General features: G+C 41.2%; 3 protein-coding genes, 1 non-coding gene and 1 pseudogene across 7 annotated transcripts in view; 4 read left to right on the top strand and 1 right to left on the bottom strand.

The window, feature by feature from the left end:
- The first annotated feature begins 53,714 nt into the window (after positions 1-53,714).
- Positions 53,715-192,796, top strand: GNG2 (G protein subunit gamma 2). Of its 3 annotated transcripts, XM_032622351.1 has the most exons (5): positions 53,756-53,918; positions 74,191-74,231; positions 120,599-120,671; positions 166,199-166,314; positions 189,561-192,796. In XM_032622351.1, the coding sequence occupies exons 3-5, from the start codon at positions 120,656-120,658 to the stop codon at positions 189,687-189,689; spliced, it is 261 nt and encodes an 86-aa protein (XP_032478242.1). In that variant the 5' UTR covers positions 53,756-53,918; positions 74,191-74,231; positions 120,599-120,655; the 3' UTR covers positions 189,690-192,796. The 3 variants fall into 3 exon arrangements, with proteins under 3 accessions (XP_032478243.1, XP_032478244.1, XP_032478242.1); XM_032622352.1 differs by lacking the exon at positions 120,599-120,671 and having other exon boundaries at positions 53,715-53,918; XM_032622353.1 differs by lacking the exons at positions 74,191-74,231; positions 120,599-120,671 and having other exon boundaries at positions 53,742-53,918.
- Positions 192,797-218,237: 25,441 nt separating this feature from the next.
- Positions 218,238-234,757, top strand: RTRAF (RNA transcription, translation and transport factor). Its single transcript, XM_032622350.1, is given in 9 exon segments — positions 218,238-218,419; positions 220,025-220,149; positions 223,405-223,504; positions 228,037-228,123; positions 229,024-229,112; positions 231,303-231,371; positions 234,208-234,234; positions 234,237-234,258; positions 234,372-234,757. Coding segments are annotated over 9 exon segments (951 nt in total). The 5' UTR covers positions 218,238-218,358; the 3' UTR covers positions 234,743-234,757.
- On the top strand, positions 221,338-221,444 carry LOC116750058. Its single transcript, XR_004348801.1, has one exon. It is a non-coding gene; the product is annotated as a U6 spliceosomal RNA (small nuclear RNA).
- A 68-nt stretch (positions 234,758-234,825) lies between the features above and the next one.
- The window catches only part of NID2 (nidogen 2), a 78,739-nt gene continuing 25,206 nt past the window's right edge, over positions 234,826-288,358 (bottom strand). The window contains exons 5-21 of one of the 2 annotated variants that reach the window (XR_004348414.1): positions 285,275-285,424; positions 284,598-284,843; positions 282,951-283,151; positions 281,164-281,394; positions 256,011-256,154; positions 255,180-255,308; positions 254,093-254,236; positions 247,317-247,436; positions 246,255-246,485; positions 242,351-242,572; positions 241,565-241,734; positions 239,216-239,345; positions 238,638-238,809; positions 237,663-237,820; positions 236,390-236,513; positions 235,804-235,917; positions 234,826-235,519 (exon numbers count right to left, since the gene is read on the bottom strand). Coding sequence is in view for 1 of the 2 variants with exons in the window: in XM_032622349.1 (XP_032478240.1) it covers positions 235,869-235,917; positions 236,390-236,513; positions 237,663-237,820; positions 238,638-238,809; positions 239,216-239,345; positions 241,565-241,734; positions 242,351-242,572; positions 246,255-246,485; positions 247,317-247,436; positions 254,093-254,236; positions 255,180-255,308; positions 256,011-256,154; positions 281,164-281,394; positions 282,951-283,151; positions 284,598-284,843; positions 285,275-285,424 (2,621 nt within the window). In the remaining variant the exon portion in view is untranslated. Of the gene's footprint in view, positions 235,520-235,802; positions 235,918-236,389; positions 236,514-237,662; positions 237,821-238,637; positions 238,810-239,215; positions 239,346-241,564; positions 241,735-242,350; positions 242,573-246,254; positions 246,486-247,316; positions 247,437-254,092; positions 254,237-255,179; positions 255,309-256,010; positions 256,155-281,163; positions 281,395-282,950; positions 283,152-284,597; positions 284,844-285,274; positions 285,425-288,358 lie in introns of those variants that run through there. The other variant, XM_032622349.1, reaches the window with a different exon arrangement.
- Positions 263,031-263,743, top strand: LOC116748860 (annotated as a pseudogene).

Genomic DNA, 288,358 nt, shown 5'->3' on the forward strand with positions numbered 1-288,358 from the left:
GACAACAGGTACATGAAAACTATTCAACATAGCTAATCAACAGGGATATGCAAATTAAAATTATGAGATGTCACCATACACATGTTAGGATAGCTATTATCAACAAGGCAAAAGATAAGTATTGAGGATGTTGAGAAAAGGGAACCTTTGTGCACTGTTGGTAGGAATGTACATTTGTACAGCCATTATGGAAAACAGTATGGAGGTTCCTCAAAAAGTTAAAAATAGAACTGCCATAGATTCGGCAATTTTACTTCTGGATATATATCCAAAGGAAATGAAGTCAGTATTTTGAAGAGATATCTGCACTTCCATTTCATTGCAGCATTATTCAGTATGCCGAGATATGGGAACAACCTATGTAACTATCAACGGAAGAATGGATAAAGAAAATGTGTGTGTGTGTATGTATGTATGTATATATATATATATATATATATATATATATATATATGCTCTAATATTATTCAGCCTTTAAAAAGAAGGAGCACTTGGGGCTTTCCTGGTGGCGCAGTGGTTGAGAGTCCGCCTGCCGATGCAGGGGACACGGGTTCGTGACCTGGTCCGGGAGGATGCCGCGGAGCGGCTGGGCCCGTGAGCCATGGCCGCTGAGCCTGCGTATCTGGAGCCTGTGCTCCGCAACGGGAGAGGCCACAACAGTGAGAGGCCCGCGTACGGCTAAAAAAAAAAAAAAAAAAGAAGGAACACTTGTCATTTGTGACAACATGGATGAACCTGATGGACATTATGCTAAGTGAAATAGGCCAGACACAGAAAGACAAATACTGTATGATGTCACTTATATGTAGAATCTAAAGAAGTCAAACTCTTAGAAGCAGAGTAGAATGGTGGTTTCCAGGGACTGAGGGATGGAGAATATGGGAAAATGTTGGTCAAAGGATAGAAAGTTTCAGATATGCAGGATGAAAGAGTTATAGAAAGCTAATGTACTGCATCACAACTATAGTTAACAATAGTGTATTGTATACTGGAAATTTGCTGAGAGTAGATTTTAATCATTCTTACCAAAAAAAAAAAAAAGTAACTATGAAATGATGGATATGTCAATTAGCTTGATTGCAGTAAACATTTCAAAATGTATACATATGTCAAAACGTCATGTTGTAGACCTTAAATACAATTTTTCATTTGTTAATTATGTTTCTATAAAGCTGGAAAGAAATACGAGTAACATGAATATGTTATCATTCATGTGTGTGCATGCCATCTCCACTTCTACATTATAAGCTATTGAGGACAGCCTGTGATTTCCAGGGCTCATTAGAAATCCAATATTGTCAGGGTGCCTAACCAGAGTTATGGACTCAATAAACATCTAATTCTCTTTTCCTGTATCCCACCCCTCCCAGTGCCTAGCACAGTGCTATATCCATACTTGACGCTTCAAAAATATAGCTTGAAGACAATAAGGACGCAAAATAAATTTATTTCAGAATTTTAGGCCTAAGCGCTATATATGATTTTCATCTCTCAGACTACACTTTGCATATTTTGTGCTGTAAAACAAATAATAATGGCAGGAAGGCTTATTACAGAACTTTCAGATGAATTACGGCAGACTAATAGCAATCTTGTCCTGAAATAACATCTGAACTAATGCATTAGTATGATTACCCTCAGACTCTGAGTGGATTTAAATCATTTTTTCCCCTCCTCTCTCTCTTAGAGCAATGATTAACCCATTTGCAAAAGAATGGGAATGGAAAAATAAGACTCACAGGCACAGAATATGACTGATGGTCAGAGAGAGGGGCTAGCAATGCCCATAGAGGTCTGCCCTGGGCTCCCAGTTCCTTCCCCTAGCTCTGCCCCACTCCCCTCGCCACATGGTCTGTGTGCTTTGGGTTCTGTGTTCTGTCATGTGTAGTGGGAGCTGCTGGATTTCCTGCCCAGACTCTGCTGCTATAAATCATGGCTACTCAGGGCTGAGTGTGCTGTGTGCCAAGATCGGAATTGCCAGTATCCTGAATCCTGCAGACAAGCTTCTGCTGTAGGCTTCTCCTTTGGATCTGAAAAATGCCCTTGTGAAAAACAAGGTATTTAAGTACTGGGGGTGTCCAAAGTTTGCTAGGATGAAGTTGAAGCACTATTAAACCAGGAAAGCTGAACTTTAGATGATTTTGAGGTTACTTTTTAGGGCGTTAGATGTGTGGTTCAGCTTTACAGACATAGGGATTCTATCTTGGGGGAACACTTTCAGAAGCTGAAAAAGAAGCACATAGACGCCCTCCCCTGCCTAAAATACTCCTCACGTAATCAACGAAGTCAAGGCATTTTGGTGCAAGGATGGTGCCTCAGGGATGGTATATATTCCTTCCTCTAGCACCCTCTGCCCTGGAGCCTAAACCCCAGGCCCAGCCTGACCCCTTTGTGTTTTGCACCAACTAAGAAAAACTAAATCAACCAACTACTAGCAATAGATAACATTTATGAAGCACTTACCAAAGCCAGGCACTGTTCTAGCACTTTGTATTCACTCATTTAATTCTCACAACAACCCTAAATGTAGGATTTATATCCACACCCAACCCTACCTCCCAAATTTATGGTTGAACAAATTGAGGCACAGAGAGGTGTGGTAACTCGCTCAAGTTCACAGAGTAGGTAGGTCGTAGAGTTGGGATTCAAACATAGGCAAGTCCAGCCCTGGGGCCCACTCCTGAAACCCTGTAATGTGGCTGTGCTGAGAAGGAATATTGGGTAGAGGTGGGGAGGAGGTATGTAGAAGGAATGGGGCTGCACAGTGCATTAGAGATAGCTGCAGATTCTTTGCCACTCTTCCCTTCAGGAGATGGAGTCCCTCTGGGCTGCCCCATGACTTGCTTTGACCAATAGAATGTAGCAGAAGTGACATTGTGTAGGATACAGGCCTAAGTTTGGAAAGGTCCAGTAGTTTCTGCCTTTCTCCAGTTGGAAGCCAGATATAAGGAAGTCCAGATTATCCTGTTGTAGAGGCCACATGGAGGAGCCTGGAGGTGCCCTAGCTGACAGCACACAGCCCCTAGTCATGTGAGAGAGGCCTTAAGGAACTTCCAGTCCAACTTCGCTGCCAGCCAGATGGAATCATGTGAGTGAACACAAGTGAGACCAACAGAAGAACCACACGGTCAACTCACAGAATGGTGAGAAATAAGAAATCGTTGTTTTAAGGCACTAAGTTTTAGGTTTGTTGCACAGCAATAGTTAGCTGATGCAGGTGGTCGTTGAATTACCTGACTTAAAGTTCCTTCTTCCCATGAAAGTTTGTGAATTGGTAAAGTGAGATAGGCAAATGTGGCTGGAGCAGAGTGCCTATGTAGGAGGAGTATGGTTAGGACTGGATGAGGAATTTGAACTTTGGCTGGTAGGTTCTGAAGATGGAAGTGAAAGGAGGTGACATGAGAAGGTCGTTTTTTAGGGAGACTAACATAGTGGCAGCATATAGAACAGACACGTGAACATATAGAACACATGTGAAAAAGAAACAGCCAGGGGGATGGGATAGGTGAGCCAAAAATACAGAGTTAAAAATTACTGAGCGGGCTTCCCTGGTGGCGCAGTGGTTGGGAGTCCGCCTGCCGATGCAGGGGACACGGGTTCGTGCCCCGGTCCGGGAGGATCCCACATGCCGCGGAGTGGCTGGGCCTGTGAGCCATGGCCGCTGAGCCTGCGCATCTGGAGCCTGTGCTTCATAACGGGAGAGGCCACAACAGTGAGAGGCCCGCGTACCACAAAAAAAAAAAAAAAGAAAATTACTGAGCAACAAGTCACCAAATGCAGAATCAATCATTCAGTTTTTGAAGCACAGATGTTTTCTGCTTTAACTACAGACTCTATCGACTTCATTGTTTCCAACTCTAAATGTTCTTGCTTTTAGAAATCCATGGGAAAATATATGGTATGCGATTGAGGGCCTGGGTTTTGTTTAACAAAAACTTGGTTTGAAGCCTATTCTCTGCCACCTTCTAGCTATGTGACTATGTCTTAGTTTTCTCATATTTAAAATGAGCATAGTGATACTTGCCGCACTTGGGTATTACAAAGATAAAAGATGATGTCTGATTTTGGTAGATAGCTAAAATGCCTACATAATGCAAAGACTCTGATGACTGTGTCTCTTTCACAGGACAGTCTGTGTTGGGAGTGTCAGGTGGGTGGGTGGCTCTTCCTATCTCCATGTAGGAACTCTTGGTAAGAGCCATCTTCAACACATGCCTTCCAAGGTTATTCTGGGCATGACCTTTCCAACCAGGAGGGAGGGGGATGTGTATGGAGGAGCACATCTAGGAAGTTGTATGGTGCCGGCCCACAAGTGACATATGCTTCTACTCATATTCCATTAGCAAGAACACAGGCATGTGCCTACCCAGGCTACAAAGAGGGCTGGCAAGTCCCATCTACAATTCTATTCAATGGAAGAGAGAGGGGAGACAGAGCTGGGTATTAGTTAACCTGACCGAGCTACTCAACCAGCCTGACAATATCTACCACCAGACTGCACCCAGGATAATTAAGTCAGCATCTTTTGGGGTGCAGCCTGGGCATCAGGATTTTTGTATCTCCTCAAGTGACTGTAATGTGCGACAACGTCTGAGAACCACTGGCTTAAGCCACCACTGCTCGGGCTTGCTATTACTTGCAGCCAAAAGCATTTCTAAATTACAAGTTCTCTGGGGCTATGCTTCTCAACTTTGTGTGCACGCTAGACTCGCCGGGGGAGCTTTAAAAAATTTCAGTGTCCAGACTGTACTCCAGACCAATCACATCAGAATTTCTGGGAGTGGGACTCAGGCACCAGATCAGTGAAATCACCTGAAATCCAGGTGATTTCAACATGCAGGAAAGTTTGAGAACCACCACACTCAGAAGAGGAAAATTATTGGAGATATATCTTTGCACACTTCTATGTCTCATGGTTTAAGACCACACTTCTCAAGCTTCCACGAGCATAGGAGTCACTTGGAGTTCTTATTAAAATGTAGACTCTGGGACTTCTCTGGTGGTGCAATGGTTAAGAATCTACCTGACAATGCAGGAGACACGGGTTCGACCCCTGGTCTGGGAATATCCCACATGCCGCGGAGCAACCAAGCCTGTGTGCCACAACTACTGAGCCTGCGCTCTAGAGCCCGCGAGCCACAACTACTGAGCCCATGTGCCACAACTGCTGAAGCCCACGCACCTAGAGCCCGTGCTCTGCAACAAGAGAAGCCACCAGCCCCCGCTCACCGCAACTAGAGAAAGCCTGTGTGCAGCAACGAAGACCCAACACAGCCCAAAATAAAAAGATAAATAAATTTATTTAAAAAAACACGCAGACTCTAATTCAGCAGGTTGGAGGTGGGGCCTGAGATTCTGTGTTTCTAACAACTCCCAGGCAAGGCTGACCTACTGGTTCATGAACCACACTTCAAGTAGCAAGGGGTAAAGCAACCATACTGAGTTCTGCAACACTACGTTACAATTTAGTAGTTCCATGGGTAAAGATTTTTGGTAATCTATACTGATATACTTCCTTGTTCTTTCCTTCAAGGGAACCATCTCCCTATAAAAACACAACGAACACTTCCATATCTTAAACTTGCTAGAGGGCTGTTTCAAATTATGCCATGAGACATCCCCCAAAGAGGAATATTTAGTTGCCATCCTCTTTTTTTGAAAAAATGATTTGACCTTTTGTCCAAGGAAGTTAGAAAACTGTGGGAAAAGAAAGTTCGTGTCATCATTTTTTATTTTAAAATAAAGTTTCTCACTTTAATAAATTTATGTCTTTAAAGTAATAAGAAAGCACAGACAATAACTTTTGGAAGAAAATGTAGGAATGCTTTCTTTAAAAGGACACAAAATAAGTACAAACCGCAAAGGAAATGGGTAAGTTTGAACTGGAATTAAAACTTCTGTGCATCAAAGCCCATTAAAACTGTAAAAACACAAGCCATGTCCATTTCCTCTTCTCCCATTCTTTCTTTTTTTTTTTTTTTTTTTTTGCAGTACGCGGGCCTCTCACTGTTGCGGCCTCTCCCGTTGCGGAGCACAGGTTCCAGACACACAGGCTCAGCAGCCATGGCTCACGGGCCCAGCCGCTCCACGGCATGTGGGATCTTCCCGGACCGGGGCACGAACCCTTGTCCCCTGCATCGTCAGGCGGACTCTCAATCACTGCACCACCAGGGAAGCCCTCCCATTCTTTCTTGAACTTTATTCAGGCTTCCCCTACTCCTATTCTTCCAAACCAACGCTTACCAATGTCTGATAACCTGCCCTTTGAGGAACCCACTGTTCAATGCTTGCGCCTCAGCTAACTTGATTTTACTATTCTCAAGAAATTTTGTTCACTTGATCTACAGAATACTTATCTCGTTCTTTTTAAAAGAGATAAATTAGGAGTTTGGGATTAACATATACACACTACTATATATAAAACAGATAAACAACTAGGACCTACTGTATAGCACAGGGAACCATATTCAATATCTTGTAATACCCTCTAATGGAAAAGAATCTGAAAAAGAATATATATCTACTAATATATATATAACGTATATATATAAGCACTTAAAGGCTTATAAATAAAACACTAAGGCCCACTGTCCCATTCTTCACCTCTCCTGATTCCTGTTTCTCAGTGGCAACCACTTTTAACTCTTTAGCTCTTTCTTCCAATACTTAAGTGAATAATATTCTTAAATTGCTATTGTTTGATTTATCAATTTTAAATTGATATTAAATTAATATTATCTCCTGACTTCTCAGCAGAAGAGAGAAGATGAAAACTTGGCTAATGCCCCCGTCTCCCCTGCACCAAATGCTCACGCACAAGCACATACACACACGCATTTTCACTTCCCTAATTAAATCTGATCGAGTGTATCTGATAACTGTCAATTCCATTTTCCCCTATGGAAAACAGCTTTCTCCCAGAGATTTCCATCTTCTCCCTTCACTGTTATCTTAGGAACTTCCTCTGCTTCTCTCCTGTGATGAATCCCCTTTTCCTGGGTTTCCTATTGTCCTCTTTCATGGTTAACTCCCTTGCAGATTGTCCAATAGCTTCCTGAGAAAGGGTGGAAGACAGGCAAATCTCTGAGGATTTATCTATCCTCAAATTTGATGCATAAATTAGCTAGAGGGAGAATTCCAGTTTGAAAATCATTTTCCTGAGACATGTTCAGGTACTGGTCCCTTGTCTTTTCCTTCAGAATACTTCTCTTCCTTCTCTTCCTGCTTCACTGGCTTTTCCTTTTTTTTTTTTTTTTTTGCCAGTTTCTCTTCTTCCTAATGACCTCTAGTGTTGGCATATCTCAGGGCTGAGTTTCTAGACATCTTTTCCTCTTTAGCTTCACCCACTGCTTAGCTGATCTCAATCAGTTCCAGGGTGTTCAATACTATCACTATGTTGATGACTTGCATTTACCTCATTCCAGTATTCATGAAAGTCTCAACCCATTCAATCATCAGTTCAAGGCCAAAATCTCATCTCAATTTTTTCAGCTCAGAAGTCCTATATCTCATCATTTAAATCATCTAAAGGGGGGCTTCCCTGGTGGTGCAGTGGTTGAGAGTCCGCCTGCTGATGCAGGGGACACGGGTTCGTGCCCTGGTCCGGGAAGATCTCACATGCCTCGGAGCGGCTGGGCCCGTGAGCCATGGCCGCTGAGCCTGCGCGTCCGGAGCCTGTGCTCTGCAGCGGGAGAGGCCACAGCAGTGAGAGGCCCGCGTACCGCAAAAAAAAAACAAAAAACAAAAAACAAAAAAAATCATCTAAAGGGACGGGAGAGACTCTGGGACGATCATTCCTGGCACAAAATTCCTCTCCGTGTAGACTGGTGAAACAAGAATAGTTAACTGCTTCCAAAATCCAGTGGTGGGACAGGCATAGGGTAGTGGTTATAGACGTTTACTACAAAAGGGAGAAAACAGACGGTAGAAAGGGATCACATGTCCTAAGCAATAATAAAATCCAGGAAAGCACATTCCATTAGCTTTCAAGGCCTGGGAATAATCATCTGTGGCTCAACTTGGGCCTGTGGCTCTGGCCCTGAGGCCAAGATTATTCCACCAGCCTACCTAAACTAGCACTACTAGTCCCTTTCTGTCTTACCCTGCCTTCTCTTCCTTGGTAATACTTGTAACCACCTGACATACATATTTATTTGTTTATTGTCTGTCTTCCTCCTCCCTGAACTACCACTCTTTTTTTTTTTTAACATATTTATTGGAGTATAATTGCTTTACAATGGTGTGTTACTTTCTGCTGTATAACAAAGTGAATCAGCTCTATGAATGCATATATCCCCATATCTCTTCCCTCTTGCGTCTCCCTCCCACCCTCCCTACCCCACCCCTCTAGGTGGTCACAAAGCACTGAGCTGATCTACCTGTGCTATGCGGCTGCTTCCCACTAGCTATCTATTTTACATTTGGTAGCGTATATATGTCCATGTCACTCTCTCACTTTGTCCCAGCTTACCCTTCCCCCTCCCCGTGTCCTCAAGTCCATTCTCTATGTCTGTGTCTTTATTCCTGTCCTGCCCCTACATTCTTCAGAGCCATTTTTTCTTTTTAGATTCCATATATATGTGTTAGCTTATGGTATTTGTTTTTCTCTTTCTGACTTAGTTCACTCTGTATGACAGACTCTAGGTCCATCCACCTCATTACAAATGACTCAATTTTGTTTCTTTTTATGGTTGAGTAATATTCCATTGTATATGTGCCACATATTCTTTATCCATTCATCTGTTGATGGGCACTTAGGATGCTTCCCTGTCCTGGCTATTATAAATAGTGCTGCAGTGAACATTATGGTACATGACTCCTTTTGAATTATGGTTTTCTCTGGGTATATGTCCAGTAGTGGGATTGCTGGGTCATATGGTAGTTCTATTTTTAGTTTTTTAAGGCACCTCCGTACTGTTCTCCATAGTGGCTGTACCAGTTCACATTCCCACCAACAGTGCAAGAGGGTTCCCTTTTCTCCACACCCTCTCCAGCATTTACTGTTTGTAGATTTTTTGATGATGGCCATTCTGACCGATGTGAGGTGATACCTCGTAGTTTTGATTTGGATTTCTCTAATGATTAGTGATGTTGAGCATCCCTAATGATTAGTGATGTTGGCAATCTGTATATCTTCTTTGGAGAAATGTCTATCAGAATGAGAGAAAATATTTGCAAACGAAGCAACTGACAAAGGATTAATCTCCAAAATATACAAGCAGCTCATGCAGCTCAATATCAAAAACACAAACAACCCAATCCAAAAATGGGCAAAAGACCTAAATGGACATTTCTCCAAAGAAGATGAACTATAACTCTTAAAACATAAGCTCATTGAAGGCTGTGTTTTGTTTACTACTCTATCTTCAGCACCTGTGATAGTATCTGGTATATAGTAGGTACTCAATAAAGGCTCATTTAATGAATAAATACATGAAAGAATGAATGATGGAAAAGAAATAGGAGATGAAAATTAGCTTTCTCTAGAGAACTCTTTGGCAATATCCAGTAACTTTGAAGATGTACATAACTTTCATCCAGCAATGCAACTCTTAGGAATATATGTTAGAGAAACTCTTACACAAATGCCTAAGAACATATGCACAAGAATTATTATTGCTACCTTATTTTATAATAGTGAGAAATTGGAAACAACTGAATATCCACGACTATACTTATTGAGTGCTATTTATGTACTAGGTACCATCCCAAATATTGGTAATATAGTGGTTGATATATCAAAAGTGGTTGCTGAAAAGTTAAATTTAGGAATTAAGATTATTGACACCTCAAGAGGCTTACATTCTAATGGGAAGAGAGAGACAGTAAGCAAATAAGTATATAATATGGCAGGTGAGGTTAATGCTGAGAAGAAAAATAAAGGGTCAGATTGTGACTTGGGGCATTTATGTGATGCTTTTTAAATCTAACTGGTTAGCAATTGTACAGATAGGAGATTTTATTGGGGAACTTAATTTAAGTCCAAAGAAATTCTCAGTTTCATTCAACATTTTCACTGATTGATTTATATAGTATACTAAAATGTAACATCTGTGAAATCCCTGGGACTACTATCAGTGTGTTTCTTCTAATCATCCTATCTGAGCATTGAACCCTTACTAAGTGAGCGGCTCTCCTTAACTTAGAGTCACATTGAGGAATACAGTTAATGATTCTGGTAGAACTGACCCAAAAGGGACTTTACCAAAGATAAGCAGAGTCTATAGCATAATATTTAAGGGGTAAATTTCAAACAAATACAAAAGTCAAAGTAATATTACATTGAGTACCTGCATATCCTTCTAGTTTCAGTAATTGTAATATTTTGCCATATTTTCTCTCTCATTTTCTCTCTCAGCCTCCCCCTGCCTGCCCCACATACAAACACATATATATTTGCTATGGCACTTGAAGGTAAGTGCAGACGTCATGGTACTTAATGTTAAATACTTCAGCAGCGTCTCCTAAGACTAAGGACATTTTTCTACCTAACCAAAACACCATGAGCATGTCTAAGAAATTATTACTAATTCTCTTATATTTTCTAATATCCTGTTCATATTCAAATTCCCCAGTTGTCCCCAGAATGTCTTTTATATCCATTTAAAAAATTGTGATCAGGGCTTCCCTGGTGGCGCAGTGGTTGCGAGTCCGCCTGCCGATGCAGGGGACAAGGGTTCGTGCCCCGGTCCGGGAAGATCCCCCATGCTGCAGAGCGGCTGGGCCCATGAGCCATGGCCGCTGAGCCTGCGTGTCCGGAGCCTGTGCTCCACAATGGGAGAGGCCACACAGTGAGAGGCCCGCATACACCAAAAAAAAAAAAAATCGTGATCAAATCTAAGTTCATGCATTACTATATTTGGTCACTTTTAAGAGTAATCCACCTTAAGTGCGTGTTGCTAAGTAAAATAATCAATCTGAAAAGGCTACATACTGTATGATTCCAACTCTATGACATTCTGGAAAAGGCAAAACAATGGAGACAGTAAAAAGACCAGTGGTTGCCATGGGGTTAGGGAGTGGATGGAAGGATGAATAGGTGGAGCACAGAGGATTTTGTGGGGGGCAGTGAAACTATTCGGTATGATTCTGTAATGGTGGATACATGATATTATACACTTTTCAAAACCCATAGAATGTACAACACAAATATGAAAATAGTAAACCTTAATGTAAACTATAGCCTTTAGTTAATAATAATGTATTAGTATGGGTTCATCAATTGTAACAAATATAAAATTAATGCAAGATGTTAATAATAGGAGAAATTACAGGGATTGGAAGAGGGTATATGGGAATTCTGTGCTTTCTGTTCAAATTTTCTGCAAACCTAAAACTTCTCTATAAAACAAAGTATACTAAATTTAAAAAAGAATACTTCTGCTCTTTTTATTGCTTTGACTTTTTGAAGAATCTGAGAAAATTACTTACCTTATAGAGCGTATTGCATTCTGAATTTGTCTTATTGTTTGCTCACGATGTTATTAACTTCCCTTTCTCCTCAATTCCCTGTGATCTAGACAAAGCTAGATCTCAAGGCTTGATTGGATTCAGGTTAAATATTTTTGACAAGAATACTTCAGAGATGTTGTGAACTTCGTGTTGCATCATATCAGGAGAACATGCTGTCAGACTGCCACGCTCTTACTGATGTTAAGTTTGATTACTTGGCTAAGGTAAGATCTGCCAAATGTCTCGTTAAAGGAACATTTATCTTCTTTGCAATAGATACTCTGTCTGTACAATGATATTATCTAGTCTCTCAGTAACCTTTCACCTGATAGTTTTATCATCCATTGATTGTTCTTGCTTTAATCAAGTATTACATTAGGAGTTGCAAAATGGTTTTCTAACTATCATTATATCAACATTTCTTATCCAGCATGTTTTCTTTCCTTTTTTCCTCTATCATAGTCATTTAGTGTGTTGCCATTAGTTACACCCATCATTATTTTTGATACTCTCATTGTTCTAAATTTAGCCAGTGGGAGCCCTCTGAGCCCCTTCCTAGAACCTTCTGACACAATCCCATTAGTCTTTGAGCTGTTTCCTTACTTTCTGAAACAACAATGTGTCAAGACTCACCTTGTACTTTTCCTGCCTTAGACATGGGCTCAGCCATTTCCCCCAAAGAACCTTAGTTCTTTTTACTGGAAAGCGATTTTTTGTTGTTTTCTGGTTATAAAAGCACTACATGCTCATTGTAGAAAAATTAGAAAATAAAAGAAAGTATAAAAAAAGAAAATGAAAACCACATATTACTCTACCATTTAGAACTAACCACTCTTAACATTTATTGTACTTATTTCCATGGTTTTTAAAACATGTATCTAAAGTGGATATTTTAAATTTAAATTATGGCTTGATACTGTATATTTTGTACTGTACTTTTTTTTAATCAATATATCCTTGTCATTAGATAGTCTTCAAAATCATGATTTTAATCTTTTTGTACCAGAAACTATGTCTTAAAATGTTTGAATCTTTCCCAGGGCATCAGACCTACCTATTGTGATAAAACTAAAACCATTCCACGGCTGTTAAGCTGCATCATAAAGCTTCACTGAGGAATTAGGGCATTAGTTGAGTATGAAAAAAGTAATAATGCCATGAAATGAAGACATCCCTCGAAAACAGAAATTTCCAAAAAGCAATATATTCATGTGAGTTTTTCTGTACTAGTTACTGTGAGTGGATAAATTTCCTTGAATCTAGGTACTTTTCATGTCTTTAAGACAACCACCTGATAAATGAAACACCAAGGGATCTATTTTAAGTGCCCCCGAATTGGAATCAATTTTTTAAAAATATGATTGACCAACAAATAAAAAGAGATGACTCTTTTTCTACTTATTCCTTGTTCTATGATGGTGGGAATGTTATTTAATTGCTTTGTGACTTAGTTTTCTTGTCTATAGATTAATAGTAGTTCCTCCTACACAGCACTATTGTGACAATTAAGTAATAATTAAAGTGTTTAGCACAGGATCTGGCATATAGTAAGGGCTCAATAAATGCCAACTCTTAGAATTATCACTGCAAGCTAGAATGGTGAATCGGATTTGAGCTAACATTAATGGAAGAGCAGGATTTAGGCCGATGGTGGTGGGATTAAGGGACATTCTGGGAGCAAGACAAAATGCTAGCACAAAATTCGGAACACACAAGTTCTACTGAGCGAAGCTGCTGAGCTGTTGAGTATTTCTGTGTGAAGATTAAACATGCTTGCTCTCATTATAGCACTGTAGTGCAGGGGAAGCAGTTACCTTCCGTCCTTCTTCTTTGTCATACACATATCTATCATTTATATTGACTTGGGTCAAAGCATTAGAGGTATTTTTAATAGGGAAAGGGTTGAAAACTTCTCATTGGAAAGTGGACAAAATGTTAGCCAAACCCATGCTCGTGTGGATTTCAATAGTGCCTAAAGAGATTTTTACAGCTTTGAAGTCTTCTCAGCGTCTACCTGATTCCAAGTTTCCTCTACTCTTATTTCCTCTTTCAGATCTGATAAGGGTCTTAGAGTTACCCTAACAGGTGACCCCTGGTCACCCTAACAGGGTTATAAAGAAGTCAAGTGCGTGCATAGACCACTTCTAGCTGCGTGACCAGAGGAAAATTACTTAATCCTCTGGGTCCTAAATTTCCTCATCTTTAGAACAGGAATTACAACAATAATATTTACTATATGAGGTCATTGTAAGAATGAAATGCAATGCCATACATGTAGCACCTAATACCATGCCAGCAATTCAAGTATGTAGAATAAACAACAAATAGCTGTATTTATATTTATGATCATATATCGAAGATTAAACACCCTCCCAGTTTCAGCTTTCAGACCCTCCCTCGCATTGCATTTTTTTAAATCAAATTTGTAAGTTAGAATCTCTGTCAGATACATTGCCTTCAGTGTGAGGTAATTATATATTAGGAGTCTCCTATGTCTACTCCCACTCTAGTTATCCATGCAATTTATTCATTAATTTCACAAACATGTATTGAGCACTTTATTATGCTTCACTGTGCTGGATCCTGGGCATCCGTAGAAGGTGAACATATCTGAAAAAAGGAGAAAGTATTCAAGTCCCCCGTGATGATGTTCAGGGTTGAAAGTGGGAATACATGTCCGGAAATGCTGCTTATTAAGCAAGTGTCAAATTAGAATAAGTGGAAGATTTAAGCCCTTTAAGAAAACACATCTTGCAGAGAGCCTCAAAGGCAAGGTGGGCATTTGATAGCTTTATCTGGGACCACACTCTCCAGACTATCTCACCACGAGTAGGAGGGACATGGCTATGTCCCTGAAATGTTTCCAGTTCCTTTTGGAAGGATTTGTCAGGGCAAAGGTGAGAGACTCATGCAGTCATCTCTGAGAGCATGACAGAATTAGAGGCTAGAGCCACCATTGTGTGTTTAAATTCTGGGTCCCGAAGCAATAGCTCTAGCTCACAGCTTCTAAAAATGTCCTTGGCTTAAAGTTTTGGCTCAGGGGTTGAGGCGTTATACTGCAGAATGTTTCTGGAATAATTCAGTGACCTCAGACAGGCTACTCCAAGTCTCCCTAAACCACCTGCATTGTTCGACTATATTTAGCAATGAACATTTAAACAAAGAGAAGACAGTTTATTGGATTAACAGGTCGGGGAGAGGAGGATATAGAAATGGTACCACTTGCCTGGCCTCCCTCACTCATCCAATAAACACACAGTTTTGAGTGCCTTTTGTGTGCCAGGCACTGTGCAAAGTATATTAACCTGGCAGGTCTCAAGGCATTCCTCTCCTTGGGATGAAATGACTCTGAGACCCAGAATTAATTATTAGTATTAATTGATAAGTATTAATTGTACCAACCACAGATCATTCGCAGGGGTCCCCATGTTTATGGTCCCAGAGGTGACTGGGAGAGGATTGGGGATCAGGGAAATGCCAACTGCAGCAGTCCCAGCTCCTATGAGGAACGAATCACTGTTCTGTCTTCCTCAAGTCTCAACAGAAGTGAGCATGTTATTTCTCATTGGCTCATTGTTCCCTAAAGCCCCACCAGTAAGAAGATAATCTATTATTATTGGCTCAATTTCTCTACCTTCGTTAGGGACACAAGTTTAATAAATCTGAGCATACTTCTGGCTGGGTCAGGTTGACCAGGATAAAATTAACAGTTGCTTCAGGATACATTTTGATCTAAACCACTGTCTGTATCTAAACCTTTAAGATGGAAGAAATATCATCATATTCAACATTGGAAAAATGCTAAATACACAGGCTGATGCTTCATCTACCTCTTCTTATAAAAAGCTTGCGTTAGATAATCACAAACAAAACTTTTTAAAATACCCTGATTATCTGTAAAGACGCTTTCAGGAGTAAGTAACAAAACCCCCAATTCAAACTGCATTAAAGAATAAAGGATTACACTGTGTCAGCACAGGAAGTGCAAGGGTCAGGCAGCCTTCAAGGCCCGTTGATTCAGCAGAACAACAATGTCTATGAGAATCCAGGTTATTTTTGTCTCTTCACTCACCATCTTCTGTGTTGGCATCATCCTCAGAGGAGAGGCAAGGTGATTACAGCAGTTCAGGTACAAAACCTGGACATAGCAACAGCAATATTCACCAGGAGAGAGAGACAGATCTTCTTGCTGCTGTATCATGGGAGCCTTTCCCCAGAAGCCCCAACAGATTTCAGCCCCCATGACTCATTGGCTCCTTAACTCAACACTGGCAAGGGAAATGGGATTACACTTGGCCAATGAATGCCACCCTTGGGACTGGAGATGGAATCGGCATCACCTGGGGCACCTAGCTGTGTGGAGGAAGGATGGATATCTGAACAAAGTTGGGGGTCTCTGAGTGAGAAAGTGGGGGAATGGATGCTGGGTAAATTACATTTAGTTTCAGAAAACCTAACTTACAAAGGACTTAGGCCAAAAAATTGTTTTTCTCTCATAACTTAAAGGACTGCACTAGCTTGCTGCTGGCATTGATTCAGCAGCTTAGTGATGTCATGGATAGAAACTGGGTGATGCTCTTGACCTTTTCCTCCCCCGTGTTTGTAACCTTTTGACCCCAAGATGGCCACTCAAGTTCCATACATCAAGTCTGGATGCAATACAGGGAGAAAGGGGGGAAAGGGTATGGGCTGTAAGAAGTACTGTGTCCTGGAATTTATGAAAAAGTAGATTTAATCGCCCTGTCTTACAAGAGTCTACAATTTACACACGGAGACAAAACACACCTTAGGAACCACAACACAATGTCAGTACCAAGAGAAGGATGCAAACAACTCTTCAGGAGCAACTGAATGGGCATCAGGGCTGCCTGCCCCACCCCCGACATCTGGTTGCCCCCGCCCACCATGTCGCAGTCCTGCTGTGTTGCTGGCCTTGCTTCAGCTCCAGGCAAGCTTCCAGAAATCATGGCCTGCACACCTGAAGTGAGCAGATCTCTGTCTACTTGTCCTTTAAGTGGACACTGCTTTTTCTGTTGGGAAGACAGGTAAATGTGTGGGAGGCTCTTGGATGACAGTATTTTCCTGGCAGGCGTCCAGGGCGGCTGGGAAGAGAGAGAGAGCATTTAATGGGTCTGGCAGCAGAGCAGTCGAGGTGTGGCTGCGCGTAGCAGGGGACGAGGACCTCTTTGGCGATGACATTATCTGAGTTTGGGTGGGCTCTCAGCTCAAGTTTCAGATGGCCAGACACCTCTGGCTGGCAGCCAGCCAGTTGACAGATTACATTCTGTAACCATGAGGTAAGTTGGGAAGAAGGTTAAGAAAAGCAGTTATTCTTTGGTCAGTCACTTAGGTGTTGCCTGTGTCTCCATAACATCTTAAATTCGGGAAGCACAGGGAATCTATGTCTTGCTTGCCTTTATGCCATTACCCTAACCTCTGGCACATGTGGGCTTCCTCTTGCCTTTAGGAACACACTCCAGGATCTTACAATGCCCTAATGTCACCACTACCCCCTCACCCTCCCCAAATTTCATCTTCTTCCCCATCTCCAGCTTCTCTTCCTGCCTTGCTTCCCCTTCATACACAGATTGGATAGTTGTTCTGACTCCTGAAGTGGCCCTTCAGATCTTATTCTCCAGCCCTTTCCACAGCACTCAGCACCATGAACTGCAGCTCTCTCTCCCTTGGCTTCTGGAACTCACTCTCTCCTGGGCTTGGTTCCTTGAGCGATTCTTCTCAGGCGACTCTTTAAATGTCTGTTTCCCTCCGAGCCCTGTCCAGGGCTCTCTGCTTTATTCCTTACTCTCCATGTCCTGCCTGGGTCCTTCATCCAAATTTACAACTACAACCTCTGCTTCTGTCTCCAGCCCAGCTCTCTCTCCCAAACTCCACATATTATATAACTCCACCAGCCCAGCCCACAGGTACACTGAACTCAACAGGGCCAAGACAGGAGACAAGCTCCAAATGGGATTCCTCTCTTTCTAAAGAACACCAGCATCTATAAGCCAGAAACCTGCAAGTCATCCTAGAATCCTCTGGGTATACATCTTATGTGACAGTCACCATTATTAAGATGTTGCCATCTGAATATGTGACATACTTAACCCTTTCTTCAAACCTTCCATCACAGTGTGTCGTTGTTTGGTACCCCTCATGTGAAAGACGCCCTGCTGCCTCTCCCCCTCCAAGCCAGCCTGAATGAGTTGCCCTGCCTCTGGGACCCAATAGCACCAATAGCCCTCAGCCCCTTCTTCTACTATAGAACTTATGACTAAATATTTTAATCATGTGTTTCCTTCCTCCTCTCCTATACTAGGCTGTGATTTCCTCCAGGACGACTGTGTCATAACAGTTTTGAAATCTCCAACAAACAGCATACCTAGGGCCTGGCACACGGTAGTTACAAAATCAGTGTTTGGTGCGTGAATTATTCAACAAAAGGCTGACAAAACTATAGTATAGTTTTATACTATAGAAGTTCATTGATACATTTTGGTCCACATAGAAAAGAAGAGAAAAAAGCCACTGACAGTCCCATCACCCAACTGAACTATAGTCACACTTGGGTATATTTTCTTATCTTTACTTCTGTGGGTAAGATTTATTTTTACCTAAGTATAATCATACTGTACTTGTAATTTTGAATCCTGCTTTTCTACTACAAATATATATTTTCATATTGTTAAATATTTTTTCCAGCTTTATTGAGATATAATTGACATATGACATTGTGTGAGTTTAAGGTATACAACACGATGACTTAATATACATATGTATTGTGAAACGATTACCACGATAATAGTTAACACCTCTGTCACCTTATAATTATCTTTTTGTGTGTGTGGTGAGAATATTTAAGATGCTCTTAGCAACTTCCAAGTGTACAATACAGTATTATTAACTAAAGTCTTTGTACATTAGATCTCCAGAACTTACTCATCTTCTAACTGTAAGTTTGTACCCTTTGACCAACATCTCACCACTTCCCCTACTCCCCCAGCCCCTGGCAATCACCATTCTACTTTGTTTTTATGAGTTTGGCTCTTTCAGATTCTACATATAGATGAGATCATAATGGTATTTGTCTTTCTCTGTCTGACTTATTTCACTAAGTATAATGCCCTCAAGATCCATTTATGTTGTTGCAAATGGCAGGAGTTTTCTTTTTTTATGACTGAATAATATTCCATTATATATATATATATCATATTGTTTACTCTTTAATTTTATTAATAATTTTACTTATATATAGATTTTGCTGTCTATGTAGTCAATCCACTATTTTCTTTTATGATTTCTTCAACTGATTACAATCTTAGAAAGGGCTTTCCTATCCGTAATTCAGACAAATATTTAGCCATCTTTCCTTCTAGGATTTTTATGTTTTGATGGAGTGTTATGTCTAATGCTTTTATCCACTTGAATTTATTTTGACATGTCATGTAAAATAAAGGTCTAACTTGCTCTTTTTCTCTTCAGAGTTAAGCAGTTGGGTAAGCATAATTTTTAATAAGATTATATTTTGCATTGTATTGCATTTCAGGACAAGATTGCTAAAAGGAAGTCTGGATAATGTTTCTGATGAAATAAACCTCATCATGTAATTTGGAACATGAGTTAAGTGTATGACATTCCAGGAGGCAGGGGCATGGTAGGGCCAAGTATGAGTTAAGTCTTGGAAACAAGGAAGACTCCCATTTCTGGGGGTATCTTTTAGACTGGTGCATGTGCAAATAGAAAAAGCAGGAATATGCTTATGGACCCCCTAACCCCAGGAGCATTCACAATGCACAAAGGATTCGTTTAGTAATGCCTAGGTATGATGTTACCACTTCCATTTCTATAGAGGTCTATGAATACAATAAGATGGGAGGAAGAGAGAGCAGATGGAGAAGATATCATTTTTAATTTGCATTACTTCATACAAACCTCAGTCCTGACCGTGTGTTAAACAATGACTCATATCTCCACAAGTTGCCAAATATTTTAAAGACCATAGGAACACTATATAAGCTGAATGCAAATTGGTCTGCAGAAACCTAGGCTGCCGGCATTAATGTGTACAATTCATATATTTATTCAAAAGTCAGGGTGACTTTCCAATAAGAAATGAATCACTCATGAAGCCATTCCTTCCACCACAGTGTGGCTCAAGAGGCTCACCATGATGGTGGTCTGCCTTCAGTTTATAGATCTGGGTTTTGGTTAGAAACTCAAGTTCAGCACCTAGCACCAAGGGCCTCTGGTTGATTTAGTAGGGCAAGGTAAGCTAATGTGCCCATGCACAGTACTGGGAAATTTGCCTTGTGGCCCTTTTTGTCATCATAACAGAAAGACTTTATAATATCAACGTTGTCGTTTTGCAGAACTGAGTGCATCAACAAAAAAGAGAAAATTTTGCAGCTGCATGCACACACACACACACGCACACACACACACACACACACACACACACACACACATACATATTTGGCTCGGCTTTACTGATGAGATCTTGGCTTGGAAATGAAACAATTTTGTCATTCACACAATTTAAAAACAGACCCCAAACCATCATTAAATAAGTAGTTGTCACAGAAGCACAGCAACTCCTTAAGTCACCCAGCCACAGCCTATATACCAGCTATCCAGATTTTTCTCTAAAAAAGTGGTCAAATGTTCAAGTTGGAACAAGGAAGGAGTGCAACCTCCTTGTCTTACATTTTGAGGTTTGCAACTTGGTTTTACAATATTCTCTTTATCATTTACTAATTGTTAACTAATAACTATTTCTTAGCTCTCTTTCCCAGCCAGCTTCCAGATTCTCGGAGTGCAGAGGCTGCACTTCGTTGTGTGGCTCGCCAGTGTCTTGTGCATGAAGGATGCTCAGGGAACGTGGAAGATGGTCCTGGTGCTTCACCTACACCTTTCGGCACAATCCCAGACAAGAAAATACCTCTGGTACATCTAGCTCATGTTGTTTGATGGCCTTTAAGGATGAACAAGACAAGCTTTAACCATAGTTAATATATGATGATGGCAAAAATAACTGTGTCTGGCAAAAAATGAGTTAACTACCTTATTATTCAAGAATGATGATCCAAGGTGTGGATTGTCTGGGCCTCTGGCTCTCCTCTCCTTTGTAAGGGGAAGTGAGGACAGAGGAATGAAGACTTTTCAGTCTGGGTGTAGATGCCAGTTGCTCATATCAGTCTGGTCAAATGCAGCTCTTAGACGCCTTTTCTCTGTGTGTGGTAAATGACAATCAAGGGTTGGGGGAAGGGTTGATTGTTTCTTATACCATCTTTGAAAGTCTTTACTCCATGTTTTATTTCTAGGAATTAAAAATAAAAATTTGGTTCACTGGTAATTTAAAGAACTATATATTGTTAACATTTTTGAAAGTTAGCTTTATCAAGGTATAATTAAAAGAATCTAGTTTTTGAGCATTTCTATCACCTCAAAAAGTTTCCTCATGCCCATTTACAGGCATCACAGCTCCCAACTCTAGCCCTAGGCAACCACAGAGCTGTTTCTGTTTCTATAAATTTGCCTTTTCTAAACACTTCATATAAATGGAATCAGACATACGATATACAGTCTTCTGTGTCTGGCCTCTATCACTTAGAATAATGTTTTTGAGTTTCATCCATGTTGTAGCATGAATCAGTAGTTCTTTCATTTTAATTGTTGAATATTATTCCATTTTATGGATTTACCATATTTTGTTCATGAATATTTACCATAGTCACCAGCTGATGGATATTTTAAGTTTCCAGTTTGGGTGGTTATGAATAATGCTCCTATGAACATTCATATCTGTGTCTTTATGTGGACACATGTTTTCATTTCTCTTGTAAAGATTCCCAGGAGTAGATTGCTAGATTGTATGGCAAGTTTATGTTTAACTTTTTAAGGAACTGCCAAAGTGGTTTCCAAAGTGGCTGTATCATTTTACATTCCCACCAGCAATGCATAAAAGTTTCAATTTCTCCACATCCATACTAACACATGGTATTGTCTGTCTTTTTGATTCTAGTCATTCTAGTGGGTTTGTAATTGTATCTCTTTCTGGCTTAAATTTGCATTACCCCTGTGATCAATGATGTTGAACATCTTTTCATGTTCTGATTTCCATTCATTCATCTTCTTTGATAAAATGTCTATTTAAATCTTTTCCCCATTAAAGAAATTGGATTATGTTCTTATCATTGAATTATAAGAATTCTTTACATATTCTGGTTATAAGTCCTTTACAGATCTATGATTTGTAAATATTTTTTCCTAGTCCATGGCCTATCTTTTCATTTTCTAAATGGTGTCTTTTGAAACACAAAAGTATTTAATTTTGATAAGGTCTAATTTAGCAATTTTTTTCTTTAAGTATCATACTTTTGATGTCAACCATTTTTATATTATGTTAAAATTTTTGTATGAATATATTTAACATTATATGCAAAATATGTAGTTTTATGTAAATATAATGTTTAACGTTATTTCAAATATATGTTAAGAGGGAAATTAGTACCAAAGATTTCTCTGTTATCCCTCCTGACCTGCTTTGTATTTAGAGTAGAAGCAACAATAGTACTCTGTTATAAATTAGTGTAAGGGTTTTTCAGAGCCACAATGAGAGATATTCACTGCGTATCACCCAGACCTGGATCCCCAATCTGTCACCTGGGCCACAGTACCAATGCAAGAACACTTCCTAAACCCAGCTTGACTTAACTGTGATAGTAGAGCAAACAAAACATACAGACACTCTTCTGTTGCCTTGTTGATTTCCTGGACTGTGCTTCCTTTGTGTGTTTTTGTCATTTTCCTTCATTTTCTGCCCCCTGCCTCTGCTGGAATTGTCACCTTGTGAATTGGTTTCCCCAAGGGTTGCTGGGTTTGTTTCTTCCCTGTGCTAACAGGAACTATGTGCCTGCCTTTCGTTGAACATTAAATACATGCTGGAAGCAAAAGTATCATTACTATAATGCTTTATGCTTCTGAGGCAGCTTTCTCATTAGTGTCTAGCATACTGAGCAAAGAAGTTAAGTTACAGAAATAAAGAGAAGTGTGGTGTTGACTGCGCAAGCAGAGTCCCCTTTTCACACGGCAAGGGAGGAGGAAAAAAAGAAAAATAAAGAATTCTGAATATGAAATTCAAAACCCTTTACAGGAAGCATCTGGAAGTATTTACTCCTCTTCCTGAGTCAGCCATTACTGGGCAGCAAGAGCTGATGCATGGGAGCTGGGATTGTGTATGAGAGAGCAGCAAAGAAAAGAGGGAGAGTCGGAGCCTGGAGAGAGTAAGAGTTGAAGCAGAGGGTCCAGAGCCAGCAGAGAAGGGGATGGTTGAAGGTGTATGGAAAGAGCACCTTGTTAATCGTGCTAAATGCCAGCAAAATGTGGCGATTTGTGTGGGAGGGTGGAGGCATTGACCTTGAACTGGAGTAGGAATGCATCATCCTCTGAGATGAAGGGATAAAAAGAAAATGGCTACAGATAAACGTGTCATTTGGGTGGAGTATACAATGGAAAGAGACTGCTGGATGAAAGCAATTTTACTTGATGAAGTAGGAGATGAAGTCATCTGAAGTGTTCAGGTAGGAGCATTAGCACCTGAAATTTTGGGATTATCAGGTGAGGGAGATGGAGAGTAGAGAGAACCAAGGTTAAGTTAAAAGATCAATGAATGAGGACGGTTAGGATAAGCCAGAGAATGAGAGGGCTATGTGGTTTTCTGCAGCCACACATGATGGCTGGTATTTAGGAGGAGTGGGAAAATGGCCTGACACACGTTTGAGGTTCCTTGGGGCAGAAGGCTGACACAAGGATACAGAGGGAATATCCAGGTGGGAAGTATAGTTTGGATGATTAACCATATCTTCCAGGATGGATAGGAGTGGTAGGGAGGCTAGAAGATGTTGATACCAGTGATTGCCAAACTTATCTGTACCTAGAATCACCTGAGGATCTCTTAGAAACTCCAAAGCCCAAGCCACATTCCAGGTGAATTGCACCACAATCCTGGGGCGTGGCATGCAAGCACAGACGTTCATACTTTTTGAAGCTCCTCGAGGTAATTCTAACATGAAGATAATTTGGGAACCACTGGGCATATATGTTAGGACAGTGGTTCTCAAAGCATGGTCCCCAAACCAGCAACATCAACGTCACCCTGGTACTTGTTAGAGATGCAGATTCCTGAGCCCTACCCCATACCCACCGAATCAGAAAATCTGGGGTTGGAGTTCAGCAGGCAGTGGCTTAACAAGTCTACCAGGTGATTTTAATGCTTGTTAAAACTTAACAAACACCGAATTAGCAGAAAAGGAAGGAATCTTGGTCTTGGTTGTCTCTTGAAGAGCAGGCATAGTGAGGGAGCTTGAAGGTCTGGTATCCTTTGATGTTAAACATTTCCAGACCATAACTAGCTCAGCTTTGAGACTTGAAAAGTTCAAGGGACTAAACATTACTCTGTTGGATGGTCATCCACAGATAGGTTTAAACATCTCAGAATTATGTCAGGATTTGGCATGGTGATTAAACTTAGGATCTACAGCACACGTCTAGATCTTCAGTGTTTACAGAGGACAGGAAACGGTAACCTCAAGTGACAGAAGCTTTGATGGGGTTTACGCAGGATGGAAAAGCAGCACCAGGGAGATGCGTGAATCCTGACCCCAACCCCTGCCTCCTGTCTCAGGGTGTGTGGGAGAAACGGCAGCCTCCACTGGAGACGGAAGTAAGGAAACGCGCACCTTTGGGAGAAGGTAGGCTTCAGTTGATGATGGTGGAAGAACACTGTAGAGAAGAAAATATTGAAACACTTATTGTCTGAAATGGTGGCTTCAGAGGGCATGATGGAAATGGGTGAAGGGTTTGGAGAGAGGGACTGAGAGTGGGAGGGGCAGAAGGGAGCATAAAGCTGCCAAAGGTAAATACAAGCTTGATGTTTGGGCATAAAACGCTGGGGAGGATGGCAGGTACCACTTGCCTTTGGGGCAGTGGCCATGGATCATTGATATGAAAGTACTTGGGAGAAACGACTGGCTTTCTCAACGTGAATTATTTGGTGCCTCTGTGGTTGATGGCCCCAGGCAGTCCTTTCGCCATCTCTCAGGGAGCTCAGTCACCTTGTGAAAGCCGCAGTCTTTCACAAGGCTGCTTTGTGGCAGGCGGAGCAGTCATAGGCCTCGGGAAGCCGCCTCAAGGTGGATGGGGGTAGAGGGGCCTGTTATGGGATGAGCTCTTTCACCTGGGCAACTTTCCCCCTCCCCAGAGCTCTGGAAGTTCACTCCAGCAGGATGTGCCTGCCTGAAAATGGTTCCAGGGCCCAACTGTTATCATAAAGGAAAGCAGGACCAGGAGAACCCTGAAAACTTTTAGATAGTACTTATCCTGGCTCTGACTGATAAGTGAGGCAGGAGGAGAAAAGGAGGAAGGAATCAATCAAGGAGATGTTAGCAAAAGCAGAAGAAAACAGGTCATCTTTGCTGGGCTAAGTAGTTTGGCTTATGGTTTCTGTCTGACTCACAGCCACACTGGGGATTCTGGAATGAATTATATCCAGGTATGAATCAGGCATTGTAACGGCCACAAGATGTAGCTTAGTTTACAGATCAATACAATTGCTTGGGCTGGTCCAAGGCTAAATTGTGAAGCTGGCGTAATTTGTTTCTGATTGTACTCCGTTTTGGGGCCTGTTTTCCATCTCTGGAAATCCTTCTCCTCAGATTTTTCTCTCTCTTTAGTCCTGTGCTCACCCTTCAGAAACATCCCCAGGGGCTCAGGGCGAGGGACAGCGTGGAGCTTCAGCCCCCTCCTTCTACCTAATGTTTTGATGGGCAGTCATTACAGACCCTCCCTCCCCAGAGACTCATAGCCCACTGTTGCGCTCCCCAAATACCCCTGTCCGGTTCTTGGGAATATCACAGTCCCCAGGCAATTCCTTGGACACAGGACTAATACTCAAAATATATAATGACTCACAGGGCAAAGGCACTGATTGATGAGTCGGCATAGACACCAGCTGTAAATACCTCAGGAAAGCAGCAAGGTACATGCTGGCCCCGGAGCTGCATCCTGCCTGCCCAGCCTCTCAGCCCTGCAGTGGCCTTGGCCTCTCCTGCCTCAGCTGTCCATCCTGTGTGTATATCCTGGGCTGGTCATTACCATCAACAATGACCCCTTCTCCTCTCCGACTCAATCATTCTCTGCTAACCTTTCCGCTTATCTCCCCTAATCCAAAAACAATTTAATTCCAACAGCTCTTTGGCACACCTACATGCTGTTGATCCAACTATTTTTTCTCTATCCCTCCAACCCTCTAGTCCTCCCTCTTATCTAGCTCAGATTCCATAGCTCATCATTATTATTACTCCCTCACACTCTCATCCCCCTTGCCTCTCTCGTACTCCAGGGTACTCATGGGGCATCCTAGTTAAATCCAGCTTGTCACATACTGCACACTCATGTTTGCATTGCCTCTGTTTCCTACCATCTTAAAAACAAAACCCTACCTTGATCCCACACCACCTTCTAGCCGCTGACCCATTCCTCTCCTCCCCTTTAGAGTAAAATCCCTTGAAAGAGCTGTCTATCTTCACTGTCTCCAATCTCTCCTCCCATTCTCTGTTAAACTCACACCTATCAGGACTTCCCCTCCACCATTCCAACAACTCTGCTCTCATCAGGACCACCAGAGACATCCACTGTAAAATCCAGCGGTCAGTTCTCAGCATTCATCTTACTGGATGAATAGGTAGCATTTCATAGCTGATCACTCCCTTCTTCTTGAAGCATTTTCTTCTTTTGACTTCCAGGATTTCACACTTTCCTGGTTTCCCTCCTCTGTCATGAGCCATTCCTTCTCAGATTCCTTTCTGGTTCTTTTTCATCTTACTGACTTCTAAATAGTGAGATACTTCAGGGCTCAGTGGTTGGACCTCTTCTCTTCTCCATCTACGCTTACTCCCTGACTGAGCTCATCTCTTCTCATGGCTTTAAATACCACCTTTGCCTCGATGATTCCCAATTTTATATTTCTAGCAAAGACCTCTCACCTGTATTCCACTCTCATATGCCAACTGCCTATTGGAAATCTCCACCTGATAGATAATAGGCATCTCATATTTAACGTGTTCATAATGGAACTCCTGTTTTTACCTTCCAGTGGTTCCTCCTACAGTTCTTGCAGCTCAGTAAATAGCAACTCTATCCTTCCAGTTACTCAAGACAGAAATCATAGAGCCATCTCTATGTCTTCCTTTCACTCTCAGACCCTACGTCTAATCCATCAGCAAACTTCAATATATATCTAGAAGCTAACCACTTCTCATCACTCCAGTTACTTCTACTATGGTACAAGCTGACAATGTTTCTTACCTGAATTACTGCAATAGTTTCTTAATTGGTTTCCCTGCTTTCATTTTTGCCCCTCGTCCAGTCGTTTCAATATAGCAGTGATTTTTTTCAAACATTAGATGGCAAAGCTCCTTTCTAAAAAAGTTCCCCAAAGTATCCATTTCATTAAAAGCAAAAACTAAAAATTTTAATGCTGGCAAGGCTCCACAACACCATCTGTTTCTCCGCCCCTTTTCTCCTCTGACCCATGTCTTACTACTCTCCCTTATGTTCATGCCACACGGTGGCCTCCTTGCTAGTCCTCAAATGTGCCAGGCATGTTCCAGCCTCAAGGCCTTTGCACTTGCTATTTCCTCTGCCTGGAATGCACTTCCTCTGCTTTGCTAGTTCCCCAACTCCAAAAACTGTTTCACTCCAACAGTTTTAATGTCACATTCCCAGGAACCACTGTACTTAATATCTCAACTTACCCCCTCATCCTCTTTTCTGGCACTTCCCATCCCTCTTTGCTTTTAATTTTTTTTCCCCCCAGCACCTAATCACCATCCAACATACTGTATTTATTTGTTTATTTATTGCATGTGTTCCCCAATATAATATAATCTCCATGAGGACAGGATAGGAATTGTTACCTGTTTAGATTGCTATGTTGTCCTTTGAACAGTCTCTAACACATATTATGTGCCTAATAAATATTCTCTGAGTGAATGAATGAATATGGATGAGATGGACAGCAAGGGCAGCCTTGATCCATAAAACATAGATTATCAGTATCAGAAACCACAGTCCGCAGGGAGAAGTATTGCAGTAAAAAGGGTCACAAAGAGTAATATGCTGCATGGACAAATAATCCTAAGAGAAAGAAAGGAGAAACTAATTTCCTTCTAGCAGTCAGATATTACCTGGTGCTTTTTCCTTCTCATCTCATGGTCTGTAGGGAGGTGGACTTCAAACATTACCCTAAACTCAGATTTAACAAAATCTGAAGAAGCCTTAATATAATCAAATTTCCTCATGGCCAAAGCCAACATAGTGCTACATACATAAGAAATCACAACCTAACATCCAAAAAGTAATTAATCTTTTTCTTCCAGTTTTGTTGAGATATAATTGACATACAACACTGTGTAAGGTGTACAGCACAATGGTTTGACATATGTGTACATTGCAAAATGATCACCACAATAAGATCAGTTAACATCCATCACCTTATATAGTTCCAAAAATTTTTTTTTCTTTGTGATGAGAACTTTTAGGATCTACTTTCTTAGTAACTTTCTAATATGCCGTACAGTGGTGTTAACTAGTCAGCATGTTGTACATTACATCCCCAGTATTTATTTATCTTATTACTGGAAGTTTGTCCCTTTTAACCACCTTCATACAATTCACCCTTCCCCAACCCCGCTTCTGGTAACCACAAATCTGTTCTCCATGTCTATGAGTTTACTTTTTCTTAAGATTCCACATATAAGTGAGATTATACAGTATTTGTCTTTCTCTGACATTTTACTTAGCATAATGTCCTCAAGATCTATTCATGTTGTACAAATGGCAAGATTTCCTTTGTGTGTGTGTGTGTGTGTGTGTGTACACGTGTGTGTATATACTGCATTTTCCTTATCCGTAGATGGACACTTTGGTTGTTTCCATGTCTTGGTTATTATAAATAATACTGCTATGAACTCAGGGGTGCAGATATCTCTTTGAAATAGTGATTTAATTTCCTTCAGAGATATACCCAGAAGTGGGATTGCTGGATCATATAATAGTTCTATTTTTAATTTTTTGAGAAACCTCCTTACTGTTTTCCATAATGGCTGCAACAATTTACATTTCCACCAACAGTGTACAAAAGTTCCCTTTCTTCACACCCTCAACATTTACTTTTGTCTTGCTGTTAATAGCCATCCTAACAGGTGTGCGGTAATAGCTCATTGTGGTTTTGATTTGCATTTCCCCGATGACAGTGATGTTCAGCACTGTTTCATGTACCTGTTGGCCATTTGGATATCTTCTTTGGAAAAGGTCTATTCAGATTCTTTGTTTTTAAAATTGGATTGTTTGGTTTTTTGCTATGGAGTTGTATGAGTTTTTAAAAATATATTTTGGATATTAACCCCTTATCAGATATATGATTGCAAATATTTTCTCCCTTTCCATAGGTTGCCTTTTCATTTTGTTGATCATTTCTTTGGCTGTGCAGAAGCTTTTTAATTTGATGTAGTCCCACTTGTTTATTTTTTATTTGTTGCTTGTGATTAGGGGGCAAATTTAAAAAATCATTCACCACTGTGAAGGAGTTTACCCCCTATGTTTTCTCCTAGGAGTTTTATGGTTTCAGGTCTTATATTTAAGTTTTTAATATATTTTGAGTTAATTTTTGTGAATGGTGTAAGACAGGGGTCTAGTTTCATCCTTTTAAATGTTAGCATCCAATTTTTCAAGCACCATTTATTGAAGAGACTGCCTTTTCTTCACTGAGTATTCTTGGTTCCCTTATCAAATATTAGGTGACCATTTAAGCATGGGTTTATTTCTGGGCACTTGATTTTGTTCCATTGGTCTACATATCTGGCTTTATGCTGGTACCATACTGTTTTGGTTACTAGAGCTTTGTAATATAGTTTGAAATCAAGACGTGTGATGCCTCTAGTTTTGTTCCTCTTTCTGAGCCTTGCTTTGGCTATTTGGGGTCTTCTGTGGTTCTATATGAATTGTAGAACTGTTTCTCCAAAAAGTAATTTAAATCTTTTACTGAAGTCTCACAAAGAGATACCAAAGTGGAATACGTTATACAACAGGTGGCATAATTCCTAAAGATTCTCTTCACTGTCAAAAGTATTATTTTCAAATTTAAATAAAAACACAATTCTCATAAAAATAGTGATTGTGGGTCAAAATTTTTATTTTAACTCATTAAAATGATGATGAAGCCAGTTCAAGGATGATAAGAGAATGTAATGTATATATAGTTAGTGAAAGCAAAAACGAATGTAAGAATAAGGCTGTTAGATACAAAACCTATTTATTTACCATAGGGCAATAAACCATTATCTTTGAGGTTCTCTTTTCTACTTTCAGAAATAATTTGCATTTCTATAGGTCAAAAATTATTCTCTATAGGTGCCTTAGTCAGCTCAGGCTGCCATAACAATATACCATAGACTAGGTAGCTTAAACAACAGAAGTTTATTCTCTCATAGTTCTGGAGTCCAAGCTCACCATGTCAGCATGGTTAGTTTCTGGTGTGAGATCTCTCTTCCTGGCCTGAGGAGGCCCACTTTCTCCTTACATCCTCACATGGCAGAGAGAGAGAAAGTGAACTCTCTGGTGTCTCTTCTTATAAAGACACTAATCCCATAATGAGGGCCCCACCCTCATGACCTCATCTAAATATAATAACCACCCAAATGTTCCATCTCCAAATACGATCATATTGGAGGTTAGAGTTTCAACATATGAATTGGTGTGGGGTGGGCGGGTGGTGGAGACAATCATTCCATAGCAGTAGGCAAAAATATTTGCATTAGCAGGTGTCTGCAAAGTTTAAAGGCTACCCTTACAAAATTGTAAAATGTTCTAATAAATAATTGGAATTAGTAAGTCAAACAACCTTCCAGCCTTCTGAATTCAGATGACCCTTAGGAAAGCTTATTAGACAGGATCCTGGCATGACAGGGAAGGCATTTGCCTTTCAAGGTTTGGAAAATTTTTCTTAACATCACTCATTTACTTCTCTGTAGACCCACTCCAAGTTCAGATTTATGAGTTCTGAAGCTTACACAGTTTGAGGGGGGAGGGATACTCTGTATGTAGAAGAATATAAAATGGGCATGTAAATACAGTACTTGGGTCCCAGGGACTTAGGATGAGCCTTTGCTAATGAAAACTTCATAGAAAATACATGTCTGGCGCTCTTCATAGCAATGTCCACAATTTCTCTCTAAATCTCTCTTTTCCTCTACACATTCCCTGAACATCATCATCTTTCACTGCTGCTTCTTTCCCCACTCAAAACTCTTCTCCAGCTCTTCTTGGCCCATGAATCTCTTCTAATGTCTTTCTAATATAAATCATTTTAACCTCTACAGGTGTCTTCTAATTCTTGATACCTACAATCTCTATAGCAAGAGGCAGGAAGAGTCCTTCTTAGCATCAAGAGTAGGGTAAGATTGTGAACATAAATACAGTAAGGTTTACTCCCTCAAAACCTACTTTTCAGGGAAAGGCCATTGCTTCTTTCCACTAAGGTGGAGATGACTGAGGAAGCCTAATGTGTACCTCCCTCAGGAATTTTTAGCAATAGTTGGGAAGCCTTAAATCAAAAAAATGAAAACCATTATTTGTAGAATTTCAGGCAGAGGGGACAAGGTCTGTGATATTTGAGGGGCATAAAGAATGGCAATACTGATTTTTAGAAAAGCTCCCAGGAACACACGTTCTACAGGATATCACTCACCTGTCACCATAACCAGTTCATCACAGCATCCTTCCAGTGTCCCTTCTGCTGGGATGATGAATGGAATTGCCATCACATCAGTACTGCCACTACTTCCCCGCCATTGTTTCCCTTTTTAATAATGATATTGGTGGCCTTGTGGGTAGTATGGGATACACTGTTTCAGTGGCTTACAGTAGCTGGCTTGAGTCCCACTCAACATGAATGTCAGAATGCCTTTAAGACGCCCTCATCATGCAATACCAACTGAGTTAGAAACATGGCCTTGCTCTCTGGACAATTATTGGAAGAGACAAAAAAAATTGTCAGATTCAAAGATCTGTAGAATGCTGACTTCATTCAGAAAGTGTATTAAATAAATAACACACTGAGGCTTTTGGAGAAGGTAGAAGAAAGGTGTTTTAAGGACTGACAGGAGAAAGGAAAGCAGGAATTACCTCAGAGGATTCTTGTCTTTCTATTAGCTGGAAGGATGGAAATATGTATTTTTCTATATATAGAAAATCCTCCAGAGCCTGCCCGGCATCAGCATATAGATTTTGCACAACAGTGCAGGACTGCCAGCAATGCAATGGTCTCCATCCCAGGGCTTGCCTGGCTTCTCCCTGCCCTGGGCTCCCTGCTGAGGTCACAGCCATGTGGAAGCCAGGCCTTCCCTGGCGACTGACAACAGAGCTTGTCAACCAGCTGGGAGACAAAAGTCAATTGCTTGGGAAAGGTGGCAGATGAAAGGCTGGCTTGGTGCTAATGTGACTCCCTCCAGAGGGTGGCAAGTCAGAAGAAAGCTTTCCCTGCCTTGTGTAGAAGGCTTTGTGCTCGTGTGCTGTGTAGATGCCAGTGCCGCTGGGTGGTGCGTAAGGAAAAACACATGCTGCTCAACGCGGATGTTGCTAAAGCCACTTTAATTTTCTGGGAGCATCCTTTTCATGGGAAAGAAGAAAAGCATAAGGGATGTCACCTAAGTGGGTTCTGGGAACACAACTAGGGCTGTAATGAATGCAGTTATTGGGTACATGGCCTGCAGTGTTCATTAATAGAATGCAAATGTTCTGGAAATAGATTTTCTTTTTCATTCCCTTTAGGGCATTCCATTTATTTCTGCAGTGTCCAAAGGGAACCATTTTCCTGTATGCTCTGAGTATACAACCCTTTTATACAACTCTTTATTATATGCCTGGTTTAAAGATACCCTAAATGCCCACCCTGCTACTGTATATAAGCAGGGAAGGATACATTCCATGCTGAAAAGAGCTGGGAACTCTGATGGTCGGCAGGGTCTTCACCAAAGTAGTGGAATGCAAATTAACAGAAGGTCAACTCTGTAGAATTAGGCTTTCGCTTCTGGAATTATTAGCAAGACTCAGCTTTTTTTTTTTTTTTTAATGCCGTCTCTGAGGAAGGAGCAAAAGAGACAAGAGTAAAGCTTCTAGGCTAACCTGATGTTTATTAATGGCCCTGGGGCTCAGTTGAGGGGAAGAGTTGAGGCCGAGATTCAGTAATTACTTATGGGAAGCAGGAAGGAACACTGAACTAATATATCAGAGAAGAGTTGTAAAACCCCAGAAAATATGAAGTAAAGACTAGGCATTCAGGTTTTTTATTCTCTCCAAACCTAACTTCTGACCTCATTTCTTTTATCTTGAGAAGGAGGAAAATTACTTTTATATTCAGACCTCCGTATCTCCTGTCTCTCTTTATGTGTAATATTTCAGAGGTCCAAGGCCATATAGGTAAATGAGAGGGGTTTTTATGCTGTACTCTTCCCTGCCCACAGCTCTGGAGCATCACCCACCACTAGTTTGAGATAGGATGATTCAGGCATATCAACCCAGTCATCTTCCCCAGGCTCCATGCCTCTCTGCAAACACTTAAGCAGAGGTACCTAAACAAAAACATTTTGGAGAATGGGCTGGGGTGGGGGGACTATTTTCAGGCAAACAAATAGGATCATCCACCCCTGCTCCCTACCTGCAACTTCCCAATAGGGGCAAGACCCAAATTTATGACGTTCCCAAAGTGTCTTCCTTTCAGAATTGGAAATAAATGTAAACGCTTACCAAAGTAGAAAATCTTAGCTAGAATACTGTATTTTTCTTTTTCCTACCACTTTGTAACTATTAGTCTTGCTGCTGATGGGTGCTTAAAGGAAGAATTAATGTCCAGCCTTGAAATTTTCAGGATGAGATGCTGGACCGGGAAAATCATGTTAAAATAAATTTGATGGGTAAGTCGCCCAGGAACTTGGAAGGTGGAGCTGAGTCTGAGAGCATGCCACGTTGTTTTCAGCTTAACCTGACTCCAGACTTCCTTTATCTTTTAATCACTAAGAAACTTCAAGTTCCTGCACTGTGTGTTGGCATCTTTCCACCAGTCATGTCCCCTATGACGCCTATAAATGTGCCACACAAAATCTGCCTTCAACAATAAGTCTACTAAGTCTACCTTCAACACTAAATCTACCCTCGTCAGTAGCTCCTTGAGCCTGTTCAGTGGCCCCTCCTTACCGGACACAGTCTCGGTTCCCCACTCTGGATGCAGCCCCTGGAGCTGCCCATTTCCCAATCTCTTGAGGGACTTTTCCCCTCTGCGGATGCCCCTCTTCTGTCCTCCCCCTTCCACTTGTGTCCCAACCTCTTGAAACACTGCATCTTTAGTTTTTCTCCTCAGCCTTGTTCCTGGGTTGTCACGTATTCCGTGAGTTTTCCTGGATAGAGCTGAACAGAGCTTTGGATCCAGTGAGTAGATGCAGAGAGAAGAAAGCCGTGTTAGCCCTTCTGCCCCAGGTCAAGCACCCAGGAGAGCAGTGTGATTTTTCACACCACTATAAATGACTGCCTTTTAGCACAACTCCTATGCTTATAGCTAGAAGTGAGACCTCCCTTTCTTCTATAAAAGTTACCTTATATAAACAAGTCCCTGAGGATTTTCCCATTTGCAGTATTTGGAGCCCCGAGACCAGGTTCAGTCACACACGTGTATAACTCCTAGAACATATCACCTCCCACGGCAGCAAATGTAGATGAATTGGAGCCCTCATGTATCATTTTTTTTTTCCCCCTAGAGGTCACAGACAGACTGGGAGGAGGGATCACAAATGTATAATATGAAACCAGTTTAAGAAGTAAGAAGATGGGTGGTTCTCTAGAGCAGCGATCCCCACCCTTTTGGGCACCAGGGACTGGTTTTGTGGAAGACAATTTTTCCACAGACCGCGGATGGTTTGGGGATGATTCAAGCACATTACCTTTTTTTTTTTTTTTTTTTTTAAATTTATTTATTTATTTTTGGGTGTGTTGGGTCTTCGTTTCTGTGAGAGGGCTTTCTGTAGTTGCGGTGAGCCGGGACCACTCTTCATCGCGGTGCGCGGGCCTCTGACTGTTGTGGCCTCTCCCGTTGTGGAGCACAGGCTCCGGACGCGCAGGCTCAGCAGCCATGGCTCACGGGCCCAGCCGCTCCGCGGCATGTGGGATCTTCCCAGACCAGGGCTCGAACCCGTGTCCCCTGCGTTGGCAGGCGGACTCTCAACCACTGCGCCACCAGGGAAGCCCCAAGCACATTACCTTTATTGTGCAGTTTATTTCTATTATTATTACATTGTAATATATAATGAAATAATTATACAACTCACCGTAATGCAGAATCAGTGGGAGCCCTGAGCTTGTTTTCACTTGCCACTCACTGATAGGGCTTTGATATGAGTCTGCAAGCAGTTGATTTATTATGGTCTCTGTGCAGTCAAACCTCTCTGCTAATGATAATTTGTATTTGCAGCCGCTCCCCAGTGCTAGCATCTCCGCCTCAGCTCTACCTCAGATCATCAGGCATTGGATTCTCATAACGAGCGCACAACCTGGATCCCTCGCATGTGCAGTCCACAGTAGGGTTCCTACGCTCCTCTGAGAATCTAATGCCGCTGCTGATCTGACAGGACACGGAGCTCAGGAGGTAATGCGAGCGATGGGAGCGGCTGTAAATACGGATGAAGCTTCGCTCACGCACCCGCCGCTCACCTCCTGCTGTGTGGCCCGGTTCCTAACAGGCCATAGACCGGTACTGGTCCGTGGCCCAGGGGTTGCGGACCCCTGCTCTAGAGGGTCACCACTGGTGGGCAAATCAAACAAAATCTACAAAATCGGAGACTTGCCACGGGAGACAGTATGAGATGGGGGAAGCTCAAGAGAAAAGGAGGGAAGGACCAGGACAGCACCACAGAAGCCAACATTTTAATTAAGTAGTGGTTCTTAAAGGCCAGCGTATGAATCAGCTGTGGCAGGCCCCTGTCCAGATGGACTAAACTGGAATCAGTGGCAGTGGGCCCAGGAATCTATACTTTAAACTATTTCCCCAGGGAATTCTGACATTTGCCCAGGTCTGGGAACCCCATGTTAAGAGGCTCCACCAGGAAAGAGCCCCTCAAAGTTCTCTACTAAATCATATAATTCTCACAAGGTTCCTATAAGGAAGGCACTAGTATTATCCCTATTTTACAGATGAGAACACTGAGGCACAGCTCATAAGCAGTGGAGCCTGGATCTGAACCTGGGTAATCTGGCTTCAGAGACCATGATAATATTGCAACAGAACTATTCAAGCAAAACATTAAGGCCCATGGAAGAAAAAGAATAGGAAGAAGTGAGAGGCCAATGAGAAAATCATTCTATAGGAATTAGGAAACGATTGTGAGAAACAGACACACCTTCCAGCATGCAGAGCTAGGGACAAATTTGGTGAAATGCTTTTCTTCAGGGCAGTACAAGGACAACAGTGGTCTCAGTGACAGCCCCCAGATCATTCAAATTCTGTCACAAAAAAAAGAGTAGATTATTTCTAGTAGACTCTACATGAAACAGTGACAAATATATTTAAGAACGATACTGAACATGAATTAACTCTTCACACATAGCTCCCAGAAGCTCCCATCAAGGGAAACATGCTGATTTCTGAACATTCTGCCTAAGGAAATTTTTATTCCACTGTATGTTATGTTCCCATTGCCTAAAAGCCCTCCTTTTTTGCCTAATCTATGACGTCATGCTTATTTGCCCTCTTCTGACCTAAACAGTAATAAAATGGAGGTCCTTGTAAAAAAAAAAAAAAAACAAAAATCTCTCCTCTTCAGAGCCACGACACTAAAAGCTTATTCAGATATGAGACAGTTGTATTGATAATATCTAGTCTAGACATAGGGGCTCACGAAAGAGGGTACAATTACAGTTTTTAGTCTGGAGTTGAAGTCTTCAGGTTTTCTAAAAATCTGATTTTAATAGGCGTTATTTTTGTAGAGATGGTAAGAGAGCAAACATCTTGTTCAGTCTTCACCAGAGCAGTCAATTGTGTTTCTTCTCTCTACATCCTCTAGCGCTGTCAAAGTCAGTAACTGACCCTGTGATTGGTGGGCAGGTTTTTTTCTGGCAGCAACCCCTGGGGCACTGTGCACCTAAACGAAATGCTGAGAAGCCGGCCCGTCACCATCCCAGCACAGGAGTGGCATTTCCTGAGTTCCCACCAGAAGAGTCATGGACCTGCGCAGGGTCCAAACTTAATTTAACAAGATGGCAGTTTGGCCTGTGTTGCCAGAGGGATGGCCCACGTGTGACCCTTTTTCACAGAGCACAGGTATTTGCCAGAATTGAAGACAGAAAAAAAAATTCCTCTTCCTCTGGAGATCTCTGCTGCTAATCTTGGTGCCACTGAGGTAGCAAACTGAGATGTTACAGTAAAAGGCCCACCCATGTTGTTATAAAGCAGAAGAGGCCAACAACCCAAGTAACTTATGATTAGCTGAACTATATCAGGTGCTGCAATCAACACAATTCTTACACAAATCGTAGGGAAGGTCTTCAGGGCAAAGACAGAGGAGATGTTGCTTTTATATTAATGCAAACAAGTAATTGTTGAACGGATAGACGAAGGCACATCCATCTACTCTGGTTTTTTACCCCTAAGAGTACTTGAGAGTTCTCCCCACCTCCTCTTTCTTGCCCTTCTCTCCCTCTTATCTCCTCCCAGATGTTACTAGACAGTTGACCATTTACTGCTATGGAAACCACTCAAACGTGTTGTGTGTCTACTCTAGCCTTCCACGCTACCCCTTTTCAAAGCCTGCCCTGCACTGTCATGGTTTTACCAAAATTCTAACCTGATCATATCAGTCCTCTGACCACACTCTTCTATGCTTCCTCCTTCTCCCAGAGTGGTTGAAATGTCATTGGTGTACTTCCCAAACCGACCCCAGCCCACTGCTGCAATCCACAGTAGGCTTCACCAGCACACCTCGGCCATCTGCTCCCAGATACCAAACCCTCATGGCTCGGTCCCACCCTCACGCCTCTGAACAGGCAGGTACCTCAGCCTGAAAAGTCCCCTTTCTCTTACTCAGCCCTCAGCACCGTCTCCATTGCTACATCTCTTCTAAAGACTCTCCTGGAAACCCAGGCAAAATAAATCCGACTCCTCCCTACGCTTCCTCTTCTCGGGTTCCCCCATCAGTGTTCCAACAGTGTTTACAAGGCTGTCCCAGCTACTCAACCAGTCTGAAGACACTGAAGTTGGTGAGGTACAAACATGGATCTGTTTTATCTTTCAGATGGCTTCTACCTACTTTGTTGCAGCCGGCTCTCCTTTCCTCTGGGCAGCAAGCTCCCTTAAAGATACTTCATTCTATCCTGTAATCCTTCAGTCACTTCTCCATCTCCCCTGGGCAGGCTGGACCAGGGCAGGGAGCGCATCTGCTCTCTGACACAGTCCCCCTTTTACATAAGGTATCAGAGTGAGGGGAAGCAGGAGAAGGTTCCCTTTGTCACTTAGCTTCAGGGGTGAGGTTGCGGGCAGCTCCGTTGTTTCTCATAGCTGGTGGGTGGGAATCATTGTATAGTCAGTGTGGTCAGATGGAAGCCCAAAAATCCCACTAAAGAGGACTGAGTCCCCAAAAGGTACCCTAAGCATTGGCAGTTCCTTCCCAGGTGAATCAACAGCAACTTCCAGCTGACCCCCCCGTCCCCCCATCACCCCTCCACTCCCCACCCCTAGAGGTATCACTCACGTCCCTCTGAGGTCCATTCCTCTTTGTCTTTTTTTTTTTTACATCTTTATTGGAGTATAATTGCTTTACAATGGTGTGTTAGTTTCTGCTTTATAACAAAGTGAATCAGTTATACATATACATATGTTCCCATATCTCTTCCCTCTTGTGTCTCCCTCCCTCCCACCCTCCCTATCCCACCCCTACAGGTGGTCACAAAGCACCGAGCTGATCTCCCTGTGCTATGCGGCTGCTTCCCACTAGCTATCTACCTTATGTTTGGTAGTGTATATATGTCCATGCCTCTCTCTCGCTTTGTCACAGCTCACCCTTCCCCCTCCCCATATCCTCAAGTCCATTCTCTAGTAGGTCTGTGTCTTTATTCCTGTCTTACCCCTAGGTTCTTCATGACATTTTCTCCCCCTTAAATTCCATATATATGTGTTAGCATACGGTATTTGTCTTTCTCTTTGTCTTTTGGCACAAATTTGCTGAAACAATTGGGAGCTCTTGTGGGGTTTATTGTTAGAGAATTTCACCTGGTAGACCTATGGAAGCTACGATAAAATCTTGAGAAGGAAAATATGTGGTCTTGTGCTCAAGTTTAAAGTAAATATTCTGAAGGTCACCTGATTTATTGTAGATCCTTTTTCAATTCTTTTTTTGGTCATTTTCTTTCTCTTTGCTCTCTTAGGAATCTGGCTACAGGCTACATTAGATAATCATATGGAGCCAATCACTTTTTTAAATCTTGTAATTTTAAATCTTAAAAATCCATATATCCTTAAATTACAATTAGAGAAATTAGGCCCAGCATTTCTCAAAGTATGCTCTGAAGAACTCAGAGATGTTCTGTGAAGACATGGCTCGGTGGTCCAATACATTTGGGAAACATCATATTCTCTAGAGCCCCCTCCTATTCTATTCTATATTCTATATTCTATGTATTTTCTCCAGAGTCACCATCAATATTGGCACATCAAAAGCTCTGAGAAGTTCTGCAGTAAATGAACCTGTTTAACATTATTGAACCTGAGATTTTGCAAAATTATTTGTGCTCTGAATTTCCTGCCCCAACTTTTTAACCTGTGTGACACCTATTGACCCAGTTAGGAACATACTGGCTTTTGTCATGAGGCAGAGTCGAATGCCAGGAAGAGTATTAAGAAATGGCAGTTACCGGGCCTGGATCCGTCTGCTTTGTATCCCGGAACCCCCTCGGTGTTCCTTCTCTGGCATCTGTAAAACATGGCATGCTTCAGCTCATTGCAGCTCTAACCTTCGGAAAGATAGGCATTCAGAAATGATTTCGTGCCTTTTTATGGCTAAAAATAGAAAAAAAAAATGATTTCAATGGTTCAGCTGCTGAAAACTAATAGTAAAGCACCAGTAGCTCTCTGTGTGTGTTCAGCAAACCCATGAAAATTCTGCCTGATTAGGTTTTTAAAACCTTTATATGAAGCATTTGTCAAAAGCAGAGAAAAATTGTTTTTAAAAATAACAATAGATTAATTTTTAAACCATTTGAATCTAAGATATGATAAAAGTCAAGGAAGTAAGTTATCAACAACTTTAGTTTTGTAAACAATTTTAGTTTTTATATAAAATATATTTCATGTGTTTTGTAATATGCTAGTGCTCTTTTTAGATATTACTAAACACAGATAACACCCAGGCTATGAAAACCACAGGAATCTGGATTAATCAGTTTTTGGAATGTGGTTTTATCAGGGTGTTACAAATTAAAAAAGAGAGAAAAAATAACTGTATTTTGTATTTCTCCAAAGTTATTAGATAGAAATAAAAATTAATCCAACAGATATTATAAATTAGAGCATTTAGAATCTTAATTTTAAAATTATGAAGCTATACAAATAAGAATAGTTCTAAAAAATGTCCATGAAACCTGTTTTTTCTGTTTTGTTTTCAATCTAACTTAATTCTTCCACCCCAGTTAAATATTTCAGATTTCCTCGCAGTGGGATTCAGGCTTATTACTGAAGGGTTCTAGCACCTGAGAATGGCATCTGTCTTCCTGTCACTGTGCCAACTCCTTGGGCGACAAATGAGGGATTTCCCCTTTTTTTTTCCAGTCTTCCCTCCAATGAGGGAGAGACAGGCTCCTACCTCAGGAAGAGCACCATTTCTCATTACAATTGATTCCTTTCCTCTACTTTGTGTGAGAGAAAGGCTTGAGATGAAATCCTTTGTCTTTTTAGATATGATTTTTGTTTTCTCACTATTCTTACTGACGTCTTTGTGTGGTGCAGTGGCTGGGATCCCATTGCATTTACATGGCAACCAGGAAATCAGTCATTCACAGTTGCCATGGTAACCAGAGGGGGGCAGGGAGGAGAAGTGCATTTGATCACAGTCCGCTGTGTCCCTTCCTGGAACACTACAGAATTTTTAGACAGAGGTCATTATGAACACAACAATAACAAAAAAATACTTTTTGGCATCAAGACAGCTGTGTCCTGGCATCACAAAACATCCTGTACAGGAGGGTGTGGGTGAGCGTGAGGCAGACATCACAAGGAGGCCAAGGACGTTGCCTTCTCCCCTCAGAGCTCAGGGTGCTGACCTGGTCGCCTAGTAAATCTGTAGAGGGAGGTCTGTGAGCACCAGCTCCACACTGAATTGCCCAAGCTTCTCTTTAAAGCTTCAGGTCTGCAAAGTAAAAGCAGGTAACCAACGTTGTGCAGGACAGTGAGTATCTCGGTGTGGGTGGGAAACACAGCTCTGCCTTTATGGTAAAAGGAGCCCCAAACTGAGGAAGTGGGGCAGGAGGTGCTGTCCCAAGAAAAACGGAAGTGTCTATTAAGTCGTTTCCTGCCACATCTGCTTCTGGAGCTGAAGGTCGTCATATTTCAAATTTTTTAAAAAAGTCATGTGAGGTTAACCAATAAGGTTATCTTTTACAAGCATGATAATTAGAATCCTTAATCAATAGGCAGATTATGTTTTATAATAGACAACAGGGGCCCTGGAGTCCAGGAACAGACTTGGTTCCTATATTTATCTAGTCTGATCTTTGGGAGCCAGAAATGACCTATAACCAATCACATTTATAACTAAAGTTGAGAATGCACTACTTGATCTTAAAAGTCTTCTAAGGGCAATATCCTAATAGGCCAGGAGATAAGGTTACTCTATGAATGTAGATCCTTTTCTTGCAAAGGGAGGAAAAAAATCTCTCATCTTCCTTTTTTTTTTTAACAGCAGAATGTTACTATTTTCCTCTTTTGAAGATGAAATGAGCAAACTCTTGATTTCCACCTCTCCTTCCTCCAAATTGCCCCTCCCCCACTACACACACACACACTCACACTCTCACTCTCCCTTGTGTTCATCTCAATAAATAGCTCCAGCCTTAATCATTCACTTTAGAGTCTTTCTTACTCTTCCTTCTCCCACATTCAATTTAGCAGCAAATTCTTACAGGTCTGGTTTCAAAATATATCCTGAATTCAATCTTTTCTCACAACCTTTATTCATCATACCCAAGCCTCCTTATCTTTGTAAATTCTAAAAGAGTCTCCTGACTGGTCTCTGAGTTTCTATTATATCTACTTACATCCAGGTCTCATAATGAAAGTCAGATCATGCCACGCCCCTGTTCAGACCACTCCCACCCACCCACAGCTGTACCTAACACTCAGAACGCAACCATGACCCACAGAATGCTGCCTGACATGGCCCCTGACTGCCTCTCCCCTTCACTTTCCTGTTCATGCATTCTACTCTACCCATGCTGACCTCTTTGCTGTTCTTCGAATACATCAAGCATTCCCTCATCCCAGGGTCTTTGCACTTGTGGGAATGTTCTTCCTGACATCACTTCCTTCAAGTCTCCAAATGTTGGCTCCTACAAGGAGGTCTTTGTATCAGCCCGAGTCTTGGTAGGAAATAGAAGACACACGTTTCTTACAAGAATGAAGGGACTTGTTACAGAGGTGTGTGCATGGTTAAGGAAACCAACAGCAAGATTTGATGCCACGTCTAGGCTTGAAGGGGCAAAAGGAAGAAATAGCGTTGCAGGAGCGCTGAGAAAGCTGCAGCCCTGGAGACCCATGGGGCTGCCCAGAGGGAGCTGTGGTCACTGCGGGGAGGAGACCAGGGCCAGAGCAGAATGTGTAGGAATAAACACACTGACCTCACTTTTGGTGTGTTGGCCAAACACAGCTGGAAACCCGAGTCCAAGGCAGTTGAGTACTGTACACGTTCTCTATTGTTGCATCACAAATTACCCGAAAACACAACGGCTTGGGGCTTCCCTGGTGGCGCAGTGGTTGAGAGTCCGCCTGCCGATGCAGGGGACACGGGTTCATGCCCCAGTCCAAGAGGATCCCACATGCCACGGAGTGGCTGGGCCCGTGAGCCATGGCCACTGAGCCCGCGTGTCCGGAGCCTGTGCTCCGCAACGGGAGAGGCCACAACAGTGAGAGGCCCGCATACTACAAAACAAAACAAAAAACAAAACCAAAACAAAACAAAAAACAGCAGCTTGAAACAATAAACATTTATTATCTCTTACAGTTTCTGTGGGTCAGGAATTCGGAAGCAGCTTATCTTGAGGTTTCCGGCCCCAGGTCTCACATAAGATAGCAGTCAAGATTTCAGTTTTTTTGAAGGGGTGGAAGACTCATTTCCAAGGTGGCTCACTTAACATGGTTGGCAAGCTGTTGCTGGTTTTTGGTAGGAGGCCTAAAATCCTGCCCCCAGGTGGGCCTCCACAGGGCTACGTGAGTGTCCATACAACATGGTACCTGGCTTCCCCCCAGAGTGAGTGATCCAAGAACCCAGGTGGAAGCTATAGGGTCTTTTATGAACCAGCCTTGGAAATCACACATTGTCACCTTGGCTGCATTCTACTAGTCATATAGATCCATCTAGGGGATGAGACCACACAAGCTATGAATAGCAGGAGGCAAGAATAATTGGAGGCCATCTTGGAGATACCATCAGGCCCAGAGCAAACCAAAGAGGGTGGAGAATTAATTGAAAAGAGTGGGCAAAAGGTGGAAATCAGGGAGTAACCAGTAGCCTTCCTGACCATCCTACTTAAAATATTGTATGCTACTCTGTTCCCCTTTATTTTTCTTCTCAAGACTTAATGCTGCTTGACATAACAAGTATCTATTTGTTAACTATTTTATTTTTGATTCCCCTACCGTCATATAAACTCCTTCAGATAAGAGCCTTCAACTATTTTGTTTTCCGCTGGCACCTAATAAGCTTCCAATAAATAATTGTGTAGCTGAATGTATAAATTATACCCAATTTTAGATAAAAAGTAAATGCTTTTAAATGACCAATCCAGGGATATCCCCACTTTTTTAAACTGAAAGTTTATCTTGCCCCCCAAAGAATACTACTACTCAGTGAATTAGAATTTGCCTCTGGCAGTTTTACAAGCAACACAGTTGTCTCTTGGTCTTTTCTTCCTCTTCATGTGGTGGTGGTGGTATTTTTCCCTTCATTTTAAGGTCAAGTTCTCATTTTTATCCTCTTAAAATAAAGTAAGTTACGTTGCTTCTTGTTTATTTGGCTCTCAGTTGAGTTCTGTTTTCAGAGGTGTTATTTTATTTTTTATAAATTTATTTATTTAATTTATTTATTTTTGGCTGTGTTGGGTCTTTGTCGCTGTGCGCGGGCTTTCTCTAGTTGTGGTGAGCGGGGCCTACTCTCTGCTGCAGTGCGCAGGCTTCTCACTATGGTGGCCTCTCTTGTTGCGGAGCACAGGCTCTAGGCATGTGGGCTTCAGTAGTTGTGGCACATGGGCTCAGTAGTTGTGGCTCGTGGGTTGTAGAGCGCAGGCTCAGTAGTTCTGGTGCACGGGCTTCATTGCTCCGCGGCATGTGGGATCTTCCCCGACCAGGGCTCGAACCTGCATTGGCAGGCGGATTCTTAACCACTGCACCACCAGGGAAGTCCCCAGAGGTCTTATTTTAAAAAACGGCTCTCATGAGAAAAATGAACCCTTCCCTCTTAATCTTCCCCCTTATTTCCCCTCTTCTATTTTTTCCTAAAACCTGCCAAGGGCAACTGTGGGGACTTCTGTGGCACCTGTGAGGCTGAAGAGATTGCTGACCTCTGGTTACTGAGGGTCAGAAGAGAACAGATTGCAAGCAGAGAACATTGCTCGTGGAGCCCACGTTCACGACGTTCTCCCTATTGACTGACCATGAGAAGAAGAAGGCTACCCCAGGAGCATCTGTACCCAAATCTAGAGTGGGCAGAGGATGCCTTTTCTCCTTCAGCAGCCCTAGAGGGTGCATGATTAACACCTTTCCAGATATGAAGTGGGAGAAACTGATCCCTTATGTTATGAAGCGGCTTCCCTCAGAGTGGAGGAGACAAGCTGGTTGTCAAAGTAGTGAGATGACATGACTTGATGCCCCGTGTGCATACCTATCATTCCACACAACATCTGCACAGAAGCGTTCATTGTAACTGCTTTTTGTAATGTGGTACACCTAGTTTCACCATCCGTACCGGAGCCAGCAGCTTTTATCTTTTGTTAATACTAACCTAATCCTGGCCATCAGCTCAGTTGGTTTAGAGCGTGGTGCCACTTCATAACCCTCATCATTTACATGTATTGTAAATGTGAATAATGGGTAATTCTTGTAAAGTTCACTCATTCACTTAACAAAGATTTAGTGAGTGCTTACTATGTATCAGGCACCATCAAGACCCTGGCTAATCAAGTTGAGCACACAGTTATCTTCCTAGAAATTTAGGGGTAGAAAGGTGTCTTTATTTTCCCATCTGATGATTGTTGTAAGTGGCAGGTCTTTGAAGAATTTCCCTAGACTATTATTACAGAATAAAATGGGAGTCTGTCTCGCTAACGATTAAGCAAGTCCAGTCATTCTGAACACTTTGGTTTCTTCCTTGAAATCTTATTTTTCTCTAGTGGTGTCCTCTCCGTTATGGGCAAGTACAACTTTTTTCCCTCTTGACTGCATTATTTGAGGTTATTGTTGCCACTTCTTCAGGAATAAAACCAGTGATGTATGTAATCCTTAAGTAAGGATTCAGGTCATGTAGTTTCCCATGCTTATATCAGAGCACCAAGTGTGTTTAAAGGGATTTTTTTTTTAAGTCATATTTATGCTGTCAGTTTTCAGCTAGTATAACTCCACTTTCTAGATGCAAAAATTTGGTGGTGGGGAGTTAGGGGGAATGTCTGTTAATATTTAACAGCAAACAAATGGCTTGGCTGTGGTCTGGGTGAATTTCAGTATTTTGAGCTGGGAAAGAATCAGTGACAATTACTGGTCTTGAGCAGGCAACCCACTCTTTTCATTTGAAAACAAAGCCATTAATGACAATGTATAACTAATGACAGACTTGCTTCCCAACGTGATACTGTAGGATGTAATTTTTTAAAATTATAAATAAATCTACAGATGTTTGGCTTATAATCTTCCTCCTAAAATTAATCTCTGTACCTCACTTGAAATGCTTTTGCCTTCATTCATACATGCAACAAATATTTATTGCACACCTACTATGTGCTGTGCACTGCACACTGTACCAGAGATACAGCATTGAGTGGGACATGACCTATGTGTTCTAGAATTCCACAGGTGGTAGAGGATGGAGAAAGGGAAACACACAAGGACAATACAGTGTGATAAGAGCTATGATCAGGATAAGAAATAGGTGATTTGAGGAGGAGCAGGGGTAATAACTAACCCAGCCATTTCCTTTGAGAAAACTGTACAAGTGAAAGTAGCAATTTGCTAAGAAATCTTATTTATTGACGACAGTTGCCAAATCAGTCATTTGAGATTTTCACATTTACTATACACCAGCGAATCTTCTCTGCTGAAATTACCCTGTGTAATCATACAAGTAATACTTAAAGAATGTTGAATAACTTCTTACAAAAGTAACTTGAATCATTTTTGTAACATTTCATGGGAAGTTATAGCAAATATTTCACATTACTGAAAATGCACTTTCCAAGTTTACAGATTGTGAGGAGAGCCATCAACTGACAAACCTTCACAAGAGCTTTCTACATATACTGGGCCTTCATTACCATCTAAGTAAATAACAGATTTTGCCTCTCGGTTTAATATTCTTACTTGGTTGGCATTTCAAGGTCTTTCCTGTTTCAGCATCAATAGCACATTTTCCTTCTCTTCTCATTTTCTGATTCCTAAAACATTTTGGGTCATATTTTAAGCAGCCTTGGTGGTTCGTTTGCTCCTTCTCTTAAAATTCTGTAAAATGTATGCTCTTGTATCTTCAAAGTGGTCAGTAGTACTCATAACTTTCTTCCACGGGACCTAATGGTTCAGATTCCCCTAAAGTTAACAAACATGTACTGAGCACACACAGCATACAGAGACCAGAGATACAGCCCTGCCCTCAGACAGCACTCAGTCTAGTTAGACTCCAGCGGACTTGGGAGTAGAGACAGATTCACCACCCAACAGTCAACATCACAATTCCCTCCCCAGCACCCATGGTTCTGTTTCTTAAATTCTATCACAGGAAAATCCAAAGCGAGAAACTTAAAGACTTATGAGAAAACTAGAGCTGGGGAGATCAAGGTCATAAGCAAACCTACGAATATTCTTTACAGTAGGGAAATCACCCAAGACACGATGACAGAAGGTCCCCAAACATCTTTTATTGCCCAGCCTTTTGCCACCTTATTTACCATCAAAATAGATCACCCCTTCTGGGAATGTATTTGGCAGAGGAAATCAAATCTTGCCTTTCTGCCTTGCCTGCAAATTACTGGAGTTATTACCGTATAGCTTTTCTTTCAAGACATTTCAAATGATTTACTCCTGTGATGTTAATCTCACTGATTCGTATCCTTTAATTCTGACATTCTTTTCAAAGGATTGCTTTTCCCAGACTTTGCTTGTGTCTGCCAAACTTCATTGCTGACTCCCTCTTCTTGATCTTGTTGCTTGTTTCCTGTTGTCCCTGCTTTTCTGTATGCATCTTCTGAGACTTTTAGAGGGGACAAGTTGTATTTTGCAGAATTGCTCTTTGTTTTTATGGTAAGAATGCACTTGGTTTAAATTCTTTCATTACCCTAGTGGACAGTCCAGCCCTACCTTCCACTGGTGGAGGGTTTGAAACATTTGCTGGGAAGACCAGAACTTCAGATATGAAGCAGGCAGTGTCCGCTCAGGGAGTGTCTGGCCTTTGTTCCTACTTAAGCTGGCCAAACCCTCCCTGTGCACAGCTGTTTGGATCCACAGCCAGGCCTCTATGGCTCTTTCTTGCCTGTCTCCAGCTCTGATTCAGCTGCCTTCCCCAGCTCCTGTGTGCGTCCTTTCTGTGTCCCTCCATACCCGGTGTCTCTTCACCAAGACCTCCCGCTTCATGATTAACCCTCCTCCAGCACCCCCTCGGCTTCCATCTACCCTTTTTCTCTGAGCCCACACCCTCCCTCCTTCCCTTCCCATCAACTCTTGTATTTGTTAGGAAAGCAAATTTCTTGAACTCGTTGATCATTGGCAACCTCCCCAGGGCTTTATGTATGTAGTACAAACATACATACACTTGGGTTAACAACCCAAATGAGTTCAATCACGGTGACATTTCAGGCAATGTGAGGGAAGAATCTGGGGAACTTCACACTATCCAGTTAGCCCCCTAGTTAGCCCCGCCCAGGCAAAGGGAAAGGAGAACTCGTGCTTCTCTGGAGGAAGAGGTGGCCATGGCTTGGCAAACCCCTTGTCCTATTAACTTTTGTGCTGAGCTATGCAGCAGAGACTGACGTTTCCCATTTGGGAGGGTCAGCGGCACTCTCTCTCTCTCTCTCTCTCAAGAAAGATTAGTTCTACCCACCCTGACCCCTGACTCTCTTTAAACCAAATATGATTCAGTCTCCTTGGCTCCCTAACAGCCGGGGGTAGGCTCAGATGTCTCGGGGGAGGGAATGATCGTGCTGACACAGAGATCGGATCATGACTATGCCTCTTTTTCAAAAGAAGTCTTTAAAGAGACTTCCATTCCTTTTAGCTGATCCAAGAAATGCCTGGAATTCTGGATTTTCTGTGATAAGATAACAGCTCAATGATTCGTTTATTTATTCCTTTTTTCAAATTTATTAAATTTATTTTATTTTTGGCTGCGTTGGGTCTTTGTTACTGCACGGGCTTTCTCTAGTTGCACTGAGTGGGGGCTGCTCTTCGTTGCGGTGCGCGGGCTTTTCATTGAGGTGGCTTCTCTTGTTGCAGAGCACGGGCTCTAGGCACATGGGCTTCAGTAGTTGTGGCTTCAGTAGTCATGGCATGCGGGCTCTAGAGTGCAGGCTCGGTAGTTGTGGCACACAGGATTAGTTGCTCCACAGCATGTGGGATCTTCCCGGACCAGGGCTCGAACCCATGTCCCCTGCATTGGCAGGTGGATTCTTAACCACTGTGCCACCAGGAAAGCCTCCATTTGTTTATTCTTGATGACTATTTGGCACAACAGTTAAGCAAGCCATTAAATGTATCATTCATGCATATGAGTGGACAGGATTTATTAATATACGAATTCACCTTCTTATTCTCATTTCACCATTCCGTCTCCAGCACAGGCCACACATGCCCTCAAGGAGCCGCAGTGCTGGTTAGTTGCTGGCTCCCTCCGGAGACAATGGAATAAGGAAGGGGAGAGAGAGACCCATACTCCATACTGAGATGTGGGCGGAAAAGCAGGGAGGGCTTAGCTAGAGAAGGCAAGTCAATCAAAACAGTAAAGAAATAGCTGAGCAAGGCAAGGGGGGAGGACAGAGGGAGGAACAGTATTTAACAAGATTAGAGGAAGAGTCTGGGGATTTGGCATGAGAGGCTCTGGGACAGCTGTGAGGTGGCAAAAACCCGAGAATTCGGGAGGGGATGTGAAAAGGGTTTCTGCCTTATTAATTAGTCTCTGGCTTATAAATTAGTGTACTTTAAGTCTCCTTGCATCTGGAAATGCAAGTAAAGAATAGCTTTCTTTCCTTTTTTTTGTTTTTTCCTGTTTCTTTTAAAAATTTATTTTCTAAATAACTTTTTGTTGCCAGACTGTGCTTCTTTATAAGCAATTCAGTGCAGAAATGAAACCAGGAGTTGCCCCAGGATTGTTTAGGGTTACCTAGAGAACAAATATTCAGAATTTGGTATGTATGTACCATGGCTTTCTGCAGACGATTTGAAAAAAAAAAAATAGAGGGATCATTGTTCCTTACCCCATGACCAACTTCTCATATCAGAAACTTCCTTTTTTTCCCTTCCCCAGGCACCCAAAGGAAAACAACAGCAGTTTTGGAATTTCTGCCAATGATGCTTTTTCATTACACAAACTTCTGTTAAGCGTCTGCTATGTGACAAGTAAAGATGAATGGAACCTGGCCCTAGCCTTAAGGGCTGATACTGATGAGTGAGGTGGACATATAACAACTTGTTAAAACACTGCAGTTAGTGCCTCTATGGAGACAGAGGCAAGGCACTGTGCACTCATGGGGCAAGGAAGACCTGCCTCTGTTTGCATGGTCAGGGGAGGTTTTTGAGAGAAGCTGAGTCTGAAGGGATAAGTGAGGGTCACCAGCAGAAAAATGGAGGAAAGAATAAGGGTGTTTCTGGCAAAAGGAAGAGCATATGCCAAGATGCAGAGGAGAAAAGAGCATGGCCCCAGGAGAAACCATGAAGGTGGGTGTAGAACGGGTGGATGTAGGGTTGCAACAGGTTAGCCAAGAAGTTTAGGATGTAGGTGGGTGGTGTTATAGAAGGCCTTGTATGCCATGCAAAGGAATTAAGACTTGTATCCTGTAAGCAATGAGGAAGGGAGATTCTGAAAAATTATAGCAGGGCAGTGACTTGCCAACCTCTTCATTTTAGAGATGGACTTCTACTGGGCATGGCTTAGAAGAGAGACTGAGGTAGGAGGACAAAGTAGAAAGTATTGCAGTCATCTAGGGAAAACCAGAGTATTGTTGGAATAAGACATGGCCATGGTAATAGAGAGGAAGAGTTTGGTGGAAGAGATAATTTCATGGCAGATATGAAGGATGAGGAACTTTTTTTTTTTTTTGCGCTACGCGGGCCTCTCACTGCTGTGGCCTCTCCCGTTGAGGAGCAAGGCTCTGGATGCGCAGGCCCAGTGGCCATGGCTCACGGGCCCAGCCACTCCACGGCATGTGGGATCTTCCCGGACTGGGGCACGAACCCGTGTCCCCTGCATTGACAGGCGGACTCTCAACCACTGTGCCACCAGGGAAGCCCCATGGATGAGGAACTTTAAATCAAACACGGGGTAACAAAGACAGATGATTCTGATATTCTTATATTCCTGCTCTAGGCAACTGGTTTGTTGTATTCCTCACTCAATAAAATTCAGAAAACAGAAAGGAGAACAAGTTTTGGATAAGTCAATATGTATAATTTGGGGACTTTTGATATTAAAGAACTCCAAGGAACATCCAGCTAGGATGCTCAATAACGCAGGAGAGATAACAGACCAAAATCCTGGCCTCCCTATTGCCATGGACCTCCTCTGCCAGGTAGATGTAAGAAGTACAGGTATCAATGCCCACAAACAGGGCCACTGATGACTGTTGAAGCATTTTACAGGCTTCTGTTTTATGTATAGGCTGATGTTTAGTTACTGATGGCATGAATGGCTCATGGTGAGATGTAATTATATCTCCTAAGAAATGGACACTTTAAAATCTAGCTTTTAGCTTTGAAGAGAGGTTGGTTGACACTTCCCAGCAATGGGCAGGTTAACCTACTGAGAGTTTTATAAGGGCCAGAGATGGAAGAACAGATCAGAAGGCAGCAGGCCAAATTCCTAGAGATTTTAGTGTCTGAAAGAGATTTCCCTATGTAGACATAAAGATAAGTACCAGCCACTCTCTGATGCTTGAGGGAGAGAGAAGGGAGGGAAAGAGGATTTAAACAACAGAAAGGACCTGTTTGAATCCAGAGTTCATGCCAGAATCTGCCACTAGTTTAAAATTAACCAAAGATTTGTTTCCAAAATCTTTCCAACCATTCATAATTGTGCTTCTCATTTTTCTTAGACTTGATATCATATATATTTAAATGTTCATTTAAAAGCTTCCAGTAACCTTTGGCACCAAGATTCCTGATTTGGAGGTAATCCATGTCTGATCTTCATTGGGTTGTAGGAGGTTGTGGGAACGTTATCCAATCCTCTTTCATGACTACAATTCTATTTACTGGTGGTTCAAAAGTAGCTTCCCATTTTAAATCTTGAATCAATCCACTTTGTAATTTTTTGATGTTAGTGAGGTAACATCAGGGTCCTTTTTTAAAATTTTATTTATTTATTTTTGTCTGTGTTGGGTCTTTGCTGCGCGTGGGCTTTCTCTAGTTGTGGCGAGCGGGGGCTACTCTTGGTTACGGGGCACAGGCTTCTCATTGCGGTGGCTTCTCTCGTTGCGGAGCACGGGCTCTAGGCACGCGGGCTTCAGTAGTTGTGGCACGCGGGCTCAGTAGTTGTGGCTCACGGGCTTAATTACTCCGCGGCACGTGGGATCTTCCCGGGCCAGGGCTCGAACCCGTGTCCCCTGCATTGGCAGGAGGATTCTTAACCACTGCGCCACCAGGGAAGCCCCCAGGGTCCTTTTTGAAAAAAGATTTCTAGGAAGAAATAAGCAAGCTCTGTTTATGGAACATCAAATCGAAACAAAGAGTATCCTGGGCACTGTCTCAGAACATTCCATAGAAATTAAATTCTGTACCTTCCAGGCTAATGTGATGTAGTCCTCGAGGTGGGTTAGGAAGGCTCACCTGGTGACTTCCCTGATGATAGAGTTATCCTGCATCTGCCTTAGATGTCCAACATTTCTTGTTAGTTTACTTGCTGGAGGGGTAAGGCAGGCCTGGATTTAAAAATAGAGCTGGGGGGCTTCCCTGGTGGCGCACTGGTTGAGAGTCCGCCTGCCGTTGCAGGGGACACGGGTTCGTGCCCCGGTCCGGGAAGATCCCACATGCCGCGGAACGGCTGGGCCCGTGAGCCATGGCCGCTGAGCCTGCGTGTCCGGAGCCTGTGCTCCGCAGCGGGAGAGGCCACAACAGTGAGAGGCCCGCGTACGGAAAAAAAAAAAAAAAAAAAAAAAAACAAAAACAGAGCCGGGAATTAACTGTTGCCCAGGAAGATTAGCTTGCCAGGCACTGATTCTTGAGGAGAGGTTTCTTAATCCTGTTGCCTGGTCACAAGAAGGATTCCCCCGAGCCCCACCCTCAGCCTGGGTTTAATCTGTAGCTTCCCCAAAGCACCTTGTGTTCATAGTGGGGAAGAATGACTCACAGGCCGAATAACTTCAGAGTCCCGAGAGCATTGAGGTTTAGTGGTGAATATCCCACTGTGGGGAATCGGGAAACCAAGTACTGGTCCTGGTTTGGCTGCCGACTGAGAGAGTCACTCACCGTCTCTGAGCGTCGATGTCCTCTAAAACTAATAGGAGCTAATAGGTATGGAACGAATCCTGTGTTTCAGGAACGATTATTATCGTTTTGTGCACCATTTCATTTAATCCTCAGATTTCTGCTATGGGGTATGACTATAATCGCCTCCATTTCGCAGATGAGGAAATCGAGGCATGTAGAAGTTAATTTGCCCAAGTTCATAAATCAGTAATGACCGCTTGGACTCAAATACCGGTGGGCAGATTGGCCTTCAGTCTCTACCCTTATTCCTAACACTGCACCACCTCCTAAAGTGAAGGGAAAGGACAAGAAGATGACGAGGGTTCTTTTAGCCCTGCTAGTGTGGGGTGGAGGGGGAGAGGGCTCTGTTTCTGGGGTGAGAAGATCCAGCATTCAGCTCTACCTTGCTACTCCCCACCACTGAGAATCTTTCGGGGAATATGTCTTCACTATTAGGCCACGGGTAGCAGTGCAGGACTTGGTTTAGCTCCTATGCCCCACAAGAATACTTATCAGGGCCATTCTTTTCTGAGCACGTGGGTTAAGCGAGATCTCAGTGGTAGTGGAACCTTGGAGAAATGAAGCATCGGGAATGTTGGCCACAGAGAAAAATGCTGCAACAAGAAGCTGCAAGCTCCCAGCTCGCTGCCTTGATAAGGGACCGCAGTAAATCAGGAGGTGCCATGGAGGCTGCTGCTGGACCTCAGGGGCAGAACCTAGCCAGGGGCTGGGGACCCCCCAAAACAACAGCAGCAACAACAGACCAAGTTCAGGCTGAGAAGGCAGACTCTGTGGGGAAGGGGGCCGAGAGAATGAGGGAGTAAGGGGAAGGAAGGAACAGACGGCCCCAAAGGGTCTTGGAACAAAGGGGAAAAGGGGATTGTAGTCACATTGGCGTCGGTAGCCCAAGAGAAGAGGAAAGGGTTCCCGTGAGCCCTGAAATGGAAGGAGAGGGAGAGAAGTAAGCAGCTCACAGCTAGCAAGAGGAGGAAGTGGGAGATGCGCTGCTTCCTGTAGAAAGACCGATGACTGAAGACAAAGCTGGGTGGGGACTAGTCCCTGGGCTGCAGGAGCCGCTGCTACACATACACACAGCGGCTGCCGCGCCGTGGGCAGCTCCTACTACTGCGGGGCTGGGCTGGGCTGGGCTGGGCGGGCTGCGCCGGAGCTCGCCTGCACACAGCGGCTCGGAGGGAGGAGGAAAGCCACTCGTCTCGGACCAGCCTCGGGAGCCAAGGTAAAGGAAACACTTTTCGTGTTGCTCCTCGCTAAGAGAAAAATGACCCTCGCCTGCGGTTGTAAGGGCAGATTTCGAGGGGGAAGAAAGACACATTGTTCCGGAGATGGGGGGAAATGGTCAGGATGGGTTGTGTTAGCAGGGATTTTGAGAAGGACCAAATTCATGACACCTTGATTTGAAAAATATAATCCTCATTAGTGCTTAGCTTCGGTGACTCATCAGGAAAACACACTAAATGTTAAGAAGCTGTTTGCAGTTCTCTTGGAAGGAAAGCAGAGCCCAGTTGAAATCAGTTGTGGCTGTGAAGCTGTGGGCTGATCATCTGAACGTTGCAGTCTTGTTAGAGGAGTGTAAAATGTTAATTGCATTATCTTTCTTACACATTGCACTGGGGTAGCTTCTATCTTGCAGCATAAGGACTGTGATTTGGCTTTTTGTTTGTTTGTTTGGGGGGTTAAATCCTTTTGTACTCAGAATTTGCCAACAAAGGCTGGAATTGCGTATGTGAGGGGCAGTATTTACCATTAAAAAAAAAAGGTGTCTTCCTCCCTCTGCTCTGTGCAGCTGCTTTCAGGATAACCTCAGAAACAGCTATCATTTACCAGTGGGTCTTATCCTAAAGTTGCATTCTTTCTCAAAAGAGTGTGGCGGGTTTAACTTGTCTAGACTCGGATACCAGTGTATATGTGGATTTTATGTTTATATAGATTTTATTCATCTATAGATCAAGGTGCATATTAGCCTCAGTGATGGACAACATGTAAAAGTGTTGCCAGGTTGTTTCCTTACCTGCCTATGCTGTGGATGGACGAAATAATGAAATCAGAACTTGATTTTTATTCTTTGATTTTCTTGAGCAATGGGTCCTCTGATTAGAGTCTATGGCCATGGCTTGTTCATATTTGTGAATGATACATACAAGTGCAGTAAATAGGTCTAACGGATTAGAAATGAGATTGTGAGATGTCTTTGGCAGGATATGTAGGAGGGTTTAATATCCTAGCATAGCCTGATTTAAAAATTAAGCTGTGTCTCCAACAGAAAATGTGGTTAAGCAATAAGTGATCGTTGATAAAAGGTTTTGTCTTGCATTTTTACAATGAAAGGAGATAATTTTCAAAAGAAAGAACTGATTATAGTGGAGTAAAAATAATAAAAAGGTCATATTTAGACACTCATTCTTAAAGTGTAGGTTTTAAACGCTAAATATGCCATGGAAAGTGTATATGCTTCCTCATGTATCATTATTCTCAATTGTGAAGAGCTCTAGTTTTGTTTTTTTTTAATGTCACCTTATGAAATTGATTTGTCTTCTCAAAATTTGTGGGGTAGCAGTGCATTTTCAGAGATAAGAATCTTTAGGTACTAAAGAAAAAAAAGTCAAATTTTCTGAGCATACTTATGAAACTAAACCTGTGTGATGACTAAGAGGCGAAATAGTGCTGGTGTTGAAACCATGGAGCTCCTCTGACAAATCCATTGAATTTCATCAAACCTGTGGGCAAAACAAGTCACACCACATATTCCATGGTTCCAGTTCCCGTATGTCTAGGAGACATACGGGAACTGGAACCATATGTAAAGATAATCTTCCCAGAGAGGAGATCTCGGGTGCATCTTGGATCCCGAATGCCCCTAACTGGATCTCTGTGATCAAGCTGCCTGTCATTAAATGAAATGGAAAGTTGGGAGTCCAGGCTGTATGGATGAGGATGGGGCTCACGCTCCGGTACTTACTCAGCTACGGGCTGGATTCACTAGATAATGCCAACACCCTGCTTTGTGTGAGAATGTGTAGACAATCTGCTTTACTCCTCACTGTGTGTTTCACAAAAGAGTCAGAAAATGAAACCTTGGCTCATAGACACAGGGGAGTCCGGAGGCCCCCCCGCTCTCTTTCAGAAAACATCAAACAAGAGATGCCTATTTTCTGCACAGCCCCAAACATTCCCTTAATTATCAAATTCCAGCTTGAAGCACAACATGAATGAGTAACGGCAGATCCGTAACTACGATGGCAGGAGGTTTAAGAAAAAGATGAAAAAGTTCCTGTCCTGTAAAATGGGACTATTTCCTCTTCTTCTGGCCAAATGGAATATTAAAAGACATACTACTTTTGTCCACAGTGTTCGGAGGCTTCTGAGGGAGTCAACCAACACTGAAATTTTAATTGCGTGTGTGTGTGTGTGTGTGTTTTTCTGCCATATGGCCAACGGCAGAGTGGAAACACGACTCCTGGTTGGTCCTGGGCCTCATGGTGGGCTCGTAGTGAATGCATTTGGTTGGCTGACTTTTTTAGCCTACTTCAGAAGGCAGGCTCAACTTGTAAGTATAAAAGCTCTATAGTCAAAGCACAAAGCCTCTTCAGAGACAACTGTGGGTAGCAGAAAACAGCATGGTGGAGTGAAAAGAATGCAGGCTTCGAGAGTCAGGCAGATCTGCCTTTGAATCCTACCACTGGTTCTCACTCCTTCAGCTGGTACGTTGTTATGAACCTTGCTTTCTTCACTGTAAAGAAGGGTTAATAGTACATACTCAGGGTATTTGTTGTTATTGTTTATTTGTTGTGTTTTATTTGGTTTTTGCTTTTGCGTGTGATTTGTGAGTGCCTGCCTGGTACATAGTAGGTACTCAGATGTCATTTTTTCTTCTGCCTCGGGAAAAGTTAGCGTATTCTTGATCTTTGCCACTATCTCAAAGATTCAGGAGACATTTTTTTTTTAACTGTAGTGAAATATATATAACATAAAAGTTCCCATTTTAACTATTTGTAAGTGTGCCATTCTGTGGCATTAAGTATACTGACGTTGTACAACTGTCACTACCATCCATCTCCAGAGCTTTTTCATCTTCTCAAACTGAAAATCTGTTCCCATTAAACAGTAACGCCCCATTCCCTCCTCCCCCCAGCCCCTGGCACCACCATTCTACCTTCCGTCTATGACGACTCTAGGTACCTCACGTAAGTGGAATCATACAGTATTTGTCCTTTTGTGACTGGCTTGTTTCACTTACCAAAATGTCTTCAAGGTTCATCCATGTTACGGCATATGTTGGAATTTCCTTCCTCTTTTAGGCTGAATACTATTCCATTGTATGTATATACTATAGTTTTTTATCCATTAATCTGTTGATGGACACTTGGGTCGCTTCCACGTTTTAGCTATTGTGAATAGATCATGGGTGTACAAATATCCCTGCTTTCACTTCTTTTGGGGTACCCAGAAGTGTAATTGCTGTATTATATGGTAACCGTGTTTAATTTTTTGAAGAATGGCCATACTGTTTTCCATAGCCGCTACACCATTTTCTATTCCCACAGCAGTACACGAGGGTCCCAGTTTCTCCAAATCCTCACCAACGTTTGTTATTTCCTGGGGTTTTTTGTTTGTTTGTTTTTGACAGTAACTATCCCAGTGGGTGTGAATTGCTATCTCTTTGTGGTTTCAATTTGCATTTCCCTGAGGATTAGTGATGTTGAATATCTTTTCACGTGCCTGTTGGCGATTTGTATGTCTCCTTTAGAGAAATGTCTATTCAAGTCCTTTACCCATTTTTTAATTGGGTTGTTTTCGAGGGGACGTTCTGAAATGGTGGCATCTCTTAACATAGTGTGTCAGAAAGGTCATGATTATAATATTTGTATTCAGCCTCTTGCATACACCAGTATTATCCCTGCCCAAGTGAAATACATCTCTCAAAAGTAACTTTTAAACGCAAGAGGAGAAAGAAAATCTGCGTAGATCCTGATAATTAGTGATATCAAGAACCTGATAGTGAAATTCAAACCCTAATTGTAGACCAGTGATCCTGCTGGTCAGGTGCAGGCCAGGCCCCCAGGAGGGGGCCATCACTTCAGTGTCTTTCTAGTCTCTACTCATTAGCTGCAGGAGAAAGAGTGCCCAATAGGTAGCAAGTTCAGAGAAAGGGAGGAGAAGCTACATGCTAAATTGTTCTCAAACTCTTTATAATGGAGGGGATTAGCCTTGGAAAGGGGCTATAGTAGTTAAACAACAATAGATTCTGAGAGAAGTTTCTACTAATGCAATGTGATTCTAGTCTAAATTTCACTTTTGAAAATAAGAATCCTGTGTTTCACTTTCCACCACAGACTTCACTCTCCATTCCAAAACCAGTGAGGCAGGGTATGGATGGGGCTGAGGCGATCTGCGCAGAAAGATTAGGGAAGACTCCTGAACAGCAGTGATACCTGAGGTCTATGGTGTGGGTGCAGATGTTGACCTTGAATGGTTTGAAGAGCTCCTGAAAGACTGTATGTTAACTTTTGGTAATGCACTCTGTGTGTGTACTAGGAGGTTGGATAATGACCTCCGACTTTTTAAAATTTGCAAATCTGTTGATTCTGTGGTTACTGGGAAGACCCGTGACTGGCTTTACTAGACCCGGGTGGGAGAGGGGAATTACAGAGCTGGGTTAAGACTTTGTCCCAGCCTATGACATCATAGAATTGCAGAGCTAAAAATGACCTGGGAACAAACCTAGCCTGTATCAACCCCTCCATGACGGCTGATAAAATAGGACCAGAATTTGTTACCTTTCTAGAGCTGCACAGTTGATTAATACCTCACCTCCCAATCCAATTTCCATTTTACTTCCCTCCACAGTAGGGCGGATGGATAGAGAAAGTCATTATACTTTGTCACTTTAAAAATTGTTTGGAAGACCATAGTCTTTTGTTTAAAAAGAAGAGGGTAATGTTTAAAGTTAATATGCTATGTTTCTGTGTTCAAATTTGTTAAGATGTAAATATGCCAATGTGGAATTGAGATTCAGATTTTCAGGTAAGAGCGTTAGAGATATATGTGGTTCCTTAAAACTCTTACGTTAAACAAAATCAATTATAGTTAATGGGAATCAATGTTCAGACAATGTTCAGAATCTCTAGAGGACTTCCTTAAACATTAGAAAAGAGGGAGCTCAATTCTCAAACTCTAGAGATAACATGTTTCTTAGAAGTGAAGATATAAGACAGGGTCAGCCCTTTTATCTCTTGTTATACAGTCAAGCTCTTAATGGAAAGACTTAGTAAAGCCAGTCACCTGACCCTTCCTCCCTATTTCTTTGGCCTTCCCTTGTCCCCCTGCCAGTCTGGTTGTCAGGGTCAGACCTTCCCATTATCCTCTGCTCCAGGCATCTGGCAATAGAGCTGAAGGAGAGGGTCTGGAAACTGGAGTGATGGGCTCTACTCCAGATTCCTTGCAACATGAGCAGGGCCATTGCTGTTTTTAGGAAATCCTTTTTTTTTTTTTTTTTTTAATTTCACTTTTTACTATCCCCTCTGCATTTTCAATGAAAACCATTAAACCCAAGCCCCCACTCCCTTTATTCATTACAGGTGACCTCACCTCCTGTTATTTGGAGAAGGTATATATTATGGAATTCCTCAGCCTCATTCTTTACCACCTCACAATTTCTCATGTCTTCATTCATTTTCTTCTCTTCCCTTCCTAGTTCAAATTAGCACAGCTTTTCTTTCAAGCCTGGACTTGGACTCTTATTTCCTTTTACTTTCTAGGGGACTATGTTCTGACAATAATTCTATCTCCTTACACATTTGGCTTCTTCTTTTTATTGGCCCTTGCCTCTTTGCCTGCAAACATGCTTAGTTTACACATATAAATTTAAACAAACCGGTTGCCAACAAAGCTTCCCCTTGACTTTGGTAACCTCTACTAACTTTGTTTTCTTCCTACCTGTAGCGGAGGAAAAATAGTTTTCCCTTCACCTTTCTCAGTGCTGAGAAGCCTGTAACAAAAGACAGATTGATAAGAGAAAAACAAATGGACATTTATTAACTTGTGTACCTCATGTGTACATGGGAGATACCAGGGAAAAATGAGGAGCTCTCAGAAGTGGTTTAGAACTCAGACTTAAATACCATCTTGAGCTAAAGACAAAATTAAGGAGGAGTGGAGGAGGGCAGTTATGGGGAGGCGGCCAGGAAAAGTGTGGTAAGTAAGAGTAAGATTTGATATACATATTTAAGTTGGTTCCACTCCTTCTTTTCCTGGAACAGAGAGGGAGGCACCCTTACACATCGAGATTTCCTTTATAATGTAAATTTCCCTTACAAAAATGTAACCTCTAGTATGTTTTCATAATTTCTTCAGTGTCTCCTGTTTCCCACGATAATCTGCCTGAAATAATTCTTATGACAAACAGGCATATTTTGGAGTGGCATATTCTGCCACCCTTCATGCCTCTCTGAAGTCTCCCAGCCTCTCCATTAACTCCAAGTTCTGCTCCCCAAATATGAGTGTTCTCAAGATTTGATTCTTCTGCCACTAAATTTCTCCCTCTTCCTTTATCAAGCCCTTTTCTATGATTTCTGTCATTGTCACTGGGGTGGGGGGCAGCTCCAAATCTGATTCTCCATCCTGATCTCTCACCTACTCTAAACTTGCACATCGAGCACCCTGCAGACTTGCCAGAACATCCAACCCACTGAAACCGAGACTCCAAATCAGTGCTTGCCATTGCCTTTCCCCACTCAAAACCAGCTCCTCACCTGATTCCATGACTATTAATGACACCCCGTTCTCTCAGTCCCTCAATTAGGAAAACCCAATTTCATTATTTTCCTCACCAAACAACCAAGCTGGAGTCAGTTGCTCAGACCTTTGTATCGTCACTGGAAACATATCTTGACGCCATCTAATCTTTCCCATGTTGATAGCCAGTGTCTTTGTTCTACCCCTCCTGACCTCCAGCTGGGCTGATTTGTTGTTTGTGTTCTTCCCTCTCCCTGGAAGAACTTTCCTGCTTCTCCTTCCACACTTCACCCCTGTAGTCTTGCTTCTCTGCGTAGCCAAATTCCATTCATCCTGTGAGGCTCAGTTCAAATGCTGTCTCTTCCATGAAGTCTTCCTTGGTTTCTTCCTTTCCCAATAAAAAGCAATCTTACTTCCCCTGAAGACTTTTGTTCTTTCATCACAGCGATTAGTGCATTCTCGTGTGTATAATGGCAATCTGCTTTTTTTTTCTTTTGCAAGCTCTTTGAGGACAGCAGCCACACCCAGTTTCATCTTTGTCTTCCTTACAGCACACAAATACAGCTTGGGTTTTTGTTTGTTTTTAATTTCAGTTTTATTGAAGTGTAATTGGCAAATAAAATTATAAGATATTTAAAGCGTTCATCATGGTGATTGGATATACATATATACTGTGACAGGATTCCTCCCATCTAGTTAATTAACACATACATCACCTCACATATATTTGTGGGATTTTTGTTTTTGTTTTGTTTGTTTGTTTTTGGTGAGAACATTTGGGTTCACAAATGCAGTTTGTTTATCATTCGTTTAATGAACTTTCTTGAGTCACTTATTTTTTTATGCAGAGTGGACTAGATATTCTAGGAGCTTATAAACTACTGGGAAAACAGACAAATACTGACAGAATTACAATACAGTCAGTCTGCCCACAAGTCTTAACGGAATGTCTGCAATGTGCCATGTGTCCTTCGAGGGGCCAGGGACACTTGGATGAACAAAACAGGCCAGTTCTTTGTTTTCTTGGAAATTACATTCTATTGAGAGAGACCTGGTAAACACATAAACCAATGGTTTACAGATCTAGCTGCACATTAGAAATCACTGAGGGGTACTTTGAAAAAACACCTATGGCCCAGCCTCAACCCAGACTAATTAGATGAGAATCAACCAGATTGGACCCCATTGACAGAAACAAATCACAATACAAGAAAACATCAAGTAGTGATAAGTGCTGAGGTGGATTAAAATAGAAACAGATTGAATGATAGAGATTGTGTGTATGATGGTGTGGTCGTGGGGATTTTACCTTTGTTGGGTAATCCCTGAAGGCCTCTCTGAGATGACATTCACAACTCATGTGCCTTCCCTATTAGTAGTGAGGCAGACAGAGCTGCTGTGATTGGCCAGTTCAAGTGTCCTGTGAGGCCATGGCGCAGCCCCGCCTCTCTGAAAAACATGGTCCCCAGACTCCAGAAAAAAGGTCTAGTTCTATTAGCAAGAAAGAAGGGGTGAATGGTTATCGGGTGTTCAACAGAGTCTGCCACTATTATTGTTTCCATCCTATACATGAAGATATCAAGGCCCAAAAGGTTAAGCGTATCAAGATCATACAACTTTGAGTTGAACAGTGTTTCCATGCATTCTCCTTTCAGAAAAACAAACATACACAAATACACACAAATGAAAAGCTTGCTTTAGTTGATGGTGATGATCTAGGTAGACTAGAGAAAGAGTCCTGGAAGAAAATACAAAATGGCTCCTGTGAGATGAAGCAAAGAATCACCTTCTAAACAAATGATTCCAGAAGAAATTACATCAGGTCCTAGTTAGTGATAAGAATGGCATTTAATTTAGACAACTAGCCCTGCATTTCTGCATTGTAAAATGCACATATATATAATTAAATTGAGTCTTCCTGACTCGTCATTTAAATCAATTTGATCTAAATAAAATCCACCCTGGGCCAAGAAACGAGCAAGAGAGGCCAAGGGTTCTGTGTATGATGTCTATCAGACTCAAAGGAAAACACTTTTCTCTAGAGAGGTATGCAGTTTGTGGATTACAGCACATGTAAGAGAAGCAAGAATGCTCTCTGAAATTTCTGATTATGAGTTATTTTGAAAATAGTTTTCCACTTTCCAACTGCAGAGGCAACATGCAGTTCTTATTATTGTTGCGTTGTCTTCATGGTTCCTATTTTTCATTCTGATATTTCATTTCAGAGGCTAGGTTTGTGAGGCAGCAGGAGTGAAAAAGGGAAATTGCGGTGAAGCTGCCGTCATTACGGTGTTTTTACTGCTTGCCTCTAGGTGTATTTCTGTGCATTCTCGTCGTAACAGATTAAGTGTTAATGGTAGGAATACCTTCTCTGTAATAAATGATCGAATGCTTCCTACTCGTATATTTGCATTTTTAAACAGGAAAGTAAAAAAGTTCATTTCTAAGCTTTGCCAACAGAGCTGTGTTTAAGAAGGGTATTTATCTGATCTGCACAGAACCATATGAGAAAAATTGTGAAAAAATTTACAGAAAAAAAATTAACAGTCCTTTTAGTCTAGTCTTTCTTTGGAGAATTGAATGAATCCTTTGCCATTATTTTTTAAACTTCATGAATGATGGCTGTGTTTAGAGAACATTACTGTATATAGGCATTAAAGTAATTTCGCTAACAGTTTTATTATATTTTTTCCATTGGGGGAAAAGAAAACTTGATATCAAACAGTCCCCCAATTTTTTTAAAAATTAAACTAATAAAAAATTTAAGTTAAAAAAAATGAAATTTTCTAAGCAAAAAAAAAAAATTGATTTTTTATTATGTTTTAAAATAATCTGAAAATACTACAGTATACAAAAATAATATTCTAAGGCTTAATACACAGGAGAGCATAGTAGTTAAAGAACATTGGTTTGGAATCAGAATGTCCTGGACAAGTTGCTTAAACTATCTGTGCCTCTGTTTCCTTATCTATAGATTGGGATATAATGACAATACCTACTTCACAAAATTGTCAGGGGAAAATTATATAATGTATGTAAAATGTTTATTTTACATGTCATAGTGCCTGACATATAGTAACTATTCAGAATTGTAGCTATTATTAGTATAATTATTATTGTTACCACAAAGATGGAGTAGAGGATCTTTAGTTCTAGCCATGGGGTTCTCAGCCAGTTTTAGCGGAAATGATTATGGCCCAACATGAACCACAGGTGCTCAGAACTTGAAGTAAGGAATCACCTGAGGAAGCCTGCTTCCTCGGCATAGTCAGACGTCAGTGTTGTGACTTAGTTAAGTGACAGTCTCAGGCTTGCACTATTTGTTCACCAGTGCATGTGATTAGGCAAAAATATTTCTGGTTTTCCTTCCCAACTCATGATAGGCTTACAGGTCTCCATCTGCTTTAGTTAGGTGTAGCCCTGTGTCTTGCACTGACCAGTGCAGTGAAAGCAGAAGTGATGTTTGTCACCTCTAGGAGGAAGCTTATAATGACCAGAATGTGAGCGCATTCCTTGGCAATTGACAGTGGTGAAAACACAGGGACAGTGGCTGAGCTCTTAAGCCCTTATTCTAAGCCTAGAATAAAGACAACACAGAGATGGTCTCTCCACTGACCTGCAATGGACACATAGTGAGAGTGAAAAATGAGTTTTTCTGTCTTAAAAGATTTGGGGGTTGTTTCCACAGTATAACCTTAGCCTATCCTGACTGATAGGCTCTGGTTATCCCTTCAAGCTCTAGAGAAAAAAATATTATTGGTAACAATACATAAAATATGTAGCAATTTAGAGATAGTCGTTTTTTAAAAATTTTTTTAATTTAATTTATTTTTTTTCTACAGCAGATTCTTATTAGTCATCAATTTTATACACATCAGTGTATACATGTCAATCCCAATCACCCAATTCATCACACCACCACCCCATTCATCACACCACCACCCCCACTCCCCTGCCGCTTTCCCCCCTTGGTGTCCATACGTTTGTTCTCTACATCTGTGTCTCAACTTCCGCCCTGCAAACTGGTTCATCTGTACCATTTTTCTAGGTTCCACATATATGCGTTAATGTACAATATTTGTTTTTCTCTTTCTGACTAACTTCACTCTGTATGACAGTCTCTAGATCCATCCACGTCTCAACAAATGACCCAATATCGTTCCATTTTATGGCTGAGTAATATTCCATTGTATATATGTACCACATCTTTATCCATTCGTCTGTCGATGGACATTTAGGTTGCTTCCATGACCTGGCTATTGTAAATAGTGCTGCAATGAACATTGGGGTGTATGTGTCTTTTTGAATTATGGTTTTCTCTGGGTATATGCCCAGTAGTGGGATTGCTGGATCATATGGTAATTCTATTTTTAATTTTTTAAGGAACCTCCATACTGTTCTCCACAGTGGCTGTATCAATTTAGATTCCCACCAACAGTGCAAGAGGGTTCCCTTTTCTCCACACCCTCTCCAGCATTTGTTGTTTGTAGATTTTCTGATGATGCCCATTCTAACTGGTGTGAGGTGACACCTCATAGTAGTTTTGATTTGCATTTCTCTAATAATTAGTGATGTTGAGCAGCTTTTCGTGTGCTTCTTGGCCATCTGTAAGTCTTCTTTGGAGAAATGTCTATTTAGGTCTGCCCATTTTTGGATTGGGTTGTTTGGTTTTTTAATGCTGAGCTGCGTGAGCTGTTTATATATTTTGGAGGTTCATCCTTTGTCCATTGATTCGTTTGTAAATATTTTCTCCCATTCTGAGGGTTGTCTTTTCGTCTTGTTTATGGTTTCCTTTGCTGTGTAAAAGCTTTTAAGTTTCATTAGGTCCCATTTGTTTATTTTTGTTTTTATTTCCATTACTCTAGGAGGTCTAGAGCAGGTCTCTAATCCATTTTGAGTTTATTTTTGTGTATGGTGTTAGGGAGTGTTCTAACTTCATTGTTTTACATGTAGCTGTCCAGTTTTCCCAGCACCACTTATTGAAGAGACTATCTTTTCTCCATTGTATATCCTTGCCACCTTTGTCATAGATTAGTTGACCATAGGTGCATGGGTTTATCTCTGGGCTTTCTATCTTGTTCCATTGATCTATGTTTCTGTTTTTGTGCCAGTACCACATTGTCTTGATTACCGTAGCTTTGTAGTATAGTTTGAAGTCAGGGAGTCTGATTCCTCCAGCTCCATTTTTTTCCCTCAAGACTGCTTTGGTTATTCGGGGTCTTTTTTGTCTCCATACAAATTTTAAGATTTTTTGTTCTAGTTCCGTAAAAAATGCCATTGGTAATTTGGTAGGGATTGCATTGACTCTGTAGATTGCTTTGGGTAGCATAGTCATTTTCACAGTATTGATTCTTCCAATCCAAGAATGTGGTATATCTCTCCATCTGTTGGTATCATCTTTAATTTCTTTCATCAATGTCGTATAGTTTTCTGCATACAGGTCTTTTGTCTCCCTAGGTAGGTTTATTCCTAGGTATTTTATTCTTTTTGTTGCAATGGTAAATGGGAGTGTTTCCTTAATTTCTCTTTCAGATTTTTCATCATTAGTGTATAGGAATGCAAGAGATTTCTGTGCATTAATTTTGTATCCTGCTACTTTACCAAATTCATGAATTAGCTCTAGTAGTTTTCTGGTGACATCTTTAGGATTCTCTATGTATAGTATTATGTCATCTGCAAACAGTGACAGTTTTGCTTATTCTTTTCCAATTTGTATTCCTTTTATTTCTTTTTCTTCTCTGATTGCTGTTGCTAGGACTTCCAAAACTATGTTGAATAATAGTGGTGAGAGTGGGCAACCTGGTCTTGTTCCTGATCTTAGAGGAAATGCTTTCAGTTTTCACCATTGAGGACGATGTTGGCTGTGGGTTTGTCATATATGACCTTTATTATGTTGAGGTAGGTTCCCTCTATGCCCACTTTCTGGAGAGTTTTTATCATAAGTGGGTGTTGAATTTTGTCAAAAGCTTTTTCTGCATCTATTGAGATGATCATATGGTTTTTATTCTTCAATTTGTTAATATGGTGTATCACATTGATTGATTTGCGTATATTGAAGAATCCTTGCATCCCTGGGATAAATCCCACTTGATCATGGTGTATGATCCTTTTAATGTGTTGTTGGATTCTGTTTGCTAGTATTTTGTTGGGGATTTTTGCATCTATATTCATCAGTGATATTGGTCTGTAATTTTCTTTTTTTGCAGTTTCTTTGTCTGGTTTTGGTATCAGGGTGATGGTGGCCTCATAGAATGAGTTTGGGACTGTTCCTTCCTCTGCAATTTTTTGGAAGCGCTTGAGAAGGCTTGGTGTTAGCTCTTCTCTAAATGTTTGATAGAATTCACCTGTAAAGCCATCTGGTCCTGGACTTTTGTTTGTTGGAAGAATTTTAATCACAGTCTCAATTTCATTACTTGTGATTGGTCTGTTCATATTTTCTATTTCTTCCTAGTTCAGTCTTGGAAGGTTATACCTTTCTAAGAATTTGTCCATTTCTTTCAGATTGTCCATTTTATTGGCATAGAATTGCTTGTAGTAGTCTCTTAGGATGCTTTGTATTTCTGTGGTGTCTGTTGTAACTTCTCCTTTTTCATTTCTAACTTTATTGATTTGAGTCCTCTCCCTCTTTTTTTTGATAAGTCTGGCTAATGGTTTATCAATTTTGTTTATCTTCTCAAAGAACCAGCTTTTAGTTTTATTGATCTTTGCTATTGTTTTCTTTGTTTCTATTTCATTTATTTCTTCTCTGATCTTTATGATTTCTTTCCTTCTGCTAACTTTGTGTTTTGTTTGTTCTTCTTTCTCTAGTTCCTTTAGGTGTAAGGTTAGATTGTTTATTTGAGATTTTTCTTGTTTCTTGAGGTAGGTTTGTATAGCTATAACCTTCCCTATTAGAACTGCTTTTGCTGCATCCCATAGGTTTTGGATCGTCCTGTTTTCGTTGTCATTTGTCTCTAGGTATTTTTTTATTTCTTCAGTGATCTCTTGGTTGTTTAGTAACGTATAGTTTAGCCTCCATGTGTTTGTGTTTTTTACGGTTTTTTCCCTGTAATTGATTTCTAATCTCATAGCATTGTGGTCAGAAAAGATACTTGATATGATTTAAATTTAAATTTACTGAGGCTTGATTTGTGACCCAAGATGTGATCTATCCTGGAGAATGTTCCGTGCGCACTTGAGAAGAAAGTGTAATCTGCTGTTTTTGGATGGAATGTCCTATAAATATGAATTAAATGTATCTGGTCTATAGTGTCATTTAAAGCTTCTGTTTCCTTATTTATTTTCATTTTGGATCATCTGTCCATTGGTGTAAATGAGGTGTTAAAGTCCCCCACTATTATTGTGCTATTGTTGATTTCCTGTTTTATAGGTGTTAGCAGTTGCCTTACTTATTCAGGTGGTCCTATGTTGGATGCATATATATTTATAATTGTTATATCTTCTTCTTGGATTGATGCCTTGATCATTATGTAGTGTCCTTCCTTGTCTCTTGTAACATTCTTTATTTTAAAGTCTATTTTATCTGATATGAGTATTTCTACTCCAGCTTTCTTTTGATTTCCATTTGCATGGAATATCTTTTTCCATCCTCTCACTTTCAGTCTGTATGTGTCCCTAGGTCTGAAGTGGGTCTTTTGTAGACAGCATATACATGGGTCTTGTTTTGTATCCATTCAGGAAGTCTGGTTCTTTTGGTTGGAGCATTTACTCCATTGACGTTTAAGGCAATTATCGATATGTATGTTCCTATGACCATTTTCTTAATTGTTTTGGGTTTGTTTTTGTAGGTCCTTTTCTCCTCTTCTGTTTCCCACTTAGAGAAGTTCCTTTAGCATTTGTTGTAGAGCTGGTTTTGTGGTGCTGAATTCTCTTAGCTTTTGCTTGTCTGTAAAGCTTTTGATTTCTCCATCGAATCTGAATGAGATCCTTGCCAGGTAGAGTAATCTTGGTTGTACATTCTTCGCTTTCATCACTTTAAGTATATCATACCACTCCCTTCTGGCTTATAGAGTTTCTGCTGAGAAATCAGCTGTTAACCTTATGGGAGTTCCCTTGTCATTTTTCCCTTACTGCTTTCAATAATTTTTCTTTGTCTTTAATTTTTGCCAGTTTGATTACTATGTGTCTCGGCGTGTTTCTCCTTGGGTTTATCCTGTATGGGACTCGCTGTGCTTCCTGGACTTGGGTGGCTACTTCCCATGTTAGGGAAGTTTTCAATTATAATCTCCTCAAATATCTTCTCTGGTCCTTTCTCTCTCTCTTCTCCTTCTGGGACCCCTATAATGCAAATGTTCTTGCATTTAATGTTGTCTCAGAGGTCTCTTAGGCTGTCTTCATTTCTTTTCATTCTTTTTTCCTTGTTCTGTTCCACAGCAGTGAATTCCACCATTCGGTCTTCCAGGTTACTTATCCTTTCTTCTGCCTCAGTAATTCTGCTATTGATTCCTTCTAGTGTAGTTTTCATTTCAGTTATTGTACTGTTCATCTCTGTTTGTTTGTTCTTTAATTCTTCTAGGTCTTTTTAAAACATTTCTTGCATCTTCTTGATCTTTGCCTCCATTCTTTTTCCGAGGTCCTGGGTCATCTTCACTATCACTGTTCTGAATTCTTTTTCTGGAAGGTTGCCTATGTCCACTTCATTTAGTTGTTTTTCTGGGGTTTTGTCTTATTCCTTCATCTGTTACATAGCCCTCTGCCTTTTCATCTTGTCTATCTTTCTGTGAATGTGGTTTTTGTTCCACAGGCTGCAGGATTGTAGTTCTTCTTGCTTCTTCTGTCTGCTCTCAGCCCTGCTAGTGTTGGAGGGTCTCCTGCAGAGGCGGGGTGTGGCTGTGTCTCACCATGAGAACAGGTACACTGGCAGCAGAAGTTCTGGGAAGTACTCCTTGTCATGAGCCCTCCCAGAGTCCTGGAGATAGTCATTTTTAATGAATTGTGTGTGTGTATGTGTCTGCTTATCATATGTTGTACCATAAGTAAATATCAGGGTACTTCGCATTTTAATTTATATAGATTTATATAAAATTTTTCGTTTAAATTTCTTTTAAAATAGGGTTTATTTCCATTTCATACAGAGGAAAATCAATATACCAAAATTACCAACATCTATTTTTTTTGGAGAGAGCCACCCATGATGCCCACGTCAGGACTCTGAATTCTAGGCCTGATGTGATCACTGGGTCATGGTCCCTCTCACTAAAAGCTCATACAGAATGGTGCCTTGTGACACAAAGGATCTTCTGAGGGAAGATGAAGGACTCAGCCATACCCATGACCTTTGTCTCCAGTAAGAAAATAGTCTTCCCTAAGTCCTATTACAATATTCAGTTATAAGCAGTGGTGCTTAGTACATAGAGGGTCTTAAATAATACGTATTGATAAATAGATGGAAGTAGTCCACAGTTCTCCCAAATGTCTGGACTCTTTCATGTTTGCTTTTTAAAAATAAATCTCTTTATTTTAGACCTTAGTTTAAAAACATCTCAGCATTAAGACTTACATTTACCCTAGAATCAAGTTATATTGTTACGATCAGTGTTAAGGAAAAGAAAATGCATTTTTAATTTAAAAAAGAGGACTTACATTTATTATTTTAAAACACTTTACATATGATCGCCCATGTATGCACCGATGTAGGCTATTTTATTTGATAATTATTACTGCTGATTTTATTTCACCTCATAATTTTATTTGGGTCCCTAAAACTACATTATGAACTACCTTAATTATTTAAATTAGAAACAGATTACTTTTCTCCAGTGTACAAACTCAAATTAATTTCATTATTAACCCGAGTTTTAAATTGATTAATCTTGGAGTGTTTAAGGAACCAAGTGGGGTTTTTTCATCCTTAAGGAGATGGGCATATTGATTTGATGACTCTCTTGCTGTCACACCAGTTGTGCTATGAAGAGCAAGACATTTGCAAGAAAACTTTGGATAGATTTTATAAACCAGCAAGAAACCTGTGTGTCTGGGGCTTCTGGGGGAACAATCTGTGAGTCATTTTAAAAAACAAACACACTCATAATCACAGTGCATGGTGTTACCATGGTAATTAGGCCTGTGGAGTTGGGTTGCTTATGTTCCTGTAAAGGGAAGAGGGGGAGAGAAACTGAGAATTCAGAGCGTTGACTATCAGCTTCAATTTGACTATCACAAGAGAGTGTAGGGTTTCTTGAGAACGTACTGGCACAGTTGTCCTGAGAGGGAATTGAAGAAACTCTGGCATCCTCCCTTTGTTACTGAATATAAGTTAGCCATTTTACTGTTGGGTGTTGTGATTCACAGGAGAGAAAAGGGCCATTTGGCATTCTCTCAGGAAGAAGGGGGGAAAATTGGTCCTTTATCTGCTATATAATTACATATAAGTCTCTCAGATCTACCCGGTAAGTGTCTGGTGTGCCAGTGCACAGGGCTTTAGTGAGCCTCTAAAAGGTGCCAAAATGCCACTAGCATAATATTATTACAGATTTAAATGCTCCTCAGTGCATTATTCTAATACAGTTAGAGACGGGTTTTAGTGAGGCCATTGTTTCAGGTCTGATCCCCAAGTAGACCAGGTCTCTTTTCTCTATTTTATGGAGTAGATATGACTCCTTTATCTTGGACAGTCATCTTATAATATAGGCCCCTGGATCACAGAGGAGACCAAGGAGGTTATGTGAGCTCTGCCAAATCTGTCATCACTCCAGGGGAAAGTAAAATCAACATACGTGCTTTTTTTTTACCCCCCATTGATTTATTTATTTTTTGGCCACGTTGGGTCTTCGTTGCTGCACGTGGGCTTTCTCTAGTTGTGGTGAACAGGGGCTACTCTTCATTGCTGTGCGCAGGCCTCTCATTGCGGTGGCTTCTCTTGTGGTGGAGCACGGGCTCCAGGTGCGCAGGCTTCAGTAGTTGTGGTGTACAGGCTCAGCAGTTGTGGCTCGTGGGCTCTAGAGCACAGGCTCAGTGGTGTACGGGCTTAGTTGCTCCACAGCATGTGGGATCTTCCTGGACCAGGGCTCAAACCTGTGTTCCCTGCATTGGCAGACAGATTCTTAACCACTGCACCACCAGGGAAATCCCAACATACATGCTTTTTTGATGGACAGTCAACAAAGTGGGATTACTGAGGAGTGATTCATTATGATTCTGTATGGAGAACAATCAACACCCTTAAATTAAAGGTATGAGTTAGTGCACCTACAAAACTGGTTTTTAAGAATGATTTAAGATTTACTTTAAGAAGCCTAGGTATCCTCTTAAATGGATAATACATTGACTAGAGGTTTTTTTTTAGAGTATTCCACATGCAGATTTTATTTCTACAACTTTTCCTTATTAAAACTATTTTTCAAAAGGCTTGAAATAAAGTGCCGTGGAGTTTGATTAAAGGGTCATGCAAATGCAGGGAGTTTGTGTGTGATTTTGCCCTGGCATATGGTGTAAAAACTATTTCTCAAAACTGTGGATTTCATTTTTCTTCTCATATGTGGGAAGAAGGCACATGTTACCCAAACTTCATTCTATGCTGTCTTAATCTTTTTAAGATTAGTAAACAATACTTAAACTTTTTCTGATGGTGAAAGTAATTCATGGTGATCATTGAAAATTTGGAAAATACTTAAAGTGTAAAAAAAGAATTAAGACTGACCCCTTCCATTAATTAGGGTTTTGGTTGAACCACATAGAACAGAGACCTGATTTCACAGTGGCTTACAGAAGTTAGAAGTTATTTCTCTCTCACATAACAATCCAGAGGTGTGTGGTCCAGGGCTGGTAAGGTAACTCTCCTCCACAAGATCATCCAGGTATCCAGTCTCCTTCTATCATACTGTTACATCATTCCAAGCATATTTTCCTTGCTTTATGGTCTAAAGTGGCTTCCTACCATAAGGACCTCACTATAACCAGTAGGAAGGGAGGAAGTTGGAAAGGGGACGGCATGACCCAGAAGTTGCACCCATCACTGCTGCAGCAATCCCCTTGAACTTTGTCACATGGCCACACACCTAGCAATGAGGGAGGCTGGGAAAAGCAGTTATTCTTGACATGTATGTGCCTAGCTTAGATTCTATCACAAGCATAGAAGAAGGGGAAAGCAGATACTGGGGCATATCTAGCCATTTCTGGTACTTCCATTTTCTATACAAAAGGGATAATACACTGTTAACATTTTGACATACCTTCTTCCAATCTTTTTTCTAGAAAAATATGTATCAGAAAGATATGTATAATATTTACTAGAAAATATTGTATGTGATATATTAGAATATTAAAAATATGAAAATGTATTCAAAAATGCATATATATAGATATTAGAAAATTAGCTGAGGTCATACTCTATATATAATTTTGTATTCTCTTTTCACGTAACTTTATTCCATGTGTATTCTTCCTCATCACTTAAATTTTTTGTATTTATTGTTTCCAAGTTCCATCGTGTGGAATTTTTCTGTTTTACTTAATGGGTTATGTTATTCATATTTAGACTATTTCTAACACCTTGGTATTACTTCTTTGTCTATACTTTGCATTTTTTGAATCAAGTCAAGGAGTGACATCACCAAGACAATGGGTGAGAACATATTTGGGATCTTGATAAATATTGCCCAACTGCTTTCCAGAGAGATTGTGTTGATTTATGCTCTCCCAAGAACCTATGAGAGTGCTGGACTCAGAGCTCCCTTCGAGGCTTATTTTGCAAGTCCCACTAATCATTGTTATCCCTAGGGTTTATTCTCTGAAAATAGGTTGTTTTCTGCCCTTGGCTTGTTTTTGTTTCCTTTGCTGTCATTAATCATGAGATAATGGTTTTCTAATAATGTTGGCTCATTTAAAAACACATGGTCCCGTATAGTCATCTGGGAATATAATCAGTTGGGCTGAGATTTTAGCACACGTGCCAGTCTTAGGCAATGGGAGATCTCTAGAGACACTGATGTTCATTTGGTCTCAGGACCCACCATGAATCTGATTTACACTCTCAGTCATAATGCTCTAGATGCTAAGTAACTCTTAGTTCTGAGACACAGCAAAATATGAATGGTAAAGCGTTCCCTGAGGCTTAGGCGGTTCCCTTTGAGCTGGCTGCTGGATATCTTTTCAGAAGTAAAGACAGGAACTTTCTTAGATATGAACCACACTCACACAAGGCGGAATTAGGCCAACTCTGCCCAGCATCCTAAAGATCATGAGTGACTGAGGTTATAGGTGTTTCTACTTCTAAACAGCCTTCAGCTTTGGATGCTAATGATGTTTTTTAACCATTAACTCGTCCAATCCACCCTCTTAAAGGGTTAGCTATACACGAATGGAGCGCCACCCCTGTCCCTAACACCTGGAGAAAGAGTGTATCTGGCACTTCGGTCCTGCTGGGAGCTAATCAAGTTAGGTCAGGAGGAAAGCTTGTTCTTATTCATCTCAGCGGTACATAGCCTCTGTCACCAAGAACTGTGCTTGCCCTAGGTTCCCAAGCCGACTTGGTATTTTCATGTTTTCTTTCAGGTTAGGGAAGTTCACAAAGAAGGGGACTCCTATTTTCACAAATCTGTTTCTTCAAAGAAAAAGAGTTAACAAAATGTTTGTTTCTTGGCTCAGAAAGGTAAACCTGTGAGCCCCCCTCCCCCTTGAGCTATTCAGCCATCACCACCAAACCCTATTTACAGAAACATTTATTTGCTTGTTCAGCTTTTATGTATCATGTTATTTCTCTTTTTTTTTTTTAAAAAAAAAAAAAAACCAATACATTCTCCACTCTGCTTTCTCAACAGCCAGATCTGCCAGTGAGCTTCAGGCTTTGGGAACTGAAGAGGTAAGAATTCTGAAATATTTTCTTCTAGGATCTTAAATCTAATCAGAACTTCAAGAGTTAAAGAAAAATCTTAAGCCTAGAGATGAAAGCATTTAACATGTGATGTTGATCAAAAAGAAACATTCATAGTCTTTAGCAATGTTGACATGACTTTAGGATTTAAAGGGGAAAAAAATGGCTCTCCTTAATGATAGTTAAAAATCAGATTTCTCGGGGCTTCCCTGGTGGCGCAGTGGTTGAGAGTCCGCCTGCCGATGCAGGGGACACAGGTTCGTGCCCCGGTCCGGGAAGATCCCACATGCCACAGAGCGGCTAGGCCCGTGAGCCATGGCCGCTGGGCCTGCACGTCTGGAGCCTGGGCTCCGCAATGGGAGAGGCCACAACAGTGAGAGGCCCGCATAATGCAAACAAAACAAAACAAAAAAATCAGATTTCTCACTCAGATTTCACCTATTTTCTTCTAAAAACCTGAGTTTGGAAGCCTTTGAGGTCACTGCCTTAACAAATTGTGTCTCTATGGCACCGAACATGATTAATTGGTGGCAGCCATTGAGGATAGTGAAAGACAGATGTCAGAGTAGATTAGCCCAGAGAAGTGTAAACCGTGTTCTTAACAGATTGGTTGTAGACATTATAAGGGCTTTTTCAGCAGCAACAACAGTCACAATAAAAGGTCAATTTAATACTGGTGGGGTTTCTTCTTGAAGAAACTGACTTGGCTTTTGAAACTGAGTAAAGCCATTTGAACCTAGCTGTAGACTTGAAAGGTCACCATATTGCTGAGACAGGTGATAATGTGTTTTCTCTCCCCAACCGAGATGCAGTTTTCTTTAGTCCTGACATGGACTTCCCCCCATTTTATTTTATTTTATTTTATATATTTATTTATAAATTTATTTATTTTTTGGCTGCGTTGGGTCTTCGTTGCTGCGTATGAGCTTTCTCTAGTTGCGGCGAGTGGGAGCTACTCTTCGTTGTGGTGCACGGGCTTCTCATTGCGGTGGCTTCTCTTGTTGTGGAGCACAGGCTCTAGGCACGTGGGCTTCAGTAGTTGTGGCATGAGGGCTCAGTAGTTGTGGCTCGTGGGTTCTAGAGCGCAGGCTCAGTGATTGTGGTGCATGGGCTTAGTTGCTCCATGGTGTGTGGGATCTTCCCAGACCAGGGCTCGAACCCATGTCCCCTGCATTGGCAGGCGGATTCTTAACCACTGCGCCACCAGGAAAGTCCTCCCCCCCCCCACCATTTTAAAATTAACTTCATTCTGATAAATTTCAAGCATATACCAAATAGAGAGGATAATATAATGAACTTCTATATCCCTATCACTCAGTTTTAACAATTATAACTCATGACCAGTATCGTTTCATTTATACCTCCACCCCTTCTCTTCTTTTCCCATTGGAGCGTTGGATTATATGATGATGGCTTGAATTTGGCTGTTGGAGTTTTAATTGTTTATACAGCTATTTAGTGGCTACAGCAAAATGCAAATAAAAAATAAAACCTGCTTTTAACCTAACTTACTTTGCTGAAGCTAGCCATTTATCCATGTACTCATTCAGCCAATATTTAGTATTTACAAGTATCCAAACCTTCTTAAGAGAAAAAATAGAGAAAAACAAATGGAAGGGAGACCAGTAGACTTCTTGGATTTGCAAATGATGGGCTGGATATGGGAGAACTGATGAAATTGCTGATTGAAGATGAAGGAGAGGAGGACATTTAGAAAAACTCCCCAATTTGTCTTTTGGGAAATTCAGTGAGTGGTGATAACTGGGCTACAGATACAGGAAGAGAGGAACAGATTCAAATCTGTGGAGTGGCCACATCCAGACGGATATGTCCAATAGACTGCTCATGGATGGTACAGAGCAGTGATTCTCAGTCCTGGGCGCACATCAGAATCTCCAGGGAAGTGTTTGAAAGCACTGATATGTAAACCCTACCCAGACCACTTGAGTCAGAATCCCTTGGGGAGGGGTCTGACCATCTGTAGTTTATAAGATCTCCCCAGGTGATTACAATGTGTAGTCACAATTGAGAATCTCTGGTCTAGAGCTTATTGGAAGGAAGGCCTGTGTGTATGTGTGCTTTTAATGCCATGTATAGCTTTTGCGACCCCATAATGAGGTTCTTTTGGCGTTAAGTACTTAATACCTTTCAGGTGAGGGCTAAGCCATCCCTACACTCTACCAAATATTATTAATAATGAAGGCTTTTAAAATAAGTTTTTCATGTTCTCTGTCTGATGTTGGTGTTGATTTCTTTCATACTAATCACTGTATTTAAATGTTTCAAATCAATCCAAGCAGAGTTTCTTGGTGCGGGTTGCTGACACATTGAATGGGGCAATTCTTCCTTGTATTCTTTGGTATCCCTGTCCTTGGCTCACAAAAGGCCAGTGGCATCTTCCAGCCATTGGGGTATCCAGAGTGCCCTAAGGAGACATTGAGAACTACTGTGTCTTTACACACCTTTAAAGAGGTTGTTTGTCATGTTACTCTTACCTACAAGCATTTTTGCTTCATGCAAAATTACTGGTTTCAGTTATGCAAAGTAGTTCCTTATGTAAGTGGTCTCTGTGCTAACAAACTAAAGAAAGAAACTAAACTAAATAGACATGTAAAAGGAAATACTGTTTTGCACTGTTGGAGGGATTTTGAGCATATTTGTTCTAGTACCAAATCTATTTTTTATGTCTGTACAGAGAAGCAAATTAAACACTAGGCAAGAAATGGTCAAATATTGAGATTTAAAGCAAAATACTACTAAGGCATTATGCAAATTGAACAGCAGTGATGAAGGATGTATTCCTTTCTTGTTTGCTGCTGTAACAAATTGTAACAAACCTGGTGGATTAAAACAAATCCACCAAATACAAATATGTTATCTTACAGTTCTGCAAGTTAGGTTCTGTAGAGATCTCACTGGTCTAAAGGCAAAGTACTGACAGAGCTGTGTTCCTTTCTGGAGGCTCTAGGGAAGAATTCTAGAGTCCCCTTTCCTCCATTTTCAAAGCCAACAGCCTTCCATCTCCGTATGTCTTTCCACCGTATTCATTCCTCTGAACTGAGCCAGGAAATGTTCTTTGACTTTAAGGACCCACGTGATAAGATTTGGCACACCTAGATAATACAAGATACTCTCCCCATCCCAAGGTCCTTAATTTAATCATATCTTCAAAGTCCCTTTTTCCACGTAAGTTTATATATTCACAGGTTCCAGGGATTAGGGCATGGACCTATTTGGGGGCTATTATTCTGCCTACTACAAAGTAAAAGAGATTAATTGTTCAGAAAGGTAGAAATGCCTCAGGTAGCAGAGATAGGATTATCTTACATTTCATTGTATAGGGTTGAGAAGGTTTAGGGTTCCCAAGTTGATGAAGCAAGTTCTTGTCTTGACTCTGCAAAACCTGTTTGTAAATACAGGCACTGAAGGCTTTTAGTTTTCTTGGAGTATTTGGCATTGGATCAAGTGGACAGGTTGAAGTCCAATGGCTCCTTCCTTGGCCAGACTTTCTGGTACTATGGGTGTGGCCTCTGGAGAGCGTGCTGCCTTTGGCATTTCTCCAACTCTGGAGAGTTTGCCTACAGTGTGCAGGTTCCAAGGTCTTTGAATGGCACCAAAGAAATGTGAGATTTTTATTTTATGCTGTTATGTCTGCCTGTCACATTGTGCTTTATTTATTAGGCTCTAACATGTGGAAGTTGGAGGAAAAAATAACATAATATTTTAGAACCTTACTGTAGTGGTATTTATTATAGTTAATTTCTAAGTATGGTTTAATTTCCACCATACATTAGGTAAGTCATCCCCACAAAGTAAGAAACCGTTGCTCACCTAGTGAATGAAATGGATCACTGGGTTATTTTTTAAAAACCATCTCCAGGGTAGAATATAGCCAGAATTTTTTAAAATTTTATTTATATTTTATTTATTTATTTTTGGCTGCGTTGGGTCTTCATTGCTGCCCACGGGCTTTCTCTAGTTGCGGCGAGCAGGGGCTACTCTTCGTTGCGGTGCGCAGGCTTCTCATTGCGGTGGCTTCTCTTGTGGTGGAGCACGGGCTTTAGGCGCACGAGCTTCAGTAGTTGTGGCTCACAGGCTCAGTAGTTGTGGCTCGTGGGCTCTAGAACGCAGGCTCAGTAGTTGTGGCGCACGGGCTTCGTTGCTCCGCGGCATGTGGGATCTTCCTAGACCAGGGCTCAAACCCGTGTCCCCTGCATTGGCAGGTGGATTCTCAACCACTGTGCCACCAGGGAGGTCCCTAGCCAGAAATTTTTGATGGAGATTTTAAATGTTGCAGTTATCTTTGTAGCGAGTCCCCTTTTTATCCACTTCAAGACAGGTCAGCAATACAGATCTGAAGGCCAAACTTAGGGCTAGCTGTAGAGTAACGAACCATCGTGATTTGTCCAAGACTGGGGGGTTACCTGGGACTTGGGAGCTTCAGTGCTAAAACTCCTGGAGTTCTGGGTAATTTGCGACAGTTGGGCGCCTAGCTGTCTAAAAACAGCTCTAGTGGAGAGTGACTGTCATGCCGATGAATTGTGAAAATAGAAAATCTGATTGAAGGAAATAATGACAGTAACCTCAAGGGTTTGGGCTAAGGATAAGGGTGAATCTAACTCTGGAAAAATCTGTATCCACATATACATGTTTGCCCAAAACCAACTCAGAAGAACCAGCAACATTTATAAAATGTTATTAGATTTCATGGTCCACTCTTTTAATTCCCCAGTGTTACTGGCATCTCTGACGATCACAGCTTTAATAGCTTTCTTATTGAGGTGACCACAGAACCTCATTGAATCTTTTTCAGCATGTCAGCATGTATGGAAATTACAAGTTTGCCAAAGCAGCACAGTGCTCTCTTCCTTTGAATCCTGCCTTTTGTATAACAAATTTGAACTTTTCCCCTCTAAGAGACAGCACAGTATGTTCAAGAATAGATAAGTATTAGGAATACTATCTTGATGCCCAAGGGGAGGGGATTGGAGAGAATCATGTCTTGGAGTCTTATCCAGCTCTGAGATGTTGGTGCTCTCTGACTCCCAGTGGTAGAGCATGAGCTACTTACTCTGATGTAAGTAATTGGCTGCATCTGGGTGAAGATTCTTAGCCCTTCCTCCATGCTTCCATAATGCTCTGCCCTCACCCACAGCAAAGCCAGACCAGGAAAACAGAAATACAGAAGGAGCCTCATTTCTTACATTCCTGTGACCTTCATTTGGAGATTTTTATTCTCTAAGCCACTGGGACAAAGAGATTGTAAGTGTACTTGGAAGGGCAGTACATTAGCTTCCCTAGAATAGGCTTTGACTTTGAGGAGTTGGCAATAGTTTTTTTTTTTTAATGTTTGTTTACTGTCTTCTAAACTGTTCTAGTTGGTAGGTACAAGGAATGCTCTTTCAATTCTTTTTTTTTTTTCTTCCAAAAAAAGATTGACCACTATCAGTCTTGGAGGTAAGATCTGGGTTTCTGATGAGGATAGGGCTTGCATAGATTGTGAGTTATTCTGATATTCTTGTCAATCCCTTTTTGGGGTTCCTTCCTTCTAAGACTCTCAATCCTGCCTGGTTTCATTTTGTTAAGACTAGCCTCCTTTCAGCTTTGAGCCTCAGCTGTTTTTTTTGTGAATCAAACAAGCTCCAGAAGAAATGAAAGGAGATGAAATCCTTATGCTGTTGTTTAAACTCAGATTCTTTTCTTCCTTTCCAAAGAGAAATTACAGAGTAAATGTAAATAGGAGATCCAAATGATCCAAGCTACTCTGGTGCAGGGTTTCTTTGGGGGGTAATAGAAATGTCTTGGAACTAAATAGGGATGATGGCTATGTGACAACGTAAATGTACTAAATGCTGTTGAATTGTACACTTTAAAGTGGTTAATGATTAATTTCATGTTTTGTGAATTTTACCTCAAAAAAAAAATGTTGAACTTCAAGAGGAAGAAAAAAAAAGACTGTTTCTCCCTATCTTCAAATTCTGGAGGAAGTCTCATCCATTTTAATACACTCATGTTTTTAAATTTCTAGACCAAAATTGTTGCTCATCCTGTCCCATTACTGGGAGAAGATATTTGGACTTAACAGTGTCTGTCAGGCAGAACCGATCAGGAAATTCATAGAGTTAAGACACTAGTTGTTAGTATTAAGATGCATAGTTTTTGTTACTGGATTAAAAACTGGCCTATAATTTGCAAAGCTGATTGCAATAAAAAAATTTTTTAAAGTTTAACAATTTAAAACACTGGACTTTTTTCCACCTCTCATGGGATAGAAGTTATATCAACTAGGTTAGAAAGTTTTTGAATATCCTATAGTAGCGGACTGCAATTGGGTATGACAAAACAGGAAGAGTCCAGATGTGGTAACTTTAATGAAATGTGAGCATGGTAAAAAAATTTCGTACATAGAAATGTCTTTTATTAAAATTTCTCCTTGGACATTCCCAAGGGCTACCACCTGATCAAAGTCTGACGGGCACTTATTTTAAGGGATGACTGCATAGGGTTTCACACATGATCATTGGTTTAACGGTGAAATTTTAAGGTTTTTAATTACTTCTAGATTTAGAGACAACTTTTTTGGCCTTTTGCAGAGATGTAACTAGGCAACCAGTATAGCACTTAACTGGTGCACAGCATCCAAACTTCATAGCCATTGCATCATTTTTTAAATGCTGTTTAAATCTGTCTTTTAGCTTTGGCATATGCTGCCATGTAACCTTTAATTTCTTAGAAAATATCGTGCAAACCCCCAGCTGTAAGATAGAATGGTTCCTAGAACCCCAGCATGCTCTGTGTGATGTTAATCAATGTGCTTACAAGAACAGTGGTAATAGAGTCGAGAGGTAGCCAAATGTACTGTGTTTTATAATTGGGCGTTAAGAAGGTAGGTTTCAGTTTTGGTGTGTGAAGGTGTAAGAGTTTAAAACCATATCCTCAGCAGGTGGTAATGAGCATTTCTCACAATGTGATTCATGGAAAATGTACATTCACAGAGATGAGAGGTGGCCTTTATTCTAGTGAAGTTGATTTTACTTTGCTGGATAGGTGGTAACTAGAAATGCCTACTTTGATTAATAAGCCAGAATGTATTGAAAGCTTTTTAAGTGTCAGACACTATTCTAGGTATATACCATATTCCTTTTCTGTGATAACTAAGTTTTTTAATTAGTTTTTTTAAATTATGAAAGGAATGTATATGTGAGATTTTTAAAAATTCAAGTAGTAGACACAGGAATAAATGAAAAAGAGAAGTTTCTTTCCAAACATCAACTCCTAGCCCACTCCCTAGAGATAACCACTGTTAATAGTATCGTGTGTGCCCTCCAGAAATTTTCCATCTCCTGGTTAATCTGTATTGAAATGTGAGTATGAAGAGTGCCATTAAACCGTCTGTTCGTAAATTTCTCTTCTGGACCAAATCTCTTCATTTTGAGACACCATTTGATGCTTTTTTTTGAAACCTGCTTTTTTAAAACTGAAAGAGTAAAAATGTCAGAACCAAAATGATGCCAACAGAGGGCTGGTGGTAGGGAGGGTGACAACTGAAGACTGTTACTGTGAATTCTAGCCTCTGTAAGATTTACATACAGAATGTAAGTAATAAACCTTAAGGTAGTTCTTCATCATTTTCAAAGTTATCTGGAGTACGTTATCTCTCTTCATCCTTTTGATGACCCTGTGACACAGAAGTTGTTTATTTTACAAAGGAGGAAGATGTGGTTCCCAGAGGTTAGGTAACTTGCCCATGAACACAGCTGGCGAGTGACAGGATTGGGACGAGAATCGAATCTTTTCCAAGTTTTAGCCTTGAACCAGACCACACTGGCAACCATGAGGAAGAGAGGGGCTCGGTGACACCATTGTGGTCCCTGTAGTGGGAGGCTGGAAGTGAAGGGGAGGCTTGCAGTCTGAAGACCCAGTTAGAAGTTGTTCTGACTCTGCTCCTTGGACAAGTTGTTTAATGCAGTCCGTATGCCCTCCTCACAGTTTCCTCACTGGCTATGTCTATTCCTGTTCTGTTTGTTTGGGTGGTGCTGGCCAGAGGGTTGGGGACTTGACCCAAGCTGGGGATGCCATAGTATTTCATCACCATGCTTCAGGAGTTGGTCTGAAGGGTGGGCATGCAACCCAGCAAGGGCCAATAGATTCTTTCTCTGGAATTTTCCAGCTCAAGTTGAGGGAGGAGAGGTCCCATCCTTTCTAGTCTCAAGGTAGTAAGAATCATGTAAGGCCATGTTTCAGTCTGTTGAGAGAGTAAAGTCTGACGCACAAAGGGGGAGCAAAAGAGAGAGAGAGACAGAGCGATAAAAGGAAGGAAAGAGATAGCCCAGTGAGAATTGGAGTCCATCAATCCAGTTGATGTGAGCCAATATATTCCCATTTTTTACCTAACCTAAGTCAAGTTGCTACTAAAGGAATCCTGTGTGATATCTTCGGGCCTTAGTTTCCTCATCTGTAAAATGGGGGTTTTAATATTTTCCCTGAAGTACTGTATATCTGAACTACTGTAAAGATGAGTTGAGATAATGAATAGGAAAGTACTTTGTACATTGTAAAACACTGTACAAATGCAAGATGGTATTATTCATTAATATGTTGCATTGAACTAGGAAAAGTTGAAAGAATGAAATTACCACTCATTTGGAAAATAGGAAGTGAGAGCTTTGCAAGAGCCATCTGGTATTGTGCCGAAGTAAATGAAAGCTTCCAGAGTTCCCAGATTTTCTTTGGGTATTCCCTTTCATATACACTTAAGTTCTAATAGATACCCGTCATAAATACAGGGATAGATCTTACCTCACTGGCTCAGGTTAATTCAATGAGTTTCCTTTTTCTATCTCCTGTCCTAATCTATGGTAAACATACACACGATAACAGAAACCAAACAAAAATAAACACATCATATTAATATTTCAACGTTTTAGCTTTTTCACTTAAAAGAACTTTCCAGATTTATAAATGACATTTTGGCATCATCAAAGAAAATCAACCTTAAAGCAGCTATTCTATTTTTAGTACTTCATTTGGGAATGATATAGTTGAGGCAATTCTTGGGATGGGAGGTTAGCTATTTTGGGCTTAGATAGGATCGAAATCCATCTTTTACCTTAAGGGACTTACATCTTTGATATATAAATTATAAGTAATCAAAATCTACTTGAATTTACATCTTATGCATGTCACAGGAAGCATCACTTCACTTCTACAGCATTTTTCACTATATATGATAATATCTCTCAGTGAGAGAAAACAGATGGCACAGAACAAATTTGTTCTCTTTCTTAGATTTGCCATTTAGGCAGTTTTTATTGTAGCAAACATATCTTTCTTTAAATTTGATCATTAAAGCCAAAAAAAAAAAGTGGTTTAAAGTCTCAATCTAAGTAGAATAGCATGTGCAAAAAGGTCAAAGTCACCATGGAAACATGGTCTGTAAGCATAAAGAAGCATGATATAGCAACCTGAATGTCTTACACGTCTCACATTTTAAAATCTGAGAAATATATCCACCACTTTCACTGTTCTTGCAAATCTAAACCTTTGCCTTACACAATCACCGAGGCAGGAAGGTTGAATCAGTGCTGTTTGACCACCCCACTCCACACCTCACCTAGCCATTGGTTATCTTTGTCTGGGCTTGATATCAACCCCATGAATGTCAGTGTTTTCATATAAATTGAGGACTTGGAATAAGTTCATTTTCTGAATAAGCATGCTGTTAACCCTCAGAAAATGTCGACTGTACTGAAACCAGTTGGCATCCTCAAATCAATTAATTTTAGGAGAGCTTAATAAAGAGAATATTTACAAGGACATGAGCAGAGTATAGGGAAACTGCAAGGGAGAGTGTACCTTTTCAGGGCTCCTTTACTACCCGTAGACTGGAAAGGATGAGGGCTGGGAGAAGAGAATCCTGAGTGGAGCTGTGACCTCCAGGAAAGGGCTGTAGCCAGCTTATAATGACCCTGCAGGCAGGGATGCCAGGAAACAAATACCCTGAAATGCTTCTCCTCTTTCCTTCTATCTGCTTATGCTCCCCATTGACCAAACCTAACTGGAAGACAAGGAAGCCTGCCTCTGAGTCTGTAGTTCAGTCTCCTAGGGTGTAGAGCCGGGTAGAACAGGATGGAGAATGGGTTTGGAGGGGCAAATGAAAGGTATCCAGCACGGTTAACCTTCATTGTGAAAGTCTTGCATGAAAGAAATAGTACCCCTTTCTCTCCCAAATCTAGCTGTCTTATCAAAAAGAAAAAAATGGTTTTAACCAACTTTCACTTTTTCATTAATTGTATTTAATCAAGTTCATGGTCCATATTATTCAAAGGGACCCAAATGCGACTGGTAGCATTTGGAGAACATTCCCTTGTTTGTGTGATGAAGCACAATCTGGAGGAGGTACAGAGGTGACGAAACCACCCTCGTGCTTGTCCTGCTCAGACTTGGATGGCAACCTCGACTTGAAGTTCAAGTTTAGGGGAAGGGGTGGTAAAAAGTAATTAGATACCTCAGAGCAACTCTGAATAGTCCACATTTGTGGGCCTCCCATAATCAAAGGAATGACTATTGTCCCAGAGAAGTACAATGTCCACTTCTGGTGGGTTGAGTAAGCCAGTTTTTGGTTTTGTCCAGCTTGCTTTTAATCTCAGACAAATTATTTTCACTCCTTTGACCTAGGGACCAGGATTACTTGCCTTGATCTAATCCAAATTAACTACTTTGATCCACTGAGAATGAATCAATCAATTGAATCGGATAAATCCCCATAATTAGAGAGGTATTTGTGGCAACATAAAATGATAGGCAAAAGATAACAAACTTGGAATACCACCCTAAAGCATAAACTTCTGTGGACCAGAAAATTCTCTGACTTGGGAAATGCTGGGACCCAAGGATTCCAGAAGAGTTGGGTCTATAACAGAAACAGTGAGAGGCAGTGTGGGGTAGTGAAAAGAGCATGGACTTTGAGATCTCAGCCTGGTACTGACTGTGACCATCTTGGCAAATTTCTGTGCTTTCTCAATCTCAAATTTCCTTGTGTGTAAAAAGAGAGTAATTTAACTTGTTACAAAATTAATTGAAACCATATATGCAAAATAAAGGCAGTGTTTTCCACATATTCAAACACTTTTTGGGGGGAGGTATACTTACTTTTTAAAAAACAGTGTTTCTTTACAGCTCTATTGAGATATAATTGACATAAAATATAATGGACATACAATAAATGATATGTATATGAAGTTGATGAATATTGGCTGCATACATCCCTGACAGCATAGCCACAATCAAAATAATGAACAAACCCATCCAAAGGTTTCCTCATGCCCAGTAACAGTCTCTTCTTCCCCTTTCCCATCTTCAGACAACCACTGATCTGCTCTCTGTCACTCTAGAAGAGTTTGCATTTTCTAGGGTTTTATGTAAATGCAGTTATATATTATGTATTCACTTTTGTCTGGCTTCTTTTCCTCAGCAGAATTACATGGAGATGCATCCATGTTGTATGTATCAATATGTTATTCCTTTTATTACTGAGTAGTATTCTAGAACATTGGTATGCCACAATTTGTTTATCTGCTCACCTATTGAAGGATATTACTCAATTATGTTTTAATTCTGTTTCCCTTCTTCTTCCCTCACTAATAGTATAAGAAAAAAAATTTCTTATCCGTGTTACCAAAGCTGGTATTTCTAGTAACAATCTCTAGGAATAGCGTGGTTTACAAGAATGGGGTATAAATGCAGGTATCACAGTAACTGTCTCTTAGTCTGGGGCTTAGGTTGAGTTTCTGAGCTGAGGGCCATTTCCTTCTGCTTTCTAGACTTTCTTTTGTTCTTTATCATTAATGATCAAGCCAAAGGCCCATCGACCGACGAATGGATAAAATTATGGTATATCTATACAATGGAATATTATTTGCCATAAAAAGGAAGTACTGATTCAATACTACAATATGGAAGAACCTTGAAAACATTATGCTAAGTGAAAGAAACCAGGCACAACAGGCTATGTGATATATGGTTCCATTTATTGAAATGTCCAGAACAGGAAAATCCATAGAAATGGGGAGTAGATTTATGGTTGCAGGAGCTGGGTGGAGTGGGGAGGGGAAGATGGGGAGTGACTGCTAAAAACTATGGAGTTTCTTTTTGGGGTGATGAAAATGCTCTGGAATTCAATAATGGTGATGGATGCACAATTTTTTTTTTTTTTTTGCGGTACACGGGCCTCTCACTGTTGCGGCCTCTCCCATTGCGGAGCACAGGCTCCGGACGCGCAGGCCCAGCGGCCATGGCTCACGGGCCCAGCCGCTCCGTGGCATGTGGGATCCTCCCGGACCGGGGCACGAACCTGTGCCCCCACGCATTGGCAGGCGGACTCTCGACCGCTGCGCCACCAGGGAAGCCCCTGGATGCACAATTTTGAATTTTCTAAAAATCACTGAATTGTGTATACTTTAAAAGGGTAAAATTTTATGTGCATTATATTTCAATAAAGCTCATATTTAAAAAAGCAATCTCTGCAACTTTGCTTAGGGAAAAGCATTCAAGGACAGCAATTAATTTAATTTTCCGTTTTTCGTTTGCTAAAGAGAAAACTTAGAGCTGTTTACCTCGTTGATTATGCTGCACCTGCATTTCCAGGTCATGAACACAAAATGGAACTTTCTAGCATGAGGAAGTAAACATGTCGCATCTGTAAATAACTCATATTTGGGGAGGTAGTTTGGCATCATATTGTTTTGGTTTACTTGAGACGATGAAGGGCCTGTAGCCACTTTGACTTTTTTGTCTTTTCCTTTCCTTTTAAAAATAATGTGCATTCAGATTGTCTAATCACTCTTTCCTCTAGCCTTAGTTAACCATCTACAGGATATCCTGTCAGTAAAGCATCTTAGCTAAATCAGATTATTTACCAAACTCCTAACAGCAGTAGACAGAACAGAGTAAAGTAGACGTCCAAATATTCAAAATAATCCTTGGGAAAGGAAAGAAGCCAGTAGCTTAGAATTAGTAGTGATTCAATTAGAGGAACAACTTTGGTTTCCAACAGCTGTGGAGGATGAGAGTAAGGACAGACTTCCTCCCTTTCTAATTTTCTTCCTTCACCTGGTGAAACACTGCCTTATATAGAAGGCTTTTAGCTGCTCCACTGCAGTGAATCAGGACCAACATTGTAATATCTGGAAACAGAGCTCCATCTGGTCTACTCCCAATAAATCAGTATTTCCTAGGTACTCACAATTTGTAGCCGAGAAAAAGCATTTTTTCCCCCTGCTTTTGAAAATCTTAAAAGCCAAGGTTTGAGTTTTGGTGTCATTTAGTTTAAATCATAAAGTGGATGAAAAGGATAACCCAGGGTGAAAGTAAAACCCATGTAACTCTACCCAGAAATGTTACCTTTGTTTTGTGCTGCAACTTAACAAATACAGTTTTCCCAAGGTGACTTGAAAAATTTTATGTCAGTGTGTGTGTTCATCTTGGATTTTTCTGTTATACTCTCTCCGGCTTCTGGTACACTACAAAAAAATTGCATGGGAGAAATTTCCACTTTACCCTGGCCCTGGAAGAACATGGCTTCCAGGGTTGTTCCTTTGAGTATTACTCTAAAATATATCCATTCATTTATATATTAAGCACTTACAATGCAAAGCATACCTGCAAGATGGTTAAGTGACTTCTCCAGTACTAGGATAGGCTTTGTAGGCACAAGCAGGCATTGCCCTAGATTCTTTCTGTGTGTGCACACGTGTGTGTGAGTGAAACATACCATACATCCAAAGAATATATGCATGTATACACACATATACACATTAAAGACTGTTAGTAAAACAAACATACATACATTCCCTGTCTTTTTTCCCTCTAGTTTTATTGATGAGTAGCACTTTTTTTAATATTTATTTTATTTATTGATTGATTTAAAAATTTTTTTAAATTTTTGGCCACGATGGGCCTTAGTTCCGGCACTCGGGATATTCACTGCAGCGCGCGGACTTCTCTCTAGTTGTGGCATGCTGGCTTTCTCTCTCTAGTTGAGGTGCACGGGCTCAGGTGTCCAGCAGCACGTGGAATCTTAGTTCCCCACCCAGGGATCGAACCTGCATCCCCTGCACTGGAAGGTGGGCGATTCCTTACCACTGGACCACCGGGGAAGCCCCTTGATGAGTACCACTTTTAAAGACTCCTGTTTGCTTCTCCCAGACCCCTTCCTCCTTCTGCCTCTTCCTATAAAGCTGTAATCTGGACTTTTTATTTGTCATTTCCCTGCTTTTTCTTAAATTGTTTAGTGTCACCTCTTTTGGAAATGGAATCATACTTTATCTCTGGCTTAGATTTTTACCCGACATTTTATTTTGAGATTATCTAGGTGGGTGTGTGCAGCTAAAGTTCACTCATTTTCACTGCTGTCTAGTATTAACTAGTACATCAGTATTCTTCCTCTGTGTGAAATATACCATACTTTATTTATCCATTCTACCCATTTGGGGCATTTGGGTTGCTTCTAGCTTTTTGCTCTCGTGAAAATGCTGCACAGTATGCTCTGTACAGGTGTCCTAGTCCTATCCAGGAGTTTTTCTAGGACATACACTTCGGCATTCAGTTGCTAGGTCATAGAATATGCAATGCTCAACTTTATTAGGTAATGCCAAGTTGTTTGAAAGTGGTTACATCAATTTACTCTTCATTAGCAGTGTAAAAGTGGTCCTCTTGCTGCACCTGTCAATACTTAATGTTCTCTGAATTTTTGTTTTTCCTAATCTTACTGCAAATTCTGAAATTTGTTTTAGGTAACAAATAATTGCTTGGGTTTTTATTTTGAACCATCTTGTTGAAAGAGACAAGGAAATAAATTGGTTTTTGTTCACTACATTCGATAAAGTTAAATGGACCATTGCTATAGATGCTGCCCCTAGATATATTTTCAGGTAATAGCCAGCCTGAGACTCTTGTTTCTTTTCTATTTTTTCTTTACATTTTTATTTATTAGATATGTTTAATTCGCAAAATTTTTAACAAGTAAAACAGTGCAAAGATGTATGAAAAAGTTGTTCATTTCTCCTTTCCTCCCTTCCCCCCGCACCCCCCCCAGCAGGTTACCAGTGTTAATGTTTGGGGTGTATCAGTCTACATTTTTTTCATGCTCATAAATATGTAAAAATTTATGTTATATTGTGATTTATGAGACTGCCATTTTATTAGATCAAAAAGAGTTGAATATCAGCAATTTTGTACAGTTCAATCACACATATCCTACCTTTGAGGATTTTTCAAATGTAAGCATCCCCATGCAGCTATGTTTTCATGATAAATGTCACAGACATTCACCCAGCTCATAGGTTTGGCTCTAACTCACTCATGTTAATGATTGCATTGTGTTCACTCCACTGACCCCTGTGGAGAGAAATTAACATTGTCTCCCTTGGTTGTGCTTGTGTTTCCCGTAACTAACCTCTCCTTATATACCAGTGCTTCACTCTGGTTGAATCCCAAAAGTGGGGAAGGGGAGGGGACAGGGGGTTGAGTCAAAGGACACATGCATCTCAAATTTTAAAGTATGTTGCCAGATTCCTTTCCAAAAACGTACCAGTTCAGGCTTCCATTAGCAAGTGTGAGACGGCTTGTTTTCTATGTTGTAGTCATCATTGAGTATTGTTACTCTACTAGGTGAAAAATGGTATATTCTATTTTCATTTATATTCCCTTGAATTTTGGTGAGGTTGAGCATATTTTCACGTTTTATTGTTCTTTTGCATTTCTTCTGTGAATTGTTTTCATATCCTTTTCTCATGCCTCTTGAAGGTGATTTGACGCCTCAATTTGTAGGGAGCTCTTAGTTTATTAGTGATAGTAATATTTTGTTTGTTCTACATGATGCAGATATATATTTCCCAGTCTACTATTTGTCTTTGATTTTGTTTATATTCTCTTTTGCCATACGAACTTTTTTTTAATATTGGGCTGGCCAAAAAGTTCATTCGGGTTTTTCTGTAAGGTATGAACTTTTGGGCCAACGCAATACTTAGTCACATATATCTGTCTTTTCCTTTATGGTTTCTCTCTTAGGAAGGCTTCATCTATCCAAGCCAGTATCCTTTTAACTCTTCTTCTAATGTTTTGATTGATTTATTTTTAAAATACATATATTAAATTCATCTAGAATATATTTTGTATATGGTATGAGATATGAATGTAAACTTATGTTCTTTCAAATGTATAACCAGTTTGATGACACCATTTACTTTATCTGTGAATTGAGATGCTGCCTTAGTCATACATTGTTCCACATATACTTCTATCAATTTCTATACCTTGTACTATATTTCCTGAGTCTATTTTCTACTCCTGTATCAATATGATACTATCTTGATTATAGTAGTTATAGATTAGGTTTTAGTATATAGAAAAGCAACTCAGTCCCATTTTACTCTTCTTTTAAAATATTTCTTGGTGTTATTTGGCATTTTTTCCCAATAAATTTTAGACTCATTTTGTTACAATCTAAAATCTCAGTGGAGATTCTGATTAAAACTGCATTAAAATTATATATTAGGGCTTCCCTGGTGGCGCAGTGGTTGAGAGTTCGCCTGCCGATGCAGGGGACACGGGTTCGTGCACCGGTCTGGGAAGATCCCACATGCCACGGAGCGGCTGCACCCGTGAGCCATGGCCGCTGAGCCTGCGCGTCCGGAGCTTGTGCTCCGCAACGGGAGAGCCACAACTGTGAGAGGGCCGTGTACCACAAAAAAAAAAAAAAAAAAAAATTATTAATTTGGAAAGGATCAACTTTTTTTACATTCAGTTTTTTCCATCCAGGAAGTCTCTCCGTTCAAGTCTTGTTTTATGTCTTTTAAAAACACTTTATAATGGTTTTCAAATAAATACTGAGCTTTCTTTTAAAATGTATTCCTCAGTATATAAGAGTTTTTGTTTTCTTTCGGAATTGGAAATTTGGTTAAATGGCTAGATAAAAAATAAATATAAATAGCTTTCCTTCTCTTACGGGTAAAACTTGTTCTCAGGCTAAAATACAGAAGAGTCCCTAGGTCCCGTCCCCCGGGACAGATGTGATAAGCTGACTTAAAGACTGTCAAAGAAGAGCTTTGTGGGGCTTCCCTGGTGGCGCAGTGGTTAAGAGTCCGCCTGCCAATGCAGGGGGCACAGGTTTGATCCCTGGCCCAGGAAGATCCCATATGCTGTGGAACAACTAAGCCTGTGCGCCACAACTACTGAGCCTGCGCTCTAGAGCCCACGAGCCACAACTACTCAGCACATGTGCCACAACTACTGAAACCCGCGCACCTAGAGCCCATGCTCTGCAACAAGAGAACCCATGACAATGGGAAGCCCGCACACTGCAATGAAGAGTAGCCCCTGCTCACCGCAGCTAGAGAAAGACTGCACATAGCCACGAAGACCCAACACAGCCAAAAAGAGAAAAAGCTCTGTGCTACTTGACCTCATTCCAACTTTGCTAACGTGGGGCAGGTGAAGGCTGTGCTCTGAGCTTTGTGTCGTTAGGCATGTCATTTCTTCTCTTAGTTCTGGATTAGACATGACATATTTAAAGGTGGGATCTTAGAAGAAACGAATTACTATATTTACATTTCAGTTTTCTTTGAAGCATAATTTTATCTGTTTGTATAGGGGCTTATTTGAAGATAAAACTTCAAGATATGAAATAGATGAGGAATATTACTTATTGGATAGTGATTTATCATCCGTTTAAAAACTATCTATGGTGCTCTGATATTTACTTTTAAAGACTAGAATTTACAAGTAGAAATACTTTTACCTCTTGGAAACCAATAGCCTAAATAGCAGTGTAGACAGCCTTCTTCATATTAAACCCGTTAAACTGCCAATGAAAATGTCTCAAACAAACATCTTTAATAGCATAACCTCAGTATTCAAAAAGCAAATCAAAGAAGAATTTTCAAAATAACCCAACTAAATTTTAAATGTTGCAATTCCAAAGAACAAAATTACAAAAGAACAATAAACTTTAGAGTTGTCTGATACAGAACAACCAAAAAGTCTCAGAGTTCAAAAAATGTCTCAAATAGGGACTTCCCTGGTGGCACAGTGGTTAAGAATCCACCTGCCAGTGCAGGGGATACGGGTTCGAGCCCTGGTCCGGGAAGATCCCACATGCCTCAGAGCAACTAAGCCCGTGCACCACAACTACTGAGCCTGCACTCTAGAGCCCACGAGCTACAACTACTGAGCCCATGTGCCACAACTCCTGAAGCTCGCGTGCCTAGAGCCCATGCTCCGCAGCAAGAGAAGCCACCGCAATGAGAAGCCCGCACACTGCAATGAAGAGTAGCCCCCGCTCACCACAACTAGAGAAAGCCCATGCGCAGCAACAAAGACCCAACACAGCCAAAAACAAATAAATAAGTAAATTAAAAAAAAAATTTGTAAAAGAAAAAAAGATGACTCAAATATACTCTAAATGATAAGAAAGAAGATATAAGGCCATGAAGCAAAAGCCATGTAGTGAAATTGCAATACCATAAATAGGGACATTTCTAGAAGTAGTGAAGAGTTTACATTGATAACTGCTAAATAGTTAATTAGAGTAGTTATGCTTATTAACTACTGAATGAAATCCAAAATTAGGTGTCTTAAGTAAACATGTATAAATAGTGGTGGATCAAAATGACTCATTTCTAGAAAATTGAGCATAGTATTTTAACTTAGAAATAATAGAGTAAGTACTTGAGCCAATAAAATAAATAAATTTTGAAGAATCAACAATTTAAGGTAAAAGTGTTTTCAGAATTGATTAAAGACTTGGCCTATAAACGGAAATGAACACCCAGAGAAAGATATCAAGATATTTACTACTTATAACATCTTCAGTCTTTAGTGAGAAAGAAATTTTAAAACATCTGGAAAGAAAGTCCAGATAATATTCAAATAATGATTTCAGATGCAGCCACAATTGAGACCATGAACTCCCCAAGGAAATGAAACAACATCTGTAGCTCTTTTTAAAAAAAAAAAAAAAAAAAAAAGATCCAGGCAAGATGTCATTCATTTGGGAAAGCGTAAAGAAAGATTTTCACATATCCCACCAATCCCAAATTGTCACTGACAGTTTGGATCCAAAACAAGAACTTCTTCATAATGTGGCTGCCTTAACTCAAGATGGGAGACTAAAAACATCAACTAGGAGGCATCAATGCTTCTGACCATATCATCCCATTTCAGGATGGGATTGTGATCTAAAGTGTAAAAGGAAGAGAGGAAGGGAACTAATATTTAGGGAGCAACTGCTGTGTATCAAGTTCTTTACTATACATTGTTTCATTTAATCTTCAAAATACCCTAATGGTATGATCCCCTGGTTTCAGATGAAAAAACAGTCTCAGAGAAGTTAAGGAACTCCCTTTGGTAAGTAGTAGAGTTAGAATTTGAATTCATGTCTTTCTGAACCCCCAAGAAAAGTAGAAGTTTCAGAATAACAGTCCAAAAACTAAGAATTAGATAAGATAGGGAAGAGCTGAAGCCAATAACTCATATATATTTTTTACTCATATAAAAAAAGAAAAAGCCTAAGGATATGATGTTTATTATCATGGCTATAACTAGAAAACAACAGAAAAATGAATTTGATGATTGTCAACATGGTTGTGTGTGTGTTGGTGTACAGATTTAAGTGAAAATAGTTTTACTCAATGTTTTCTTCCGAACATATTTCAAAAGAAAGGAGAGGGCTTCCCTGGTGGTGCAGTGGTTGGGAGTCCGCCTGCTGATGCAGGGGACGCGGGTTCGTGCCCTGGTCCGGGAGGATCCCACATGCCGCGGAGTGGCTGGGCCCGTAAGCCATGGCCGCTGGGCCTGCGCGTCCGGGGCCTGTGCTCCGCAGTGGGAGAGACCACAACAGTGAGAGGCCCGCGTACCGCAAAAAAAAAATAAAATAAAATAAAATAAGAAAGGAAAAAGGAGTATATATACAGTGTTTAATTAATACCAATGGCATGTATTAAGCATAAATAAGAAATAGCAAAAATAAGATGAAATAAAGAATGATAGCTGATGGTCCAAATATAACAATCATAACAGATATAAATTTAACTATGCCACATAAAACAGATGTAGTTAAAACAAAAGGTTATATATTAAAATACAAGTCAGGACTATGATACATTAATTAAGCAAATTATAAGGAAAGGGAGAATAATAATATCTGAGAATATCACAACAAAATGGATAAAGGGGGAAACCATTAGAAACAAAAGGAAGAAGCGAATAATGATAAAATGTACAAGTGGTGATATTAGAGTGAGTTTTCTCCTTGGGGGAAAACTTCACTTCCAAGAGTGAAGGTTGACATCATAGGGTATATTCCAGGAGCCCTCAGGGCCAGGGAAAAGCTTTGGCCTTTTGAAATTTGGGAGTAAGTGTTGTATACCTCCTGGTTTACTAACACTGAGTAGAGTTGGACCATCCGGCCTAATCTGGAGTGGATATAGTTGAGTCAAACCATTCATTCACTTACAGTTAGGAAATGTGTAAGTTTCCTTGGCTTGATCATCTTGGGGAGGAAAGAGACTTCCTGAGGCCATGCAGCTGATGGCTCCTATAGCTCACAAGAATGAGGATAGATGTGGCAGGGTTATGTCACTCACAACTCCAGGGAAAGTTGTGAGCATGAAGCTGTGATGTAAAAAGGATAATGTTAGAATTGAGAGGTATCAGTTGAGCAGGCTATACAGATGGAAACAAGTTTGCAATTGAATTAGAACTCTAGTGGTCACTTCAAGAAGGAGAGATGGATTGAGAAGTTTGATGAAAAATTTAGTGGGTGGGGGAATCAGTAATCAAATTTGCTTTCCAGGGACATAAGCCTGTCTGTAATAGGGTCTGTATTTCCCTGAGGAGATTACCAAATAGTCTGGGGCCCTGCTCATCTTATCTCGTTTTGGGAGGGCAGGGAACTCCTTTGGTGAAAGGCTAGATGGAGCTGACTGGGGCCAGGTAGACAGAACATGTCCTTGACCCTGCCAGGTTTGAGGCCAGGGTCCCATAGGGTTATAACAGCCACATGTCCTACAATGTATTGAAGGAATAATGTTTTAGAGGAAGACCATGGGAAATATCTGCATAATAGTAATAGTTTTTCCAAGTCCTGCCTTGAAATGAGGTTGTTGGGAGGCAGGTTAGTATGAAAGGAGCTCAATCCTTTGACTGTGGATTTAACACTCTGAGTGTTCTCCTAGAAGGTTCTTGCTCTCAGGGTATTGTTTTCCATTTATTTTATTTTCCCTCCAAGGCTCTGGTTTCTCAAGTGAATTGTCTCTGAACTGTGGTTACCTATGTTAGAGACCACAGATTCTCTTTTATACAACTCATATTCTGAAAAATTTGGAGTGGTATCATTCCAACCTTTGAGGCTAATATTATTGCTTACAAATGATTGTGAAATATTTAAATTATACAGGAAAGGACAGAGAATTTCTTTCTTTCTTAGTGGTTCTTTTGAATGACTTGCATGAACAATTTTAAGGGTAGAAAGAGCCCTGCATTTAGGTTTTTCTGGGTCTGATGTAGACGTGTGTTGGGGTAAGTATAGGAAGGAACACCACAGACCTGGCCAGGAATAAGGATTGTCCTCAGAGTTCTTTCCTTACTTCCTCATTCCTGTTTAATAAAAGTGAAAAATACAAGAAAGTAACATGAAACAAAGCTGAAAAGATCACTCATTAAAAAAAAGAAAGAGGGGGCTACCCTGGTGGTCCAGTGGTTAGGACTCTGTGCTTCCACTGCAGGGGACATGGGTTCAATCCCTGGTCAGGAAACTAAGATCCCATATGCTGTGTGGCGTGGCCAAGAAACAAAGAGAGAAAGAAAAAACTGTGAAAATAATAGCTCTAACAAAAGCCCAATGGAACAAACAAAATAGCCACAAAGGACCAGGGAAAGTTCTTTGTATGAATTAAAAATAACAACAACCAAAAAATGGTAGGAGGTGCATTGAATACAAATGTTCGTTTCATTGCAGAGTCCTTCAGCTCTGTAACTTTGCAGTCCCTGCCACTACAGGGAAGCACTTCCCAGACAAGTGTTGCTAGGGCCAAGTCACTGTCCCTTGCTTTCTTTTCTTTTTATTTAAATTGAGATATAATTAATATATAACACACTAGTTTTGCGTGTACAACATACAACATAATGATTCAATATGTGTATATATTGCAAAATTGTCACCATGATAAGTCTAGTTTCCATCTATCACCACACAGTTACAAATCTATTTTTCTTGGGATGAGAACTTTTAAGATCTACTCTTTAGCAATGTCAAATAGGACTTCCCTGGTGGCGCAGGAATCTGCCTGCCAATGCAGGGGACACGGTTTCAAGCCCTGGTCCAGGAGGATCCCACATACTGTGGAGCAACTAAACCCGTGCACCACAACGACTGAGCCTGCTCTCTAGAGCCCGTGAGCCACAACTACAGTGCCCACGTGGCACAACTACTGAAGCCCGCGCGCCTAGAGCCCACGCTCCACAGCAAGAGAAGCCACCACAATAAGAAGCCCACGCACTGCAATGAAGAGTAGCCCCCACTCGCTGCAACTAGAGAAAGCCCACATTCAGCAGCAAAGACCCAACACAGCCAAAAATGAATAAATAAATAAGTTAATCAGTTTATTTATAAAAAAAAGAAACCGTCAAATACACAATGCAGTATTGTTAACTGTATTCACCATGCTATACATTACATCCCCAGGACTTATTTATCCTATAACTGGAAGTTTGTACCTTTTGACCATTTTCACCCATTTCACACAGTGTCCCCCCACCCCGCTGCCTCTGGCAATCACCAGTCTGTTCCATCTATGAATTTGGTGGTGGTGGTGGGGGGGGTGTTTTGGGTTTTTTTTTGTTTTAAGATTCCACATATAAGCCAGAGCATATGGTATTTATCTTCTCTGTCTGACTTGTTCACTTATGCCCTTGGGGTCCATTCATGATGGCGTAAATAGCAAGGTTTCCTTCTTCTTTATGGCTGAGTAATATTCCATTGTATACACGTGCTTGTGTGTGTGTGTGTGTGTGTGCGTATGTGTGTGTATCACATTTTCTTTATCTCTTCACTGATGGCCATTTAGGTTGTTTGCACGTCTTTGCTATTGTAAGTAGTGCTGCTATGACCATGGGTGTGCAGATATCTTTTCAAGTTGGTATTTTGTTTCCTTCAGGTAAATATCCACAAGTGGAATTGCTGGATCATATGATACTTCTATTTTTAATTTTTTGAGGACCCTCCTCCTACCTTCTGTAGTCCACTACAGCACTTAGACATTGTCAACTCTGCCTTCTAGGTTCTAGCTGCGATCTCATGAGGATTTGGTGAAAATAAAATAGGTAGGGTGGTCCAGACTACTAATTAAGAAAGACCTTAAGATTCTTCAGCAGCTGTGAGGAAAGATGGAAAAGAAAGAGGAGGAAGGGTAGCTGTGATAAAATCTCCATCTCTGTCAGTGCCTTGTCAGCTTTTTGGAAACCTGTCTCTACTCTAGAATTGATCTTCAAGGACTAGGTTGTTTATGAAACTTTCCTCTGTCTTGTAGCATAGTTCTGACCCTGACACCTTGCTGACAAATAAGAGTTTGCTTCTAGGCTCTTTGGGGGAAACTCACTGTTTTCCCTCTCCCAGCGCATTTCTTCCCATCAGCTCTTGCTTGGCCTTGTCTCAGCCAAGGTCCAGCCATTCTCTGGCTGAACCCACAGACTCTGAACCAGCCCCTTCCCTGGGGCTTGGGCCATGCTCAGCCCAGGCCTCAGATGGAACTAAAGCAAGAATTGTACCAACAGTAAGGCAGAATTATTATGATTTATGACAAAATTAAGGGTAGAGAAAGGAAAATACACATCTTGGGTTTTTTTTGAGGTTTCTTGTTTTGAAATTGTGGTAAAATACACATAACATAAAATTTACCATCTTAACCATTTTTAAATGTACAGTTCAGTGATATTAAGCACATTCTCTTTGTGCAATCATCACCACCATCCACCTCCAGAACTCTTTTCATCTTGCAAAACTGAAGCTCTGTACCCATTAAACAGTAATGTTCCGTGCCTCCCTGCCCCCAGCCCCTGGCAACTCCCATTCTACTTTCTTTTCTAGGAAAGTGACTATCCTAGGTACCTCATATAAGAATTTATATACAGAGTATTTATATACAGTATTTGTCTTTTTGTGACTGCCTTATTTCACTTAGCATAATGTCCTCAAAGTTTATCCATGTTGTAGCATGTCAGAATTTCTTTTTAAGTATGAATAATATTCCATTGTGTGTGTGTGTGTGTGTGTGTGTACCACAATTTGTTTATCCATTCATATACTGACGGACACTTGGTTTGCTTCTACTTCTTGGCTATTGTAAATAAGGCTGATATGAGCATGGGTGTACAAATATCTCTTCAAGACTCTACTTTCAATTCTTTTGGGTATATACTTAGAAGTGGAATTGCTGGATCATATGGTATATCTATTTTAAATTTTTTGTGAAACAGCCATACTGTTTTCCACAGCGGCTATACCATTTTATATTCTCAGTAAAAGTACACAAGCAAAAGCAAATATTAGTGACACTGAGCATCCTTTCATGTACTTGTTGACCATTTCTATATCTTCTTTGGAGAAAGGTATATTAAGTCATTTGCCCATTTCTTAGTTGGGTTGTTAGTTATTATTGAGTTATAGGAGTTCTTTATGTATTCTGGCTATTAACCCCTTATATGATTTGCAAATGTCTTCTTCCACTTTAGGTGTTGCCTGTTTGCTCTGTTGATCATGTCCTTTGCTGCACAGAAGTTTTAAATTTTGATGTAATCCAATTTATCTATTTTTATTTTTGTTGGCAGTGGAAAATACATATTTTTTCTCTCAGGTATACGGGGAGTTATAAAAATGTATTGTTTACTTGAACACATAGAAACTTTCAATAAGAACAAAAAATTAGAACTTATATGTCATATTTTATCACCATAGTACAACTCACCCAAAAATATTTGTAGTAAAAATACTATGTATAAAATAATTAGGTCATAGACAGGCAATACCAAGGGAGAAATCTGTCACTTTCAGGCTTGTTTATTCTTTGTTTCTTTCTTCTGTGGAATAAAGAAAACTGTTAATCAGATAGGAAAGAGAAGGGGGCTACCATATTTAAGAATAGGAAGAAGGGAAAAGGCAGTGACATTCTGGAGCATCTGCAAATTGGCAGGCGATTTGCATATGTTGTTTCATTAATTTCTTATAGCAGACGTTGAGGGAGGCATTGCTGTTGCCGTTTCATAGGCTAAGGCTCAGTATCTTGCCTAAAGCCGCAGAGTTACAGAGCAGCAGAGCTGGGATGGGAACCCAAAGCCTGTTTTTTTCTAACCCATCACCAGGTGAACTAATAGTTAACTAATAGTTAACTAACTTAACACTTTCAGTTGAAATGTTGACAGAACACTTTATGGACTATAACAAAATTATTTTAAAACTAATTGGTGAGAATTAATTTTCAAACTATCAAAGAAAAATAGTCAAGGATGATTTAAAACATATTATAATGTCTCACAATTCAAAATGGTGTGATATAGAATTAAAAATGGAAACGTAGATTATTGTGACAGAAAAGACCTCAAGAACAAGGCTTCATATATGTAGGATTTACTATCGAATACTCTGAGTGTAAACAGTTATTGGGAAAAAGCAACTCATCATTTTATCAAGGCTGAGATTACTATAAATCCACATGTAGAAAAGGTAATAGACAGGGGTCTGACACTTACCAGTAGAAGTTTCGTTTGACCAGGGCGGTGTGTGTGTGTGTGTGTGTGTCTCTGTGTGTCTGTGTGTCTGAATTTGAATGCTTCTGTGTGGGACATCGGGGCTACAGTTTGCCAGAGACTCTACATTTCCTTATAATCCTCATCTTGTCAAAATTTCATTTTTGTCCCTGCCTGGCTGCTTTGCCATTTAGACTTGTGATTTCTGATGTGTATTCATTCTAGGTGAGTGAGTCTCGTAAAAATGAGCAGATATCACAGTCACCTCAGGTCTTGTTAAAACACAGATGGCTGGGCACCACCCCAGAGTTTTTGCTTCAGCAAATCTGGGATGAGGCCCAAGAATTTGCATTTCTAACAAATTCCCAAATGAAGTAAAATCCCTGGACCTGAGATAAGTACACAAATTGAGAAACTTTTCTACTTTTAAAAGGAACTTTTATATTGAAGAGTAATTTGGATTTTATTGAATCTAGTGATTTTTTAAAAATTGGGCCTTCGTTTTCTATGGCTTTTTAAAAATTGCATCTTCGGGCTTCCCTGGTGGCGCAGTGGTTGAGAGTCCGCCTGTCGATGCAGGGGACACGGGTTCGTGCCCCGGTCCGGGAAGATCCCACATGCCGCGGAGCAGCTAGGCCCGTGAACCATGGCCGCTGAGCCTGCGCGTCTGGAGCCGGTGCTCCGCAGCGGGAGAGGCCACAACAGTGAGAGGCCCATGTACTGCAAAAAAAAAAAAAAAGAAAAATTAAAAATTACATCTTCCTGGTAATGTTTTTTTATTAAATTTTATAAAAGTACTGGTCCGCAGGGACTGGAAATCAAAAACAAACAAATGAACGAAAAACGTCTCCGGAACCACAGATAGTTTGAGAAGCACTGTCACCAGAGTTCTGACCAACTGGCATTTCCCTTGGTGGGATCACGTGGTCTGGGGTAGGCCACAGCTTGCAGGCCTAGAAACTCGATCTAGTTGACGAACCAGAGTTGATTGAAGTCACAACACAGATACACGCTGTCAGGTTCCACAAAGAACTGGAATCTGAAACCACATGCCAATGACAATTTATTAATTTACAGTGAAAAATGAAACTACAGTCTGGCTGGGTTACTCATGCTGGCCTGACCAGTGAGTCATTTCCCTGCCTGAGGAACCATCCTATAATAGGTTACTCAGTGAGCTTGAAAATGGAAAGAAGGGAGCTCGATATATTGTTTGTATGTTAGTGGCATCAGGCTGGTTACCTACTGAAGACATAGAGATGTACCTGCCAGGTGGCCCACATTCCCTTGGGCAGTGCTTAGATGGGTGGACATTTACTTACAAAGCTTCCACTGCTGGTCCACCCATTTCCCCTTCCTAACTGACAGCTGATGAAATTAATTCAGTTGAGTCACTGCCATCAATCTAGTCAGATCTGTCTGGAAGTACGTAATTCTGTCTCTTTGATGATGTCTTTGCAAATCTCCACTGCAACCCATTAAATTATGATTGTCAAAGTCAATTTTGAAAAAGTTAAAAACATGAGTCTCATCCAAATACATAGTGATCACATGTCGAAGATTTAATTAACTCATTAAAGGAAATAGCAAATGAAAAAACTGATTAAAGAAGTAAATATAGTCAATGAGAGAAAGAATGCTGAAATAATGTTACCAAGTTATATATGAAACTGGTTAATGTCCTATAGGGCAATAAAGAAATAACCTTTGGGGTTATTTTTTCAATCAACTAATTTGCATGTCTACCAGAAAAAAATCGTTTGTAATTTATCAAGCTTCTACACGTGAATGTCTAGCTTTACAGAGTCAGGCCCTAATCAATAGTGAGTCAAAAAACTGTCCTCCTGCAGTGTCAGATGAAGGTGATGAGCTTGTTAGACAGTGCTCTTGTGTGACACTGAAGGGTACACAGTAATCATGCTGCCTTATTGCTGAGTTTTAGAAGATTTTTCTTAACAGACTTAATAGTTTTAGTCTCAGAGAGCAATCCTGTTTCCTTCTTTCCAGGTTCTCTGGAAGAGGGTGGAGATCGTCTAGGGGAGAACAGAGAGAAACTTCTCAGTCACTTAACTTTCACTGTTCTAAGTTCTTCCCAGCCAGAGGGACTTGGCCTTAAAGAGATTTGGACCTATCGGTTGTCTGAATGCCAGAAAGAGGAACTCAGTATTCACAGTTGAATAAAAGTGATGGTGTAAATGTACCTCCTGGCATTTAAATGCTCTTGTCAGCTGACTTTGGGTTTGGTTCATTTGGGTTAGATAGTCAGCCAGTGCATGCAGAGTTCAAATGTGGAGCATTTAAGGACGATTCCAGTGTGTTCCCACATCCTGCCAAGTTGACCGTCTAGAGTATTTGGGAACGTTTAGGAACTGTTATCTAAGCAGGTGTCAAATCTGCAGGAATTATATTTCTGAATAATAATTTCATGTAAAACATTTCTTATGGGGTAGCCAGGGCTAACCATCAGCTGGTACATTGTGGTAGAGCTGCATTGAGTGTTAATATACTACAGTGTTTTCCTATCAGTACAGAGAAATTATCTCTTGATTAAGATTATAAGGTATGTAATGATGTCACCCCCAGTGGCCATGGAGGTGGTAATGGACCTGGGAGGAGTGCCAGCTAGAGGCTGGTGGCTCCAGAAGCCACTGAGTGGTCTGGAAGGCAATAATGGAGGTGTGCATGGTGTCCTCCCTCTGGGCCAGGGCTGCCTAGAGTTGCAAGGGTGGCAGGGCTGGCACAGGCCCTCTGGGAGGCATTGGCATCCTGGTCTATGCCTGTTGTGAAGGGCCTGCAGTATGTTCAGCTGCAACAAAGATACCAGAGGTTGCGTGACTGTCAATATCATGGTGAAGTCATTGATGTGGTACTTCTATGGTTTGAACAGGGGAATCACTTACCTAGGTGACAGCTACATCAACTTAAGATCACCACAACAATTTGTACAAGTCAATTGATTTGGAAATTTCTAGAATATTTTGGTGAGTCATTTTCTCTATAGCATATCATTTATGAATATCTTAGGATGTAGTTAATTCAGCAACTAAAAGGAATGTTAAATATGTTTTGGTTAAATATTTTTGAGTTATTATGTTATGTATTAATATTTTATCTTGCCAGTTGTTAAATATTTTGAATATGACTCATTTCTGGCTATTTAAAAATTAAAATTATTCAACTCAACCATCAAAACTAAGGAAAAAATTAATTGAGAGGATATTGGCATTATAATAGGTAAAGATTTATTGTCTGAATTTAAATAAGTAAAGTGTTTATTCAAAGCTTAAAAGATGACACAGCCTCCAATAGTCAGGTGGCTGAATTTTAATAGGAACTTTGTATAAAAGTAAAGACAGGCGGAGGGGAGGTTCCCCAAGGGCAGGGATAGTATCTGACATAAGCCTTGTGTCCGGTAGGGACTTGATAAATGTTAATTGACTAAATGAATAACTGTATCCGTATATGAAAAAGCTCTTCATCCTCACCAGTGATTAAGTAAATACAAACTAAAACAATCATGAAATACAATTTCACAGCAATTAATTTAGCAAATTAAAGGAATAAAACCAATACAGAAGAACCATTGGGGAAACAGGAAAGCTTGTCACCACTTTCTGAAAGGAATTAGTTCATTTATAGTTACTAGTAATCAGGGATGCTCACTTTCTTCACCCATTTTAGGGAGCTATCCTCAGAAAACAATGTTTTTAAAGAAATGGAAACTTTTCTTGAAAAGTGTTTACTGTAGAGCAGTTTAAGATAGCAAAACTCGGAAGCAATCAAAACGTCCGACAGCTCAGTGGAATATTGTGCACTCATTTGAAATGATACACGTGAATATCACATATAGAAGTTTAGAAGAAATGTTAACTGATATGCATATTCTGTTTGCAGCCATGTTGAAAAACAAAACATCATCTATTGAATGAAAATTTGAGGGGCAGCGGAGAGCATCTAGATGGAAAGCTGTTGGGATGTAATTTTTATTAAGCTGCTTTGCTAATGAATGAACAAGAAATTTTAAAGAACCATTTACCTCCCTGATAGATTGCTAACGTAGAAATCACTACAGATTGTTCTTAGCACATTAAAGTTTAACCCCAAATTAATTTTCTCAAAACTGAAGGTTGTTTTCTCTTTGCAATTTATATTGCTCCTCACAGATTCATGACAGATAAATTCGAAAGGATGGTGTGTAATAAGAGTGTTCAAAGGCAGTTTCGTGGTACGCAGGAATATTTCTCTGAACGAAGTTGTTGCTCTATTTGCAAATTCCATATTTGTGAATTGGCCTACTTACTAAAATTTATTTGTAACCCCCCAATCGAAACTCAACGGCACTTTCACAGTCATTCACAGACATAAGCAGAGGAGGGAAAAATCTGAGTTGCTCAGCGTGTATAATATGTTCCCAGCTTAGGCCAAACCAAAGCGGCGCTCTGCCTTTTTGTTTCAGCTCTCATACTTTAAACAAAGTGTTCTTTTCATGGTCTATTTAGTGCCATGTTTTTCACATTATTGTGCCCTTTTTTGTTGGTGGTGGTGATTATACTATTTAAAATGTTCCCCAAAGCATAGTGCTGACGTGCTGTCTGGCATTCCTAAGCGGAAGAAGTCTGTGATGTGCCTTATGGAGAAAATACATGTGTTAGATAAGCTTCCTTCAGTCGTGAATTGTACTGTTGTTGACCCTGAGTTCAATGTTAATGAATCAACAATGTATATTAGATAAGGCACCTTAGCAAACAGAAACACACATAAAACAAGGTTATGTGTTGATCGATTGAACACTAGTGACCAGAGGCTCCCAGGAACCTAACCCTATATTTCCCCTGGATGCAATGCTTCAGTGTTTGCTCATTGATTGTTTGTGGCAACTTTGAGAACACACTGCCATGAATAATAAGAATTGACTGTATGTGGTTCTAGTGGGAGCATAGACTTACATGTTCACATCTGGTCAGATATCATCAGTGATATTCAAAATCTTGGGCAAGATGGAAAAAGACATCTGTTTTTAGGTTATTGTAATCTTTACTGCCCCATGGCAGTGGGCACACACCTTTCCAGACCTCCATGGCTTTTAGTCGTTTGTAGAGTTTTTCTTTTTTCTTTTCTTTGTTTTAAAAGGAGCTTAACACCACCAATGTTTATGGGTTTTGTTTTGTTTTGAATTTATTTATTTTATGTATTTATTTTTGGCTGTGTTGGGTCTTCGCTGCTGCGCACGGACTTTCTCTAGTTGTGGAGAGCATGGGCTACTTTTTGTTGAGGTGTCCAGGCTTCTCATTGCGGTGGCCTCTCGCTGCGGAGCACGGGCTCTAGTGTGCACGGGCTCCAGTAGTTGCAGCACACGGGCTCAGTAGTTGTGGCTCACGGGCTCTAGAGAGCAGGCTCAGTAGTTGTGGTGCACAGGCTTAGTTGCTCCACGGCATGTGGGATCTTCCCGGACCAGGGCTTGAACCCGTGTCCCCTGAATTGGCAGGTGGATTCTCAACCACTGCGCCACCAGGGAAGCCCTGTAGAGTTTTTCTTATTCCCTTTTTTCCCTCTAAGATCAACAAGAATATTTTTATTTGAGTAGCATAGACCTACATAATAAATCCTAAGGAGATGGCAAGAACCTTAGAAGATGTATCCAATATTTTTCTTTATGTCCCCATGAGATCAGAAACTGACAACTACAACCAATTCTATGGTTGGGAAGAACTCAGATAGTGACAGGGTGACTGTGACCTGACTCCTAATCAGATGGCCCATGCTGGATATAATGAGGACTCAGAGCTCAGAGGACTGTGTTCTGTTCCCACCTCTATCCACTGTCTGCTCCACAGCTCTATTCCAGCATGATCCATGTGGGTGCCTGGGCTGCCGGACTGCTGCAACTGCTCTGTGTACACCCCCCTTTCACTCTACTGTTAGGAGAGAGAGGGGGATTTAAAAAAAAAATCACTTTTAAAGAACAACCAAACAAATCTCAAGCCTTTTGACTCATGCCTGTTACCAAATGATGCCCAAAATCCAGGCTCTAAAAGGCTCTACCTCTGCATCCATTGTGAGATTCAGATATGATTTTCAGGGCCATATTTGTGTCTTGGTAAGTTTTTTTTTTTTTTTTTAAAGAAGATGTTGGGGGTAGGAGTTTATTAATTAATTAATTTATTTTTGGCTGTGTTGGGTCTTTGTTTCTGTGCGAGGGCTTTCTCTAGTTGTGACGAGCAGGGGCCACTCTTCATCGCGGTGCATGGGCCTCTCACTGTTGCGGCCTCTTGTTGCGGAACACAGGCTCCAGACGCACAGGCTCAGTAGTTGTGGCTCATGGGCCTAGTTGCTCCGCGGCGTGTGGGATCCTCCCAGACCAGGGCTCGAACCCGTGTCCCCTGCATTGGCAGGCAGATTCTCAACCACTGCCCCACCAGGAAGGGCAGCCCCTTGGCACGTTTTGATCAGCTTTATTTCTTTAAAAAGTTATTCTTCAGAAGGCACTTTGTGCCCACTGATAATAGAAGACATCTTCAAACAGTTTCAAACAGTTTCTGCATCTGCCTGATTGCCCAGATAGCTGGGGACACACAGAACACCATGGTTTGGATAGAACTTGCCAGCAAATGCATCTGCAGCTATATGTTTTTCTTTTGCCATCTTATTTACTATCTTTCACTATAAATTCCTTGTTACATGAGTGTGAAGGGGTGCAGGGGTAGGCAGGCTGTGCTCTCTGTGATTTCTGGCACTCCATCATCCAGGGACTGGAAGTAGTTCGTCCAAAATAATTATTTACCTTTTGCTGTGGCCCCATCTTTAGGAACTCTAGTATTGTTTTCTAGAGATTTGAGATTCAATAATATTTCATTTTAAAGAGTTTTCTTGGCAGAACAATTTTTAACTATTTTTACTAACACAGCTGTGGTTGTCATTTCTGGGTATTTACCATATAATTGAAAACAATAGTGGGTAGGTAGCTCGAAAACAAAAATGTTAGTTATCTGGGTTTAAATTGCAATCAAATTTTCACCCTAAATTCCTCGTCTACATGGTTTAGCTGAGTTTTTCTGAACACACCTTTAGATTAAAAGTATAAAATAAAAATAAATTTAGAGAAATTGCATTCACTTAAATTACTTTTTCATTTTGAACCATAGACAAGCTCAGAAAGAAGGGAAGCCGAACTTGCCATGGAAATGGGTCACCCATAACTACAGAGGGGGTGCCATCAAATGCGACAGAGACCTGATACAGACACATTTTCCTTCACCTTCTAAGCCAGTACACGCAAAGGGATTATTGCTGTCACTGGTCCACTGAAGTTTCTAGAATCTTCCATATGAGGCAGAAGTTTCTACTCCCTGCCTTTCCTACACCTGGCCCTCAAAGGCCTTGCTCTGTTTCTTCTTTCCTTCTTTATTTTACAATTCCATACAAATTTTTTTTACCCAGTAGGAATCATGACATTATGATGGTACATTTTATATACCATCCTTTATAATGAAACTTCTCTTCTTTTCTAAAATGTGTATTCTGTAAATGTAAAATTATGCATGGAGCATGATTTGCTTCAATCAGTGTACCAGATTTTCACATTCAGGCAGTGGGTGAAACAATTAGAATACAGTTACATTTCAGTGGAGACCAAGAATTTTTTTATCTCCCTGTAGCATTTCTAGAACAATGATTCTCAACATGTCAATTGAAAAAGTCTTCTTTTAAATAAAATTTTACAAATCTCAGTATATTATATAATAGAAGGTATACTTTTAATGTCCGTTAAGAAAGCTCTTAATTGAAGAGTGCTTTTAAATGAATTTGCATTTGATGTATCACACTGTCATCTACGTATATTTGTGAAAACGGAAGAACACATATGTGTAGAATATATTTTACGTGCAGCCTGTCGGAGAACCCCTTGCAGGACTCCATGACTTTGTTACTAAGCCACACTAGAGGCACGGGCATGACAGTTCCTGGATTGTACTCAGGCTGGTGTCCACTGCCAAGTGTCCTTGGCCCAAGCTGGCAGCGAATTGATGGTGCCTTGGGAGAGATTGGTTCCCCCTGAACATGCTGGCCATGCTTCCCAACCTCTCATTGATTTTTGAGGTGGTGGTTCATACACATGTTTTTTTTCAGCTATGCAGAAACACACAATACAAGTGCAAACCATTTAAAAACAGAAAATAAAAGCCATTCCTAGAACAACTTAAACAGATGCTTGTTACTGGATTAAAAACCATTGAAAATAAGGGTCTTGAGTGGAAACACACCAACAATAAAAGCAGAAAAGACTACAGCAGTGAAAGCTCATTTCCCTCACTGCACTGGACATTGAGGAGAATTAAACCCACGTATGAAAGGAGTTCATTTCTTTCATCAGAGACCCTCACTTACAAGGAAATAATGGACAGCTCTTTCAGCTGTTCTGTCCTTTTCTCTTTGTTGGGAGTGTCCTCTTGTGACATTTCATTTGAATTACTGCCTGAGTCAATAAAGTAATAGTTTGAAAAGGCAGAAATCTTTCTAAAAGCACAGGATTTTAACTTGAAGTTTTGAGACTAAGTCAGTTCCGGGTTCCAGTGACCTCTCTTGGATTCAGTCCCCCTCCCCTCATCATTGTGGAGACCTCCCAAGGACAGAGCAAAATGCTCGATACTGACTTTAGTTGCCAGTCGTTACCAATTTGAGGTTGGTGCAGAGTGGGAACCAATGTGAGACTAAGTTTAGAGCGTAAAGATGGTAATTTAAAAGGCTCTATGTGTAGATTGAGAAACAGGCATTAAAAATTACATAGTTCAGGTCCTGTATTAGTTATCTATGACTACGTAACAAATTAACCCAAACACAGTGTCTTTAAACAACAAACGTTTCTTGTCTAACACTTTCTGTGAGTCAAGCATCTGGGAGTGGCTTAGCTGGGTGTGTGTGTCTCAGGTGCTCTCAGGAAGCTGCAATTAAGGTGTCAGCTGGGACTGCAGTCATCTGAGGCTTGACTGGACGGGAGCATCTGGTTCCAGGATCATTCATGTGGCTGTTGGCAGGAGGCCTCAGTTCCTCACCCCAGGGGCCTCTCTGTACAATTGCTCGTGACATGGTTTCCCCTGGAGCAAGAGATCTGGGAGAAAGAAAGCCCAAGACTTAAGCTATAGTTGTTTAGAACCTGATTTTAGAAGTAACATATCATCATTTCTGCCACACTCTGTTGGTCTCACAAGGGTGTGAATACCAGGAGGCAGGAATTATTGCAGGCAGGTCCTCATGGAGGCTGGCTACCACAGGTCCAAATGACCAGCTTTTCTAGAAACCGTGATTGGATAGCTGCTTGATCAAGTTAATAATAATGATCTATCATATTTTGAAAACAAATTTTATATCTAGGCTTAAAATGTAAACTTGATTTTTACTATAGTTAAGTAAAATACGGTTATAAAGCCTGTAAATAGTAGATAATAGTGTACAATATAGAAGTTTAAAGTTTCATGTAAACTCCTTATAACCACAGTTAATATATATTTATATATCACTATAAAAACATATTTATTCTAAAAACTACAGTTAACAATATATATTTATACAACACTCTAAACCACAGTTAATAAAATACATTTAAATAACACTATAATAATTATTTAAACTTTTTTCCCTAAATAGTATATTGTAGATCTCTTTCGATGTCAGGATATAAATTCATTCTTTGTTTTGTTTTTTTTTTTTGCGGTACGCGGGCCTCTCACTGTTGTGGCCTCTCCCGTTGTGGAGCACAGGCTCCGGACGCGCAGGCTCAGCGGCCATGGCTCACGGGCCCAGCCGCTCCGCGGCATGTGGGATCTTCCCGGACCGGGGCACGAACCCGCGTCCCCTGCATCGGCAGGCGGACTCTCAACCACTGCGCCACCAGGGAAGCCCCTAAATTCATTCTTTTTACTAGCTGCATAATATTCTATTGAATGATTGTACCAAATAGGATAACTGTATCAGGATTATCTAACCAGTTTCTACTGTCAGACAGTTGAGTTTTGCCCCATTTTTTGACAAAATAAGAATCGTGTTTGTACACATATCTTTGCATGCTGTTTGAGGATTCTTCAGGGTAAATTTTCAAAGTGAATTCTTGAGTAAAAAAGGTATGCACATTAAAAATGGACTAGATATCACTGAGTTGTCTGCTAAAAATAGTGTACTTACACTCTTTCCAGTGGTGACAAAAGCACTGAAGACACCTGCCTTCTAATGTCAGCATTATTTCCCTTTGCTACAGCTTGCTGTGATTTTGAGGAAGGCATATGGTGTTGCACTTGGCAGAGAAACCTGACAAAAAGAAGGGGAGAAAAGGTCTGCGGTGAGATCAGGGCAACCATCAGGGAGAGTGAAAAGGAGCCCGTGAGTGGCTGGTCCCCAGGTAGCAGAAGCCCTTCTGCACATAGATCCGGAGCCCAAATTTGGCTTCTCCGCTTTGTGTATGAACACTGGGGATGTGTATCCCTTAACGAGATAACTCTGATGTCTTCAGGTGCCTGTCCGTGCATCGGTGAGGGCAGTAATAGAATAGACGAGAAGATAAGGGGGTTGTAGAAAGCAGCTTCGCCAGTTCTCCCCGACAGCCTGGCACCATTCCTGCTGAAAACCTCACTGTTGCTTTGCCTGACACCTTGGACTCAAGATCCTTTAAACAGCACACAAACTGTCTGAGAAAAGTAACGCATTGATATCAGCCACTAATGTGTAAGCCGAGATTAACATTTCACATTAGTTGAAGAGGCCATTCATTCACTCGTTCATGGGTTCATTCAACAGATACCGATTGGGTACCCACTGAGGGCCAGATGCTATCATAGGCCCTGGGTATATAATCGTCACCCAAAACAGGCATCAACATGGAGTTGTCAGTCTAGTGGAGGAGACGGACAGTGATCAAATAATTCCCAATATAGTTACAAACTAATTCTGTCTAGGAATGAGCCAGGACACTGGAAATCTAAAGGATGAGTTGAGATCAGTAGGGGAGACTCTGCTAGGCAGAAAACAAAGCAACAAATAGCATACTTGCAAAGGCTTGGAGGTGGGAAGGCATTGGGCTGTTCTGAGAAACTGTAAAAAGCCAGTGTGGCCAGCAGAAGGCATAGTCAGGGGGATGAGGCTGGAGAAGGGGCCCAGGGCCAGGTCATACAGGGCCTGCATATCTGGAAATGTTCAAAGGGGCAGATAGGGAGGGGAGGGGGAAGTGATGGACATTGGGCTGGAAGGGAGAGATGTCGGCTGGGTAAGAAGGCCCCAGCAGCTCCCTTAGCCACGTCTGTCCTTCCCCTCATTGTCTACCTGGGTTTCGTGGGCAGAGCACTGTCGGGTTGGGACCTGCTCTACATTTGGCACTCACTCTAGGGGTGGAGCGGCGTTGCCAGGGCCCACCTTCCTACCCTCATGGACTTAAAAGTCCATGCCCCACTTTGCCTTTCAGTCGCCTGGGAGGATTCCAACAAAAGTCCATCTCTGATTCTATTAATTGAATTACAGAGGAAAGGCCCTAGTGCATTCAGCAAACCGTAATCCAACTCCACGTTACCTTAGAACATTCCATGTTTTAAAAAGCCCAGCGCAGCGTGCCTCCAAAGCGGCACTTAATTGACATAATATGGGTCACCTGTCTGCGTGGAATTAGCTGGCAGAGCTTCCAGAACAACCTACTTTCCCTCCCTTTGGCCTCTAGTGTTTGAACTTCTGAAGTGCGCTGCTGCCTCTGAAGTCAGTTCTGAGTCATTATTTAACAAAGAGACGTAGGGTTGAGAGCTCCTAGCTTCAGGGTTGGTCCGGCAGTGCGGTTGAGGGGTGAGAAGGGAATGCGGTCAGGCGCTTGGGAACTGGGCCAGGGGCCTGTCAGTGCTGCTTACCAAGCTGCTTAGCTTCAGCTTTTGCAAGCATGCAAAACAAAAAGCATACTATGGCTTGGTGTGCTGCTTTCATGGTGTCATGCCTTTAATGTCAGGCTTTATAAAATCTGTGCATGTGTGTGTATTTGGGATGGGGACAATGAATGAGCAAATTCTGTTATGGGGCAGGGAAGGGAATGCTCCCCAGCCCTGGAGAATGGAATAGTCCCTGAGCATTACCTTGGTGTCCCTGTGTCCTGACCTGGGAAGCCACAGAGCTGAAAGGCTAAGAAAGTGGCCTGGGAGATCCACCATCTGAGCTCAGATCCTGGCACCACTGCTCAGGGTCCAAGCTCTTAACCGCTTTCCTGCACTGCGTCTCAGCCATGCATACATGTTAGCTTTCGTTATTATTGGGAGAGAGGGAAGAACGGATGGGGGAAATATGGTAGAAATGGCCAGGAGAGGAAGATAAGAATGCTGAATTCCCTGTACCTTGGGCAGGACTGTGAGCCTCTCTGCCCTCCACCCCCTCACCTCTTGCCCTTTTCACCCTCTACCCCGCAATCCCTTAATTCCAGTGAGTGAGACTAAATACAGAGTGTGACCTGAGAGTGTTACACCCTCACTGAAACCTCTTGAGCCCGCTTAGGTGAGGGAGAGACTGTCACTTCCTGCTGTTGCTACAGCTGCCCAGGTTAGTGAAGGCTGCCAAGGGTCTGTCCAGGGGTACCTGCAACCATGGCCGGGGCAGAGGCCCTCTTGTGGGTTGAGTCCTGTCCGCTTTCATTACTGATGGGCTTCCTCAGACCAGAAGAAGTTCCCCGGGGGTGAAATTCTCAGAAAAGAATTGTATGATTGACCAAATCTGACATTCTAGAGAAGAGTTATTCCCTGCAGGGTTACAGCCTAGATTCTTTCTTCTAATATGTCAATAATTATAAGGCCAAAGTCACCACACAGGGGAACGTCGTGTGAGCAGTCCTTTCTAAAATCCTTACTCCAGATATTATGCTGCAATCCGTATCTCAGTTGCCTGGCTTGGTTTTGTTTCATTTCCTTGAGGTGGGAGATTGCCTAGGAAAGTCTAAAATAAATATTTAGGTAAAACTGCTAAAGTTCACTAACTCTGCTGGGAGTTAGCTTAACCTGTAATCTTATAGTTTTGCTTTCAAAGGGATGCTACTGCTGAAATGTTCAGACATGGGGCCTACTGATGTCTGCTATCTAGTTTTGAACGGTGGGTGGGGACACAGAGAAAGCAGAAGTGACAGTTGTTAAATCCAGGTGGATGGTATGTGGTTTTATTCTTTCAACTTTTCTGTATGTTTCCAATTTTTAAAAATAAGTTGGAGATATCATATGATATTGCTTATATGTGGAATCTTAAAAAAAATGATACAAATGAACTTACACACAAAACAGAAATAGACTCACAGACATAGGAAACAAACATGGTTACCAAAGCGGAAAGGGGGGAGGGATAAATAGGAGTTTGGGATTAACATATGATATGCACACTACCATATATAAAATAGATAATGAACAAGGACCTGCTGTATAGCAAAGGGAACTATACTCAATATTTTTTAATAATCTATAAGGGAAAAGAATCTGGAAAAAAAAGATATAACGGAATCACTCTGCTGTATACCTGAAACTAACACAAAATTGTAAAGCAACTATACTTCAATTTAAAAACAATAAGTTGGGGAAAAATAAACATATTTAAAAAAATAAGGTTTATGGGGAAGAGTTAAAAAACACGGTTACTATTGGTGGGGTCTGTACAGTGGAAGGGCTGGTGGCCTTTTCTCCCATGTCATCATCCACAGGACCAGCAGAGACCTGGAGAGGTTGTGTGTGGCAGGGGCAACAGAAGGAAAAGGGGTGCTCCAGATAAAGAAATAAGTCCCATGGCTGTTGATACTGCTTCAGAACTCTAAGTTACTGTGGGAGTGAAGTTTACAACCTTTAAGTTATATTTTTAACTCTAATGTTAAGATCAAGGTCCTCCCTATTTTCCCTTGAAACTGATCCAGCAACATCAACAAAAATGTTGCACATATACATGAAATATTTTTTCCTTGATGTGTTTCATTTCACATACATGAAAAATAATGAAAAGAACCTCATTAAAAATTTCTCTCTACATCGTGGGATTACAGATGCTTTTTATATTTTTCATATTACCTCTCTGAATTTTCCAGATTTTTTTCAAGTGACACATATTATTTTATAATCAGGAAAAAGTCAGTATTATATGAAAAATAAATGTCATATAGGTAGTATCTCTATGTAACTTGTTTTCTATACTTATCACTATTAACTACCACATTGAATGGGATGTATTTCTTTTATTTAGAAATTAAAGTGAGAAATTTCCAGAGAGTCTGCCCTATATCTTAAAAGGAGTTAATAAATAAACGTTTGATGGCTTTCTTCATACTTTAATATTATGAGTCTTGACCACCTTAATAATTTGCCCAATTTTGAGGAGTTTTTCACATTTACTGATTTTTAACAGTGCTTTGGCCAGTACCTCCACAATTTCAACCTTACTTTCTTTAAAACTCTTGAGCAAAAAAAAAAAAAAAAAACTCTTGAGCGGGCTTCCCTGGTGGCACAGTGGTTGAGAGTCCGCCTGCCGATGCAGGGGACACGGGTTCGTGCCCCGGTCCGGGAAGATCCCACATGCCGCGGAGCGGCTGGGCCCGTGAGCCATGGCCGCTGAGCCTGCGAGTCCGGAGCCTGTGCTCCGCAACGGAAGAGGCCACAACAGTGAGGGGCCCGCGTACCACAAAAAACAAACAAACAAACAAACAAAACTCTGGAGCAAAAGCATCCTGGCCTGGTAACTTCTCTAGATGGCAGTCTGGTCGAGAATGTTATGTGCATTGACCACTGTTTGACTTAATTGCTCAGACATTTCTCTTTCCCAAGATTATTTTCAGATCAGAATCTCCCCAGTGGTTTCCTCAATAAAGACCAATGCCAATAATTCATTTAGTTTCTTGACAAACATATTTTCATCCGTAAGCCCATATTATGTCTACAAATAAACAAATTCTTTTTTTTAATTTGCATGAATGAATTTTATAAAGGAATCACAAACTTCTTTCTGCCCTAATTTCAAATTTTTACCCAATTTGCCATATTTAGTAGGTCTATTTGAACCATGTTTAGGTAGGAATTCCAGATACGTGCTTAATACTGGGAGTCACTGTATTGAGTATAAAGTTCAAGGTTTTTTGTTTACTTGCTTGTGGCCTCTCCCGTTGCGGAGCACAGGCTCCGGACGCACAGGGTCAGCGGCCATGGCTCACGGGCCCAGCCGCTCCGCGGCATGTGGGATCTTCCCGGACCAGTGCACGAACCCGCGTCCCCCGCATCGGCAGGCGGACTTTCAACCACTGCGCCACCAGGGAAGCCCACTTGTTTGCTTTTTTATGTACTTTTGCAGAAGGTACTTAAGTTGTGACCATCTTCTGTTTCTTGAGGATGTAGTGGTTCCATTTTTGCTCTTCTTTGTGTCTGTCTCTACTTTTATTCCAGCTAGAGGCTGCCAGACATGGCAGCATCATTGCATAGGGGTCACTGGGCAACAAGAAATAGATATCAGACCAAGGGAAAATGGGAGAGGACTGCCATCTTGGGCAGCTTTGGTAGACCCAAAGAAACACTGACCACAGCGACCATAACTCCTGCTTAATCCTTTCTCCCTGAATCTTCTTGAAAAATCCTTCCTGCTAAGGGTGCAGAGTGAAGAAGAAATTAGAATAAATGGAAACTGTTTTGACAGGAAGTTTGGTAAATCATCTCGGGTGCTAAGCCCCATGCAACACTATCTGAGAGTAATGAGATGGCCTCAGTTTTTATCTAGTTAAAGCTTTAAAGACAGCACGTGCGTAATGTACTTTGGGTGCTTACCACTAATTCATTCATTCATTTGTAAGTGAAATACCTAACTGAAGGAGTTTAAGGGAATTCCTTTGCAGCCATGATCTGGTGGGTCCAGGAACAGAGAGAGATGTTACTCTTGGCCAATGAAACTTGTTGGACAGATTCCCATGGGCTAGTTAGCTTGATCACACTTTATTTGAACGATGTGTTTTTTTTTTTTAAAGTGTAATACAGGTTCGAATAGATCTTTAATATTGACCTGAGTCACTCACATATTCATAAGTCTTGGAAGAAACCTGAAGATAATATGATGGGGAGCTCTTTCAATAAGACAGGGGAAATGGAGAAAAGATATACATGGCTTCCTGTTGTGGCTTACTGCCTTGCCCTCTGCCATCAAGAGGGGCCAAAGAGCCTGCCACTTCATGATTTCCCCCTTGGGTTTAACTTCAGGGGCATTTCTTTCTACTTGTGAGTTTGCTTTGCTTTTACCTTGTCAGAAAAGGATGTAACCCAAAGTACTCACCGTTGTGCCTCTGCTATTCAGAAACTTTGGCCATGTTTAGAAATTGAGTATATTAATCAGTTCAATTATCTGTTCCCTATGCTTCCTTTCCTCTTTGTTCTTTTCTTAGAATAAGGGCATCACCCTTACAGGAAAAGAGCCCTATCGAGGCCATTAACTAGCTTATGGATAAGAATGGCAAATTTTGGTAGAGAAATTTATGTTCTATCTTAATGTGCCTTTGTTCCATTAATGAGAGAAAAGGAAGTGTTTGAGTGTAATAATTATGACTGATTTATAATATAATGTGTTTTGTTCCTTGTAAACTGTTACTGCCTCAAATAAAATGAAAAGAACAAAGAGCATAAATTAATTCATAAAAGATACCTAAGCTGCTCTCAGGATATGGGAGGATTTAGAGAAGCAGCAGGAAAACAAATTAAACTTGGGATAAATGGAAAATTAGGGGGAAATGGGTAAATATGATATATTAACAGCTGCCTGTTCTCTTCTGTAGTAGACTCGTCAGTATGCGGTGGGCCTCACACCACCCTTCAAGCAAACCCCAATCCTTGCCAACACCTTTCCCCAGTAAGATTAAAGTGACCTTCTATTGAAAAAAAAAAAAAACAAAACTTCTTCTATGAATGTTAGGCCCTTAAAATAATTTCTCCTGAACAAAAAAAATGATGTTTTTCTAAAATGTTTTGTGACAAAATGCTATTTTTTAAAAAAAGTAGCATTGCTCTGAATTAGTTCTTTGAAATGTGCACGTACTTAGCATGGAATAATCATTTTTGCCTACATATGTAAATTAAAGGTCATGTACTTAGAACTTTGGAAATAAATAGTATACTCTTTCCTCAGGTAGAAACACACTGCAGAATACCACCTTTGGGCTTTTTCATTCTCCTGGGAGTGTGACAGTAGGTGACAAGTGACAACAATATTTATTGTAAGACTAACCTATAATTACTGTCGTTTTTCAGAGAGGGAGGCATTAGAAATACAAAGGATATAGTGGGACTGTTATAAAAGTCAACCTCAAAGATAAATTCCTTGAGAACAGGACCTCTTCTTATTTCTTTGTCCCTTACTTTACAACATACTACATAGAGTAGGCACCAAATGAGTAAAGAATGATTGATTCAGTTAACAAAATCAGGCATTGTTCTATCTACGTAATCATTTTATTTCTGTATGAAAGTTCCTTGTGTTGAGTGGTAGCTGATAGTGTCTAACCAAGGGCTAATTTTAGATAGAAAGCCATGTTTTAGATCTAGTGTTATTTTAGCCAGAAGAAAATACAGAGATTGAGTGGGTGCTGGAACATCTCCATTAATTGCCCCCTGAAGATGTATGGAGTGGTTAAGAATAGTGCAGCAATGGCAGAACATGGTGGGAAAGTTTGCACATTGGCTTCCCACAAGGACCTATTTTGTGCTGTTATTTCATATTTCAGTCTCTAGGATACCAATGTTATAACATCTTAAAGTACTTAAATTTCACCACCAAAATAATTCTGAAAAAAAAAAAAGAAATGGAAATTAATGAAATTAAACACATTCTCCTGGGAGAACAGAATTTGTTAGCTGGTGCGGCGTCAGCGGTGGTCTGTAAGAGGGGAGGAAGCCAGGAGCAGAAGAGTGCGACCCAGGGAGACCCAGCTGCCTGCAGGGCAGTGGGGACAACGCAGGGTGCCTGGGATCACACTCGGGTTGGTGTAAGTATCCCAGGTGCCGTGTGATGGACAGAGGATGTCAGGTAGTGAATAGAGTCAGGGTTTCATCTGCCAGCTTCGATGCTGCCTTCTAATAGCATTTATTAATATTCAGGAAGGAAGGTCTGGCCATCGGGGGTTGAGGCCTGGCAGAATGCCCAACTAAATGGGCAGGATGCAGGGAACATTACCTGGGTGCCCAGGTGTTCCCTGGCCATAAGGCTTAAGAAGCAAAATCTATGTCAGACCTTACCCATTGCTGGAGATCTGATTTTATATACACTGCTAGGTTTGTCCAGGGCTGCTTGGGTACCAGGTGGGCAGAGTCTGCCGAAAGTAAGGCAGATTTTTAAAATATCTATCCATCCCAACTTATACAAAGGTATTTTCTAAAAATCAAAAAGCAGCTGGTAGCTGGAAAGGAGGAGGGACGGGCTAGGGAAGACTTGGCCTAACAGACTTTCCCTAAACCTTTGGTAGTCCTTAGGCATGTGAGTGCAACTTCAGCCGATCCCTCTCCCTTTCAAAATGATATCGCCTTTCTGAAATTTCTTCCATCCAAAGTGAAAACAGTCCTGGGACTTTCCTGGCGGTCCAGTGGTTAAGACTGCAGGGGGCACGGGTTTGATCCCTGGTAGGGGGACTAAGATCCCATATGCCGTGAGGCACGGTGAAAAGGAAAAAAAAAAAGTGAAAACAGTCCCCAAATGCTCTGGAGTCAAAATACCAGCAGTAAAACACTTCCCAGCAAAACCCAACCACTGCCAGGAAGGACGTGACGGAGAAGGGGTGATTTTTCCATAGATGTCCTTGCTAAGCCCCAGGAAGAAAACACAAGAAAATTGCATCCCATTTGTCAGACGGCAATGATGTGATTGGTTTCCTTCGTACTGCAATCTCCTCTGGAATCTTCCTGCAGGATTCAACATCCTCTAGGGGGTTAGAGCCAGAAACTTAACCTGGTGCCCCGTTTATTAGAGCCATGTCTTTTTATTACTTAATATCCGGCAAATGGTATAAATCCTGCACATACTGATGTCCTCTAATTAAAGATAGCTAGGATTAATCAAGGGTGTTTTCTTGTTCCCTGAAAGTAAAAATCAGGCTTTAAAACAAAAATAAAAACCATACCATTGAGCTATTTAGACATGTTTATTTCAATCACAAAAGTAAATCTGACTCTTTATTTATTTATTTATTAACATCTTTATTGGAGTATAATTGCAGATTTTTCAGTTTCACCTGGATGAGATGAGGCTATGGGTTGAATCTAAATTTTTAAAACATCTATCCATCCCAACTTACTGAAAGGTATTTTTTCTTAATTTTTAAAATTTTTTAAATTAATTTTTATTGGAGTATAGTTGTTTTACAATGTTCTGTTGGTTTCTGCTGTATAACAAAGTGAATCAGCTATACATATACATATATCCCTATATCCCCTCCCTCTTCCGTCTCCCCCCCACCCTCCCTATCCCATCCCTCTAGGTGGTCACAAAGCACCCAGCTGATCTCCCTGTGTTATTCAGCTGCTTCCCACTGGCTATTTTACATTTGGTAATGTATATATGTCAATGCTACTCTCTCACTTCATCCCAGCTTCCCCTTCCCCCTCCCCGTGTCCTCAAGTCCATTCTCTATGTCTGCGTCTTTATTCCTGTCCTGCCCCTAGGTTCATCAGAATCTGTTTTTTTTTTTAGATTCCACATATATGTGTTAGCATAAGGTATATCTGTTTTCATCTTTCTGACTTACTTCATTCTATATGACAGACTCTAGGTCCATCCACCTCACTACAAATAACTCAATTTCGTTTCTTTTTATGGCTGAGTAATATTCCATTGTATGCATGTGCCACATCTTCTTTATCCATTCATCTGTCAATGGACACTTAGGTTGCTTCCATGTCCTGGCTATTGTAAATAGTGCTGCAATGAACATTGTGGTACAAATGCTGGAGAGAGAAAAGGGAACCCTCTTTGATCATTTATTAATCATCAGACACGCTATATTATATTAAAAATGAAAAACAAGCCCCACTTTTCTCTCCAGAAAAGGGAAAAAGACTGAAGCTACAGGGTAATGAACCAGAAGTGATGGGGGAAAACAGCGGGAGACAGTGGGATAGGAACGATCCCCAAAGCCTATTTATTTGACAGCGTCAAAGGCAGCTGCCAAGGTTGAGACCTAATAAGATTTAGCCACGTCATGGAGATATAGTCATGCACGTTGATAAAGAGCTGCACTGTCTCTGCACTGCACAGAGCAGTTTTCGGCCATGGTTCCTATGTAGACATTAGTCCCAAGAGAGAGCACTTTTAAAAATACAAAGTTGACTTTTATCTTCATTTTAAAAGGAGAGTGGATTTTTCAGTTTCACCTGGATGAGATAAGGCTAAGGGTTGAATCTAAATTTTTAAAATAACTAATCCCAACTTACGGAAAGGTATATTTTTTAAAAATTTTTTAAATTAATTTTTATTGGAGTATAGTTGCTTTACAATGTTGTGTTAGTTTCTGCTGTACAGCAAATCAGAGGTATTTTCTAAAAAGAGCAACTCTTCATCTTTGACAGGGTCACCATGAGAGAGCATTTCACCTTGTGTTTTGCGGTCTCTCTTGCCAATAATTTATGCTTTTCAAAATAAGTAAGTAAATAAATGCACTAACATATATAGCACAAAAATAAGACAGCTTTTACTTGGATTCAGCTATAGCACAGAAACTAAAGCAGATTAGTTACTTAGGCACAAAATTAATGCTACTGGTTTGAATCTGTTTTCTTCATTTTGAAAGTGTCAAAAGACAAGGTGTTATTTTTTGGAGACATTTTTATATATCATCATTAAGAAAATAGAAGTTAGAAAACTTTTTATAATTCAGCTAGAGTAAAAGCTTTGTTAATTTCAATTCTATTAATTCCCAGTTTGTTTTGTTTCAGGTAGTGACTGGATTGACATTTAATTTTACTTAGCAAACCTCTTCTTTGTGGATAATAATGCAAGTGATTATAATGCAGTAATGTGTAAACAAGCTTGTGAGAGTAATATTTAAAATAGTAAAAGAATAACTTGTTTTTGAAGATCCTTAAGGTCTTTTGAAATAGCCCTTTACATATAAAGAATGAACATACCAAACACAAATTATTTTATGTGGTCTTTTTTTTTTTTCTTTTAAAGAAGATGTTGTGGGTAGGAGTTTATTAATTAATTAATTAATTTTGCTGTGTTGGGTCTTCGTTTCTGTGCGAGGGCTTTCTCTAGTTGCGGCGAGCGGGGGCCACTCTTCATCGTGGTGCGCGGGCCTTCACTATCGCGGCCTCTCTTGTTGCGGAGCACAGGCTCCAGACGCGCAGGCTCAGTAGTTGTGGCTCACGGGCCCAGCTGCTCCGCGGCACGTGGGATCCTCCCAGACCAGGGCTCGAACCCGTGTCCCCTGCATTAGCAGGCAGATTCTCAACCACTGCGCCACCAGGGAAGCCCGCTTATGTGGTCTTTTAAGCAGGTCTTCAGAGAAGCATCTAGCAGAAGACTCTGCTCACGTACTTTAAGTTACCCTGGCACTTAAAAGTAATACAGTTGACCCTTGAACAATGCGGGCTGAAACTGCATGGGTCCACTTATAAACAGATTCTTTTCGATAGTAAATAATACCGTACTACACGATCCGTAGTTGGTTGAATCCTCGGATTCGGAGCAGTGGATACCATGTATATGGAGGGGTGACTATAAGTTATACTTGGATTTTTCAACTGCGAGGAGGCGTGGTGCCCCCACCCCCGAGCTGTTCAAGGGTCAGCTGTACATTTCGTCCCAATATATCCCATAATTTAGATGTTTTAGACTGTTTTTTCCTTCTACTTAGTTTGATAATTGAGGTTTGACAGTATAGCCAGCCCCACTCAGTGGGTTCCTGGACCCTGAATGAAAGGTAGATTTGTAAGCCAACTAGGCTTCTACTGCTTGAGACTTTGGCTGTTAGAACATGTTCTGCCCTGGTAATGGATATGGTCCATTGACTGTGTAAAGGTAATGGGCACTGAAGCATAGATGTTCATTAGGCAAAATATGGAGCAGCCTAAGATTATCTTTTAACACTGTGTTGTTGAATTTTTGATGTGAGTTCATTTAACAAATATTAATTGAACACCTATTATGTACCAGGTTCTAGATATTTATAGGCAAATAAAAAAGATATGGCCCCTGTCCTCATTGAGCTTACAGTCTAGCTGGGGAGACAGGAAGTAAACACACAACTATATATATATATTTACAAATTATTATACAGAAGTATTCGGAAGGATAGGAACAGGCTGCCTTGAGATACAGTAGGAAGACTTACTTTCGATAGAACTTATAAATGGAAGGGTCCAGGTGAACATTAGGGATTTTGAGCTCTTAGAATAGTCTCCATTGAATGGTTCTTAGTCTCTCCTTCCCTTTCATCCTTTTTAGACAATGAACGATAACAAGAATGCCCCAACCATGAATTTTTCCTGTGTTACTGCCAATATTGATCTTTCTTAACCAAAATATAATGAATTTACAGAGGCCTGATAAATTGCAATCATTGGGGTCATGGAAACATGGAAGGCAATGTGGAATCTTGAGAAGAGTACCGATATCCTCAGGAAGACCTGAATTCTTCTAAGGGTCACAGAGGGGGGTGGGGAGAGAAGAGGACAATATTTACATATTTCATTAGGATTAGAGTGATGTTGGTTCTACTCTGGACTTTGCCAAGAACTTGCTGTATGTCCCAAGATGAGTCTTCTAACTTCATTGAATCTCATTCTTTCTTCTATAAAATGAGAGAATTGAAATGAGATGATTTCTGAGGTCCTTTTAGATCCAAAGTCCTGAAGGACTGTATAGTATAGTGATAAAAAGTATAGACTCTGAAACCAGATTGTAAGCTCTGTCACCTACTGGCTGCATGACCTAGAGTAAGCTTCTTAACTTCTCTGCGCATTCATTTCCAAAAATGTAAAATGGAGGATAGTATTAGTACCCACCTCATAGTGTTGTGAGAATTCAATGAATTAAAGAACTTAAAACACTGCCTGCCTCATAGTAAGTACTTAAGTGTTACTGTTATTAATATCCTCTGAAAGGAAGTTACCTCCTTAAAGGATGGGACTCCAATAGAGGCAGAATGCTCAAGACACTGGAGCGAACATATAAACAGAACAGTGTGTAGGAACCAAGATTTACATTTCCACAATTCCTATCACACTTCCCTTTGTTTCAGCATGGTTTAAAGGGGCAAATTCTTATTGCTGGAAGAGGAGCTACAACCATAGAATGCTCTATTGGATACCTACAGGGACTCTCCTCTTCCTTAAGACATAGGCAAGTAATTAAGCCTCTGGGTATGAGGTGTGTACAGGATATGAAACTAGTGCTTACTTCATAATGCTCTCACACCTGCAGCCAGGACCACAAAGCAGCAGAGATAAATGCCGTGACAAAAGGTGCTGAGATGTGGATTCTCTTAAGGCAATGAGTTTTTGTTCTTTTTAAGCAACATAATGAGACCTCATAAATTAAAGTTGGGAAGGAGTTTTGAAATCATGAAAAAATTTATTAAAATATTATAAGCATTAACGTCTGTCTATTGCAGAGACTCTGTTTTAATGAAGCTAATGAAGAATTGCAGCATCATTTTCTCTTCATTGCTTCATGCATCCAAATCTCTAAAACCCTGTCATTTTTTCTTTGTAGTAGTTTCCTTAGCACTTTCTTCATAAATGGTACTCCCTGGATTCAGTTGGTACCTGAATTTTTATTAAATGTTTAATTAGTAAAGAATAAATTGAGACTTTACTTTATATCTTCTTCTTTTTTTTTTTTCCTGTGTGCTGTGTGTATAATCATGTGACAGCCAAATAAGTCAAACTGTACAACTCTAGCCTCTTCCTACATACTCCTTAGATTGTGGGAATATCTCAAATAGTTTAGAAGATTATGCTTCTTTAGTAAAAGAGAGACAAACTAGGATAGTATGATGGGAAGAAAATTGTTTGTGAATCTTGCAAAATATAAAATGTAGCTTTTAAGAGACTTCCGGGGAGGTCCGGTGGTTACGATTGCACGCTTCCACTGTAGGGGGCACAGGTTCCATCCCTGGTTGGGAACTAAGATCGCGCATGCCGCGTGGCGTGGCAAGAAAAAAATATATATAGCTTTTTAGATAAAAAGAAAAGGAGAAAAAAGAGAAAAGAAATTAAGTCTACTTAGAGAAAACATAGTTCCCTGACATTTTTCTGGAGACCAGGGCACTAGAATTCCTTCTAAATGGTCCTTGCGTAGATCGATCCCTTTCTGGGGGAGAAGACCCCAAGTGGTTGTGAGAGCCAACACCTTTTAGCCCTGAGCACACAGCCAGACCTCACTCCCAATCATCCACCAAACCTGGGACCCTTTACTCAGAAAAGTCTCTGCTGCTTCCCACTGCCCCTCTGTCGTCCCCAGTCGTGTAGCATCTCCGTGGAGCCTCTCCCCATCTTTGGTTTCTCCTCCCTCTCCAAAAACTGTTCAGAAGGAGCTCAGTTTTTCCTAAAGAGTAAGAAACAAAAATGTCTTTATGTGGGAGTCTGCTTAAGAAATAACCAGCTCCTGTTTATAAAGGCCCCTTTCATTCTGTTTGCTGGTCTGTGCTTCCTGAGCAGCCGCGGGTGGGACGGCTCAATGGAGCCCAGTCACAGGCTGCAACTGCTGATTTCCATCCAAGGCTGCGAGGGGGAGGAGAGGGGGAGGGGGAGGAAAGGGTGCTCGTGGCCCTGCAGACGCTCTCCCAGGTCACCCAGAGCCACCAGCTCTGCCTTTAAACAGACCCAAGCACATTTCCTGAGCAGGGCGGTCCTTTCTACCAAATAACTTTCTTTATGGTTTGCCATGTACAGGGTGGTTTTATCTTTCACAAAATGCCCTTACTTAAAAATAACAACTGAGCAGAGAAAATAATAGGCATTAAGTAGAAAATGGTTGGAACCTAAGGTTTCTTTCTGTGACAGGCCTGCAAAGTGGTACCCTGGTAAGCCAGCCTGCGGCGTTTCCTGTTGCAGCCATCAGGGTGGTGCCCACGGAGAGGCGGAGCTATTCTGAGAGTTCCCTCTCGGTCTCTGGTCTTAGCTTAGAATTACATAGAAGTCATCACACAGTCCGCACCTTGAATCGGAACTGTGGAGGTAAAGAGAGGGTCGGTTTAGTGATGCACAACTTTTTTTTTGAAGCTGTGAAATCAAATGGTTAGTTTCAGTTTTCCCCATGCATATACAATACATATGTATACACATTTTCATTTTTCCATTCTGAATTGGTAAATATATATATTTTGTATACATATTTAAAATATATAAATATATTTTATATTTTATATAAATTTTATAATATAAATATGCAAATATTTAAAATATATTTATATATTATGTATATATGATTTAGATTTAAATGAAAAGAAATTTGTATGTGGGACTCTAAATGAATTTCATAGCATCTTTATAAATGGAGAATGCACCATGTACCAGGATTAATATGGTAAAAGTTTCACTCTTTCTTATTTTGAAAAATTTTACATTAAACATGGAATATAATGCAAAATGGATATGGATTTAAGACAAAAATGGGATGTAACCCTTGCTTGTGGAAGGAAAGGCTCAGATTCCCTAGGGGCACAGATTTCCTCTCCTCTCTCAGCCTCAGCAGATACCCTGAGACACTGGGCAGCAAAAATCAGAAAGATTCTCTGATCAAAGATAGTTAAATCCCCCACCCCTACCTTCATTCTGTAATTGTAAATTCAGTAGCCTTTTCAGGTCTCTCTTTTTAAAAGCATATGTCTCTTGATTTACGCTGTTGGTCCTTCACATCTTAGTTTTGCTAAGTTGAATTACTTTAAACAGCTGGCTTTCTGTTCTGATTAGCTTCACAGACCAAATCAGAAGCTGTGAGTTCCTAATGTACGGTCACTTAATAATTTTGTGGACTAGAGCAAATCAGTTCATTCACTTGCGCCCCAGTTTCCTAAATGAAAATAGGCATGATAGCACCTGCTTTGCCATCAGAGAACAGCTATGGAGTCCAAATGACATAATGTACATGGAAGACCTCTAGTAAATGATAAAGTAAATATGTCATCCCTCCGAATCATTTTAGTTGAGATTAGTGGCACATTATCATGCTTAATAATGCATTTTACTAATGTATTAGTCAGCAGATGAAGAAGAATGGTGTCGGGAGAGGTAATTTTGAAGTATTGCGTTGGCCAAAAAGTTCGTTCGGATTTTTCCTCTAACAGGAGAAAGCGGAACTAAGTTTTTGGCCCTCCCAATAGACATCTAGGAAGATCAGACCGACAGCATTACTTCAGTGAAGGATTTCAGTATTTGAAAGTATCACAGGTCAGGGGAGAGAAGGAAGAAGAAAGAGGTGAGTAAATGTCAGAACAGAGTTCTGCTGTGTGGTTCAGCACAGGGAACTTGAGGTCAAAACAGCCCCTGATGACCCAAGTTGCTCTAAAGGAAAAAGTCCATAGATGACATTTATCTTCAGTTGTTAGGCAGCCCCCAAGACAAAGACTGTGGAGTTCTAAGCATAGTATTTCTCAAAGCGAGGATCTGCCCAAAGTGCCAATAGGTCAACACTGGTCCCACTTAGCTTTCAAAATAAGCAATGCTCTTGTCTGGTGCAGCCTGTGTCTCCTCCCTGGTGGTCATCCTCCTCATCACATACAGCGGTTTCTAAGCATGTACTATGTATGGGGCACTATTCCAGCACGGTGCATGCATGACTCATCTTATTTTAACCTCACAGCAACCCGAAGAACTAGATACTTTAATATTACCATTTTACAGTTGACAAAACTGAGGCCGAGTGTTTAAGAAACTTGACCAGTTCGTATAGGGCAGAAGGTCCCACCGAATGGCGGTAGTGTAACTATAGAACTGGATAGATTCTGTGTCTCCCTGTACTTCCTCCCAACCGATGGCATAGCCATTGCAGACCAAGTGCAGAAGACAGGAAGCTCTCGCAGTCTGCTCCTCTGAAAACCAGAGGACGTGCCCTTCTTGGGGACCTGGTGCTCAAGTTCTCTTCTTCAAGACTTGACATTGAAGCCTTAAATATACTTGGAGAGGTGAGGACAGAGTAGAGCCAGAAAGGGAAAGTCTCCAAGGAAGTGACCAGTTGTGCTTCTGTTTTCAAAGTTGAATAAGGATTTGAGAAGAACAGAGATTTAAGGAATGAAAATGTCCATTTTTTAAAAAGCGATCTGTTAGTATTTAGTGAGCTCTCAAATCTGTTCTTGGCACTGGCTTGTTTTGCTGTCTTCCAAATCTTCTGAAATCACTCGATTTGACATTATGTTTGCTTCTAACTCCCTGCTTCACCGAGACGCACTTAAGTTTATTTAGAGAAAAGTCATGAAGAGCAAAGCAAAATAGTGGATTTTAGATCTTAACTTTTAACAATGTCCCATCTCTTCCCTTCTAAACAAATCATAGAAATTACAGGCAAGAGTAGATCCTTAAGTTAGGAAAACAACAGAGGGTTTATATCTGTCTCTAGAGTGAGCTTTGGACTAATTTGGGGGAGGGGGTGCAGTGGGCAGAAATGTAGGCCAAAGTTTCGTGTCCTAGCACATGACCGACCCAAAATGACCATTGACACAGGAGCATGGTGGCGCCAATGCTGCTCCCTGTCAGAGATTTCTAATTTTTTGAAAGATTACTTTTGTTATCCTTCACCAACTATTATTAAGTCAATAAAAAATAGACTAACATTTATAATAGTCTAGGTATTAAAGTCACCAAAAGACAGTAATCAGTTTGAGAAAACACTTGGATATAGGTGCCAGATGTTTCTATTTCTTTATTTGCAGGCTCATTCATTTCACTCATGGCCCAATCAATAACCCAATGTGTGGGCACCTTTCATAAGCTCTTCTCCAGTCAGAAAGAGGCAGCCAGTTGGGGCAGATAATGAGTGTCTGAATTGGGGCAGGCTGCCAAACGTACTTCAATGATTCCTTTTCTTGGGCTTTTAATGAAGAGAAGAGTCTTCCCTCCTGCCTGGGCTGTGCTGGCCTTCTCATTTTTTGTCCCCCCTGACCATTAGCGGTTCCATTTGGTAAGATAACTCTATCTGAGTGAATAGTCAGTCCAGCAACACGGGAAATAATTTTGTCTGGGATCAAATGTCTATTGCTTATCTGGAGCTGAGGTCATGTTGAATTATAATCACCACTCTTCTTTCCTCTGATCCCTTTTCCCAAATTAATAGCATTAAAATTCCTCATATTCAGATTTTCTTTTGTAAGTCAGGGTCTCTAGTTCAATCAAGACCCAGCTGCCGTGGGATGAATAACAGTGAACTGTATCAGGCCTCTGAAGTCAGGTGGGTCGGATTCTTTGTGTCATTGGCTCAAATTGCAATTCCACTGGTTCAGTTTGTCTTGATCATGTATGTGGCCAAGGATCAAATATCAATCCATGTCCAAAGCTGGAGAAGACTGTTGGCATCTTTCTTTTCTGCTTCTGTTGTCAGCTTCTGTCACATACTTAAATTAAGCTCCTTGCCTTTCTCACTGTCACTTGGACCGTTTCATTCACCTTTAAGTATATGACTTGGACCAATTATATACTTCTGTACTGAGCATGCCCTCAAGTGCTTTGCATTTATTAGCTAGAGAAAGATTATTATTTTTTGGACTTCAATGTTTCATTATTCAAGATTGAATCATAATGTTCCTTACACAGGTATTACAAAACAAGTTTATATTAGTACTTATTTTGTTTCCAGGGGGACCCTTTATGTATCAGAGTCTCTTTTTTTGTTTCCAGCTTTATTGAGATACAATTAGCATGTAACACTGTATAAGTTCAAGATGTGTGGTACAATATATTTAGAAGTAATTACCACAATAATGTTAGTTAACATATCCATTGCCTCACATGCTTAGTTTTTTTGTGTGTATGTATGCACTAAGAACATGTAAGTTCTGCTCTCTTAGCAATTTTCAAGTATATAACACGGTACTGTTAACTATAGAACTATATTCACCATGTGTACATTAGATTCCCAGAACTTATTCATCTTGTAGCTGGACGTTTGTACCCTTTGACTGACATCTCCCCATATCCCTCACTCCCAACCCCTGGCAAACACCATCTTACTACTTAGAGAAGTTCTTACTTAACACATCACTATATTTCATAGTAGTACTGTAAACTCTAATTTTTTTTCTTTTTCTCTCTGGAAAAGAAATGGGTTAGGTACCCTTCCTAGGTGCTTTCGTTATACCCTGGGCTTCCTCCTAGCTTAGCACACAAGACACCATGTTGAAACTACCTATTTATGGGTCTCTTTTACCTATAGCGTGGGCTTCTTGTAAACTGGGGTTGCGTCTGGTTCTCTGTTCTACCCCTGGCTCCCAGTACTGCCTGACACGTTAAGTAGGCAAGCTCGAAATCTCTTGATTATACTGAGATTTGAAAGGAAAGTAGCACCAGAAGGTTGGCAAGATTTCTGTTTAGTTGCCCAGTTACGTTAAAGAAGGCCACCCAGATGTTGAGAAAGAATGATCTGTTACTTAAAGGAAATGTTTTTGAAACTACACCTTCCGGCGTTCTTAGCAAATAATGAACCGATCCCCTCGTGTAACTGGATTCATAAGGTTTTGTCATGACACCAAAACACTTCATGGAAATACCAAGTCTCTTCTGAAGTCCCTGCTGGGTGTTTGGCTTTTGCCAGCCTTTGAACCATCACAGTAAATGGTAGGAACTGAACCACAGTCTCATATAATTTATGTACTCTCTTTGTGTTCTTACCAGACCATAACTTTAGTCACTTTTACAGACTTTTATTTACAATAAGAAGCATTTTACAAGCAAGTGGGATTACTGATATTAGGGTTTTGGGGATCAAATCCCAGGGATTTCAAATGAATCTGTAATGCCAGAGTATTAATTAGACCTCTGTAAAATGAATTGGGCTCATTTGCCTAATCAGGGGTCACCTGAATGATGGCCCAGCAAGCAAACTGGCGTAGATACAGGGCTAGTTGTTGTTTCTTTTCCAGCCATTTGAAATAGCTGCTCTAATGGGGCCGTTGACCGCTTCTGTTCATCCCATTCCTGTCTACTCCCCAATGGTGGATGCAGCACACATCCGCAGGACCCATTTAACATTTGCCGAAGACGTGAAAAGGTGTGAGGATGCTGAGTCCAGAGTCACTCACTAAGCAGCCTTTCAGGACACACAGGCTTTCTGAAAATGAGTATCCATAAACCACAGAATTCTCTAGGAGCTCTGGCAGAATTTGTTTCTCCAAGCAAGACAAAAAGTAAAGAAAGAATACACAGGCATTAGTCATAAATATAAGCCTTGTGTGCTACCGCCCAAAGTAATTGAGTGTGGGTGAGGTTAATGAACATCCACATGTTGCAGCTAAAAGTACGTCTACCTCTCTTTTCTCTCAGTTTTGGTGTGATTTTCATGGAAATATTCTTTTTTGTTGTTTTTGTATTTTGCGGTACGCGGGCCTCTCATTGTTGTGGCCTCTCCCGTTGCGGAGCACAGGCTCCGGACACACAGGCTCAGCGGCCGTGGCTCACGGGCCCAGCCACTCCGTGGAATGTGGGATCTTCCCGGACCGGGGCACAAACCTGTGTCCTCTGCATCGGCAGGCGGACTCTCAACCACTGCGCCACCAGGGAAGCCCCATGGAAATATTCTTTAGGATGAGAGAAGAACAAACCCCTTGATCTTTCTTTGCTTGGTAGGGTGGAAAACACAAGGAGGAGGTGAGGCTTTTTTTTTTTTTAACATCTTTATTGGAGTATAATTGCTTTACAATGGTGTGTTACCTTCTGCTTTATAACAAAGTGAATCAGTTATACATATACATATCTTCCCATATCTCTTCCCTCTTGCGTCTCCCTCCCTCCCACCCTCCCTATCCCACCCCTCTAGGTGGTCACAAAGCCCCGAGCTGATCTCCCTGTGCTATGTGGCTGCTTCCCACTAGCTATCTATTTTACGTTCGGTAGCGTATATATGTCCATGCCGCTCTCTCACTTTGTCCCAGCTTACCCTTCCCCCTCCCCGTATCCTCAAGTCCATTCGCTAGTAGGTCTGTGTCTTTATTCCCATCTCACCCCTAGGTTCTTCATGACCTTTTTTTTTTTTCTTAGATTCCCTATATATGAGGCTGGTTTTGAGAGATGAGGCTGGCAGTAGTAATTGAAGTAGGTTGCTTTGATGCCAGTTTGACAGATAAGTGGAAGTTTTCATAGCAGATTTTCAGTGCCTCTGGAAAACTATTTGCTAGGATGATATTATCTGTTCTCTCCAGCCAGAAGTAAATGTGTCATCCTAGTTTTAAACTCACCAGTAACGAAAGCATTTATCTCTAGAAATTCCAGAATATGTTTCTATACAGATGACTAATCACCACCCCCGTCTGTGAAGTGGCCCATTTATCTTAGCCTCAACCTGCATGACAGTGTAAATAACTCTCAGCCAAGACAATAATGCTCTACTGGGCATGCATTGCTCTTCTGACTCTTCTGTGCGTACTTCCTTTGATGTATTTGGTTAGCACACTCTACAAATACGGTCTGAACACTTTTATTCCTCTGTGGCAGAATCAGCTTTGCTTTATTTCAGGACCACAAACGGCTTGATCAGCCCTGCTCTGTCTGTACCTTGGTGATAGGGGACACAGTAGCCATGAGCCTGACCCATCCATCACCACCATAAGCAAAATGTTCTGGATGTGAGCTCCATCCTTGGCCCTGCTTCATGGAAGAAACTAGTCATTTTCATAGGAAAGACCTAGTAAGAAAAGGGATTCTATTTTCTGAGGTTTTCTAGTGAAAGTACTAGTTCTCAGAGACGTAAGAATTGGCTTGTAGTCACCATCTGTGACCTTCGTCAGGTCACCTGATCTCTTTGTTTCTTCATCTGCAAATCTGGTTCTGGTTTGCCTCAGAGGTGTTTCCCCCAAACAGTGGAAAATACAGTATGAGTTCTTGAAGGTAAGCTTCCACTATTGTACTTATCATTCTATATTGATGTCCTAAAATTAAATGGAACAAATAAGCCTCAGGAATATCACCTAGAAGTTAGTATCAAATCCCCTAACCTTCAGGTAAGGGCAACATTTAGAGTGTCCATCAGGAAACGTGCTTTAAAGCTAACTTCCTGTAATTTTTTTTTAAGTTCCAAAATACCAGAGCTCTCAAAGCCCATCTATAAATGATCAGTAAAAGCACACCCCCTTCTGGGAAATGACTTTTTTGGACAAAGGTATTATAGGTGCCTCATTTATTCATTCATTCTACAAATAGTTATTTAAAGCCTGCTGTGAGCCAGGCACTGTTCTAGGCACCAGTGATTCAGCAGTGATCAAAACAGATGAATTCCCTATGCTCAAGGAGCTTATATTTTAGTAAGCAATACAAGCCATAGAAATAAATAAAGATAAAATATGTCAGATGGTGATAAGTGCTAAGAAAGAACGTAAAACTGGGTAAGGGGGATGAGAGGTATAAGAAGGAGGGGTGATTTTTCAGACAGGAAGGCCAGGGAAGGCCTCTGATAAGTTGGTATTTGAGCAGACACCTGAATAAAGTGAGGAGGTGAACTATAAGAAGAGCATTCCAGAGGGGTCAGGAGGTGCAAAGGCCCTGGGACAGGAGTAGGCTCGCCATGTTCAAGAAACAGCAAGGAGACACTGTAGCTGTATTAGAGTGAAAAGATGAAATCAGAGACATGCCCATGGAGCTTACTATTCAGCTCTTGTAGACCATGTAAAGGACTGAGCTTCTTTACTCTGAATGAGGTGGGAAGCCATTGGAGAGTTACAGGCAGAGGAATGACATCATTCTGACATACCTTTTATTAACAAACACTCTGGTCGCTACATGAAGAGAAGACTGAAAGGAGTAAGGGCAAAATCAGGGAAGACAGGATGATATTGAAATGTCCAAGCAGCAAATAAAGGTGGCTAAGCCAGTATGGCAGAAGTGGAAGGGAGGAGAGAGGGGTGATTCTGGATATATTTTGAAGGAACAGTTCAGGGATTTGCTGGTAGACTGGAGGTCAGATGTGAAACAAAGAAGCAACAAGAATGTCCTCGAAGATTTTAATCTGAGCAACCAGAAGAATGGAACTGCCATTGACTGCGTGAGGAGCACTGTGGGAGGAGCAGGTCTCGGGGGAGAAAAATTAAGAATTTGGTTTGGGGGGCTTCCCTCATGGCGCAGTGGTTGAGAGCCCGGCTGCCAATGCAGGGGACACGGGTTCGTGCCCCGGTCTGGGAAGATCCCACATGCCGCGGAGCGGCTGGGCCTGTGAGCCATGGCCGCTGAGCCTGCGCGTCCGGAGCCTGTGCTCCGCAACGGGAGAGGCCACAACAGTGAGAGGCCCGCGTACCGCAAAAAAACAAAACAAAACAAAACAAAAAAAGAATTTGGTTTGGGACATATCAAGTCTGAGATGCCCATTCAAGTAGAGAGATTGAGTAAGTAGTTGGATATATGAGTCTGTAGTTCAGGAGCAAAACTAGTAATTGAGATACAGATTTGAGAGGTGTCAGAAAAACAGTGATACTTACAGCCATGGGTCTGAATGAGATTAGCAGGGCAGGGTGGCGATGGCTATTGAATGTAAACATAGAAAGTGCAAACATACTGAGACCTGGGGATCGAGGAGATGAATAAAACCAAGAAGGGAGACTGAGATGGAACTGACAGTAAAGTAAAATAAGAATCAAGAAAGACAGAAAATGGGACTTGCCTGGCGGTCCAGTGGTTAAGACTTCGCCTTCCAATGCAGGGGATGCGGGTTCGATCTCTGATCTGGGAGCTAAGATCCCACATGCCTCGCAGCCAAGAAACCAAAAAAAAAAACATAAAACAGAAGCAATATGGTAACAAATTCCAAAAAGACTTTAAAATTTTTTTAAAAAGAAAGAAAATAACAAGTGTTGGCAAGGAGGTGGAGAAATTGAAACCCTTGTGCACTGCACTGGTAGTGGGAATGTAAAATAGTACATCTGCTATGGAAAACAGTATGGAGAAGCAGCCGCATAGCACAGGGAGATCATCTCAGGGCTTTGTGACCACCTAGAGGGGTGGGATAGGGAGTGTGGGAGGGAGGGAGATGCAAGAGGGAAGAGATATGGGGACATATGTATATGTATAACTGATTCACTTTGTTATAAAGCAGAAACTAACACACCATTGTAAAGCAATTCTACTCCAATAAAGATGTTTAAAACTAAATAAATAAATAAAATTTAAAAATAAAGTATTGTCCCTTAAAAATTTTTTAAAAAAATAGGATTAACATATGATCGAGCAGTTCCACTTCTGGGCATATTGAAAGCAGGATCTTGAAGAGGTATTTGTACTTCCATGTTCATAACGGCATTATTCACAATAGCCAAGAGGTGGAAGCAACCCCAGTGTTCATCAATGGATGAATGGATAAACAAAATGTGATATAAACATACAATGATATATTACTTAGCCTTAAAACAGGTAGAAATTCCACCACATGCTGCAATATAGATGAACCTTGAGGACATTACGCTAAATGAGATAAGCTGGTCACAAAAAGAAAAATACTGTATGATTTCACTTACATCAGGTGTCTAAAGTAGTCAAATTCATAGAAACAGAAAGTAAAATTGTGGTTGCCAGGGGGTAGTGGGCAGGGGAAATGAGTTGTTCAGTGGGCATAGAGTTGCAGTTTTGCAAGATGAAAAAGTTCTAGGGATCTGTTGTACAACAATGTGAATATAGTTAACACTACTAAACTGTACACTTAAAGATGGTTACAATGGTAGATTTGTTATGTGCCCTTTACCACCATTCTGAATGAATCAATCAGGAAAGAAAGGGCAGCATCCCTGAAGTCAAATGAAGGTGTTTAGGAAAAAGAAGCAAAGCACTGCGTTAAACGCTGCTAGAAGGTTATAGTTGCTGAATAATGGCCCCCAAAGATATCAAGTCCTAATCCCTGGAATCTGCAAATATTACCTTATAAGGGTAAAGAGTCTTTGCAGATGTGATTAAGTTAAGGTTCTTTTTTTTTTTTTTTTTTTTTTTTTTTTTTGCTGTACGCGGGCCTCTCACTGTTGTGGCCTCTCCCGTTGCGGAACACAGGCTCCGGACGCGCAGGCTCAGCGGCCATGGCTCACGGGCCCAGCCGCTCGGCGGCATGTGGGATCTTCCCGCACCGGGGCACGAACCCGCGTCCCCTGCATCGGCAGGCGGACTCTCAACCACTGCGCCACCAGGGAAGCCCTAAGGTTCTTGACATGAAGTCATCATCCTAGATTGTCCTGGTGGGTCCTAAATTCAATGATAAGTATCTTTACAAGACAGAGGCAGAGGGAGGTGACTCACAGAAGAGGAGGAGGAATTGCGACCACAGAGGCAGACATTGGGGTGATTTGGCCACAAGTCAAGGAATGCCAGCAGCCACCAGAAGCTGAAAGAGGCAAGAAATGGATTCTTTCCTGGAAAGTCCAGGGTAAATCATGGCCCCGATTTCCACTTAGTGGCACTGATTTTGAACTTCTAGCTTCCAGAACTGGGAGAGAGTAAATTTCTGCTGTTTTAAGCCATGAAGTTGGTAGTAATTTGTTACAGCAACCATAGCAAACTAATTTGTTACAGCAACCATAGCAAACTAAGACCAAGGTCAAGTAAGATGAGGACCGAGAAATGCCCATTGGACTCGGCAAGCTGGGAGCTGGACCTGCTGGTGACCAAGACAAATGTAGTTTCTATAGAGTGGTGGGGGAAAGGCTATTTGGAGTGAGCACAGGAAGGAACTGCAGGAAGAGAAATGGATGCAGCGAGGCCAGACAAGCTCTCCAGGCCATCTGTAAGGGAAAGCCGAGAAATGGGTTTCTTGCTGGGGAGGGCGTGCAGAGTCAAGGGACAGGTTTTGTTGTTGTTGTTTTTCTTAAGATGGGAGATATTTTAGTATGTTTGTATGCTGATGGGATTGTTCCAATAAAGAGGAGAGGAAAATTGGTGATGCAGGAGAAAATGAGAAAAAAAGGGCAAGGATCAAGTCCTTTAATAGATAAGAAAATATGGGATCCCAGGCTGAAGTGAAGGGACTCCTCACCAAGACAGAGGGAACAACAGGGCACAAGCAGTTCATCAGCACAAGAGAAGAGAAGGCGGAGTTTATGAGCATAGAAGTGCACATGCACGTAGGTTGGTGGGATTGGTCATGGTAGAATATGGGCGTTCTCTTCTAGGGGCTGCTCACTTTTCAGTGATATAAGAAGTAAGGCCACCAGCTAAGAATGACGATGGAGAGAGAGAAGAGGTATTAGAGGCTCAAGGAGAAAGGAGAAGATGTGAGAAGAGTCAGTGGAAGTTGACTAAGGAAATGTGGAAGAAAAGCTGGACAGCACTAAGGACCCACTTGAAGTTAACATCTGTGAATTTGTGCTTATATGTTTACTCAACACTCTTAGCTGCTCAAGGGTAGATTGCGAGTTGGATTCAACCAGGGTTGGGGATTTTAGCAGCCGGTGTGATCGAGGGAGAAAGAGGCAGAGTTGCTGTTTGTTTAAAGAGAGTGGCCACATGATGGACTGTGGGAGACAAGCCAGGTGAGGTGGCACATGAGGACGTGAGGGTCTTGAGAGACAGTGAAAAGGCAGCAGACTCAATGGATTGGTGTCCTGAATTCTTAGAATCAGGGTGCAGTGGGAGTAATCTGGAAAGACAGGAAATGAACATGAGAGAATGGGAAGCTTGAAACCCTTCTCTCAACCAGCCGGTGTCCACTTGGTCACAGGGCTTTTCTTTATATTTATCTGCTTCCCTTGGACATTTAATTTTGGAATTTGGGCTGAAACTTAACTACATTGACAGAGTCCCAGAGCTGTGGGATTTAATGATAGAGTGACAAGAGTGAAACTACATTATTATCTCTAGAGCAACAAGCAAAAAAACTAGAAAGGAATCAAGCATCCTCCACCCCAATCCTCTCATTTTACAGAAAAGGAAACTGAGGCCCAGAGGGGTGAAAGGACTTGTTTATGATTACTCAGCCAAGTTGAAACTCGAATCCAGACCTCCAGCCTCAGAACTGACAGCTCTCTTTAATAGCCTCCACTGATCCTCACATTTTCTTCATGAACGTCAGTTCAGTACCTTGGAGAGCTATGACTGACAGCTCATTAAGCATCCTTGTGGCTCTACTACCTCCATGCCCTTTTGTCTTTCCCTTCAGATTTTCATCAAAAGACACCACACATTTACTAAAACAAGATAGCTTCTAAAAAATTCCTTGGAAATCTACACAATTATCTCTTTCTCCTTCCACATAACATTAAACCTATTCTATTAAAATGTAGAGATATGCTTAGCAAATACTATTCACTCACTAATCAAGGAACCCTTGTATTGCATTTGCTGGCTATTTACGTTCTTTGCAAAAATAGTACAAAAAATAACTAAGGTGGAAAAATCAAGCCCAGTTCCTGTAGTCTAAATAAATTAAAATGTCTCACTGCTGGGTAGTGATCACCATAGGGTATTGAAGGGTCAGGAGAGAGAGTAGGATATTATTTTTCTTTCATTGACCCCTCTCACATTCTCCTAATAGGGTTTCTCTAATGGTGACCACACATGGGAGGGTATGTGGGGTAGGTGGGGAATTTAGTAAGAAATCTGAACCTTAATAATGCTTCCAATTTAGGGGGTAACAAAACGTTAGAAATACTCAAGAAACAGTGAAAAGTGCATCTAACCAGGTATCTTAAACCCAGATTTAAGTCCTTGATTCTGACACTGGGTTATAGCTACCTTTTCTAAGGCAATTCATTTAATCACTCTAGCCCTTAAGTTTTGTTTTGTTTTTAACTGTGAAGTTAGGGTCTTGGTTTAGAGGGTTTCAAATGTCTCATATTTAGCTTGTCTTTAAGGGTTAGTGGCACAAATTTGCAGAGGAGCCATTTTCTAACTTGCTCATTCCTAGAAAAATCCTCAACCCTAATTCTGAAGAGGCCTTCCTTTTTATGAGCCCCCAGCACCTGCCAAAGCTGGACCAAACTTGTTAAATAAAACATAGGGCCGCTCGAGTTCCACATGTTTATAGATATTTTCTTAACATGTGTCACCAGTGATTAAAGTGTATTAATTCAGTGGTTATAAAACAGATTTCTGTTTTGGGTAGAGGGTTCTGCAAGGTAGCTTCTGGGTCCTGCTAAACTCTGAGATTTAATAGCGCCATGAACTCCACGGTATATTAAGTAAGGCCAGTTAAGTTCACAGCCTTTCCTTTCGCAGAACTGCTCTTAGTACCTGGGGACTGGTCTCACAAGTGTTCATTCTGAGGGCAGGCTAGAAAAGGAATAAAGTGAGTGGTCAAGGTAGTTAAATAGCTCCTAAAGATAGTATCTACCGTTGAAGTGGTTTCAGGACTATATATACACAATTGTCAAACCCTTTTATCAGCACATGAAAGAAGGGTGAATTTTAATGTGTATAAATTATACCTTGATAAATCTGACTTTAAAAAAAATAGTATCTATAAGATGACTGGTTCCCAAGTCAACATTTCAGACAGTTCCTTTCACCCTTTGGAGATGGCAAATAAATAGCTGTCCTGGGGAGAAGAGTCCCTTTCTTGATTCTACTCCCCACCAGCCCAGGGTATTTCTGAACCAGTGTGGGCAGTAGCTGTCCTTACTTCACGACAAAGTAAAAGAAAACTTGTCCCTTCCTCTTTAATTTCTTACATTTTTCTTCTATTCACTCCATATAATCAAAGGGATATTGGTATGGAAATTTATTTTATGCACCTAGGGCAGTAGTTCTAAGAACAATATTGATTAAAAGAAGAAAAAATGACTCTGTACTATGTATCAGAGCTGTGTGATATAAAATTTGACACTTGAGTAATGGGGAAACATTAAAATAACTCTATTTTCTTAAGAATGTGGGGGGCAGAGGGAAAGGATAAATCTTGCAGAATGGATAATGAGAAAACATCTCAGAAGGTCAGCATTTACGCAGGACCCAGCAAATGATTATGTATATTAGTTAATATTATCTTCCCAGCATGATATTACCCACCAAAAATAAACACTTCAAGTGGGAGAAAGGCACTTGAAAATTACTGTGAAGGTGAACTTGGTTGTCTTTCGGTGGTAGGATTATAGGAAATTTTTGTTTTCTGAATCTCTGTTTTTTTCAGCTTTCCAATAATGGCTATGTATTTCTTTTATAAGAAAAAAATACATTTAAAAAAGTGAATTGCTCCCTGCCGTCCCTGAAACTCAACCAATAAAAAGGAGATGAGTCCTCCTGGTTTATGTTCTCGGGACTGTGGGATTCTGTCTGAGATGAGTGGTCACAGATTGGTCAAGGGGCCAGTGCTACAAAGGAGTGCTCCGTATCAGACTGATGTTTACGCTTCCAAACTGCGTTTGTGTGTAACTTCGCACCGGGCAAAAGTTATTGATGATGTAGATGTTGCCCAAAACAACCAAAAAATGGTGAGAGGGAAGGATGCGCACCGGTCTCAAGCTTCTATTTTGGCCCAAGAATGTGGGAATACTTGAAGATCAGATGAGATATAGCTAAGAGTCTGGGAGGCGCCCTTTCAGGGAACATGCTTTGTAAGCCCATTCGCTACCAAACGAAAGCCAGTGTAAGCAGTCTGTATCCAGGAGCATCTGTTTGGTGGGGCTGTGGTGAGGGGCATGGCTGATGCTGCGTGCCAGGTACTCATCCTCAGAAGCAGCAAACGTTTACTGAGGATCTAGGGGGTGCTGGGGGTGCTATGGAGGACTTTCATTCTTTTAACAGTTATTTCTTGGGCACCTACTATGAACACGACAGACGAGGTCTTTGCTCTGAGCTTACATGTAGAGGAGGAGAGAGGCTGATCATCAATAAATTAATTCGATAATTCCAGATTATTTTAATACATTGAAGAAAATAAACAGGCTGATGTGCAGGAGAATGACAGGGGTTGGACAGGGGTCCTTTAGATAGTGTGATCAAGAGGAGACTTGGTGTTTGAATATAGGCCAGAAGGAGAAAGTAATAGCTATGGGTCGCACCACCCGGGGGCCTTGCAGCATTGCAAACAGGGGAGACAGCAAGTACAAGGGCCCCTTGATGAAACCTAGCTGAGTCTGTTTAACCAGTAAAGACAGACAGATTTAGAGCAATTTTGGAGCTAGAATAGCAGGTTTAATAAATATTTATTAGAACAATGGCTGGATAAAATAAAGATAATTAATAACACCAGTCAGCATGCTGTACTTTCTAAAGCCAGAGAAATGGCTTGCATTATTATTATTATTATTTATGGTATGTGGGCCTCTCACTGTTGTGGCCTCTCCCATTGTGGAGCACAGGCTCCGGACACGCAAGCTCAGCAGCCATGGCTCACAGGCCCAGCCTCTCCGCGGCATGTGGGATCTTCCCGGACCGGGGCACGAACCCGTGTCCCCTGCATCGGCAGGCGGACTCTCAACCACTGCGCCACCAGGGAAGCCCTGGCTTGCATTATTATAGCACAGGCTCGTAGGCTGGTGTGGCCTTGAGGGGCTGAGGAGGGTGCTGTAGTCGCCGAGGAACATTCCTTGGCAGAAAAGAGGCTTGAGCTGGGCTATACAATATAGATGTGTGTGAGGGACGAGAGAGATGGCAAAGCCATGGCTGCTGAGGGATGAGCTGTGTTTGGAGAACAGAGAACAGGCTGATTTGGCTGAAGATTAGGGCTGGTGATGTGGAGGAGCAGCAGGCAGGGGAGATTTTGATGGAAATTGTTGCTATGTGTGCACAGACACCTGCTGGCTTTGCATACAGGAAATTAAATCATCCTGAGGCAGAGGCAGAAGCCTGTCGGCCTCAGATACTAGGCTTGCAAGTTTAATTCTGTGACCACAGAGAACCTTTCAAACACTGTATGTGGATGTGAGCCTTTCCTTCCAGAAGATCCCAATGAAACAAAGTGCCGTCCTAGAATTATTGATGTGGCCCACAGCGTGCTCACATCCGCCCAGTGGCCGGTTTCCTTAGAAACTTACTATGTGTAACAAGTGCACATGCTTCCGGGCCACACACACTAAACGTTCAATAAATCCTTGTTAACTAATTTTGTATCACAGTTGATTTTCAAAAAAATCAAATCTCTTTAAGGTTGTCAACACAAATTGGAAATTTCAAAATTGGAGGTAAAGATGGGTAGAGATTACCCATCCTCCCTCCTCCCCCAAAAAAGTTTCCCCCACTCTTTGGGTTGTTTATTGAGTTCTTGCTTATTATTAAGGTCTTGATTAATAGTCACAGTTAGTCATGATCATAGATTTTCCTCTTTGCCTTTCTTAGTCCCTGATTCCCTTTCCATGTTCCTTCCAGGTCGCAGTGCTTAGTAGTTGCTCAATAAATGGTGGTGGTCATTCTCTCTATTCATGCCTGCTCCTTGTATAGCACTCCAGAATTTACAAAACACTGTCACAAATGTTAGACACACATGTGCAGTCTGGGAGTTGTCATTCCCACTCGACAACTGAGCCACTGAGTCCCAGAACGATTAAATGATTTCCCCACTGTAAACAGCTGGGAGTATCAGTCTGGGCTAGAATCCAGGTCTTCTCCTAGTACCTGTTTTTCCACTTTTGTACTATCTCTCAGTTGCATCACTGGGAATATCCCCAGACAACACAGTGATTAAAAACTAACCTGAATGGAGGACGTCCGATTCTTACTGGGGGGACTGTATTGGGGAGCTCAGCCAAGGGACTTCTGGTGTTACCATTTTGTAAACCTAAGGAGCCATCTGAGCAGTGGCGAGCCAGCTTGGGCAGGTGAGTCTTCCTGGACTCCAGGGGCTGCCTAAGGCTTGAGATCCACCAAGGATTTAGGATTAAAGCTGTGGGGTTTTTTTAAAGAAATTAATGAACCGATAGGTAATTTCCTACAGAGAGGCAGAGGGCTGCTGCCTGTTAGATCTGCCTTGCCTCTTGTTGTGGAGTATTAGACATCAGTAGGTTCACAGAGCCATTTCTGTGGAAACAGGCTCATTATTTTTCTTTTGTTGGAACCCTACTGATTCGTGGTCTGGGCTTCCATATTAAAAAAAAGAAAACCCAACATATGCCATATAAAATAATCATCTTGTTTCCTTGGAGTGAACAAAGCCCATCTAACATCTAAAAATGCCAGCTCCCATTTGTGGACACAAGCCATTTCCTTGTCCAAGGCTCAGATAAGAAGTAAAAGCTTACATGTCATTTCTTAAGCTGCAACATGGCCTATTCACTCCTGTGGCATTTTACAAAATCCGTGAAATCCATGACTTGGAGTCAACATTTTTCCAGGGTTATGTGTTTGTCAAGGTCTTTAAAAGTGGCTAACTGATGATCCTTCTTCCAAGAGGAAGCTGTATCTGTGGAGATGTGTTGTTTTGAAAACAACGGTTTGCTGGAAAGCGGAGAGCTGTCATTTCAATGAATGGTTTCTGGCAGCAAGTGAGACAGGGAGGCTTGTTGTGTCTTACTCTCCACCTACACAGCCTAGACGGCTCCCATGCTGATTTGAGGAAGTCAGACATCATCTTGTCTTTCTCCCATTTGGTAAGTGGCACCATCCCAGCAAACCACATGGAAATAGTACAGAATGGATTGATTGCTCCCTCGGTTCATTCTGTTCCCTCTTGGCCCCAGAGCACTTTTGGTTGGTACAGCTTCCACGTCAGCCCTCGTTCGCCTTAGCTCTCCCTGTAGCTACACAGACAGTGAAAATTGCTATTATGTTTGTGAAAATGGCCAACCTGTACCATAGTCTCCAGGTACAGAGTCTGCTGCCTCTAAAAACATGAATTGAGATGGGCTAAAGGAAAAAACCTTTCCCCGGGGACCTTGCTTTAGAAACAGCCTTCTTGCTCACATTCTGACTTAATCTAAGTCTCCTCCAACCGGGGATGTGGTGCTTAATTCTCTAGAATTGTTGTGAGGATTAAATAGGATAATTCTTTAAAGTGCTTGGCCCAGTTCCTGACACATGGCAATCCTTTGATTTATAAGCTAATATTCATTTTTAGTCTGAGTTCCTGGTCCTCTGCTGAAAAAACAGAGCTTTAGGCCTGGAAAATCGAGTTCTGGGAAATGGGAAACACTCAAAGATGTGGAGGGGAGATAGGAGGAGGGGAAAGTCACTTGGAAGGCTCCTGTTTGGTTTTGTTTACAAATTCGTCACCTTAGCCCGCATGGTGGTGGTGTCTGGCTGTCTGCATCCTCTGGGCCCCGTAAGCTCCCTGAGGCTCCCTGGGGAGGATACCTTCCCATGCCTCCTTCCCTGCTCCCCTCCCTCTTGCTATGCTCACCAGTGCCTCCTGGACTCCTGGATCATTCCACAGCCTCCATCCTATGCAAGCCCTTCCATTCCTAAGCCTATGTGCACATACCCTACCCTACACCCTGCCTATTCCCCCAACTTGCTCTCCATCTCTCCATTTTATTCCCATCTCTCCATTTTATTCTCCATCTCTAACCTCTACACTGCTCCTCAAAAATGAGCAAAGGCAAGTGAGGAAACCACGACATTGTGACACCCAAAAGAAACCTTTGTGACGTCTCCAGTTGTTGAAACACATGATTGGGAAAAAAGTGAGCGAACAAGATGAATTCCACCCCTGATGCCCTGGGCCTTGAAAGTGTTGAGGGAAAAGCAACGAGCTTCACAAATAAATCCCTTATGGATTTTAAATGTCCCTAGTGGCTGGAGAACCAAAAGGAAACTCGCATTTGCTGAGGAGTAGAGATTGCACTGTGCTATTTTGGGATTTTCAAGTCAAAATGGCCAACTGGTATTAGAGGATAATGCCTGACAAAAATACAACCCTGAAAGCTAGCAGGCTATTTTACAATTCCTATTTGATTCACAGTGTAGCCACTGTTCATACACTTACTAGTGTTCTGACTCTGAAAGCCCTTCACAGGAAAGGATATTAAATGTCCTCCCTATATAGAATCTAATCCATTTGATGATCATGTACTTACTTGTTGCAGAATAAATTAGAGTGGGGATCAAAAAATGAATGGGAGAATGACCAAGCTCAAACTTGGGTTGTGTGTCTGAACAGTTAACAAAGACATTTTCCCAGGTGACTAATTGTAGAAACTCTGAAGAATTCTCAATTGGAATAGTTTGGAATTAGTCCTCTAATCTAAAAGCAACTGCTAACCAATCACCTGTGCTAGGGCTAACGGACAAATGAGAATAATAAATATATCAAGTGACTGGGAAACTAAACCTCTAATTTGTTTTCTAGACCTAGAAATTGTTTGTTTTATTGCCAACGTAATCCTAACCTGGAAATATACAAAACAAATAAATCAAACCCCCTCAGCACCTACTGCAAATATCAAAATGTAGTTCAGAGAAACACACAGTTGTAATTAAAATGAAAGGCCATAGGGAAACCTGCCTGGATCCACACTTTAAAAACACCATTAAAGGATGAAAAGAATGGAATCCTCCACAATTAACCTACAGTCTCTAAGGCAAAGATCCCTCAATCAAAACATTTCTTTATCTTTGTGCCACAGAAATAAGGGGTTGTGTATTGATCCCCAACACTAAATGACAAGAAAATGTATGGTTTCTTAACAGAAAAGTTCCTCCTGAAAGAAATTAAAATACCGGATGTATTTTTAGAAAAAGAAAACTCATCTGATGGTTATAACAGGCCTGTCCCTCATTTTGGGGGATGGGGAACAAGTCTTATCAGTTGAAAATAATAAAATGTCTTCTGTTATTATTCGCGGGTTGGAATTGGTGGGATAATTAGGACATTCTTCCATCAATCTCTAACACAAAAGCTCTGTGATTATTCTAGGGGTTTCTGTTGTTTGTAATTTTTTTTTCCTCACTGGCAGATATAACTCAGCATAATCTCATTCCACCAGTGCATTGCAAGAAAGAGACTATGCTCTTTTTTTAAATGAACATGGACTAAGCATCCATAAAGCGTAATAATGCTAATGAGAATTATGAGCACTTACACTTATTCATCACTGGGAAGGTAATAGGGATCATAAGACATAAGTATAAAAGCCCAGTGTGTTGAACATTTTCTTATGGAGTACTTTCTTTGAGCAGATTTTTCATTCATGGCTCTATGGCTATTTTTTCAATGTCCTTTCTCACTGAGGGTACTGTGGACCTTTTGAACAGCATGATTCATTGTTGCCTGGCATTCTGCAGGGCATTCGAGTTCCTGCCTCTGCTCGCTAAATGTCAGTAGCCCCCTAGTTATTGTCATAACTCAGTCCACCCCCGTACATTTCCAAATGGCTCCTATTGGGTGATATCTCCCCTGGCTGAGAACTACTGCCGGTGGTTCTAGTGTGGGGCTTGGAGAATAAATTGAAACCCATTTGGAATTTCCAGAGAGTAGACTTTAGAATTTTAAAATGAGATATTGGCTGTAGGATTCTGAAAGAATTAATCTGCAGCATTATACCTCCTGATTCAAATTCAGAGATGTATAACCACTCATAGTCTGTGCCATAACTTGGTTGTCAGTTTGGGCCACTGCAAAGGTAAACTCCAGTGCATCACAAAGCAGGCTAAAGACTAGGCTGATGGGGTGAGGGGGAGTGGTGTCCATAAATTAATCACCCTTTCTTATTAACTAAAAGGGGTTTTTTTTGTTTGTTTATTTTTAAGAGGGTTGTATCTGTATGTGTGTATATATTTAAAGCTTTGTCTACATGATCTTTTCAGAGAATTTTACTTTTTCTTTTAGCTATTTCAGTTGTCAGTATATTTAAACCATTTCCTTCCCTCTTAGAAAAATAATTTCAGCCCAATTTGGGTTACATGTAAAATGAAACAGAAACATTAGCAAAGAGTATCTGTGCTTGCCTGTTGAAACAGCCTGTGCATCTAACAGGATTCTGTCAACACTTTATCTTGGCCCCATTATGTTCACAAGGTACAGTGCCCTCTCCTCAACAGCACTTCTCACTGCATGCAATTACTCTCAACTCAGGCAACTCAGGTAGGGGCGGAAGGCAAAAGGTTTCCTCTTCCCCATTAAGAATCAGTGATCTAGCATTTCTATACACTAATGATAAACAAGCTGGAAAGGAAATTAAGAACACAATTCCATTTCCGATATCATGAAAAGGAATAAAATACTTAGGAATTAACTAAGGAGGTAAAAGAATTGTACAATAAAAACTCCAAAACATTGCTGAAAGAAATTTAAGAAGACATAAATAAACAGAAAGACATCCCATGTTCATAGATTGGAAGAATTAATATTGTTAAAATATCAGTATTACTCAAAGCAATCTACAGATTCAATGTAATCTGTATTAAAATTCCAGCAATAATTTTTGCAGAAATAGAAAAATCCATCCTAAAATTTGTGTAGAAGGTCAAGGGCCCTGAATAGCCAAAAAGAATCTTGAAAAAGAACAAGTTGGAGGACTCACACTTCATAATTTCAAAACCCACTACAAAGCTACCGTAATAAAAAATTATGATACAGGCATAAAGATAGACATAGACCAATGGAATAGAGTAGAGAGCCCAGAAATAAACCCTCGCATATATAGTCAAATGATTTTCAACAACAGTGATGAGACCATTCAATAGAGAATGAACAATCTTTTCAACAACTGGTGCTGGGAAAACTAGATATCCACATGCAATAATAATAATAATAAAAATAGAGTTGGACCCTTACCTCACACCATACACAAAAATTAACTCAAAATGGATCAAAGACATAAACATAAGAGCTAAAACTATAAAACTCTTAGAAGAAAATGTAACGGAGGAAAACTTTTTGCTATAATTACCTGCATTTCTAACAAAGATAACCACAATAAGACTAACTTGTTCACAAATTAAGTCTAATTTCAATAAACTTGGCCTGATTATTTAGTGATTAACCATAGAGACTCTTTCAAAGTTTGCTTTGCTGGAACTTTTTATAAGAAATCTCAGATTAAACTCTTAAAAGCCTCTCTAGGCTAGGAAGCGAAGCAGAGAATTTGCTGTCAGACTTTGCTTGCAGTAACTATAGATTTGGATGCATTTTTCTCTTTTTGAAATCAGCAAAATATCCTAAGGCTCCCAGACCTGCCAGGAGGTGACGTTCCTTACTCACCTGGTAAGGCTGCCAGGAACCCTGTAAACAGGGTTGGCTGATTTTTCCAAGGCGTTTTATTGGCTCCATAAAGTCAGCTTTAGTTCCTTAAAGCTTTCTGGTCATATTTGAGTCTATGTTTGTCTCTCTCAAATACAACATTCCAGTCAAAGCCTTGGACCAATGTTTCCAATTGTGTCCTGTTAAAAGGAAAACAGATTCTTATTGAACTTATGCAAATAATTATATTGCCATGAAAATAAGAATACTCATTGAGAGTTTCTTAATTCCTGAGGGACAAAGTAGGGAGAAAAAGTAAATGTTTCATCTTTGTCCACAGAGGTATAATTTACCAAATTGCTCTAAGTCACGGGTAGCTTAAGAGAAAAGGGAAATTTTTTTCCTGAAATCTGGAAAAACAAAACATTAAAGAACCAGCAGTGTTTCAAATGAAAAGTCATAAAAATTATAATCATCCTCTTCAGTTCATTCAGTTCCATGTATAATAATGAATTCTTGTCGATCTTGGTCTTTTGTTAGCAGTTTTGTGAATCCAGTTTTCCTTAGAGTTCTATAAATCCTTACCCAGTTCAGTGGTATGATCTAAAAGTTATCAGAAGTCTGTATTCCACAGTACTTCTCAGAGTCCTTTCCGTGAATTTCTCCGAAGATGAAACACATTTGCAAAAGTCATCAAAGTAAAACAATAAGTATAAATGACAAAAGACTTTAAAATGTCCAGGGTTAAAGATCTAATGAAAGCTCATTACCATGCTATTAACAAGGAAATTTAGTTATTTCTGTGACATACATTCTAAGATAATAACTAGTAATAACATTATACCTGGACATATCAGATTTCTAGGAATTTCATATAATTTCTGGAACACTTATATACCTATACAAGTATAACATAAAGCAGGCCTGTATTAACTTATAATTTGACAATGCTTCCCATGCAATTTAACATATCAAATAAGCCTAATTAGTTAAACATCTCCTTTTTTTTTTAATAAGCAGAGAGAACAAACCTTTTGAGATGTTCCAGGGAACCTCTGGAAAATCCCAAGTTACTTCCAGATCAAAAGACTTCATTTAGAATTTGATTTGGGGAAGTTTGTCAAAAATATCAAAGGGTTTGGACACTTGACTAAATAAGATCACAGATAATTATGAAACAATAATTATTTAATTAAAATGATAAAAGATTTTAAAGGCAAATACAGAAGGTTACATAGTTTTAAGCAGAATTTAGCTCTTATTATTAAGGCTCACTTAGGTAATCAAAGACCTGATAAAGACAACATGAAGCACAGAAAATTATTTTAGTAAAACATAAAATCTTTGCTTCCTAGGCAGATTACTTACAAGTAAAGAAAAACCTTTCACAATCTCTTATCAGGAGCAGACCAAGAGTTCAATAAAACTTGCTCCTTTAAGCAGAAAATTAAACTTTAGTTTTACATAAGCACACTGTTGATATTAAAGCTTATTTTTAAACCCTTATATTAACAATTAATTCATTTTAGCCAACTCCATTACCCAAGGTAAAATTCTCTCTTTCTCTCTCACTTCCCAACTTTCTATTTTCATTTTGCTTGTCCTTTGTTTCTCTTTTTCCCATTGTGAAATAACAAGCCTTACTTTAAGATAAAGTTATCTTCATTTCCCTTAAGAAAAATGCATCTTCATACCTCATACCTTTTTTTTAAAACATATTTATTGGAGTATAATTGCTTTACAATGGCGTGTTAGTTTCTGCTTTATAGCAAAGTGAATCAGTTATACATATACATATGTTCCCATATCTCTTCTCTCTTGCATCTCCCTCCCTCCCACCCTCCCTATCCCACCCCTCTAGGTGGTCACAAACCACCTAGCTGATCTCCCTGTGCTATGCAGATACTTCCCACTAGAAATCTATTTTACGTTTGGTAGTGTATATATGTCCATGCCACTCTCTCACTTTGTCACAGCTTACCATTCCCCCTCCCCATATCCTCAAGTCCATGCTCTAGTAGGTCTGTGTCTTTATTCCTGTCTTACCCCTAGGTTCTTCATGACCTTTTTTTTTTTCTCTTAGATTGCATATATATGTGTTAGCATATGGTATTTGTTTTTCTCTTTCTGACTTACTTCACTCTGTATGACAGACTCTACGTCCATCCACCTCACTACAAATAACTCAATTTCGTTTCTTTTTATGGCTGAGTAATATTCCATTGTATATATGTGCCACATCTTCTTTATCCATTCATCTGTTGATGGACACTTAGGTTGCTTCCATGTCCTGGCTATTGTAAATAGAGCTGCAATGAACATTTTGGTACATGACTCTTTTTGAATTATGGTTTTCTCAGGGTATACGCCCAGTAGTGGGATTGCTGAGTCGTATGGTAGTTCTATTTGTAGTTTTTTAAGGAATCTCCATACTGTTCTCCATAGTGGCTGTATCAATTTACATTCCCACCAACAGTGCAACAGTGTTCCCTTTTCTCCACACCCTCTCCAGCATTTATTGTTTCTAGATATTTTGATGATGGCCATTCTGACCGGTGTGAGATGATACCTTATTGTAGTTTGGATTTGCATTTCTGTAATGATTAGTGATGTTGAGCATCATTTCATGTGTTTGTTGGCAATCTGTATATCTCCTTTGGAGAAATGTCTGTTTAGGTCTTCTGCCCATTTTTGGATTGGGTTGTTTGTTTTTTTTTATTGAGCTGAATGAGCTGCTTGTAAATTTTGGAGACTAATCTTGGTTGTCTTTTTGTCTTCTTTATGGTTTCCTTTGCTGTGCAAAAGCTTTTAAGTTTCATTAGGTCTCATTTGTTTATTTTTGTTTTTATTTCCATTTCTCTAGGAGGTGGGTCAAAAAGGATCTTGCTGTGATTTATGTCATAGAGTGTTCTGCCTATGTTTTCCTCCAAGAGTTTGATAGTGTCTGGCCTTACTTTTAGGTCTTTAATCCATTTTGAGTTTATTTTTGTGTGTGGTGTTAAGGAGTGTTCTAAATTCATACTTTTACATGTACCTGTCCAGTTTTCCCAGCACCACTTATTGAAGAGGATGTCTTTTCTCCACTGTATATTATTGCCTCCTTTATCAAAGATAAGGTGACCATATGTGCATGGCTTTATCGCTGGGCTTTCTAACCTGTTCCATTGATCTATATTTCTGTTTTTGTGCCAGTAACATACTGTCTTGATTACTGTAGCTTTGTAATATAGTCTGAAGTCAGGGAGCCTGATTCCTCCAGCTCCATTTTTCGTTCTCAAGATTGCTTTGGCTATTCGGGATCCTTTGTGTTTCCATACAAATTGTGAAATTTTTTGTTCTAGTTCTGTGAAAAATGCCACTGGTAGTTTAATAGGGATTGCATTGAATCTGTAGATTGCTTTGGGTAGTAGAGTCATTTTCACAATGTTGATTCATCCAATCCAAGGACATGGTATATCTCTCCATCTATTTGTATCATCTTTAATTTCTTTCATCAGTGTCTTATAATTTTCTGCATACAGGTCTTTTGTCTCCTTAGGTAGGTTTATTCCTAGATATTTTATTCTTTTTGTTGCAGTGGTAAATGGGAGTGTTTTCTTGATTTCACTTTCAGATTTTTCATCACTAGCGTATAAGAAAGACAGAGATTTCCGTGCATTAATTTTGTATCCTGCAGCTTTACCGGATTCATTAATTACCTCTAGTAGTTTTCTGGTAGCATCTTTAGGATTCTCTATGTAGAGTATCATGTCATCTGCAAACAGTGACAGCTTTACTTCTTCTTTTATGATTTGGATTCCTTTTATTTCCTTTTCTTCTCTGATTGCTGTGGCTAAAACTTCCAAAACTATGTTGAATAAGAGTGGTGAGAGTGGGCAACCTTGTCTTGTTCCTGATCTTAGTGGACATGGTTTCAGATTTTCACCATTGAGGACAATGTTGGCTGTGGATTTGTCATATATGGCCTTTATTATGTTGAGGAAAGTTCCCTCTATGCCTACTTTCTGCAGGGTTTTTATCATAAATGGGTGTTGAATTTTGTCGAAAGCTTTCTCTGCATCTATTGAGATACTCATATGGTTTTTCTCCTTCAGTTTGTTAATATGGTGTATCACATTGATTGATTTGCCTATTTTGAAGAATCCTTGCATTCCTGGGATAAACCCCACTTGGTCATGGTGTATGATCCTTTTAATGTGCTGTTGGATTCTGTTGCTAGTATTTTGTTGAGGATTTTTACATCTATGTTCATCAGTGATATTGGCCTGTGGTTTTCTTTCTTTGTGACATCTTTTTCTGGTTTTGGTATCAGGGTGATGGTAGAATGAGTTTGGGAGTGTTCCTCCCTCTGCTATATTTTGGAAGAGTTCGAGAAGGAGAGGTGTTAGCTCTTCTCTAAATGTTTGATAGAATTTGCCTGTGAAGCCATCTGGTCCTGGGCTTTTGTTTGTTGGAAGATTTTTAATCACAGTTTCTATTTCAGTGCTTGTGATTGGTCTGTTCATATTTTCTATTTCTTCCTGGTTCAGTCTCGGAAGGTTGTACTTTTCTAAGAATTTGTCCATTTCTTCCAGGTTGTCCATTTTGTTGGCATAGAGTTGCTTGTAGTAATCTCTCATGATCCTTTGTATTTCTGTAGTGTCAGTTGTTACTTCTCCTTTTTCATTTCTAATTCTATTGATTTGAGTCTTCTCCCTTTTTTTCTTGATCAGTCTGGCTAATGGTTTATCAATTTTGTTTACCTTCTCAAAGAACCAACTTTTACTTTAATTGACCTTTGCTATCATTTCCTTCATTTCTTTTTCATTTATTTCTGATCTGATCTTTATGATTGCTCTCTGTCGGCTAACTTTGGGGTTTTTTGGTCTTCTTTCTCTAATTGCTTTAGTGGAAAGGTTAGGTGATTTATTTGAGATGTTTCCTGTTTCTTAAGGTAGGATTGTATTGCTATAAACTTCCCTCTTAGAACTGCTTTTGCTGCATCCTGTAGGTTTTGGGTCATCGTGTCTCCATTGTCATTTGTTTCTAGGTATTTTTTTATTTCCTCTTTGATTTCTTCAGTGATCACTTCATTATTAAGTAGTGTATTGTTTAGCCTCCATGCATTTGTATTTTTTACAGATCTTTTCCTGTAATTGATATCTAGTCTCATAGCATTGTGGTTGGAAAAGATACTTGATACAATTTCAATTCTCTTAAATTTACCAAGGCTTGATTTGTGACCCAGGATATGATCTATCCTAGAGAATGTTCCATGAGCACTTGAGAAAAACGTGTATTCTGTTGTTTTTGGATGGAGTGCTCTATAAATATCAATTAAGTCCATCTTGTTTAATGCATCATTTAAAGCTTGTGTTTCCTTATTTATTTTCATTTTGGATGGTTTGTCCATTGGTGAAAGTGGGGTGTTAAAGTCCCCTCCTATGATTGTGTTACTGTTGATTTCCCCTTTTATGGCTGTTAGTATTTGCCTTATGTATTGAGGTGCTCCTATGTTGGGTGCATAAATATTTACAATTGTTACATCTTCTTCTTGGATCGATCTCTTGATCATTATGTAGTGTCCTTCTTTGTCTTTTGTAAAAGTCTTTATTTTAAAGTCTATTTTGTCTGATATGAGAATTGCTACCCCAGCTTTCTTCTGATTTCCATTTGCATGGAATATCTTTTTCCATCCCCTTACTTTCAGTCTGTATGTGTCCCTAGGTCTGAAGTGGGTCTCTTGTAGACAGCATATATACAGGTCTTGTTTTTGTATCCATTTAGCCAGTCTGTGTCTTTTGGTGGGAGCATTTAATCCATTTACATTTAAGGTAATTATTGATATATATGTTCCTATTCCCATTGTGTTAATTGTTTTGGGTTTGTTATTGTAGGTCTTTTCCTCCTCTTGTGTTTCTTGCCTAGAGAAGTTCCTTTAGCATTTGTTGTAAAGCTGGTTTGGTGGTGCTGAACTCTCAGCTTTTGCTTGTCTGTAAAGGTTTTAATTTCTCTGTCGAATCTGAATGAGATCCTTGCTGGGTAGAGTAATCTTGTTTGTAGGTTTTTCTCCTTCATTACTTTAAATATGTCCTGCCCCTCCCTTCTGGCTTGCAGAGTTTCTGCTGAAAGATCAGCTGTTAACCTTAAGGGGATTCCCCTGTGTGTTGTTTGTTGTTTTCCCATTGCTGCTTCTAATATATTTTCTTTGTATTTAACTTTTGATAGTTTGATTAATATGTGTCTTGGTGTGTTTCTCCTTGGATTTATCCTGTATGGGACTCTCTGTGCTTCCTGGACTTGATTAACTATTTCCTTTCCCGTATTAGGGAAGTTTTCAACTATAGTCTCTTCAAATATTTTCTCAGTCCCTTTCTTTTTCTCTTCTTCTTCTGGGACCCCTACAATTCAAATGTTGGTGCATTTAATGTTGTCCCAGACCTCTCTGAGACTGTCTTCAGTTCTTTTCATTCTTTTTTCTTTATTCTGCTCTGCAGTAGATATCTCCACAATTTTATCTTCCAGGTCACTTATCCGTTCTTCTGCCTCAGTTATTCTGCTATTGATTCCTTCTAGAGTATTTTTAATTTCATTTATTGTGTTGTTCATCATTGTTTGTTTCATCTTTAGTTCTTCTAGGTCCTTGTTAAATGTTTCTTGCATTTTGTCTATTCTATTTCCAAGATTTGGGATCATCTTTACTATCATTATTCTGAATTATTTTTCAAGTAGACTGCCTATTTCCTCTTCATTTTTTAGGTCCGGTGGGTGTTACCTTGCTCCTTCATCTGCTGTGTGTTTTTCTGTCTTTTCATTTTGCCTATCTTACTGTGTTTGGGGTCTCCTTTTCATAGGCTGCAGGTTCGTAGTTCCTGTTGTTTTTGGTGTCTGTCCCCAGTGGCTAAGGTTGGTTCAGTGGGTTGTGTAGGTTTCCTGGTGGAGGGGACTAGTGCCTGTGTTCTCGTGGATGAGGCTGGATCTTGTCTTTCTGGTGGGCAGGTCCACGTCTGGTGGTGTGTTTTGGGGTGTCTGTGGCCTTATTATGATTTTAGGCAGCCTCTCTGCTAATGGATGAAGCTGTGTCTGTCTTGCTAGTTGTTTGGCATAGGTTGTCCAGCACTGTAGCTTGCTGTTCGTTGAGTGAAGCTGGGTGCTGGTGTTGAGATGGAGATCTCTGGGAGATTTTCGCCATTTGATATTACGTGGAGCTGGGAGGTCTCTTGTGGACCAGTGTCCTGAGTTGGCTCTCCAACCTCAGTGGCACAGCCCTGACGCCTGGCTGGAGCACCAAGAGACTGTCCTCCACACGGCTCAGAATAAAAGGGAGAAAAAAGAGAAAGAGGATAAAATAAAATAAAGTTATTAAAATAAAAAAAATAATTATTAAGAAGAAAATTTTAAAAAGTGAAAACAAACAAAAAACGGACGGACAGAACCCTAGGACAAATGGTGACAGCAAAGCTATACAGACAAAATCTCACACAGAAGCATACACATACACACTCACAAAAAGAGGAAAAGGGGAAAAAATCATCTATCTTGCTCCCAAAGTCCACCTCCTCAATTTGGGATGATTCGTTGTCTATTCAGGTATTCCACAGATGCAGGGTACACCAAATTGATTGTGAAGATTTAATCCGCTGCTCCTGAGGCTGCTGGGAGAAATTTCCCTTTCTCTGCTTTGTTCGCAGGGCTCCCGGGGTTCAGCTTTGGATTTGACCCCGCCTCTGCGTGTAGGTCGCCTGAGGACGTCTGTTCTTTGCTCAGACAGGACAGGGTTAAAGGAACTGCTGATTCGGGGGCTCTGGCTCACTCAGGCCAGGGGGAGGGAAGGGTACGGATGAGGGGCGAGCCTGCGGCGGCAGAGGCCAGCGGGATGTTGCACCAGCCTGAGGCACGCTGTGCGTTCTCCCGGGGAAGTTTTCCCTGGATCCCAGGACCCTGGCAGTGGTGGGCTGTGCAGGCTCCCAGGAGGGGCGGTGGGGATAGTGACCTGTGCTCGCACACAGGCTTCTCGGTGGTGGCAGCAGCAGCCTTAGCATCTCATGCCCATCTCTGGGGTCCGCGCTGATAGCTGTGGGTCGCGCCATCTCTGGAGCTCCTTTAAGCAGCACTCTTAATCCCCTCTCCTCGCGCACCAGGAAACAAAGAGGCAAGAAAAAGTCTCTTGCCTTTTCGGCAGGTCCAGACGTTTTCCCGGACTCCCTTCTGGCTAGCCGTGGTGCACTAGCCCCCTTCAGGCTGTGTTCACGCCACCAGCCCCAGTCCTCTCCCTGGGATCCGAGCAAAGCCTGAGCCTCAGCTCCCAGCCCCTCCCGCCCTGGCGGGTGAGCAGACAAGCCTCTCGGGCTGGTGAGTGCTGGTCGGCACCGACCCTCTGTGCGGGAATCTCTCCGCTTTGCCCTCCGCCCCCGGGTGGCTGCGCTCTCCTCCGTGGTGCCGAAGCGTCCCCGCTCCGCCACCCGTAGTCTCTGCCCTCAAAGGGGCTTCCTAGTTTGTGGAAACCTTTCCTCCTTCGCAGCTCCCTCGCACTGGTGCAGGGCCCATCCCTATTCTTTTGTCTCTGTTTATTCTTTTTTCTTTTGCCCTACCCAGGTACGTGGGGAGTTTTTGCCTTTTGGGAGGTCTGAGGTCTTCTGCCAGCGTTCAGTGGGTGTTCTATAGGAGTTGTTCCACATGTAGATGCATTTCTGATGTATCTGTGGGGAGGAAGGTGATCTCCGCATCCTACTCTTCTGCCATCTTCTCCTGAATCCCCCTCATACCTTTTTTAACCCTAAACACAACCTACTTTTCTTACACAGAAATGTTTTTCTTATTATTTTTAGTAGTTCCAATTGCGTTTATTAATTAGAATTTTTAATTTGTAGAAACCTTAATTTCTAGTAAAAACCAAGAAGTAAGCAGTTGTGAATTGTACATTATACCAGCATTCTTGGATTGGCAGATTTATGAATACATTTTATAATTTCTAAAAGCATATGTTTCTTTGTATTGTAGCCTTTCAATGTGGTACATAATATTTACTAATAGACCCAAATATCTTTAGTTTCTCTGTAATCAGAAACCAAAAGTGGATAAACACATGTTCAATAATTAATGTCTCTGTGTCTTATTTGGAAATTATCTAGATATTCCATAAATTTCTATCATTTAATTTAACTTAGCAAAACTCTAAGGGTATAAGTTACCAAAGGGAGTTGGGAAACTATTTAAGTATATATCATAAAACATAATTATTATTGAAAAGTTCACTTAAAAATTTTTAGCCCACTTACATTTATTTAATTCACTTGTTCCCAACAGTCATATCTAGATCACTCATGAAAATTTCCTAAGACTTCAAAGTGGCCAGCCATCATTTTAAGTTATTTTTCTTGTTTACAAATTTTGCAATAGAGATAACATGAGCTTACTTGACTAGTAAACCCAGGTAGAATAAAAGTTGCATGTCTGCATTATATTTAATGCTGATAACTCTGAAGACATGTCTATTTTAACGAACTTAAACTAGCATTTATTTAGCAAAGGGTATCCCACATCCCATGAACTTGAAAAACATTTGAGTTAGTTTCTATGTTTCTGAGTTTTAGGAATGCTTAATTCATAAGAGCTTAAGTTTAAGCCAGTTAAATAGAGCTCATTTACAAAATTATTTTGGCAATACCATACAGAGGTAGAAAAATATCACATATACATAACATAGATTTATAGACATATGTAAACATACAGACAGACCCAGAGACTTTATAGCTTTTGTTCTAAAACTTTAGCCATGAATCAGGTACAATAAAATAACACTCACTAGTTTATAAATAACAGTTGAATTCAAATTATATCTCTGTAGGACAGAACAAGTTAAGCTTATTCTCTTAAATGGCTAAAGCTTTTTACTAATGTTTGTGCAGGAGACTTTTAAGATTTGTGTTTGTCCTTGACAAGTAATCTTACGAATGCTGTGGACTAGATTTAGGCAAGTGAGTTTATAGTAGTTTGTATTTTTAAAAGCCTCCCCCCTCCTTTTTTTATCTTGTGTCTCAGGCAATTGTGAGCAGTGTTCTATTTACCTCTTGAGCTGTTTGCTTTATAAATACATGATAAGATTTACATCTTCAAGGGACAGGGAAAGAATGTAGGAGTTTGGGAGTATATCTATTATCAAAAGTCTAAGGTAATTACTATTTACTTTTTTCCTTCTTTTTCTTAAGTCAGGACAATTGTACTTCCAGTGTCTTGATTTTTTAATTATATCTGCAAATACCTGAAGGCAAATGGGAAAAGGTCTGAGTGGACTTTGAGCTGCTCTCAGAGCTATGCTTTTGTTTTTCTGAAGATTCAAGTTGCAAATCAAGTATTGTTGATTATAGTTCCTTTTTTTCTCCTGCAATCTGTCTTCAAAGAATTGGGTAGCTGCTTCCATCATAATGCTTAGAGGTTGACTAGTTCACCCAGGCACACTATTTTGAATTTGCCTTTTTAAATTTAGGAGAAAATTTCATATTAAGGAAGAAATTATAAGATTTCTGTATTCTGCAGCTTCAGGGCTTAATGCAGTATGCCTTTGAAAAGTCTGTACAAAGCATTTTATAAAGGCCTTTGGATGTTCTCCTTTTTCTGAGTGTACAATTTAACCTTAGACCAATTCACCTTGGGCGGGAAAGCCTCTACCTTTGCATATCATATATAATATTTAATATATAATATAATGTAATATTTGCTAAACATCAGCCTCCAGCTGGTCCATTTCCTGACCATTTTATAGGAGGGCCTGGGAGAAATTCTGGTCATCTGTTTCCTCTGGGAGAAGGGCTGTAAATGGCCAATACCCTTTTAAATACATCTTTAAATTTGGTAGGATCTTCTGAAAGTGGAGGTAAAGGGCTTTGTCATTTAAAAGGTCTGTTGCTTTCCAGGGGATATGAATTCTTTGTGGTGTTGGGTGGAGGGGTCCAGGGTACATCTACAAAGGACGTTGTATAGAAAGACCTGAAGCTGGCAGAGCCTGATTATGGAGCCCTGGAAAGTAGGAGGAGTTGTAAGGAATAGCAAAGAAAGCCTTACTCTCCATCCTGGATACGTCTGTTAAATTTACTTCCTGGCTTTCGGCATTTGCATGAGTAACCTGTATACTTGAGGCCTAGAGCTCAGAGTGCTCTCTATAAATCTTTTAGGGAATGGGAAGTTAAAACAGGCAGCTGGGTGTTTAAGGGGAAGGTGGAGGAGTTTGGGGAGCTAAGGGAATTTACTGAGGAGATGGGGCCAGATTTTTTTAAGGGGGAATTTATGTTGGATGTGGTCTTTAATTTTTTTTATAAGTCAAATGTCTGTTCTTTCATCTTGTTAAGAGGGTCTCTAAGGCTAGACATTATATTCCTTTGTGTTCTCTTTTTTTTTTTTTTTTTTTTTTTTTTTTTTTGCGGTACGCAAGCTTCTCACCGTTGTGGCTTCTCCCGTTGCGGAGCACAGGCTCCGGACACGCAGGCTCAGCGGCCATAGCTCATAGGCCTACCCACTCCACGGCATGTGGTATCTTCCCGGACCGGGGCACAAACCCGTGTCCCCTGCATCGGCAGGCGGACTCTCAACCACTATGCCACCAGGGAAGCCCTTGTGTTCTCTTTTTAATTTGGTCTTTCCATAGGTACCAGTAAGACAGTCGTTTAGAAATAGAGCGCTCTTAAAAAATCTCTTTCTTTCAAATATTGCCAGTTCAAAGGATTCTTTGGCCACTGATGAGGAGGACCTTACATTAATCTCAATAGAGACTCAAACCAGTAAGTCTTTTTACAGTTTAACCATGGATGCAAGAGGCATCACAAAGGACAGTACAAAAGACATAGTCCTCAGAAGATCCAGAAACTTCATTCCAGATTTAACCTAAGAAAGCAAAGACCGTTGTTGTCATAGGTAGTAAGAACGGTATAGTGCAAATAGTGTGTCTGGTCTCTCACAAGAGCATGAGGCCACTCTAGTCACAGACCTACTAATCTATGACACCAGGCAGGCATTAATAGAATGAGACTTTTCCAGCACTAGCAAGACAACGAAGGCTGAGATGACAAAGGCCCCTTATGACAAACTTCCCTGAAAGCTGGCACAGTTGGACAAAGAGAACATTGCTTGTGACTTCATGTCTTGGAATCCAGTCTATTCAACTGGCCACCAAGTGCAAGCTATTACTTGCATTCTCCGGCTAGCAGAAACCAGAGAATATTCTTACTGGTTTCTCACTGCTCATAGAGTTATGCTTTCAGGACATAGAACAAGATGAAAGGAAAACTTCACCCAGTTTTTACATTAGAGGACCCAGAGCAAAGTTTGTCTAAATAGCTCCCAGTCTCTTGAGAACCGTGAACTCACCGGTGTGTGAAACCAGATCAGACAACAGGCTTCTAGAACCTATGCCTGTGTTCTGCCCTATGGTTTTTCTCCTTATGAGAAATGACACAAAAGGCAGAGAAAAAGGAAAACAATGACCATCTCTGGGAGAAAAAGAATAAATAGATAACAAGAGTACTCACAACATATCTTTACAAGTCACCATACCCAAGGAGCTAATTCATAAACATATTTTCTCCTACTAATCTGAATTTAGAAAAAGAAAAGGATTCTTACCATTCTCACTTCTACGAGACCTTGCAGGCAGAGACCTGGGAGACTGATTTGGTACGAATTCTTTCCTTCTGCCAGCACCCACCAGAGCTCCCAGGGTCTCTCAGCTGCTGCATCCCGAGAGTGAACAGTGTACAGGCAAGGCAGAGCCCTACTTTTGGCACCAAAACTGGAGAGGAGGAAAACTTTCCCCTTCTTCCATTCTTGATTCTTTGGCTTGTCTAATAATTAAATTGACATAAGATTAACAGGAGAGGGCTTCCCTGGTGGCGCAGTGGTTGAGAGTCCGCCTGCCGATGCAAGGGACACGGGTTCGTGCCCCGGTCCGGGAAGATCCCACATGCCGCGGAGCGGCTGGGCCCATGAGCCGTGGAGGCTGAGCCTGCGCGTCCGGAGCCTGTGCTCCGCAACGGGAGAGGCCACGACAGTGAGAGGCCCGCGTACCGCAAAAAAAAAAAAGATTAATAGGAGAAAAACAAATTTAATTTTGTACATATACATGAGCCCATAAAGAAATGAGACTCAAAGAAGTGACCAAAGCAGGCAGCTTTTATACCTTTTAGACAGGGAAACAATACGTTTGTGAAGAATCAACAAGATGAATGGACCTGGGCTTGGGATAGCAAATTACTGAAGAAGTAACAAGGTTTGTCGATACAGCCTTCTGGGCTCTGAATTTCCTGTCTCTGGCAATAAGGATGCCTTCTACCTTCCTGGTAGAGGGAGGGTGCCTTCACACAGGAGATTTATTTCCTGCTTTCAGGGGGACAAATAGAGTGAGGGTATTCTTCTTGCACTGGCTATTTTCTTAACTAACTTCAATTCAAAATAACCAGTATGCCATAGTGACATATCTTGGAGTGGCATATTCTTTTCTCCTTCAAAATAATGGAGCATAACATTCACAACTTTAGTTTTGGCAGTGATTTCCCGGCTCTAACACCAAAGGCATAGGCAACCAAAGAAAAAAATAGAAAAATTTGACTTCATGAAAATTAAAAACTTTTATGCATCAAAGTACACTATCAACAGAGTGACAAGGCAATCCATGGAATGGGAGAAAATATTTGCAAACCATATATCTGATTAGAGATTGGTATCCAGAATATATAGAAAATTCCTAAAGCTCAACAAAAACAAACCTGATTTTAAAAGGCTTGAATAGACGTTTCTCCAAAAAAAGATATCCAAATGGCCAATGAACACATGAAAAGTCGTATCACTACTCATTTGGGAAATGCAAATTGAACTATAATGAGGTACCACCTCACACCCATTAGGATGGCTACTATTTTAAAAAAAGAAAAAAAAAAAGAACGTGTTTATGAGGATGAAGAGAAACTGGAACCTTGTGCACTTTTAGTGATAATGTAAAATGGTACAGCTGCTACGGAAAACAGTATTGCTGTCCCTCAAAAAATTAAAAATAGACTTACCCTATATGATCCAACAACTCCATTTCTGGGTATATACTCAAAAGAACTGAAAGCAGAGTCTTGAAGAGATATGTGTACTCCCATATTCACAGCAGCATTACTCACAGTAGCTAGAACGTGAAAGCATCCCAAGTGTCCATCAACAGATGAATTGGTAAAATATGGTGTATACATAGAATGTAATATTATTCAGCCTTAAAAAGGAAGGAAATTCTGACACATGCTACAACATGAATGAACCTTGAGGACATTATGCTAAGTGAAACAGGACAGTCATGTAAAGACAAATACTGTATGATTCCACTTCTGTGAGGTACCTAGAGTAATCAAAATCATAGAGACGGGAAGTAGAATGGTGGTTTCCCAGGCTGGGGGAGAAAGGAATGGGTGTTATTGTTTAATGGGTACAGAGTTTCAGATTTGTAAGATGAAAAGAGGTGTGTGTGTGTGTGTGTGTGTGTGTGTGTGTGTGTGTGTGTGTGTGTGAGTGTGTGATGCATTGTCCCAATGCTTCAAGCTTAGAAGATAAGCTAACTTTTTCTTATTTACCATAGTCACTTTTTAGGAAAATACATACTTCAGTAGGGCTCCAGGACCCAATCCCAGTGTGTGGAGGGGGGCAGTTCCCTTCACACCAATAAACAATCCTCTGACACCAGTTGAATGTCCTACAATTTAACTTAATTCTTTAATTCTGACACTGCCTACCCAGGGATAGCATCAGGTTCCACAGGTTAAGGGTTGATCTTACAAGACTGCCTTCTCCTCCCCCTACCCACAAACACAATTCAGGCCCCCCATTGCAAGCCCAGGTTGTTACCTGTACTTCTGACTGACTGGCTATAAATCAGAGATTCCCATGACCTCTTCCTTGGTTTTGATTAATTTACTATTACAGAACTCAGAGAAACATTTTACATACTAGGTTACCAGTTTATTATAAAGGAATGTAACTCAGGAACAACCAGATGGAAGAGATGCAAAGGGCAAAGTATGGATCAAGGGTGCAGAGCTCCCATACCCTCTCTGGGTGGGCCACTCTTCCAGCATCTCCACGCGTTCACCAACCTGGAAGCTCTCCAAACCCTGTCCTTTTGGGTTTTTATGGAGCCTTCTTTACATAGTTGTGATTAATTAGATTTAATGGCCACTGGCAACTGATTCAACCTTCAGCCCTTTTTTCCTTCCAGGAGGTTGGGGTTGGGGGTGAGTTCTGAAAGTTTCAACCCTCTAATCACATGGTTGGTTCTCGTGGCAAACAGCTCCCCCATCCTCAGGTTGCCTAAGGGCTTTCCAAAAGTCACCTCATTAACATAACAAAAGACCTTTATTGGTCTTACCAGGGGAGATTCCAAGGGTTTTAGGAGCTCTGTGCCAAGAATAGGTCAAAGACCAAATATATATTTCTTATAAATCTCAATATCACATACTTCTTTGGAACACTGGTCTAGGACTCTACAGTTCTTTCAGTTTTCAGGAGGGGGATTTCTTCATTGCTTTTACGGGAAAGCAGCCGGATGTGAAAAAGAGGAAAATGCACTAAGTGATTCTGAAAGTGGCCCTAGATTTTGTTGGGTCATATGGTGAAAGAAAAACATACAGGATCTTCCTAAAGCTAGAAGCACAAACCAAAGCCTTTGTCTACTTTTTTTTCTTAAGTCCATTTAGGTTTTATTTGTTCTCTCCCCAGCATTTCTAATCTTACGTCCTGCCCCATCCCTCTTCTTTCCCACCTCAGCATCCCACCTTTCCACTTTCCTTCTCTACCTGCACAGAGGTCTCCTTCCATCGTAGGTAGAATAAAGGCCCCCAAAGATGTCCATGTCCCCATACCTGGAACCTGCAGAGTGTTATGTTACATGGCAAAGGGAATTAAGGTTGCTAATCTGTTGACCTAAAGATACAGAGATTATCCTGTATTATCAGAGTGGACCCAGTGTGGTTACAATGGTTCCTAATAGTGGAAGAAGGAGGCAGAGGAGAGTCAGAGAGAGAGGTGACTACCGAAGAGGTTAGAGTGATGTAGTGTGAGAAGGAGTCAACTCACCTTTGTTGGTTTTGAAGATGAAGAAAAAAGCCAAGAGCCCAGGAATGCCAGCAACCTTTAGAAGCTATGTGAGGAAAGGAGACATTTTCCTTTAGACCTCCAGAAGGAATGAAGCCCTGCCAATATCTTGACTTTAGCCCAGTGGGATCTCTTTCAGACTTCTAACCTCCAGAACTTTTAAGATACATTTATATTCTTTAAGCTACTAAATTTGTAGTAAGGTGTTACAGCAGCAATAGAAAACTCATACACTTTCCATCTCAGCCTCCTCGGGACAGCTACAGCTTTTTCCAGGGAACATTAACAGGCATTAGGACATAGACTTTCCTGGATACTCAAATAAAAATAATTGGTTATTTAATCAGTTAATGGCAGACCTGTGAGCCAACAGTAGAGAAACCCTTAATTATAGCGGTGTAAACAAGATAGGTGCTTATTTCTCTTCACATAGATGGCAGCCAGTTCACAGCTGGCATGGTGTCTCTACCGTATCAGTAAGGACCCAGATCCTTCCTGCTCCTCCTGGAGTGTAGCCCAGATGTTCAAGATGGAGCTCTGTGGTCAATATGACTACCTTCTAGGCCAGTAACAGGAAGAAGGGGAGGCAAAGGGCACATCCCTTCCCTTCACGACACTTCTGCTTATGTCTCATTGGCCAAACTTAGTCATATCAGCACACCAAGCTGCAAAGGAGCCTGAGAATGCATCTTTCAGCAAAATGTCCCCAAATAAAATTCAAGGTTCTTGTGGTCTCTGTTAAAAAGAAAAAAAAATTGTTATCACTAATGAAGAAGAGGAAAAGGGGTATTGGGAGCAAGCAGTGGTCTCTGCTACAGGTTACTGTGTTATCTGGTTTAGATTCAAGGGCAGAAGAATAGCTGACCAGACTCTGAGAGCTCCCTCAGGCCCAATGAGGATTTGGAAATTCTGTGATAGTCTGTATTCTAGTGTGATAAATTCTAGTTTGGAGGAAACATGAACTTTACAGAACAGGGTCCAGAGGCCTGTAGACCAGGGCTCCTTCCACTTTGGATCACTGGAAGAGTTAGGCTACTCTACTGGATAAGTCAATACTCCATCTTGGCCCTGTGAAGTTTTGCAAGGCTGGTGGATGTCCATTTGATTTGGGGGCACATAATTTCCCTGTGGGGCTAAGATGATTAGGTCCCTAACCATGCTGATGAAATCGCAGTTGTTGTTAAAGCCTCCTTTTTTGTTTGTTTGTTTTTGCATGCAGGATCCCTCCCTTGATCTTCAAGCATTTGAAAGTAGAGTTCAGAGATCTTTGTGGCTTCAAAGTTCTTTCAGTCTTCCTTCCCATTTTATTGTCTCCAAACCCTTTGAAAATAAATTGAGGGAACAGTTTACTGTCCTCCAATTTATACTACAAATGTTGTTGGGCTGGCTTTTGCAGTATTCTTTATAAAATAACACTATCCATGAAGGGACCTCTTCGTTTACAGAGAGTTAAATGTCAAGAAATAAGAACCAAAGAAGATAATTTATAGACTTTTGCTTTTTTGGTAATTAAAAAAAAAAAATCGTTTCTTGATTTTCATGGATATGTAAAAACCTACGTACTGAACTTATTATGGGTTATTTTTCTTTCTGTAGGTTTTCTATGTGTCCTCTTTCCTTTTTGAGATAGTAGCCTGATCCTACTTTATCCCTAGATAAAAATATTCCCCAAAGCTAGTAGAAGTCACGGTTTTTAATATAATATCTTCGGAACAAGATATGACTGGTGGTGACTGAAGCAGTGTTTAATGTTTCTCATTTCTTGGGTCGTGCACTCTAGTTAAATTGCAGCTCTCAGACATTCCTCCACTACTGGGTGTCAGTGACCTCAAGGGGCAAATTTACATTGACGGTCCTGAAACAGTATATGGCACCTTGACATGGAGCAAGACCCGATGAGAATGTGGGGGAAAGGGGTACTGAAAATAAATAGGATACTTTCTGAGATGAGCAACAAGAATACAGTGAGATGGTGGGTCAAGAAATAATTAGAAGAGAAATGAAATTGGGATAGGACTTGAAGGGATTGGGGGACAAGGATGGGAGTGGGTCTGGTAGAGCCAGAGACAAAGAAACCATCTCACCATCTACATAGGTACAGAACTCCACTCTCTAAACATTTATGTTCCATTCCATATTCATAAAAGTATTAAGTCTGTTGTACTTAATTTAGAATACCACTGGTCTACTCATCGATGCAAGTAACAATTTAGACATAGCAACGCCTACCCCTTGACATTATAGTTTGTTCCTGAAGAATTATGAGTAAAGTAATTGGTTGTGAATCAAGCCATATTTCAAATAGACTGTGCTGGATAAATAACACAGAAAAGCCACAAGTCCTGTTGCAGTGTCTCTGCAGTATAATAGACTGAGGTACTTACAGTTAACCAGAGAGTCAGCATTTGAGCCCATCAAGAGAACATTGTAAGCATAGTGTTCTTAGTCCTTAGGGATTATATAATTTGCCATTCCTGCCTCTGCTCACCTTTCATTCCTCATCCTCTGAGGGCACTTAACACAGTATCTAACAAAGCAGTGCCCAATAAATAACAACAGTCATTATGCGTACTGTCACCCTTACCATTTTGAACCTATTTCATAAATTGACATAAATTTAATAACTTGGTTTCTTAATGTGGCAGCATATCTTATCTGATTTGATTTGATGAACTTTCTTCTTTTTTTTTTTTCCCCCAAAGAAGGATGGAAGGGCAGAGGTAGGGAGTTGGAAAAGCAAACCTCATCTTCTGGCCTGCCTGCCATGCAGACTCAGTGCTGGATTGGGGATGTAGATGGCTGGAGGAGCCTGGCCTGACTATAGCCATTTTGAGGGGATCCCCCAGCTATGATGAATCTGCACATTTGGCAGCTGGAGAATTCTCTGATGCATTTTTCCTCCTTGTTTTCTTTCCCAGTGTGTCTGAAAAACCCACCCAGCATTCCAATGGCCAGCAACAACACCGCCAGCATAGCTCAAGCCAGGAAACTGGTAGAACAGCTGAAGATGGAAGCCAACATCGATAGGATAAAGGTAAGGATGGCGTAACCCACACAGCTCAGCTAGCCTTTACTGTCAGGAGCATGACTTGCAGCCATGTGTCATTTGGCTACTTTTCTATGGAGAGTGATGAAACCAGTGATGGTGGAAGAGAAACTTAATGGTTAGGCAGAAGTTCATTTTTCTGATGTGTCTTTGCCTCCTCTGGATTTCTCCAAAATAAAATGGTAGTATAAATTAAAACTGGTTCTCTCTGTGGACGTCAAAACAAAACTTAGGCTCATGGCTGAATTCTAGTCAAGGGATTTGGAAAACCCATAAAACATAGAAATCTACCAATTCATTTCTCTGACCTTGTAAAAAGCCCCTTCTCACTTGGGTTTAATTTTTTCTGTCCTTATGTTGGTTCTAATTTTTAGTGTCTATCTTCATGTCTAATCCTTCTGTCCACCACTGCCTGTTATTTTTTTTCTTCTTTATACCTTACTGGAGTTTTTTTTCTTCAGAACGCAAAAACCACTTGTGGTCTCCCTGAGAAGTCAAACAGCATAGAGGTTTCATGGAACTTAATACTCCACTTCTTTCTTTCTCTCACTCCCCAGATCTAACCTGACAGCTTTGCCTTAAGTTGGACCTAATATATTAAGCCAGGACTTTAAACCTTTCGTTGGCAGATTTTCAATGTAAATTAACCCACACAGATAGCTACTGTAGGTTAGTAAAGTAAATTTATGTCAACTATCAAAGCTTCACTTTCCCAGAAGGCCTGAGCATTTTATGAAATGGAACTCAGCAACATATCTCATTTTACTAAAATTAGAACATTCTTTCAGATGCCTTTTTTAAACTGGAAGATTCGTCCATACCTGACTTAGCAATCTGAACAATCCAGCCATCCTTTGGAATGTGATTCTAAAACAAGGGTCAATAAATTATGGCTCATGAGCCAAGTCCAGCCCACTGACTGTTTTTCTCAATAAAGCTTTGTTAGAACACAGCCCCACCCATTCGTTTACATACTGTCTGTGGCTACTTTCACACTACAGCAGGGTAGAGTAGTTGCAGCAGAGACCCTGTGACCCACAAAGCCTAAAATTTTTACTCTCTGGCCTTTTAGAGAAAAACTTTGCTGACCACTGGTGTATAGCAGTGGTTCTCAGCCCACCTGTATATTCATATCACCCAGGGAATTTTATAAAAGGACCAATTCTAAGACCACACTGTAGACCAATTAAATTAGAGTCTATTAGGGTATGATTCAGGCAGCAGTATTTCTTTTAATTATGAGTTAATTTCAATGTATAGTTAAGGTTGGGAACCATGGTCCTATAGGAAGGGGTTTGCTCCTTACAACTCCCATCAGGTCTGGGCTAGAGCATGAAGGGAGAGATGGTCTTCCTCCATAAGTAAACTGAGCAAATTTCCATCTATCCTGAATCTGCTTTGTAAAATTCAAGTCCTGGTAATGGACCACAAAATGTAAACAGCTTCTTTCTTGCAATAACTTTAATTCTTTATTTATGAATATGATAAAGGGTCTTCACCATCTGTCTTGTGCTTTTTTTACCTTCCTCTTCTCCTTTTTTGCCTCTTCTTTTTTTATTTCCTTTCTTAAAAAAAGTATAACATGGCAAGTGCGCACAATACCTGCTGAGAGAAGTGAGGTGTCCCAAAGATTGTGGCACCAAAAAGAGTCATTCGGTTCTTTGTTTGTTTTTGGTTCTGCCCATGGACCTTCTGGAAAATGCCACCTTGCCTTTTGGCGTGGCCCAATGAAGAAAAAAGTGTTTGAAAAGCACTGCCGTGTTTGGCATTTTCTGTTACTACTCAGCATCCCCAGGCCCACATCCTGAAGGAGGGTGTGATGGTGTTGGTGGTGATGAAAAGCTGACAGTGGGAAGAACAGGACAAAACCAAACCTTTTCAGCCATAGGTCAGACCTTCATCACCTCTCACCTGAATTACTGATTGAAAGGTGCTCTTAGCTGATCTTTGCAATCCTATCTCAACCCCATCTCCATCCCTGCTGTTGCTTACTCTCCATGTGGCCACAGACAGCTTTCTACAAGAAAACCTCATTAGGTTCCTCTCTTACTGAAGATCTTTTCATGATTCCCATCACCTGGAAAATGAAATTCAAACTCTATAGCAAAGCCCCTGCCCCACTTTTCGGCTTCATCCCCTTCCTCTCACCCACATACTATATTGAACCATTTTTAATTCCCTTGATGGCAATTTCAAATGCCTTTAACATTCACTCTCCTCCTCTCTACGTTTCTGCTTTACCAACTCCATGACTCCTTGAAGACTCAGTCATTATATGCTTTAAGACACTTTCCCAGACCTTCATCATTAGGTTGGATTTTTGCTATTTTTCGGTTATTCGTTTATTCCTTTAATCAATAAATATTTTATTGAGAGTGTTCTAAATCTCCAGGCCTTGTCAGATCTCTGTAGATCTAGCTCTATAGAGGTATAGAGCTAGATGAAAAAGAAGACACGATTCTTGCTCTCAAGGATCTCCTAGTCTGGTAAGAGGTTGCCCAAAAAATGAACAAGACCTATTATTAACACAAATAAGATATCCAAAAAGCATAATTACCAAATACCATGAGAAAGGAGTCCACACCACACCCTGATTCCCTTTGAATACTGCTTCTGAAGACACCAAATAAATCACTATCTGTTTTAGAGCGACAAAGCATTAGCCTAATGAGCTGAACAATGAGTGACTGCCTTCCTACATGATCGTCACTTTCATATCTCTGAATTCCTCTTGACGTCATTAGACCTGAAATTGTTGTAAATGTAGTGGCAGCCTGTATCTCAGCATTTGTTCTGCGCATCAGAGCCAGGCAGGCATGCTGTGGTGAAGTGTCAGATTATTTTTAGTTTAGCTCTTGGGTAAAACTGCGACTGTGTTGACACTGTTGGCAGCTAGCTGGTTTAGGACTTGCCTTTTGGAGTCCCTTCCAGGCTTCTGAGTGGTCAGACTTCTCCACCTACTTTTGGTACCTGATCCCGTCAGCAAGAAGGGGCTTCTCTCTGAAGATCTCAGGTTTCTGATTTTCCAATTAGAGTAGTGACCTCTTCAAGCTATAAAGGTGGCAGTGGCTTTATGTCCATCTGGCAGAGCCTAGTACAGCTGAGGCAACAAGGAACAAGGAAAAGGAGGGCCTTCCCTGGTAGTCCAGTGGGTAAGACTCTGTGCTCCCAGTGCAGGGGGCCCAGGGTCTATCCCTGGTTGGGGAACTAGATCCTGCATGCATGCCGCAACTAAGAGTCCGCATGTCACAACTAAGAAGTCCGCAGCTAAAGATCCCATGTGCCACAAGTAAGACTCGGTGCAGCCAAACTAAATAAATAAATAATTTTTTAAAAAAAAGGAACAAGGAAAAGGGGACACAGCTGACACTGGAGCTGTCAAAAGTCCCTTAAGCAGGGGGTGGCCTTATCCCTCCTGTGGCCTCCAGAATAACCTGGAGAGGCCCTACCTTGAGAGGGTCTGAATAACATATTCATTTTTAAACCTTCTTGTTTCCTATCCCTTTGCATCACAGATCCTGAGAGATTTGGACTAATGAACCCATTATCTGTTCATAAGCCTCAGGCATCTATAAATGATACTCCCAGCCTCTCTGTGTTTCTTTGTTAGCATTTCATTCAAGGAGAAAAAGGAAAGAGAAACCAAAGAAAGCTGAGAAGGGCTCTGGGGAAAGGAGCAGAGAGAGGTTGTGGAAACTGTGACACTCAGATGTACAAAACAACAAGGTACACTGCTGTCGAGCAAAGGCCAGTGAAAGAAAGCTTGTCCTGAGAGCGCAAGTTGAGAGAGCATGTGTAAAAGCAAAGGACAGTAGGACTTCAGTTAAATCGATTTATTCATCATTATGTTAGGACTCTGGGTTTCTAATAATAGAAACCTAACCCAAGCTGACTTAAGCAGAAAGAAGAGATGGATTATAAAAGATACAGGGTGTCTCAGAATCTAAGAGCAGAAATGTAGTTGATTAAGCAGGGGGAGTGAGAGCTGGAAGGCCAGCGGGAACTGCAAGTGCTCTGTGATATGCCTCTGTTTCTCCCTGTATAGCTGCCTCTTTCTTTTCCTGAGAGGAATAGATATCTCAGCTGCCTGTTCCATATGGCAGACACAAGGTGGCTGCCCATGGCTCTGAGGATCACATGTCATACTTTCAGCTCCACGAAGAAAGAGATAGATTCACGTCAACCCTTTTAGTCTCACTCCCATATTCCTAGAGTGGTATATTTGTTCTACCAAGGATGAGCCATGCAGCTTCAATCAACTGACGCTAGAATTGAACCACGTTGCACAAACATGGCTCCTAGGAACCAACCCACCCATATGGTTGGGAAGGGAACAGATAGTTAAGGAGGGGTGAGAATCATTGTAAGCTAGAAGAATGCCCTTTAACAGAGGGTGTTGTTGACATCATGAATAATGTAGATGTAAGTGCAAAAGAAAGCCAAGGCCAGGAGCCTGGGTGAAATGATTGCTTCTTATCTAGTTGGATGCTCTTTAAATTGCACATAAAAGTGTCAAATTTATTTCTCATTTCTCCCAAATGGTTCCAATAGACCTTTCCAACTGGCTCTTCTCACTATCTCAAGAATATGCTATGCAGATTCCCATCTCTCTGGTTATTCTGGATCCCTCACTGAGAACACCCTTCCTCTTATTCTTTTCCTATGTCCTATAGAACTAATGTTTGTGTCCCTCCCAAAATTCATATGTTAAAATCCTAACACCCAATGGAATAGTATTTGGAGGTGGGGCCTTTGGGAAGTGATTGGGTCATGCAGGCAGAGCCCTCTGGAATGTAATTAGTGCCCTTATAAAGACTCAGAGAACTCCCTTGCCCCATCTACCATGTGAGGTTACAGCAAGAACACGGGCATCTATGAACCAGGAAGCAAGACCCTCAACAGACACTAAACCTGCTGGCACCTTGATCTTAGACGTTACATCCTCCAGAGCTCTGAGAAATCAATTTCTGTTGTTTACAATCCACCCATTTTTGGTATTTTATTACGGCAGCCCAGCTAGACTAGGGCATTATCCAAATCTTACTCCTTTCTTACAGGTCAGCTTAAATCCCCACTTGTTCATGAATCTCCTTTTCCATTCTGATCCTACTTACTAGTCAATGTACTAAATAATTTTACCTTCATCAGATAATTTTTCAAACTAGACTACACAGTCCTCAATGTCAAAGACCTTGTTGTCTAATTCTTGGTGATGAGATATGCAGGCAGTCAGAAAACATTTTTGTTAGTGGATAGCTTTAAGTTCACAGACTAAGAGTGTCATATAACAAGACATTAGGAACTATATTTTGCAAGACATTTCCAATTACATTTATAGTTTGGGAAATTCCAAGCATGATGTCACTGGCCAAATGAAACTCATTGTAACAGGATAAAATTCAGTGAAATACCAAAAAGAAGGGCATAATTGATCATTTTAAGACAGGTAAATTGTTTCATGTCAAATGTATGATTATAAGCAGCCAGCATTTATAGTATACCTTCTTTCGAAAACAGTTCAACATAAAAAGAACAGACCGATTTTCATAACTGACAAATATGTGTAATTATGGAACCAAATATAAACGTTTCTAATAAGTAAATCATCTTTCTGACAATTGACTCATAATACATTGGAACTGAACTTCAGGGAAAGCTGTAGTGAGAAACAAGCCAGGTAGACATCATGCTTCATTCTAGAGAGTGGACAGACATCTTAGATTTGGGACTTTTCAAATACTTTTCCAGCATTTGAATTGAAAGTTTTAACATCTCTTCCCTAAAATGCTTGCATTCAACTTATTAGAAACAGTAAGATTCAACCTTCCTTATAGGCCAATTGAGAGTATTTTCAGGGTTAATAAAATAGGTATAGTATGTCTAGGACTTATAGAGGAAAAGGCTGTGTTCAAAGATATCCAGTCCTAATTCATTTGATTTGCTGAAAGTGGAGCAAAAAATTTAATTTGAACCCAGGCATACATTAATAATTGAGCATGAAACTTCATTTTTATGAGGGTTGATATAATTTTTTAAATTCAGTAGATATTTGTTAAGCACCAAGTATATTCTTAGCCTTGTGCTTTATACCTAGGAGCTAGAGAAGCAGTACTGTTAAAGCTTGATCATTCAAAATCCCTAGGAAATGTAGTTTTCTGAATAGACTAGTTTTCAGGCCACATAAAGTTCTCCCTTCTTAAAAAATATAACTATTTTGGATGATAATTTTGGATGTTTTTTCTTTATTGAGATTTATCAATTAAATATCATGTACTATTTTTTTTTTTTTTTTTTGCGGTACGCGGGCCCCCCACCGCTGTGGCCTCTCCCGTTGCGGAGCACAGGCTCCGGACGCGCAGGCTCCAGACGCACAGGCTCAGCGACCATGGCCCACGGGCCCAGCTGCTCCGTGGCATGTGGGATCCTCCCGGACCAGGGCACGAACCCGTGTCCCCTGCATCGGCAGGCGGACTCCAACCACTGCGCCACCAGGGAAGCCCATCATGTACTTTTCTTGATGCGTGTTTTGAAAATTAATTCTTCTTTTTCCTTTTTTAAAAAAATCCTATTGATGTGTATCATCAGTTTAATATCTCCTTGGAGGAACAGGGAGGGCAAGATAATTTAGAATATTCACTTTATTTTACAAATTTAAAATAGTAGATATTTATCCATACAATTATACTTTCTCTATATCACAGTCAAAGTTTGATCCTGGGTGCTTTTCACAATCATAGTGAAGAGATCCTTTAGGCTCACCTTTGGCCACCAGCAGTGATACGGGCACTGGTGATGTAGGACATCACGGTGATATGGTGCTTTCCATTTCTGGTATTCCTAATCTTGCTGACCATTCCACCTGTTGTATTTTCAGTATAATTCCAAGGCATAGCAAAGAATACAGATGTTTCTTCTGCATTTACTAAGGATCAAACTAGATGTTTTAATTTTCCCTTACTTGAATTACATATTAATGATTCAAAGAAAAATAAAGACTTTAAAGTAGCCAGCAGCTTTTGACCTGAGTAAAAAGATCTTTCTAGACAAATATCAGGTCAATCTCTCCTAGTTTGAAAATCTTATGATCTCTTCCCAGAGGTGTGGCAGTTTCTTTTGCCTTCAGCTATCTTGCCAGGCTCGTGGCAGGCAATGTTCGATGTTCACAATAATTTCTCATTCTAAGCCTTCATCCCAGCGTGATCTTTCAAGTCCTTTTAAGCATCAATTTAAAGTTGTCAACCCTTGATGGCTCCATTAGTGCAGGCAACTCAACTGAAGGAGTGATTGAATGAATGACTGATACCCTTAACACACAGGCAACTTCCCACGTGCATAGGCAGTGACGACGTATCAGTGCTTGTTGGCCTGGTGGCTTGCAAGCATTTTGCAACATTAATTTTAAGATGTGTTTCAATTTCAGGATGTAATGAAGACGGAGCTATAGGCTTACTCACCATTTAAATTCTTGGGTCTGGTTTTCATCCTTACTGGCAACTACTTCTTCTTAAAGCTGTCAGGGCATTTGCCTAGAATGGGTTCCTATTTTTTCAGAGCCTAAAATCACAATCTGGTGGCTTTTATTGGGACTGTCTAGCGTCCCCCTCCCCTTACTCCCTGGTTCTCAGCCCCAGTCTAGTTTGGTGAGGTTGCTGGGTAGCTGGGTTTCAGCAGTTGTCAATCCAGGGAGATCCTTGCTCTTATCAAAAGTAAATTCCTTCACTGCACACCAGATCTCATCTCCCTCATCACGAACGCACTCCAGCAGTTCACTGCCCATTCTGAATCACCAGTTTTGGTTCTCTATTTCATCCTTTCCAACAACATTCAAACATAGTGTTATTTCTCCATCTTAAATAAAATTTAAATTTCTTCTCTTGAACCCCCCATTTCCTCCTCCAGCAACTGCCTCATTTGTTTGCTCTGCTTTGCAACGTAACTTCTTGAGAAAGTTGTCCATATTCACTGTTTCTAATATCTCTTTTCCCTTTCTTTAGAAAAAATATTTTTACTCCAGAAATAACCTCAAAGGTACAGAAGAGTTTCAAATACAAGGCAAAAATTTTTGTTTTTCCCTGAACCATTTGAGAAAAGTTGTTAACAGGTGCCCTATCACCTCTGGATACTTTAATATTTCCTACAAGTAAAAACATTCTTCTACATAATCATAATATAGTCATCATGCATAATTAACATTGATAACATCACTACCTTCTACTCCTCAGACCCCATTTAAGTATTGCAAATCATCCCAATAATGTCCCTTTGAGCAAAAGAACCCAGTTCAGAATCATGGGTTGCATTTAGCTGTCCTGTCAGGCACAGTTCCGTAGACTTCTTTGACTCTTATGACCTTGACAGTTTTTAGGATTATAGGCCATTATTTTATAGAATGTCACTCAATTTAGGTTTGTCTGCTGTTTCTTTATGATTTAATTAAAGTAACAAAACATTAATAGCAGAGAACTGATGGGGCGTCCATCTCACTGCATTCTATCAGTGGCACATGATTTCAAATTGTCACTGGTGATATTAACCTTAAGTACTTGATTAAGGTGGTGTCTTCCAGGTTTCTCCATGTAAAGGTATTCTTTTTTCCTTTGTAGTAAAGAAATATTTGGAATTTGAGGGAAGGATTTTGAGGCTATATAACTATCCCATTCCTCATCAAACATTCTATTTTTTAAAATTTATTATGCACTTGTGGTTTCCTCTTTTATTGAATGATTTATAATCTGATACTGTCATCATTAATTTTGTTATGTTTAAATTGGCACGGGCTAAATCATTGGCTACTGTGTCCTTTGAAATGTCTCCCTCATTCTTTGAGTACTTCCTTAGTTTTCGGCACAAAAAGATTCTCTAGGGTCCTCTTGTTATTTCCCTGGCCCAGCCCTGGAATCATTCTTTTCTCCAAGAGTGCTAGTTCCCTTGAGAATGGTATTTAGAAATCAAGATCTCAATGCTAAGTGTGCTCATTGCTGAAGAGTTGCTGCTCCTGGGTCCTCTCAGTGGACAGAGCTAGAGAATTCACACACACCTGCACACAAGGACATGTGTGCGCACACACACACACTTTTACATCTATATTTCTTTATCTGTACATATGTGTATAGGTAACCATGAGTTCACATCGACACCACCGGGTCCTATCCTACACCACAGGGTTCATTCCAGCTTTCTACTTTCCATATCTGTAACTCCCCTCACTGTTGGTGAGAAACTTGGCTCCCCTTATCCTTATTTGATCAACTCCCATGTATGGAACCAAGCTCCCACTCCATAACCTCTCTGCCTGATGCAGATACCTTCACATCCCACTTGGGCTTCCATACGCCTCATCAGGCTGCCCCCTGCACAGATGCTCTCCTCACATTGCTCCAGCTCTGACATCCCACCACGGGCCCCTGACCTACTGTAGAAACTATAATACCTTGCTTGGTCCTACCCTAAGCCTTTAAGATTGAATTGTTCATTAAGAAGAAGGAGGAGGAGGCCCCATTTTCTCTACACCCATTTCACTCCACCATTCCACTGGAACTTCTCTCATCAAGGTCACCAATGACTTCAAATTGCTAAATCTAGTAGTCAGTTCTCAGTTTTCATCTCACTTGACCTATTGACATGGTTGATGATTCCTTATGCCTTGAAGCACTTTCTTTTTTTTGGCTCTCAGTACTCCCCACTGTCACAAGCTACTCCTTTTAAATTTCCTTTGCTGTTCCTCTTAGGCTCCCCAACTTCTTACATTGAAGTTGTTCCAGGGTTCAATCCTTGTTCCTCTCTTTTCTATCTAAATGTACTCCTTTGGTGATCTTGCTCATTCCCAAGGCTTTTTGTACCATCTATATGGCCTCAAGTCCCAAATTTATGTCTCTAGTCTAAATCTTGCTTCTAACTCCAGCATTGTATATCTCATTAACAAATGTTTCCATTTCAACCTTTCTAAAACTGAATTCCCAGTCTTACTCCCCAAATCTTCTCTCCCTGCAACTGAAATGACGGCAACTCCATCTTTCCATTAGATCAGTCCAAAAACTTAGAGTTATCCTTAGTTCTTATTTTTTATTCACACACTATCTCTAATCCGTCATAAAATCCTGTGATTCTAGATTCAAATGCTGTTTATCCAGAATTATACTTCTCATCACCACCTCTGCTGCTATTTCTCTGTTCTGAACCACTGTCACCTCTCACGTAGATTACAGCAATAGTCTCCAGGAATCTCCACTTCTACCCTTACTCCCATAGAGTCCTATTCTCAACACAGCATCCAGAATGCTTCTTTAAAATACGTCAATGGCTCCCCATTTCTCTTACCATAAACTTTATTGTATAAGTTTTTACTCAAAGATTGATTACCTTCTCAATTAAGCCTAACTATTGCAACCTGTCTTCCATGCCCCCCCACCCGTATATACACTCTTAATCCCTTTTACCCTTCTCTACTTTTCATTTTCTTATAAAACTTACTACCATCTAACATTCTCTATAGCTATTTATTATGTTTCATTTTCTTCTCTGCATCCTCCTACTCAAATACTATATAAGCAATTTGATTATGCTGTGCATTGGTGAGGTTTGATTCATATTTTTTCATTTGGATTTTGTTGAGTTACTTAAACCTGTGGGTTTATAGTTTTTATCAAATTTGGAAATTTTCAGTTATTAAGTCTTCAAATATTTTTTCTTTCCTCTCATCCACACACCATCTTTCTCCTCTCCTCAGAGACTCCAATTATATGTATATTAGGCCACTTGAAGTTGTCTCCTAGCTCAGTGTGTTCTGGGATTTTTTTGCAGGGGGTTGTTTTTTGTATTGGGGGAGTTGTTGTTGTTTTCAGTCTGTTTTCTCTCTGTGCTTCACTTTGGAGAGTTCCCATTATTGTCTTCAAGTTCACTAATCTTTTCTTCTGCAATGTCTAATCAGGTGCTAATTCCATTCAGTGTGTTTTTTATCTCTAGAAATTTGATTTGGGTCATCTTAATATCTTCCATGTCTCTTTTAATCCTATTTTGCTTTCCTGTATTTTCTTGATTATATAGAAAATATTTACAATAGCTGTTTTAACAGCATCCTTATCTATTAATTTTATCATCTATGTCAGTTCTGGGTCTTTTTCTCCTCATTATGAGATTAATCAATTTGGATTAATTTTTCTCCTCATTATGGGGTAGATTTATTCCCCCTACTTATTTGTATGTCTGGATTTTTTTTTTTTTTTTGGATTCCAGACATTGTGTATTTTATTTTGTGGCAAGCTGAAATTTCTTGTTTCTTTAAATATTTGGGGGTTTTGTTCTGTGGTCCAATTAAGTTATTTGGAAACATTTTGACCTATTCAAGGCTTACTTTTAAACTTTGATAGGTGGGTCCACAACAGCCTTTAACCAAGGCCTACTTGGCACCACTACTCAACACACCCTTTTTAAGACTCTACTTAATTCTCTATGTGTTATGAGATCTATGTACTCTAGCCAGTAGAAACACAAACTATTCTAGCCCTGTGTGATCACCAGGGATTGTTTCACTTGATCCTTTCTGAGATTCTTTGCACAGCCTCAAGAAGTTTTCTCCCACATATGTGCTGATCAGTAATTAGCTAAAGACTCAAAAGGAATCCTCTGGAGGCCTCCAGATTGCTCTCTCTCTCTCTCTCTCTCTCTCTCTCTCTCTTTGTTTGTGTAAGTGTGTAGCTCTTTCTTCTCTGTCACTCTCTCCTCAACTCAAGGAGGTTCATGAAATCTGTTTGGGAGCTCCTCCCTGTGCTGTGGCCTAGAAACCATTTTCAAGCAGTACTGCTGAAACATTCTTGGGGCTTTTCTTGCCTCCCTTCTCTCAGAGATCACTGTCCTCTGCTGCCTGTTCTCTACTATTTAAAAAACATTTGTTCACATATTTTTTTTTTCAGTTTTTAAGTTAAAGCAGGAGGGTTTAATTGGTTGCTGTTCCTCCATCATCATCAGAATTGGAAGTCTAGAATACTGCATAAGTTCCACAAGGACAGGAAGCTTTGTTTATTTTGTTCCCTGATTATGCCAATCCCCCAGAACTGTGACTGGCAATTAGGTACTCAGTAAATATTAGGTGAATGGAATATTTGTTGATTAAGATTGTATTTGAGAACTTCTTCAACAATTATTTGAGTGTTTCCTATGTGCTGGCACTGATGACACAGTCGTGAATAAAATAGATATGATTGTTGCCTTCATAGAGCAGAATGCCAAAAGGGAAACATCAAATAAACAAACAATGGTTGTAATTGTAAATTGTAATAAATTTTTTCTGTGAAGGAAAAGAATGGGATGCTCTGAAAGAGACTAATGATGAAAGTCATTATTGGATGAGGTAGTCAGTAAAGACTCTGCAAAGAATGCTATTTCACCCCTGAAGGAAGAGAAGGAGCCAGCCTGGTGAGGAGATGGGGAGAAGACCGTTCCAGGGAATTGTATATGTGAAGCTCTGAGGCAGAAAAGAACTTGGAACTTTCACGAACTTAGAGAGAGGAGACCTGTGTGGGAGGAAAAAAATGCTACAACATGAAATTGGAGAGATGGCAGGCCCAAAGTAAGCAGGACCCACAGGCTGTGTTTATGATGTCTTGGCTTTCCACAAAGTACAATGGGAAGCTCTTGAAAGTTTTAAATAGGGGAGTGATATGAGCCAATTTATATTTTTAAAATATCTTTCTAGCTGTAGTACAGAGAGTGCTACTCCTGGCACAATTGTAAAAGTAGAGAAGTTATTTACAACTGAGATTCTTAAAATCTTTTGTGCCCCAGACCTGTTTGGCTGTCTGCCGAAGCATATGGTCTCCTTCTCAGAATAATGCTTTTAAATTACAAAGGAAACAAATTATATTAAAATATAGTTTATCAGAAAACATTTGTGGTACAGCTAAATATATATACTTCTTTATTAACTGATTATATAGGATGTAATAGTGGGTCTATACTTATAAATCAAAAGAACATAAATAAATGTTGAGATATCTGCAGTAACTGTAATGTGATGGAAAAGATCTGATTTTTATTGGTGACTAAGTCACAGAAACTGTTAATGCTAATTGTGTTGTCTACATCTATAATGGAAAGAAATGTTAGATTTCCATTTCAGGTTAGTGAAAATAAAGATGTAATTTTTTTTTAATCATTGAACTTAACAGACCACACCCTGCATTCTATTCACGGATCCTGTCTTAGTCCATTTGAGCTACTATAACAGAATGCCATACACTAGGTGGCTTATGAACAGCAGATATTTATTTCTCACAGTTTTGAGACTAGAAGTCCAAGATCAAGGTGTCAGTAGATGTGGTGTTTAGTAAGGGCCTGCTTCCTGATTTGTAGAAGGCTACCTTCTCTCTGTGACCTCACATGGTTAAAGGGGCAAGGGAGCTCTCTGGGGTCTCTTTTTTAAGAGTACTAATTCCATTCGTGAGGGCTCTACCCTCATGACCTAGTCACCCCACAAAGGCCCCAACTCCAAACACCATCACACTGGGGATTAGATTTCAACATATGAACTGGGGGGGGGGGGGGGAACAAAAACATTCAGTCTATAAAATATCCCTTGGAATTTTTTATTTAAGAGGTTATTTCAGTAATTGTGGGAAAAGAAGATGGAGGCTTAGACCAGGGTAGTTGCAAGAGAGGTGACAATAAGGGGACAAATCTGAGATATTTTTCTGGGAGCATCCCTATACAGTCTGCATGTACTCAGTGGCTTTGGTAGGAGAGCTGGATTTGACGTGAACACAAGTCATGTCTTTCCTCAGGGTGTGCTGGCAGCTATCACCTTGGTAGGAGGTGGGGCTGGAGGTGGAGAGGCTAGGGCCAGAGCCAGGTGTGAGCCAAGGCTTCCTGTTTGCTCAGTGGCTGTTACTGCCCTAATTGGGGTGCGGGCAGGTCCCAAGTTGCTGGAGCAGAAGCTCTGAGGGTCAGGTTTGAGCTGGCTCTGTTCCCTTTAAGTGTGAATTCTCCCCTCTCCCAGCACCAGCACCCTTGGGAGCAGTGCTGGAGCAAGAGGGGCCCACTTGGGCTCTCAGCGTCTGACAGGGTACAAGCTGCAGTGGTCCAGCCACAGAGTTCCAGGCTGCTTCTGATGCATTGCCTGTGTGAGTGCCAGTAATGGCTGCCCCCACCCTGCCCATACAGTGCTTCAGGTCTGAGCCACCTCTGTGTCTCTTAGCTGAGCTCTTTCTGTCATGGCAGCCCTCACTCCAGTGTGGAGCTACGACATGAAGTAAACAGGGCTAGAGCATTCACTCCTCAAGCTGGAGAGCACCAGGCAGACATGGGAAACCAGCCAGCCACCCACGCAGTTTGTCAGCCCTCTCCACTCTGTCTCAGGAGAAATCAAGCACGTATGTGCATTCCTCACAAGTAGACAGAGTCCGGGCTTCCCACAGCCCTTGTGTTAGTCCCCCCCAGCCCTCCAGTCAGCCAAGGGGGCTTGTCTTCTCTGTGCCAGACCCCAGGACTGGAGCCTACAATATGTAGCTCGAACCATTCACTCCCCAGGGAGGATCTCTACCCCTATAATCTCCCTTTTCTTCTGAGTCCCCTCCCTGGGCCACAGGTCCTGACCTGATTGCTTCTCTTCCCTTCCTACCCAATTCCGTGTACATCTTTCTTTCAGCCTTGGTTGTTCAGGAGTTTTCTGCCAGTTTCCATTTAGTTTTCAGTGAGAATTGTTCCACATTTAGGTGTTTTTTTGTTGTATTTGTCAGGGGAGGTAAGTTCCAGGTCCTCCTACTCTGCCATCTTGATCACCTCCCAAATTTGAGATATTTTTGTAGGAAGAATCAACAGGATGGAAAAGGGAGAAATTACCTAAAGTTACTGGTGAAATCTTCATGGAAGAACTAGGCCTAGGAATGTGAAACGTAAAAGAATCTGTATGCACAATGTTAGCAAGGATAGTTAGAAAGCAAGAAGATTTGCCAGGCAGACTATTGCTGTGACTCACTGAAAAGTAAGGAACAAGGATGAAGCTATGGGTTCGAAAGAAAGAGCATTCATAAAGAATAAATCAAGAACACTGAGACTCATGACTCAGGTACTCACGAGCTGTGAGAACTAGGGCAAATGTTCTAATGAAGCCTCAGCTTCACATATTAAAAATGAGGATAATAATAATAGTATGATAATAATAATTTATTAATTTTATTTATTTATAATTTATTAATTTTATTTTATTTATTTATATTAATTTATTATTATTAATAATAATAATAATTGTGACCCATAATGTTGTTGTAAGGATTAAATAAAATACTGTATGTAAAGTGGTTAGCACAGTTCTGACATGTAGCAAGGGCAGATAAATATTAGCAATTGTTCTAATTACTGCGAGGATTCTGACATTGTATTGGACCATCACCCACAGGAGATTGCAATCTAGTTGAGGAAACATGATAAAACACATGATATATTTTTAGAAGGAAATTGTTCAGAGTCAAGTGTTCAAATACAAGATATGAGCAACTCTAAGCTATTAAATTTTGCCCAGTATAGTACTTCCTGTACCATAAAAAGATTTTGAGAGTTTCTGCCACATATTTGTATGTGAGCATTGCAGATGAGTAGGGATACTGTTGGATCTCTTGTTAACAATTAAGTTTTACATATTACTATTGTCCAGTCTCTGCTGCTTGCAGCTAAGCTCCCATTTGGCTTAATAATGACTACAGCTCAAACAATTAAAAACAAAACAAAACAAAAAAGAGGTAATTGAGATTCTGAAAGTCTGTTCTTTGCTTTCATTTACAGGAGCTAAGACAAGAACAGGCTGTTTCCTTTTGTTCTGTCATAATACCATTTCATAAAGATGCACAAAAAATTTCAATCAACCTTTGGAACTACCCCTGCATTTGAGTAGTTTGTATGTAGATGGCTGTGGCTTAATGGCAAAACATTAACATTCAAGTTCTTCTTCTGCTGTGTACTTTGCTATATGACATTGAACCACTCATGCAATGTACTTAGCCTAAATTTTTCATCTATAAAAGGAGGATAGGGCTTCCCTGGTGGCGCAGTAGTTGAGAGTCCGCCTGCCAATGCAGGGGACATGGGTTCGTGCCCCAGTCCGGGAGGATCCTGCATGCCTCGGAGCATATGGGCCCATGAGCAATGGCTGCTGAGTCTGCGCGTCCGGAGCCTGTGCTCCGTGGCTGGAGACGCCACAGCAGTGAGAGGCCCTCATACCGCAAAAAAAAAAAAAAAAAAAAGGAGGATAATAGTTCCTACCTCCGGATTATTTTGTAGATCAATAAAGAAAACTTAATGTCTGGAACAAAATAGAAACACAATAAAAATATTTTTATAAGCAATGTAATACCTATTAAAGAGTGAGAATTTAAGTCAAAACTTGTAACAAGAGACAAAGAAAGTCATTATATAATAACTAGGTTAATTTATTAAAAGGTTACAATAATCATAAATATATACACACCCAAAATCAGAGTACCTATTTAGCAAATATTAACCATTAGTACCATTAAGCAAATATTAACAGACCTAAAGGGAGAAATAGACAATACAGTCATAGCTGGGAACTTTAATACCTCACTTTCAACAATGGATAGATCATCCAGACAGAAAATCAATATGGAAATGTTGAACTTGAACTATACTTTAGACCAAGTTAACCTAACAAACATATACAGAACATCTCATCCAACAGCCACAGAATATACATTCTTCTTAAGTGCACATGGAACATTCTCTAGGATAGGTCAAATGATAGGTCATAAAACAAGTCTTGGCAAATTTAAGAAGCTTGAAATCATACCAAAAATCTTTTCTAATCACAATTGTATGAAACTAGAAATCAATAACAGGAGTAAAACTGAGAAGTTCACCAATATGCAGAAATTAAACAACACACTTGTGAATAATCAGCAATGGATCAAAGAAGAAATACAAAAAATAATTTTTTTAAATCTTGAAACAAACAAAAAGAGGAAACAAAACATACCAAAATGTATGGGATGCAGCAAAAGCAGTTCTAAGAGGGAAGTTTATAGTGATAAACACCTACATTAAGAAAAAACTAAAAATGATTTCAAATAAACAACCTAACTGTATACCTCAAGGAACTAGAAAAAAATAGCTTAAGCACAAAATTACCAGAAGGAAGCAAACACAAAGAGCAGAAATAAATGAAATAGAGACCAGAAAAACAACAGAAAAAATCAGCAAACGTAAGGGCTGTGTTTTTTGAAAAGATGGAACAAAATTGACAAACCTTTAGCTAGGCTAAGAAAGAAAGAAAAGACTCGAATAAGTAAAATTGGAAATGAAAGAACAGACATTACAACTGATATCACAGAAATACAAAGGATCCTGAGACTACTTATGAACAATCACATGCAACAAATTGGATAACCTAAAAGACATGGATAAGTTTTTACAAATATATAACCTACCAAGACTGAATCATTAAGAAATAAAATATCTGGGGACTTCCCTGGTGGTGCAGTGGTTAAGAATCCACCTGCTAATGCAGGAGACATGGGTTCAAGCCCTGATCTGGGAAGATCCCACATGCCACAGAGCAACTAATCCCGTGCGCCACAACTGCTGAGCCTGTGCTCTAGAGCCCATGAGCCACAACTATTGAAGCCCATGTGCCTAGAGCCCATGCTCTGCAACAAAGAGAAGCCACCACAGTGAGAAGTCCGTGCACCACAATGAAGTGCAGCTCCCACTCTCCACAACTAGAGGAAGCCCACACACAGCGATGAAGACCCAATGCAGCCAAAAATAAAAAATAAATAACTAAAATTATTTTAAAAAAAGAAAGAAATAGAAAATCTGAACAGACTAATTACTAGTAAGGAATTGAATCAGTAATCAAAAATTTCCCAATAAAGAAAATCTCAGGACCAGATGGCTTTCCTGGTGAATTCTACCAAACATTTAAAAAATTAATGCCAGTTCTTCTCAAATTCTTCCAAAAAATTGAAGAGTAGGGAACACTTACAAACTATTTTAAAAGCTAGCACTACCCTGATACCAAAGCCAGATAAGGACATTACAAGAAAAGAAAACTGAAAACCAATATCCCTGATGAATATGAATGCTAAAATTCTCAACAAAATATTAGCAAACCGAATTCAACAGCACATTAAAAGGATCATATACCACAAACGAGTGGGATTTATTCCTGTGATACAAGGATAGTGCAATGTATGCATGTCAATAAATGTGATACATCACATTAATAGAATGAAAGATAAAAATCATGTGATCATCTCATTTAGATGCAGAAAGAAAATTTAACAAAATACAACACCCTTTCATGATAAAAACTCTCAACAAATTGGGTATAGAAGGAATGTACTTCAACATAATAAAGTCCATATATATATCAAGCCCACAGCTGACATCATACTCAATGGTAAAAGATTAAAAGTTTTTCCTGTAAGATCAGAAATAGGACAAGGTTACCCACTCTCATGACTCTATTTAACATAGTACTGGAAGTCCTAGCCAGAACAATCAGGGAAGAAAAAATAAAAGATATTTAAATAGAAACAAAAAAAGTAAAATTGTCTCTGTTTGTAGATGATGATCTTATATAGAGAAAACCCCAAAAATTTCACCAAAAAACCCCACAAAATCCTGTTAGAGCTAATCAATGAACTCAGTAAAGTAGCCGGATAAAAAATCAACGTACAAAAATCAATTGTGTTTCTGTACACTAACAATGAAATAACTGAAAAAGAAATAAAGAAAATCCCATTCACAATAGCTTCAAAAATAAAATACTTAGGAATAAATTTCCTCAAGGAGTTGAAAGACCTCTACACTAAAAATTATAAGACTCTGATGAAAGAAATTAAGACATAAATAAATGAAAAGATATCCTGTGTTCATGGGTCAGAAGAATTAATTTTTAATTTTTGAATTTTATTTTATTTATTTTTTTATACAGCAGGTTCTTATTAGTCATCAATTTTATACACATCAGTGTATACGTGTCAATCCCAATTGCCCAGTTCATCGCACCACAACCACCCCCCCCCCCCATGGCTTTCCCCCTTTGGTGTCCATACGTTTCTTCTTTACATCTGTAAAATGTCCATATTACCCAAAGCCATCTATAGATTCAATGCAATCTCTATCAAAATTCCAATGGAAGTTTTCACAGAAATAAAAAAATAAATCATAAAAATTCATGTGGAACCACAAAAGACTCCAAATAGCCAAAGCAAGTCTGAGAAAGAGGCACAAGGCTGGAGGCATTACACTCCCTGTTTTCAAACTATATTACAAAGCTATAGTAATAAAATCAGTATGGCATAAAAAATAGACACATGAAACAATGAAACAGAATCAAGAACCCAGAAATAAACCCTAGCATGTACCATCAACTAATATTTGACAAAGGAACCAGAGTGCTTGATGGAAAAATGATAGTCTCTTCAATAGTGGTGTTGGGAAAAATGGATAATCACATGCAACAAAGTGAAACTGGACCCCTGCCTTATCCTACTCACAAAAGTTAACTCAAAATGGATCAAAGACTTCAATATAAGATCTAAAACTGTTAAACTCCTAGAAGAAAACATAGAGAGGGTAAGTTCCTTGACGTTGATCTTGGCAATGATTTCTTGGATATGACACCAAAAGTACATGCAAGAAAAGCAAAAATAAATAAGTGCAACTACATGAAACTAAAAAGCTTCCACACATTAAAAGAAAGAGCCAACAAAATGAAAAAGCAAACTATGGAATGGGAGAAAAATGTCAAACCTTGTATCTGATAAAGGGTTAATGTAAAGAATTCATACAACTTAATAGCAAACAAGCAATCTGATTTAAAAATGGACAGGGCTTCCCTGTTGGCACAGTGGTTGAGAGTCCTCCTGCCGATGCAGGGGACACGGGTTCATGCCCTGGTCTGGGAAGATCCCACATGCCGCAGAGCGGCTGGGCCCATGAGCCATGGCCGCTGAGCCTGTGCATCTGGAGCCTATGCTCTGCGATGGGAGAGGCCACAACAGTGGGAGGCCCGTGTACCACCAAAAAAAAAAAAAAAAAATGGGCAGAGGAACTGAATAGACATTATTCCAAAGAAGATATAAATGTCCAATGAATGTGTGAAACGATGCTCAATACCACTAATCAGGGAAGCACAAATTAAAACCACAATGAGATATCACTTTACACTTGTTAGAATGGCTATTACCAAAAAAGACGAGCAATAACAAGTGTTGGCAAGGATGTAGAGAAAAGGGAACCCTTGTGTACTACTGATGGGAACATAAATTGGTACAGCCACTATGGAAAACAGTACAGAGGTTCCTCAAAAAATTAAAAATAGAACTATCATAGGATCTAGCAATCCTACTTCTGATATATATATATATATCCAATCAACATCTCAAAGAGGTGTCTGCACTTGCATATTCATGGCAGCCCTATTCACAATAGCCAAGTCATGGAAACAGCCTAAGTCCATCTGCAGATGAATAAAGAAAGAAGATGTATCATGTATTATATATTTACAGTGGAGTATTATTCAGCCATGAGAAAGAAGGATATTCTGCCATTTGGGTGGACTCGGAGGGCATTATGTTAGTGAGACACGTCAGACAGAGAAAGATGAATACCGTCACTTATATGTGGAATCTAAAAAACCTGAACTCAGAGAAACAGAGTAGAATGGTGGTTGTCAGGGGCTGGGGGTGGTGAGGGATATGGGGAGATGTCAGTCAAAGGATACAAACTTCCAGTTATAAGAAGAATAAGTTCTGGGGAGCTAATGTACAATGTGGTGACTGTAGTTAACAAGACTGAATTACATACTTGAAGTTGCTAAGAAAGTGACTCTTAAATGTTCTCACCACAATTAAAGAAAAAGGTAAATATGTGATGTGTTAGGGGTGTTAACTGACCATACTGTGGTAATCATTTCACAATATAGAAGTGTATCAAATGATTACACTGTATACCTTAAACTCACACAACATTATATGTGAATTATATCTCAGTGGAGCTGGAATAAAGATAAATAAAAAATTATTTACAATTTAAAAATAGTGAGACTGACTTTTACACAAATATGCTATACTGGGTTGAAGAGCATCCCCTAAAATTGATGCCCACCTAGAACCTTAGAATATGATCTTATTTGGAAGTAGGGTGTTTGTAGATGTAATCAAGTTAAGTTGAGGTCATACTGGACTAGGGTGGGCCTAATCTGATGACTGGTGGGTAGGATATTTGGACATAGGCAAAGAGAAGAATGCCATGCGAGGACAGAGACACACAGGAGAGAATACCATGTGAAGGTGGAGGCAGAAAGTGGAATGATGCATCTACAAGCCAAGGTACTCCAAGTGCCAGCGACCACCAGACACTGATTGAGAAGCATGGAACAGATGCTTCTCCATCAGAGCCTCCAGTAGGGACCAAGCCTGCGGACACTTTGATCTCAACCTTCTAGCCTCTAGCACTGACTGAGGGAATAAATTACTGTTATTTTAAGCCACCTAGATTGGGTTTTGTTTAGCCAGAAAGAGGAAACTAACACACATATCAGTACCTATACCTGTTTATATCAGTCAGCATAGACTCGGTTTTGTTGCAGTAACAAAAGGCTCTCTCCTCTGATTCTTAGAGGCTACAATAGCAAAGATATACTTTTCATTCTTCTTCTCACCCACATGTCATCACAGATAGCTGCCACTCCACACCATGTTACCTTCAAGCAACCTCTACTTGGAATATTGCCTCTATCTGGTCTGAGAAAAATGGAAGATAGAGTCCAAATTCAAAGATTTATGGGATTAGAAGATGAAATTGATTCTCATTTCCAACCTGTAAGCTATAATATTGAAAAGCCTTTAAGTGACAAAGTTCTAATCAACTCAATCCTGGGACAAGGAACAAATCAAGAGTATGGCCACCATGTTTTACTAAAACCTCTGAATCAGTTAAGGTGGTTTACAGTAAATTATTTCAGTTAGACAAAACGGCAGAGGCAAACTATGCATTGGTTCTTGAAGCTTCTGCCCCAAAGTGACTCACATCACTTCTACTCATGTCTCATTGGCCAGAGCAAGTCTGATGCCATTGTATGGGTATGTATAACCCACATATAGGAGGGGCAGTGAATCTTTTCAGAAATACTGCAATCTCCTCACTCTTACAGAGGATTATCCTTTCAGTAGTCACTTTGAGAGGCTATTTTAGTAGTACAATGATGTGGAAAATGTTTGGAGTGACTTCCAGAGCAAACGTATGAGGTCACGTAAGAAGTTGACTCTTGACTTTATGATTTTTGACCCCCAGTGGCATCCCCCAGATGGATCATTATCCACCTAGTCTCCAGATGTGGTTACGAATAACTTTTAGTTTACTACCCCAAATTAAATCCCCTCTCAAGTAGTGAAAATTTGCCACTGTCAAAGCTGATCAAAGGAAGGTACTCCAGATGACTCCCAACAAGGAGCTACAGAAGCGTTGTGAGAAGTGTTATGAAACAACAGCATCGCTGAGATGAGATCACTGACCAGCCTCCCAGTGGGACTCCCTAAAAGGTGCAATGCTTGATTGAAGGAATATATATAATGTGTAATAAATTATAGCATATTAATATCTTATCGTACATAATACATATAAAATATAAAAATGCATAACGTATAAGGTTATGTGTGTATGTATAAGTATATAATATCTCTGATGTGTTTGTTAAAAAAGGAAATCAACATGGCTTTAGGCATCCCTAGCACAGTTTCTGAAGCAGAGAGACACAACTACAGAATGATAATGATGGCCAGCCTATGTGGAAATCTTCCTATGTTCCAGGCACTAAGTGATTTATGTGAATTACCTCACTTAATCCTTGCAGCCAGGGCTGGGACTAGGATGAGGGAAGCAACCTACCTGGGGCACAGAATTTGAGGAGACACCCACTCTCAGGGCTGGACAAATACAAGGTTGACATTTGCATGACCCTGAACGCCTCCTTCAGTGTTGTACCCTCAGAGCCTCACCTCACCCTAATCCCGGACCTGCTTGTAACAATCCTGTAAGGTCAAGATCATCAGCTCCCTTCTTCGCAGATGAGGAAACAGAGGCTTATGCGACATGAGTATCTTGCTTCACTTGAACCCAGGCAGTTTGGACACCCAGGCCTTAGCCTTGACTCGTTGCGCCTGCATCGATGCCTTCGTCGACGCCCCATCTCAAGTTTTGGTTGTTTTTGTCGTCTTTTCCAGGTGTCCAAGGCAGCTGCAGACTTGATGGCCTACTGTGAAGCGCATGCCAAGGAAGATCCCCTCCTGACGCCTGTTCCGGCTTCAGAGAACCCATTTAGGGAGAAGAAGTTTTTCTGTGCTATCCTTTAAGTCTTCAAGAGGAACCTGAGGAGCCTCGGGGCTCCAGGGACACTGATGTAGAGTTTTTAGCAAAGTGGGCGCCTTTCTAGTCCACAGCATTTAAAGAGAGGGAGGAGAACCATCCTGGAGACTCCAGGCTATGCATGTTTAAAGAACTGGTCCCCTTTATGAGAATGAGAGCTGATCCACACCCTGAGTTAAGAGATCTGATGTCTGCAGAATTGCCTGGAGGAGGGGAGTATGTAAAGATAAAATCGGTGTCATTTCTTTCCTGCTATCCCTCCCAAACCTTATGTTTCTGCTTCATATTTAAAAAATAAAACAGACAGCTGTACTGAGCTCAGATATGTATGACCTTCTTGGAATGAATATTGCCTTTAGAATACCCTTTGACGAGCTGAGTCGTCCAGTGTAGGTGCGGTTCGGTTTAATGGCGTTGATGTTTCGTCTTTGTGCCTTTCTTTTTCTTTTTCCCTTCTCCCCTACCCCTCCTTCCACCCTTCCCCATTAGAGTAGTAAAGAGATAAGGCTGGATTTGTCTGTGAGATTGAACTCAAAGGATGAGCGCCCAAAGGGTTTAAGGAGATGTTCCCCGTGGTTTATCCTCATGGTAATAACAACAACAACAAATGCCGGTTGTCTGTATTCTTTTATCACTGTTCCTAACATTTGTACATGATAGCTTTGATTCTGCAAGTAAAAGTAAATCATGTGTTGTGACTGGTGCTTTCATATATTTGTGACAATTTTTGAGTAATACTGCATGAAAATGTCCCCATGTTACATCCATTCAGTTTTACTATAAAGTAAAGAAAAAGTTTTACTATAAAGTTTAGAAAAAGAATGAAAGAGAAAGGAAGCTGGGGAGGAAAAAACTCAGTATCTTGAAAATTGAGCCTTAGCCATGCCTAAAATACCTCCTAGTTAACAGTGGTATCCACACCTCTTCAACATATTTTCCAGAATCCAAAGCATTTTGATTTGATCCAGGACCCAGGGCAGGACAGGGAGGGCCAAGTGACAGAGGCAAGGATTCACCCTCAGTTGGGAAGTGCTTTAATCGAAGAGTCAGAGCAAATTCCCTTTTTCCCTGAATCACAGAAACTCTAGATTGAAAGAAGCCTTTCTGTGCTGTTCTTAACAAGAAAAGACGTGGCCCTTGTTTGTTTAAGTATCAGGAGAAATAAACCCACAACTCCAGACCAGACCCACTCTCAGAACCTGGCTGCTCACGGGCTAGGGAGAAGAGGGCAGCTGCTGCCCCCAGCAGCTCCACCAGAAAGGGTTCTGGCTCTTTTTGCCCCTGAAATGACCTTTGTTTTTTACCCACCAAAATTTTCAATAGAATCTTTTCTTTGTATTTGTTCTCTGCTTTGTTTGTTAGAGTCTTATTTACAAACTTCCTTGCAGCTCGGGCTCTCTCTTCCCAAGAAATGATGTTGAAAGTGATTTTTCTTTGTGGCTCCACCAGTAATGGGAGGTCTGGAAGTCTGTCTCATTTTTTTCTGTGTCATTCCCAGGCAGGTGTGGGCTCTCTTACAATTCCTTATTTGCTTTGAAATCCCGAAAGACCATTTCTGAATTAATTTTATTCTCTTTCCATTCTCTGCCTCCCACTAAAAAAAAAAAGATGGAAAGGAAGGGAAAAAAGAAGATAAAAAGATGTAATATGCCAAGGACAGATCTTGAAACAGACTTGATAAACATTCTCCTTAGCTCCTTGTATGGGCATGATGGTAAAAGAATAAATACATCCAGTTAAAACTCATGCCTGGGGAGGGGGAGGAGAATATTAAGACATTGTGAAGTGTATGAATGCACTCCTATAACCAGATACTTCTGTTCAAACCTTGGGATTTTGCTACAGTCAGTGGGACACTGAAGAAGGTTTAGAGGGGAAAAACCTTGGCAGAGTATTTATTAAACTACAGTATTGTACCATTGGCTTAGTAATACTGTGGAATCAGCTAAAACCCAACCACATTTTTTAAATGAGCAGAAATATGAATTGAATATGTGGTCACATAAAAACAACTGTGAATAAAGCGCTCTTTGGTGGTGATTAAGGCGTCATTATAAGACCCTGATGCTTTTCATAATCCACACCATTTACTTTTCTCAGAAGGACTCTATATTTTCATGTAAAGCTAGGTCTTTGGAGCAATTAAAATGGAATTAAAACTTTTAGGAATACAGCTCTGGTAATTAAAAGTTAAGGAAGTTCCAAACTTCATGTGACCTTGTTTATCAAAGGAGAAAGAAGGCAGAAGATACACAGCCCATCTGAAATTAAACTTAAGAAAAATGTTTGACTTTTTCATAATTTCATGTGCTACAGAAGGGAATTATAATCCCAGAGTTTTTCTATGAGTTTTGATTTAGTGGTATTTTTACTTGTTAAGGGGGAACTAATCTTTTGATTACTTATGCCTCTAAAGAGTTTTAATTCTTTTAGAAATTTAACAATCATTTTCACCAGCATAATTTTATCTTAAGGGGTATACTAATAGGAAAACTTAGCTTAATTATTCAAGGCCCAAATTTACATATATAATATATTGGGTAGTAATGAAAATCTGCCATGGAATTCTTTAAACAGTAATAATAAAGTTCATATTTAGAATGCAAACTCTATTAAGAAAAAAAAACAGTGTTATCCTCAATATTAAATCTGTTTTTTTTTTTCTTTCCATTTTAAACCAAGTGCTATTTAAGTCAGAGTGTGTGAATAAGTACTTTGAACTGAGGCTAATTTTGCTAATAATATTTGAAAGAGATTGCTCACCAAGGAAAAGTTTTAAACCATTTCTCCATATACTCATATTTACAAAAGATATTTTGAGAAGCATGCTGTCTTAAGGGATTTTTGTACTTTTTTTTTTTACTATTTGCTTCTAGCTGCTCCTGGCAATGGTGAATTGTTACGTATACATTAATGTTTTCCCAGCCCTAGAATTGTTCACATTTTTCCTATATAAGATCTATGGAGTGCATCTTTCAAAGAGAGGGAAATACAGAAATGTTAAAGCGGAAAAACCTGAATGTGATGTGTACATTTTCATCCCCCCACGGACAATGTATTTGTTTTAATAAATGGAATTTTCAGATTCATTTCATATGCAGTCGATTTTATTGTGAAAGCCCATGGACCACCTCGCCCATGGACTCTATGGTTAATTTGAGAAGGATGATGACACATAACAAGATGGATGAGGAAATAGGAATTCATGAATTTTCTTTAGGGGTTTGTTAATAGAGGCACCTAAGGAGGGAAAATCTCACATGAGGCTCTTTAAAAGCCTTTCTCCCTGGGTACAGTGCCTGGGGACAGAGAAAGGTGATGGGGAAGAGTCTAGGCTCTGGCAGGCTAGACCGTGAAGAAACAGGAGATGCATTTACACTTGAACATGTCATGGGTATGCCACACGGGGATTCCTCCTCTACAAAAAGAAAAAATTGAACAGAAAACATGCTGTTCTCCATAAGCTGCTCATGATTTAAAAGGAGTACTAGAGAAGATAAAGGCTTAGAACTCTAGATTCACAGCTTCTTGGAGATTTCTCAGTCAAGATACCCTTCTGTATGTCCTTCAAATTATGCCAGTGAGTAACAGAGCCAGTTAGTAAGGAGATGCTGGATCTCCCAGGATTCGTGCCTGCGACAAAAGCATCTTTAAACTTCCAGTGAAGGGGCCACTTGGAGTTTGTGCATTTGTCCACTTACATCATTGTTTCTCAGACTGTGATCCCTGCATCACCTGTTTCAGAATCACCTGGAATGCCGATGAAAAAGGCAGACATTGGGCCCCCCACTAACTCAGAATTGCTAGCAATGGTGCTTAAGACCGTGCACTCCGTTGCATGCTATTGAGGACCACTAATTTAAGAACTACGACAGCTGGCTTTTCATCACGCCTCACGAAAGGCACAAACTAATTGACAACACGCTGGCTCTTATTCCCACAGCTGCAGGAAGTGGCTGCCCTGGAGTGAACACGTGACCCGCGACTGAGAATCTCGGCAGCTCCCAGACGTGCGGCACAGAGAGGAGGAAGCTGGTGGGTTTTAACTCTGCTCCTGTTCTGTTGAGCCCCCAGGGGAGGATTGCCTCCAGCTCTGGTTCTTTAATAAGCTGCTAACATTTTACACAGCACAATGACGTGGGAATTGGAGCTGGGTCAGCTCCAATCCACAAATTGCAAATAATTTGCCAAGGGAAATCCCTTTCCCTTCGGTTCTGCCCCAAATCTACATTCTCTTCTATTTAGAACCAGGAGACTCAGGCAGAATTTATTTTTAATGAAGGGGGTCACGGGCTCCCGGGCCTTCCTCAGTAAGAACTCCTACTGCTTCTCCATGTCCATAATAAAAGAAGCCCAGAGGCGGGGTGTACCTCCACACCAAGGTGACAGACAGATGGTGCCTGGTGACCTCAGTTCATACTGTAGGCAAGCAAGAGCCCAGCCAGCATGAGCTGGAGAACAGGAACAAGGCCCCAGAGCTCCATGTGACCTTGGCCAAGTCCTTTAACCTCTCCATGCTATAAAATGGGGACAGTGTACCTGATTCACTTGCCTCACACAGTTGTCTAAGCCAAATGAAAGAGGTAAAGTGCATCGTGAAGGAAGAGGTGATAAAGAATCACTAGACCCTGCTTGCACAACTTGCCTTTTGACGCACTGCCTTTTCTCTCTACCCCAGGGCTCTGTAGTTCAGACCCTCAATGCCTCATGTCCACCCACTGGTGTAGCCAGTCTCTCATCTCCTCCCACTCTAAGTCGTGCCACTTACCCCTGAGCATTCATTAATCAGGAGTCCTCTGGATGCAAGTGGCAGAAATCTAGCTGAAACTGACTAATAACCGAAGAGCTCAGAAACAGATCCCAATTCAGCCTCAGCTGGATCCAGGTGCTCAGATGATGTCATCAGATGTCTCTCTCATTTCCTTGGCTCTACTTTCTTTTGTGCTGGTTTAATTCTCAGACAGACTCTTCCCCTGCAGCATCAGGATGGTATCTGCAGCTCCAGGCTTACATCCCACCAGTTTAGCCATCACAGAAGAAAGATAATGGCAGCTCCAGCAAAAGTCCCTGGCTGTATCCCCGAAACACTTCCTAAGACTCTTATTGGCTGGATCTGGTTCATGTGCCCACCCATCCCTGAACCTGGCCATAGAGATCACTCTGCCACACAGGCAGAACAGTGGTTCCAAGGAGATTGAAGTACTTGTACTAGAGGATCAGAGATTGAAGGTTAAAGGCAAACATAACTGGTGCCAACCACATCCTGCCTGACTCATTGATGTAACTCAGACCTCCCCACATGCAGCCACCCAGAGTAATCTGCCTCACGGAGCTCTTATCAACCCATCAGGTCCACACGCAGCTTCCTGGCTGGCAAGGCCCTGGGGAGGCAAATCCACCCGACTAGTCCTACTTTGTTTTCTAAACTCTCCTCTGATTCATCCTGTCTCCTGTAAATGTAAGATCTTCAACCCTACCTCCATGCCTTTGCCTATGACATTACCCCCTCGGGAGTGCCATTACTCAGCTCCTCAGGTAAACAAATCTCGCTAGGTTTCAAGCCCAGTCTGAATTCCACGCTGTCTGTGAATGCCTTCAGGGAATTCTCATCTCTTTCCTCGCTCAAATGCTGTTGCCCTTGTCATCGGCACCAAAAAATCTAGTATTTGACTGAGTCTGAGGCATTGTGCTAAGGTGGACACCATGGGCCCTGCCTTTGTGGAGCTCCTGGTTTAGTGGAGGAAGTATGCAAGTAGACAGTAGTTATCAGTCACGGTGAGAAGTTCTAGGACACAGGAAGCCGAGGGGAGGAGGGCAGAGGTGGATCGCCAGCCAGAGGAGGTGACGTTGGAGTTAATGGCTTCTTATATGAGAATCTTGTCTCTCAGGGTGAACTGTCATTTTCTAGGGAGCAGAGAACACCAGCTGAGCAGGCCTCTCTTTAATCCTCCTCGGTGTGTAGCACAGCACTTGAGGACACAGGAGGTACTCAGCAATGATCGTTGATGGATTGAGCACAGGGCAAATGCCTGCAGAGAAATGGGACAAGGAAGAGGCATAACTATTAAAAGCCGTCTTGTGAGCCTGAGAATGAAGCTCCGCCCCCAGCTGCCCCCACCCCCGATGGTCAGCAGTCGGCTCTGTGCACAGAGTGATGGACCAAGTCTCAGGGTGCCTGTGGCTTCTCCCCTCTAACTGGTGCCAGCTCCATGTCCCCACGACTTCATTCTCTTTAGCTAGCAGCACCTTGGTCTAGAAGATACCACCACTTTCCAACCTGGAAGTGAGATTTGGGGGCCCCTGTGGGCCCAGGGGCCAGAGGAAATACTGCTAACTGTATCGCCTTAATTTTAGCCCCAGGGAGGGGTCCATTCCACTCTCCACTGAGAACACTTTCTCTAATTGCCCTCCACTGTGTCTACATGTGGCTTTTTTAAAAATTTGAAGTATTGTTGATTTACAATGTTGTGTTGGTTTCAAGTGTAGAGCAAAGTGATTTGGTTATACATACCACACCAACCATGGTTTCAGTGTCCAGTAGCCACGTGCAGCTAGTGACAAGTGTATTGGACGGCAGAGACATAGGACATTCCCATCACTCAGGAAGTTCTATTGGCGAGTGCTACTCCAGAGCACTGGTTAGCAACTTTTTTCCACCCCACACAACTGACAGAATATGCCTTTTCCTTGTACCCAAATTTTGACAACACACACACACACATACACACACAAAGGGAGAAAGTAAAAATACTGTAACAATCCACGATAACCGTAACAACTGGCCATAGGTCATGGTAAATGATGGTATGAAAGAGACAGGCTGTAGATTATGTTCATTCCTAGAGTCCTCTACACCGTAAACTTCCCCCTGTCTCTCTCATCCAAGAAAGTGCAGTGATAATAATCGTGATGATGATGATAATAAAAACAGCAGCAGCAACAGTAAAGTGAACAACTTATTAGGCACTTAACTACGTGCCAAGCCTGATGCTAAACATTGCATAGACGTCACTGCATTTAATTCTCACAGTAACTCCACGACATGGATATTACTGCTCTCGCGGAGCAAACATCTTTGTTGCCTCATGTCACATCTGGTGACCCACTTCTGATTTCAGCCATAGCAGCAGCAGAGACTCATTCTTGTCCAGAGGGGGGATGGGGGGAGGGGAGAATGAATACCCTCAGGGACAATCCCCAACCAATGAGGGATGAGGCGCCCGCCTTGCAGAGTCTGATTTAGGGGTGCGTTTGGTAGGATTTCTCGGATGGTCTCTGGCAGGCCTGAGTCTTAATTGACCAGAATAAAAACCAGGCAAATAACACATGACATTGGTTTTTTTTCCTCCTTATCTGTTTCATTTTCTTTCCTCCTACATTTCTGCTTTCTGAGATCACCAGCCGCAATGAATTACCTGCATCCAAGTCCTTGATACAGGCTCTGCATTAGGGGACTCAAACGAATTCACCCCCATTTTATAGACGAGGAATTTGAAACTTAGAACGTCTGACATTTCCCCAAGTTCCCACTGCTATTAAGTGGGAAATCGAAGACATGAACCTAAATCTGCCTTGATTCTAAAAACTTAACTCCCAATTACTATCTTATAAATTAGAATGCAAGTGTGTCAGAGGGAGGTGATTAAAAAATTCTGAATCTGTTCTTATCTATAGAATAAGCAGATTGTTTGTAAACTTCAAACCTCCGAATCACTTCTCTGGAATGAAGAAATCAGTGAACTCTTTCTTGTCAATACTTACCTTTTCTTCACTGTAGTCATTTGGTGCCTAGAAAGTATTCACCTGGCACAGAAAATATATCCTGGTATCGAGAAGCCTGAGCAAGGAAAACCAAGAAGGGTGATTTTTAACAGGGAAGGTCGGAGTGTTTCTTTTCCTTCAGGACTTTCGGGAGGGGAAAAAATCCCTTCCCTTTCTAGCAACTGCTCCCCTGCGATCTCAGAGCCCAGTAACCCCCCAAGGGTCAGAAGCAGGGTCTGAGGGGCAGTGTAGGCTTCCAGGGGTTTCACTGGAGAAAAGGGTCAGGGAAGAAGCCCAGGAAAAAGGCTCTTGCAAATGTAGCTTCAAGGTCTCACCCAGTCCCTCTTTGGGAAAGGATGAGAATGGTGCTCATTTCCTTCCCCCACCCCCAACCCATTTTCTGTCCCCTACTCCAAGGATATGCAGTATCCCACTCAAGCTCGGAATGCAGATCCCAGCACAGATCAACAAAGGTTGCTGCGCTGGCATCCAATGCACGCACACGGGAGGAAAAGCTTTTACTGCTCCAGAGCGCCTGCAAAAGCAAACTGGCACCCTAAGAAAGGGGTCAGCGTGAGGTACTGGTACATCCCATCACCACTCCCACCTGCGGGTTATCTCCATCTACGTTACAACAGCAGGTCTCAAAGAGTGTTCTGGGAATTCCTAAGGGTCCCTGAGATCCTTTCAGGGGGTCTGCTAGGTCAGAATTATTTTTATAATAATACTGGGATGTTAGTTGCCTCTTCTGCTTTCATTCATGAGTGTGTAGAGTGGAGATTTGAGAGGCTACAATGATATCGATGTCACAACAGATCGAATGCAAACACACATGAGAATTCAGCAGCCTTCTATTAAGCTGATCACTAAAAAGATTTGCAAAATTGTAAAACAAAGCCACTCTTCTCGTTATATACATTTTTTGCTTTGGACAACATAGTTATGTGTGTTAACGTGTAATGGGTTTGTTATTGTTATTTTCAATGAATTAATAGATGCATATGTTAAGAAAAATTTTCAGTTTTAATTCCTAATATGGTAAACAGAATAGATACGATCCACCTAAACCAGTCTTCATAATTCAAAGAGGTTATCAATAATTTTTAAAAGTGAAAAGGAGTCCTTAGACCATAAAGTTTGAGAAATACTGCTTTATCAATAGTTTTCTAGTCCAACCTCTTCTTTGGCAGGTGGGAAAATTTAAGCGGCATTTAAAATCATGCAGCTATTTTGTGGCAGAGTCGTGAGTAGAATTTGAGGAGAGAAGATGATTTGATTCAAAAGGGGAAGATAGAAGTGTTTTAGGTTGTCCCCTTGAATGCTGTTCAAATGTCTTCTAGGAAAACATTCCTGAATTCAATTTCACAATTAAACAGCGTGTTAGGAGATAATTTTCCACCAAAAAAAAAAAACCAAACGGTAGAATCATGACTCTCACACAGGAGTAAAATAAACACATATCAAAGATTTGATTTAACTCATTGTTGATAAGGAAACCAGGCAAGTGTTACAATAGGTACAAAGCCAAAGTCAAACAGCAGAGACATTTACAGATCAGGAATACTGAAGTGGATTTGCAAATGGATGTAAAACTAGCCTCTTTCACAAAGAGGGAGAGAAGCGAATTGAACCTTCACTAGACAGAACGTAGCTGCTTGTCCAACCAAGAGCTATTTCACAGTGCTATCAGTTATCTACAACTCACAGAGTCATACAGTAGCTCAAAGGCAAGGAAAGGGACAGAGCCCCCAGGAACTAGAACTGAATAACTCAGAGGAGTGTACTTTCCCCTGAAGCACAGGTTTTTCCCTACAACTGAGATCCCCTTGGATGCCAAGCACTGAGCTAAACTGAGTAAGAAAAAGATGAACTTGGTGTGTACCCTGCTCTCAAAAGGCTTTTACAATCCATTTCACACCAGAAAAAGTAGTTGTGGTGACCCCTGAGAATCATATGTTTTTAATAACTTCTGAATTTTCAACAGCTCTGTGCTCAGTAACAGACATAGCAGGACCTCAAAGAAATGTTTGGTTCCTTCATCTTTCTTGGAGGCTGAATATTTCTACATGGTCCCAGAGAGAAAAATTTACAAGGATATTCTCTCAAAGAGATATAGAAGTTACAGATGGAGTTAAAAGTTTGTGTCGAGAGATAGCTTAGAGTGGGAGTTGGCAAACTGCAGTCCATGGGATAAACCCGGCTGGGTTTTGTATGGTCTATAAGCTAAAAAAAATTTTTGCATTTTTAAATGGTTGAAAAAAACAAAAAGAAAAATTGTGACCTGTGAAAGTTATATAAAATCCAAATTTCAGGGTCCCTAAATTAGGTTTCATTAGAATACAGCCACGCCGACTCACTTTGTATTTTCTGTACCGGCTTTTGAGCTACAACAGCAGATTTGAGAAGTTGTGACAGAAACTATATGGCCTGCAAAAGTGAAAATGCCTATTAGTACCAGAAAAAGTTTGCCAACTCTTGGTTCAGAGTGACTTTCTGCTTGAATATTGAGAATAATTTCTCAGGAACCCAGAGTAAGTAGTTCCGAAGGACTTCAGCGTGGCATGACCTAAATGTGGCAGGTTTCAGAATTACTTGGGAGGAAATCCTGTTATTGCAGGAATCTTTAAGAAGGCAAAACCCTACTGGAGGCTTCAAATTCTCATCCGAGTACCACTTTGGGTAGGTTCTTCTGCTGGGTTTCGCGCCTTTGGCACCCCTATCACTCCGTGGCTGTTCTGGTTTATGTCCTGAGGAAGCTCTGCCTGCATTCACCATGAATTACAATAATTAAAATTAAGTGGTGCCTCCTGTGTGGGAATTTTCCAGTCCCTGACAGGAAAAAGCTTCCAAAGGATTCTTCTTTCTCAAGAGCACCCTCTGCTGGTCAGTTCTCAGAAGGCAGCTTATCATCACGCTTACAGCTACAGGCGGGTTTTGATGCCAGGAAGAAGCCAGAGGCGGGTTTTGATCTAGAGACGAAAGCATTTTGGATACTGTCTCCATGCCTGGCCAAGTTTTTCACAGTACATGGGCATTAGCATCTGAAGATATAGAACTTATTCATCGTTGAACTTGGTGAGGGAACAAAACTCTCGTTGAATGCAAACGAACAATCCCTAGTTAGGCAGGAGAGTACACACAGCCTTGTTGAATGAATGCCGGCTTTCAAACCACCCGTTACTATGGCAAAGCTGTGTTCATTGTTTGCCACCCTAAGGAAGGCTGATAGTGTCTTGATAAGGGAAGGGCAAGGTCTGATTAAGACCTGCTTTTCCAAGGTAAGAGTCTCTGGACTAGTAAAGTTATGCTAATTAAAGTGAAATAATGTAGACAGGAAGCTGTGGAGGTTAGGAGGGATGCTAGTTTGGGTGCTAGGTTCTGTCGACTGAACCTGAAAGTTCAGTGAATAACCTAAAAGTTAAGAATTATGTTTTACTTGGCTGACAAAACTGAGGACTTAAGCCCGGGACGCAGCCTCTCAGAGAGCTCTAAGGGACTGCTCCAAAGAGGTAAGGGAGAAGCCAGGATAATTTTTTGCAACAAAGACCAGGCAGTTGGAACTTCAAAAGATTATTGTTAATATAAAAACAACCAGGGGCTTCCCTGGTGGCGCAGTGGTTGAGAGTCCGCCTGCCGATGCAGGGGACACGGGTTCGTGCCCCGGTCCGGGAAGATCCCACATGCCGCGGAGCGGCCGGGCCCGTGAGCCATGGCCGCTGAGCCTGCGCGTCCGGAGCCTGTGCTCCGCAACGGGAGAGGCCACAACAGTGAGAGGCCCGCGTACCGCAAAAAAAAAAAAAAAAAAAAAAACCCAGATATCTCAAGTTAATGAATTTAGCACTTTTCTATGTATGGGAACATGTGAGAACGTGGGAACATGGGCTCATTGAAATCATTCCTTTGATGTGCACCTTAGCTATGTAGGGCCACTATCCTATTCTTTCCCATCCTGAGTCCCCTCAGGGATCACTTTTGGGGCGGCTATATTGGCTTGATGGCTGCCACATCCTTCATCTACTGATATGGCGGGTGGCATTTTTCATTCGCACTTCTTAAGATGGTCAGTGTTGTCTAAGAGGTCTAGTGTGGATGGGAGGTGGGCTTAGTGCCCTGGTGCCTTCAGACAAAATGTTGGGCCTGCTCTGGACTTCCAGTTTTGTTTGGGGTGAATGGAACTGTGTTAATAACTCTCTGTGTTTGGATGTGGGCACTCTGCAGCTATAGGGGAGCTGGTGAGAGAAACCAGACTATGTCACCCCAAATTATGCCTCTCTGACATAAAAATTATTTTGAGCTGAAGGCAATTAAGAAGCAGCAAATCCAGGAAAACCTCTCCCTATTTTTGCCCAAAGGCAGGAAATAAATTCTCCTTTTACTGGAGATAGACTCTTATCAGCCCAGAGATGGCACCAGAGGAATCTGTAAACAAACCTAGTTAAATGAACACTTACCCTTATTAAGGAAGATAAGGGTTGAGGGAGATAAGGACTACCTTGGCCTAGTTGAACCATCCCTAGCCCACACTCCTTTGTTTTGTCAATTCTTCACAAATGTATTGTTTCTTTGTCTAAGAAATATAAAATTTTCCTGCTCTGGTCACTTCTTTGAGTCTTCATCCTCTTGTGAGGAATCTCACATACATGTAAAAACTTTTTTTTAATTCATATGCTTTTCTCCTGTTAATCTGCCTTTGTCAGTTTAGTTTTTAGACCCATTCAGGGACCCTAAGAGGGTCAAGGAAAGCTTTCTCCTTCCCAGCACCTGTCAGGAAGAGGGTTGGTCTCTGTAGGCTGCTGAGTGCTGGTTTCACAGGAGTATATGCATTGGGCCCTGCGGGGGCCAGGGTGAGTGAGGGACCACCCCTCTGCAGAAGCCCTGCCCTCACTGAAGAGATCCTGATGGTGCCGAGGACAGGGCCCAGGCTTGGCTGGATGCAGGGAAAAGTCAAGGAACCTGCACAGGGTTGACATGAGAGCTGGGATTCCAGGGATGGTGGGAAAGGAGAGGCTTCGGGAAGGTCTCCCAGACCAGGAGGCCAGAAAGCTCCCAGCATGTCCAGTGTGCTTTGGGATCAAGGTAGGAAAAGAAGTCTGGGGCCGGGTGCTTGAGGGCCTTATTTGCAAAGGTGTTGAACTTGACCCTGGAGGTGGTACGGAGCCCCTGAGAAAGCTTTAGCAGCAAAGTGCTAAATATGCTGGTGATTTTACTTGTTATTTAGAATTCCACTCCAGCCTGGAAAATAACAATAACATATTGAGGGCCTTCACTAAGAAAGTGGCTTCAGGATGGAGAGGAGGAAAGATTCAGGATGAAGAGGTAGAATCACCATGCCTTGAAGACCCCTTAAATGTGGGAGTGAGGAAGAGAGAAGGTTTTCTAGCTTGGATGATACAGTAGACTTTGGTTCCGTAAGCTGAGATGGGAAATGCAAGAGAACAGGTGGATTCATCACAGGCAGTGCCCCTTTGGTATATGGATTATTTTGAGCTGATTGTTTTTTAAAACAGCAGATAGCAGATAAACTCTGAAAGTAGAGTACAAGTTACTCTTTCGTATGGGAAATTTATATTTATAAAGGAACTCTCCATTTGTTAAGGGTGTCTCCCTCTCTGTACCAGGAAGAGAAGGGTGACCAGAAATCACAAGATACTCTTGTCCATGGAGAAGGCAGGGACTTAAATCTGCATAACAAACCACTGTGCTTTCCCTGGTCTTTGCCCCCATGACCGGCCTTCCCCACACCGGTTTTTTGTTTTTAGCGAAGATGGTATTTCAGCCTGAATTCTAAGCCACCTCTTGGAGAGTTATTCATTTTTTCCTGGATGTCTCCCATATACGTATACATGAGGTATACCTGTGAATAAACTTGTTTGTGTTTCTCTCATTAATCAATCTCTTTTGTAACGGGGCCCCAGCTGAGAATTTAGAAGGCTAGAGAGAAGAGGTTTTCTCCTTCCCCACAAAGGTGAAATGTTCAGCTTTGCAGTTGCTGGCTATGAGGTACAGAGGATGGGGCTAGCCTGGGAAATGCAGAATTAGAGCTTATCTGAGAGGTGGGGATTGGACAGACAGGTTTAGGCTTCACAGCTGAAGCTACAAAATAGCTGAAGTCAGCAAAGAGGAGAGTGCAAGTGGAGAACAGAAGTGAAAAAACCCTGAAGGAAACAGTGGTGCCTCTGCTGTAGTGTCAGGAGCTGAGCAAAGCCAGATCCTTACAAGGTCCTATGCTTCTCCCTCCAGGGACGGAGGCTCTTGTCAAAGGACAAGAAAGTGTCTTAGAGCATCTGTGGACATCTGGGGGCCTCCTACCCCCTGCCCAGTGGTGAGAAGGCCATCAACCACATGGAGGACCAAGCTGGGTCAAAGAGGAACAAGGACTCCCACATCTCACAGGACAGAACGAGGAGGACAGAGAAGGTAATTAGTTTTTATGGAACAGAGGATGTGACCTGTTTCTTCCTCTGAAGTTGATCAACTCAATGCTTGAAAGATTGGGAAACAATAGAAGTGGGAAGGAAATTGTACCAAAAGAAGCTGCCTCTGTGGGAACCCAGCTGTGTGAGCTGCAGGAAAAGCAGGTGTGTGCTCTCATGGTTGTTCCAGTCTCAGTTGTTGAACGGGGACAGATGAATAGCCCTGAAGGAGGCAGGGCTGAGCCGAGGCTTAGGAAAGGGTCTGAGTGAGGGACTCCTGTGTAGAAGCGGTCAGCTCATGACGGCCCAGAAATGTCTCCAACAGCTCTTCTCAATCTTGAGCACGTCACCTGGAGGGCTTGTCAATACACAGATTGCTAGCCTCACCCTCCGAGACTCGGATTCAGTATGTCTGGGCTGGGGCTGGAGAATGTGCATTTCTAATGAGTTCCCAGGGGATGCTGATGTTACTGGTCCAGGGATCACTCTTTGAGAACCACTGGTCTATGAGATCCCCAAAGGGTAGTGTGCATACTTTTACCCAAGATGATGGTAGACAGTATATAGGGGAATGTTACACACTGAAACAGTTGTGTATATATTTTCGTGTGTATTTAAAAAGTACTACGTGCCTATAAAATTCATGATTTTAAGAATATTCTGGTTTAGAACAAGGCTAAAGTGGGTATAAGCAAAAGTGATTCAAATTTAAATTTAAAAACTTAGCCAAAAAAGTAGTGTAGGTAAAGTGAGAGTACAGGGTAAATCAGAAAGTGGTATGCAAATGACTAATATTTAGTAAACATGAACATCAAAAGGATGTGACCATACATTTATACTTACTACGTAGTTAGGGGTCAGGGTGGATATTCAAAAATTAACAAATAGAAAGGCATGGACACTGCACAGTCAGAACAGACATGGTCCAAAGCAGTCAGTTCTGCCGTAGAAGGGACTGCAGATAAATATCAACCCAGTCAGGGCAGTTGATTGGGTCTCTGTTTTATAGATGAGAGAACTGAAGTTGCGAGAATTTGTTTCCCAAGATCACAGTCAAATTAGGAGCAAAGCTACAACCAGAGCATATAGAGCATTGCAGAGGTAAGAACAACAGAATGTGCCCAGGATATTCACATGCAAAGCTGGACATACTCCTCTGTTAATGCTGTTCCTTCCACACAACCTCCACCCCCAGAAATAGAGGGGCTTCTTCCTTCGTGCCATGGCCCTACACTGGGCCCTCCTTCCTCTCCTATGGATGACCCAGGCCCTCCACAGGGGTCACTGGCCCATGTGTACATATGTATATACAAGTCCTGCCTATAAGTCATTTTGATTGTTTACACTTTTCAACAAATATTTCTAGAGCACTGCTGGAGCCAGGACACTGTGCTAGATGCAGGATACAAAACAATGAAACACAAACCTTACCCTCAAGGAGCTCACAGTCACTGATGGCAGCAGACTAGAAATGATTACACGGAGTCATGATGCACTGAGGGAAGCTGCACACCACCAGGTGGAAAGAGGGTGGTCCAAGGCACCCCAAAGGTGGTGACCTGACCTGGGTCGTGAAGGCCAGGAGGACTTCCCCAAGTAGAGGAAGGATACTAGGCTGTTCCAGGCTGAGAGGGGAGCAAGTGCAAAGGGGCAGAGAAGAGAGGTCATGGTGCACTGCGGAACCAACATTGGTTCAGTGTGGTTCAAGCACTGAGTGTGGGAGGGCATGATAGGAAAATAGCACAGCGTGTGCTATGTGCCAGGCACTGCTGCAAGCACTATGTACACACACACGCACACACACATTCTTTGCATATCAATTCATATATACACATACACGCACAAATGAATTAATATACATGTATACATATAATTAACATATGCACATATCATACATATATGCGATGTATGTGCATTATATGTTGATATATATAAATTCATATACACACGTGTATACGTGTGTCATATATGTAATACGTTGTTGATGAATAAAGATAATTTTAATCTTCACAGCCTACCAGGTAAGTACTAATCCCATTTAAAGGACAGGAAACTGAGGCTTCCCTGGTGGCGCAGTGGTTAAGAACCCGCCTGCCAATGCAGGGGGCACGGGTTCGAGCCCTGGTCCAGGAAGATCCCACATGCCGCAGAGCAACTAAGCCCGTGTGCCACAACTAGTGAGCATGCACTCTAGAGCCCGCGAGCTACAGCTACTGAGCCCTTGTGCCACAACTACTGAAGCCCGTGTGCCTAGAGACTGTGCTCTGCAACAAGAGAAGCCACTGCAATGAGAAGAGACTGTGCTCTGCAACAAGAGAAGCCACTGCAATGAGAAGCCCACGCACCACAACAAAGAGTAGACCTTGCTCACTGCAATTAGAGAAAGCCCGCACACAGCAACAAAGACCCAACACAGCCAAAAATAAATAAATTAATTAAAATTAATTAATTAATAATTTAAAAAAGACAGGAGACTGAGGCACAGAAAGCTTTAATAATTTTCCCAGGGAAAATAATTAGTAAGTAGAAAAAATATTAGTAGTAAAATTATTAGTAATATTCCAATGAAAATTATTAGTAAGTGGCACAGCTGGGATCCCTGAACCCAGGCCATCAGATTATAAAACTTGAACTCTTACCCACTAGACTATACAGGACCCAGGACCAACAGAATGAGGGTGGGAAGGAATGTAGACAGGCTTCAGACATATAGGGCCTCAGACCCCATGCTGAACGGATGGGACTTTAAGACTGCCAGCTTGAAGTGTTTTAAGCAGAGGAGAGACAGGATTCATTTATTCAGTCAGTCAGTCAATACATAATTATTAAGTGCTTACAGCATTCCGGGTACCATATACCAGACCCTGGCAATAGAGCAGCAAACAAGGTAGAAACGATCCATACAGTCAAGGGGCTTATCTGCTATCAGTGGGAACAGTCATAAAAAGAAAAAGTCCACAATTAATTAACTTCTGACCATGGTGGTAAGTAAACAGAATAGCAAGTCAGTTGGATGAAAGTGTGTGGCCAGGGGCCCAGCCTGTTCCAAGGAGTTAGTGGCAGCTTTCCGGAGTAAGGGAAATGCCATCTTAGGGCTGCATAGGCAGGAACTGGGCAAAGGGAAATGGCGGGGAAAGGTGAGAGGGAGTTCCAGGCTGGGTCTTGTCATGTTCAACTGGATCTGGAGCACAGAATCAGAGATTGGGGAATACGAAAGGAAAAGGAAGAGAGAGTGGGCTTTATTTTTGGAAACACTGAGTTTGAGGCGTCAAGAGGGATGGAAATGTCCAGTGGACATTGGGTACAAAGACTGGATACAAGGATCTGGGCTTCAGGAGAGAGGCCAGACCTGAGGGTATAGATCTGACAGTCAGCAAACATGACAATTCGAACCCTAAGAATGAATGAGATTGTCAGGGAATGTTTGAATAGAGAGAGAAAATGGCTGCAAATGGTTCCCAAGGTAGAATAGGAGGCAAATATCTGAACTCTTTGGGGCAGAAAGGAGGGGAAATCAGCCATAAACCATCAGAAGTGGGTCTTCCTACCACCGACCTCAACCCCCATCCCAGGCCTCATACTCACAAACAGCCTTACATACAGACATTGAGCTAAATTTCCACATGAGGCTACATATGCAGTCTTCTTATCTGTGAGAGAGAGACAGAGAGAGAGAGAGAGTGTGTGTGTGTGTGTGTGTGTGTGTGTGTGTGTGTGTGTGTGCGCGCGTGCAAAAAGTGTTAATTTGCTGTACCTTAAACATTTAATGTATACCACAATTTTTACAAGGTTTGGTGGTCCTCGATTTTAAAAACATACCTAAAACCTCAAAAACTAGAAATAGTCTGACCTCCCTCAACTTCAAAGAGGCCCTGAAAGGGTAGGCAGGGTTTTCCACATCTTTGCTATCGCTCCCAAGCTGCCTGGTTCCTTCATTGTTCCAGCTCTCCAGGGTGTTCTTTTCCAAGAACAGTCTCTCTGAAGCTGGATGAACTCCTGCCAGCAGCCGCCTTAGTAATGTCCCTTTTGGATTTCTCAGTCCTCTGGAGTCCCTCCCCCGCCCCTTTTTTTTAAGCTGGAAAGAGAATCAGGAATGACCAAATCTTGGGTGAATGTGAACCAAGGTAAAAGAACATGTGGATTCTAATTCCAGGGACTTTTCATGTGCTTCCTCAAGGTGCCTGAGCCTTCATTCAAATTCAGTAAGACATTCAGATTGTCAAATTTCATTTGGCAATAATAAATAGACCTATGGTTTTCTTCTGTTCACCAGATTTTTCTGTGATGCTCTATAATAGAGATCTCAAGTTTTAAGGCTATATTTTTGAGAATTCTTGAGAATGAAACTAAGAGCCTGAGTTTTGTTCCCACCTCTGCCACTAATGCTATGTGAGCAACCCAGTGGATCTTTGTTTTTTTGTTGTCGTCTTTTGTTTTTTAATTATTTTATTTTATTTTATTTATTTTTGGCTGCATTGGGTCTTTGTTGCTGTGCGCAGGCTTTCTCTAGTTGCGGTGAGCAGGGGCTACTCTTCGTTGCGGTGCACGGGCTTCTCATTACAGTGGCTTCTCTTGTTGCAGAGCACGGGCTCTAGGTGCGTGGGCTCAGTAGTTGTGGCTTGCAGGCTCTAGAGTGCAGGCTCAGTAGTTGTGGCACATGGGCTTAGTTGCTCCATGGCATGTGGGATCTTCCCGGACCAGGGATCGAACCCATGTCCCCTGCTTTGGCAGGCAGATTTTTAACCACTGAGCCACCAGGGAAGTCCTGGTATCTTTATTTTTTTTAACTGAAGTATCAAATCAGCAAGTATGTGTTGACAGCTTACTAGATACAAGGCTCTGTGTTAGTACCATGGGAAAGAAAGTCCTCAAGCTCAGGAAGTGGAATATCAGGCCAGGGTATAATGACACCAGTACACTATGATCATAATACAATGCCCAAAGGATGACAGTCAATCTGTGTTCCATGGGGGCTCAAAGAGCAGGAAAGATGCCTCCTAGCAGAGATGGCATTTGAAAGGACCTTGGAAGATCAGGAAGTCTTGAGAAGAAGAGCATGGTACTGAAGGCCAGGGAAGGCAGGGAGGGTGGACAGCAATGGGCACAGCATTCAAGGTGGAGGAACAGCATAAGCAAAGGCACAGAAGCAGAGAAATCTGGGAGTTGTTCAGGGCCTTTCTTACAACTGCTACTGATCTACAATGAGTTAAGTAGAGAAACTGAGAGTAAGCATTTTAAAAATTTATATAGTAATTTGAAAGAGTAATTTTCTGTTCAAACTAATACTTTTTTAAAAATTGAGCTTGTGTTTATGTCCTTCTTTTTCATTTACTGTTAAACTCTTTTGTCTTTTACTATTGCAATCAATTGGAAATTTTAAAATTGGTCCTTCGCCACAAATAGTTTAAGAAGCACTGGGGTTCAGGGAATGTCAAGTCTCTAGCTCCATACAGTGTCAAATGTGAAGCAGAACTGGAAAAGGTAAGCTTGAAGTGGTATTTTGAGGCATATTGCAGGGGGTGGCTTTTTAAAGGTGATATAAGTCTATTGGTGGGCTCAGAGAAGGCAAGGAGACAGGAAGGGATGGGAGGAGGATCTGAAATATGTGAAATCTTCTGAATTCTAAGTGTTGGATCTAATTGTAATTTTGTAGTAGTTCAGATGAAACAAAACATATCTGAGGACCACGTGTGGGCCACTGGTTTGCAGTCTGACATAGGCAGATGGGGCTGAGTTACTCAGTGAAACAGGCAGCAGTAGAGGATCAGCGCTGCAGTCCCCTGGGTCCCAGAGGCCATGGAAGTGGAGTTCTGCCACTTAGATGGTGCAAGAGCAGTGAGATGTTCCAGAACAACTGAGGGCAGTACAGCACAGAGAACCTAGAGACTCGGCTGTGGGCATGAAGGGGGCCAGCAGTGACTTGTGCACCAACAACCAAAGACTGGGCAGAAATGAGAACATCCTGGGGTACTGGGGGTGGTCTGTGAGGGCACTGATCCACCACCCACTCCTTGGCATTTCTGAATGTCCCCCAAATTCAGGCATAACCCTTGGAAACGAGATCATAATGGACTCATCATATCATAAGTTGACTGTGATTGAGCTTCTACCACAAGTGGAAAGGAGGTTCAAGCAGAAATTCGGTTCACATTTGTGAACTGTTTTATTTTACTTTCTCCAGCAGTGCTTGGATTGGACAGGCTGGCACCTACTTTATTTCCCATGAGCGCCATCAAAGAGGCCCATGGTCAGAAGCAGATCTGTACTTTAAAAAAAAAAACAAACCAAAACCCAGGGCTTCTCTGGTGGCGCAGTGGTTAAGAGTCCGCCTGCCAACGCAGGGGACACAGGTTCGGGCCCTGGTCCAGGAAGATCCCACATGCCGCGGAGCAACTAAGCCCATGCACCACAACTACTGAGCGTGTGCTCTAGAGCCCGTGCTCCGCAACAAGAGAAGCCACCGCAATGAGAAGCCCACGCACCGCAACGAAGAGTAGCCCCCGCTCGCCGCCAACTAGAGAAAGCCTGCGCACAGCAACGAAGACCCAACGGAGCCAAAAAGAAATAAATAGAATTTATAAAAACAAACAAAAATTCCAAATACTTCCTGACTGTGAGGAAAGAGTGTGAAAAAGGCAGCACTTTAAAAGACACACACTCTGGGGCTTCCCTGGTGGCGCAGTGGTTGAGAGTCCGCCTGCCGATGCAGGGGACACGGGTTCGTGCCCCGGTCTGGGAGGATCCCGCATGCCGCGGAGCGGCTGGGCCCGTGAGCCATGGCCGCTGAGCCTGCGCGTCCGGAGCCTGTCCTCCGCAACGGGAGAGGCCACAACAGTGAGAGGCCCGCGTAACGCATAAAAAAAAAAAAAAAAAAAAAAAAGACACACACTCTGCTGAACTCTGAAGACTAGGGCTGCCAGAAGGTTGGGTTCATTGGGGAAATAGCTCAAACCCTCATTAACAATCTAAATTATTTATTCCTGCATAGTCATTAGTGGGACCAGTGAGGTCAGGTCTCAGGTTCCAACACCACCATTGGGGAGATTTCGTGATGACAGCTGGAGAGGAAAGGATGAGAGAGAATGCCGGTCCCGGAGGCTAACACCCGTGCCCAGCGTGGGATGTTAGGCATTGGACATGGAATTCCCAGGAGGCTGCTGCCGCTGCTCTCATTGGCCAAAGCTAAGTAAGAATGATGCAGCAAACATGAAAAATAAAGAGAAACAGTGTTCAAGTGGAGATGAGAGTGAAGAGCAAAATTTTTCCTCTTTATTATTAAACCCCAATGTAGTAGCACATTTACCATATTTTCCAGGGAGCTTTTTAAAAGAAAAAGCTTTTCCTGAGCCGAGGAGAGGAACTGGGGCCTGCATCTCACTGGAAAATAGGAAAATCTGTTTGAATTAAGAGTCAAAATGGGAGAGCTGAGAAATATGTCTTGACTGACAGGGGCTGTATTTCTCCTTTTCTATCTAATGTGCTCTTGCTGTTTAGAATGTATTTTACTATAAAGGAAAAATTATCCAAATGGCTCTCCAGCTCTTCCAGCAATGCTGAGTAATAAACAGGAGTTATGAGGGTGAATAGTTTATAGGGATGACACTCCATCATCCATAAACATGGCTGAAAAGAGGGGAAAGGGTAATTTGCAATAGTTAATCCCCTCTCATATACATGAAAATATACCAGACAGCCTGCCCTGAAATTCGCCCCTGTTCCCTAATCATTGCAGCAGCCTCCTAACAGGCCTCCCAGTTTCTTATGCTTTACCAGCTACCTTCTGTTCTCCACCCACCCAGCAGCCAGGAGGATCCTAAAGCCCAAGTCGCAGCTTGTCACCCTCTATTTAATATCATCAATGGCTTTCTTTTGCACTTAGAAGAAAATCCAGATTTCTTGGCCTCCAAGGCCCTGCTGACCTGTGTCAAAGATAAACAAAGCCAGACGCTAGTTAAAGTGGTAAGGACAGATTTTAATCAGCAATACATTTTGCAACAAGAAAGAGTCCACCATGAACGGAACTCAACCTGGATTTGCCAAGGAAGTGCAAGCTTACAAAGTGCTAGTCAGTATAAGTGCAATTAGACTAGCTGTGTCTGTTGGCTGGCCACTATGGAAGTTAGGATACTATCTTCCAATAGAGACTGAGAGACAGAGGTCTTATCCTCAGGTCATGGCCAGAACAGACAGCAAATTTTTTGACAGCCTTGAGTTTTCTTAGGTAGGTACTTTAAGCAGGGGGGCGGGGGGCTAGGGTTATCTTAGGGATGTGGCCTTGAGCTGTTAGAAAATATGTTAGTGTTTGTTCAAGTCTTCATAGATCAAGCTTGAGACCTAGTCGAGGAGAGGGCTCCGAGGAGCCTGGCTCAAGGTAGGCTGAGAAGAGAATCTTTATCACCTGCCCTTTCCCTACCATCACTCCCTCCCCACTTAACACAAACATACCCACCACCCACCTTGCTCATGCCTTCCTCCACCCTGCTCTGTCTTCGGTTCCACAGTATCATGTCCTTCCTGCCAAAGAGATTTTTGGTTCATGCTATTTTCTCTGCTTTTTTTCTCATTTGGACATCTAGTAATAACCCATACTTTACGACTCGGCCTGAAGGTCACCACCTTCAAGAGTCCTCTTCTAACTACCCTGTCTAAATCAGAGACCTTTCTGTTTGTCTCTATCTCCTTTGCCTTGTTGCTGTTTTCTGTCTCCCTGTTGGGCTATAAGTTCCATGAAGATAAAGATCAGATCTGTCTTTATCATCAGTATATCTCAAGTATCTAGCATGGTACAGAACAGATGCTCAATAAATATCTGCTGAATGAATGAATGCTCTCCACCCTCCCCCAGGTCTGACTTCTTCCTAGATTGACCCACTGTGAGTTACTTGGGGTTTACCTGTCATTTGAGCACAGAATAGTTCTGCGAGACTTTGAAGTACAAGGTAGAGAATCTTGTGTTCCTGCACCAAAATAAAATTTTACATAAAATGTCCTCGTATCTGAGAGCCAGTGTAGGATTAGGGCAAGTCTGGAGGAGTTCCCCATCTCCTCCCTTCTTTACAGGCTGCAGGCTGAGCTCCAGTGCTGTGGTTTGCAGAGAGGAACCCTGGGAAGTCTGGCTCCAATGTGAAGCCTGCATTTGGAGCCCACTTGTCAGGACAATGCCCTTTACAAGATGATCAAAGGGCCTTTGACAAACCTGACTTCCCAACACTATAGGGAGCCCTGTAGTGGCAGCCCCTGCCCAACTCCTAGTATCCTGGAGAAAGACCAGTTCTCAGAAATTTGAAAAAAGGACGATTTAGCCAGTACTATGCTTAGTGAAATAAGTCAGACAGAGACAGACAAATATCGTATGGTACCACTTAGACGTGGAATCTAAAAAAATAAACTAGTGAATATAACAAAACAGAAACAGACTCATAGAGAACAAACCAGTGGTTACCAGTGGGGAGAGGGAAGAAGGGAAAGGCAAGATAGGGGTAGGGGATTAAAAGGTACAAACTACTATGTATAAAATAAATAAGCTACAAGGATATAGTGTACATCACAGAGAATATAGCCTATATTAAATAATAGCTACAAATGTAGTATAATCTTTAAAAATTGTGAATCACTATGTTGTACATCTGAAGCATATAATATTGTACTTCAACTACACCTCAATAAAATAATACTAATTAAAAAATATTAGAGGGGGCTTCCCTGGTGGCGCAGTGGTTGAGAGTCCACCTGCCGATGCAGGGGACACGGGTTCGTGCCCCGGTCTGGGAGGATCCCACATGCCACGGAGCGGCTGGGCCCGTGAGCCATGGCTGCTGAGCCTGCGCGTCCGGAGCCTGTGCTCCACAACGGGAGAGGCCACAGCAGTGAGAGGCCCGTGTACCGCAAAAAAAAAAAAAAAATTAGAAAAAAGGGAAATGACTAAGCCTTTGTGGGTGATTCAGAGAGTTAGCAAATCTACCTGAGGGTTCACTGGGGTGCCGAGGAGAGGAAAGAGGGAGTAACAGTGTCCACAGGAGATCTGGAAAGCAGATTATTTAAATTTATATGTTAATATATGAGATCATAAGCTCTGCCTTATTCATTACCTGCTTTCAAGCATTCGGAATTGGCTCTTCTATAATGTTTAGGGGAAGCTTTGTCAAAATTCTGTCAACGCAAATGTTGATCTCCATTGCCCTGCTCCCAATGCTGCCTCTCCAAACCCTGCCTCTCCAAACCCTTTCCTCGCTGCCTTTTGGGACGTGACATATTCCTGGTTTTCTTTCTCCTTCCAAACATTTTTCTCATGAAAGTCACTTTTCTGTGACTTTCCCTCTTACTCCCACTTAACTATGAATACCGGGTTTTCCTAGGATGCAGTCACCAGCACCCTCTTTTCTTTCCGTGGTTTCTCAGGGAGCCCATCCTCACGGTTCAACTACAGCTTTATACTGACGGCTCCTCAGTTGACATCTCTAGCCTGGATCACTCACTCAGGCTCACTCCTGAATCTCAGGAGTGTTCGCGGGTGTAAGCGAAGAAACATCATAATTCTCCCTCTGCCCTCTGAGTTCTTGGCTGAAACCCCTGTAACGACAACAACAACAAAAACAGGTTAACCAGAGAAAACCAATCCAGTTATTAACACGTGCAGCACGCATCATGCAGGAGAACCTAAACCAAAAGTAACTCAAAATGGCAGCTTAGAATTCCAGCTTACAGAGCATTTTCGACAGAGAACAGTACATTTGTAGAGAAATAACAGGACAGAGCAGTTTTAGTCTTCCAAGGGTAGCCAACTAAGGAGGGAAGATAAATACATGGGAGGAAACTAATGGAGTAAGGTTTGTTTGCAGATTTCTCTGTTGCATCTCTGGGCTGATGAGAGTCTACCTCTAGTAAAAGGAGAATTTATAACCTGCCTTTAGGCAAAAAAAAAAAGGGGGAGCTTTTTCTGGGTTTGTTGCTTCTCAATTGCCTTCAGCTCAAAACAATTTTTATGTCACAGAGGTACACCTATTTGGCAGTGACATATTCTGGTTTCCTTCACATTTACATCAACCATCACCTGAAACTCAGTAGGTCCTGAAATTGATTCCTCATGTTCCCCAGCTGGGTCATTTGTACCAATGTTCCTGCTTCTATGCCTGCATTCACCATTCTTCAATTCTCTGATGTGTGACATTCCCGAGGTCACCTTTAAGCCATCTCCGGCTTATCCCATGCTGAGTCCCACCAGCTCTGGATTGTGTCTTTTGACTCTCTCTGGCCTCTGTCCTCATGTTAAGACTATTTCAATCATAAGTGACAAAACCCTAACCCAACCTGGATCAAGCACCCAAAGGAATTTATGGGCTCATATCTGAAAAGCAAGACATTTTCAGGAATTGTCTTTTTCTACCTCTTGGCTCTGTTTTCTTTGTGTTGCTTTCATTGTCAGGCAAGCTTTTCTCCTGAGTATCAAGTGTGGAAGGTGACTCCTTCATGCTCCCTGTATAGGACTAAGGAAATTCCTATTCATTCCTATTCCATTTCTACCATTAAAATTGAGATTCACTGGCCCGCTTTTTGCTTTTAATGTTAAATCATGAAATTCCAGAGCCTGACCTAAAAAAAAAAAAAGGTGCAAGTCTTCATAATTAACAGAAGAGTCTCAGAAAGAGATGAAGGAGATGTTCTCTCCCAAGGAAGAATAAAGACCTCTCTGCATTTACATCTTGTTAAAAAAGATCTGATTTAATGGGGCATTAAATTGACAGCATTCATTAGAATATCAAACTTGTCTTTCTATGTGATAGAGACTTGTTACCAACTTATTCTGTTGTCTTCGGAAGAATAATTTGAACAAAGTGGTCTAGTAAAAACTGCTAAGACTTTAAAAAAATGTTGCAAGTTGTGAAAATAACCTCAAAGAGCAACCTGTATCTCTGATTTGTTGTCTGACTTGATAATGCGTTGGCCTGGTAATAATGTTGACATTGCCACCTCTGCATTTCTGAAACCATATGAACTCTTGCAAATATTCTAGGCTCTGTGAGCCATGTGTCTCTGTCATAGCCATTCAGCTCTACGCTTATAGCACCAGAGCAGTCAGTAAGCAAATGGGTGTGGCTGTGTTCCAATACCACTTTATTTAGGGACACAAAATTTGAATTTCATATAATTGTCATGTGTCCTGAAATATTCTTTTGATTTTTCAATTATTTAAAAATATATAAACCTTCCCCATTTCTCGTTTACACTGAGTACTCTACTAGAACTGTCTTCCCCCATTTATTCATGTGGCTAACTCCCTTACCTCCTTACATCTCTACATTTACCTTCTCAATGAGGCCTAACCTGACCATCCTGTTGAAAACTGCAAGCTGCATCGTTTCCCACTGCCTCCACTGTCCCCACCTCCCCTCCTATTCCTCTTATCTTATGACTTTCCCATAGGACTTACTGCCTTCTAAAATATGAAATAATTTACTTATTTATAATTATATTGCTCATCTTCCCTTGCCAGATGGCAAGCTCTCCGAGGGCAGAGGTTTCTGTGTAAAAGTTCACAGGTGCATCCAAAATGCCTAGAAGACTGCCTGGCACACAGACAATATTTAAGAACTTTGTTGAATAATTAAACAGATGGATTAATGACCTATCAACCCCCTGCTCAACTATTAGATTGGAGTTCAGGTCATCTGATAATAAAAGTCAACTTCCCCTTCTTTTTTTTGGTACGCGGCCCTCTCACTGTTGTGGCCTCTCCCGTTGCGGAGCACAGGCTCTGGACGCGCAGGCTCAGCGGCCATGGCTCACGGGCCCAGCCGCTCCGCGGCATGTGGGATCCTCCCGGACCGGGGCACGAACCTGTGTCCCCTGCATCGGCAGGCAGACTCTCAACCACTGCGCCACCAGGGAAGCCCCTACTTCCCCTTCTTGACGTAAATACATAGAGGGCTCGGTCTTCAGAAATGGAATTGTCTAAGATTCACTTCTTGTTGGACACTTCATTCAAGATAGGCCAAAGGACTCCTTCAAATGCAGGAAAAAAAGACAAAATGGTTTGTAAATAAAAAAGAAGTTGAATGCTTATAATCTGCTATACGTCTTTTCCAAAATTAGCTTTAACCTCTGCTCGAGTCTGGGGGTCCCTGCAGCCTTCTCTGTGTCTGAATCCTCTTCCAATCTTCTCACACCTGGTGGTGATGACCAGTTTCAAGTGGCTGATAACTTTGGGCCTGAAATAGACATGGTTAGGAGCAAACAACTTAGTTTTTTGCACTAAAGAGTCAATTCCAGAAAATAAAATTGAAAAGCTGCTTTCCCCCACTTTTTACCTTAGTGTGGCATGAAAGGTCTTTCTTGATCAGGTCCTTGCCTCTGTCCAAGTCTCATCAGCTGTCGTTCTCTCCTACCCTCCAGCTCCCATAAGCTCTAGCCCCTCTGGGCCGTGCTGCTGCTCACTCCTTCCCTTTGTACATCCTCTTCCCTCAAAACAAGTTACCCTTTTGACTGCAAAAGAGTGTGTCTGTGTGTCTGTTTATTGCTTGTTTTCCCTCAAGGGCCTTTTAAACTTCATGAAAGTAGAAGCTTGGCCTGTCTTGCTCACTGTTGTCTCTCCAGTGTCTGAAAGCAGATGGGACTGGATCCGAAAGGGTGTTAAATAAAAGTTTTGATTATTACTAGAAGGCAACGAGGACCCACTAAAAGATTCTAAGCATTAAACTGTTATGGACAGGTTTTTGTTTTAGAAAATCAGTATCATTGCTGTGTGGGGGAATGGATTGGAGAAGGCAAGACTGGACCTAAGAAATCAGACAATTAGAGTAAGCAAAAATGATGAGGGCCTGATTTGAGGCAGCATCAGTGGGGTTGGGAGAAGATGAGGGATTTGAGAGAGACATGAGAGAGAACAGCAGAAATCAATGAACTAGTGGATGTTGTAACTTCAGTAAGAGGGAGTAAAGGATAAGTCCAGGTTTCTGGCTTCAAGATTCTGGCTGCTGGTGATGTCTGGAACTATCACACAGTATTACGGTTGTATGTTTACCTGTGGGTCACTCCCAACGAGTCGTAAAGGTACCTTGCTAAAAGTCTTTGCATTAGCAGTGTTAGAAGAACACCTATTATGTAGGAGGCATATAATAATTAAATGAATGAATGAATACACTGAAAAAAGTAAACAGTTTGTATGATCAAGACGGCGAGGAAAGCAAGAGGTAACTGGCTTCTCAGTTGCTTTCTGCCTATTGTACAACTAGGAGGCTGACAATAAAGTTTATTTGAGCGTCGACGTGCCCCGACGTGGCCCCGCCTTCGCAGCCGGAGCCGCTATTGGTGGGCATTGGCCAGCGGCGGCCGTCCCTAAGCTACGATTGGCTAAGGCCGCCGTCATTTCGGAGCGCCCGGCGCCCGCCCGCCCTCTCGCCGCGTCGCCGGTGTCTGTGCCGCCCGCTCCTCCTCGCCTCACCTCTCCCGGCCGCAGCCCGGGGGACCGGAGCGAGCAGCGGGCACCATGTTCCGACGCAAACTGACGGCCCTCGACTACCACAACCCTGCCGGCTTCAACTGCAAAGGTGAGGAGGCGGTCCCGGGCCCGCCGCGCGTCAGTGATTCCCCCCCCGACTTCCCCGCCGCCGGGCCGCCGTTCTCTCAGCGCCGACACCTGGGCTCCCCACCCGGACCGTCCGCGGCCTTGTCTCCCCTGGACTCCTCTCCTCCCGGCAGCCAAGCACCTCTGCTTTCCGCCTTTCTTCCCCGGCTTCAGAGCCCCGCCACCCGCTCTTGCCTCGGCATCAGCACTTTCTGCACTTGCTGAACTCCAGACCCCACGCCCACCCCCCTCTCGCCCGCACCCTCAGCGCTCTAGAGGGAAAGTCTTCGCTTTTTGACGTAGCCCTTCAGCCCCGTGGTTTCCGGGTGATTGGGCGATACCTTGAGCACCTGCTGGGGGCCAGCACAGTGCTGGAATCCGAGGAAGATGCTGAGTAACTTGAAGACTCGTTCATTGCCCCTTGGGAACTAAGGGGTGAGGTGGGGGCAGTGGGAGCCCATCCGGCAGTTTGAGCTCGAGATAGAACGAAGTCCAGGACTGACAGTGTCGGGGCAAGCGCGTATAGGAACGAGTTAATGACAGTGTGTGAGTCGTGCAAAAAAAGTTAATAGCAGACGAGCGGGGCGGTTGAATTGTAAATACAAAGGTATTTGGGAATTCACCGCATTAAAATCGTAAAAAGTATTAACATTGCTACCCACTGCTACTCACCTACTACCCACTATTCATTTTCTTCCAGAGTTCTTGGCCTGTGGTAGACTAATAAGTTTGAAAGTGATCAAGCACAACCTGGGATGTTCAGACCACTGTATAAGTCTCAAGACTTCATAAGGGAGGCCTGAATTTGAATTCAAGCTTGAATTTTGTAATTGAACATAATTTCCAAGCAGGATAGCAGTGTTTTGTTGATCTGTAGAAGCATGTCAATTTATAGAAACTTGTTTTACTGCTTTGCCTTTTATGTAAGAAAAAAGGTTCAGTGGTAGTAGAGCTTAGATCTGAATTTGAATCTTTGAGCCTCAGGTTTTTTCACTGGTAAAATCGGGATATTACCTACCTCGAAATGGTGTGGGAGGATTAAATGAAACAACATCTGTACTTTCTCATGAATGCGTTTAATGTGCCGTAACAGTAAAAGACAATGGTAGTCAGTATCTTCTTTCTGTTTGCCATTTAATTTCTTGTACATTATGATGCTGTAAATTTAATCTGGCCCAGTCCTTCCTCCTCTTCCCCATAGGAACTGGAATAATAACTGACACTTAAATAGCAAAACTGTGTGCTAGACACTGTTTTGATCCTTAAATATTTTATTTAATCTTCATAACAACCCTATGAGGTAAGTCTTACTATTACTCCCCATTTTGTAACTCAAGAATCTGAGGCCTGGAAAATTTAGGTAATTAGCCCAATTTCACACAACCACTAAATGTCTGGAGTCAATTTGAATTCAGGCCAGGATATGAACATAAGTCAATCCAAAGTCTGCACTTTCAACTCCTACTTCAAGCAGCTCAAATAACTTCTAATTTTGGAGTTAAAAAAAAAAAGTTCCACAAGACTGTGAAGGAAGTGTTTTACCTGTTACCTAGTGCTTCTCGTGATTTATATGGTGTTTTTATTGCAGATGAAACAGAATTTAGAAACTTTATTGTTTGGCTCGAAGACCAGAAAATCAGACACTACAAGATTGAAGACAGAGGTAATTTAAGAAACATCCACAGCAGTGACTGGCCCAAGTTCTTTGAAAAGGTAATGAGTTAGAAAGTAAAATAAAACGTACAGAGAACTTGTCTAAAAATTATATGAAGACAGGCAAGCATAAAATTACTGTGTTCTTTTAAAATAAATGACACTAATAATGATCAGTGTTAGAAAAGCTAGACTTCAGGGATTTTACTTTTTTCTTACCATGTTTTTTTGTTTTTAAAGCAGATTATATTATCTCTTCCTACCAAGCATTCAGTATTAGATAGAAATAGTATGGTGAATCATTAGGCATGAGGGTGGAGGGGAGTATAGATAGAGTAGGCTGAGGATAGAGGAAAGCTCATGTGCCATAAAGAGTTTGAACTTGACCCAGCTGGGGAGCTGTCACAGTTTTAGATGATATGACTGGACTAGTCTTCCCACTCCTCACCTTTCCCAACCAATTCCTGGTTACTCGAAACTGTCAGCTTTAAGCTTATGTAGCTGGAGAGGAGGTGCTTATCCCCAGTACTTAGATGTGTGCCTGACATACAATAGAGAGACCTGTTTGTTTCATGAATTTATATATTTGTGTGTGTTTATTTGTATACATATATGTGTATGTATGTAAATGAATGATATATGAATATTCATTTCTCCATTTTCTCTATAGCAAAACTTACTCTGTATTCACATCCTTTAGGGCCCTATACCCGACTAGCCCGCTGCCCATTGAAAACTAACTTTATAGACTGTTAACTAATAAAGGTAATGGCACAAGTAGACACTCAAAAAAAAGGGAAGAAATAGTTTTGTCCAGAAACACTGAGACTTCTTAAATAAACAGTGACACGTATTCTCTAAATAGTAAAAATGGCAAAAATTAGAATTTTTACATTACATTAAAAATAGAGCAGAGATACAGTTAGAGTATTATATTAAAATAAGACATTATTGACACGCTTGAAAACTAAGATTATGTCTTGTTTTTGCTTATTTTTAACATACACAGTTGTCCCTTGTTATGTACAATAGAAATAATCCTAAAAAGATCTGCGTGTGTTATCTTATTTTTGTGGCTGGAATAACTTTCCTGTTGACCTAGTTTAATTTTAGTAATGTTTTTGCAGAAAACAGAGTTGTTTTCAAATTAGAATAAAAATTACATTTTACAGTATCATTATTTACATTAAACGTTTTTATTAGCTCTATTACTTTGACGAGATCTCTTTAAGAATATGAAAAGTAATGGTCACTTCAGCAGCACATATACTAAAATTGGAACAACGATATAGAGAGGATTAGCATGGCCACTGCGCAAGGATGACATGCAAATTCGTGAAGTGTTCCATATTTTTAATTGAGTTATTTGTAGTGAGGTGGATGGACCTAGAGACTATCATACAGAGTGAAGTAGGTCAGAAAGGGAAAAAACAAATACCATATGCTAACACATATATATGGAATCAAAAAAAAAAAAAAAAAAAGTTCTGATGAACCTAGGGGCAGGACAGGAATAAAGACGCAGACGTAGAGAATGGACTTGAGGACACGGGGAGGGGGCAGGGTAAGCTGGGACGAAGTGAGAAAGTAGCATTGACATATATACACTACCAGATGTAAAATAGATAGCTAGTGGGAAGCAGCTGCATCCCACGGGGAGATCAGCTCAGTGCTTTGTGCCCACCTAGAGGGGTGGGATAGGGAGGGTGGGAGGGAGATGCAAGAGGGAGGGGATATGGGGATATATGTATACGTATAGCTGATTCACTTTGTTGTACAGCAGAAACTAACACACCATTGTAAAGCAGTTACACTCCAATAAAAATGTTAAATAAAAGAATATGAAAAGTGACTAAATTTTCATTTACTGGTGTTTAGGTACCTAAGTTTCTAGTTTTATGAATTAGAGGATTGTGTAAGTTACATACTGCCTCTGACAATGGGCAAGTTTATTAACCATTCTGTGGCTCAATATTGTTATCAATAAATGGGAATAACAGTGCTATCTATCTCATAGGAGTGGTATGTATTGTTATTGAAATATACCTATGTACCTTTTCACAGAGGTGCCTGGCCCATAGCAAGTGCTATATGTTTATTAATTTCCCTGCCTCTACTACTATTATTGCTACTACTGGATTATTTTCCTTTGCCCTTCAAGAGTATTTTTGAAAATTTTGATAGCCTTCTTAAGACTTTGAAATATATTGTGAGGATTTTATATTTCTTATATTACATCTGTGATGGCCCACTCACGTGTACAAGACAATACAGAGTTCCACATGTGGAAGGGTATTGAAGAATATAAAAAACTTTCTGATGAAAAACACCCAGAAATGACAGTAAAGTAGTATAACCTAAAGATAAATATATTGGAACTTACACAGATATTATCTTTCAAGGTGGTTTCTTTGGAATGATGATGTCATTGCCTAAAGCATATTTGGAACTTTTTTTGGAAATACTTTTAGATCAGGAGACATCTTTTGAATATCCTTAATATTGACAGTTTTTTTATACTTTTAACATGGATTTGCTTTTTGCCTCATGACTAAATCTTGTGAATGAGGTGCTTTTTTTTAAAGCAGGGGAATAAAATTTTTGATTAGAAAATAAGTGACGGCTAAAAAGTGCTGATTCATTAATTATCCCCCAAAGAATTTCCAAAAAGGAGTTCCAGAAGTTTTGAGTAATGTCATTGTCGGTGGAATTAGATTTTAAGTTCCTAAGAGACTTATTTTAAGGACATACTCATTTGAATATGCAGCTTCTGACATTTATTCAAAACGCTTGTATGTCACATGGCTTACTCTATTCAGAAGCATTTCCACGATATGAAAGCTAAGGTTTAGATAATAATTGGTTTTGTTTTGTTTGGGGTTTTTGGTGTATCCTCCTTTTTAATTAAAGTCCTTTTTATTTACCTGCTCTATGTGTATTGAGACCTGGAATCAGAAAGTTTAGATTCAGCTCCCCGATTTAAGTCGTATAACTGTCAGCAAGTGTTGACCTCTAGGCTTCGGTTTTCTCATCTACAAAATGAAGTTATTCTACATCTAGGCAGTGGTGCCCTATCTGGAATCTGCAAAAGTAAAAATTTCAAAAAGCATGATGGGCCTACTTCATTTTTTTTCCCTGAGTAGTACACTTAAGTGTTTCCTTCCTTTGGGTTATATAATTGCATCAAAGTTTTAGTAATGTAAATGTTATAAGAAATTCTTAGAGATCCAAACCAAGGTCTCTTTCAACTCTACCATTTTTTTATTTTGTGACTTTATAGTAATAATGAAACCAGACTTTTTATTCCCCTCACAGTATCTCAGAGATGTTAACTGTCCTTTCAAGATTCAAGATCGACCAGAAGCAATCGACTGGCTTCTTGGTTTAGCTGTTAGACTTGAATATGGAGATAATGGTATGTTTTGTGGGGAATGTCTGTTTTAAAGAGAGAGAGGAAAGGTGGGAAAGGAGTGTAAAAATGTAGGGAACTTGCCAGTTTGTCTTACATTGTTTTACCTTTGGTTCATTTTAAGTTTTGTACATCCTCATCTCACTTTACAGCATCTGTTTAAAATTTTACTTTTTGTAATTATTCTTCTGTATCCAGCTCCCAAATTGTCTAGGAAAGAATTTTCTCTTCTAAAATTAGAGAGTCTCCTTACTGTCATAATATATTAAAAGCACTGGTTTCCATTGGTATTTAGATTTTTCTTTTAGAATTTGAAGGTGATGTTTTCTGAAGAAGAAGGCTAATTGTTTTCTCACAATGTCACATTACTTTGGTGAATTTGCCATCTTTCAGTCTGTACCTTAGCCTTTCAAGTTCACTTGTTGCTGCTGTCCCAGAATTGATAGGATTTCAAGTGTTGGTTGCAGCAGGTAATTTCACAAGAGACTGAAATATACATCTAATGCAAATTTGCAGTATAGGCCAAAATGTATTTATTATTATTGTTTAATGTTATTTTATTACAGATACTTGTATCATTGGAAGGTTTTGAATGTTAGTACCTATAGTAAAAATAGTTTTCCAATAAACTGTTTTCTCTCAGGCCATTTCAGTTTGAAAGGCCTGCTAACATCTGAATGTAAGATCTGATTATCTTACTTTACCTCCATCCCCTGCATTTATGTTGTTCTCTTTCATGGGACTGTCAGTTCCAGTCCTCTTAATGATTTACGTTTGAAGCCTTTTTAATGTCTTTGGCCTCTCCCTTTTCCTCTCATTCTGTTCCATCCTTTTTTCCCTTGTCGTATCTTTCCTTCTCCATCCTCACTGCTGTTGCCCTAATTCAAGCTCTTGCCACTTTTTCCTGAGATTATTGGAATGTCTTTCACACTAGTCTCCCATCTATGTCACCCTCTAGTCTCATCCACATGGCCCACCAAGCTAATTTTTTGAAACATAAATGTTTTAGAATGCTACACTTTGTTTCCAAACGATAGTTCCTTTTACGTATTCAGAAACCATTGCTTTCCCATTTAACCCTATAGCTTTTTGAGTCATTCGCCACTTTCCATTTTGCTTATGTGTTACTTGCGCCACTAAATTGTAAGCTGATACTCAGCTTTGTTTCCTACATGGTACCTCTATTAGTTTCCTGTTGCTGCTGTAACAAATTACCACAAACTCAGTGACTTAAAAGACTGTTTATTATCTTACAGTTTTGGAGGTCAGAAGTCCAGCATCTGTATTAGGACTGAAGTCAATTTGTTGACTGGGTTGGTTCCTTTTGGAGGCTCTAGGGGAAGATGCATTTCTTTGTCTTTTCCATCTTCTAGATGCTGCCTGCATTCTGTGACTCTGGCCCCTTTATCTTCAAATCTAGCAGCATATCATCTTCTAAACTCTGTGATTCTGCTCTCATTGTCACATATTCTCTGACTCTGACCTTCCTGCCTCCCTCTTATAAGGATGCTTTGGTTACATTGGGCCCACCTAGGTAATCCAGGATAACCCCTATACCCCCAATTTCAAGGTCCTTAATTTAATCACATCCACAAAGTCCCTTTTGCCATGTAAGATACCATATTCATAAGTTCCAGGGATTGGAATATGGACCTTTTTTTGCGGGGGAGGGAGCAGTCATGATTCTCTCTGCCACAGTACCTGACATAGTTTCTGTGTACAGTAGATGTGCTTATCAACTATAATTGCTTGGTAAATTCAATATATGAATGTTTATACATACTGGTGTGGAGCATCAACCAGCTGTTTTTTTGCTGGTTCTTCAAACTTAAGTTTCAGATGCCTTATGGCAGAAATCTTAAGGAAAGCTCAAAGACTTTTTCTTTACTATGGAGCCTTTAGCAAAATATGCCTGTTCTGGTCTGAGTTGGTGGGAACTCTGTTAGTTAATTTGCAACAAAGTATTCTCCAGCTTTTCAAGTGTTTTTCAGCTATTCCCACATAAAATTATAGTCACATCTCAATTTATTTCTATTTTACCCTTATTTAGTCCATTTGTCCCATTTTTATAATACTTCAACTTAGGTTACCTAGGTTGTACCAAGAACAGTAGATGCCATATGATTGTGTATCCTTGTAGTTGACTGTATTACTGTTAAGTACAGTTATTTCTCAGTGATAGCATGGTCTTCTTTAATGTATTAAAAAAACTGAGTTTGCATGAGACACTGCCCCTTATCTGTAGGAGGCACTGCTGTGCTTTTATGGTTTTACATTAATAAGTTGCATTCTTCTTGACTTTTAAGTTATTTAAAATTTTTATTCTTATTTGATAAAACCATTGTGAATTTTTATTGTTTATGCCTTAACGTGTTTTAAAGCCTTTTGCTAGCTTGTCAATTAAGGTGATTAAAATCTGATTTAAATTCTTTTAACTCTTTTGACATAATTTTAGATTTACAGAAAGATTGCAAGAATAGTAAAAAGAATTTTTCCATACTCAGATTCTGCAGATATTAACAGTTTACTTCATTTGCCTTATCCTTCTCTCTCTATATATATACATACTCCTAATTTTTTCGAAACCATTTGACACTAAGTTGTAAATGATTTCTCTTTTACCCTTATGTGCATTTCCTAAAAAAAGTCATTGTCTTGCAGTGGTTGAGAGTCCGTCTGCCGATGCAGGGGACGCAGGTTCGTGCCCCGGTCTGGGAAGATCCCACATGCTGCGGAGCGGCTGGGCCCGTGAGCCATGGCCGCTGAGCCTGCGCGTCCAGAGCCTGTGCTCCGCAGTGGGAGAGGCCACAACAGTGAGAGGCCCACGTACCGCAAAAAAAAAAAAAAAAAAAAAAAAAAAAGTCATTGTCTTACATAGCTACAGTACATTTATCAAAATCAGGAAATTAACTTTAATTCTTTACTGTTATCTGTACGTGAGATTCACATTTCACCATTTGTCTCAGTGTTCCTTATGGCAAAAACAAGCAAACAAAAACCTCCAAAGCAGTCCTGGATCATGTGTTACATTCATTCTCCTTAGTCTCTTTAGTCTCCTACGGTCTGGAATAATTACTCAGTGCTTCAGGACACTGACATTTATTTTGTAGAATGTCCTTCAGTTTGAGTGAGTCTGATGTTTCCTCATGATTAGATTCAGGGTTTGTAGTTTTGTTAAGAGTAACACAGAAGTGATGTTGTGTTCTTTTAAGTGCATCATATCAGGAGGCATGTGTTGGTGATATGCCTCAATACTGGTCATGTTATTCTGATCACTTGGTTAGGCTTTCTTCAGTGTAAAAATTACGCATCTTGTGGAGAGATATTAGATGATTTCTATATGCTTCTCCTCTTCAAACCTTAGCTTTAGTATACATTTGATGATTTTTGCCTGAGTCAATTATTATGTTGATTATAAGGTGTTTTTCTAATTCCATCATTCCTCTACATTTATTTTTTTGTCTTTCCACTATAAGGAAGAGCTTTCCCTTCTCACCAGTTTTTGTATGTTTGTTTATTCAGATCAGTGTAGATATGTGGATTCTTATTTTACTCAGTGGGTCTTAATCCTTTTTTGTCATCGTGTATTTTGATGTTTACATTGTTCCAGGTTTGGCCAGTAGCTCCTTTAAGCTAACTCCTGTCTGATTTAAATTTTAATCCTTTTATTTTCCCTTTTTTTTTCCATTAGCAAATCATATAAGCACTATAGCCAAAGATGGCATTTTGGGCCTTAAGTTTGGTGAATTACTATTAAATATTTTTATTTGTAAAGTCTTTTAAAATATTATTTAGTATTTTTCGGGTAAGAGTAATAAAATCTCCTTTTGGAATTCTGCATTTTAAGTCTCCATAAAATAAGTTTAGGTTTGTATATGATGGTGTATTTGAAGTGATTTTTTTTTTTTTTTTTTTTTTCTTTTTGTGGTATGCGGGCCTCTCCCATTGCGGAGCACAGGCTCCGGATGCGCAGGCTCAGTGGCCATGGCTTACGGGCCTAGCCACTCCACGACATGTGGGATCCTCCCGGGCCAGGGCACGAACCCGTGTCCCCTGCATCGGCAGGCGGACTCTCAACTACTGTGCCACCAGGGAAGCCCTAAAGTGATTTTTTTTAGAAAGCAAGGTTTTTGGTTTTGTATACAGCATTCACAAGATTTGCGAAGAAACTTCTTAGTGTGTTTGTATTTAACCTCATGTGACCTATACTTACCCTTGTCCCATTCTTCTACCCCTACCAAGTTTGACAGGAAGCTGAAAAGCAGATTTTCTCTTCTAAAATTTAGATAGTGTTTGAAATGTTTTACTTTAAGAAATGTTAATGAAAAGATATTTGTGTCTGATAATCATTTCAGCTTAATTAAAAAGCTAGTCACATTGTCTTCTAGTAGATTTTTTATTATAGCATTTTTGTTTTTGAATGCTTGGGTTGTCTTATGCTTATAACCAGTTTGGCTCAGTTAAATTCAGTAAATAAGCAACGTTTGTTTTACCTTAAGTTGAAGCTCTGCAAATTGTATTTTTGCCTATTTTTACAGCTGAAAAATACAAGGACTTGGTACCTGATAATACAAAAAACGCTGACAATGCAGCTAAAAATGCAGAGCCATTGATCAATTTGGATGGTAAGTTTATAAATGCATAAAAATGATCATCAACATTTTTGGTTTCTTAAATGTTTTTTACTTCCTAGAATGAAGTCTGGGTTTATTTGGTTTTAGTAGATTAAGAGTGTTTCATGCAGACAACATTTGTGTTGATATTTTATTCTCTGTGCTGTTTTTTACTGTCAGTTATAGTGTGCTTTCTTCCTCCTCTTGTAGCTGAATATCTGAAACTGAAAATGCTCTTCTTTCATCTGCTCATAGTAACTTGGGGGTTTTGATTTTATTTAATCATGGTGGTGATGGTTTGCCTTCCTGGGTGCAGAAAATATTTTTTCTAATCTAATGACAGTATGAGACAAGTGTTAAAATTTTTCATTGTTTTAAGTCCCAGATGTCTTTAAGTAATTCTTTCTCCTTTTAAAAGTATTAAGATTCTAATTACTTAGATTATAATATGTTAAATATTCTTTCACTGACTGACTGACCTGTAATTTATGAGTTACCCTTAATGAATTAATAAGCTGCTTGGATGCTCTAGAGCTGCTGCTTGGAGAAAAGGTTTTGGGAAAACTGTCCATTGAAGGGAATCTGTGTATTAAAATTAATAGCTTTGGGAAGAAAGGTTAATTAATAGTGTTATATAAATGGGCCTTGCAGAGAAAGTTACAGAACAAACCTCACGTGAGTTAATTTAGTCATTTATTGGATTGTTCACTTTGGTTGATAAGTAGGAAAACCATTGATCTCATCAGTTTACCTAATTTACCCCATACTGCTTTTGTCAGCAGCAATTTTAGAAATTAAAGAGATTCGTTGTTACTAGAAAATAAAAGTATTTTTTTAAGTTTATATGTTTATATATACGTTTGTAATTACATGCTTGCAGAGCTGTAAGTTTCCATTTTTAATCTTTTATAGTAAATAATCCTGATTTTAAGGCTGGTGTAATGGCTTTGGCTAACCTTCTTCAGATTCAGCGTCATGACGATTACCTGGTAATGCTTAAGGTCAGCTTCATATTCTCAATTCTTGACAAAAACTCTGTATATAATTTTAAAAACTTCATTTTCTAAAAATAACTGTGTTTGATATTTAAATCTATGGTAGAATGAGGAAAATGTTAGAGAAATGTGGGACATAAAGCAGATTTCTTGAATTCATTGGTTTTAGCTTACCTAACAACTAATATCAAAGAGTGTTTACTGTGTGCCTGCCACTGCAGATGACTCATTCAATCCTCCCAACAATCCTAGAGGTGGATGCTAGTGTCTTTTTAAAATATGTATATGAAGAAACTGAGACTTAAAGATAATAGATAAATAATGTTCAAGCTGACATAGAAAATGATAGTCAGGATTTTAATCTAGGCACTGGACCTTATGCTCCATTCTTTTCTTTTTTGGCCGCATGGCATCTGGGATCTTAGTTCCCTGACCAGGGATCGAACCCACACCCCCTGCATTGGAAGCAGAGTCCTAACCACTGGACCGCCAAGGACGTCCTGGTCCATTTTTTTTTCCTATATCACCCCACTTCTGTTTAATCAGTCCTTTTAAATATTCATGGTCTGTATTCATTAAGATTGTGGAAAATGCCAAACTTGTAATGGTGAATTTGGTCAAAAACATACCCCCAAATCTCTTTGAGGAATGAATGTTTCTGTCCTCCAAGTCCCCCATCCTAGATAGGCCACTCAGTTCATACCTTACAGCAGGGAACCTGATGGCCTAAAAGAGGCCTCTTATTTCTGAGTGGAAAAATATACTTATGCTTCAGAAGATTTATGTTGAGTAATTATGATAGTCTAGTGGGGGGAAGGGGAGGGGCAGGGGAGTGGTACTACCAGACTTGGAAGTTATTTTAGAAATTATTATTGATTTTATGAGAAATTAAAGAGCTTTAAATTACTTTAAACTGCTTTGCAGGAAATTGAATAATTTCACTCTACCCACAAGAGATCATAATTTATTCTCCTTTTTAGAATTGTATTTATTAAATGACAGTTGTAATATGGGAATATTCTTCTATTCCTAGATTATTATAATTCTCTATACTGAATCTGAGTGTTAACTCAGATTTTCTTAACTCAGATTGGACGCCAAGAGACAAAAGTTGTTTTAGTGAAATTTAGCTCTTTCAAAGGCTTGTTCCTTACTCAGGCAATTATAGAAATTGCTTTGGAACAGTTCTACAGTGGTTATGTCAGCTTTAATCATAAACTGAGTGAGAGGAGAACAGACAATGCTAGCATATTTGGGGTACTAAAATACAATATAAGTCAGTTATAATCAAAAGCTTTATAAAATTCTAATCCTAGCATGTTTGTCCTTTTGAGTTATTTTAAGAAGCATTCAAACAATACATGACAATATGGAGAACATCCATATTGCAGCTGTGAGAATCAATACATTAACTGTTTGGCAACTGGACTGTGTAAATACATTTGCAGTTACTGTTAGATTGGTTTAATTCTTTTTCAAATGTAGCATTTGGTTTGTTTTTATTAAAAATAATTTTTCAAATTTTCACACTTATCTTGGGGTTGCAACTGTCATCCACTAATTAAAATTCCATGAAAAATCTTACTGAGTGTGAGCAGGTGCGTGTATGCATTTGTGTCTGCAGTGGTAAAATGCCTTGCTAATGAAAAAAATGTGTCCTTTGAAAGATCTGAAAACATTTTACTGTAATAAAGTGAAGAAAGCAGGGACAGTGTGTATGATATGCTACCCTTTGTATCAAAGGTGCGTGTGTGTGTATGTGTGTGAGTGTGTGCGCGCGTGTGCACGCACTTGCATATACCCCTGAGCGTGCTTGTAATTTGATAGAGGCCTTGTGAGTATACACAAGGATCTGGTAGCAGTAATTGTTTTCTGAAAGTATGGCTGAAGCTTGGATAGAAAGGAGACATACTTTTTCGCCATGTATCCTTCTTTATTTAAAAAAAAATTTTAGCACACACAAATTACCTATTCAAAAAACGTAATTGTTATGAACATCATTCCACATTATTAAATATTAGAAGTGAAAACTTTCATTACAGTAGCTATTTTTAAAATTTTTAATTTGCTGGGGAGTTTGTTAATGAATTAGGTATTTCTAATTCCATTAAATTGGGCATCCTTATTCTGTAGTCTCAGAGAAGAAAAAATAAGACAGCCTATAAAAAGTAAAAATACTATTTTGGGATTTCTTAGGCAATTCGCATTTTGGTCCAGGAGCGCCTGACACAGGATGCAGTTGCTAAAGCAAATCAAACGAAAGAGGTATGCTGTTTTTTTAATTTAAATAAATTCTAAATTAATTATTACTGAAAGTTTCTTTTGGTTGTCATGAGTTTGAACTTTGCCTGAGAATGCTTAAGATATCTATTCTGTGCTAGAACTGCCCAGGGAAAGAATAGCTTACTTCAGTGGAATTGAATTTGATTCTGAAGCAAACTGTATCCAGTCTTTTTTTTTTTTTTTTTTTTTTTTTTGAGGTACGCGGACCTCTCACTGCCGTGGCCTCTCCTGTTGCGGAGCACAGGCTCCGGATGCACAGGCTCAGCGGCCATGGCTCACGGGCTCAGCCGCTCCATGGCATGTGGGATCTTCCCGGACCGGAGCACGAACCCATGTCCCCTGCATCGGCAGGTGGGCTCTCAGCCACTGCGCCACCCGGGAAGCCCTATCCAGTCATTTTTGAGTGAAAAGTGAACTTCATGTTTATCTCACTTCATTACTTTTAAGAAGCCTCCAATAGCATATCCACAGTCTACCAGTTCAAAACCATGTGCCCAGTTAAAATTTCAAAGAACTTACACTTGTGAAATTTACTGGGTTATTTTGACTAACTGCTAGAAAACAGGACACACCTTCTCTTTTTTAGTAATTCATTTTCTTTTCTGTTTAAGTCTTTATCTTCACCCTTTTGTTTCTTCAGAGAAATCTCAGTTTATTCTATTTCCTAGCATAAATCATAAAAATGTAACTTGTTAATAAATCTAGGATATTTTTAGATGAACTGTCCTAGAAACCCAAATGCCCCTGAAGTCCTCTTGACTATGGGTCAGTACAGAGAATGTCCTCAGGGGTTAGCAGCTGCAGGTGTCTGATAATGCCCCTTCCTGCTACACAGATGAAGGTCTTGGGTACAGTCCACATTCTGGACCCTGGTCCTTCTGTTGTGCCTCCCTCACCCTCCAATTCCCCAATGTCTTTTGTCCTCTGATCCCATCTTTATCGAAGCCCAACAGTATTAAGGTTATTAATGCCGGGGCAGTGTAGTCTCCTCTGAAAAGACACTCAGTTTCTTTTAAAGGTTCCTTATTGGCTTATTAATTATGTATGAATCAGGCCACTGGAAATGGGATTAAAGATCAGTTTATTTCACCCACCTATAGAACAGACAGTAAATTGTGTCCTGGCATAATAAAATCATTCATCATTCAGCAAAATTATGCTTTTGGTTTGGAAGGCAGTGCAAATAAGGCCATAGCCAAATCTCTTTGCTCTTGTTTGCAAAGTAAAATTCAGTTTATTTTGAATGCTCCAAATCTGAACTTTAATGTCATCTCAGAAGATACTATGCTGGGCTTCCATGGTGGCGCAGTGGTTGAGAGTCTGCCTGCCGATGCTAGGGGACACGGGTTCTTGCCCCGGTCCTGGAGGATCCCACATGCCACAGAGCGGCTGGGCCCGTGAGCCATGGCCTCTGAGCCTGCGCATCCGAAGCCTGTGCTCCGCGACGGGAGAGGCCACAACAGTGAGAGGCCCGCGTTCCACAAAAAGAAAAAAAAAAAAGATACTATGCTATAATAATACAGTGGAAGAGTTCTATAGTTGAGTGTTCTTGTTTGCAATCGTTCATAACTAGCATTTGGGACGTGTGGTCATCTTCAGGGGTGCCTGTTCCTAGGTGGTCTGTTGGCAGATGAAGGGAGAACAGAAAACTGGTACCAGACTGACACAGAAAGCTACCTGAAGTAACAATTCCACTCTAGTTTTTTGCTAACAGAATTTTCATACCCATTTGTTTCTTCATGTGTATAATGTATTACTAGTGATTTTAAAGCATTTTGAGTCTGGGTAGATTTGCATTAATAATTAGGCAAGAAGTGAGTAGTGACAGCTTAGCATTTGTAATGTTGAAAGTATAGTGACTTTTTAAAACTGGTAATGATTTTATACAGTATAACTCAGCAGAAAGTCTAGACTGCCTGTCCTCGTTTTTTATTTGATAGTTATTGTGAACGTTATACAGGTTGGCGCCACCATAGTCACCAATCTCTGGTATATCTATGCAGGTGCTGACCTGGTTAGCTAAATGGTTTGATTCTGTTCATTTTCCTAGATGACTTCAAAGTAACTTTTAAATGAACTGTTGAAAGTTAATATAATCTGGTAAACATCATGCTTGCAGAAAAAAGTTATGTAATATTTTAGATTTGTTCAATTCATAAAGGCAAATTAATGTGCTCCGAAGTAAACTTGCTTGAGGAAAGTCATCTGAAGAGTAGTCCTGGGCTTCCTTGGTGGCGCAGTGGTTGAGAGTCCCGCCTTGCCAATGCAGGGGACTCGGGTTTCATGCCCCGGTCCGGGAAGATCCCACATGCCGCGGAGAGGCTGGGCCCATGAGCCATGGCCGCTGGGCCTGTGCGTCCCGGAGCCTGTGCTCCGCAACAGGAAAGACCACACAGTGAGAGGCCCACTTACCGCAAAAAAAAAAAAAAAAAAAAAGTCCTATTTGCCCAGTACACCTGCTGCTACTATAACTGAAACGGTGACAGTAGCAGCCCTGCTCAACGTTCCTTCCATAGCAAGTTAGTGACAGCACTTCTGCAAAAAAAAGAGCTGTTCTTTTATATGCCTGGTCTTAAAGGGATTGGAATGTGTTATGGGACTAGCTGCCCACTACATGTAAAGGCCATTCTTTCCTAACTAGTTGTAGTAGGAAAAAAACTCACTCATAAAATAGGCAAATTTAAAGAGAAAATTCTCAGGCACCTTGCCACTGCAGCTAAAAGGGTTAAAATAATAGCTAGCTGCTTTTCAATTTGAGGTGAGAAAATGTGAACGAATAACTATACAGTCTGATTTTTGTCCTTTTTTTTTCCTAAAGGGCTTGCCTGTTGCTTTAGACAAGCAATATTACCTTGGTTTGACACAGGAGGTAAGTGATTTTGTTTTAATTCAAACTGTTTTTAGAGACTTGGTGAATATTTGGGGGAAATGAGTGAATATATGCAAACGTTATTGATTAATGCAGTGTTTCTTATGAAACAGATGCAGTTCTTAATGAAGCTGCTCAAATTCTGCGACTGCTGCATATAGAAGAGCTCAGAGAGCTACAGACAAAGATTAATGAAGCCATAGTAGCCGTTCAGGCGATTATTGCCGATCCAAAGACAGACCACAGACTGGGGAAAAGTTGGAAAGATGAACATTTTAGGATTTCAGCTTCTCACCTACTTAGTACAGTTGGGAACCATGTACGCTTTGGCATGTGTTTGGAAATGTCATGTCTTCAAGGGAAGAATTCCACAAAATTGACTAGAGGTATTTACCATCACTCTGCATTTTCTTTAATAAATTTGGAAGGTGACTTTTTGTTTTTTGACCATGTGTTATGTTTATGTATTTGTATAATTAATTAATCTGCTTCCTCCCTTGTGGTTTAGGTACATGCCACCCAACCCCGACTTCATTAGACATATAGACAATACAGATCCTTAGTAAGTCATAGGAAAACTTAAATATTTTATTGGAGTAATCTAGAAAATTTGAGAACTGTTACATCTTTAATATTTATATATAAATGTTAATTTCTGTGGGTAATTCTATAGAGGGACTTACAGGATCAGAAAAATACAACTGAAACATTGTAGCACCTTTTAATATAAATAGAAATGGCACTTATGCAGAGGTAAAAAAAAAAAAAAAATCTTATTCTAAGTTGGCTCTTTCCCATCAGTTCTGCATAGCCTTCTCTACGTCAAGGTTTATGATCTTTAGGACCATATTTTTATACTGATCACATGTACTTTAATTTCTTGGCCAGGAAGAATCTGTAGCAATAGTCCAGATTTAGGGTCTTAACGTGCTCTAATTGGTTTCTTAGTTCAATTAATTTGGCCTTTTAAATATGACAAATGTTTATTAAAAGTTGCTTTAATAAGCACATTAAAATTGTTACCTTTTTAACTTGAAATAACTTTTGTTTTTAAAAATACAGTAGTAAAGATTGAGGTATAAAACTTTTCACAAAATATACTTAGTCTTTTTGCACTGAAAATGTTCATATGTCCCAGAACTTCTAATGGCCGAATTGCTTTTTCACTTTCTTCACTTTTGTTCGCAGTAAATGTTCTTCAGGGTCCTGAATTCCGATTGTAAACTCCCAAGTCCTTTGTAATACCATATTAACTTTCTTCCTGTGGAGGGAGGGGGACAGCATGTGAGTATTTATGTCCAGTTTGCCACCGCAAGTCTTTTAAAGAGGAAATATCCTAATAGAACCTTTTTTTGTGTGTAGAAGTTAAGTTTAGGTAAGACTTAAGGTAGTAGAATGGTCACCCCTGTGTGTTGGCCATTAGCTTTTCTAGGTCATAGTGGCTCTCACCAGTGGCAGCAGCAGGCCAAGTGTGGGTCAGTTACCAGATCATCTCTTTCTCTACCTGGCTGATCCAAAGGGAGCCACCTGAGCATGTCCGTTTACCTGTTGGGCAGTAGGGGTAGACTGCAGTTATCCCGTAGAGATGAGATCGCTGCTCTGGGAGATACTCATCGGTAAACTGGCCACTGGTCTCTGTTTACTGATATAACACCATCCCTGGTAACAGAAAGGAAGAGTGAATTCATAGGATTTAAGGTTGGATAGAAAAAGCCAGTTGATCAGGAAGAGAAATCTCTGCCAGACTTCTAGAATACATTTTTAAAAGTCAATTTAAATCACATAACTAAGTAAGACACCTCAGGGTACCACTTAAAGGTAGTCTTTTATTCTCTGAAGATCAGATTCAGAGTAATGTGCTTCCTTCTTGGATAGTTTATTACCAAATAGCTCTGCCCTTTTTAAGCTGCATGTGAGCAATACCATTAAATTTCTGGGTGACGTAAAAGTATGCTTTTAAAAGCAGTAACACTTGAATGATGTTAATCTCTCTGCTAATGAAGAGAGAATGAAATGAAAACTTCAGCAGGAGGGCTTAATAACTAAAGTTGCTTACTAACATTTGGTACAAGCGGTGTGTCCTCCAAAACAGTTTGCCTTTTCAGGCTTGTCCAGAGTGTGTCAGGCTCACCTTCTCCAGTCGGTGTGGTAGAAGTGATCTGCATAGCTCACAATGCTGAAGGGGTAGTTGAGGTTGTTTTGAATAACACGCCGTCCAGTTCCATCAGGTAGTGTACACTCTAGTTTTTTAGTTCCTTTTAAAACATCAAAGAGGGAAAAGAGATCCTCTCATGCGATGGGGAAAAAAAAAAAAATCCTTTACCAAAAATAGTGGCAGGTAAATTCATTCTCAAAGGAAACAGAGGTAGAACTAGAATATTCTATCCCCATTGCAATAATACAAATTAAAAACTGTAAAATTTTCCTATTCTATTACCAGTCTTCAGTTTGTTTAAGAGTGTTATAGTTTTTAGTGGAATTTAAACTCTTAATCCTTTTTTGGAAGAAAGGATTGCATTTACAGAAATCTGGCTAAGTTTCTCCCAAAGTAGGACATTAGAGATGAAATTATATCAGTGTTAAAAAAAGTTTGTATTAGCTCTTAAATTGTTACAAACATAACATTTGGACAAATATTAACACTTGCCCTTTGTAAGCAATGTATAATAATAGCCAAGGCTGCCTTTTAACTAAAATCCTTAATTTTTTTTTTAAAGACTGTATTATTTTCTAGTTAGGAATTAAAAGTTCCATTTTTCAATGTAAATTTTTTAATAGCTAAACGAGGCAAGAATCTCCAAGTTTCACATTTCTCATGGAACCCTGATTTAAATTTCAAATACTTATTAAAAATATAAATGCAGTATAATGAACAGCATCTTTTCAGTTGTGCTAATAATGAAATCACACAACAGAAAGAGAGAACCTGGGAATAGGCAACCCAGATTTATTACTGAAGGCAGCCATCCTGCCACATTGCTTTGTCCTCAGCACAATAGCATACTGACTGTTAAAGTAACAGATATTTATAAATGTTGTAATACTGGCAAAAAGGAAAATAACTCCTGTTCATTTAAGCCTATCGATTCAACAATGGGTAATATTTATTTTTAACCTAAAAAGTGTGCCAAGTGCTCACGTGGAGGAAGGGCAAGCAGTACAAAAGTAGGTTGGACGTAGTACTAGCCCTCAAGCTTACCACCTGATTCAAACACATACATCCAGGACCTCAGGAAGTTCATCACAGGAGTCATCTAAAAGGAGTAGATCATTTGCTGTACTCTTATAAATGTAAGCCAGAAGTCCTAAACGGTGGGATTTGGTTTTACTGTAAAATCTGTTAGAGTGCTCACGCTTACTGAACATGGCAGTGTTCTGTATTTGCATTCCATGAGTAGCAGTACCTGCATCTGCCCAGCAGAGCAATTTGGAGAAGGGGTCAAAGGTTAAACCATTGGGTAATCCAATGTCTTTATTCACTAGAATTCTTCTATTTTCTCCATCTAAAGATGACGATTCAATTTTAGGAGCTTCTCGATTCCAATCTGTCCAGTACAGGTTGCTGTGGATAAATTAAATGGAGAAAGATAATCTTCCTCAATGTATAGAACCCAAATTTCAGAACCATCTTTGAGGCTTTTCACTAAGCATTTGAGTCAAAAACACTTGGCTGAAAATGAAAGCTGAAGGTTATCTTTACTGAATTGAAGGTTTCTCTGGAATTTCATTTGGTAGAAGCCCCATTAAATATGACAAGAGTTTCTCAAGGTATAGAAATCCTCCCCGATTCTAACAAGTCCTACTGAAACACGGACCAAGTTATATGTCCCAGTTGATGACCTTAGCAATTATCATAGACAGGAAACATTGTTCTTTTGACTGTTGCCACTGTGAAAATGAGGCCAGAGAAATAACATGCCTGGTCTGAGTTTTGCTTACTCAACCAGCTAATGCAGGTAACCTCACTGCAGGTTTAACACTGGGATTTCCTAATGTGTTGCTGGAGGAGACCGACTTCATTCCGGTTGAAGTGCTGTCTCAGGCTTGGCCTGATTGTCTGATCCAAAGTGCCCCCCCAGTCTCACTCACATACTCTGAATTCTCTGTGTATCACATCACAGGCTTAATAATTTCCTGTTATTCATTAGTTTACTGTCTTATTTCCTCCTAGTAGAACATAAACTCCATGAAAGGACAGACCTTATCTTTGCCTAAACAGTACCTGACACCTAGTAGATCCTCAGTGAATACTATTAACTTAATATATTTTGAACTTTTATGCCCATGTTCTGACCCTCCCCTGCAACTGTACTTAGAGCCCAAGGGCTTCAAATGAGGATCTACAGGTAACAGAGGAGAATTAGGGAAGCCCGGCTGACCCTCGGATTGGATCCACAGCGATGGCGCGGGGGTTCACCAGGTCCGTGTGGAAGAGGGCCCTGCGCTCAGAGCCGTCCAGCCTGGCCCTCTCTATCTTATCCAGGCCGCTGTCTGTCCAGTACATCGTTCTACGAAAGTGGTCGATGGCAAGTCCTTCGGGGCTTATCAGACCTGGAATAAAACAAAGGCAGGGCTGGAGCAACTGCAGCTATGAAAGGTGAACCTGAAGCAGAGAGCTCTGCTTACTATGTTTGAATAGTTGGGGGAAAAAATTCTTGAGAGTTTCTAAGTCAAAACACACAGAGTCAATAGAGGAACAGATCCTGCGTTAGTTTTTCTGCCACCTCTAGTACCCTCTAGCCTAACAAGACCTCCCAGCCTGATGGCACCAGGCATCCCCAGGGCTGGGGCCAGGCAGCATCAACTGTAGCCACACCTTGAATTCTTACTGCAAGCCCTTTCTATTCAGAGTCCTATCAGGAAGGTAGAGGGGAGACTTTGGCATAAAAGAGGCAAATAACTTGGACTTGGTAGAATGAAATGGAATGGGAATTGTCTTCTGGGTGAAGCTGCTGACCTGAGTTAATGATGGTCTCGGGCTCTGCTCCCGATTCCAGACGGGCGCGGCTAATTGTCCGTCCAGCAACGTCTGTCCAGTACACCATCCTCTCCCGGCAGTCGTAATCAATTCCCACGACTATGGAGCCCTTTGTGACCAAGACACCGAATTGGAAGAATTAGGATTCCTTGCATTTCACCCGACTTCATGCTCGGCTGCCTCACTCATGCATGGCTGTAGCGAACAACCCTGCATCACATGGTTTTATGGCAGCCAAGCACAGTGGTTAGATGTGTTGGTGATGGAGGCCAACTTCCCAGGGCAGAGCCAGGCTTGGCCACTTGCTAGCTGTGTGACTTTGGTACTGAACTTCTGTATGCCTTTGTCTCCTCATTTGCCAAATGAAGATAACAATACCTACTTCACATGGCTGCTATAAATGTTAATACCATAAGTGCTTATAAAGTATCCTAATCAGTAATTAATATACTGTAAGCTCTCAATAAGCACTATTACTATTGGTGGTAAAAACAGAAGTGATTTCATGAAAAGATTAGCCCCTTCAGTGATTACAGGACAAATGCTAGTCTCAGCGAAGTAAGTCTTTTAATATTTCACTGGACAAAAACTGACTCTTTCAAACGTTATCAGCACTTTTTCAAAAAGCCTTTCTAAAATTTGCCAATATATAACAAAATCTACCCTCCCCTCCCCTGTGAGATCTTTCTGCTATCTGAGGTGCAGTCACCCTTACCCCCATCTCTGCCTTTTACTCCAAGGCAATCATTTAGTTGTACTCTTGTGTAAAAGAAAGTATACAACTTGATGGGTTAAGGAACTGGGGAATGGTGGTCACCTGACCTCTGGCTAGGGAGCTCTCCCCTCCTTCCTTATTACTAAATAAATGATGCAGTCTTTTTTTAAATGCCGAGTCTGTGATATTCCTTTCCAAAACTCTGCACAGAAGTTGCTTCATTCAATTTCCAACCCAGAGTCCTGCTCTGAGAAGCCTGGCAGACGTGCAGAGCCAACATGCAGGGGCCACCCAGCTATCCCTGAGGTCATGCAAGCTCCCTGCTTGCCTAACAGCCTCCTGGGGCTGTCCTGAACTTAAGCCTCTGGGAGAGGAGTCAGTACAAGAGACTACAAGGCAGGATTAGGCTCCTGTGGAAAAGTGGGCAGTTTATATGGGAGGATCTGAAGGTCAAGTACAATTTTAAAATTTAAAGTCATCTGTCGAGGGCACGGGTGCATGGGCCTCCATTAACCCAGGGAATCATGGGATCCATTAACTCATGTAAATGATTTCAAGGTTTCTTGGAGGAAAAAGTCCCAGTTTAAGTAAGTTTCCACAAGATGTGCTTAGAACCCATATTCCATTTCTCTTTCAGTTCCACCACCATTACCAACAACAACCCTGCCCTCATCAGAGGCAAGTTCAGAAATGCAGTGAAGCCACCCACCTGACTTGGCTAGAATAGACGGTTAGCTTGAGGTGATGACAATTTTCTCTTTTAGAGAAACTTTACAAAACAGCAGCGAGTATTTGGAAACTCATACACAACTCACAGCTTGAAAACAAAAAACCCCACATTGTTCTCTGAACACCGGCTACTTCTAAACTTTTTTGGACCAGATAAGAGGTTATTCATTAACAGAAGTAAATGTAAACATGGACGCTGTATTATTCTTTCTCATAGATGAGCAAGTACCTGGAGCGTGAAGTTTAGAAATGGAATGAGGCGATTTTCCATTGTAAGTGTCAGTGCCCTTCTGGTGAACTCCCTTCTCTTTGCAACATTTTAGAGAAGAAATCCCTTCTCCAAAATGGAGTGCCTTGACCATAGGGAGGCTGCTGGCTCAGGAAGCAGCCAGCATCCCCTGGGGAAAGCCCTGTCCGTTCCTTTCCACAATCACCCACGCTCCCCAAAGTTTCATCTATGACGGAGTCAGAAAAGATAAGAGGCTGGTCGACAGAACCAAATGGGAGGGCAGAGGGCTGCAACGATGAGGCCATCATTAGTCGGCTTCCAGGATCTCTGCAGAGATGTCTGTGGCTTAAAGAGAATGCTGGGGACTTGGGTTTACCTTCTGTCACTTTCCCTTGGATCCCCACATGCCGCCTCAATACGCTGACAACTCTGAAATTCCCTTACCACATATCCGAGACCCCATGAGCCAACTGGAGAAAGCGGCCTTGGTCAGTCAGACGTGACTCCCAGCCACAGAGAGCCCCCTCCTCTTCTGTGTGTCAGGCTCCCGAAGACTGCAGCCCAGAAACCCTCCAGGATCCCCCTCCACCTCAGGCCTTGCCCAGATCTGGAAACCCGATGCAGACCCGCCCCCCGGGGGAGAAATCCACTTTACATGCAGCGACAGCAGGGTCTTGGCTGTGTCCTTCTGAAGCCTGGTACCATTGAGGGGCAAGTGGCCGATCTGCTGGCCCTGGGCATAGAGCAAGAAGGTGCCCACAGGTGGAGGGGTCACGTTGGGCCGGGGCGTGGGCCGGGCTGTGGGCGGAGCAAGCGTGGGTATACCTGCCGTGGGGAAGAGGAGGGTATGAGTAGCAGAGAGGGAAGGAAACGGGGTGGGTGGGGGGAGGGGAAGAAAAGTTACTTTCCCACATACCAGAGCCTCCAGAAACATCAAAAGTTTTCACCCTGACAGATGTGCTCCAGATGTTCCTTAAAAGAAATTCTAATTTCTAGGGGTTTTCCCCAAAGATCAATTATGTAAATCACTGCCAATTACTGGGGAGGAAGACAACAAAACATTCCCCTCAGAACAAAGGAGAAAGTTTTCTTTTTTTTTTTTTTTTTTTTTTAAGGGAAAAACTCCGGCGCCAGTGTTGTGTCAGCTTCTCTCTGGGGCCCCAGGGTGACACGTGTCCCCTTTCACCCTGGGCTCAGAGTAGGGGAAGGGAGGAGGAACTGCATATCGAATTTAGTTCCAGATGTTCTAATTACAGAAACTGTTAATGACAAAACCAAATGTTAAATCTGAATCGGGATCTGGGGCAGACCAGGTTTTAAATCAACACGGCTTATCAGCGACTTCTTCTGTTGGACCTGTTCACCCCTCATTCCCCCACCTTCACCTGTAGCTGGCAGCTTTCCTTCAGGGACACCTCAGATGCTGCCCCTGGGTGCTTACATGCAGGGGTGATGCCTGGCTGGGAGCGGGTGCCCGGCACCTCTCTGCCGTCCTGGTCCACACACCAGCAGAAGTCACTCTTCCCGTGGCACTGCAGGGGCATGAAGTAGCCCAGGTCATCGCACTGGGGCACGTACTGGTCGTCCCTTGGTGTGCCACCGTAGTGCTCCAGCAGGCTTTCCCTCCAGCGCTCACAGACGGTCCGGGGCCTCTGGGTGGGCTCTGAGCAGGTGGGGACAAAAAGCCTTTGATTGTGAACCAAGGACGGAATGTAGCACGTGGCTTAAGATCCCCACTCCTGGCCTCCTGGCCTTCTTCCTCCTTGTGTCCATTAACGACATCTCAGCCAAGCCCCTGGATGCTGGCCCCGAGTAGCAAAGTGCTCTAAGAAGTTCTCCACAGGAATCAGGAAAAGGGGTCGTCCTGATGCTCCTGTCTCCCTAGGCCAAAAGGATTGTCATCAAGGCCCAGCCACATCAGGAAAGAACAAGAGGAGGTAACATCTGGGGTGCAAGGCTCGCTCAGCCTGGGAAGGGGCGTCTGACAGTCCTTGGGGACTCAGGGCCTACCTGATGCTTAAAGCCAATATTTATTCTTTCTCGTTTCAAACTCCAGGACCTGCGTCTGAGAGGGCTGTCTTGACATTGGCCAGCGGCGTGTCTTAGTATTACTGAATGCCCTACTTACATGGCCTTGAGTATCTGTCCATTGGAAAACTATACTGAGTAAAAATAAAACCTACTGTAATTAGTATGTGTGAGCATAGGAGAGTTGGTGGCAAACAACTTGATACTGACTGTGAGACACTGCAGCTCTGTGAAGTCCTTTGGCTGCCCTGCTCTGGGCTTATCTCAAAGCTGAACCTTCTTCTGGAGGCTCCAGCTTCCCACCATGTTGCTCTGTCCCCTCCTTTCTCCAGCTTCCTTCCCCATCCTTCCCCCAGCCCCCCCATGCCCGTATCCCCCTTCCTCACCGCCATGCCTAAACTCCTGTTAGCTGCCCTTGCAGAGCAGTTTCTCTGCCTGCAATTTTTTCCCAGACTGCTTCCACAGGGCTGCCAAGGCTCTATCCAAAACATGGCGGTTCTCTGAGAGGACTGCTTCAGGCAGTTTAACTTGTACAGCCTCCTAAGATAGGATTACCTAAAGGAACTTAGGTAGAAGGTACTTCTTCATTAATTCCTGCAATTCATGCCTATGGTCTGTAGAATCATACAGCCAAGTACCTACTTATACCACCATGTGGATGTGTAACAGAGATCTCGGAGGAGAACAAAATCTGGGCTTTCCGCCATCAAAGCTGCTCTCCCCTAGACTTTTCCATGTCAGTAGACAGCACCTCCATTCTTTCCATTGCTCAGGCCCAGTCATCCCCGACTCCCTTCTCTCACTCTCCACGTCTGATATGTCAAAAAACGTCAGCTGTATATCTTCACATCTCACCACACCCACTCCTGTCATCTTATGCCAGGATTACTATGATAGCCTTCTTACTGGTTTCCCTGCTTCCATCATCTTTCCTGCCCACCCTCTCCACCACCCCACAGTAAACTCAACTGGCAGCCAGAAAGAGTCCCTTTAAAAAAACTCATTTCATGTCACTCCTTTGGTCAAAACCTCCAATGGCTTCAAAGAACAGTTGGAAACATTACATTTGGGCTCCAGCAGCTACACTTCCCCTAGGAAAGGATGGTGAATAAAATCTTCAGAGCTCAAACCCAATGAGCACAACTCCAGGACTCGCGACGTTTGTGGGAAACGGATGCCCTTCAGGCTGTCTCTATAGCTTATGACCCACAAGAAGCAAAGCTCTTTTTAAAACATCTTGGAGAAGGAGAGACTGACTTCCTCACCCAGATGTGTCTCAAAGGAACCAGAGAAGGAAATGCCACTTCCTCAGACACTCATCATCCATCACAAGGTGGGATTCCCTGGAGAAGTTCCCAGCACTGCCCCAGATCCACATAACAAACTCAGAGGATCGATTCTCAGGGGACCACCCAACGAGGCCCATCTCTTTGTTTGGAATGCGACACATAGCACAGTCAGCTTCTGGGAAAGGGGCACCTCACGTCACCTACACGTGGGCATCCCAATCATTCCTTATTATTTCAAGCTACTTCTTGATCCAACCATGGATTTATTTCTATTTCTGGTTGGCAGGGTTTTAAATATTTTTAAATTTTGGGCACAGAATGTTCTCTCTCCCTTCAAAGCTGACCCCATTATGCAGATGAGACTGGTCAGAAATGGCAGCCGAAGACAAACCAGCACCGAGAGAGAAGCTTGGCTGTGGGAAAGAGTCTGCACAAAGGAACATGTTCTTCTTTTAGTAATTAACTTTTCATTCTCTTGGCTCCCTTCTGGATCACTGTTCTTAACACATGCCTGTCTTAATAAATTTCATAGAATTCTGAACCATTCCCTTAAGGTGCCTCCCAACCATCTGATTTCTTCAAACCCCAGCTGGAGTTAGAACCAAGACCTTTAAAAGACTAGGCATGAGTGAAACAGAATTTCTCTGTATTCCTTTTTTGGGACCTGCAAATATTTTCCTAAAAATAGGGACAGAGAGGAACTAGGAGTGTCACTGTGGAAGCAAGGGTATATATACATCTAGATCAAGCATTAACACTTTCTACTTATATGAATCTTAGAACCACTAATGTCCTGGCCATCACAATTCATATTATTGAAAGGATCAAAACTTGTAGTAATTCTCCAGTTCTTACTCTCATACGTTAAAAGCCAAGACTAGTACTTATGGAACCCTTTTCAATAGTAAAAATGGATCTTTGGGGGCTTCCCTGGTGGCGCAGTGGTTGAGAGTCCACCTGCCTATGCAGGGGACACGGGTTCGTGCCCCGGACTGGGAAGATCCCACATGCCGTGGAGCGGCTGGGCCCGTGAGCCATGGCCGCTGAGCCTGCGCGTCTGAAGCCTGTGCTCTGCAACGGGAGAGGCCGCAACGGTGAGAGGCCGGCGTACCACAAAAAAAAAAAAAAAAAAAAAAAAAAGGATCTTTGAATAGCAAGCTCATGAGTATGTATAGGAATTATTTTGGCTAAAATGATATCAAACCAATTCTATGTTCTTCATAATAAAGTTCTTCTGTATTAAAAGAAAGAGTTCTTCCCGTCTTTGAACAACTCAGTGAGGCGTAGAAACCTGCCTTGGCAACCTGCAGTTGGCATGAACTGTGAGCGCTTGGGAACCACACCTCACACAGGTGGGGGGTGCTCAGACGGTAACAGACAGGTTCATGCGCTGCATCTCAGATCACGCAGGCTAACAAAACGGGTTCCTGCATCTCTTCTAAAGGTGACAGGAGCAAGAGCGATTCCCCATCGACATGCGAGCCTGGCTAGAGAGGGCTGGGGTTACTTGCTTAGAGCAAACTAGCCGCATCCACCTACACGTGTCATACTTATTTTTCCCACTGATACTAAAACAGCCTTCAGACTGTTTCCTGCACTCCAGAAGTCAGAGTTAAGTGATACAAAGTTACACGGGAAGGCAGTTTGTTTCCCTTTTGGACAAGAGGCTGGTCTGGCGAGGTCATCAAGCTCTAAGATCTCCCTAAGCTGCAGTAACAGATTTGGGCAGTGACCTCAGCCTGACCTCCACACTCAGTTTCAACTTCTAGTCTTGTACTTGTCTACGAGGCTGGAGTCCAGCATGCATGTCACGCATGGGTCTGTGTGTCCCTGGTAAGATGAACGTGCACGTAGGTGTGTGCCCACCATTCAAGTGTTCCTAGGAGGAAGGAGGCTGTGCAAGGATGATGATCAGCCCTGAGTCTGCGTGGTCTGGGCAGGGGCTATAATCTATCCCACAGTAAGCAGCGTTCTGCTGCCCTGCCCCAGGCCTGTGCTGGGACCAGGTGTCTTTCCGGACTGGCTTACCTCGTGGTCCGCAGCGAGGCGGGACGGAGCCGGGTGGGGTCCGGGTTCCAGGGACTTCCTGACCATCGGGGTCCACGCACCAGCAGAAGCCAGTGCTGCCGTGACACTGCAGTGGCAGGAAGTGGCCCTGCTCATCGCACTGCGGGATGTGGAGCTGGGCAACAGGATGAGTGCGCTGGGCCTGGGCATCGCGCTGCTGGCGCTCACAGGGTCTCAGTCCAGAGGTGGGGTCTTCCGGGACCAGAGCAGAGGAGATACAAAGGAGGAGTAAAAGGCATTGCAACCCATCCACTTTTACCAGCCAGCCTCAAAGTCTCCTGAGGGTTTCTTTTTTTCTATAACTGGAAGACAGGATAACATGGGAAAAATAGCAAGGCGCCGGAATTTTGGAGTCCTGGGTTCTTATTTTAGCTCTGCCACTATCGACCTAATTTCTCCCTAATTCCCGCAGTTTACCCTATAAGTCCTGGCTGATGATACAGTGAAACAGGCCTCTCCCCTCAGCCCTCAGGGTCCTATTGCTATTTGGGTAAAATGAAGAGCAACCCATGACTTCTGTCCAAACATCCCAAGAGACTCCAGAGAAAACAATTAAAACTGTGTTCATCCCCTGAGGTCCAGAGCTGAAGTCTGAGAAACTCCAGGTCAAGGGCAGTTGCTAGACTGCACCGTTTTGGCCAAGTTCTACTAGAACAGTCACCATGGGGGCTAACTCCCCGCTCACTACTGCATGTGCCTCCTGGCCCGTCAGCTCGATCTCAAGGCTTCATCTAAATTGTGCACTTATCAAAGCAAAGCAGATCACCAAGAGAGTTAACCAGAACTGCTACTAGGTAGGACCATGGATGGGTCATACGTCGGGCCTCCCAGAATGCTAATAACCAGTGAACTATCAGTAAACTAGGCAGCCAGAAATAATGCAGGAAAAAATCCAGAGCCTGGAAGATCCACCAACTCAGGCCTCAGACCCGGATAAGTCAAGAGTGGGCTGAGGTGCTGTAGAAAAACAGCATTGAAGGATCTGGGAGTTTTCTGTGCCTGATCTGGCCCCCCAGACCTTACCAGGTGTGCACTGAAATCCATCCCCATGATATCCGGGTTGGCAACGGCAGGAGAAGGAGCCAGGAGTGTTGAAGCAGGTGGCCGAGGGGTGACATCTCTTTTCCGAGCATTCGTCAACATCTGCAGTGGTCAGGGAGGGAGAGAGAGAGGGGGAGGGGGGGGAGGGAGGGAGGGAAGGAAGGAAGGAGCACGACTTCACTGCACACAATCTATGCCACCACATGGCTTTAGTGCACGCGGATCAACCATGAGGGCTCCACTTCAGAAGACCTTGGGCGTGAGCAGAAACACGTCGGCACCTTAAAGACAAGCTTAACTGTCCAAAGTCGAGGGACACGTTCAGTGTAGAAATCAAACATATACTTCCCAGAGAAATACATCCTGGCACTTTTCATCTACAGTGAATTCCAGGAAGTTTCTACCTTTGAACTAGGTCCATAAACCATTCATTCCCTTCCATTGTATTCCATATAATAAATATACGTAACAATAGTTTTTTTGTTTTTCCTTTCCTTATTGGCACCATCTCCCTTTAGCACTGATTTACAGATGCAAAGAGCCCATTGAGGCTCCAAATACTTCTTCAACTAAGTAAGAAGCCCATTCAGTCTTACATAGTCAGAGAGTCCTACTACCTAGAACGCCCAATTAATCAGAAATTTTCTTTACTTTCCACCTTTAGAAGAAATAGAAAAGTATAAGAAAAATATTATCAGAGATTTTGAAACAACACACAGAAAAGAAAATCTAAATTTGTCTGGCTTATCAGTACAAACAATTCAGGTCCCAACATTCTCCATATGGTACCATGAGGATTAATTCTCACATTTCTCAAAACTGCAACATCCTGAAACTTCAAACAAAGGCTGACTTACATTCCTTTTATTTACTGAAATCAGCACAGGCTGACAATAGCAAGACACCACCCCCGCTCCACCCTGCTGCCAAAAAATAAATAAATAAAAGTCTGAAAATATAACTGTTGAAACCAATGGCCAGTGGTAGAGATAAGCCATCTTCAGAGACAGGAAGTCTTCCTGAGTAAAAGAAGGATAAAGGGTGTAGATCTGATCAACGCTCAACTGAAAATAAAACAGAGTAGTCGCATCTATGTTTTTAAAATGTGTGAACAGGGAAAAATGTGGGACGGGGTGATCGGTGTAAAACCTAGAGAAGAGGAGTCCCAGAAGCAGAGAACTGCATCAGTTCTGTACAGCTCATGCACAGACACATTGTACCCTGGAAGCCAGAGACTTACAGCCCTGAATGTGACGTCAGTCAGACATGGCTCCTCGCCCAGCCTCCGGGACCCACGTGAAATCTCTCCTAGGGTGATCCGTGCCACCCTTGCTGTGACCATGCTTTCACTGAGCCACCTTCTCATGACTAAGGGCCTTTCCCAGGTACCAGTAAGTGGATGTGCTGGATACACAACACAGGCGTTCTGTTCAGGGGAGAGGAATCTCTGACATCGTAATTAGCAATGTAATTACTTATACTGCTTATTCTCAGGCTCAGGGAGTTTACTGCACGTAAATTAGTTTACTCTGAAGTCCAAAACCCCTGAATGCCCGACACAACCAAGTTTAATGCCACCCAGAGAGGCTCTGCCTAGATGAGCAGTGGGCCTGTCTAGTCACCTTCCTTTCACTGACAAAGGCTGGAAAGTGGTTATAAATTCATTTGCAAGGTTAGAATCAAACAAGGTTTGCTGGTTAGCTCCTCAGTTAACCGAAAATAAACCAAATAAAAATAATTACAACAACAAAAAGCTTATCTCCAATCCAATCATCATGGATTCTATAGTGTCCTATTTAATTATCGTTGAGGTTGGCCCTCTGTCTCTTCAGAAGGACAACTCAAATGCCCAGTTGGATGAAGCTGGTGCCCATCCAGATCCTTGGGACTGGAAGATGCTATAAAACCAAAGCTGTAAAAAGTAACGTGGAGCCAAATGCAGGAATTTAAAGCTATTCATACTGCATATGCTAGAAGTACTTCTCTTGGTAACAGGAACCCCAGGCAATGGCAGGAAGCAGGAATTCCTGAGATACGGGGCCTATTTCCAGAAACCACGGATCAGTGGCTTGTGATTATTTTTGAACTAAGAGAAAGAGGACTCCCCCAGAGGTACCGAGTTATGTTCTTAAAGACTATGGCCTAGGGATTCTGACCAGACCCGAAAGAGCAGCCATCCTCCCACAGATACCAAAGTCATGGGGAGACAATAACGGATGAACCACCAACAGGGAGAAGGTCTCTGAAGAGACTGAAAGCATCACAAGTGAATAACAGCTGTCCCCCAAAGCTGGAGAAGTTGAAGACTCCCTGAAGCACAGTGCCCAACACCTCTTTGGAGAACCTTGCACCGTTGACAGGAAACTGGAGCCTCGCCAGCTACTCCGGGGCCTGGGTACGGAGCAGGTTACACCCCTCCTTAGGAGCGCCAATCCTGAGGAATGTGTGGGGGAAACCCGAGCTTTTGTGTAAAGGAGAAGTCTTCCCAGTTTCACAGGCGGTCAGGTGTCGAGAGAAAGCGCAGAGAGACTTTTGACCCCTTGGCAAGGGAGGAGCTTCCTGTTACGCCACTGGGGATGGGGGCGTTGCTTAACCTTCACTGTTGGGGTCTTCAAGGACTGGTAGAACACTGAGGTCAATGCAGCGAGGTTCAAGGCAGAGTAGAGCCCCTTACCAGTCAGATAACGCAAGATGGCTTATTCTCAGTATAATTCTCCATTCTGTCCTCCACCAAGCTGCTAAGAAAACCTGTTTGGAAACTGTATTAAAAATTCTCTATTTTGAGTTCATGCTTTGGTGCTTCAACATTCTTCTCCCTGCCTTACTCCTGAGCCCACACCCAAAAGCAGCTGAAATCCCTTCAAAACAAACCCAACCCCTGGACTCGAGCTCCCCCCTTTCTACCTCCCCTGCTTTGCTTTTGAACCACCCAGTGAAATTTCCTGGCGCCAACTCAAATCGACCCGCCTCCAGACCCCAACAAAGGCTTCGGCCCATGAGTTCTTGTTTCCCACCTACTCGGTCAAGAACCCTGCTGCTGGCTGTGCCCTTTGGATCCTGTGTGGCATGCAGTGACCCGCTCTCTGGGACCTGTGAGTATAATCAGCTTCTTCTCTGCTTCTGCTGTGGCCACGCCAACTTTACTATACCTTATCCAGCATCTACATGCTTCCAATAGAAACCACGAGAGAGGACAGTGTAAGTACCTCTCCTCACAGCCCTTCTCTGGGTAATGGGCCATCTGTAACCCAGTACCTCAACTCACACGTGAGGAAAGGTCCCAGCTCAAAACACTCTGCTTTTCCACCCGGCAGGATCATCAAGACCTACAGGGACAAACATGCCTGAGAAATATCCAGCTCACACCAATGCAGGGCTGAGATCAATCTCCATTGAGGGGAGCTGGAAAGATTTCATTCTAGTTGCACAAAAGTAATTCCTCTTAGTGACTCAGACTAGGTCGAGAACCCAAAGCCAAGTGCAGCCTCCCCGGGGAACCTGGTTTTTAACAAACTGGCTGGAGAAAAACCCACACACCCTTTTAATGCTAGTTTGATGGAGTGAAAACAAATGTGTGTTTCAAGTGTGCACACCTTCCACAAAATAGAGGCTTCATCTCTATTTTTCTCTTTTTTCTCTATCGCTATGGTCACTGGGACACATGCACCCTGTGACATGCCTTTAAAAATGCACACACACACACGTTTATATACTTATCCTGCAAGCCTCCTTCATGATTAGCCCAGCCTGATTTATGCACAGCACAGGTATTTAGGAAAATGACTATTCATTCTCTACCACCCCACAGTCTGGAAGCTTGGACGGCAACCACAGGGTAACTATGGCAGGCAGCCTCTCAGATGGTCCCCAAAGATCCCTTCCTCCCGATATTCAGTGTCTTATGTAATCCCCTTCCTTTGAGTAACTTGCTTCCAACCAAGACACTAAAGCAGTGTTGAGGGGATGTCATTTTTGTGATCACTGCCAACCTGCCGGCAGACCCCCTGCTGAAGGCTTTGATGAAGGAAGCTACTTTGTAGGAGAGGTCCGCGTGGCAAGAAGCTGAAGGTCACCTCCAGGCAACAGCCGGCAGGGACCCGAGGCTCTCAGTCCGATAGTCCTTGGGGAACTGAATCCTGCCAATAACCACGTAAGGCTCTTTCCCCACCTGGGCCTTCAGATGAGGCCCCAGGTCTGGCAGAGACCCCCTGACTAGACCCTATAGAGCATAATAATGTGTATTGTTTTAAGCTGCTATGTTTTGGGGTGGGGGGGTTGGCTATGCAGCAGTAGATCACTAACACACTAGGGAAGCAATGGATGGGCTTGGCCAATTTTAAGTTTGTGGGTTCCAGAGAGAATCTCAAAAATAGAGAACCAGAGATAAAACAGGGACAACTGAACATGGCAGAAATCAGCAAGAAGACAGCAATAACAAAGAATGACAACCCTATAAAACTCCCAGCATGGAAAAGTAGCTAATTTCAGGATCCTAATATGACCCCAAAATGTAACCCGAGTCCTACAGGACAGGCAGAAGTTAAAAGAAGGGAGAGAGAATGATTCTAGAAGGGGTTAGGACAAGAAGCAGCTCACCTACATTAACATTCTGATTTTAACAGTCATCACATCTAAGTTGCAATAATCTCAACTTCTTTGTTTTAAACCAAAGACCTAAGGAATGAAATACTTTCAAAACACCATCTCGGCTGGCCTGAGCAGCCAGACGTTTAAACATGAAATTCTACTGACAAGATTTTTTCCTTTGTGCATTCTCGTTTCTGAGAGCCAGTACTGTGTTAAATCGAAATGAAGGATGAGTCCCACGAGGTGGAAAGAGCAGTATTGCCACTGCGGGACTTAGCAAAAACATGAGAAGTTTATGTGCGTCACCTGACACCCCTCCCTCCAGACCTAGAGGGTACCTCTGTCTGTACAAAGTATCTATTACACATGGAGCTCTCTGGCCGGTCAACTGGGACAAGCATCTGTGACTTACAAATCTACCTCATCCTAACTTGAAATGCACCTGAACTCTGTCTAAACCTGGGGGTGGGACTTCCCTGGTGGCTCAGTGGTTAAGAATCCGCCTGCCAATGCAAGGGACACGGGTTTGATCCCTGGTCCGGGAAGATCCCACACGCCATGAAGCAGCTAAGCCCGTGTGCCACAACTACTGAGCCTGCGCTCTAGAGCCCGTGAGCCACAGATGCTGAGCTTGTGTGCCACAGCTACTGAAGCCTGCGCGCCTAGAGCCCGTGCTCCGCAACGAGAAGCCACCACAATGAGAAGCCCGCGCACCGTAACGAAGAGTAGCCCCCACTCGCCACAACTACAGAAAGCCCGTGTGCAGCAATGAAGACCCAATGCAACCAAAAATAAATAAAATTGATTCTTTAAAATTTAATAAGAAATAAATAAACCTGAGGGTGTTTTTAGGGAGAAAAAAAAAAACTCAGGGTTGAACTGAGCCACAGCTTTGGGTCATTTCAATATAAACTATGTTTTCAAAAGTCAACCATACAGCTAAGCTTCTGTATGGCAGAAGTGGAAACATTAAAGAGCCAGGTTCAGACAATTCCGAAAAACCCCACATCTGGAAAGGAGTAGAGGGGCTGTGCTGCTCTGACATGTCTATTCTGTCAATAACGTATGGCTTCAGGCTGCTGGTCCACTCAGCCTGTCCTGCTGAAACCAAAGGGAAAAGGAAGGAGGAGGAGAATCAAACAGCTAGTGAGGAGGTCAGGGCCAAGCTATTCGATCAGTTAAGAAGCTCCCAGGAGTGACAAGGCTGTTCTTAGCAAATCAGCTCAGTGCGCCCAGGTATATGGGGACAGAGGCAAGAAGCAATTTGATGAGAGAGGGAAAGCCTGCATTTTAGGCTTATATTCCTAAAATCAACCCTTTTCCCACCATCCTCTCATTCCCAGTGTCTCATTTAACCATTATTTGTGTGCATTACTGACTGATGTTTTGAAGATCTTTAGTGATTATGTAGATTTACTGAATGATCTCTATATTAAGGTACTACTAATCCCAGTTTCATGAACATTTATAATCAGTGTTATGCCTAGTTTTTCAGTAGCAACCTCACACATTTCTAAGTTAAATTTGAACAGTTAGTCCTGCTTTCTGGTTTAGTGATTTTATAAAGTTCAGTATGAAGTCCTAAAGATAGTTAGATTTCTGGGAGAAAAGCTTTGAGTACTTAGGTATGCATTAATATCCTTTTATATCTATGGATTTATTTCTTCTCTCTCTCTCTCCTTCTCCCCTTCCAGAGAGAGAGAAGAAAGGGAATAAATTCCACAGAAAGAACTGTATGTATGTTTAGAGATTGCTTAAATTACCACTTCACGCAGGGGAACAGCAACTAAAAATTAAGCAGGACTGGAAGTGCTGAAGTAAGCCATTAGCCAGAGAGATTGAAGGATTGAGACTTCCTCCCAGGAGGATATATGCCTTTCCCCACATCCCTCCTGGCTTCACTAGCTCCAGGGAACAGAAGGCTACAAGCTGGCAGGGTCTCCCCACTGCTCCAGGCACGGCTCTTCCAAGGACCACCATACATGCTCAACAATCTGGTCCCAGGGCAATCACCCTCGGCCTCTCTTTCTGACTCAAAGGACACCTTTTCTTTCTCTTTCGGCAGTTCCACAGCAGTGTGAGTCAAAGGAAGGGAGAGGCTTCTGAGAGGCCCTGGGGATGTGCATCCAAAGCAACGTTCAGGGTCGCTGAGGCCGCCCACAGTTACTCACCGGTGCACTGGTGCCCGTCGCCGGCATAACCAGGCAGGCAGGCGCAGCTGAACGAGCTGCCTCCGTGGTGAATGCACTGGGCCTGGCTGGCGGGAGCACAGTTGTGACGGCCATCCTCACAGGGGTTGGGAGGTGGGGCGATCACTGAAAAGAGAAGAAGGCAAGGATGTCCAAGAGCCCAGGCCTGCGAATGGGTGAACCCTGCACACCAACAGCATCGGGACATCTGGGGGCTTATAAGGAATGCAGGTTCTCAGGCCCCAGAGCAGAGCCAGTGAATCAGAATAGGAATTTTAACAAAATCCCTAGATGGTTTGTATGCACATTAAAATTTGAGAAGTGCTGATCATGGTTTGTGGCTATAACACTAGGCATGAAGATCAGTCATCAAAAACTGTCCTTGATTAAAGTTTATAACTCCCCAGAGCACTGCTGCTTTGCATGCCTGCATACGTACGTACGTACGTACGTACACACACACACACACACACACACAGAGTCTCTGTGATTGCTACTTTTTCATCTCACTGGATTAAAAAGTGGGTTGTCTCTAATATCATCTAGCTCTAACAGTGGGATGAATTTGGAATTCTAGTTCTTTTGGATCCACTCTTTGGTCAAGTATTTTTCTGGAATTCTAGAAAGGCTATATTTATTACAGACGGAGCTCTTTGACCAGTCAAGTGAGACAGGCCTCTATGAATTACAAATCCATTTCATTCTAATTTGAGAAACATTTGACCTCTATCTAGACCTGTTGGTATTAGAGAAGTTCATAGTCTTGTTACATGATTGGGCCAAACATCAAGATACACAGCAGTCTCGACAGAGGTGAACATCCTTCCATAACTTACACCAAAAATATCTATTTAGAGAAAAACAACAACAAAAACACCCAAACAAAAACAAAACCCCAACAAACAGGGTGGAACTGAGCCATAGCTTTGGGTTATTTCCATGTAAATTGTCTGTTTTCTAAAAAACCATCCAACAGAACTTCTGTATAACAGAAGTGGAAACAGTAATGAGTCCAAGAGCAAGGTTCAGCATGATTTTGGCCAAAAAGAGGCACAGTTTTGGCACTCACAGACGCAGGTGTGCCGGTCGTCTGCAAACTCATAACCACTCCGGCACTCACACCTGTAGCTTCCCAGCAAGTTGACACACACAGAGTTGGGGCCACAGCGATGGAAGCCAGTTGCACATTCATTTACATCTAAGAAGGAAATAAGAACAGAAAAAGCTGCTTAAACCAGAGTCCCCACAAGTGGAAGGTCTGCAAACTCAATGTGCGCTCACCCCTAAGAGGTTTCAATGAGACCAACAGTCGGTAGACTCAACAGGGGTTGAAATGTAGGCTAAGCAACAGATGTGGATGCATGTTGCAGATCGTCATGAAAATAAATATTTATTTCAAGTCATTCAAGTATGAGCCCCAGGGAGATATGTTTTGAACAAATATTCTGAGAATTCTTTAAACATTTAAACAATTCTGAACATCTAGAAGAGAAACACACAAAGTAACGATTTTTCTTTTAAAATGTAAAGAAATTTCCACTACTGCTTTTGAGATACAGTAAGTGAAAGAAATAGGTGAATGTCTGAAATCTGAAGGTAACCAGAAAATGTACTCTTGAATGAATGTAAAAAATACTCGATTCCGTCTTAAAATGACAACATTTGAGAATGTAAAACATCCAGGCATTATAATAGCCATTTTCAGAGTCCCAGCCCAAAATACCCACCTCCAAACTACCCTCTTAAACCTAACCAGAATATGCTTAGTTTTTAAATAGCTGTATTTAGATGAATAGCTGCTAAACTCATTGATCCATGGAGATGACAAAGCAGACACTTGTCTTCTACGGACATAATGTTGAAGGACTCCGTGAGGGAACACAGAGCATTCGGCTCTTACCCACGCAACTCCGTCCATCTCCCTGGTACCCAGATGCACACTCGCAGGTGTAGTCTACACCTGTCGCCGGATGGCACTGAGCCGTGGTGGCGCATGTGTGACTCCCATCATAGCAAGGATTCACTGGGGTGGGATCTGAGTCCCCTGCATGGGTAGAGAGAAAATAAAAAAACAAAAGCACAATCTGGCTGTCATAAAGAGAACGGCACAGAAGAAAGAAGATCGGCAAGTCCTTGGAACTGGCTGTGGACCTGTCTGTCTGGGGCCCGCCTGGCGACCTTACTAAATTATTAATATCCGAAGCGAGGGTGGATCACCTGCGTCGCAGTTTTCGGTTCCAGAATGGCTTCCCCTCGCCTACTCTGCAGACAACTAACCTTTTCTTGTTTACAGCAGGTTTGTGTCAAGGAACTAAAATATCCAACACATGGCGTCCTTTTATTTAAAAGTGCTTTCATTCTATCTTCTCAGGATAATTCTGTGAGGCAGGCTGTCATTCCTTTTATTGGTACTTTTCACCGATAAGGAAAATAAGCGAGAGACATTGGAAAAATTGCCCAAGCTCACAACGCCAGGAAGTGGTACATCGAGGACTTATACCCAAAATTTCTGCCTCCTAATTGCGCAGTCTCTAACTAAGTGCACTATTCCATGGGTCAAAATTCAATTAATGAGAAAATCTTGCTTTTTAAAAAAAATTTAGGGGCTTCCCTGGTGGCGCAGTGGTTGAGAGTCCGCCTGCCGATGCAGGGAACACGGGTTCGTGCCCCGGTCTGGGAGGATCCCACATGCCGCGGAGCGGCTGGGCCCGTGAGCCATGGCCGCTGAGCCTGCGCGTCCGGAGCCTGTCCTCCGCAACGGGAGAGGCCACAACAGTGAGAGGCCCGCGTAACGCATAAAAAAAAAAAAAAAAAAAAAAAAAAAAAAAAAAAAAAAAATTTATAAGACCAAATAAATAGGAATGGCTTTCACAGTAGTTACTCTTTAGGATTAACCTTGCCATGACTCCATCCATCCACTGGGTAGTGATGACTGTTAACATCTGAAATCTTCCCTAAAGACCTTTACTTCTAGATCGAGTGTAACAGTAATGTGTATTAAGCACTTATGTGCCTAGCACTGTTCTAAACCCATACATATACCATTCCATTAAATACTCATGTCTATAACGTGAGGAAGGTATCGTCATCATCTTCATTTTACCGCGGCACAGAGAGGTCAAGTAACCTGCCCAAGGTCACACAGCCAGAAGAGGTGGATGCATCAAAAAGCTGGGCAGTCTGGCTGCAGAGCCCACCCATGCTTTCCATCATTTTGCTACAACTACCACCAAAGGAACTTCATAAAGTCATCTAATCGAAGCCAAGAGCACAGAGATGGTGGCGCTGGAGACAGCCCCAGTTGCCCAGACTGGATGAATCCGTTAACTTTGGGCACTTCCATTTACTTCTCCGATTCCTCAGGTGTAAAATGAGAATAAAAATAATGCTTATATCTGCTAGAACTGCTGAAGAAAATAAAGAAAACCCAACTCAATGTATGTGAAAGGAAACTCCGCCACAGGCCAGCCCACACAGCCCCCAGTGACTGCGTTCCTTCTTCCTCACCAGTCAGGCAGAGTTCATTCTCGCTTGAAGTTTTAGCTTCGTCTCAGTCCTGAGAATTAATTCTGACCTTAGATTCAAAAGATTGCATGAGCCTCACCCAAACCTCCCAGGCTCTACCTCAAGCCATCCCTGCTCCTAATGGGGCTCCATCTAAGTCATGACAACTAGACTTCTGTCCCCGGGTTTCTGTCTCGACAGCCAGCTTGGCGCACAAGTCTACCTTGCCCTCCACAGCTGTCTCACTGCCCTAGAAACCAGCAGCTTGGCATCCCTAGACTTTGGCAGTACCACCTCCTCCTGGACTCCCTTTGCTTTCACTCTAGCTCACACATATCTGCCCACCCCCTGACCTCATGCGGGTGGGCCTCAACCACATAATTCCCAGTCTAGATCCAAGTGCTTGCTGCTGTCGCCTACCTCACAGATGGACTTCCCTCTAGTCCTTAGGATGCCTGGCCACTTCCCCAGCGCTAGCCCACCGCCCACGTTACGACTCTTCCAGTTTCCTCTATGGGTCTGCTGTGAATGGGGATGCCTTGGCCGAGTCCCTGATGGGACGCCTTCACTTTCTGGTAAACTCCCATCATCGCTTTATAAGAAACACCATGTGTGGTCCCGCGGCGGAATATTCTCCTATCATTGATTCCCACATTATGGCCTGAAAATAAGGAGGGCCATGGGTTTACCCTCAGTTCACCTCAGTGACATTGGCTGGAGTAACGGAATCTTTGCAAGTAAACAGGACCAACAGTGGCTCTAGCATTTTTAAACCTGAGGAGCTGAAGTACGCCAGCAGAGGCCTCGCTCCCCAAATCACACAGACATCCATGGACGTCCCTCATCCCTCCCCTCTGGTTCTCTTGCCAGACAGGCCCGGGAGCACAGCACTGGGGTTGACTTGATCGTATTGCCCAAGGTCCTGAGTCAGTCCCCTGAGTGTTGCAGTTGAGAAAGACAGGGTTGCATCCTCACTGAAGGCCCCACGTGAGACAAGAACCTGATTGCCCCCCATTATTCTCTCTCCATTTTAGGAGAAGGTTTTGTACCAATTCCTGACGTACCCACTCAAAGGAGGAAGTGAGCTTTGAAATGTTTTCGTTTACAAACACTAGTGGCTTAGCCCTCATGTTCAGTACTTTGCAGTATCAAAACTTCACCGTGGCACACTCCAGCAGACATTAGTGAGTATACGTAATGTCAGGAGTTTACCACCCAGTGAGACACTAAAAGAAAAAACATGCAGCACAAAAGTCGATTGGCAAACTTGGACAGGACACACTAGCGTACCTGAAATTGAGGAGAAAGTGTGCATAATTACATCATGCTGACTTAAAATAGACTTCACTGACAGCACGGCCACATCGTTTGCTGAGCCCAGCGCAAAACAAAAATGTGGGACTCTGTTCAAAAATTATTAAGTTTCAAGATGGTGACAGCACAGCTTTAAACCAAGTGTCAACCCTTTCTGAGCCTGAGGCCCTGTGCTCAGAATTTGGTTTCCAAACACACTATATTCAAAACCCATTTCTAAAAATGTTTGGTTATCCATTCTCTATGGCTAGTTAGCTTTTCTCCTATTATAGTAAATAAAGAAGAGCTGTATCCTTCTCAAGACATTTTCTATTTCACCCTTACCCTCCTGAACAGCTTGACTCTCTGACAGAGGATCTGGAACTAATTTAATCAAGAGGGGAAGAGTGGTTTTCCTTAAAGGAGCAGTCCGTTCAGCTTCAATGCATGGCCCTCCGCCCAAAGGCTCCTCAGCTGGAGAGCTGAGCGGGATTGCAAAGGCAGGAAGCGTTCCTGGATCCTGCCCTGTGAACCCACCAATACCAGCCAAGCCGCACGGGAAGCTCAAACTCTCGGGGAGGGCAGGGGGCTGACTGGAGGGTTGTGGAGGTTCTGGACACTCCTTCTAGAACCCGAGACGCTGAACCCGGAGCTCCCATGTCAGGTGGGGCAGCTGTGTTGTTTCGTGCGCATGCCAGCCAGATAAACGCTCCCTCCAGAAAAAGGCAAAGGCTCTTGAGACGATACTGCCATGCACTGCGAGGGGAAAGAAAAAAAAGGTGGTGTTTTGTTTTCCTTTTAATAAATTTTCTTCTTTCTTCCCCATTTTTCTCCTATTCGGGTAGAACGAACAGTATTGCTGTTTTCTGTAGGGGTGGATGAGCAGGGTTAAAACCCAAAGGGTAAATCCCCACGTTCCTTCTTTTAAAGTTTGGTCTATATTACGAGGCAGTTGCGGGGTCTGTGGAGTCGACGTGGAGCCGCAGTGCCGTGAGGGGGAAACAGTGGGCTCTGGAGCTGGCGTTGGGTTCGAGTCCCAGCTCAACACTTCTAGCTGTGACCAGGCAGATGACTTCATGTCTACACCGAAGTCTCTGTAAAATGAGTAATAATTCCCTTACTGGGTAGGGCTGTGGTGGGGATTAAATGAGTTAATTCACGCAAGGTACTTAGAACAGTGCTTGGCATCAGGAAGACTGTCCTTTGCTACTCCTAGCACTACTACTACTTATTATTATTATTTGACCTGGGTAGAAGGGAAAAATCATGCAATTCTAAAGGCAAATTTGCTAATTTTGGTACCTGCCAGTTTGCTGGCTTTCTGACCCTTTGCTACTTCTCCCTTTGGGTGTGTCTCTAGGAAAGATACACCCAGAGATCTGTCTTTTCCTTACGTGATTCCAGAGTCTGAATGAGACCTTGAGGGCTGGGAGGCTCTCCTGATAAACTACTCTTCTTACAGATCAGACGCCTACACTCAGCGAAGGGCTGAACTGGACATTCAAAGGTGAAGGTCATTTTCCCCTGGTGTTTTTGTTGAAATCTCTCCTCGAGATCTTTTCCTTCCTTCTGAGGTACGTGTTCCTGTAAAGTCAGCTGACATTTTTATACTATTAATTCACTACCGTATAATCCCTTCTTCAGACACTCAATGGCTGCGCTCCCCCAACCCAGTTTCTTAAAACCAAACCAACCAACCACACTAACAAGCTCAGGATTCCCGTTTCAAATCACCTCTACATCCTAGGGAGGAGCCCTGTCCTCTTACCTTAATCTCCTGTTATCATACTGCTGAAGTGACTGCTGCACGTCGAGCCCCAGGAGGCTTAAGGGGCCCTCAGCTCCAGTGGTGAAGCACAGACTCTCCAGTTACAGACTCACCTCTCTGAGGTATGGATTCTGGGCTCAGCAGTATCAATACGGAACTGAACAAGGGAAACATTCTTTCTCCTCATGTGCCTCTTCTAGGGGAAGACTGCCTACTGGTTTTGAGAATTAAAATGCTCCCTTGATCTGACAAGGTCATTTCACATCTGTAGAGTTCCCTGACTTCCCAGGCTCATCCTCTGGCTTGCCTAGAACATTTTTTAAAAATTAGCATACTTTAGTTTTTTAAAACAGGTTTAGGTTTACCAAAAAATTGAGCAGAAAGTACAGTTTCCATAGCTACCTCCTACCAATTTGCACAGTTTCCCGTTATTAATATTGTGTATTAGTGTGGTACATTTGTTATAACTGATAAACCAATATTGATATGTTGTTAACTAAAATCCATAGTTTACATTGGCATACACTCTTAGTGTGGTCCAGTTCTATAGGTTTTGACAAATGTATAATGATGTGTATCCACCACTATAGTATCATACAGAATAGTTTCACTGCCCTAAAAATCCCCTGTGCTCTACCTATTCATCCCTCACTCCCTCCCCCCGAGCCCCTGGCAACCACTGATCTACTTACTGTCTCTACAGTTTTACCTTTTCTAGAAAGTCTAGAATCACACAGTACAAAGCCTTTTCAGACTGGCTTCTTTCACTTAATAATATGCACTTAAAGTTCCTCATGTCCTGTAGTTCCTTGATAGATCTAGAACATTTGTATCCAGAGCTTCAGTGGCCATGGCTCACGGGCCGAGCCACTCCACGGCATGTGGGATCTTCCCGGACCAGGGCACGAACCCATGTCCCCTGCATCGGCAGGCGGACTCTCAACCACTGCGCCACCAGGGAAGCTTCACAGGTGAGGCTAATGATGATTGAAGTATAAGAACCACTGCTTTAGAGTTTTTTTTTCCCCACAACTGTTTTTTCAAATTGATATAGTTGTACACATTCCACGCAAATGGAAATGAAAAAACTGCAGAAACATCAAGTGCGCAATTAGTTTTTAATATAGTCACAGAGTTGTGTAACCATCAACCACAATTTAATTTTAGAACATTTTAATTTTAATCCCCCCCCCCCAAAAAAGAAACCTTGTACCTTTTAGCAATCAACTCCCTATCCCACTATTATGCCTCCAACCTAGGCAACCACTAATCTACTTTCTGCCTCCGTAGATTTCCCTATCTGGATATTTCGCGTAAGTAGAATCATGTAGTATGTTATCCTTCATGACTCATTACCTTCACTTAGCATAATGCTTTCAGAGCTCATCCATATTGTACCATGTAACAGTGCTTCATTCCTTTTTATGTTTTATGTTTATGTCTCCATGGCGTACCTCTCCACATAGGTTTTCAAGATGCAGCATCACCCATTATAGAAGAACTACTACACTTTCATGATCATACGTTAATAATCATATTTTTAATCAGCTTCTTGGTCCTCTATATTATTTTACTCATATTAGCAACTAAACTAACACATACAAGTACAATAGATGCACAAGAAGTAGAAACCATCTGGACAATCTTACCAGCCATTATCCTAATTCTAATTGCCCTGCCATCATTACAAATGCTTTACATGCTGGACTACATAACCCTTCCCTTACCGTAAAGACTATAGGACACCAATGATACTGAAGCTATGATATACAGACTATGAAGAATTAAATTTTGACTCCTATATAATTCCAACACCAGACCTAAAAACAGGAGAATTATGACTAGTAGAAGTAGACAACGGAGTAGTTTTACCTACAGAAATAACAATCTGAATACTAACCTCCTCAGAAGACATTTTACACTCATGAGCTGTGCCTTTACTAGGCGTAAAAACAGAGGCAATTCCAGGATGCCTAAACCAAACAACTCTCATATCACCACGACCAGGTCTATATTACAGACAATGCTCAGAAATTTGTGGATCAAATCATAGCTTTATACCCATCGTCCTTGAACTAGTACTCCTAAAATACTTTGAAAAATGATCCTCATCAATATTATAAATTCCTTAAGAAGCTAAATAGCATTCACCTTTTTAAGTTAAAGACTGGGAGTTAAAACTCCCTTTCACGATATGCCACAATTCAACACTTCAACATGATTTATTACTATTCTATTAATAATTCTAGTCCTATTTATTGCATTCCAACTAAAAATTTCAAAATATACTTATTATTCAAATCCAGCGTTGATGTCTACCAAAGTACAAAAACAATCTACCCCTTGAGAAACACAATGAACGAAAATCTATTTGCCTCTTTCATTGCCCCAACAATAATAGGACTTCCTATTGTTATCTTAATCATTATATTCCCAGGTATTTTACTCCCAACACCTAATCAACTAATTAACCATTGTATAATTTCAATTCAACAATGATTAGTTCAACTCACATTGAAACAAATAATAGCTTTTCACAATCACAAAGGACAGACCTGAGCACTAATACTTAACATCACTTATTTATTCGATCAACAAATCTATTAGGACTATTACCACATTCATTTATACCTACTACACAACTCTCAATAATATTAATAGCAATTTATAATATTAGGAATATAATAATATTAGGAACAGCAGTTTCTCTATGGGCAGGAACTGTAGTTACAGGCTTTCATCACAAAACAAAAGCGTGCTTAGCTCACTTTCTACCACAAGGAACACTCGTTCCTCTTATTCCTATGCTAGCAGTCATCAAAACTATTAGCTTATTCATTCAACCAACAGCTTTAGCCATACTATTAACAGCTAACATCACAGCAGGACCCCTATTGATTCATTTAATTGGAAGAGTGACTCTAGCATTGCTGAGTATTAGCACCAAGACAGCTCTCATTACATTTCCTATCCTTGTCTTACTTACTATCCTCAAATTCACCATTGCAATAATTCTAGTTTATGCATTTAGCTTACTAGCAAATCTTTACCTACATGACAATACATAATGTCCCACCAAACTCAGGCATATCACATAGTAAATCCCAGTCCCTGACCCCTTACAGGAGCTCTCTCAGCCCTTCTAACAACAGCAGACCTAATTATATGATTTCACTTCAACATTATTATCAGCACTAGGCCTACTAACTAATACCTTTATCAATAGCTCAGTGATGACAAGACATCATCCGAGAAAGCACTTTTCAAGGCCATCATACACCAAGTGTTCAAAAAGGACTTTGATATGGAATAATCCTATTTATTATTTCAGAAGTCCTCTTTTTTTTTACCAGTTTCTTTTTGAGCCTTCTACCACTCATGCCTTGCCCCTACACCTGAACTAGGGCGATGCTGACCACCAACAGGCATCTGTCCTCTAAATCCATTAGAAGTACTACTTCTTAATACCTCCGTATTATTAGCCTCTGGGGTATCCACTATCTGACCTCACCACAGCCTCATAGAAGGAAACTGAAAACACATACTCCAAGGTCTTTTTATCACAGTCGCCCTAGGCGTTTATTTTACATTTCTACAGGCCTCAGAATATTACGAAACATCCTTTACAATTTCAGATGGGGTATACAGGTCAACTTTCTTCATAGCTACAGGATTCCACAGACTGCGTGTAACTATTGGCTCTTCCTTATCGTCTGCTTCTTACATCAATTAAAATATCACTTCACGGGGCTTCCCTGGTGGCGCAGTGGTTGAGAGTCCGCCTGCCGATGCAGGGGTCACGGGTTCGTGCCCCGGTCCGGGAGGGTCCCACATGCCGCAGAGCGGCTGGGCCCGTGAGCCATGGCCGCTGAGTCTGCGCGACCGGAGCCTGTGCTCCACAACGGGAGAGGCCACAACAATGAGAGGCCCGCGTACCGCAAAAAAAAAAAAAAAAAAAAAAAAAATCACTTCACATCTAACCACCATTTCGGCTTCAAAGCTACTGCCTGATGTTGACATTCTGTAGATGGATTATGACTATTCCTTTACGTACCCATTTATTGATAACGATCTTATTATTTTAGTATTAAATAGTACAATTGACTCACAGTCAATTGGCTTCAGTAGAATCCGAAAAAGAATAACTCTAATATCGACATTAATTACAAACATAGCACTAGCCTCACTACTTGTATTTATCACATTCTGACTTCCCCAATTAAATATTTTCACAGAAGAAACAAGTCCTTATGAGTGCGGATTTGACCTTATAGGATCAGCACGTCTACATTTTTCCATACAATCTTTCCTGGTAGCCATTATATTCCTCCTTTTTGATTTAGAAATTGCTCTTTTACCCCCTACCCTGAGCATCTCAGACAAATAATCTAAAAACAATACTCATTATAGCTTTATTCCTAATTTTATTACTAGCAATAAGCCTAGCCTAATGAATGGACCCAAAAAGGACTAGAATGAACTGAATATGGTAATTAAACGAAATGATTTCAACTCATTAGATTATGATTAAGTTCATAATTACCAAGTGCTTTTAGTGTATATATTATTATAACATTTACCGTATCTCTTATAGAATTATTAATATATTGATCTCACCTAATATCTTCACTATCATGCCTTGAAGGCATAATATTATCACTATTCATTAAAGCAACGCTGATAATCCTAAATACACATTTTGCCCTAGCCAGCATAATACCAATTGTTCTGCTAGTATTCTCAGCTCGAGAAGCCACACTCAGACTATCCCTACTAGTAATAGTATCAAACACATATGGCACTGATTATGTACAAAATCTTAATCTCCTCCAATGTTAAAAGTTATTATTCCTACAATTATACTAATACTACTAACATAATTATCAAAGAACAACATAATGTGAATTAATACCACAGTCCATAGCTTATTAGTCTCATAGCCTTTTTCTTCTTAATCAATTTAATGACAATAGCCTCAACTTTTCACTAATTCTTTTTCCCCAGCTCATTAGCACCATTATTAATTTTAACAACATGACTCTTACCATAATTAATAGCCAGCCAATTTCACCTACCTCAAAGAATCATTAACTCGAAAAAAAATTATATATTACCATGCTAATTACATGACAAATATTCCTCATTATAAAATTCACTGCCACAGAATTCATCTTATTTTATTTGAAGCAATACTAGTTCCAACACTTAGTATCATTACCCGATGGGGTAATCAAACAGAATGTCTTAACACAGGACTTTATTTCTTGTTTTATACACTAGTAGGGTCACTTCCACTCTTAGTAGCACTAATATATATTCAAAATGTCACAGGCTCACTAAATTTTCTAATACTTCAATATTGAACACAAACAACAGCCAACTCCTGATCCAACATTTTCATATGACTAGCATGTATGATAGTCTCTATAGTAAAAGTACTCAACGGCCTTCACCTTTGATGACCTGAAGCACATGTAGAAGCCCCCATTGCAGGATCCCTAGTCCTTGCAGCCGTACTACTAAAACTCAGAGGCTATGGTATATTACGAATTACAGCAATACTAAACGCACTAATATATTTCATAACATACCCTTTTCTCATACTCTCCTTATGAGGAATAATCATAACTAGTTCAATGTGTTTATGCCAAACAGATCTAAAATCACCTATCGCGTATTCTTCCGACAGTCACATAGCACTTGTTATTGTAGTCATTCTCATCCAAACACCTTGAAGTTATATCGGGGCCACTGCTCTAATAATTGCCCACTGCCTCACATCATCCATATTATTCTGCCTAGCAAATTCAAATTACAAACGAATTTACAGCAGAACAATAATTGTAGCCCGAGGTCTACAAACACTCCTCCCAATACCAGCATGATGACAACTAGCAAGCTTAACAAACCTAGCTCTACCCCCTAACTATCAATCTAATTGGAGGACTCTTTGTAGTAGTAACATCCTTTCCATGATCAAATATCACCTTTATCCTCATAGGAATTAACATAGTAATTACCACCTTATACTCACTATACATATTAATCATAACAAAATGAGGCAAATATACCCACCATCATTCACATGAGAAAATGCCCTCATAACCCCTTCACATTTTACGTCTCTTACTCCTATCCTTAAACCCCAAAATCATTTTAGGGCCCTTGTACTATAAATATAGTTTCAAAAAAACACTAGATTGTGAATCTAGTAACAGAAGACTAAATATTTTTATTTACTGAAAAAGTATGCAAAAATTGCTAGTTCATGCTTCCATATCTAACAGTATGACTTTTTCAAACTTTTAAAGGATAGCTATCCATTGGTCTTAGGAACCAAAACATTGGTGCAACTCCAAATAAAAGTAATAAACTTATTTACCTCTTTCACTAGTTATACTATTTATACTAACGATACCAATTATAATAACAAACACCAACATCTACAAAATAACACATATCCATCCTTTGTAAAAAAAAAACCACTATCTCATATGCTTTTATCACCAGCTTAATTCCAACAATAATATTCATTCATACAGGTCAAGAGATAATTATCTTAAACTGACATTGAATTACTACCCAAACCCTTAAATTACCACTTAGCTTCAAAACAGACTATTTCTCAATATTTGTGCCAGTAGCATTATTTGTCACATGATCTATTATGGAATTTTCAACGTGATACATGCACTCAGATGCTAACATTAATCAATTCTTTAAATACTCCTTTTTCTTATCACAATACTAATTCTTATCACTGTTAACAATCTTTTACAACTTTTCATTGGGTGAGAAGGAGTCGGAATTGTATCTTTTCTACTTATCAGGTGACGATATGGACAAGCAGATGCAAATACAGCCGCTCTCCAAGCAATTCTATATAATCGCATTGGAGACATTGGACTTATTATATCAACAGCATGATTTCTATTTAACTTAAACTCGTGAGACATACAACAAATCTTTATACTTAACCAAAATCACTCAAACCTACCTCTAATAGGACTTGTGTTGGCTGCAGCTGGAAAATCCACCCAATTTGGCCTCCAGCCATTCCCTCAGCAATAGAAGGCCCTCCTCCCGTTTCAGCTCTATTCACTCAAGCACAAGAGTTATAGCAGGTATTTTCCTACTTATCTGCTTTCACCCTTTAACAGAGAATAAATGTACCCAAACAATAACATTATGTCTGGATAAACATAACTACATTATTTACAGCAATATGTGCTCTCACCCAAAATGACATCAAAAAAATTGTTGCCTTCTCTACTTCAAGCCAATTAGGCCTTATAATAGTAACAATCGGTATTAACCAACCTTATCTAGCATTTCTCCACGTTTGCACACATGCCTTTTTCAAGGCCATCCTGTTTATATGCTCTGGCTCCATTATTCATAGCCTACATGATGAACAAGACATTCGAAAGATAGGAGGTTTATTTAAAGCAATACTTTTACCACAGCGGCCCTCATTATTGGAAGTCTCTCACTGACAGGAATGCCGTTCCTCACAGGTTTCTACTCTAAAGAACTAATTATCGACACCGCTAACACGTTGTACACCAACGCCTGAGCCCAGCAAATAACTCTCGTCACCGCATCCCTTACAGCTGTCTATGGCATTCGCATTATTTTCTCCGCACCATTAGGACAACCTCGCTTTTCTACTTTAACGAAAATAACCCACTGCTAATCAGTTTGTTAAACGTTTATTAGCTGTAAGTATCTTTGCTGGATTCATTACCTCCAGCAAAATTCCCCCAATGACAATCCCACAAATAACAATACCTGAAGCAAACTGCCTTTGCTGTGACCATCCTAGGTTTTATTCTGGCATTTGAAATCAGCCCCGCTACACAAAACTTAAAATTTAAATATCCCTCAAATTTCTTCACATTTTCCAACCTCTTAGGTATCTCCCCATTATTATACACCGCTTCCCACCATACTTAAATTTATCAGCGAGTCAAAAATCAGCATCACGTCTCCTAGATTTAATCTGACTAGAAAGCATCTTACCAAAAACAACTTCCCTTATTCAAATAAAATTTTCTGTACTAGTGTCAGACCAAAAAGGCCTAATCAAATTGTATTTTCTTTCATTCCTCATTACCCTTGCCCTAAGCATAATTCTATTTAATTACCATGAGTAGCCTCTATAATAACCACAACACCAATAAGTAATGATCAACCAGTAACAATTACCAATTAAGAACCACAGCTATACAACACTGCAATTCCTATAGGCTCTTCACAAAAAACCCAAAATCACCTGTATCATAAATTACCCAGAGTCCCCTAGTCCATTAAATTTAAATACAATCTCCACTTCCTCATCCTTTAAAACAAAGAATACTATTGAAAATTCTATCATCAACCCCGAAAGAAATATACCTAGAACAGTCTTATTAGAGACTCAAACTTCAGGATACTTCCCAGTGGCCATAGCTGTCATATAACCAAATACTACTAATATTCTCCCTAAATAAATAAAAAATACTATTAAACCCCCAAGTGAACCACCAAAATTCAAAACAATCCCACAACCAACACCACCACCTACAATCAATTCAAGTCCACCATAAATAGGTGAAGGTTTTGAAGAAAAGCCCACAAAACTAATTACAAAAATAGTACCTAAAATAAATACAATGTATATTATCATTATTCTTACATGGAATCTAACCATGGCCAATGAAATGAAAAATCATTTTAATTCAACTGTAAGAACACTAATGACCAACATCCGAAAATCACACCCCTTAATAAAAATTATTAACAACGCAATTATTGACCTCCCAGCTCCATCAAACATTTCATCGTGTTAAAATTTTGGCTCCCTTCTGGGCATTTTGTTTAGTTCTACAAATCTTGACAGGTTTATTCCTAGCAATACATATACATCAGACACAATAACTACTTTTTCGTAAGTAACACATGTCTGCCGAGATGTAAACTATGGATGAATTATCCGATATCTACATGCAAATGGAGCCTCCATATTTTTTATTTGCTTATTTATTCATGTGGGACAAGGCTTATATTATGGATCCTATACCTTTTTAGAAACATGAAGCATTGGAATCATTATTTACAGTCACAGCTACAGCATTCATAGGCTATGTCTTACCCTGAGGACAAATACCATTCTGAGGGGCAACAATTATTACTAACCTCCTTTCAGCAATTCCATATATTGGCACAAGCCCTGTCGAATGAATCTGAGGTGGATTTTCAGTAGATAAAGCAACTCTTACACGATTCTTCGCCTTCCATTTTATTCTCCCATTTATCATTGCAGCGCTAGCAGCTGTCCACTTACTATTCCTTCACAAAACAGGATCTAATAACCCCCCACTGGAATCTCAACTGATATAGACAAAATCCCATTTCACCCCTACTGTACAATCAAAGATATCCTAGATGCCTTACTGCTAATTCTAATAATATTAGTGCTATTTTCACCCGACTTACTAGGAACCCAGACAACTACACCCCAACAGACCTTCTCAACACACCACCTCATATCAAGCCAGAGTGATAATTTTCTATTTGCGTATGCAATTCTACGATCAATTCCTAATAAATTAGGAGGAGTAATGGCCTTAATCTTTTCAATCTTAATTCTAGCATTTATCCCAATGCTTCAACACATCCAAACAACGAAGCATAACGTTTCGACCTCTCAGTCAATGCGTATTTTGAGTACTAGTAGCAGACCTATTAACACTAACGTGAATTGGAGGACAACCCATAGAGCACCCCTTCATTATTATCGGACAACTAGCATCCATTCTATATTTCTTTTTAATTCTAGTACTAATGCCAGTAACTAGCATCACTGAAAATAATCTCCTAAAATGAAGAGTCTTTGTAGTATCATTATATCTATTACCCTGGTCTTGTAAACCAGAAAAGGAGAATAACACATCTCCCTAAGACTCAAGGAAGAAGCTCCAGCTCCACCATCAGCACCCAAAGCTGAAATTCTATTTAAACTATTCCCTGAAGATGTGTTATGGGACATTTACAAGATTACTAAGTACAATCTTAGTATTAAAATAACCTATTTTTACCATAAATTACCATGTACTTCATGCATAATGTGTATTACATTAATAAGTACATATACATACCATACATAATACATGATATGTATAATCGTACATTATTTACCCCATGCTTATAAGCATGTACTTTACATAGTACATATTATTGATTGTACACAGTACATTAAGTCAAACCAATCCTAGTCAACATACATATCATATCCACTAGATCACGAGCTCAATCAGCAAAGCTGCGTGAAACTATCAACCCCACTTAGCAGGTGTCCCTCTTCTTCCTCTGGGCCCATAACTTGCGAGGGTTTCTATTAATGAACTTTATCAGACATCTGGTTCTTCAGGACCATCTCACCTAAAATCACCCACTCTTTCCTCTTAAATAAGACATCTCGATGGACTAATGACTAATCAGCCCATGCTCACACATAACTGTGGTTTTATGCATTTGGTATTTTTTAATTTTTATAGGGATACTGGGACTCAGCTATGGCCATGTGAGGTCTTAACACAGTCAAACTGTAGCTGGACTTTAATTGAATATTATTTACCAACATCATCAACCATAAGGTGTTATTCAGTCAATGGCTACAGGACATAAGGAAATTACACACACACACATATACATACACATACACATTGAAGAGGTAGATAACCTGTTTAACAAGCCCTCCTTATGCCCCACTAAATCCCATATTCTACATGCCCATAATGCCCTGCCAAACCCCCCAAACAAGGCAAAAACATATAAATACATAGAATTTAGTTAATCTATCCAACAAACACAAACAATGCTCAAAATAGGATATACCTAGAAAATAAACCCTAATCGTACCAATGAATTACTTAGATATCTACCATTTATGTAGACAGGCATCTCCCTAGATCTATGGACCATTTTTATCAAAATTTTAATACTAAATCTAGCATAAATCATACAACTATATACATGTTATTTCACAATATAAAAACAACTTGTTAATGTAGCTTAAAACCTAAAGCAAGACACTAAAAGTGCCTAGATGAATTTATCAACTCCATAAACACCGAGGTTTGGTCCCAGCCTTTCTACTAGTTTTTAATAAAATTACACATGCATGCATCTGAGCCCCAGTGAGAATGCCCTCTAAATCCTTAAAAGGACCTGGCATCAAGTACACTAAGACTAGTAGCTCATAACACCTTGCTTAACCACACATCCACAGGAAACAGCAGTGATTAAAATTAAGCCATAAACAAAAGTTCAACTAAGTTATATTAACTACGGTTGGTAAATTTCGAGCCAGCCACCACGATCAAACGATTGACCCAAATTAATAGAAATTCAGTGGAAAGCGTGTTAAAGAGTAACATAAAGTTAAATTTTAATTAAGCTGTAAAAAGCCATAGCTAAAATAAAAATAGACTACGAAAGTGACTTTAGTATTTCCTAATTACACAACAGCTAAGACCCAAACTGGGATTAGACACCCCACTATGCTTAGTCCTAAACCCAAATAATTATTATAACAAAATTATTCGCCAGAGTACTACCAGCAGCAGCTTAAAACTCAAAGGTCTTGGCAGTGCTTCACACCCCTCTACAGGAGCCTGTTCTATAATCGATTAACCTCGATACACCTCACCAACCCTGGCTAATTCAGTCTATATGCCGTCTTCAGCAAGCCCTGAAAAGGAGTAAAAGTAAGCATAATTATACATAAAAACATTAGGTCAAGGTGTAACCTATGGAGTGAGAAGAAACGGGCTACATTTTCTACCTCAAGAATGTATTTCTTACTGCACACAGGTTTTTATGAAAACTAAAAACCAAAGGAGGATTTAGTAGCAAATTAATAGAGTGCTTAACTGAATAAGGACCTGAAGTAAGCACACACTGCCCATCACCTTCCTCAAGTATTACAATAGCTTCCTACAATCTATTATTAAACACTAATTATATGAGAAGAGACAAGTCGTAACAAGGTAAGCACACTGGAAAGTGTGCTTGGATAAATCAAAGCATAGCTTACATAAAAGCACCTAGTTTACCCCTAGGAGATTTCATAATTTATGAACACTTTGAACTAAATCTAGCCAACCCCCCACAAGTTTTACTAATATAAGCAAACTAAGTAAAACATTTACTCCACATTTAAAGTATAGGGGATAGAAATTTAAAATATCCTCTGGCACTACAGAGAACCTACCGTAAGGGAATGATGAAACATTAAAAGTAACAAAAAGCAGTTAACCCCTTGTACATTTTGCATAATGATTTAACTAGTAAACATTTAACAAAGAGAACTTTAACTTAAGTTACATCCTGACACCAGATGAGCTACTTATGAACAGTTTATTAGAACAAACTCATCTATGTAGCAAAATAAGTAGATTTATTATAAGAAGATTTATAAGAAGATTTATAAGTAGAGGTGACAAGCCTAACGTGCCTGGTGATAGCTGGTTGTCTAGGAAAAGAATCTTAGTTCAACTTTAAAAATTACCCAAAAAATTATAAATTTTAATGTACTTTTAAATGTTAATCTTAAAAGGTACAGCTTTTTAGAAATGGATACAACCTTATCTAGAGAGTAAAAACGACACCACAGTTGGCTTAAAAACAGCCACCAATTAAGAAAGCGTTCAAGTCCAACAATAACTTTATCTTAATACCAATAATAATGAGCAAATCAACTCCTAGCTTTATACTGGACTAGTCTATTGACCAATAGAGGCAATAATGTTAATATGAGTAACAAGAAATATTTCTCCTTGCATAAGCTTACATCAGTAACTAATACTATATTGATAATTATCAGCACATGAGCACAATGCAACATTAAATTATTTATTTAGTAAGCTGTTAATCCAACACAGGCATGCATTCAAGAAAAGATTTTAAAAAGTAAAAGGAACTTGGCAAACATAAACCCTGCCTGTTTACCAAAAACATCTCCTCTTGCATAACTAGCTGTAGAGGCACTGCCGGCCCAGTGACAACTGTTAAACGGCCATGGTATCCTGGCCATGCAAAGGTAGCATAATCATTTGTTCTCTAAATAAGGACTTGCATGAATGGACTCATGAGGGTTTTACTGTCTCTTATTTTCAATCAGTGAAATTGACCTTCCCATGAAGAGGCGGAAATCATAAAATAAGATGAGAAGACCCTATGCAGCTTTAATTAACTCCCCAAAAAACTAACTAAACCACTAAGGGATAACAAATTTTTATATGGGTTGACAATTTTTTTTTTTTTTTTTTTTTTTGCGGTACGCGGGCCTCTCACTGTTGCAGCCTCCCCCGTTGCGGAGCACAGGCTCCGGACGCGCAGGCTCAGCGGCCATGGCTCACAGGCCCAGCCGCTCCGCGGCACGTGGGATCTTCCCGGACCGAAGCACGAACCTGTGTCCCCTGCATCGGCAGGCGGACTCTCAACCACTGCGCCACCAGGGAAGCCCCCTGGGTTCACAATTTTGGTTGGAGTGAGCTCAGAGAACAAAAAAGGCTCTGAGTGATTGAAGTCTAGACTTACTAGTCAAAACATATCATTTCTTGATCCAAAAATTTATCAATGGAACACGTTAGCCTAGGGGTAACAGCTCAATCCTCTTCTAGAGTTCATATCAACAGTAGGGTGTACGATCTCAATGTTGGATCCGGACACCCCAATGGTGTAACCTCTATAAAGGTTCATTTGTTCAATGATTAAAGTCCTACGTGATCTAAGTTCAGACCGGAGTAATACAGGTCGGTTCTTATCTATTATATATTACCCTCAGTTCAAAAGGACAAGAGAAATAAGGCCCACTTTAAAAAAGCACCTGCTAAACCAGTTAATGATATAATCTTACTTTAATTAATATATACAAAATATTACCCAAGAACAGGGTTTGTTAAGGTGGCAGAGCCCAGTAATTGCGTAAAACTTAAACCTTTGTAACTGGAGGTTCAAATCCTCTCCCTAACAAAATGTTTATAATTCACATCTTAATACTCATTATCCCCATTCTCCTAGCCATGGCATTCCTCACATTAATTGAACGAAAAACCCTAGGTTATATGCAACTTTGAAAAGGACCAAATGTCGTTGGACCATATGGCCTATTACAACCTATTGCTGACACAAATTATTCATTAAAGAACCATTACGACCAGCTACATCCTCCATTTCCATATTTATTATTGCACCAATCCTAGCCCTAACCCTAGCCCTAATCATATGAATTCCTCTACCTATACCTTATCCCCTCATTAATATAAATCTAGGGGTGTTATTTACAATAGCTATGTCAAGCCTCGCTGTATATTCCATCTTATGATCCGGATGGGCCTCCAACTCAAAATATGTATTAATTGCAGCCCCATGAGCAGTAGCACAATTTCATATGAAGTAATACTAGCAACTATTCTTCTATCAGCCCTTTAAATAAATGGAACTTTTACTTTCTCAACCCTCATCACAACGCAAGAACATTTATGAATAATCTTCCCATCATGGCCCCTAGCTGTGATTTATCTCCTCTCTAGCAGAAACTAACTGAGCTCCCTTTGGCCTAACAACAGAAGCAGAATCTGAACTCATATCGGGTTTCAACGTAGAATATGCAGCAGGCCCATTCATTATATTTTTCTTAGAATATGCCATTATAATGAATATTTTCACAACAATCCTCTTTCTAAGAGCATTCCACAACCCCCGCATACTAGAACTATATACAGCCAACTTTATTATAAAAACACTATTATTAACAGTTTTTTCCCTATGATTTTAAGCATCCTACCCTCGATTCCAATAAGATCAGTTAATGCATCTACTGTGAACAAACTTCCTACCACTAACACTAGCCCTATGCATATGGCACGTCTCACTACCTACTATAACATCAAGCATCCCTCCACAAACATAAGAAATACGTCTGATAAAAGAGTTATTTTGATAGAGTAAATAATAGAGGTTTAAGCCTTCTTATTTCTAGAATCACAGGAATTGAACCTATCCTTAAGAATTCAAAGTTCTTTGTGCTACCATATTACACTATATTCTTTTTTTTTTTTTTTTTTTTTGCGGTACGTGGGCCTCTCACTGCTGTGGCTTCTCCAGTTGAGGAGCACAGGCTCCGGATGCGCAGGCTCAGCGGCCATGGCTCACGGGCGCAGCTGCTCCACGGCATGTGGGATCTTCCCAGACCGGGGCACAAACCCGTGTCCCCTGCATCGGCAGGCTGACTCTCAACCACTGTGCCACCAGGTAAGCCCCTATTACACTATATTCTATACTAAGGTCAGTTAAATGAGCTATTGGCCCCATACCCCAAATATGTTGGTTTATATCCTTCCAGTACTAATAAAACTCCATCATCTTTATCATCATCCTAACAACAGTTCTCTCAGGGACCATAACTGTAATAACCAGCTCTCACTGACTACTTATCTGAATTGGATTCAAAAGAAATATTAGCCATTATCCCCATCATAATAAAAAAGTTCAACCCATGAGCTATAGAAGCGTCCACTAAATATTTTCTAACACAAGCTACTGCATCAATATTACATATAATAGCTTTTATCCTTAACCTATTATATTCCGGCCAATGAACCATTACAAAAATCTTTAATCCAACAGTATCAGTAGTAATAACAATAGCCCTAAACATAAAACTAGGACTATCTCCATTCCACTTCTGAGTGCCTGAAGTTACATAAGGTATTTCATTAATAGCATGCCTAATCTTATTAACATGACAAAAAACTTGCACCCTTATTAGTATTATACCAAATTTCACCATCCATTAACCTAAATTTAATACTATCCTTATCCATACTATCTGTTATAATTGGAGAGTTACGACATTCTAAAAATCTATTCATCAGTTGATGGGCATTTGGGTTGTTTCCACCTTTTGGCTATTATGAAGTTTTCATAAGCTTTTCTTTCTTTTCTTTCATATATATATATGGTATATAACTAGGAGTAGAGTTACTCAGTCAAATAGTAACTTCGTGTTTAACTTTTTTGAGAAACTGCTGTTTTCCACAGTTACACCATTTTACACGCATACCAGCAACATGTGAGGGTTTCAGTTTCTCCACATGCCCACCAACATGTGCTATTATCCATTTTTTGACTATAGCCATCCACATGCATATAAAGTAGTATTTCATTATGGTTTTGATTTTTGCATTTTCCTGATGATGAATGATGTTGAGCATTTTTTCATGGGCTCATTGGATGTCTTCTTTAGAGAAATACCTATCCAAATTTTTGCCTATCTTTTAATTAGATTATTTGTCTCATTGAGTTGTAAAAGTTCATATATTCTAGATACAAGTCTCTTATTAAATATATGATTTGCAAATATTTTCTCCCATTCTGTAGGTTGTATTTCACTTTGTTGATAAAGCCCTCTGAAGCACAAAAGTTTTTACTTTTTTATTTATTTTTTTTGGCCGTGCTGTTGGCTTGCAGGATCTTAGTTCCCCAACCAGGGATTGAACCTGGACCACAGCAGCACTGAATCCTAACAACTGGACCACCAGAGAATTCCCAAAAGTTTTAAATTTTGATGATATCCCATTTATCTATTTTTTTCTTTTGTTGCTTGTACTTTTAGCATAATATCAAAGAAACCATTGCCAAATTCAGGGTCACAAAAGTTCACCCTTAAGTTTTTTCTAAAATTTTAAGTACGTTAAGGCCTTTGACCCGTTTTCAGTTAATTTTTGTATATGGTGTGAAGTAGAGGTCCATCTTCATTCTTTTTCTAATGAGTATTATTCAATTTTACTGCAATTCTTGTTTGTCTAGAAATAGATTTATCAATACTTCAATATTTTATAATGCTTTACAATTAGGCAAAACGCTTTCAGGTTTGCATATGCAACGTCTATATATGCAATTTCATTTAATTGAAGTATAGTTGATTTACATTATATAAATTTCAGCTGCATAACAGTGATTCAATATTTTTATAAATCATACTCCATTTAAAGTTATTATAAACTATCGGCTATATTCCCTGTGCTGTACAGTATATCCTTGTAGGTTATTTATTTTATATATAGTAGTTTATACCTCTTAATCCCCTACCCCTACCTTCTCCCTCCCTCCCCTCCATTCCTCTCCCCACTGGTAACCACTAGTTTGTTCTCCACAGCTGTCTATTTCTGTTTTGTTATATTCATTTCATTCATGTTTGTTTTTTGGATTCCACATATAAGTTACAGTATATAGTATTTGTCTTTCCCTGTCTGACTTATCTTACTAAGCATAAAACCCTCCAAGTCCATCGTGTTATTGCAAATGGCAAAATTTCACTCTTTTTCATGGCCAAATAGTATCCCAGTGTGTGTGTGTGTGTGTGTGTGTACGTACCAAGTGTTCTTTATCCATTCATCTGTTGATTGGCACTTGGGTTCCCTTCCATATCTTGGCCATTGTAAATAATTGTGCTATTAACATTGGGGTGCATGTATCTTCTCGAATTTGTTTTTCATTTTCTTCAGATACATACCCAGGAATGGAACTGCTGGATCATATGGTAGTTCTATTTTTAGTTTTTTGAGGAACCTCCAAACTGTTTTCCACAGTGGCTGCACAGATTTACATTCCCACCAACAGTGTACAAGGGTTCCCTTTTCTCCACATCCTTGCCAACACATTTGTGTTCTTTTTGATGATGGCACCTCACATCTGTCAGAATGGCTATCTCATTGTGGTTTTGATTTGCATTTCCCTGATGATTAGCGATGTTGAGCATCTTTTCATGTACCTATTGGCCACCTGCATTTCCTCTTTGGAAAAATTTCTATTCAGTTCTTCTGCCCATTTTTCAATGAGTTGTTTGGGTTTTTTTTGTTGAATTGTATGAGCTATTTATATATGTTGGATATGTTGAGCATCTTTTCACGTGCCTGTTGGCCATCTGTATGTCTATTTTGGAAAAATGTCTATTCAGGTCTTCTGCCCAATTTTTAATTGGGTTATTTAGTTTTTGGTATTGAGTTTTATGATCTGTTTATAAATGTATGGGTTTATTTCTGGGATCTCTATTCTGTTCCATTGATTTATGGGTATGTTTTTATAACAGTACCATACTGTTTTGATTACTGTACTTTTGTAGTATAGCCTGAAGTCTGGGCACATGATACTTCCAGCTTTCTTCTTTTTTCTCAAGATTGCTGTGGCTATTTGGGGTCTTCTGTGGTTCCATATAAATTTTCAGATTATTTGTTCTAATTCAGATTATCTGTTTTCATTCCTGTGAAAAAAAAATGTCCTGGGTATTTTGATAGGGATTGCATTAAATTTGTAGTTTGTTTTCACTAGTATGGACATTTTAACATCAATTCTTCCAGTCCATGAACATGCATATCTTTCCATTTCTTTGTATCATCTTCAATTTTCTTCATAAATGTCTTATACTTTTCAGAGTATGGGTCTTTCACCTCCTTGGCTAAGTTTATTCCTAAGTATTTTATTCTTTTTGATGTGATTCTAAATGGGATTGTTTTCTTGCTTTCTCTTTCTGATAGTTCATTATTAGTGTATAGAAAAGCAAGACTTGTGCACATTAATCTTGTATCTTGCAACTATACTGAATTCATTTATTAGTCATAATAGTTTTTTGGTGGAGACTTTAGGGTTCTCTATATAGTGTCATGTCATCTGTAAATAGTGACAGTTTTACTTCTTCCCTTCCAATCTGGATGTCTTTTCTTTCTCTTGTCTTATTGCTGTGACCATCTTCATCCTTTTGCATGTGGATATCCAGAGTTATCCCAGAACCATTTGTTAAAAGGGCTACTCTTTCTCCTTATTGAGTTGTTTTGGCATCTTTGTCAAAAATCAATTGACTGTAAATGTGAGTGCTTATTTCTGGATTCTCACTTCTATTCCCATTGATCTGTATATCTATCCTTATTCGAGGACCACATTGTATTGATTACTCTTAAGTTTTGAAATCAGGAGGTATGATTCCTCCAACTCTGTTCCTTTTCAAGATTGTTTTGGCTATTCTGGATTCTTTAAACTATTATATGAATTTTAGGATCAACTTTTCAGTTTCTGCAAAAAAGCCAGGTAATAGGATTGTGTTGAATCTATAAATCAATTTAGAAAGCACTGCCATCTTAACAATATTATGTCTTCTGCTTGTGGTTTCCAAAGGGGATGGTGGGGAGGGGAAGGGATGGACTGGGAGTTTGGGGTTAGTAGATGCAAACTATTACATTTAGAATGGATAAACAAGGTCCTACTGTATAACACAGGGAACTATACGGAATCTCCTGGGATAAACCATAATGGAAAAGAAGGATATATATATGTGTATAACTGAGTCACTTTGCTGTACAGCAGAAATTAACACAGTATTGTAAATCAACTATACTTCAATTAAAAAATAATTTAAAAAACACAATATGTCTTCTGATCCATGAACTTAGAATGTTTTTCCATTTATTTAAGCCATCTTTGTTTTCAAAAACATTTATAGATGTCAATGTAAAAGTATTGCACTTCTTCCTAAAAATTTATTCCTAAATATTTTATTTTGGAAATGGAATCATTTTCTTAATTTCCTTTTCAGTTTACCCATTGCTACTTTATAGAAATACAATTAATTTTTGTACACCGATCTTATATCCTGCAACCTTACTGAACTATTAGTTCAAATAGTTTTTTTTTAATTAATGAATTCCTTAGTTTTTCTACAAATAAGATTATGTCAGAGGAGAATACAGATAATTTTACTTCTTCCTTTCCAACCTAGATGGCTTTTTTCCTTCATTTTCTTGCCTAACTGCCCTGGCTAGAACTTCCAGTACAGTGATGAAGTGTCAAGAGCAGGCATCTTCTTTCTGACCTTAGAAGGAAAGCAACCAGTCTTTCCTCATTAATTATGATGCTAATTTGGTTTTTTTCATACATGCAAGTTTTATTTCATTTTGTTCTTTTAGGCACTGGCTCTTTGTCCCACCTTGATTTGGTGCAATCCTTCTCATCTTTTAAGTTTTAGCTGAAATTTCACTTTGTTGGGGACATCATTCCTGAACCTTGCAACTAGGCTCACAGCACCCTGCACTTATCATAATCATAACAAATATTTGTCAGCATCAATCTCCCTCCTAACTTGGCTACACCTTGTTCACAGGTGTATCCCCAACACAGACGGCACACACAACTGGGTGTTGCAGCAAACCAGCCTCATGTATATGCTCTATTCCTGATCTTGGCAAGAACACTATTCTAAAAGTTCCATCTCTACCTCTCAAGGACAGGACCCTGCTTTATTCATCCTTACACCCAGCACCTAACAGAGCCTGGCACTCAGTTACCCTTAGTAACCTATGTGAATCATTCTGAGGCCACTCAAAAGGCATGAAAGAAAGAAGGCTGGATATAATTTTTGCCCAGCAATAACAAAAAAGGGAAACCATACCTTCAACAGGGCCAATCTGATTGGTCACAGCGAATCTGAGCACTTTTTCTTCATCCGTGTACAAGGCAAAGACCCGGTCCACATTCAGCTGCTGGGTGGTGGGGATGACCCGGTGTCTGGGGCCATGCCTGCATGCCTGGTAAGTGATGTTCTGGTGGAGGCGGTAGGACCGTGTTTGGTTGATGGCACCCAACATGAGAGAGTAGGCTCTGGAACTTGTGGAGGTCACAGCTACAATAGACATTATTCAGTCAAACGAGGACATTTACAAATACTAAATACAGAGGTTTTTTATGTGAGGTGAGTTTCTCTGCAGTTTTTCATGTAGTTGCTGGAGCATGTCCCCTTGGGAAGTTTGAGTTTATATGGGAAACCTGCAAGGCGGTCCCAAGAACCCACGTAGATGTAAAACCAAAGCACTGAGAGGGAGGAGGTATAATCGCTGCTGTCAATATTCGCAAAGAATGACTTTACTATATGCCAGCCATGCCCAGCACTCTATAAGCAGTGCCTCATTTATTCCTCACAACAGCCAGTGAGGTGGGCCCTGCCATCTTGTGTGGAGAGTCTCACAGAGGTTAGAGAGTTAATTAAGTAGTCTAAGAAGCAAAGCTGGGGGCTTCCCTGGTGGCGCGGTGGTTGAGAGTCCACCTGCCTGTGCAGGGGACACAGGTTCGTGCCCCGGTCCGGGAAGAACCCACATGCCGTGGAGCGGCTGGGCCCGTTAGCCATGGCCTCTGAGCCTGCACGTCCGGAGCCTGTGCTCCGCAACGGGAGAGGCCACAACAGTGAGAGGCCCGCATACCGCAAAAATAAATAAATAAATAAAATAAGAAGCAAAGCTGATATGCAGAGCCGGAACTGGAACTCAAGTTGGCCTGACTCTACCCCGCTCCCCCCAAGTTTTCAACCAATCCATCCATCAGTGCACAGAAGACTTCCAACACCTTGCACTTAAGTCTGGAGGCTTCTGGGGAAAGGGGCAGGGGTCTTTTATCTCAACCTGAGTGCAGAGTTGGGAGGCCAGGCAGTTTTCTAGCCATCAGCTACCCTGTGCCCAGGCCAGATCTCTGCTGCCCATTCACTTCCCTGTGCCTCTTGCCTGGCTTCCAGCTCTCACACCGCACGAGAAGCAAAGGCACAACTCAAAACAAACCGCTGTGCTGCAGGACAGCAACTGAGATTGGGGCAGCATCTCAAAATCAGGGGTGTCTTACAGAACACATCACACCTTACACATATCAACCATGTAAGAGAGACAGAAAAGGGGTGATTATTCTCATTCTAAAGATGAGAAAATAAGCTCTCAGACAGTAAGTGATCTTACTCCCCACATATTTTAAACACATCCGTAAGAATTCCCGTCTTCTGACTCCAAATCTAGTGGTAGTTTTACAACACTGTACGGCATCTCTGATTTCAAAGCAGGCTGAACCAAGGTTACAGAACAAGTATAAATTCCAATAATCAATATTTTTCCACAGCCCAGAGAGCAGGAGGGTTAAAATCTGTACAAAATTATACCATCCCTCCCCAGCCCATAGACAAGGTTGTTATTATATTATCATCTGCAAATATTGGGTAGGGATGTTGATATTCTTGTGTACAACAGCCATCACTTTTCTCACACTAATAAAATAACAAGAATAGTAAAAACAACACTGAGCTCATTTCATGTGTCACACGCTGTTCTATAAGGACATTCCACGTAGTCACTCACATAATCCTCGCAACTATCTCGTGAGATGCGCACCGTCCCCATTTTACGGAGAACTGGTTGCACGTACCTGAGTCCGAGTAGTGGTAGAGCTCCTTGTAGGGAGCAATGTGGGCTGTGAAGTTTGCTGGGACGTAAGGCACCTGGCCTTGAATGTTGGTTTGAATGCTCAGATAGTTCTCTGGGTCCAGCCCCTCAGCAGTTTGAATGATTCGAACCCTTTCCTCTCCTGGGTAGAAAGTAACTTCCATGTCATGGATAAAGGTAGCACCTGGAGAGGAAAACAAGCCAGCACAGGGATGAAAGGGGGCCTTGCATCTTCCAGCAATAATCACCAGTGCATACTTCCACTTCCCAGTTTCTCCTGCTGTTGGGGATGGTGCCTAAGGAGATCTGATAACCAAGGTTAACTACTACCAGCTGTTGATCTCATCAGTTCCCCGAACTTTCTGTTAAAGAGCATGGTTCCAGGGCTTCCCTGGTGGCTTAGTGGTTGAGAGTCCACCTGCCAATGCAGGGAACACGGGTTCGTGCCCCGGTCCGGGAAGATCCCACATGCCGCGGAGCGGCTGGGCCCGTGAGCTACGGCCGCTGAGCCTACACGTCCGGAGCCTGTGCTCTGCAACGGGAGAGTCCACAACAGTGAGAGGCCCGCGTACCGCAAAAAAAAAAAAAAAAAAAAAAAAAAAAAGAGCATGGTTCCATTCTCTCCCATCTCACACTGCTTCTCTTTGTAGGAACTTGTTTTCTGTGAAAAATAAACCCCTAGGAACATCCTTGACCTTTCTCTTTCTATGGCTATCAGACTTAACAAAAACAATCAAAACCCCCCCCAGGACACCCATTTACATTTGAATATCAGATGAATAAAAAACATTTTTAGTATAAGTATGTCCCATACGATATTTGGGGCATACTTACACTAAATTATTCAATTATTAATTGTTTATCTGAAATTCAAATGTAACTAGGTGTACTGTATTTTATTTATCTACTTTTGACTCAAGGTTTTATCAAAACTTGATTAAAAGCAAGATCCTACAAATGCCTATTGAGCTCTACAGCTGGAGGGCCAAGAACTTTTCTCTCACACTTTATGTGCAATAAACGGGTAGTGAGGTGAGAAGCCAGGAAGTATTCTCTACATCCTTGCTATCAAAGGGTGGGCCTTAGACCAGCATTATCGTCTCCTGGAAGCTTGCTAGGAAAACAGGATCACAGACCCCCCAGGCCCGCCACCCCCGGCCTACTGAATCAGAACCTGCACTTTCCCGAGGCCCCAGGTGACGGGCAGGTGGGTTAAAGTCTGAGAAGCACTGTCTATACTATTATAGATCAGAGTCATCAGGGGACAAAGAGGAAAGGCACCCCCCGCCCATGAAGTAAAATCATCTCCAGATGCCCTGGAACTACCACCTGCATCCCTCTTCGGCAGATCTGTGAGTGACTACTGAATTACACGGACTCTGACAAAGCAGCTTCAAGGGTTCTTGAAGGTAAGAGGGCACGAATGCTCCAAATGGGATCATGCTATTTCTCAGAACAACCTGGAGAACCTTTAGAAGAAATCACAGTCCTGCAAGGCCAAACCATCCCCAACTACCTCGGGGCAGAAAAACTACACCTGTGTGGCTCTGAAACATTGCACAACTGACTACTGAATGAAAACCCAAGGCTCCATGCCGCCAAAGCCATGGTGACCTACGGCCCTCCTCACCTGTGAGGCTGAAGCCGTTCTCCCAGCCTGGTTTTTCTAAAGCAAAGAGCCAGCCAAACAGGCCTCCGATCGGCGTGAGCGGGAGAAGGGCCTGGGCGGCGGGCTGCGGGATGTGGCCGATGGCCAGGTAGGCTCTGCCGTCGTCGCCCACCACATAAGCGTGCAGGTCCGCGTCGGTGAAGTGCACGGGCGTGTGGCCCACGCGGAGGTGCCCACTCACCTTCCCATTGACTCGATGAGGTGTCCCTGAGAGACAGCAAACCCCGTCAGCCTTGACCGTTGTCCACATGCACAGATAAGACTATCCCACTGACAACTCCCCACACTCCACCTTCAGCCCTTTTCGCAACTCCCTAACCCAGCCGCTACCCACCTAGGTACAAAACAGACCTGCCTTTGACCTCACTTCTCCCATCCTCCCTCTCTCCTGTCCACTTGCACCCTAAGGAGCTAGCCAAAAGGGAGGAAACATTTCTGTTTAATCCTCAAGTTGGGAAATCAGCTGAAACATGTTCATTTCTCAAACTTTTATGGAACACCTGCAAGTTGCTTAGGCTTTGATTCAAGCAGTACAGACACAAGGTCCATAAACAGAGCTCACAGTGGCAGCTGGAAACAGCAAGCGACAGAAACAGACCCAGAGCAGCCCCCGCCCCAGTCAAGCCAGCACCCCTCACCTTTGGGCAGACAGTGCTTCCCGTTCCCGTAAAACCTGGACTGGCAGTGGCAGCAGAAGCCCGTGGCATAGTCAGTGCAGAAGGCGTGCCGGGAACAGCGCTCGTGGTTGTGTTCGCAGGTCTCCTTGTTGGCAGTGTTGTACATGAAGACTGGAAAGTAAAACAAACTTGCATGTAAAGGACAAAGTGATTCCAGCATCATGGTTGCCAAGGTTCATCACGGACACAGCATCTGCTCCATAAAATCCATTTAGATTGTAATAAACAAATGGGGTTTTAATAATTAAGAGACGGAAATAACATTCAACTCAGGGGAATTAACTTGCTTTGTCTGCTGGCAAGAAGTACTGCTGACTGCTCCCATCTGGTCTCTCTGCAGAGCTGGTGAGCGAGGATGAGACCGCGCCCCTCGGTGCAGTGACAGGAAAGCCAACCAGGAAGTACGTGTTAGGTTGAACTGCCATTTTCTGGGTCAAAAATGGCCAAAGGTCAGCAATCTTATACGGTTCAAACTAATATTAATGAGCTCCCGAGAGGAAGACCGAAAAGAGAAACTAACGAACACGGTCTTATGTCTAACCATTCTTTTACTTTTGGTAACCTTGAACTTGAAGAGAATAACCTATAGCTTGTCTTACTTCCCAGAAAAAAATTTTTTTTTCTGAAAGAGAAGAAGGGCACTGAAGAAAGAACACACGTACACACACACACACCCTAAAGAAAGTGTATAGGAGGCAGGTGGAGATGGAGGGGAAGGAAACAGGGAGCCCAGCTGCGAAAGGCTCTGTGCCTTTGCAGGATTTCTCATGGTGGGTGTGGCCCAAGCCGGATGTCAGGGCAGCAGCGGAGAGCCTGGCCATAGTCACCATTCTCTAGGAAGCCATGTGGACCTGGGTAAGCTCAGTGCTCCAGTAGCTGTTCCTTCCAGCTCTCGCTTATCCTGCCCATTAAAAAAAAAGAGAATCATTTGTGCTACCAAGAAACAAAGGAACTGGAGCAGATGCTATTGTCCCTAAAGGGAAATGGCCAAGGAACTGGGGTGTGGCTGGGGGTTGCTGACAGATAAGAGAAAGCTTTGTCCGGGACACGGGGGATGATCCCAATCCCAAGCACGGCCACCAGGAGGCAAAGTGGCCGTGCACACCTCTGCCTCTGCATCCCCCGGAGCAGGAGTTGGGTGGAGACTCCAGGAGCTGACTGAGCAAAGATGGCACAAAACTCTAGTGCTAGACTCCAGTGCTGTTGTGAGGTGCCGGCTCCCAAGGAAGACAGATAACCTGCTCCTGGGAAAAACTGGGTGGCAGTTGTGTTCCACATCTAGGTCTGAAAAGGAGGAAATGGGAAGGGGAAGAAGAAATGGAAAGATCAGTACTTACCCAGTATTCCGGGGAGAACAGAAAACAAACCAACGTTGGGGCAGGGTGGGAACGTAGCACCATAGAAGTAACAATGGAGCCAGCGTAGACTTGTATCAGCAAGTGAGGATATAACAAAGTGAACATTGAAAGAGTGCCTAATATATGCCAGGTACTACGCTATGGACTTTATTAACTCTTTTAATTTGCACAAGAGCAGGGACTTTTTTAATCCCTGTTTTGCAGGTAAACATGCTAGGCAAAGATTAAGGTGACTCTGCTGAAGTCACACAGGCAGTAGGTGGTGGAGTTGGGATCTGAACCTAGGAAGTCTGGCTCCAGATTCTTAACAGCTGTACTCAACCACCCTCCGGCAGAGCTCAAGGACATCGATCACGAGAGCCAGGCAAAGGATCTGCTCAGGTGACTGGGGTTAATCAACACAGGCTTCGGACAGTCAGGTTTGAGTCCTACTTTATAAATAAGGCTTAATGGGAGAAGACAGCAGAGATTGTCCAGATGGCTGTCACAGCTGACAGAAAAGCACAGGTAGGAGAACTGAGTAGCAGCAGCAGTGTTAACTTCTGGACAGTATTTAACTGCTGCTTACAGATTCTTGAGAATGAAGTGAGCTGAGGGTTGGCAGGACGGACGATCTTGACTCAAGTGGAATATCTGACTGGGAACAGAGTGAGAGTTAAGTCGGTGACTCAAGATTTGGTACCAGGCCTACACAGCTGAGAAATTCCAGTTCGATAAAAATAGAAAATTAGGCATCACTATGAACACTTTTTCCCTTTTTTTTTTTCCGGTACACAGCCCTCTCACTGTTGTGGCCTCTCCCGTTGCGGAGCACAGGCTCCGGACGCGCAGGCTCAGCGGCCATGGCTCACGGGCCCAGCCGCTCTGCGGCATGTGGGATCTTCCCAGACCGGGGCACGAACCCGCGTCGCCTGCATTGGCAGGCGGACTCTCAACCACTGCGCCACCAGGGAAGCCCCCATGAACACTTTTTAAAACAGGAAAGTGACACAAAACTCAAGGCAGAAAAACAGAATGGATAATAAAGAAGATAAGAGGTTGCTGTGAGAAAACGATGTATCATTATCTGTACAATTGGTTTATTAAGGGGGGGAAAATTCCAGTCTGAGTAAAAAATAAATGAATGTAACTTGTCAAAATCTTGGGGTTTTCCAGCACTGAAAAGTCACAAGTATTAAGAAGCAGCCCCTGGAGGGACTGGCACAGTTGTGAGTGTGTTCATGGCATCGGCTGCCATCAGGACTCTCCCTCCAGAACACAAGGGAAGCCGGGGCAGCAGAGGGTCCCAAGTTCTGACGCCCAACAGCAGCCTGACTCAGGTGGCTCTGCAGAAACCACAGAAATGCACTGTGTTTCCTCCTCTCCAAAATCAGGACGACACCCCTTCTCACACCTCATTACCAGAAATCATGTTATTTCTTAGCGTACTTCTGAGCACCAAGGTAAAAAGGCAATTTGATGCAGGGCTAAAAGGTAGTCATTTTCAGGAAATTCAGGTAAAAATAAAACCACATTAACACTGTCCTGCCCTCAAATTAAAGAAATGATGGGTTTGTATTATGTTCCCTCTATTTGTTGTTCTGTGAAGACTTGTTCTTCTGCCCGATCCCTCTTCTAAGAGAGGATTATGAAACAGGGAGAGAAGAACTGGAGGAGGACTACAGATGTGTTGAGTTGGGTTAATTGA

Source organism: Phocoena sinus, chromosome 2, assembly GCF_008692025.1.
Source record: "Phocoena sinus isolate mPhoSin1 chromosome 2, mPhoSin1.pri, whole genome shotgun sequence".
Classification (NCBI taxonomy): Eukaryota; Metazoa; Chordata; class Mammalia; order Artiodactyla; family Phocoenidae; genus Phocoena; species Phocoena sinus.

Excerpts from the sequence above, each read along its gene's own strand:
- GNG2 (XM_032622351.1), top strand. Across the intron at positions 166,315-189,560 it reads CCAACATCGATAGGATAAAG|GTGTCCAAGGCAGCTGCAGA; the intron begins GTAAGGATGGCG and ends CGTCTTTTCCAG.